Source organism: Limanda limanda, chromosome 8 (assembly GCF_963576545.1).
Source record: "Limanda limanda chromosome 8, fLimLim1.1, whole genome shotgun sequence".
Lineage (NCBI taxonomy): Eukaryota > Metazoa > Chordata > Actinopteri > Pleuronectiformes > Pleuronectidae > Limanda > Limanda limanda.
In genome coordinates, this window is record NC_083643.1 from 14,419,861 (window position 1) to 14,663,653 (window position 243,793).

Sequence of the window (243,793 nt, forward strand, 5' to 3'; positions counted from 1 at the left end):
CTTCCCGCTGGGGTCTGAGCATCAAAGTCTATTCCTCTGTTCCCAATAAATAAGATTAACTAACTCACATGTTTCTCTAGAAGTTTTTCCTGATTTACAAAAATCTATGTAAAACTCCAAAAGTAATAAACACAGATTGTGTGTGTGTAAGTGTGTGTGTGTGTGTGTGTGTGTGTGTGTGTGTGTGTGTGTGTGCGTGTGAGACTTCTTTGACAATCAGATTGTTTTATTAGCTGGGGCAGATGCTGTTGATACTACAGCTGTCTTCATGCACAAGCTTCTATTGCTTAGTTGAAGAATATCATTGGGCTATTAATAGACCTTATAACCACCTGACACACTGGCACACACACACTCACACCCACATTCGTACATGCTCTCATTTTTCAAAGCATGATATACCCATCAATATGAGCTTAGACACGATAGTAATGATGTTGTTTTCCTGTTTCAGGGGCCGCTTCAGTTGTTCAGCCAAACGTTTTGAATTAAGTCTTAATTTATTATTTATTGTTAACATGATGAATTATTTATTTAAGCCCAGTGAGATATGTGGTTTAATGAAAATGGGAGATTCCCCCCCTGTCCAGTACAATGTATTTTGATTAAAAGGGAGAGGAAAAGGTTTCCTGTGCGTTCTCAACTTATTTGAGCCTCCTTCAAGGTGCCCTGTCTAAAAAGTAACATGTTTGCAGGCAGGAAGCCAAACCACCTGAACTTTGACCTTTAGCTGCCACCACAGTCTGAGGTGAGTCACTAACTGGCTGTGAGCAGGTGCGACCCTCTCTGTGTGGAGACCTGAGGAATGACCCTTGGAAATGTCTCAGGGACGTGATTGCTGGGCACAAAGAAATGTCAGACATTATTTCTGTCTGTTCAATCAAACTTAAAACAACACTGTGTAACTTTGACTGAGCAGCAGCGCCCTCTGTAACCACATGTGATCATTAACTCTGTTGGGCTCTGTTTCCAAGCAATTAAGTGTTTTTTATGTAGTGGAAAAACAGTGTGTCACTCTCTGACGCAGTCCCACTCACTGTATTACAACCCAACTAATCTGTGGATATTACCCATGACTCATAGCTTCTTGCTGCTGTAACACATACACCAAACTCTGATTTCCTCACATTTTAAAAGTTCCGTCACTGAATACTGGAGATAAACTCTGGGTTTTAATAGCTTTTTAACTGATCCTTGGCCTGATTGTGGGGGACTATCAATAAGTTCTTGCAGGAGATCGTACCCACTCACCAAAGTTAGATAGTGAAAGAACAGGTGCTCAGGGTGAAGCAGCATCTTTACTTATTCCAAGTCAGTGTACCAGGAAACTCATTTTGAGGTAAAAAGAAAGTTGCATAGTGTTTACTTTTTTATTAACACAAACTAAAGTGTAAAGGATGCTGAAGTTCAGTTTTCTCCTCATGACAGAATCAGGTCTTCTGTGCTTTTGGAGGGAGCTTTGGAAGAAAAATAACCTTGATGACATGATAAAAGATGTAGTTTCATTATGTGATATATAGGATCCAGCATTTCTTGATCATGGCTCATATAGTACAGAATAAAAGGAGACATACCAGGAGAATGGCCGTTACACGAGGAGAGGAGGACAGGGACGTAGAAGGGCATCAACCCAGCAGCAGGACCGGTATCTGCTCCTTTGTGAGAGGAACAGGAGCACTTCTTAAAAATGACCTCCAGCAGGCTTCGGGGTGAAAAGTGTTTTTGACCAAACTGTCAGAAACAGACTCCACGAGGGCCCAACATTCTCTAGTGGGACCTGTGCTCACAGCCCAGCACCGAGCAGCTTCATTGGCATTCGCCACAGAACACCAGAATTGGCAGGTGTGCCGCTGGCGCCCTGTCCTCTTCACAGATGAGAGCAGGTTCACACCGAGCACATGTAACAGGTGTGAAAGAGTCACATTCTGCTGCCTGTGACAGCATCCAGCATGACCAGTTTGGCGGTGGGTCAGTGATGGTCTGGGGAGGTATATCCTTGGAGGGTCACACAGACCTCGAAGGCTGCTGTTAGATACCAGGATGAAAACCTCAGATCGATTGTCTGACCTTACGCTGGTGCAGTCGGCCCCGGGTTCCTCCTGGTGCAGGACAGGAACCGGCCTCATGTGGCCAGAGTGTGTAGGACGGCCCTTGATGAAGAAGCCACTGATGCCAGTGACTGACAATCACGCTCCCCTAGAAATCAACACTGTGAATTTAGGATTCATTTTCCAGTGTCGTCCTCCCTCAGTCTGATCTGTGAAAAATTCTGCAAGCATAATCAAATCTGGACAAATGATCCACGCTGCACATTTTTCTTGCCCAATTTCTTTTAGTTGAGAACAGGTTTATTGAATTATTTAATATCGAGAATCCCATTAACAGCTTCTCAAAGACTCAATGGCTCCTTCTACTTGTGAATAGACTAAAAGCTAAAGTGAGGAAGTCTTTCTCAGGTCAATTCCTCACATCTTACTGAGTGAGCACTTAGCGCTACATCGATCACCTTTGTATTATGAGCCGTGAACAGAGACAGACGGTTTCACACTCGTCCATTGATGGTGCTTTTATACTTTTATAGTGAGGGTTACAAAGGTAAGTGAGAGTATTGGATGGAAAATAACAGATTATATTCAGTATATCTAATCCTTACTCAGCTCAATAATACTTTTATTATTATATACAGTTGGTAATATCAGCCTTAGTTATACATAAACATAACTAATACATAAGTGTTGACGAGTATAACAAAAAAAGTATTATTAGGGTTGTTATCGTATCACGCTTCATTTCTAATAAATTATGTTAGTGTTTTATTTTCTTGTACATTTCCATCTTTGTGTCTCATTTAGTTTGTCTTTTGTTGTCAATGTTTTTTTAAATTTTAAATACATTCATGTGTTTTCTGAAGGTTGTTTAAAAAGATTAACACCAAACCAAATACGAGGTTAGAACTGGACACAACAAAAAAACCTTCACATTTCAGTACATTTTCTGAAAAATTATTTATTTCCAGAGTAAAATAAATGATATGTTGCCATACAAAAAGTGTAAGAAAACGGACTAATTCAAAACTGTAACTGCAGAGAGATCAGTAGAGGAGCAGGTTCGTATTTTCCCAGATCCGTCAAAGAGACGTCCGGGAACATATTCAGTGTTGTTTGCTTCGTTTGCACACGTAGCTTCCTGTAGCTTCCTTTACCCCAAATATCACGACCTAGCTTGAAGACACAGATTCTGTGTGTGTGTCTTTTTATCCCCACTAATGCAACATAATATAAACTGTCCAAAATCTTTAGACACACATCCCAAGATTAGATTATATATATATATATAAACATAATTTATCCTTTCAAACACAGTCTAATGAAACATTCTGGGCCAAATGAAATCAAAATATATTAATAATCTTTTAATGTCAAAACATAAAAGATATTTCTCTTGATTTTTTTTAAATGTTAGCTCTCCCACTAGGTGCAAAAGTCAAAAGAAAAGAAACATTCTTAATTCTTAATTGAATAATCCCTTATTAAGACATATTAGGCTGAATAAACTCTGCAGATGTAAAAAACAAACATGGAAATGAAACAAACCTGCAGTCTGACACGAGACGAGAATCAAACATGGACATTTTAAAGAGGAATTGCACATTTGCACCAGTGTGCCGGTGCCCGTGATCCAGCAAGAGAACAAGAAACTGAACAGTGCATGATGACATCGACACACTATTGTATGAAGTTATTCCTCTCGACTTTTGACGGTTAAAACATCTAATAGGCCACTATAATAAACCTGTCAGTGTTTCTGTCCTCTTTTTATAATAAGAAAACTTCCTGCATCAAAATAAATGCATTCACTGATCTCAACTATTCCTTTGTAAACACTTGGCAACTTTTAAATATGAATAACTGGTAAAGAACCACCCAAACGTTTTATTTCCAACACATCTTTGCTGCTGAGAGCGACAGACAGAACACACAGTGCACTGACTGAAAGGAGGCTAATTATTTTCTCCACACAGATCACTGAGATCATGACCTAAAAAAATATGGCAACTATATATGTCGCAGCATCTCGTCCTCTCACTAATAATCAACTAGGACTGAGCCTGACAGTACTGGAGAGGTTTTCTACCACCAAGTCAACACAGGAAGTCACCGGCAAGACGACGACTCGCTGATCGTAAACAACTAAAATGGACCCTTTCAAACGTTTACAGAGGACGTGTCTCCTACGGCCTTAAATAGATTGCTTTGAAAAAAATTTTTTTATTTCATCTTATTTCAAGAAAAGACTAATAAAATCATCAAATATTCCTTTGAGAGAATATGAACGTCCACGTTGTCCTTTTTTCCTGCTTTTACACAAACTATAAAACTGACTCCATATTTTCACAAAGCTCGTGGTCCTCTAGGTTATATATGAACTTTGTCCGGTCCACTGGTTTAGGGCCGTCCGTGAGCGAGGGGTAATACTCGGTTGGGCTCATGTAGCCCTCGTGAGTCTTAATGTACTTCTTGTAGTTCCTGCGTAGGCAGTACCATGTGGTGGCGTAGAGGAGGAAGGCGACGCCTTTCAAGATGATGGCGAGGCTTACGTACAGATGCCGGTAAGCCACGTTGTCGTACAGCAGGCAGGCGCCCTTCTCACCGCAGTCCGAGCTCCAGAAAAGGCAAGTGGAGTCGATCCCAGCACCGAAGATCAGCGGAGGAGGGATGAAACCTGGAATACGGAGAGAAAGCAAACTCAATCAGTTTCTATAAAAATGACTTTATGTTTTATTTGTCATATGTAGGTCAAAGACAAGTGCTGGACGAGAAGGACAGATCCGCTCAGCAATGCAATAAGAGCAATTATTAAATTGCTGTCCCAGCACGGAGGCATAAAAAGTAAAATACAATACAATAATACTATAAACATTAAAGTGTAGAACTGACAAGCGTATACTGTATAGAGATATGAATGTATAAGTTATTGCGAATATATATGTATAAGTTATGTTGTTTCTGGGTACATGATTAATCATTAGTTCATTTTATTTAAACTTATTTTCCTGTTTTGTCACATTTCATAATTACACAGTAAACATCTGTCTCAATACATCACTTCTCCAATTTAAAACCTCTACTCAAAAGACATGAACAGTTTAACTCTAGTAACAAGTATCTTATGTAAATGAACTGTGAAGTCAGTCTCCAAGTAAACATGTATTTTAAAGCTTGAACGTTTCATCCCGTTTTGAGCTGTAATGATTGAATCTTTCTTGAAGGGACAGTTTAGGGACATTTTGTGAGATGTATTGATTAGATTTCTTTGCAGGAATTACATCATAAGAGTCTCTTGTCTCTGAGGCTACACCCTGCAGCGGTTAGCTTAGCATTAAGACTGGAAACAGAGGGATACAGCTAGCCTGGCTCTTTGTCAATAGACTGCATTTACATAGAGTTTTATAATCTTCATGAACACTCAAAGGGCTTAACTTTGCAGATTGACACACACACACATTAATGCAGCACACGCTGTATATATTTATTCTCTCCCTCGCACATCCCATTCTCCTGCTGGGGCACAAACATCAGGGCAGGTTTAGTATTCAAAGTCTTGCCCAAGGACACTTTGACTTGCAGACTGGAGGGAGCCTGGAGCTGGGAATTGAACCCTGACCTTCTGTTCAGTGGGTGGCTGCGGCTCAGGAAGTCGACACAGACAGAGTTTTCTACGGATCAGGCACCACATTAAAGCAGGTAACTGGTTTTAATGGTGTTGCTGACCAGTGTATTTCTCTATCGAGCCCCTGTCTATAACTGGCAACTGTCGACTGGCTTCTTCTTTACCAAACAGAGTATAATACTAAATACATTTTAAATATGTTGTTCTTTCCCTTAAGACAAGAAAAAACAAACGAATGAAAAGCTTAAAAATAAAACCGCATTGTGTCTCTTCCATGTCCTGTTTGCCAATGTGTGTCTCCATAATCTCATTTCCATTTTCTTAGTTCCATTACTCCTCCCTCCTCCATCTGTTTTTCCACTGTCATCAACTGTAATGTCATGTTTTAATCCACTTTATTTATTTATTCTCTGTGTGGAAATAAACAAAACCAATAAAGCAGCTGAGGCTCATTGAGTCATGCGTTTGTGTGAGTGATGAGATAATGTGAGTGAGGTCCGCGCGCACGCTATCACACACGCACACACACACAGAGGCTGTTTTCTTACCGAGGAGCCGCAGCAGAAGAAACAACACCCCGAGTGCGTATGATTTCAGCTCAGGGCTCACGGTCCTTAAAGAGAAGCAGATAGAAAACAGAGATTGAGATGTTTTCATTTTCAAATTGGATTCTGTCATTGTTCCATCCCATTCACATATTCCTACACAACAAAAAGCAGGGCCCTCCTGTACGTTCATATCCACAATCCACTACCTGATTAGGATGATGACGGAGGGCGTCTGGGCCATGGCTCCCACCAGGCTGCAGGCACAGATCACACACAGGAAGATGAGAAACGATTCCTGGCAGCCCGGCATCGGACACTTCCCGGGAACCGCCGTGGCGTATTCGCTCTCGGTTGATATGCAGCCGCATCCCGTCAGATTCTGTGAATGGATTACGAGGAAAACGTATTATATCTGGTGTGCACTGCTTTTAACATTAAGAAGAAGAAACAGGTGTCAGCGCACTGGAACTAAATGATTTGCTCTTGGAAAAAGGCAAACATTACTGATGAAACCTCTGTGGTGAGACTATACTCTCAGTAATGGTGCGATTTTTTGCGCTGCTGAGCTGAGAGAAATGTGCATGAGATTTGACTGGAGAGGACAGGAGGATCACAGAGCACAGGTGTAGCAGACTAAAGACCTTAGTGCCGTTAGATGCTGTTTGACTGTTTGCTCGTCGGGTGCAGCCTGCGAAGCAGGAGGACAGGTACGTGATCCCGTTGGAGCCGCACACGGGGCTGATGGAGGAGGTGAAGCAGTTGCAGTGACTGATGCACTGAGCCTCTGGTTTCTCGCCCACCCGCAGAGTCCTGAACGGAGACAGGAAAAAAATAATAACTGAGTGTCCTTTTGCACTGAAAGAGCCAACGAGGTCTGTGAAAGACAGAATCAAAGAAGCACTCGTGACCCTTTATCGGTAATACCACGGGTCTCCGGTGTACTTTTAACATCTCCATGGAAACTGCACCATCGTTGCACCTGCTCGGGGGCAGGTGGGGGTCAGGCTGATCGAAAACCAGTATAATCCTGAAGTCTCTTTTTCCTCATGGTCCCCATATGGACAGACAAATCCTACTCTCAAAAGATGTTAACGTAGCAATAAGCCTGGACAAAAACAACCGGACAAGTATTTTAGTTTTTACTGGAGCTAAAGAAGAAACTCTGAGCTGATGCAGATCGAACCTGCAGGGTAAAAAATAATCTATATATTTATGTGGATCCAATAAAAATCTCCAAACACAGGGGTCCAGAAGAATGTTTGTTTTTCTGCACCGAAATAAAAAGGCAATGACATCAGCTTCATGGATCAATAAGAGCTTCTGATGATCGAATATGGACTGAAGGACCTGACATCTATATCAAACCCACGGAACACAAGTGCTTGTACACAATATACACTAAGGTTTGGTGTGTGTCATAAAATCATTACTGCGTAAAAGACAAATTATTTTTCACCCCTTTCTCCCCCCCCCTCTTATATCGTAGGGTTATAATGTGTGACGCTACGATACTGTCGTAATGAGGAAATTAATATAACTGTCCTATTATTTTTGTCTTGGTCTAATTTATTACTTTGTACTTTCTAAAAATCTCATGTTAATTATATATTTAACATTTCATGTGTGACACTACTTTTATGAAAAGTACAAAACAAATTAAGCATGATTGATTGATATAGTCATTTTAACTATTTACTGTATTGGGGTTTAAATACACATGGCTGCAGTTTACTTGGTTATTGAGTGATTCTCTTACTCGTTGCCATATGGGACGGTCACCCCAGCAACGGGACCCGTGTCGCAGCCCAGGAAGAGGAAGGAGACGTAGCAGGCGGTGGAGATCAGGTTGACCAGCATGGCCATGCGAATGGCTCCCAGCGCCGACAGGTTCAGCTTCTTCACCAGCAGACCGCCCATGAAGATCCCCAGACACGCACACGGAATAGCTGTCATACCTTTAAAAAATAAAATAAAAAATTGATTACACCGTCTGTTAGAATTAAATACTAACATGCACAGTGAGATTGTGCACAAGCTGGATCTGAGCACAGACCTAAGAGCTGGTTTGCTGAGGTGGTGGTGAGGTTGAACTGCTGCTCCAGGTATTTCCCCAGGAAGGCTGCGAAGCCGGCCACCACGGCGATCTCCATGCACGCTGCCAGGACGATGCAGGTGAACACCGGGTTCGACAGGAGGTGCTTGGTCACCTTGGGAATCACTGGACAAACAGAGAGAAGTAAGGATCACAATTCATATCCAGGTGCAGGACAGACGGGATTCTCTTGATTGATGATAAATAAATAAATTATACACCAATGAAATCTCAACGAATCAAACATTTTCTGCTTTAGTTTCCTGAAATATGTAAAAGCACATTTTCATTATGTGGATTTCTTCTACATTTAAAACATGTAAGCTGCTGCAGAGGGGGAGCAAACTGCCACTAAGTACTTTTGAGATACTTTGCTTTAGACCTTATTCTGCTTTTAACAAGTTGTTGGAATTAGTTTTACACAGAAAACCTGTTACGAGTCAATAAAATATGATGGCTTTTTTAAATTATCATCTGCTTATTTAATACACAAGTATAATATACTACACAATATTAATAATATAATCCAAAACAGAAAACACTGTAGTGCTGTGCACGCTCACCCCTGAGTTGCTGACAGCAGGTGGGGCTGTTCACCGGCTCTTGGTTGCATACGACCCCATTGCTGGGCTTTGGAGTCTCTGTGTAGTCTGTATGAGAGGGAGGAAGCATAACCTGCTCGTTCTCTGCCCCCTCCTCCCTCGGCAGCGACTGAGGGAAGCCAAACATGAAGAGAGCCGAGCAAAAGAGTAAGGCACCGCACAGGAGGAAGCCGGCCCACCAGGCCCCGATCCACCGCGGGTCCTCTGGAGTGATGCCCAGCAGATCTGATGGAGAGGCACAGCAGGAGTCAGTGGAGCGCACGCACAGGGAAACACAAGGATACAAAGCAGGAGAGATAACAAAAAAGTCACCTGTGTCAATGAAGATGGCATCCACATAGTACTTAGTGCAGAGGGAGCCGAGGATGAAGCCACAGGCTGGACCGAACACCAGCGTGGAGAAGAGGATTCCTGCACAGACATTACAAACAAAGAATAAGTTCAATGTTTGCTCTCACTCATGTGGGACTTTAAAGAATATGTTTATGGTGACAAAAACAAGTAGGACAGCTTTGTTAAAACACAAGGGAACATTGTAGAGTGGAACATCATCAACAAAAATCTTTAAAGGCTCTGTATAATAATGTTAATGCCTTTTAGATGAGGGATAATTTGTACCATGTGCAATCAAAACAATGGACGAACAGAATTGAAATGTTCCTCTGGGTAATACAATAAGTAGTGGCATGTTGGTATTATGTAGGGTGGCACGGTGGTACAGTGGTTCTGTCACAGCAAGATGTTCCTGGTTAGAATCCTGGTTTGACCAAAGACAGATTGTGGTGAGGTTACTTGGAAACTTAAAATTGACTGTAGGTGTGAACGTGAGTGTGATTGGTTGTTTGTCTCTATAGGTCAGTGCTGTGAATCGCTGGCAACCTGTGCAGGTCGTACCCCGCATCGCCTAATGTCAGCTAGGATTAGCTCTAGCCCCCCCCCGACCATGAAGGCACGCTCATGTTTCAGAGGCGAGCTTTGGCAAAATAAAACATTTGCTTTCTGTGGCACTGCAAATCACATGGAGTTCAACTTTGGTGAACTTTGACCCGAGATATTTTCTGTGTATATGTGGGACTGTGCACGTAAAGGGTGTGGTTTTGCTGTGTTCATTGTTTTAAAAGGTGAGAGAAAGACAAATGTCATTTTATCATGAAAGCTATTTTACACCCGATCAACATCAAGGAAAGACCCTGTGATGTTTCAGGTTTAATGTGGGTCTCCACCGTCTCCACCTTGCAAGTCTTGTTTACTTTTATGTGGCTTTTTCAGAAGGTGGAGGGTTGAAGTTTGACAGCAAAAAACATTTAGGCTGCCGTGAAAGATCAAATCCAGCAACCTAAATCCACGAGGCGAGCAGTGGCAGCTCACATGGCGACTGTGCTCGTTACAATCACGCGCGCCAAACCCCCCACCCTCACTGGGTAACACACTGAACCCACAGTTACGAACACACATATGGACCAGTTGTTTTGCATTGCCCCAGTTTGCTCTGGTGGGCAGCTGGAGATGAGAATATGGAGCCTGATCCCAAATCCTCATTAGAGCGCTGTCAGCAGGGTGAGAGTGTGATGCTGTGACTCAGACGACAGGCAGATATTAACACACACAAGTTCAGTTTGGGGAGATAAATCGCTGCCTGTGTGTTTGTCCTGTGATCTGTGTGTATAATACGATTGTCGTATGTTGTGTTGGACCGATCAAAACGTTTCACAACAACGGCAATGCCAGAGCTTCAAATGATATTATCACCGCTAACGCCGCTTCCTCCTCCTCCTGGTTTTGCAGCGCGAGCAACGTCCCGTTCACCGGCGGCCGTTTGCTCCGAGCATCGCAGTCGCTCAAGTAAACGATTTTTGCTCAAGTGCTCAAGCCACTTAACGCACATGCATGGAAACTTTGACTAAGCTTTGTGAGAGCGAGCGAACAAGCTTCCTGCCTTGACCACCCACATAGGAAGGGAGTCGACCCAATTCACATAGTTTCACATCACATTCACATCGTAGTTTATTCTTCAAATGAAGGAAATTGCTCACGGATTTTTTAGGAGCGGCCGCGGTGCCTATAGAGTAGTAAAAACAGGCTGATTTAGGAAAAGTGATGGGTGAAACAAAAGAAAAGCGGTTTTCATAGTGGGTGGGAGCATATTTCTTCTTTTTCCACACAACTGAAAACTTTTGTTGAGGTGTCAGATACAGATGTGTGTCCACCGGAGATGAGAGCATGACAGGCTTCCCCCTGCTGGCGTCTTTGCAAATTGTAAAGAAGGCAGGTAGCAGGAAAAGGCTAACTTCCTCTCTGCTGACAGTCCTAATGCAGCCAAATCTGAAACTAAACTTTAAAACAACCAGGTGAAACAACAGCCTTTAACCACATCCAGCAGTCGGAGAGCTGCAGCCGCTGTGTGACTACAGCGAATTTGCCTGCGGTTCAGCAAATGAGGCGTGTGCTCTCTCGGCATCGAGTGTTTCCTTAGAAACTAAGTGTTGTCTCCTCGTAGCAACAACATCACAACGGCTCTAACCACAGGAAACCTCAGAGAGGAAGTTCAGTTCGTGAAATCACCTTAAGGGACATGGCGGCTCAGCCGAAGCCCACGACTCCAAACGACCACAGGGGGGGGATAAATGTTTCCAGTGAGATCCTGTGCCTGTTCCCCGATTGTGTAGGAAAGGCTGTCTCCTTGATGATAACATTGTGCCACAGAACGATTCCCGCGTGAGGAAAAGATCACTAATCTAAGAAAGACCACGCGTTCCTTAACCATCTGCATAGTGTGAACAAGAAAGGAGGGGCGTGCGGTTTTTGAAGTTCGTGATCATTTCCTTGGAAAATAAATACAAACGTGTTTCACAGCTTTTTTTCATCACTGTCTTGAGGTTAAAGGCAGCAGAAGAAAAGCATATGCAGCAAAGCTCAGGCTTTTATAACAGGATTAAGCTAGCATGAGCATGAACTGGATCTTGAAGTCAAAACACAAGCAAAATGTTACGTCCAACACTGCTCCTGCTTGGTTTCTCTCACTTTCCCTTCATCCATGAGAATCTACTCAGCCTGAGATGTTTAAAATGAAAACAAATTTCTTTGGAAAGACTAAAAACACCAAATCTTAACTTTCTCTGTTTAGCCATCCAGTTTGACTTTCAAGGTTTTGGGTTTTTCATGCTAAGTTAGGCTAAAATCGAGAACTAACCGAGCTAGCCTTTGCGACAGAACCCTTCCCAAACCTCAAACTCAAAATCTTTTGTCCAAACTTGGCCCAGTTCATAACCTGTACGGGACTGTGTAGTTTCATGATGGAATATTTCATGTCACACTGTGTGAAGTTTCGAATTATAATTTTCGCAGTTAACATGTTATCAGCTGCCTTCAAAAGGTGCTTGCAAGTAGATTTTACTATTATTTCGTTTTTCGCCCTGTTCTCAGTTTGACCGTTGTATCTGTTGGCCAGTTTTATCGGACCGATATGAGCCTGTCACAGACGCGGATCAGCGTTTATGTTTATTTTGATGAGCTGATATGAAAACTTTAATTTTACTTTCTTTACTTGTTAATAAGCAATACATCATAAAAATTTTATTTATTGCCTTTAGAAATGTTTCTTTCTTTACTATTGGTGCTGGCTTCGGTCCAAAAAATCCATATAGGTCGAGCTCTAGATTTGATTGTTATTATGTTATATATAACATAATAACAATCATGTATATATATATATTTGTATATATGTGTTCTCCTATGTATAAACAGACTTTGGTGTGCAGGAACTGAGCAGAGATCAGGAATGCTGCATTTGGCTGCATTAGGACTGAGCAGAGATCAATTATATGTGAGCATAAATCTGAGCTGAGGGGTCTGCTTCATGTGAAGGATTCCCTTGGGCTTTTATATATTGACATACTGGTTACTTTGATTATAAACTTCTCTTTCCCATCAACCTCGGTGCTTCCTCCTAATCTAATTGCAAATAACTAACTCTGACTGTGAGACCTTTGCTCTCAGGTCAAAAATAAAAAGACTTCTGTGCCTGGACTGTACTGGGTCATATTTCATGTTTGTTCCCGACAGGATTAAACAAAAAAAAAGTTAAGCACATAAAATCTCCGTGAAGGACAATACACAAGCACAGCCGCGGGTCTAATCTTTGTACACTACTTTTCCAAACGGCCTCTAAATCCCATTTCCCTTCCTGCAGTCCTGTTATGAGATAAGTACAAAACAAACTAATTTGTTCATGTTGTAGTTCGCCTGAGCCTTTTAGTATCCTGTGAATTATACTCTCAGGGGAGCATGTCAGATGCAATTCAATAACAAAGCCGGGCTCTAGCGTTTTTGTCTCCCTCTAATATGTTTAGAGACCAAGTGAAAAGACTGGGAGAGCGTGCGTCCGTCCACGAGGTTCGTCCATTTCCGGATGTTAATCAAACCACAGATGCACCACACAACCTTCACACAACATTTGTAAGGTTACGCACATATTCGAGTTTCTAGTTTTAATTTGGGTTACTGCTTAAAAAGGTTTACATGCTTTCATCACATTGAACATTTCTGCCGATCTTCTTTTCGGTCTCTTTAAGAACCCCACCTGATAAAACCCAGGCTGCTCTGATTGGCCAGCTTGCCCCTTCTGTTTTGATTGGTCAACTGCTTCTGGCTTGTGCAGGAAATGGCGGCTTCGGCTCTTGTTTACCTGGCTTCATTAGGACGAGTGCCAGATAAGCAGCTAATGCGTTAATGCTTCACAGAGGGGTGTGCTCCAAAAAGTGTTTGTCTGAGGAATATTTGATTGACTGGTGCCTCTGCTCTTACAAGAAAAGTTGAGCTCTTGACAATGGATGATGTCGCCCGATTCAAAAGTGAATGAGCAGTGTTTCTGCGGAATATCGGCCGGAACCATTGACGAGGACCAATGTTTGTCCAAAAAAAAGGTATATATGTATCAATCTATAAAGAGAACTGAATATGTCTCCTTTGGTAAATGGTCTGTATTTATACAGCCCTTTTCTAGTCTTTTAGCCATTCACTTATTCACACACACATTCATACTTTGAGTCTATGGGCAGCACTTTTTCTATGAGAGGAAGTTCAGTATCTTACCCAAGGACACTTCGGCATGCAGAATGGGGACATATGGGATAAAGGTTGAATATATAAAGGCATATGCATTTGCTTCAAAGTAAAGAGAGCGTTTGTTTGTGTATCTTGTGCAAACTGTTGATCAGAATCTGTATTTCATGTCTTGTGTTTGTGGTTTAACAGATATGGAAGGACGTGCTGTTTCACACACAAGCACATGAGTAGGTTATAGCACCATTGCATTGGTGCTATAGCCTACCATGTAAGTAGGTTATAGTAGGTTATCATGTCTGTACAATTGCATTGTACAGACATGAGATGGTTAGAGCAAAAACCCAGCTGCCCTCTCCTGAAAACCACTCCTGAGAGTAACGCAGTGCCATGCAAAACCAAGTGGGAGGCCAATTTGTCGCTGCTCGACAATTACACGAGGTTCTGCACAAAGCTACAAGAGGCCATGCTCCCAAAGATTTGTTTCTTTAAACCATCCAACTCAAGTGCTGGAGATTTTAAACCAATGCATTGTGAGGTTAAAAAGAAAAAGCTCAAAGGCAAATGGAAATGTCAGATACATTACAGCTGCACAGTCCAGAGTTCATATCCGCCTCTCACTGTACAAAGGGAATTCCTTCTCCTCCTCCGTTAATCCTGCTCAAGTTGCCTCAGTAATCCCCCGGCTAAATAAGAGCAGAGGGACGCTGCGTTGTGGGAGGCCAAACAAGAGCTTGTGCCACTTCTACATGGAGCCAGACTGAATCCGAGTGTGAGCTAAATGATCTGTGAAGACAAAGACCAGAGCCAGTGTCTCCGCTGTCCACGATGCGGCCTGAGCATGAATTTATGTCAGAAGGTCAACGCAGAGCACGGACCAGGAAGTACACAGGATTTTAAGGTTGTCTTAAAAGTAACGATTACATTTTAAGATTGTGAGATTTATGGAGCTTTCAAACACAACAGCTCTCTCTTCCCCGGCTGCTGTACATCAAGCCATAACATCCTCTGCGTAAAGACAGTTTTTTAAGACTCAGGAGACTCGGGGGAGTAAATTGCTCAAGCAGGCGAGAGACGTCAGACCGTTTCCTGCACGTCCGCCGACAGTCGGCTGGCATCACTCACTCTGACGGTTACACAAAAGATTCAGACAATTATGACAACACCTTGACTGAGACGAATCCACGCAGCACACCTACAGTAACAAGCTGCCATCTGCTTCCTGGCAACACGCTGCCTCCGCTCTCATCAGCTGCACAGAGACAGTTCAGCTGTTTACAGTAGTTTGTCAGGGATATTTTACACTGTGGTTGCAGCCAGGTTATAGCCAGGAAGAGCATAAACGTCAGAGCTTCTTATCTATGGTGCTGACTGGAAATTAGCCACATAGTGACTAATTATCTATTAGAAAAGATTAAAAAATGTTATGATCCTGTGTGGCTGATCAATGATTCTGATTAAAATCCTTTAATGTAGCTGTCAGGCGTGAAGCTTCGCTAGTTTATACTTCGGTCATTTCTAAGTCATCGTATTTTTCAACCTTGGTCCTATATGTTTATTAATATGTTGTGTGAATGAATGGTTCTCCACACACCTTAGAATCAGTTCAGCAGGTCGCCCCCGACTGGCAGCTGTGACATGGAGACAGTTGCCACATCTGATCTCGTGGGGCAACTGGGGCATTCCCAGAAACGCTCAAATTAACTATCTTTGGCTTTTATTGGTGAAATAAAAACACTTTAAGTCAACATTTCCTGGACATGTAGCCATGGCTGCCTGGCATGAATCATGTAGCATCTGGCATATATCCAATGTCTGGTACATTCTCCTGCTACTGAGCTGGTGCCTAGTAAAATAGCAAGACAATACTAATTCACCTCTAAAGAGTAATTTGTAAATTGTGCAAATGTCCTTATTAATACTGTTATTCAACATGAATATGCTATCTTCACTTATTTGTCCCTGTGGCATTTCACAGTTTAGTAAAAAAACATGATCTCACTAAAGCATTTTCTCCACTGACCAACATTATGAAAGAGTGTCTGTAAACGTTTGACAGAATTTTTCCAACTATAAAAAAGGTAAATTATTAATGTTACCTCATCATTTGAATTATTATAACCATCATTTCCGTTCTACATTATATTTGTAAAATTTTAATTTGATTACATTATAACACCAAGGTAAATATATGTGGAAGATCTATATGAAAAAACCACTAATAAAACATGACAGATACGGAAGCTTGAGCCCTCCTGCACCTTGCTCTCTGCTCTGGTTCTCACTCGGCCTTTTGCTGCACTTCTTTGTCATTTCACGCTGACGTTATCCCCCCCCATGATATGAGTGAAAATGACACACATAAAAGGGGAAATGTGCTGGTGGCTGGGCTTTTTGATTACAAACTGCCGATTTCATCTCCTGTTGCGGTTCAAACGAGCCGTGTGAAAAAGTACTGGTGTTACATCCGTGCTCGAGCGTTGAATTTTTTTTTTTTAAATCAATCAGTCAGATATAGATAATTATTACAATAAATGTCACATTACAATATCAGTTTAAAGACATATTTTTTCTCCTGAGTGAAGATTGTGGTTTTAAACTCTTCTTTATGAGCAGAGAATCACAAGCATTTTTATAATCTGAGGTCTATTAGCTATGTGATATACCTCCTCAACCTGCTTACATGATGTATAATCATTAAATTGATATATCTTGAATGTTTGCAATAACAGTGACTGGTCAAATCGCCAACTTGTTTAAATGTTGACACTGTATATTTACCACATAGCCTGTTGCTCTGTGGGTTTCTTTAAACAGGTCAGTACATTCGCCTCATTACCGGCTAAAAACAGGGGCATTTTAAGCAGCTAAACACAAGCTTAAGATAAAAAGACACACGCCAGCATGTGTCTCGTTTCATTAAGAAAATGCATTTCAATATCAGGTTTTATACGTCACTCTAGTAAAAAGCAATTTAAGAGAGGGGTTACATTATGTCCTGCTTCTCAAAATACTGTCTGGTAAATCTGCTGATAACAAATATGGACTTTGCTCAACACATTGTACCTGCTGTATTGAAATTTCTGGAAAAAATGAATAAATTAAAAGAAACTTCAAACACTCAAGGAATATTCTAACTTCCTGTCCGGTCTCTGTAGAGTTCTTTTTTTATTTGTCACATCTTGTCTCCATCCTCAAGTCATTTGTCTGCAGGCACTCTGAGGGGAACTGACGAAATTCTTATCTTACATTTCTCAAACCATCGGACTGAGGACCCACTTCCTCGTCTATCTTTGGACGACACTCAGACTCAGAGGCTCCGTGACACTCGCTTGACATTTAGGACATGAACTCGTGAGCAACAAAAACAAGCAGGAAATTAACTAATTCCGACGTGAGAAATCCCTATACTGGGATCAGGTACGATTTAAATTCTGTAAACATGTAGCCAAAAACCAAAAGCCAGACACGATCAGGGTATGATGACGTCAGGGCGTGCAGGTCGCTGCGGCAGGATCAAACACAAACAGGTAAAAGTCGTGCAAATGTCGACTCCGAGGTGAAGTCTATTTTAATGAGGTAGAGAGAAGATTAATGGCGACAAAAGCTTCAGTGATCCATAAGTAAGCACTAACAGCATTAGACAACAGCTTTCACCAGAGGAAGTGAAGCCTCAGCCCCCCTAAGTGGCTTTCAGCATCAACCTCAACTTCCGTCGTCAATGACAACACAACAACAAAAAATGTTTCCCAATATATAAATACTGTAGCTTCTCTGTCCTATTTAGGGCACCAGGTATTGCCAAAAAGTCAATCTTTTAATAAGATAAAAATCTAATGAACAAAAATAATTTTGGGGTTATTTGGTAAGAAATTTGAAAAATACATTATCAAAATTATACATGGATGGACAGTAATTTGCATTTTTTTTCTCATTCTATCACAGTAAGGTGAAAGAATTTTTTTTCCCCCAAAGATGGACAGAGTTTACGCAGTTATATTACCGTTCTAATCATATATGACAAGAACATTTAGTTCAGAACTAAATTCTGCAGCTTCATGAAGCCAGAAACAGAAAACTATTTTTTAGCTTGAACTAACCTGACTCATAATTATAGGAAATTGTTTTTTCCATAAATAGAAAAGTTGATTACCAACTTATTGGTCCAGCTCTGGATAAATAAGTGAGACAAAACACTGGTTGGTTGGAGTGTTGGTCAGCTGTTCAGCCATGACCTAAATAACGAGCCAAAGCTTAAAGTGGGCTCTGGACTCACATTCAAATGCCATTACATCAGCATGATCCGCCTTTAACTTCAGCTTACACCCAAACTTATCAAATTTGAAACCAGCGCTCTGAACACGTGCGTTTATGACGTCAAATTAGCGTTTTCTCCTCTTGTCGACGTTTACCTTGCACCGAAGCAGACGATTGTTGCGACGGTTTCACTGAGGCCATATGGTCGCTTTATAAAAAGTGCAGCTCAAGGACACATTTAAAACTATTAGCTTTTGACCTCGAGGATGAGCGGCTGGGTTACTGCAGAGCGTCGTCCAGGCTGCGGCCGGCCGACAACACAAGGCTTCTCGGCGGCTCTCAACACCCTGTCATGTTAAGCCGAGCTCTGGCTCAATCTAAGCCTCTGAGAGGTCGAGGCCTGAAGTGGGGGGTCAGCGCCAGGCCTCTCTTCCTCACATCAACGGTCTACTTCAACAGACTCCTGACACAAGTCTAGACCGCTGATAACAGATCATGTTTATGTAGCAGAACAATCATGTGACAGAGACAACTGTGCATGCAGCTTGTGTTGTGCGACTTTTTTAATTCCACAAAACAAAGACTTGTTTTACTGCGTCACCACTGTTTCATAAACTACTGTCCAGCCGTTTACAGACATGACCAGTGGGAGTTAAACCAGCGCTTGCACAACGCAGCGACAGGTTCTCTGTACAGACGCGTTCACAACAGCCACGAATCTTCAGCATTATTCAGGTGAGAGGTGGAGCAGCCAGATGCAGCAGGAAGTGACAGAGACAGGAAGTGACGTAGTAACTCTGCTGCAGAGATCACATGATACGGTTCTCTCTTGACATCTTCATCTGGGTTTTCCACGTGTATGACACCGCTTTTTCAGCGTAGACATTCGTTTTCTTTTTGTTTCTTTCATTTATAATATACTAATTATACGGATATAATAATTAATTCAAACCTCACTTTACATGTCAGATATTGTTTTGTTAAATTAGTATGAGTCACACATCAGGGGCAGCGGCAACTGAGCTGCCACATTATTTAGTGACAATACAGAGAAACTTCCCTCAAGTAAAACACACTTCTGTGTAATGGAAAGAAGAAAAAAGAGCAATGGAATGAACCCACAAAGTCAATAAAAACCCACATCTGGTCCCCTGACATTATATAAGACATGGGTAGGAACACTGTATGGGAGTGTTCATTTCCTGTGTTATCTAACTGATAAATACCACAATAACAAAATCTGATAATAATAACAGATCCTGGTAATGGACATGACGGAAATTACGTGGGGGAAAAACAGCTGTTGTATTTATTGTAAACCAACAAAAGACCAGTCCATAAAACTCCCAGTGTGGATGAAGAGCTGCCATCATGTTCGGAACTCAGACTTTTCCCACTCGCTGTGATTCATGAAGATTTGATTTTACAAGTCCTGTGGTTTCCAGGCAATTTCTAGGAAACTCAGTTTTTACTCAGAAATTAGTCAGATAAGGGAGAAGAAGCATTTACAGTTATTGGGAAGCCAACGGTATATTCAAGGATTTGCGCATCTAGAATCAGCACCTCTACCAACAAGTCACGTTCCAGTACAAAATGTAATCACTCCGTCTTCTTATCCTTTAAACACTTTACTTAATGTTGTCATAATTACTGTCTGAATGATCACATTATGGCAAAAAAATTGCTTTGTGAGATCACAGCGAATTTCTCCCTTGACAACCAAAGTATAAACGGTTCATCGTCGAGTCCAAGTGAACGTGTTCGACAAACATGAAAAAAAACTTCCTCAAGGCATCGATGAGAGTGCACGTAAAGATGTTCGGACGGACAACCAGGAAACACGTACAAATGTTGGATGTCTTGTAAAAATTACTAAATTATTCAGTGAGTAAGTGAAAAATAGTTGATAAACAGATTTTCATGAAAGCACCTGTTTTCATGATACATAATATTTCATGTGATATAATATTTAGATATTTTTATTTCTATAGATGTTGAGATGTATTTTTGATTTGATCAAAATACATTTCTCAAGAGCGTGTATCCAGTGTGTCTGCCTGTAATTCTCCAGTTTGGAGGTCAATGGCCTTATCCTACTTTAACCTGACATGCAGTGACTTAATCTCTGAGTCCAATTAACCCTCTGTCATCACACTCCAACTATTCCAGGAAGCACTAAAAGCCCCAATTAACCTAAATGACTCCAGCATTAGTTTGCACCAACTGGGGTTCTTTTGTCCTGCAGATTTACACTGTACATTTCGAGTTGAAGTATTTGCATACTTGTAGTATTTGTATTGCCAGTGTGCTGCTAATTGCCTAGTGAGGATTTTTATGTATGTGTATGGGTGTGGCTGTATTGTAATTGAAAGATTGAATGATAGTCATTATATGCATGAATACTGTATTTGCATTAAACACTCTTGGAATACAGCCACACAAATAAACAATTAACCTAATTTCAATCAATGCGCTTCAATAACAAACTGATCGACATTGTAGAAACATTTTTGTGTGAATCTGTACCAGACCGGCCAAATATTACAGTAACACACGCTTCGACTGCTGTTACAACAATAATGATGTTCTCTCTTGTGCCATAAAATTACATAAACTGAGCGGGCATGTTTTCAAACGGGCCACTGGTGTGATGTCAGACTGCCAACTCTGCGAACACTGGGTCAGCAAAGTAGTGAGAGAGTGTGAGAGACATAGAGGGAGAGGAGAAGGGAGGGAGAGAGATGTGCAGATAGATGCTGGGAAGGAGTTAATGTAACAGAGCAGAGCACAGTCAGTCTGCCCTGCTACACTGGTCTGTTTACAATCCAGCTTCAGATGTTTGCTCAGAGCTGGGACGGAGCGGCACACAGTCTCCATTGTTGGGCGGTGGGTGGTATGGGATGAGAGTGCGGGGGGGAAAGGGCACGAGGCCGGAGCAGTGAACGTCTCTCGACTGGAGGGCCGCAGCTGCTCTATAGAAGACGAGCAGCTCAGAGAGGGCTGGGACCGCTCCACAGCAGCTGGTAGCAGCTTCCATGGTGGTAGGCTCGGCCTATTTGACAGGATAGAGATGCCAACAGCCCGTTCCCCCACTTTCCACAGGAAGACGTGAGAGGCAGGCGCACAGCCAATTTTTACAACGCCACGTCTGCCACCAATTACTGTGAAGCACTAATTGTGCTACATCCTGAGGAAGAAGCCAAATGAGGAAGGGGTTTTGAGGAAGAAAAAAGTTGAATGGGAAGTAAATGCCTATACGCATAGGTGATAAGGCCGAAACCCGTCTAATGTTCAAAGCAATACAAGTTTATCCACTTCCTTTAGCCTCACCTTTAGAGGGTAATCACATTAAGCTTTAATGTTTTTAAGTAACAAAAATAAATGGAAATAGATTGATTTCACATCATCAACCCTTTGTTACCTTCACCAAGGGGGTAATTTGTTTGCAGGATTATGCAAAAACCACTAATCCCATTTCCACCGAACGTGGAGGAAGGATGTGGGGTCTGGGAAGAACTCATTACATTTTAGTGCAGATGTAAATGAAGGGGCGGATCCCGGATTGGTTTTTCACTATCTTTACCTATGTTTCAGTAGAAACAAGAATGTCACTCAGAAGAGTTCAAACCTCCAACGACACCCAACAATCTACTTAAATCTAAACCAAGTTGCACCAACTGTCAAACACTCATCGATATCAGTTCCCTAAATGTAGTTCTATTAAGGGAAAATGCGGAAAGGCTTTAATGAGAGCCTTTCAAGTTTGTCGAGTCTTAACATACTTATTCACACCAAACAGGTAGAACTGGAAAATCAGATGAACATCAGAAAGCACCTAGTGACACACATACTGTAACAGCAGCCTCATTAATTCACACACACCTTCGATCAACATCACAGGTGAATCCAGGTATGTTGACGTGGTGGGAACTGGCTGTTGAAATGTAACTTTATCCTGTTTATCTGTCTGAGGCTCTAAGTGGCTAAGCTGAACGAAATAAGTTTAACTATGTTTACCATGTCGACTGTCTATGGCGCAGTGTGCTAGTACGCTCAACAAATAAGCAGCAAACAACAACAGTTCATTCACCTCATGACCATAAACGTCTCGCTTCCAACATCAAAAGACAGCACGTCCTAGTAAAGAACCCCTAGCTTTTGCTGGTATCTTTCAAAGTCAGTTTTCAAATTCATCTTCTATCTATAAAACCAAAAATTCAGTACATGGTTGTTGAGATAAATTAGGCGCCAAAACGGTGGAACGACCAACTGAAAAACATTTTTATCCAGAGGGCCACATCACTAGCATGACTACAAACATAATTAACCCCTTTTGGAGTCCATCCATCCATCCATCAATCAATCCATCCATCCATCATCTATGCTGCTTTGAGGGTCATGGTGGGGTACGCATTCATTATACATTCGTATTATATCACTGCAAAACTATCATTACCAACCTTTACTGGGACAAGAAAAAGAAACAACACTTAACTCAATTAAACAAATGGAACACTACACGCTTGGATTTGACATAAGATTCTGTTTTCCCACTGAGTAAGTAAAAGTCGACTGAATCAAACAGTCAATTATAATTACTCCCCACTTATTGATCAGAGTCCATTTAATTAGGCACCGTTGTCCTTCACTCTCCACCATCAGTGATATGGGGATTAAGTGCTGAACATGCTTCTGAGTAATCCTAGGAGCCCACGGAGAAACCACTTACGAACCACTCAATCAATGAGGCTACGGATTTGTGGTAAAGCCACGGGCGCAGTGTGAATCTGTATTTCCTGAGCAAAGTCCTAGGCCAAGGTCGGGACTGCTCGTTTTTTTATTCTGATAAACGAGCAGTTAAGTGTACGACAAGTCCACGACGGGAGATGACCGGCGGCCTGAGGCGTCATCCGCGTAACGACCGGGCTGAGCAGAGGGAGGACTGCCTCCTCGCCAGCAGAGGAACGACTCAGCATTTCAATCCAATAGTCACAAAAAAAATACGGCCAAACAACCGGCTGTTCCTGTGGCAACGGCTTGCTGATGATGCTCCGTTTATGATCTGTCTCCTCCCACCTCTTATCCCCATGCTCCTCCCCCAGTGGATGACAAAAAATCCCCTTTTTAATCAGCGGTGACAGAGCCTGACCCAGATTGCCTGGAGAGGGCTGCGTGGTGTCGTGGTTTAGGTTTTACTGGAGCCACAGGGTTTCGGGATGAAGAGAAAAACCTACCACACGGATGTTAAGGCCAAAATAAAGGCAACGTGCTCCATAGAGGACTGTTCTGGCCACTGAGTCACATCTCCACCCCTTCAGATGGCGATCCAGGAAAAAACCCATAGAAACATGTTTGAGGCCATAGCCAGAAGCTTCAACACACGGCTCTGTGGGATCTGGTGAGACGGCCCGAGGGTCTCACATCTGATATCCATCTCTGATCCATTTCATACAGAGGTCTGACCCATTTTACCGGCTTCCAAACTCACACTTGCTCAGTTCCCTGACGACCCGGCTGAGGGACGAAAGGTTCACCAGGCCAGAGACGTTGGCCTCCATCTTGAGTGGGACTGAAAATGATCTTCTAAAGAACTCATTCCAAGAAAATTAAGACCGATTTATTTTTAGCCAAAAAAAGTTGACCATCCTGTCCCCAGCCTAACTCAGAGATCAAGGCCATGTTTCCGTAGTGACGATCACTGACATCAGCTGACCAGTTGCATCAAACAGCAAAAAAAGAGCAGAAAGAGTCTCATTTAAGTGTATGCAGCTGATCTAAATGAAATCTGATCTAAAGCAGAGTTAAATTCAATCTTTGATGGCTGATATGAAGCAGCATGATTAAACCTGCTTGTGGACAACAGACGGCCATGTTTTACTCTGTTAAGTTAACTAATAAGTCAAACAGCGCTAACATTTATGGGGCATGTGCGTCAATAAATACCAACATTTTTACTTGGTGCTCTTGTCCACATTGCTTTTAAATTTACCTTTCACTAACACATACATACTCACTCACCAATGACTACCACAAAGGCACTGGATTCTACAAGTGTCTTGCTCTTGGACACCTGGTGATAAAGGCAGCTGCTGGGAATGGAACCCCCCACTCTCCGTCACCCGTTAACACATCTATATTTAAAGATATTTAATTGTTTTCGTCATGATTCATTCACTGTAAATGTAAAAAATTATAATATCAAATTACCAACCCTGAATCCTTTCTAACAGCAGAACTTTTCAAATATACAGAAATGTATTTAAAATACAGGCCAAGATCTTTGTTAATATATATATATATATATATTTATAAATATATCTGATTCATATGTTGTCATGCTTCCGTCTGTGTTGTCAAAAACAAACACAAAGTGTGGGATTTACCTTTGTGATCTAACCACACTAGAGATTGTGGCAAAACATGCACTGACATAATTATTGAGCCGCTGCCGTATGATTCCATCAAAACACCAGATTGGCTGAGGTGAGTCACTCCAGTGGCCATATGAGAAGGCTACTACACAACATGATGACACACAGCAGAAAATCTGGGTGTGTAAAAACCAACCGCGTGCAACATGCACACCCATCTGAGGTTAATTTAACATTCTCAAACAGGTTTGTGAACCCGCCCCATCTGATTCATATCGGATCCTCCTGTAAACAAACAACTCCTCCACCCGCTGGTATCATCTTGGAAAAACAACAAGACAAATCTAAAATGAGCAGTGGACAAATTAGCTTCATGTGTTTTGCCACTTCACTAACCAGGAGGGAGACACGACCACATAAAGCCGCTTTGAATTCGGGATTATGTCCGAGTGGGTCCATGTGAGAACGCAGCAGGATTATGTCCCGGGAATTCACTGCGAGCGAGTGGGCACGATAACATTTTTAACACCCCGACAAATGCAGAACAAAAAAACCACTAAAAGAATACTTATATTTCAGGGTGATAAAGATCTTTCTTACATGTAAAGGACGTAGAAGATGCCAACTTGGAGAGACAACAAGATTTGGGGGATAAGAACCGACAGTGGTGTCGATGCTATGCAGCAGAATTTACACGTCATGTCCTGCCTCATGTCTGCTCTACTGTGACCCCACCAAAGCGTCTGACCCACAGAATCTCCCGTTGCCTTCTTGTGTGAAAGGCTAAATGTGAAGAAGGTCTGGACCCCATTTTCGGCTCATTTTCACAAGTTCGGCTCATTTTCAGGAGTTCATCACCGAAAACTGCTGAATTAATCCCTTGAATTTGATGAAAGGTCCACTGATCAATCACTATGATTCGAAGCAGGAGCGAGTCAGCAGTCACCCTCTGCTCGGCCTCTGTCGGCTCCGCTCCTCTCGGACTTCTTTACACGATGTGATACTCAGGAGTGCTTGGGGATAATTAATGATCAGATTTGAGACAGAAGCATCGTGTCGCCCTGTTGGATACAAGATAATCTGATGTTCATTGCTCTCTCTACCCTCGAGGACCAGACAGGGGGAGAAACAGGGGGGGGCTGTGTTCGTCATTCAGCTGGTACAGTACTGAGCCTCCTGTCACACACACACAGCAGGAAGGCACACAGTTCATACCGGCGATGCAGAGGAGCAGCGGCGAGCTGATGAGCGTTTTACTGCAACGCCGTTCATCATCTTGAGATAAAACAAACTGGTGTTGCTAGGCAAACTTGGCATGCAGCTTATGGCGCGGTCGGAAAAAACCTATTTAGAAAATAATCCTTCAAGATGACATTAACATGCGCTGAGTTTAAGTAGCTTATATAAACGCCCTGCCGCAGCAACTGTTTGGAGTCGCAGCATTTTAGCAGGAATGTTGACAAGTCCCTCGAGGACCCCCGCCTTTTGTCTCTTTCCTAACAAACCTGAAGCTAAATTTATTCCTGCAGAGTTGAAGTGAACATAACATGATGAAACGTCTCATTACAAAACTGCAGAAATATGAAAGTTTGAAGAAACACGCAGGAGCTGTGGTGAAAGACGAAAAAATGAACCACAATGCAGTGGTGAGCAGCAAAATACAGGGATAGGAATGACGCATCTTTATACTCAATTAACTATTTTCTTTATAATTTGTATAACTCGTCAGGAGGAGGAAGTTATTTTGCCTCAGGTCACATCACCAAAAAAGGACTTTGGAGTTTCCCCACTGCTCGTTTGTCATTCCAGGTTTGCTTGTTTGACAAAGAGAGAGAAAGAGAGTATGTCCTCTGTGACAGGTTTGCATTCGCCAATAAAACTTCATGGCTTCTCATGCGCTTGCCTCACATTTATTTATCCCTTTCACTCACAAATCATAAATGTAGGCAGCAGCGTACTTTGTCCGCGGGTGGATGTTTGTTTGGTGGCTCGTCCAGCGAGACATGTTGGACCACAAGACGTGTTTTTATCAGTAGAAAACAAGGAGGTCATTAGCTTAGAAGCTGAAGAAGGTTGTTGAAAATAAGTAGCTCTCTTTCTGTTGTGTAAGCGGCTGCTGTCTGGCGAGCAATGATAGAACCCTCAGGTTAGTGTTTGTGCAAATACAATTTAAAATCGACTCATTTGACTGATATGCAAATATGTTCTCTGATTAGGCTGCTGTCACGACACTGATGAATGTGTTTTTTGTTTTTAAACCTCCTAGTTGCATAGTTCAGGAGTATTGACAGAAATATGTACTCACAAGTATCTTCAGTATAATTCTTTTTTTTTGTACATTAATTATTTACTGTTGATGCATTAAAGTATGAGCAGCATTATATATTTGGCAGTTTATTCAATAGTAATGAATTAGAAATTCAGTGATCCTATATTTTGTATCTAAAATCCACACACGCACGGACGTCTTTTCATTCATGCTGCCCAGTCAGTTCTCTTTCTAGTCTCTGTACAAACAGATCTTTCTGCCCTTTGTTTTGTTTTCTTATTACCTATAAGGGAGAGGCAAGTTACTTAATTGTTTTAGAGTTTCTTGACATAAGATAATATCTCCACCCAACTTTACTCAGACAGTGTGATGATTGTAAACAAATAAAAGACAAACCTGGTTTAACCACACCTGTAAAACAAATGTAGTGGAGTCGTGACCATTTCCATTTGAAATGCAGGGAAATAGAAGTATAAGAAGTACTATCATGAGATTTAATTAAGTACAACCCTAGACACTGCATTTTAAAGATCACTACAGTAAATTTACTTGAATACTGAGTCATTTGTATGAGTAAAAGAAGCTACTTTAGAAAATTGCACAAGGAGCCTCCTCTCTCCTTCAGTACTTTGAAATCTGGTCATATGTCTTATATTTATTATGCAACAGGCAACATCCACATGTCCAGCTCTGTGGGATTTCAAATAAAAAGCCATGACATTGATGAATTAATTAATATCCTACTTTCAAACTACTCCATACTGTATCTGCGCCGTACTGCAGCCACTGCATAGTGTACATTACGGTTTAATGAAGACACGCCTGGCTGTTTAAAAGCATCTGAAACCTGCAGAGGCAGCTGCAGGGAGACGGTGCTGGTCGCCACACAGCGTCAGCTCCAAACTCCTCTCTGTGGGTCCTGTACAGTATATTTATGCAGTTGGGGGGTCCTGTGGGAAGAGCCAGAATTAGCAGTGGATAGTGAAAGGTCATCGAGCAGTGGGAATGGAGATCCTGTTGACGCAATCTGTCCAATCGTATTTGTTTCCTTTAGCCAGAGACGAGTGGGTGTGTCTAGACTCCGGGAGCAAACCAAAACAACACAAGGCCATAAAGTACATGTGTTTATGTTTGATAGATTCTTGATTTCGGGGGTGACGGCATTCAAAGTGTTTTCTTGACGACACAGAAGTGCTTTCTTTTTAAAAAGAACTTGCATCATTTAGCAGCGCAAGCTCCTAAAATATCCTCAGAATGACAGTGAACGTTCTCGTCTTAACCGGAGAGAGACGGACGAGGACAAAGAGCTCTTTGAAGAGTCGGAGCAGACTTTGCCTCAGTGTGTTTTACAGTTGTTTAAACAGCAGTAGGCTCGGTCTGTACTCCCAGTAGCGCCAGGCAGTCAGAGTGGTTATTCACAGGCTTGTGTGGAATGCTTATGCGTCCCGACCCACTCAGACCCAGCTCATGGCCGGCTGGTTGGCATTCCTGCCTCACTCTGTAATTATGACTCTTCCCCAGGCCTCTCGACTCTGTTCTCCGTGCTCTGGCAGGGCGGGAACATCCCAGCGCCGAGGGCCCACACTTTTTCACCTGGACTATTAGCTCAGGCTCTAATTTTAACAATAACACATCGACGTGCAAAGAATGTGCTTTGACATTAGCGGCGCAGGCAACAGCTGCAGCAACAACAAAAAAAGAAGAAACTTCATTACACTTGGTGCTTCGTGTTTCATAAATCAGGGTTAATCGCAATGTTTTTAACCTCCAGCTGAAGTTATGTGATAACAAACCTTTAAAATGAATCAAACATTTACAGCACGAGTACAATCAGTGCTTCAAGGAGAAGAAGAACACAGCATGTAGATACTTGTAACGTGGTAGTTTGAATACGAGGGAGCAGAGGAAGTTTTACTGCAGCACATCTGTTGGCAGCTGTCAGAGAAGTGAGCGTAAAGCCAAGTGTCAGATTGGAAAGGTGTTTTTTAACTTCTGTAACCACTCCTACATTCCTTCTTAAATCGCTGCAGTAACAACATGAGATGATGGAGATGATGGATGCATTCACTTTCATATTTTTAAACAAATAATGATATAAAATAATAATAAAAGAAAACTACATTCTGCCGATAAGATGATTGTGATGTTGACAGCCTAATACTATTTGACCTATTCTCTCTGCAAAGGAAGTTATGTTTTCATCTATGTTTGTTACCAACACTCTGCAAAAACGACTCAATGGTTTTCCATGAAATTGCGTAGAGTTGTGTGGAGCATGACCAAAGGAAGAACTCCTCTGATTTTGATGCAGATTCGGTTAAGGGGGCAAATCCAGGATGTTTCTTTTCACTTTGGTTAACTAACGTTTTTGTTGATTTCTCAGAAAACAACATGCATCTTGATGAAAGTAGAAATACCACACTGTAGTTGTATGCCTCCACCAACCAGTGCAGTTTCTTTGTACATATTTCTTCCCCTGATCCCTGTAAACTTTACCTTTGACAACTGAAATACAGTAGCATGAGGACCCTGACGTTTGACCCTTCAGGCACCAAAATCTAATCAATTCATCTTTTGAGTTCAAGTTTGCACCAAATTTGAAGACACTCCCTTAAGCTGATCTTAAGATATCATGTTCAAGAAAAACATAGACATGACCTTGGGCTACCAAGATGGAATCCAAGCTCAAGTGAAGGCTTCTGTCAAATGTGAAAGAACTCCCTCAAGGCGTTTCAGGGATATTGCATTCACACGTCAGAAAAGGAGCTTTGTGAGGTCACCGTGACCTTGACCTTTGACCACCAAAATCATATCAGAACCAGTGAATATTTGTACCAAATTCTAAGAAAATTCCCTCAAGGTATTCTTGAGATATCAAGTTCACGGGAATGTGACGGAAAACATGAAAACATTTTGCCTCCAGCCACTTGCTGTCGCTGGCGCAGAGGCATAAAAAACAGACATCTTTAAGGGACTGATATTTATGAATGTGTGCGCTTTGGTGCAGATCCAAACACAATATAGTAGATTTAAAAGTGGTTTCATAAGGAGACTGTTGGGTGATGGTGGACGTATCCACGCTCCTGAGTGTACTTCAAGTTCACATATAAGTTTACAGAGAACTAAACATGAAACACAAAAACTGATCCTACAGAACTTCTAGGTGTAAAGTGTAGACTTTTCAAAAGATTTACTTAATGTTGCAGCTTCAACAATATGAATGTGTTGATGTAAACTGGCGAATAATCCAAATATATCAACAGTATGTGAAAGGAAATCTCACAGAGTTTCAGACAATCTACTCCATTCATGCAGCTGCAGGCACATGACACGCCTGCAGCAGGAGGATTAGGACGATCAGCTGAGCGCGACTCAATACCACATTGTTCCTCGCTGCTCACCGCTTGTTTTTCCTCCAGCTCTTGTCGCAGCTTATCAGACCAGGACAGAACCAAATCTCTCCTCCTCCTTGCACCGGCCCAACTTCAATCACTTCCCACCGTCAACTGCGAACAAGCCCAACGACGGTGGTGCCAAGATGTGAGAAGCCCTTTTCATGCTCTTTATGTTTCAAACAAAGCTGGAGGTGCTGCTCATGTTCAGGACACATAAATACAGTGGACGGCAATTAAGAAAATCAGCTTTGGGCTCGAGATTACAGGGCTGCAGACTGACGCCTTTGTTTGTGGGTCACATCTGTATTTGAGTGACAAAGGCCACCCATATGCTGCTGCTGCGTACAGGGTGTGTTCCAGCCCTGAACGCACCCTCCATCCAGGCTGTTATTGTCTCCGCCCCACACTGATAACAAAACACACACTATGCAAACACATCTCATCTTCTCCATCGATGGATGACGTTTTAAACTGGATAACAAAATAAAGGCGGGTCACAGTCAACACAAAGACGCAGATGCTACTATTGTAGTGGAAACCTCAATGTAAAACTAAGAAGTTTAATATGCAGGTTAAAACGTCACTATTTTTAAACTTGAAACAAGTAGTTTCAGGAAAAATATCCATTCTGTCACCTGCCAAGACTTTTTGTACCGACTGAGAAAATTCACATGAACTTGTTTACAGCGTATATGTTTTTCTCACATTCTTACTTCAAAGCACATGAACGCACCAGAGGCGGAAAAACAAGTTCACAACTCTGGAAGTGGGACCTTCCGATGAGCACATGAATGCACCATCATGTCTGTGTGGTAAACCTGCAGCGGGAGCTAACAGCCGCTTAGCTTAGCTTAGCATAAAGACTGCTCCATTCAGGCAAAACAGTCAGTTGTTTTTCCACTGCGATTTTTACAAATTATGATATAAGTGCTAGTTGGTGCATTTTATCTTCTGATAGATCCACACTACCCATTTGCATGTGTTTGTGCTATGCTAAGACACGCTTTATGAAAAAAAATTGTAAATTTCAATCCTTTTGGAATGTGGAACATTTGTGGTTGTGAACTGTTTTTCATTTTTGCCTTCAATTTCTTTTCCTTTTTTCCCCTTGAAAATTACTTTGTAACCATGTTTTGAAAGGTGGAACACAAATAAATGTATTATTCTAACCATCACTATAATTATTATTATTATTATAATTATCTGTTGGTCTTCAGTGGAAACTTAAATATAGAAAATATTAGTTTGTAAGCACAGTTAAAAAAAAATCTCCCTGAGTGGTTCTTCCTTTAAAATATCTGATATGGATTTACAGAAAATGCTACAGAAGTGAAAACTCTTCACGGCTTAATGACAAAAGTATTAAGCTGCCTCCTGTACACCAAATGCTAAATATACACATCACAGCAAATACACATCCCCGAGCAGCCATTGTGCAGTCAGAGTTGTGCACAGAAAGCACTTTGAATGCACCTTAAAACCTGGAAGAGCCACATCAGCAGCATCTCGCCTTTGAGAAAAAGACTGTGCGAAGCAGAGATATTTAACCTGTTTCTGGCCTCTTCGCCTCTGAAACCTGTGTAATGGCGATTAAATTGCTCTGAGATGTGCTCACCTGGCACTCACGTGAGCAGGCCTGTGCTTGAACACAGGGAGATGGTGCGCAGCAGAAGAACACAAATACAGTACATGTACATGCCGTGTTGACTCTGAGCAAACATTGCACCTGATGGCAACAAACAACACATTTATGGCCAATTTTCCACAGTACCGATCAGAAGCCCTGGGAAATCACTGTACTGCAGCAAAATACATGTCTGCTTTCCAGCGGGATAATCATCTGGGTTATTTCAAGCACTGCTTATCTTAGGAAATTCAATCAGCCTGTGGTTCTCTAACTTTCCTTGATTGCAGCCATCTTTCATTATTGTATTTTTACCAGCAGATTATGAGAAATCTGGATTGTGGACATCTTATAGAGGGATATGATTATGACTCACCTATATAGAGTGAGGAGTCTTTCTTCTTCACATGATCATCTATGTAGGAGACTCCTAGAGGCTGCACCGGTGTGGCTCCGATCCCCAGCAGCACTTGGGCTCCGATCAGCAGCAGGTACATCATGTTGGTGTTGGTCTTTTTGTTACACGCATCGTCCTCCACCAATTGAGCCTCCCTGCTGCTGGTGTTGAAGCAAGCATCCCGACCCACGTCAGTCCTCCATATTTCCCTTATCTCGTACTGATTTGTAAGAAATTCCGGGAGAGCTGAGAGAAGGGCGCCAAGCGCCATGACGATGCCCCCACAGCCTATCAGACGGGGGCGATGTGCTTTGGCCCCAAAGTAACTGACAAACAGGATCAATGCCAGGTTGCCGATCTCAAAGCTGCTGGCGATCACCCCCACGTCAGCGCTCTGCAGGTTGAACCGCCGCTCCAGGGTGGTCAGCACGCTCACCTGGAAACAACAACAGAGCACTACATTAAACCACAGCCATGGGAGTGAAACTGCACGAAGCAAAAAAAAGGACAAAATTAAGAAGGGTGTGGGAATTTCATGTCACTATTGGAAAGAGAAATTCATCATATGATTTATCGGGATACTAGACATAAGCATATCAATGCTTATATTCCAATGTACACATTGTGTTATTGTGTTAAAGCAGGGGAGTATGCACACAGCGTCACCATTTCATACTTAAACACATCCCTAGAGATAGAAGTGTTCAAAAACTTCTCAAACTAAACATAACTTAAATATGAAGATGTGATCCCGGTTACCAGATACTACAAGAACCAGATGTCAACATCCGGATCACACATTAACACTAGGAGTACACTGGGCCTTTATTTGATTCTTTCGGACAAGCTCTTGGAGAAATCGTGAGTCACGCAGTTTAAAACAGCTCCTTTCCATTGGAATATCCTGAATGACAGACTGTTCAGATGTTCCACACTGTGTCTCCTCCCTGCCAACAGGCCTCTGTTTCCAATTAACCGCGCACAGCAACGTTTACTTCCGCCGTCGGAACGGCTCATCACGAGCTTCTCTCTCTTCCACCAGCTGTCGTCCACACGACTCCACGACTCTCAGCTCAAGCAAACACAGCAGAGCGGTTGTTTCGTGACAGTTTGTCAGATATGATTCAGGAGTCGCTGATTAAATACTGTTAGGTGGTAAAGGCTCTATCAAATGAAGAACAATCAAGCAGAGAGGGCGACTGTGTGTTTGCCTGTGATGTGTGGGAACCGTCTCTCTGTGTCCATGTGAACCACAGTGACTAATTTAAACAGTAATCAAGCTATTTTCAGATCTGTCCCAAACTGTCCCTGAAATGGCTTCACAATTTTCCATCTCCCTGCTGCTGGCGCCGTTAAAGAGTTTGGACTGAGCTGTACGGAAAAAAGAGAGAGAGAGAGAGCGAGAGAGCACATCCTGCCAACACAAACACCCCACTCTGAAGAGAGTGACTTCACTGCAAGATGAATCAAGTTGTGGTTTTGTTGTTGGAAAAATTTCCCATCAAATGCTGAGTTTGCCCAGATTAATGTCCCCAGTGGATTTGAATTGGAGCAGAACAAACTCCAACTATTTGACGTCAGTAAATGAAATGACGTTTGCTTTGACGTAAAATGACGTTTAAGGCTTGAGAAGGCTGCTCCAGGGCCAAATGTGGAAGTCATTGATCAAAATCATCTTTTTCCTTTTATGCAACTACACTAAAGTTCTTTATTTAACTACACATTACTTCACTACATATAACATATCATAGACTCTGTTACTGGACTTTGTCTGGTAAAGACTGTACATTTTGTCCTTTAAAAGTTTGTAAAACATCACACCTGCATTCGACACAAACCATTCCACTTTCCCTCGGTGACAGTTTACAGATGCGCCTGGCGTCCACAGACATTTTTAGTTATTGCTGCTTGCCCAGTTTTGGTTTTACAACTCTGATGCTTTGTTTTAGTTTGGTAGGGAAGAAATGAAGAAGTTTGGAAACACTACCCACCGCTCACTGATTGTGTGTTTTTGGTCACGACGTAGCCTTCGCACATACGTCAGGCTCCTATCGGTTGATCCCGACCAGAAGAAAACAACCCCTATCAGACTCAGCTCCCAGTTAATTACAAGCGTTGCTGACCAGGTTGTTTTTGCTCACAGCTGTACAGTTAAGTTCTGCATTGAAGATTGATACAGCTGTTTATATGCGTAGGAGACCAGCTATACTTCGAGGAGTCTGGTCACACCTGCATGCAAATGCCCAGAGTGCGTGAGTGGCCACATGAAGTGCATTTTAGAATAGATGGGGATTAAAACGAGAAAAAGAGAACGTTTTAGTTTGATATTGCTATTTTTAAATTAAAACATATTTGTATGCATGTAGACTCTGTGTCCACTTTGGTTTTCCAGTACCTCTCTGAAAACAGCCATCTACATCACAATCTAAACTCCAGATGTGATGCCTAATTGGAAATAAGCAGGACAGTAAAGTTTTAGCATTATTTTCAAAGTTGAATTTGTTCTATTATACTACAATCTGTCCTGAAGCAGAAACTGTACCATACACCCAGGACAGACGCCAGGGATTAAACTACGACCTGTTTCTAAAAATGCCTGTCCCGTTCGAAGATAGATTTAATGCACCACGGGCGAGTGGACGAGGACATGTCACTGTCAACAGAGACAAACACTGTACAGCCTGTTTTGTCATTGTAGCACTTTAAAAAATGTCCTCTGTGACTTTTTAAGAAGCAGAAGTGACAGCAGGTCCTTCTTGCAGCTGCTCTGAACACGACCTCAGTCATTCCGTCACTGCACATCAAGGCACGGCGAGGATGATTGTTGGGAGCGGTTCGTGCCAGTGTCCTCCAGTGATGTTGAGTGGATGGAAAACTTCAGGAAAGAGTCATGACATTTCCACCCTTTGGGGCAACGCCTGGCTGGCTCGCCCCGGCTGCGATCTGGTCACAACTTTACCTCATCTTGTTCTCAGAGGCGATCCCAAGTCCAAACAACCCCGTTGGCATTATAGCTTTAGTTCTACGCAAACGGTAACCTGGCGATAAAGCATCGCAAAAGGAGTGAGGCCATTATCTAATCAGATACCATCCCGTCACGCGAGGCCTGAGTGTGTATGACGGACAGCTTGTGCAGTGGAAACACTCTGGATGAGTTAAGCTCTCGTCGCCAGGTTCAACATGTTTGTGCACTTCCACTGTGACTTTAACAGGCAGCCTTCCAGGAGGATTACAACCAGGATAAAATTGCAGACAGCTCAGCGGTCATATTTGTCCGGATAGCATCTCGCACTGTGGAAATGTTTAATCGGCTGCATGGCAACAAAACAAACTTCAACACACTGCAGCATGACGTCCCATCACCAACCAACTTCCACCCAGTGGTTTCAGGAAGTTGTTAGGTATTATGAGCAGGAGGAGAACGATGCTGGATGCTGACGTCCCTGTGAGCAGGTTAAGGTTTAACATGGTGACGTTTGTTGAGGCACAGAGGCCGTTTATAAGTGAAGCCTGAGCTATTTAGAATCACATCCACTGTGTTTTATGAGGTGTGACTTACTGAGGGTTGACTGAAGGTTAGTTTAACGCACTTAAACTGCTCAGAATGAGCTATTTTCAAGATCTGCTTGTTTATGTTGAAAGAAACGTCATCTGTAGTATCAGCTGTGGGCATATGGCATAGTTCTACTTTTTACAACATCTTAATACTACCTTAGTAAAATAGAATGGCATGTCCTCTGGATTCTTAAATGTTTACTTTTCTCAACAGAACGTGACGTCTGGTGCTCGGTTAATGGCTACACCTATGTAATGTTTAATGAAGAAGCCCCAGGGCTGACACCTACGATGAATTACCTTGGAGATTATGTCTGTATATTAACCTGAAATGTCAACAATGTTACATTGATGTTAATTTAATTGGGGGATTATTGAAAAATGTAAATGTTATTTGAGTACTGTCAAAATAGCATTACCTAGAAAAATACACCTCCTTCATTGGACCGTATCTATCACACTCAATGTTTATTCTGCTTTTAAAGAGACAATCATGTTCCCGTTGAACAGTTTGAGCTTCTCCCTCCCACACTCAGCTGATTCAGTGCGACCGCAAGTTCGACAGGTTTGCTCAGCTGAGACCAACACAGTTCAGGCTCAGGTGTTAGTCTCACTTTGCAGCTCGAGCCCTGAAGTGTCAGATTTGGTTCTTATCAGGGAAGAGTTACTATAACCAACAGAGCTTAGATCCTGAGGTGCCGCATGCACGGAAGTCACAGATAGAGTTTCCCAAGACGTGTGTATCATATTAACTCCGGCAATTAAAAATAATCTAAAATTAGCTGCAACATGTGTGAAAGTGTGTTTGAATGTGCAGCCTCTTCTGGTTCAAACTGATTCTTCAGACTGAGAATCAGCTGAAGACCGACAGATATGAGATTTACAACATATATGAGAACAAACAGCATCCAGACCTGTTATTGTAAAGGTGGAACTGTGCCATGTTTGACCTTTTCGCTTGAAATGATCGATTACGTCAGTCATTTATGAGGCAAAACTTGATAATATAAGTACATGTTAATATGCTACAATTTCTCAGATCTCCAATTTAAGAATGTGATCCTCCTCTTTACGAAATATTTTGACAATATACGAGAACCTGCCTGATTTATCAGTTGACCAATAAAAATCAAGTTCCTGGTTAAACTGTAAAATATCAGGCCTCAACTACCTTTTTTTTGTCATAAGTGTTCGATAAAGATAGCTTGGGATCATTGCCAAGTGTTTTAATATATCATGATATTTGGAACATCCAACATTTTTTGTATCGGCATCAGCCCCATACAAATGTCATCCTACCGGTCGGGCTCTACATTTTACAGATGATACATCAAATCAAAAAGAAGTCCTCAGATTAATCAACACTAAAAATAGTAAAATCGTGAAATTATTAAGTTAAGATATATTTTTTTAAGGAAATTACAAGAGAAAGTTACTTCTATCTATCAAAGGCAGGAAAGGTATCAAAGGGAATTTCTCTGAAGTCAGAAAAACCCACATGAATCATGGAAGAAGGAGGACGTCACAGATCTGTCGGGTCTGTGCTTCTGTGGTATTAGCCTGCGCAGGGTGACAGGCTGCTAAATCAGGGCACGCAGCATGTGGCTAAGTGTCTTGTACAGTAAGCAGCTCACAGAAAAGCACAGGGGCCATGATAGTTGAGTTCTGTTGCTTCACTGCCAGCAAACAGCCCTAAGTCCCATCATCCAATCAGAGACACCACAGTGGCTCATGTGGGTTAACTCCGATTTACCAGATAGTGAAACCAGGTGCCTGATGATGACCTGTTCATGTAAACACCAACGGGCCGGAGTAAAATTACTCAAAACCTCAACTGACACTGTAGGGACAGGTGTGCAAAGCAAGCGCACCCTTAAAAAAGCAGAAGTGTGAGGCTGGTCTTATCAGAAATTAACAGTGAAGGAAGACCCAGATTGCTTTTCTATCAACTCTAAGTGTAAGACTCTGATCAACTTTGGCCTCCTGCAGGCCAATAGGATGGTTGCTTTATCTTGGAGAGAGACTGAAGTATCGTCTACACACAATCTTGGATTAGAGAGATGGCAATGTATGTTACATTAGAAAAGCTAACCTATGTAATCAGGGGTAAAGCACAGCAATTTGAAGAGTTGTGGGCACCCTTAATGGACTTTCTCAGGCAACGGTAGATTATATCTATCTGTAGGGATATCGAGTGTGACATTTTTATTTTTATTTATTTATTATTGTTATTATTTTACGTAGGTATGTATGTTTGTGTGCGTGTTTATCTTTATTTATTTATTTATTTTTTTTTTTTGTATGTATGTGTATGCAGTGAAGTTCGCTTGCATTTCATTGTGCAACTTGTGTGGTATGTGTCAATGTGTTTTGTAGGTTCTTATTGGAAATTAATAAAAAAAACATTGTTCAAAAAAAAAAACAGTGAAGGATTAGGAACTCATCCTAACTGACTGAGCGGCACCGAGCTGTAGGATGCTTGATGCTCAGCAGGTCTACTAAAAGGAGAAGATAACACGTTCCACTCCAAATATGGCCAAAGCATTTACGGTTTGGTCTATTAATATTGACTGAGCTAAAGAAACAGTGGGATTCCTGGGAAAATAAACACTTGCAAATATCGAAACTAAATGTTCTCAGTGGTTGCCCCGGGCTGTGTGTCTCCTCCGGGATACTTTGAGGAATATTTTAAAGCCCTTACGCTTTGTCCCACAAAAATCTATCTTAGAGTCACAGCACGGTGTCAGACTTTTCTCTTTCTGATTCCGTCCTTCTTTGAAACAGGATCATACATTCCAATTCCAAGTTTTTTAAGTACAAAGAACATATTAAAAAACCTTTTTCCTCAGTGTGGCAACGTTTCAGTAGAAGCAAAACTGAAAGAGAGTCAAACTAAAGGAAACAAGAGGAATGGAGGAGGGGGGGGGGCTTTGAACTTGACCTTGAATTACATTTTTGGTCAAAAGAGCCAATTACTGCCTTGCTCAAATCAACTAAACATAATTATTATTTACGCCAAACAAAGATTAAAAGGTCAACTTTTTTTGTTTTTTTACATAGATGATCAAAAACTGCCTCAGTTTAAGTTGAGAAAACGTTCAACTTGAATGTTATCACAACTCAAACTGAGCCTTTGATGATCAAAGGCAATTACACATGACAGCTGACAATTTGACCAGGGATATTACAACGGGGACATGAGATGTCACTGCTCAGGACCAAGCATCCAGACCCGGGTAAGACAAGTCTGGCTCATGGTCTGGATGTGAGCTAAAGGGTCTTGGTAGAGTTAGGGCTGAGGCTGCTTCACTCACCAGGTAAGCTCCCACGGTGCCCTGGGCCAACATGAGGGCGCATTCCGAGATCAGGAAGATCTTGATGTTGGAGAAGCATGAGGAGTTTTTCCGGGGTCCGTCCGCCTCCAGCATGTCCCCGCCGCTCGGGTCCGGGTCCCGGTGCTTCTTCACCTGCATCCTCTACCCCCCCTTCGGGCTGCTTTGCCCACACGACACCGCCAGGAAGAAGAAAGTGTCCGCAGGGAAGACGCTGGCGACGTGGCTGCTGACTACATTCGCGTTGCTCCTGTTTGTTTAGTTTTTCTCTTTAATTCACCGCTGAGTCTCCTGATTCAACAACGTGTCATCTGACGGACAGACTACGGAGCACACGGCTACACATCGCGTCCCGGTCGACCAGCCGGACCGGGTGAGCTGGCTGAAGGTGTCCGTGCAGGAGCGAGTGAAGTCCCGCTGCGTGGAGCTCCGTCAGGGCGCATGTTTCCCGCCCATCGGCCGCAGGTGAAGGTTCTAGATTTCAGATTCCTCCTCCTTCCTGCTCCCGCTCAGGACCGTCACGGTCCTCCAATGACTGACTCTCTCTCTCTCTCTCTCTTTCTGTGTGTGTGTGTGTGTGTGTGTGTCTCTCCCTCTCTCTCTTTCTGTGTGCGTGTGTTTGTGTGTGTCTCTCTGCGCTCTGCTTCTCACTCTCTCTCTCTCTCTCTCTCTCTCCCTCCCTCCCTCCCTCTCTCTCTTTGTGTGTGTGTGTGTGTGTCTCTCTCTCTCTCTCTCTCTCTCTCTCTCTCTCCCTCCCTCTCTCTCTTTCTGTGTGTGTGTGACTGTGTGTGTCTCTCTCTCTCTCTCTCTCTCTCTCTCTCTCTCTCTCTCTCTCTCTCCCTCCCTCTCTCTCTTTCTTTGTGACTGTGTGTGTCTCTCTGCGCTCTGCTTCTCTCTCTCTCTCTCTCTCTCTCTCTCTCTCCCTTTCTGTATCTGTGTGTGTGAGTGTCTCGCTCCTTCGACCCCAGAGGTGGTGTGTGTAGCTGCATCTATGCATCTCAACTCTCTGACTTAAAACACTGCTACATTATGTCCCACAGACGTGTGTGTGAGATATAATGTTGAGAGGACCTATATCTATTGACACATCACCTTATGGGAACTTGTCTTGTCAGCAACGCTGTTTAACCCTGAAACAAAAGTGTTTTGTGGACTCAAACATTTCTCCCACCCCTCCATCGGCATAGTGGTGAGTAGATAATGAGTGAATTTGAACTTTAAGGGTAAGGTTAGGGTGAAGAAGCCCAATTGATGCTTCTGCGAAGAAGCTGCGGCCTAGCCTACGCGTAGACGTGTGCCCTCAGCAGAGCCTTACACCGTATCCTGACATTCACCAAGAGCTGTGATTTGCCTGTGAACAAACACAGGCAAAGTCTCTCTTTTCTTCGTTGCAGATCTTTAAGAAAAAGTATTTGCTCTACGACATCTATCAGCTCCAACTAAAACGATCCACTTAGTAACACTCACCATTGTTCTGAAGTAAACAGAGACACCAGAGAAGTTGTAAATAAGGGGAACCGAAACCAGAAGACACCCAACACCAGCATAAAAACTCTACCGCCCCTAGTGTTTCAATGCTGTAATTGCAGCACGACTCACACATACCTACGCACAACTATGAATGCTCGGCCCTGTGCATAGGCTAAGTGCTTACCTACAGCGTAGCTTCGACACAGAAGCATGAATTAGGATTTTGAGTTAGTCTCCAGGAAATGTCTCTTTACATTGATTTTGTTAGGACCAGTAGACCTGAAGCAAAACTTACATTTCTGAGGTTCCGGTTAAGGTTAGAAGTCAGATGTGAATTGTGGTAAGGTTAAGGTTAGGGTTAGTAATGAATTGGTCATGGTTAAGGTTAGGGTTAGTAATGAAGTGGTCATGGTTAAGGTAAGGGATACGGCTTGGTCAACATTTTGTGGTTTCTTCCCAGAATCTCTTCTATTGTTTTTTTTGTTTTATCTCTGGGCTACAAATAAACTATTTTAGAGCTGAAATGTTCTGAGTTAATTTATCAGTTAAAATAAACTGAATATTGTGGATTTTAGAGTTAACTGCATGGGCAAAATAAACCCTTGTAGGACATCTAGTGCTTCTCATCTGAGACTGTCAATCAGTTATCAATAATTATTGATTAATTCTTGTTAAGTCACTTCCTTAACAAATGAACAACTCACTTACAATTCATTGTTGTAGGAGGTGTGATATTTGCACAGTGGTTTCCAACCCTTATCATTGGAGAGTCGTGTTGTCAGCATGTTTGCGATGAGGTATAACGGTGGCTATGATGTCATGTGACCACATAATGATGATGATGATGGGGTGGAACCAGAGAGGATGGTAAACAAATGTTGTGTGAAAGCTGCTGGGGTTTTCTGCTGATGCTGTGTGCTCAGTTTTTGGATTCAGCTGCAGCATGAGAACATGTAAAGGTCACTGAGATGAGCTGGTAATGGATGAAGGGTGAAATATTTATTTGAACCAAAACAAGACTGGTCAAAACACCACAGTGACATTCAAAGGGTCTGTACATTTTTTTTAATAGATGTGTTGGATATTTTAGATGAACACTAGTAGCTGAATCAGGTGAACAGAGGCGAATGAATACGTCATCTTGGACTCTCAAAAAATGTGATTATTGAATAAAATGACTTTTTAACTGAAAAAATAAAAACCAAGCTCTCAACGGTATTTCTACCTGAACATGGGCTATTTCTTATGTAATTTGTGTTTTCTTATATTGTTTTATTTGAATAAACAAGTGATATGAATCATTATTATTCTAATGATTATTTTCGAGATCCTAAATATGAGAACACAAATGTAGATCTTTTAATAATAATAAAAACATCTCTAAGCAGCGGGTGAGATTCGCCTAAAATGCCTGTCTGAGGAGTACCGAAAGTAAATTGAAAGCTGTTCTTGAACCATTTGGAGTACATGCATGATCTTTGTCTCTTTGAAAGGTAACATTCTGAACTTTCCCCCCCAACAGTCAGAATCAGTCTAAGTGCTACTGACATTGAGTAATAGCAGTTGAAACACAGTGAAGTAGAAGGTTTTTATTTCCGCCTGAATATTTTTGTTAATCAGATGCCTGAAGATGACTCTAGCTGGGACTTATGAGCTGGAAAACACACCGGGACCCTAGCATGAAGCCTTGACTAGTCGTGGTTCAAATTTGATAACAATACCACAGAAAATGAATATTTCACAGATTTTTTCCTAAGGGCATGTCTAGGCGTTTTCCACAAAGGCCATTTGGAACTATGGTAACCAACTAGGCTAAAGGGGCTACTTTTACACTCAAAATCATGCTTTTATATAAAGGAGGCAAAACCGGTCATATGGTTTAAAAGGTATACAAATAAACATCTTTCATGTTGTTTACATCTTGATGCTGGCTGCGCTGAGATTACGCAACAGCTGACTGTGGCTATTCTTTGATGTAATAGTTTGTTTTGGACTGATTATGTTACTGGATTGGATCGTCTGGACCTTTGACAATGTACCAAGATTGTTTTCGTTGGAATGTTATCGATCTGTGGATTAATATGATGCTTCCTAGGTGAGTGACGTCGACTTTGTGATTGTTTTTTTTGTGTCAGCGTCTTGACTGAGACGTTAATTGTACCGGCTGTGGTGATCGCATCTTGAAATGGTTTACATCAGTCGAATCGGAAGAATCTTAGCTTTCGAATGATATGTTGCATCAGTATCTAGCGGTACGAGGCAGTTCTGAAAATAACAATGTTTGAGGCTTATCGGCAGCACTGGCTCGCCCGTGAGCCGGTGCTGCTTAACAGGTCTACACATTAATATATCAAGTTTCATAAACCCACATTTGACCTCTAACCCTGGTACATTGCTGTCAGAGTTATAACAGTAGTGCCTGATTATTTATTGTCTATTTGACCTCAGTTCCACTCTTGCAGTGAACCCACAGGACCTGGAAACAGCTTCCATAGACCAAAGACTCACAATGAAAACTGCAACGGATCAGATTCAACAGTCCACTGTGATTCACAACGCCCCACCCTCACCCTTTGGGCAGGTATCCAATTCAAAGTGATCATCAGTGGCTGGTTTTAGTGTGTCGGACAAGATGTGTGCTACCCGATTTAAAATGGTCCTGGTGAAACTGAGACATTATGCAAATACTGAAAGTTAAATGAACAACCTTTGGAGAAATGTAAATCTAACATAGCGTGGAGCAGTTTCCTCCTCAAGTTAGTTTCAAAAGGATAGTTTGAAGCACAGATGAAACACTTCACTGATCCACAGGTGCAGCAGTAATGTGTGTTTCGTGAATATGTGCTTTTAATTCAGCGGCTCCACTGTGTTCTTTTCTGAATACCAAATCTCAGACCATATGTTTTCCAACCTTTGGAGCGATGATGGAAGGTACATGATGGCACAGAAGTCTGTTAATTTGTGTTTCCTCTTTCAATGAGCTGACCATAAAGCTCAGAAAATGTTGGAGCTTATTCTGCCTACTCTCGGATTTGTCTTTGTTTAGATGTTTTCACTGTAAAAGCATCACAAAAATACACATTTTTAGGTTAAGACAAGACTTAAACCTTCTGAGTTTGGTTTAAGTAATATTGAATGAGTGGATAATTGTGTTTGTGCGTGCGTACGTGCGTGCGTGTGTGTGTGTGTATACCACTGTTTATATACCCGGGTGTGCAGGGACATGAGTCAGGTAGTTACAGGCAGTGGGCGGTGACGGCTCGGACCGGTGCCAGGAATGTGTGAAGTCTGCGGTGTATTGTTCTACCCTCTAAACAACTGCTATTTATAGGATTTAGGAAAAATAGGGTGTAGTGTGGAAAAGAAGCCCAGCCCGTCTGCTGGGAGACACCGGGAAATGGGTGAAGTCTAAGGAATAAGAGGAAGTTTAAACATTGCCCTGCAGCTACTTTTCCGGTTTGAGCAAACAAATGCCTGTAATACCTGTTATTTCCTTTCAGGGAACCAGCGCCTACAACGTGTGAAAAAAAACAATCGAGAGGTCCTTCATTTCTAATTGAATCATAATGTTTGCACCAACAATCGCATCATGGTCAAAGTCACTGAGTTAAACTGCTTCCCTCCATTCTGATGTTTGATGGGAACATTAACTGAAGTTCCTCACAGGATTTGATCCACTGCTGCCACATGATCGGCAAACCTGAGAGGCAGGTGTTCCTAATAAAGTGAGACACATACAACTTATAGTTGTACATTAAAAATCTTTAAAAAAAAAAATCTTTAAAGTTGCGCTCATTTGTTTCATTGACAGAGTTTTCGAGTCTGGTCTCATGTACAGCTGACTTCTCCTGCAATGACTGTAACTGCTAGTTGACTTTGCCATAGTATTTTATTGACGAATTGTTTTATACCTTGTATTACTGTGTATATATATATGCATATTTATTTCATTCCTATTTATTCAATGTATTAACTTTTAATGTATCAACTTTTTTATTGTACCCTCGGCACCATTGAAAATGAGGGTCTTATCCCTCAATGTGTCTTCCGAGGCTTAAATAAATATTCAATCAATGAATCAATATTCAATCAAAAAGGGAAATTGTGAATCATTTTCTGTTTGTCACTACATCATAAGAGTTGATCAATGCCCAAAACGAGGCCACAGCGTCTCAGTCCCCTCCTCCTGGTGGCTGGCTGCAGTATAGGTCATAATCCCCTCCTCCTCCATGTTAGTGAATAGGGCATAGACCATTTTAAAAGGTGAGGGGACACGTCAAATTATTTTTTGTCATTTCAGGCGGTTGTTATCACACTGATGCTTGTTGTTGTGTTATTTTATTCTGGTTTTATTTAATTATTTGAGGCTTTAAACGCAGAGTGATCGATTTTCATTCTTCACTGTCCAACACAGAGTTTCACCTCCAGTAAAAAGTCTCTTCTTGTCTGTGTGTTACCTGCAGCCGTCAAGTCGAGTTTTTGTCTTTGTGTTGTTGCAGAAAACTCAAACACAAAACATGAAGAGTCATCCGCAGCTCTCCGTGTTTTCACTCAGTGCTGATTCAAGACTGCTTTAACAGAGTTGTGCATTTGTTGGCACAGTCGTCATCTCATCTGTCATTGGGTCTCAGCATCCGACTGAAAATCTTCAACTCGGCTCTCACGCTGCAGCAGTTGCCATGGAAACGGTTCCAGGAGAATTGGGGCTGCAGGATGGGTGCAGAGGGACTTTACACCCATATCGTGAACTTATCAACATAATTAATTGGAAATGAGATGTGTGACTTATGACTAACATGGTGTTTTATTTCTCTCTTTCTTATCGAATTATAATGTTTAGATGTATGGATTTAACAAGGAGTTTACAATGTCCCTTCAATGCGACTGAGGATAATTAGAGGTATGCATTTCAAAATAATTGGAAAGTTGAAATAGACCTAAAATGTAAATATATGCACCTTGATTTTCCTTTAAACACATTTATGTGCTTTGCAGGAGGAGCATCTCTCGTCTGCTGACTGTGTTCATAGCAGAGTTAGAATCCAGCTCCTCAAAAGTTTAAAACAACTATAACGTAAAATGACCAGCTTAGGTTCTATGGACAGTTCACCTTTATGTGAAAACTGAAGTTCTATTTAGTTTCGCATGGAAATATCAACTGTCTCTCTTGTGTAACATTGTTATTCAACTTAAATGATGCCTCAGCCATGGAGGTTATGCTTTCATTTCTGACTGTTTCTTTGTTTTCACATTCTTTAACAATGTAAGAGAGGACCTTTTGGACATTTTCACCATATTCCCTTGGGAATAATTGTTGGATCTTGAAAAAAAAATTCTTGGACATTTAGGGAAGTGTGTGAACTTTGTTGCCATTTGATTGAATCAAAGGGAACTGTCGAGCCTTGGTGGAGGTAGGTGCTCTCCTGCAAACATTCCAGCTGCAACTTAAAAGACTGAAATCACCACATACCTATACTTATCCAACGGCACTATACACAACAGAAATGTCACACACATGAATTCCACTGCGTGTCCGGACAGTGTTAGCTTCCATCCCCATTCTGGGCTCATAGCCGTCTCCTGCTTCTCCCCAGTTTGCTCAGACTCTCAGTTCTGTGGCGCTGCAAAGAAAAACTTTCAGTGGAAAACCCCTGAACATGTTTCCTGCCGTGTCAAGTCTCCTTCAGCGGCTTTATTTCATCACATGCCAACTAACCAACTGAGACACAGTGTTAAGAACCGAACTGTAGCCATCTGTGGTCGGTCTTTGATTTACTTTGAACTGGATTCACATTGTGCCACTGCACAGACTTTATAACCAGCTCTTTGTTCTCTTTGATATGACAACAGAGTTTTCGTCCTTTATTCCTGACAAACATCGACAAGAGAGAGGGTCGGGTACAAACAGCAGAATCTTCCAGTAGTCACTTCCTCTGGCATTTGCTCGCAGTCACACAGCGTTGACCAGAAGTGAAGACACACCTCAACCTCCCCTCCGACATCAGTAGAGATCTTAAGGGCACATAAATACTGCATGAAAGCAAGGACAGTCAAATGGCATTTTCAGCTCCATAGGAGAGTTGCTAAAATGTCACAAGGCACTTTTTGTGATTGTGTTTCATCTAAATATAGCAACCACTCTCTGTTCTACATTTTAAACTATTTCATGCTGCCGCTCTGATGTCTATTTTTACTCTGGTATCAATAGAAAGGCCGGAGCATGGTTTTAAAATAGAGTAATATCATCTGCACTGCTGGGTAGAGGGTTTCAAACATGGCATGGTATGACGTAACCCAGTCCAGTATTTAAATAAAACCAGGCAATGTCTCCTCATTAGGCTGCAGGTCATTCAACTGTAATTCGAGTGATCTGTTATGTTGAAAAACACATTAGATTCAGAGACAAGCTGCTCCGCCCAGCAGATGTGGTGACAAGAGCGTTGACTGATCTGTGTTAGGTCATTTTAAACAGTGTGACCTGCTTCATGGAAATGGCTGTGAAAATGATCAGTGCAACGAGGAATAAAAAAGACAAAACAAAGTTGCTTAAACCAGACAGACGAGTCGGATATCATCCACACAAAGAGTCAGCAGGGAAGAAGAAGCGCTGTGGAACAGGTGAGCATAGGGGGAAAAAAACACACAAGCACGAAAAGTTTTCAGTTTCACTTGGGGTTGGACAGAAACAATGGCAGGAGAGAAGTGTTAGCCTCGGGCTGCCATCGAGAAGACGTCTTACCCGGAATTCGACCAGACTATGTGTGAGTTTCCCCCACCAGCCTCCATTTGTCTGTCAAAACAATATTTGCATACATGGAAATCTTAAAGAGACGCCACAGAGACAAAGTGCTCTGACTTCAACAACATGTCCAACCTTGGAGCGACTGGATCTTTGTGGATTCATCTTTAAGCTTCCTCGACCTTATGAGGCTCATTTTAAAGCTTTATAATCACTACAATCAATATATTTTTTATTAAATGTCATGCAAATAAGTCAAAGTGCATATTTGCTGTCAGGAGTAATCCCATGTTTGCTTCATGAAGTGTCCCAAGGCTTAGCCAAACAGATCTGAGAAGTATACACAGCTTAGCGTGAGAACAGTTGTATAGATGCACACATGCCTGTGGATCACTTTCTTACAACAGTGGTCACTAGCCGTGAACAATATGTGTGTGTGTTATTTAAAAAGGTTTAATCATATATCTGTATTCAATAAAAACAGGTTACAAGAGCACTTGAGTGGCAATAACTTATTCACATTGACTCCATCATGAGCTCTCTGGATCTAATGTGAGCTTCAGGAAAACCAGTGTAACATGACAGGACATAACATGACTCTTCTGCTTCATGAGATGGAGGTTAGGGTTTGAATTTGCCACTGCAGACTTTGTAAATCATTAACTGTACAATTCAGTTAAAAAATTTTTAAAATATACTTAAATCTTAGGAAGAATTGATCTCATCGCATCTCAACTTTGGGGCCCAGGCAATTGCCTGTTTTGCAATGCCACTCTTAATAGTTACAGCTACATCTCTAAAAAATGCATTTTTTTCCCCGCAATCTTTTGTTACTTATTGGGTGCCATATATACTGTATGCAGACATGATATATCAGCAATAAGCCAACAGCAAAAACATTAACTTCAGGCTTCAGGCAATGACACCCAACTGATCAAGCTTCTATCACGTGTAAATTATCTGGAATCATATAAACTATATTTTATAAAGCAAGGTCAAACTTGTATACACAATACCAGGAAAATAAATACTAATCACCCTATATCAAGTTTCCTTTTAGGTATTTGTAGATAGACGTTGCTAAACTCAACATTCATAGTGAGAAAGTAAAGAGGACAAAACCTCTGGGTCCTCATCGGTGGTTTCAGCACTGACCACAACTGACTCTAGGAAGTCATGATTTTTCTTTTTATAAAGCTACTCGACCGAAATGTCACAAAGCAGAAAGAAAAACATCCCAGCAGCAGTTTAAGACTGGATGGTTTTGGTTTGAAAGTTGCAGTGCAGGATGTATACATTTTGTCATGTGACCTGTTGTGAAATGTGAGTTACCACCACAGGCCTATAATCGGGTTAATTAAAGCCTTCTTGCTATAGCTCAGCTACAATTGCCAACTATGGAGAAACAGACCCATAAATCAAATGTTACATTTCTGGCTGTTCTAGTAAAACTTTGTTTAGGATGGGTGGGGTTATTGACATGAGATTTGACTGCCACCCTCATGAGAAACAATAAAAGCAACAAAACCTCTGCAGTTTGGTCTGAAACAGACATGAAACAGTCCATGTAGAGAGAAGCAGCTTTGTAGGATTCATCTTTTCACTCTGCAGATTTGATCTCTGCTTTAGCGAGCGAGATATTTTAGTCTCTGACATTTTGATTGTCAGTGTTGGCATGTGGTGGGCTGATAACTCATGTTGAAAAGCTGACTAATTAGGCACCACATCCAAAAGGCTCTCTGCCACTGGAGGCTGTCCAGAATTAAAATGATTTCATGCAACTGAGATAATTCACTTTCAGATTTTGCTCAGCACAGCACAAGATGTGCATGTGACTTTTCCAGCCCCGGTGCTTCCTTGTCTCTGAGCAGATCAGTGCTCACATCGGAACACAACAACATGCATATTTCATGATATCGTTTTAACATCATTGGACGTGTGTTGTCCGAAACGTGGACAAAAAGTGACTCACAGTAATTATTCACATTTGTTTTCTCGCTCTCTCTTTCTCAAGCCAAGGAGACTTGCTAATCATGGACATTTGTTGCCCCCGTCTGTCTCAAGCTCATTTACATACAGTTAAATGATTCCAATGAACAGGAAGCTACTCAGTGTGGGAATTTCCCTGCCTCCACAAACTGCATGAGTCTTCTGATTCTCCTCACACCTACAGCAAATTTAAGTTGTAGTGAAAAGAAGAATAACCTTAGCCAAAAATTGTGAATGCTGCCCCATTCGTATCCCTTCCGCTCCTGGCTGATAGATTAAACCTCAACACAGGTCAGAGTTAAGATCCCGAAGATCAATGTAGGGGACATATTTGGTTTTGGGGTATTCTATGTTTGCTATTTTTGATTGGAATGTCTTCCTTGTGTCCTATGATCTTCTTGCTCAAAAAGACCCCAAACACTGCCCCCTACGCATTACGGTGGTACTGCCCTGTTTCGTCCATCTTACTAAGCTTTCAGAAGACATGCTCAAATATGGACTAAATAATTATTAAGTGTGGAGAGAAGGCTCATTCTGTATCTGTATCGGATCTTATCTACGAAAGTTGAGCATTAATTAACCTTTATGGGCACAAAAGCCGAAACTAACCTAAAAGAAACTTGTATAAACTTCACTCCAAGACACTTTGGTTTTATGTAAAATACTTTTAAAATTGTGAATATATATTTTTTTAGACATTGTGCTGCTGTATGTATAGTTTTATTTGTAAAAAGTGGTTGAAGTGTGTGAAGCATCTTACCCTCTAACCCTTGGGGCTCATTCTGAGCGGAAACATGGGGGCGATAGAGAGAAGGACATTATGGGAAACTCTGAGGAACCTTCTGGGACCTTTACAAACCACTTTACCATATTTATACCATGAAATATTCAGGCAGCACTTTTCTCAGTAAGCACACACGCATTCTTGAAGTCCAATGTAAACAAACCAAAAGTAACACGCGAACATATGGCCACTTGACAATCTCATTTGCAGAGGGAAGTTTTCTGAGCGGAGTCAGGACTGTGTGTGCCATCGAATCCCATGCTTTATATAATGAAGAGAATTCAGATATACGGTAATATGTTCAGAGACATCAGCTCAAACGTATATTTCTAATCAGATGCAAGCTAGAAACAGAATTTAGTTGAGGAAATTGTAAAGGACAAAAGTTCTTTAATAACCACCCTTCATATTTTGTCTGGAGATGCTGCTTTTCCTCCTCTTTCCCTGCCAGCAGGACTTATTCCTGTCTCTGTGTATAAAAGGTGCCCTGGTCCTTCCTCCTCATCCTGTAATTCTAATGGTGCGCTTCTGAAAGCTTCCTTCCTGTCAGGGAAATGACATGCTAATGGCCTGCTCTTCCCTCTTCTGCAGTCCTGAATCACAGCTGTCTAATGAGAGCATCACCATACAAGTGCCCTCTCATGATGGATGCCTTCTGTTTTATCAGCTGCAAGCAACTGATACTAGTGGTCCTGAAGATATCATCTCCCTTTTTTTGTTTTTCTTTTGGATTGAATCGTTCCATCTGTGTTTGTACGCAAAAGACATCCAAATATATATTTCTGTTCTGTGTCTTTTGTGGTATAAATATTCTCTCTTGAGAGAATGCATTTAAAAATGCCCCTTCACTCAGAATATTTCTGAAAAGTTGGTCCATATATATTTAGTTGGAAGCTGAGTCTTTTTATCCATTGTAGTATTTTTTAGTGAAATGCCTTGACAAATATTGGATGGATGATCATTTTATTTTGTGCAGACATTCATGTTTCCCCCAGGATGCCTTGTAAAAACGAATCGACTGCTTGCCAGCTCGTAACACTAATAGACTGTAAATAAAGATGAATGACAGATCTCCACTTTATTAAAGAAACTAAAATGCTGCTATCTTGTAGCCTGGGTGCCAGACTAACTTAGCCCCGCCCACAACATTTTTTGGTCAGGAAGTTATGTCTGGAGTCGCTCCATTGGGGAGAAATTAGGCTCCGAACAGAAGCTGTTCGGACCAATCACATTGTCAGGGCGGGCTTTATACAATGATGGACAGATGATCAACCATAGATATGTGATCAGCAATTACGTAATCAACTACGTCATCAAACAGCGCTTGGGTTGACCTTGTTTTCCACAAACATGGCTGCCGCTGGAGAGCTGAGATGTGTAGATGCTGCCATTGAGTCTGTTTTAGGAGACATCAACAGCGCACTAATTTTGAATGAGGAACAGAGAAACGCGATCAAGGCATTTTTAGATGGAAAAGAAGTTTTTGCCGTCCTTCCTACGGGATTCGGGAAAAGTTAAATTTATCAGCTGGCCCGATGCGTCGCTCAACATACATCACATACTACGTTGCTCTGATTGGTTGTAGGTCTATCCAATTGAGCGAAGAGGAATGTTTTCCCTGGTGCGGTTGAAACACGCCCCATAATCACAGCCCAATGGAACGATCTCAGACTCATATTCTGACTAGAATTGAGTATGACAATGTCAGGCTAGCTATCTTGTGCTGGTGACGTCATTTGGTCAACCAATCACGAGTCAGTCTCAGCTGTCAATCACGATGTTTCATCCAGATCTTTTAGCATTAAACAATTATGTAAAACCACACTTATCAGAAACATGAATACAGCCAGCCACCAGGGGGCAGGTAAGGGGTTCTGGCTTCACTTTAGGGGAGCAGTCATATTGTCCATCTTCATGTAGGCTCAGATGTGACACATCAGTAGCACTGACTTTAATTTTAAACAGACTCTTGCCTGTTATCAATGGATTTGACCTTTCAAAATGAAATGTTTTTGAAAGGTCAAATCCACAGTCCACTGTAACTAACTCAAAGAGAATTGTCACTCCACAGCTCTTCTCAGTTTCAGTTTTATGACCCATGCCTCAACATTTTGATTCACTCTCTTATTGACTCTCTGCAGCAGGAAGCTCTAAAAGCCCTCTGTTCAGGACCTGCAGCACCTAGAAGGAGACACACAGCGTGAAAGAGCAGCTGGTGAATCGTTTTGCAGTTAAGGAGCCTGACGTCGCTCTGGGAAGATGCTTGATGACTAAATCAGAGGTAAACAGAGGTTGAACACTGCCCATACAGTCATCAGGGGGCCGGAAACATGACCCCTATGCGAACGATGCTCTCTGCTGGACGTGTAAACAGGAAACTGATGACACATTTGACGACCTTATGATAATATGTCAGCATTGGGTTAACGGCATGTGCTGTTATCCACATGAGGCCAAAAGATATGAGAATATACAGTTTTAATGTCAATGAGCAGAGGACAGCATGAACACTCCCTCTACATTTGGCATGTATTATTTACTTCCGCCATGGAGATGATGTTTTCATTAGCGTTTGTTTGTTAGCTAGCAAGGTTTTAAAACAAACTACCAAACGAATTTCCATAAAACTTGGTGGAAGGATGTGATATGGGTCAGGGTCGAATATATATGGGTTCATAGATCAGGAGGGCGAATCCAGGATATTTCCCCCCCACACTTTCTCAAAGAACAGTTCATGGATCTTGATGTTCATTTAAAGGTAGTTTCATAAGGGGTACACCAAGGAACAATGCATGTTAATTCATATGCGTACATAAGTCCAACATGTAAATGTGCTAGATTTAGTCATACAGGCTAGTTTTCATCTGCAGTCCATGGCAGGTTGATGGAAAACCCCCACAGAAGTGCATATACAGCTCTGTGCATGTCAGTGTACATTGCATTAACAATGACCATATGAGGCTAACTTATCTTCTGGCTGGAAAAGAATCAGTTTGTGAAGACAGCAAAATCCACACATGCATATCTGCTTTCAAAAATAAATATTTTAAGCATATTCCATTTAAATCAATGTTGGTATTTAACTCTTATTTGCATGAATGTCTATAAAGAGGTTTGCTGTTACAGCTTAGATTCCACGTGAAAATATCTTCAAAAAGTTTAAACCTGCATCTCATAAATTAACCTCTCTGGAACTTGTGGTATGTGAACATGCCCCCTATAACACACTTATATGCATCATAGTTTTAAAATGAGCTGAATGCAAATTTAATGTGTACACATCTCTGAGAAGCTGCGCTGCTGCCTCACTCAGTTCAGTTTTATCCTCCTCTATTTGAAGTGGCACGTCTCAAATGGAATTTCAAATGGAGTGTAAATTTAACCAGGGCCTGCCATCCAGCATCTTTTATCAAGAGGATAGTTTTCAGTTTATTTCCTGATCATGCAGCTGAACAGGGAAAAGTGGAATTATCACTCACATAAAGTGAGTTTAAGTTAAGTCCATAAGAAGATATATTTGCATAAGCGCACACAGTCACAGCAGCTTCCTGCGAAACAGCCTCTGATGAAAAGAGCTTGTTGGGGGAGTAAAACTACCAGCGGATGTTGCTGGGGTCTTCATCCTTGCAATTTATGGAATATGTATATTTTCACATATTAATACACATGTTAGGTATTAACCTAAATACCTACTGTAATATCTGGCTCCTCTGAGATGATTCAACCCTCAAAATTCTCTCTTTTTAAAGTGTTTGGCATCAAAACACTGAGATAAATTAACATACAAGAAAATTATTATTGTTATTCACCTTTGTGTAAATCCTTTTGGTTATTGGGACTAAGTGAAAATCTAAATTTTGAAGTTTGTCATTTAACATAATTTTTTCACTTTAGGATCAATTGTCACTGTACAGCTTAAAGGAGTTCAGTGTCTATTAAGACAAACTCAGGCTTTACTGAGACACAGAGGATTAAGCATTTAAACAGACTCTCATGAGAAAACAATTTTCTTTAATATCATACATTCCATAAACCCACATGATTCTAAAAACACTGTAAGTGCATTAAATGTTAAAACATTTTAATATTGTCTCTGTTTTTTAACATTTAACATTTGTTGCTTTGGCGACTCTCAGTCATGAATCGTTCCCCACGCATTAATTCATGTGTTTTTCACTTTGGGGTTAAGTGCATCTTGTAATAAATAATAAATGCCACATTATTTTTTCTATAACATAACATACATGTGTGTATTTTGAATTATGGAATTGCATGCCTGTTTTAATAAGTCAGGGCCATATTACAGTAACCTCATTTTTCTGAGTACTTTCACAGTTAATGCAGCAGTAAACAAGGTTAAAGAATAATAACTACAAATACAGACATTTACGACATATGTACAATAAAACAAAAGTCAGAGTTTGGCCTATCATTTTATATTATGTGCATAATCAATGTCATGTTATAAATACTTTTACACACAACATGGAAACAACCACACGTTTGAAATCACATCGTCTTGGAGCTTCCAGCCTCAGAATAATCTTATTTACAAGATAAAAGAGGAACTTATTTTAGCAGATATCATATGGGTGGTTTATGTGTAAAGGTGTCACTGCTGCAGTTTAAATAAACTGCTTCAATCTATGAGACTGTAAAGTGCAGAGGAAATCAGAGCCTTCATGAAATGAAAAATAAATCAGCTCTAGCACATTTATATATTGAAATGTAACCTGCTTGATCTTATCTGATTTATAGTATTTTCCTTCATGTGATATATACAAGACCCCAAACGCACAAGAAAACAGAGGCGTGTTCCAGTCAGACAACCAACCAATTACCCAAGGGCTTGTTTTCAGTTCAGCCAATCTGCATCCAGTATGACTTATCGGGTTTTCTGTTTACAGACGAAATAGAGTGGAAGACATTTATTGAAATCTACTTCCCTCTTGTGGCTGCTGTTAATATAGCAGCAGGAAACAAAGAGCCTTATACAAACATACTCACATGGTAAACAAAATCACAATACCACATATATAAAACTCTCATATATATATATATATATATATACATTCAATTTGAACACTTTACTACGATGGGAAGTGTACAATGTAAGGTATCAAAAGTAGAAGTACTGTGATATCTAACTGGGCTAATGTTAAATCATATCATCAGATGTTACTATACTGATGCAACTATGTTCTGTTGTAACTGGCTGTGGTGAATTGTATACACTAAGTAGTTTAATATTTGACAGTGAACCATATTTTATAAGCTTGCCAAAATTTTTTTTTGTAAAATATTTAGTTTGAAAAGTACTGAAAAGAATACTTTTTTCTAAATTGTATTGAATGTATAAAGTATTTTAATATAGAAATACTTGGTAAAGAACAAGTTTCCCATATTAAAGTTGTAGGTAAACTGTACTGTACAACTTAAATAAATATACTATACAAATATACAGAAAAAATACAAAAAATAAGCTTATGGCAAAATGTGAGAAAAATCGATTTGCTGATTATGATAACACAACAGCAATAACAACAACACCTATTACACTAGACTAGTATTAAAGTAAATATGAAACCTATCTGGACTTTCAGGGATGTTTTTTCTGTTGTTCACATCAATATTTTAAGGTCCTAGGTCCGTCTGACTCAATCTTGTCACTTTGTCAAGAATCGTTAACTTGGATTCAAGGATGCACTGGTGGTCAAACAGTGAATGCGACCTCTCAGGAAGGCTAAGTAGGAATTGATTTCAATCACATGACACTTTTTTGTCACTTTATTGTGCAGCATTTTTTGCTCTCGAAAAGTGTTTGAGCAAAAATAAAATCTAATTTCTTCTTTACAAACATCCTGGAGCTAAAACATGTTGAAGCCATTTGTATCTATAAGGGCAAAGGTCAAACCCATCCTGATGTTTTACAGAAACACTTTTCTGGACGAGATTTAATATCAGTGACATAAAGTGACACCACAAGGATACGAACACCAGACTGTGTCTTCAGTCTAATTTCATTCACTTCTATTTCCTGAAGCGGTTTTTTTGGCTCGTTGCGCACAGACGAGCGTGGGTCAGAGCCACAGCCTGAGAGCAAGTGACTGCTGCTTGTGTTGTTGTGGTTGATTGGTTTTTCTCCGCCCACAAGTGAGAGCTATAATAACCTGTGTGTGTGCGCCCTGCAGCAGCAGCGGCACAGCAGCGGAGAAGCAGCGGCGCAGAAGCAGCCTCCTCCGGCGCACATGGAGCACAGCGGCGCGGCACAGCTGCTTCACTGAGCATGGAGGCAAACATTGTGGTTCTGGGGACCGAGAGCGTCGGGAAGTCAGGTAAAAAAAAACAGCAGATCCACGGATCTACAGTCGGAGCCTCATGTGTGTGTGTGTGTGTGTGTTACTCACAGTGAGTCTAATGCTGTTGTGTTTTTCAGCGCTCACTGTGCGTCTTCTAACCCGGAGATTCATTGGAGAGTATGGAGACATTGGTAAGTTCCATACATCTCTACTGGACCCTCTGTAACTTCACTTTATTACAGAATAATGGCACAGATCACGTTGCACTGCGTTCCTGCGTACCTCTGTTACCTTTTATAGAGATAACAATACCATTCATAGACCGGTTGCATATGTGTACTATGATATATTATATACTATATGGTATGTTATGTATTGATTTTGGGCATATGAGGCCAGGGTGAAGTTCATTAACTTTCTTTGTCTCGCAGAATCCATCTACAGTCACAGTTTCACGGTGGATGGGAGAGAGATCACTCTCAATATTTGGGATTTACCATATTCTGAGGTAATGATAAACTGAGTTTACTCATAACTTTTGGTTTTCATGCTGTTTAATTCTGCTGACATGACAAAGGTAGACATACTCCTTAAAAGCTCAAGTAAAATAAAAGTAGAAATATTAAAATATTAATCTACCCCATTACAAGTTAACTTTTTGCACTAAAAACTGTATTTAAGTGGAAATAATTTAAAATGGGTCTCAAGTATCAAATAGACAATTTCATTTCTGACATTTCAGTTATATTAATACATATTTTAAATGCAGTTTTTTCATTATTCAAATCTTAACATAAGCTTTATAGCCTAAATATTGCAACACGTGGGGATGATAAACTCTTTTCATAAGGGAAAAAACACAGTTGTACTGACAAAGTACTTGAGTAAATATCCTTAGTTACTTTTCATTAAGGGTTGTTGCTTAAGATTAAATTAGACGTGTGATTTTACAGGACTCGTCCATGGAGACGTCACTCTTTGAGAAGAAGGTCCGGTGGGCAGACGGCTACATCCTCGTCTACAGCATCTGTGACCGGGCGAGTTTCAACAGCGTCAGCAGACTCATTCAGACCATCAGGTCTGCCAAAGACTACCTCAACACGGACAAAGTGCCCATTGTGATTGTGGGTAACAAGAAGGACCTGCATCACAGGCGGACAGTGCTTAGCGAGGAGGGCCGGCTCCTGGCCCTCAACACAGACTGCCACTTCTACGAAGTGTCAGCGGCAGAGAACTACCACAGCGTGCTTATGGCGTTTCAGGGGCTGGTGGACAGGATGAAGGACGGCAAGCTGACTGCCAAGAGGCCTCTGGGGCTCAAGGGCATAGTGAAGAGCATGTCAGCGGTGTTTTCCAGGAGACGGATAGACTCCATTTAGTCAGAGCACGAAGGAAGAGGAAGACGTTTTCTATGAAACTGTGTATCTTGCTGTATTTGTATGACAGTCTGTCAGTGAGCTGTTACCAGGTGTGCCATATGTTCCTGTGCCTAATGGAGCCTCCAGACGCCGAGGCACCACCGAGACGGGAGCTGCTTTACAATTAAAAAGTGAAGTTAAACTTCAGAGAAGAAACAAGCCATTAAAATTCAGAAAAAAATGTGAAATGTTACAGACGTGACAGATGCTTTCCAAGACAGGTTATTAGCTGAACACTTTGAGCTTTGCAGGCCGATTGAAGTGACACGATTAATACTTGTCATGTAACATATATATTTGGAATAATATGCAATATGTTTAAATGATGTTTTAAAGATTGTAATAAAAACCTATTCACAAATGAACAGGTGCTTTTTTTTTTATGCATATGCCAAAGATATTAAATGAAAAAATATATATATATATATATATTGAATCTACAAGTGAACCTTTGAAAAAATGTCCTCAATTCGATAATTAATTCCTAAAACTCACAAATATTACTGACATAAATATTTATCGATCAGTTATATGTATTCCTCTACATGAGGAAATACTCACACATCAGAAAGAGCTAGATAGATTGTCAGCTCTAGATCTGCAAACCATCGTTTGAGACAAGAGTCTTGCTTAAGGGCAATTAAACAGATAGACACTAAGGGACAGGGATGACTATTGATTATAAGGTATATCACCTTATCATCACAATAACCTCATGTCTCTACAGCAAAACCTTCAAAGATGTTTTGGGATTCTTGCAATTAGTCAACTGCAGTGTTGAGTAGCTTCTTGCCCCCTGCTTTACTGAATCATTGATTATTGATTCCATGCATTTATCACACATTCATTGTACACTGCAGCCTCAAAGTAATTACCTTGGTAGTAGGCACATATTTGCAGAGACTATAGCTTAGAGTAATATCCTTATTTGTGCCAAGATGTGGAATCTTTGATGAAGACAGGGGGGAATGATCCTGCTGAGGCTCATGAATGAGTCAGAAAACCTTCAGTGGATTTGTCTCCTCTGAGCCTCAGAGCAGGTTTGTGTCTCTTCTGACTCGGAACAAAAACAAACTGACAAACAGCAGCAGCCGTGCTCATATTTCATACAAGATATCTGTGGATGGGTTAGGGTTAGTCTAGGATCACAGACTTTTATCAATTTTACATGTTCTAATAGCAGCAGTCAAACATTTATCAAAGCTGCTATAATTGATGTTTTCATAATAATTGTACTTAATGTGACAGACGACTGTCAGCTCGGCTTTACTGAGCTTTGTGGTGGATTTGAACTCAATGTTTATGTTCTGCAACTCTTTTTAAGTGACAAAGCTTGAAAACCCCCCTGGATGCCACCTGCTGGCCATTAAACACACACACGCACACGCACACACACACACACACACACACACAAAAACGCTCGCAGACACACACACGGATGGATCTGAAAGAATTGGACTCACATCCCCAAGGTGTTTTTTTTCAAAGATGGTTTATGTCCTTTTAGGTTCAAGTGCTATATTTTGTAGTTAGTTTGGTTTTATTTAGTTATTTGATGCAAAAAACAAGGTGCTATTATCGACAGATGAGATTGGCTCAGAATTGGTCGATACTGTGGCTCCAGCCCTGATTTGTTTGCTAGAGACTCTGTCTCCAAATGTGCAAGATTGTGGCGTTCGTAAGTTAGTTGTGGTTTGGCATTTATCAAAAAAAGTTGAATTGATAAGAATGAATGCCCACTGAAAACTACAGGCTATAGTAAATGGGGTTGTCCATGGAGACCTGTAAAACATCCACAACTTGATAGTTTGCCCTGAAAAATAAATCCTCTAATTCTTCGCTTGTCTGCTCCGGTAAACTTGGTCTGACCCTCAACATTAGCAGAAGCGTCTGTCCCCTTTCCCCCTCCCCTCAAAGTCTGCCGTTAGGTGTCAGGACGATGTCCATCTTTGTGGCTATAAGGCTGCAGCATGGGAGGGCAAATGGCAGATAAGCTGGTGCCAGCTCCCCCTCTCTTCTATTCTTGTGTATAAGGAATCTGACAGGAACAAGGCACAGGTTAACAAAGTAAGACTGGGGCAGTCTGGCCCCTGCAGGTTCTCGTCACAGTCCCTGACCCCGCAGGGCTGCTTCGCAACAGGACCCAGACTATAGAAAGAAGCCCCGACACAGATGTTTCACCTGAAAGAGCCGGCATCAGCTTCACTGGAGCTGAAATGATGAGCTTTACAATGACACCAACACAGAGAGCGAACAACACTTCTGAAGAACAACATTAAACATGGACACGAAACATTTGCTAAGCCCAGCTTTTAGTTTGAAATTAAAAAGATGTTGGATACAATTAAAAAGGAGATGGACTGTGTTACAGCTTTTCATGTCACTGCATGAGGAAAGTGAATTAAATGAAATTATCAGTGTAATTGCAATAATATTCAGATCTGGATTCAGAACCCTTGAGTTGAAACATGCTTTCATTAAAAGGTTATTTTGTTCCACAGAAGATACTTGAGACTTGTACGAGATGCACCCAACGATAACTAAAAAGCATTTCAGCAAGATCAAGAATTTATATTTATTTATTATATATTATATACTGATAATAGTTGTATCATTATTGATTTACATATAAATATGTGATATCCCTGTTACATTTTCCATCATTGGAAGCACAATGGTTTCTTTAGACCGTTTAAACTTGGCTCATTATTCTTATCAGACCACACTGGCTTTCTGATGGGGGATGGTAGCCACACACTGTGGTGGTGATCAAATGTCTGGCTTTCTAATACTATTATGCTGCAACCCATGAGTATGGGTCACTTACACATAGACTAACTCACCACCTTTTACAAGCAAAACATGCATTCTTCAATCAGTTGAAGACAGCGATCTATTTCCTTTTTAAATATTGATGATACTGTTTAATAAAAGACAAAAAAAGTAAACATATACATTTGATTAACTTCTTTACATTACAATTTATATATTGGCATTCATGTATATTCATTCTAAAACAAAAGAAAATCATGTATTCCTCTATATCTCCATTGGATTGGATGTTTTTTGTTGTGTGCAAAAACCTCCCAAACCAAAAGACATTTCTTGTTACAAGCTATTCCTCGTGGTGGGGGACATGTTTTCATTTGTTTTCATTGCTCCCAGTGTAAATGACACTGGTGGTGGTCAATGCATCTGGCTCGGTAACACATTCAAATTGATGTATCATGACTCTGACCTCTGCACATGTAGTTAAATAATAACTAAACCACTGGACCTTGTCTGAATGCTTGGAGTCAATGTCACACAACTCACTGTGGGGAAGAATTAGATCAGTAACCAAGAAAGTTAAAATATTTCATCTTAAGGTTTCTCAGAAAGTGCACAAGGCCTTTCCAAAAAATACAGACACAACAGTGAGGTTACTTACAGTCGTTCTAATTAGGGCCCGAGCACCGAATGGTGAGAGGCCCTATTGAAATTGTGAGGATTTTTCTTATTATTTCCCATTTTGGTCTTTTTAAGGGCCTAGACATGCTCAAATTCCGACCAAAGTTTGCAGGAAGTACGAAGCCCAAAAAAGTAATTGTATTCTGGATTAATTTGAAATGGGCGTGGCAAAATGGCTCAACAGCGCCACCTACGGAAAGCCCCCTCAGTTGGCTTTCACCGATCCTACCGGAAATGAAGGAGGTGGTGTATCATGACCAGATGCACAAAAAAGTCTCTCAGTGCATTATAAAAAACGCAACAGGATGGCCGCCATTTTGGATTTAGTGGCCATTTTGACCATTTTGGCCATTTTTGCTTTGACGTACTTGTCCCAGGGCTTTCATCAAATCAAATTTAAATTTAGATGAGTGATATCACAACAAGATGGAGATAAAAAATGATTTAGGGATTGATTTTTCGTCTCACCGTGTGACCGTGGCGTGGCGTCAAAGTTTGATTAAACGCCATCAAAACACGAGCTTCTGTATCTCCCACATACATGATCCAATCAAATCCAAACTACACACATAAGACAAGAGTCCCGGCCTGATGACATCTGCACTGAAATCATGACTTAATATCACAGCGCCCCCTGGTGGCAACAGGAAATGTCTTTTTTTTTGCATGTCTTACACTTGGATGTATTTCTCCTCATCCACTGACCTCAACCATGTCAAACTCTATCAAAACTGTCTCAAGACATTGATAATGAAGATATAAGATTACTGTGACTTTTCGTCAAACACAGTATTAATGGCGTGGCATCAAAGTTCATCAGCTCGCCGTGAAACACGAAATTGCTGTAACTTCCATGTTCATGGTTCCATCTCACTCAAACTACATGTGTGTGTTAACATCCCCCCCCTGAAGATATTCATATGGTTTTAAGAAATGGGCGTGGCAAAACAACTGACTAGCGCCCCCTAAAGGGCAGCCCCGGCACTACGATTGGCCGACATGTACAAAAATTGAGTATGGCATGTGTCTTTTCATAACAAACAAATAAGTCTCTTGGATCGATATGTTAGACCAAACAGGAAGCCCGCCATTTTGGATTCAGTGGCCATTTTGACCATATTCCACATTTTTACTTTGACATACTTGTCCCAGGGCTTTCATCAGTTTAACTTTAAATTTAGATGAGTGTCATCACAACAAGATGGAGATAAAAAATGATTTAGGGATTGTTTTTTCGTCACACCGTGTGACCGTGGCGTTGCGTCAAAGTTCATCAACTCGCCGTGAAACACGAAATGCTGTTACTTCAGTGTTCATGGTTCTATCTCACTCAAACTACATGTGTGTATCAACAGCCCCCCCCCCCCTGAAGATATTCATATGGTTTTAAGGCCGTGTGACCGTGGCGTTGAAGTTTGATTAAACGCCATCAAAACACGTGATTCTGTATCTCGGACATATATTGTCCAATCGAGTCCAAACTAGACATGTAAGACTAGAGTCCCAGCCTGATGACATCTACACAGAAATCATGACTTTAAATCACAGCGCCCCCTGGTGGCTACAGGAAGTGAAGCGTTTATTGTCCAATTGAGTCCAAACTAGACATGTAAGACTAGAGTCCCGACCTGATGACATCTACACAGAAATCATGACTTGAAATCACAGCGCCCCCTGGTGGCTACAGGAAGTGAAGCGTTTATTGTCCAATTGAGTCCAAACTAGACATGTAAGACTACAGTCCCAGCCTGATGACATTTACACAGAAATCATGACTTTAAATCACAGCGCCCCCTGGTGGCTACAGGAAGTGAAGCGTTTATTGTCCAATTGAGTCCAAACTAGACATGTAAGACTAGAGTCCCAGCCTGATGACATCTACACAGAAATCATGACTTTAAATCACAGCGCCCCCTGGTGGCTACAGGAAGTGAAGCGTTTATTGTCCAATTGAGTCCAAACTAGACATGTAAGACTATAGTCCCAGCCTAATGACATCTACACAGAAATCATGACTTTAAATCACAGCGCCCCCTGGTGGCTACAGGAAGTGAAGCTTTTATCCTTGCCACAGAGAGGAAAACGCATCCAACGCGGAGATGTGCGCTTGGTCATCGACCGCTCTCTACCCTGACCGCAACAGGCTTCAACGTGCAGGTGCTCGGGCCCGCAAGTGCTACAACGTAGCCCTAGTTAGTTTAGAAATTGTAATTACTTAATACGTTTTAACTGACAACACAGTGCGTGATTTTCCCCGAAGTTTCTGAGCTGAGCATCTAAAATTGCGTCATATGAAGATAATTTGTTTTGGAGGTCTTGTGTGACAGCTTTGCCTGCACTTTATCACACTGAGGCTTCAAAATCTGCAAAAAGAAAATGAATAACTTAAAAACAAGCAATATGAAGGGTTAGAGAAGTTTTATCTATTCTCGGACTGAGCAGCTTTGACTTTGTGACCCTGGAAACAGAAATATTATATGACACATCTATCAATATCGCACAGCTTCAGGTCCCATTGTGAACCTCTGCTCTGTGTTTCCTTCTAATCAGTTTTAAAGAGACATTGCCGATCAATGCACTAACACATTGTAATTTTCTTTTGCCTTATCAAATAGAAGTGGGCCTTATTTCATTACTGGGTACTTAAATAGAATGGGCTTCAATGGGCTAGCAGGACGGCGAGTTCAGGGACTCTGTAAACAAAGATATAAAACAGAGAGAAGGGGAAACTCAGAGTTGATTCATCAAATCAAAACCTTGTGTTTCATGTACAAAATGATATCTGACAGCATAGAAAATGAATAATTGTGGACTATAATGTCTAATGTGTGTTTTCATATTTACAATTATCATTGTACTGATGGGCTAATACGTCTCAATGAGCTTATACCTCTCACATTTCTAATAAAATAATAATTAATCATTTGATCAATTCAATAATGATAAGTTACTAAAGAATCATGTTTTCAATAAATACTATTAATATATACTCAGGAAGAGGATAAAATAACAATCGAAACATCAAGTCAAAAATTCAACAAATGAAAAATATCACTGTGGAAATAAGATGATAAAATATTAAAAGATGGAGATGTATTAAAGGGGGTAAAAATATAAATAAATAGCAGGGTGTCAGAATAAAACAATGTAGGAATTAAAAAGTACAACACAATGATAATTCAAGTTCTAAAGCTGAACAGAAATGGACAAAGAATTTAAAAATATAGTTCATTCAGATAAATTCTGAAGTAGACAGGTCAACCGGTGCAGAGACCTAATGTTTCCTTTCTATCTGGTCTGAGTCAACCCGTGTGCAGCCCTGTATTGAAGCAATTGTCGTTGAGGTATATTCTCCTTAGGGAGACCAGAGAGCAGAGTATACAACAGTACATCATATAGGTAATTAAAGTGTTCACTGGTGTTTCTGTATTGTCTTGGGAGAAAAAGTTGCATTGTTCCAGAAACATTCTTCAGATAATAAAATAGATTCTTGGTGAGGTTTTATGTTGGCTCAAAACAGATCTGAGTCAAAGATGACTCAGAATTTCTTATTGGATTTCTCTCTTTTCAGTACCAAGGACAAAGACGTCAGTTTTGTAACGACTGAGCTGTAGAAAGAATCTGTCTCCCAAGTGCCAAGTGGCAGTATGTTAAGCTTTACAAAATTAAAGAACGGATCTATTTAGCTTTATTGCGATCATGGGCCATGGGAATGTGATCTGAATTAAAGTAACATGAGTAGCCCTTGAGGGGTTATTTGGACGTAAGGAATTAATGTAAATTGCATAGAGAAGGGACCTCATGACACAGCCTGAGGCACTCCTGTGGGAAGGCATTACGATCGATAAGGATGTTCTCCTTGGCAGGACACACCCATGAAACACCCGTCCCATATCGAAGACTGTGCTTCAGCTCCGGCCATCAGGACTTGTGTCACAGATAACAGGGCTGTTTCAGTGTAATGGCGTTTCTTAAATCCTAAATGATTTGGTTGAAAGAGAATGTTCTTAAAGGGACTCTCACCTTTGTTGCATTTGAGAATTACAGCACATTCAAATCATCCCGCCTTCCTCCAATGCCCCACCCCCTCGTTCCCATCCGCGGTGTTTTATTTAAGAAACTTTATTTACACAAGCAGACTTACAACCATCCCGGTGTTTTTATTTTTTTGAAGAAACTTTATTTACAAGCAGACTTACAACCTACTGCCTCCGCACACGCACGAATGCGCCACAAGAAGCAGACGGAAAACCTGCATGTCCATGCAGCAAACAGACAGGTCTGTCGGCCAATAAGGTCCTTCGGTCCGAAGAATTTTATTGGTTGAAGTTTTCACTAAATATTATGAGAGTGAAATAATTGTTTGTTTTTACTCCTGGTGGGTCTGTCTTGCATTTTAGAGTGTCATTACCTTATTAATACCAATTTAACCTTATCCAAAAAAAGTGTAAAAATGCAACAAAGGTGAGAGTCCCTTTAAGGGGCTTTCACAGAACACCCCTCTTAAACTGACTACTGATGGCTGCCACCTCAGTTAAGAAAGGGCCAAAGATTTCAGCTGAGAGGTTTATGCCTGTTGGAGGATTGAGATTTGATGATTGAGAAAATCAGTTTTGGCAGAATTGATGCTGGAGGAAAGTTGCTGTCTGATCCATTATGAAATCATATTCAAGAACTAGACCAAAAACTGTTTGTACATAATACTTCATCCTTGCATGTTCATTTAGGTTTTTTTAACATCATCTGACTCCTTCAGACAATTTCCTTAAGTGTTGGACCGGTTTTCAGGCAATTTTGACCTTATATTATATATCATATACCCGCACAAACTTACCGTCATCACTGGTTGTTTGAGTGATGGTGGCCTAAGGGAAATTGTTCACATTTTGCCTAACGGTTTGTTTATGTTTGTATTTGTTACTTTAGAGGTTATCAATTTAGTTTCTATGCGAGTTGTTTAGAGTGGTATCAGTCTTTTCATCTAACCTTCTGCAAGAGCTAAACAAAAGAGTATTTCCCAAAATGTTAAACCATTCTTTAAAAAAGGAAAAGTGTCAGTCAGATTTAGGTTTTGACTTACAGTGCATTTGACTACATAGGGACTTCAGATCACCTTTATAGGGATAAAATGCAGGGAATGTCGTCTGTGGCTAACAAACAGCAAGATCCTAATACCCGGGTTTCAGCTGAGTCACACCTGATCTTGTACCTTGGGGTGTTACAGCCTTAGTCAGCCTGACAATGACTTTTAGTTTCCTAATATAGGATTTACGCAGGGGGTCTAGAATGTGTGGACTGGAAAACGAAGTGCAGTGCTCAATGAACCTTTTCGTAAGGATTTAATAAAACTTCCTTAACTGCTCAAAAATGTTAGCTATCCCTTTACTGGTGCCCTTTTGCCTTTTGCCAAGCTCTCCCGCAAAGATTTAAGGACCCCCTGCAGCGCTCCACAGGTCAACAGTTTTCCAAATACGATTGTGGTGTGTACACACAGTAACCATAATCCCCCCCCCCCCCCCCCCAGTGGTGAAAGGAGCTAAGGTTCAGAGTTCACTGGCATGTGGTATTTTTTCTAGTTAGGATTTAATGGCTCATCCGACTGGAACATTTACAGCACTTTTATAGATGAAAACATTCTGATGACAGATTTTTAAAGGCAGCAGGGAGCAGGTTTACATATACATGCTGTCAAACATCTTTGACGTGTATAGTAGCCATATGACACACATGACCCTGCAGACTTTTATGTCAGCATGTTGACGTGAATGTTGAAGGACTCTATATGGATATGTCTTCTTCCATGTATCCTTCAGACACTTGTCACACCTCTCTTAAGTCTTAAGCCTTCAACTCCTAATCAACAGAAGTCACCACATTATCACATTAGACACCTGAGTGTACTTTTAGCACAATATGACGCATAACTATCCACGAATGAACGGCTCATTATCAGTTTCTCAACTTAAATTATGATTGAAAAGAGTTATAATTTACTGAATTTCTCCCATCAAGGATAATTAGATAGTAATATAGACAATTAGTTGTGATGCATCCTGTTGACAGGAGATACCTTGCCTGTGTGGACCTTTAACAACCTGATGCTCCACCGAGTGCTCACGTCTGGAGGGCAGAGCCGAGCTAACATTGATTTGATTCAATACAAAATGAGTGATTGCTGCGAAAATGTTTCCTCTTACGTGAGGGGTTCACATGGAGGGGAAGTGAGACATATGTACACACGTGAGCCCCTGAATTCAATCGGGTTGAGTGAATTAATGGGTAAAAGAAGGTTTACTTGGTGCCCAGACTGTAGAAGACGCTACCTGCAGTGAATGGAAGAAGATGTGTGGATTCATATGGAGACACACACACACAGAACTGTATGTTTCTTAAAAGGATATTGATCATAAAACATAAAACACAAGGTGATTTGAGTGTTTTTTTTTTTAAAAGAAAATATTGTATTTATATTCTTATGATATCCTTTTAGGTGTTTATACAGACTTCAGACTTTATTTGTAGATCATTTTTGTATTTATATAATGTAGCAGAATGAAAGCATTAAAAAAAATACACCCCCGTACCAACCAATCCACTGATTAATAACAATAATTACAGGAAATGAGAAAACGCTGTTATAAAGGCCAAACTTGCTTTAAAGAACGCAGATGCATAAAATTATAACTATTATAAAATAATAATATACTAAAAGAGATAAGGAAAAGATGAAGACAAAATAATGAAGATAAAGCAATAACGATAAAATAAAAGGAGATGTTTCAAGTCGGTAAAATACGAAATAATAAGTAAGGAAGACAGACAGACATATTCCAGAAAATAAAAATAGTATGAAAGCAATTTCAAGTGAAATAATCAAAAATGTATAAATTAATATATTGAAATGAGTAATAATTAAATAAAATCCAATTAAAACTGCAAAAGGTTACATTTGCTTTTTGTAATAACAATATTCTCCGCCGACCTCACGTCTTCTAGAAGGATTTTCAGAGATGTGAACACAGTAATGAAAAGCAGGTCTGTGGGAGTTTTTATTCTGGGAAGGAATTAAAATGCCACTTATAAGACTTTCTACATGGTGGATAGAAACAAGTCTGATGAACAAGGCTTTAGGAACCAATAAAAGTGATATATTCCCTTGAGGTATAGACAAGGAAGCAGAGCATCACAGTAGTTGACCCTGCAGGTAATAAATACGTGCAGTTGTGTCTCTGTGCTGGTTTGAGAAAGAGAGACTCACATGGCACATGTTGCCAAGGTAGAAAGGTCTTCAATGCACAGATGCTTAAACATTTGAAGAAGTACAGTTATTCAACTTCTTGCTGACTTTAAATAATGTCTTAACATATACATATGCAACGACCACCTGTTATATGACTTAGTTATGGTTGTTTTAGCCTGAATTTAGCCTTTAATGGTGGCTTGGCTGCACCTGCTTTACCTCATATCCAGTTTACATAGAACATCCTTCACACATACTGTTAACATGCATATATAGTGTACATGTTAACACTCCTGGCTGACAGCCAGGCTGATGTCACTGCAGGGGTCCCATGTTGTGTAACACCCCCTTTGTTCTAATACATATCCTGTGAATGATGCTGAGAAAAAGGGAGTTGCAGGGAATGTGTACTGAATGTGAAGAATGCTGTTGAGGTGCATTTACAAAGAATTTCTCTGAGAGTCACGTACAGGGTCACGCAGCTGGGCGTCCATTAGTGGTTTAAATATTATGGACACCAACAGCCAGCATGATTAAAATAATACTGCGGTAGATATGTAGTAATTAGTAATGAATGAGTGAAGGCCAAGTAATACGGTTTCTTCAGTTTAAGAAGAGCAATTCTTCCTCTTATGTCACAGAGTTAAATTATATGATTTCCTAGTGCCAAAGGCAGGGAAACAGTTTGGACTGATTACTGAATGACGAGGGTAGAGGAAAACACCCAGTTGTATTAATGAAAAGGCAAATGTTCTTACTTATCTAGTATTAATAAATACAAATATCAAGTCTTGTATGTACCAGAGCACTTCCCATGGTTGGACCGACCACAGGACCAACAGGGAACAGATCCCTGGCTGGCTTGTGGACAATGAAACAATTCACAAAGTTTCATTCCAGCAGATACAATAAGTCCAGGGCTGTTTGATCCCAGTCTGACTAACAGTGGCTCTCTCCATCCATGTGAATATCTGTCCGAGGTTGACTCTTCTTTTATCAAATTTTCTATCACTTTACCTCTGAGACTTTTTCGCTTCCACCAACAACAGTTTACTCATTGTGTTCTTACTTTGGTTTTTCTGATCCGGAGAAAGTGACTGAAAGCTTCCAGGGAAAACAAAGCCACCATCCTCTTTCTGTTTCGGTCAATACCACCCCTGTTTATAGGAAACTAATCTAAATGTAGATTATATGATTATTCCAGAGCTATGTAGAATGTGCAAACAATGTTTACTTAATCATAAGATGAAACAAAACAAAAAACCTTTGTCATTCAAAGTAAAAGATTAGTTTTACATCTTGGGAATCACTAGTCAGCAGGGATTCAATTCCTCTTTACAGATTAGAATCCGTCTGCATTCTTCTCTGCTGCCTATGCTTTTTTCTATTTTGATGAAAATTTATGAGAAGCGAATCGGTGGTGAAAAAAAAAAGCCCCCTCGGAAAGGTGGCTTAGCTTAGCTTACTTTAGCATAGCATAAAGATGACGATATCCCTAGATCCAACACAAGCACATCTGAATTGATGCTTCATCTTATTTGTTTGCAAGTTTGAACTGAAATGAAAACAATTTTTCCAGAGCTTTGTGTTTACCTAAGATAAGCTAAAACGAGTTAAGCTAAATCAAGCTAACCAGTAGCTTTACACTGAAATGACAGAAATGCAACAAAGTTAATGAGCATATTTCAAGTCAGTTTTAGATCCTATTTTGAAAAATGTAAAGTAAATGTTCAGTTCCTAACATTGCTGCCGTATGTTCTGTCTGGGATCTCACTCACATTAAATTTTTTAGAATTGCATGTCAACAGCCTGTCTGAAGTGGGCCACTAAAAGCCTGATCTGAGCACAACATTGTTTTACTGCGCATGAATGATTTCTTTCAGCAGAACGTGACTGCTGGCTTGTTCTAATAATGATACACATGAGACAAGTGTGACCAGGTGCCCTAATTCGTGTCTGTGTGTCTGAGCGAGCTGATTGTCGTCTGATCGTCAGCTCCACTGCACAAAGTGCTGTCCAGAGTCCAAAGGCGCAAGGTGGCGGGCGATGGGTCAGCGGCCCCGACTCATGCTCCACACACACACACACACACACACACACACACACACACACACACACACACACACACACACACACACCAAAAGTGAGGCATTTCTGACTCTCCTCCTCCCATCTTCATTTAACGTCACTAGCTGACACATCTGATGATGAACAAATAAGATGAGGCCCCACACAGCTGACCCAAATTCGCTGGAAGTTATGCCACAGATTTCGGCAACCACATCACTCATCGATGAAACATTTGAAAACTTTTTACACTCCTGAGTAAAGGATGCAAACAACAAGTAAGAGGTGCTTTCAAAATACATTTATCCTTTTAAAATGCTAATTATGAATAAATAAGGTACAGCCTCAGGCACCAAGGATGACACTTGTTGGTGTTAATATGTGAAAGATAAATATATTCATGATACATATACATTCAGTTTATAATGTGATTTATGGTAAAAGCCCACATTAATCTCTTTATAATTTTTTCTTTCCTGCTCTTGGTTTTGCTATACCGTCTTCTTATTTATACATTTTTTAAAATAAAAAGTCCTCTGAGTTACCGAAGCTTAAAATCTTGACAAAACACAAAAACAATTTGTTATAAGGTTAAACATAAATTTATTCTGCATGTTTTTATGCATGAATTGAAAGTGTCTGCTCTTTCCCTAACACAAAATAATTTGAAGAAATAACCACAAGAGGGCAGCTGTGTCCAAAAACAATCTCCCTGGTTGAACTCCCCTCAGTCTTTTTATTTCTCCATGTCTGTCTTTGTATCTGCTGATTATATTTCTCTATTTTTTTCTCTGCTTGTACATCTACTTGTGTCTTTGTCTGTTTGTTTGTCAGCCAGACAAACAAACAGAAATCCCTAATGTGAATAGTTTCAGTGTGATCGTTGTTTACAACTTCACAATTGTTATCTAACAGACTACGAATTAGGAAATAATAATAGCACGTCTGTTTGGACTGGAATTAACTGTATTGTCGTTCGGAGGCATGGTCTGTGGGGAGAGGAATTAGAGACAGAGATGTTTGAGCTGCACACATTTGAATTTTGTATTCATGCTGAAAAAACTTAATCTGTTTGTGGCTGATTTCCCAAGTGTCAGTTTACAGCCATGGTGCCACATAATGTGGAGAATACTCAAAGGCTGATTACTGGACAATACATTCGGATGCTGACAGCAACACACAGGTCAGGTTGGAGGAAACGATTAGATTTGGATATAAGCCTGGGTGCTGCACTATTACACTGTTTACACTTCTACACTTAACACTCAATGGTAAAATTCAGTTCCAGTGAATGTAGAGGAACATGTGTTGTCTATATGGCGGATTACAGAGTGAGAAGTGTGGAGGTCGGAGCAGAGGATCGCGCTTCATAACAATTACCAGCAAGGTCATGCATCTCATTGACACTTGAGCCATACTGGTGGTGTGACCTTGGAAACCAGTTGGTCAGCGAGTCCACCACTTTATTCTAGACTACAATATCTCAATAATCATTGAATGCTGAAGATTGAAATTCATGGTCAACAGAGGAAGAATCTTAATGACTTCTGACCCCCATCACGTTTAAATTTGTGATTTTCTCCGAACAACTTTCGATTTGTATGATGTTTTTGATTGATCATAATATCTTGATGCCTTCTCGTTTCATCTAGCGCCAACATACAGACTATAGCTAGCAATGAAAGGTCCCAAGCCCAGCATATCCCATGATTCATTGCAATGGCGGCAAATCATGAGGCGAAAATGTCAGGAGAATTATTTTTTTTAAGTAAGTAATCAACCAAACAACTAAAGGTACACATGTAAACAAATAAAATAAACATATGTAGCTATAGAGCTAAGTGATGGCTGTAATGGTGGGCAAGCTGGTGACGCAATAGGTAGACCAGAGCGCTTCATTTTGGTTTAGCAGACTCAGACTTACTTGGCTGTTTGCAGCCAATGTCTGCTGCATAGAACGGGTTCTCCCTTAGAGTCAAACATCTTTGCATTCATTAGTTCGTGCAAATACTATAAACCAACAAATACTGACTTTTTGTAACGAAAAGGGAGGACTGCCTCTTGCATGATAGTTCATTTCTCTTCTGGTGGCCCCCCTTCATCCCAACTTTCATCCTAAACGTTTTTAGGCTCAATGAAAAAGTTATGCTGCTTCGAATAGACATTACCTCGATCATTTTTTTGAAATTTAAATAAAAGTGAATCATTGCTGGTGCTTCTGCTTGATTCTTATTTTCTACCAGCAGAAAGTAAACACACACTTTTCTGCTTGATCTAAATATTTCACTGCAGCTTCCACCATTAATCCCCTGCAGCTGGATAACAGCCACGAGACATAACAATCTCAGAAACTTCTGAAAAAGGAAGCACATTAAAAATAGAGCAAAAAAAAAATCAACAATATGCAACAGCACAAGTGCAACTGTAAAACTTGTATGTACAAAATACACCAGAGAAATAGTGAAGTGAATGTTATGCTTCTTCAAAACAAATCTTGTGTTTGCTGCCACATCGTCCTACGCCACATCCTCCTTTGCATGCTGCTGTATTTTAAATGCTGTTGATTCAACTTTGATTAACTGTATGGTAATTTCAAAAGCAAATATGCATGTGTTGTTCCCAGCTTCGCAAATGTGGCGATCTGATGCTTTTCTTTTCCAGTAAATTGAAAATCTTTGGTTTTCATACTGCAGACAAAACAAGACGTTGAAGGATGTCAGCATTTAATGATCCTCTGACGTTTAGTTGATCAATTTATTGAGAATATAATAGTAAGCTGCAGCTCTACTTTGGACCACAGTCGGTATTTAGGACACACATGATTACACAGCACTGTCAGATAGAGAAATGAAAGTGGTATCGATCTTCTTATCTTACTCTTTGCAAGAAAGCATCCATCCATTATCTACACCACTTATACCCCAGGGGTCAGAGGGAGCTGGAGCCAATCCCAGCTGACATTGGGCGAGAGGCCTGGTATAAGGAAAGGTCGTCAGTGTATCGCATGGCCAACGTACATAAACAAAGCAGCCACTCACATTCATATTTATGCAGAAGATCTGTTAAAGTCTCCATTTAACCCAACCTAAATCTGCATGTCTTTGGACTGTGGGAGGAAGCTGGAGAAAACCCAAGCAGACATGAGGAGAACATGCAAACCATCTTGCTGGGAGGGGACCATGCTAACCACTGTACCTCAGTGCCATCGGACATGACATCCAATCACTGTTTTCCCCAAAATGTAGATTTTAATGTATAGGCAGCAGTGCAATAAAGGTTTTACCTACTTGAAGGAAATTACAGAACCTGTTTACTTTGTTAACATTCAAACTAAAAATCGAATTTTTTCAAAAACATCAACCAAAGTGCTCCTGTTGCCTAGAACAGTGGCTTCCAAACTACAGGTTCAGGGCCTCAAACACAAGGACAATCACAAGCTGATTTTGAGATATCAAATGCTATTTAAAATCAATTTAAAATAGCATATTTTAATCATGATTACTACAGAAGTTAAAAAATACCACATTCTTTGTCATTTTACTGCACCGCAGGAAACATTGCCATATGTGCATCTGTAAATTCGTAGGGAACTTGCTCCAAATGATATTCCCTGGGGATTGTAAGTCTTTGCTCGGTTATTTTGGGGCTCAGGCTCAATTTGACCTACACCACATATTGGAGTCTCAAACACATGTACACATCTGCGCTCAAATCAACAGCCCACACACTTTCTCCCAACAACACAACACAAGAAAAGCTTCACTCTGAACATCATTCTTCCAGCAATTACAAAACTTAACTTTTACACTACCAGACCATGAAGACCATTTCTAGATGACAGACTTGCCTCAGTACACGTTACTCACTGATCCACTGAAACTGAAATGTTTTCTCTCATCTTTCTCTCAGCCTGTCAAACTGTTTGTCAAGCGAACATTTGTCATGTTGTTCAAATACACCCCAGTCCACAGCCGCTGTGAACAAACATGGTTTAATACAGACTTTCTTTGTTACAGGCATTGGGACACAAGCGGGTGGAAATATTTTCCAAGAAGTAAAACCAGCTTTCCTCATTTCAAGAACAGCACAAGGCCGAAATAAATAATCCAATACAAACTGTTAGCAAGGATTGAACACGTCGAGATAGGGGAGATAACTGATAATTGTGGATGAACGTCACTCTGAGTAGGTAATGGCCATGCGTCAGCCATTACAGTGTTTACTTATAACCAGGAAGCGTGCTTAAACTAGCGGACATCATTATTTACATCCTGTTTCTCTACTTTTCATATACCATTAGTAAAAGAAAGTGCTGTTGAGTGCTTTTCTTAAAACAACAACTGAATTGACAGTGGACACGATTTATGTTCCATAGCAGGGAAGACAATTTATTGTAGCCTAGATGTTCTGACGCTTAGACAAAAATGAATCTAAAATAAAACTAAACCAATACATTAGTGAAGGTCATAGTGATATAGAAAAAAATGTCACAGGACCATTTTTGTTCGTACTATATAAAAAACTGCTGTGAGAGCATTTTCTACCCTTTGATGTTCATGACGTACATTAATCATTGTAGCCTTAAGGCATAAGAGGAAAGAGCTGAAAGTTTTGTTAATTTAAACATCACAAATGTATATGTTCCTTTGTATTCATGATGAAGACTAAGGAATATGAAATCCATCCATGAAGTTCACAGATATCATAAATCCATTAAGTTCACAGGACCTCGGCTACATCATGGACTGTGGTGATAGCGGATTAAGATTATAACACGATTACTTGCTTGTGCAATATTCCTACTCACATACATGACTCTGAGCACTGCTCCCTTCCTCTCAGTCAGCTATTTCCTGCTGGATAAATATTTCAACATTGACCACAGCTCTGTCTTTTCTCAAGAGTGTTGCCGTTATTTTTGTTGATGTGCTCCTTTACAACCGATATCTACTGCACTCCTGTTCATGCTGGGAGTGAGATCCCTCACATGTGAGCTCTCAGTTTGTCTTTTCTTTTCTTTCCCTCACTCTAGTCGAAGGTAAATGGCAGAGCTTACTGCACCTTGTTAAACAATGTGAGGCAAATTGTGATTTGTGACTATCGGCTAGAAAAATTGGATTGATTGATGCTGAAGACTAAGAATTTGTGAAAGCCATCCCATTTCCAAGCATTCATAAAAGTCAGCTTTGCCCGGCAGAACAGTTTTAAAGCCATTATGGAATCTGAATACAAACATCTACTACTGAATTTCCAGAGTGATGAAGCTCAGACATGAGTCAGGCTCCCCAGTGAATCCCTCAAAGCTTGTTCTCATTGATATTGGTCTCCCATTCTCGTGTTTACTCTGCTGGCTGACAAATTAAGCGCAAGGGGGGAGAAGTTCATTTCTACTCCAACAACAAACTAGATGGTTTTTGTTCATTTTAGAGAAGCACAGTGTTAAAGGTCCAGTGTGTAAGGTTTAGGTGAAAGGGATCTATTGGCTGAAATTGAATATAAATAATCCTTGTGATGTTTTCACTCGTGTGTTTCATCCAAATTGTATGAATTGTTGATTTCTTTATGGGCCCTTTATATTTAAATACTTTATATTTACATCGGGAGTGGGTCCTCTCTGTGGAGTCTGCCATGTTTTTTACAGGAGCCCAAAATGGACAAACTATACACCTTTTGAGTTTCTTTGACAACTGACGGCTGCAACAGGTTCTCTTCCATGTTTGGAAGAGGATGGTGAGGTGAGGGATGTTCAGCTGCAACATGCAACTAGACCACTAGATGTCACTACATTCTACACACTGAACCTTTAACAGACAGATAACTTTTTCAGATTTACACTTGCTCTTCATGTATATTTTGTATTTTATATGCATAAGACTGAAGTTATTCAACTTGCTCCTTGTAATGGATAGAAGGTGTGCAAAATTATTTATTCTGTATATTTCTTCTGAATTTAAAATTTTTGTGAGATTCCTACATTTCATTTATATTTAGCTCTTCTCACTACTTTGAAGTGTTATTCACATGTGGTTTGTGTGACGTCATGTGTTTCCATGTGAAGTTAACTTTGTGTGATGTCACATTTTGCAGTTGCGGTTTGAGCCGTTCCAACAATTTGCTTTAAGCTGTTTTGAGCTTGATGTGATTTATTCAAATCGTATTTCAAGTGTTGTGGCTGTTTCTTATTTCCATTGCATTTGACATCCACACATTTCCACAGACTTCCTCATCTGTTTTCCTGAATCCTCGACATACTCAGTAGCTTGTGCACACGGAGTGAAACACTTATTAGGATGAGCTCAGTGCTTCAGCTCTCATCATTATCACATCCAACTACGGAGGGTCCAGAGTTTAATTCAGTTCCTTAATTTAACGTCTGCACGTTTCCCGTGTTTACACAATGACACCTTCAGTGACTCCTCCGTCCTCCGGAATAAAGTGAACACTCAAAGTTTATTAATACTGGAATTCAGTCATAAGAAGCATCACAAGTATCACATACACATTAAGAACAGTACCAAAGCCTTTTTCAGTGCTGTCACACAAGTCCTTGAGCGTGGAGTGGCACACTGAGCCACCTCTCGTGACTATTAGTATAGTAATATAGAGCCATTACCATCCTACTATATCCGGCCACAATGAAAAGAAAAGACACCTGGCTTGCTTCACATGGTGCAAACACTCCTATGATATTCTGTATATGCATTGGCTGTTACACAAGCAGGCAGAATAATCACCAGGCTATAAGATTGCTGTCCCCACCATTATGGAGCCCTCATCTTGTTTAACAGATGGCATCAAACACTGTGGGCTGAAGGCGACACTTGGGTCGCGACAAACCACAGGCATGCCTGTAAGTGTTGTTAGAAATAGCATGAGTACATCCTCTATAAACATATGTGCAGGAGTACATATATATATGGAAATACTATACATGCCTCTGACTCATTTCCTGCATAAGATATTTTACATCTTTCAGTGCTGATGTTTCTGTCGTAGCCCAACACGTCTTTATTATCCCCCCTCACATAATCTGAGTGGATATAGTGATCAGAATGTAATAACTTAGTTTCTGCAGCAGAGAAACAATTTGGATTTTTAAATTTAAATTTTTTATCATTTCGTTCCGTTACATTTTTTCAATTTTTGTCAGAATTTCTATGATGGCGGTGCAGTGATTAGCACTGTCGTGTCCCAGCAAGAAGGTTCCTGCTTCGAATCCTGCTTCGCCAGGGTTGTTCCTGTGTGGAGTTTGCAGGTTCTCCAAGAGTGTGGGGGTTTTTCTCCGGCTTCCCCTCACAGTTCGTACCCATGCAGATTGAGGTTAGTTTCATTGGAGACTCCAAATTTGATTTAGGCGTGAAAGGCTGTTTGCTCTGTATGTCAGCCTCTTGCTACGTGTACCCTACCCCTTGCTCGAAGTCGGCCAAATTGAGATTCGTCTCTCAGGTCAGAACTTCTCATCAACATGCATGGAAGGAAGATTCCACACATCAGTATCTCTCAAATGCATGTGTAGAAATACTGCTGGTGTGGATGTGAAGAGTTTAACTTGCTGAAAACACCTTCAAACTAATTAAACGCTGAAAAGGCTAAATAGAGGGACTAATGTTGCTCTGGCGTACTCCTTGCTGGTTATTATGAAAAGGTCAGAATAATATTTTCTATGTTCATTAATGCAGCAGAATGTGTCAACCCTGGAAATCACTAAGACGTTTTAAATAATACACCGTAAACACTTTTGTTATGTTGTTTTGGAGCTAATATCTACATCTTCAGGCTTTCTGTAGAGCCAGGACCCAGCACTTTTATTGACTGTCCTCCCATGAAGAACATCCAATTGGAGGGGTTATGGTGAATAATGGATGTGTCACAAAATATTTTACTTTCACAAAGGAGACAGCTTTTCACTTCCCGCCTCAAACTAGTCTGTCAAAAGCAGATCGATCTCAAAGTGTCTCAATGCTGTGATTTGGCACCATACAAATAAAAATGTGTTGAATGTGCCATGTCTGTAGTTGAGAATGGTCCGGCTCCACCCGTCATTATTCTGACCACTCGGGCTTGGGGCTTCACCTAGCTCACCTTGCATACCACACCATATGTCAGGGCTGTGTACGTACCGCAGCAGCTCATGTTTGAATCCGGCCCCTGGCCCATCTGCTGCATGCCATCTCCTCTCTCCTCCTCCCTTTCTGTCTCTGTCCTCTGTCAAACAAAGATAAGAATGCCATAAAAAATGTGTGACTTTCATGAAAAACACATTTTCTTTGAGGCTGCGAAGCCCAGGGGCATGATAGCCTCGACAAAATGTTGCAAAACATTATTCAAATGGAAATGGGGATTCATTGAATGCCGTGTTGAGTTACATTTGCAGACTCCCTTGATAATATGGCAGGTGTAGTGACTATTTTATCCTTACATTGGGTTTATCCTTTATCTTAACTTTCTTAACCACTTTAAGATTATTACCTATGCTGCAACCAGCCCCTCGGGGTCAATCGAGACACTTTGGCTTCTCCTTTGGGGCCTTGTTATGTCGTCCATCTTTAGATACAAATGATTTATACAAAAATTAACAAAATCTACCTTTCAACTTTGTAACGTAACAGGTTATTACATAAGAAAGTTTGTGCCTAAACCTTACCAAACCTTTACCAGAAAATTTACCTAAAAAAGTTTGTTAATTATCGAAAGGATGATTTGTTATATATTATCTGCAACATATCTCTATGGCTGCATCTTCAGCAGTTTTGAAAGAAAGAGAGAAAGGCAGAATGAATTCAAGCTGTTCTTCTATGAGTAATAAGAAGAGAAAATTAAAACACGGAGCTGAAAGATAAAGAAGCCATAAGTCACTGCGTATATTTGATGCCAGAGACCATCTCTGCTCAGCATCTCCACCTGTCATCTGAAGCTGTATGTTATCATAAAGCAGCATGCGCTCATTCTTAGGTTACAGGATTATGGCTGGGCCATCTCCATGACAACTAACCAAACTCCAGACTTGACGATGGCCACTGTCATCACGGACATCAAGCATTTTTCTCGATGCAGAGCTGCATATGTTCACCGAGCACAAAGCAAGACCTGAAAATATTATTCAAAGTATTTTATCTGAGCCTGGCCCAGACTGGCACATAGGCTGCATGTCTCACCCCAACCAGTGAGAGCAGAGTCTTAATCCCACAAGGCTGCAAGACCAGATATAACACCTTGTAAGGTTCCTAGGGATTGAACAGAGCAACTGACAGACGTTCATAACAGACACCTTAAACCTGCAACATCGTACCTGAGCCAAAGAAGTCTCCTGCGTCATAACAGGAGGTCAGATTATATTGAAGCGCTTTGAGCAGCTGGTTAAGCAGCAAATCAAAACATATAATAGGCCAACAGTTCCACGTATGATGAAGAGTCCACTCCGAGAAACTAACACACCTGAAAAACAAAGTTTTGTGTCGTAAAGCTGCTCAGAGATTTCAGCTCTGCATTCTGCACTATCAAATCAGAACAGCTGACAAGGATGATGGGCACACTGGGCTACAATACAACGTCTGCAGGTGGATACAGGCACCCTGGCACAGCAGGGGCGGGTCTCAACACAAACAACAACAATAGTGGCACACACTGCAGAGGGGAGGTGGAACAGCCGGCTACGTGAGGCAGCAACAGCAACCTCACAAATACAGAGGAGACCCCGAGGATTGTTGCTGATTTCAGAAATATGTCATATGTCAAACTCAGCAACGCCTCCACTTCCTGCGGAGAGTGCGACAATCAAACAGTCCCCGAAGGACAACGGCAGCATTGTTCAAGGTAATGTCCCGACACACTGCATCGCTGTCTGGTACGAGATCTGCACAGCCACTGACCGTTGAGAAAAATGTGAAAAACACAGGTGTCTCTCTCTCATGACTCCTGCTAACACCACTTTGCACTTCTGCACCCAAGGTGTTATCATTTACACTCATGAATGGATGTGCACCTTTTAATGGCTTTGATTTTTTTAATGAGTTTCCATCCAACCTGTTGCGGGGGGTGGGGGGTGGGATTGTTGCAGGGGTGGGGGGCGGATGGCGGATTAAAGGCCAGATGCAGGGAAATATTTTTCCACTTTCTTTTTCAGGGAATGATTCAAAGATCTTGTTTTAATAATTAATATATATATTTATTAGGTGACTATATTCGTGAGTGTGTACTGTGATGTAAGTTCATTTCTGAAACTCGCAGATTTTAATGTTCTTTAATAGGGGGGCGGGGGGGGTGGTCTTCTTTCAGCCATATCATACTGTTGAGACATTTAAGTTTATTTCTCTGCTTTGTTTCATGAAGAATTAATAATCTTAGCTATTAGACCCTTTTTCTTTTCTTTTATATTTATGGAATCATGGTGCTCTGCAGTGTGTTATTCTATGTGCCTGTTTTTGAATGTGTGACTGATTTGTTGAGAATTCGAACCCATGTGTACTGATTGCATATTTGGAAAATGCTTATAAATCAGTTCCTCATCATTACAGGCAAACTACTGAAATGGAGTTGATAATGTAAAGCCTATAGTATCATTATCTTTTTCAAGATGCTCTCTGACTCAGCATGCTGATTTGTGAGAGGAAACAACGACTCACTGAGAGCGGTGAATGGAAAAATGCATGAAGTGGTGAACGCTTCCCTTGCATCGAGTTCCCTCTCCCCCTACAACCCATCCGCCTTGTTTTTGAGGTTATCCAAGATGAATTTGTTGACACCATAGACAGTGGCCTATATTTGAATCAGGCTCAAGGCCACTTTGCTGCTTGTCATTCTTTCTCCATCTCTCTCCACTGACTGTCAAAACAAGGCAGACACGTCATGTGAAATAATAATCATTAAAAAAAACCTCAAAAAGTATTTTAATGGAAACAGTGAATTAATATATTCCACTGACTCCGGGGAGACAAGTGACGCCATCCACTTTACCTTCATCCGACTGTTATCACAATTTTGGCAGAAATAATTATTTTGCAGCAATGCAGGACAGCTACACCTCGGGCTATGACTTGTAGCTGGGAGATCAATGAAAATTAATTTTCTGTCGTCGAGCCGCAGACTCAGTTCCAACAACCAACCACTTCATCTATTAACCTGGGGATTTAAGAGATTGGATGTGAAGCATGGAACATATGATATTCAATTATTGGGATTGTTGACAGTTACTGCTTTTAAATGTACACTGAAAAATAAAATTTTAAACAGCTTGATGTGAAATCTCACTCGGCTCGTTTCCTTTTTGTGACATCATTCTTCCTTTGCTAAGTTTGTGTTGTGTTTACAGTATTTGTCACATTTTGACATTCTTCTAACAGCGCTGTGGTTTCTATTATCTTAAGTTGTCTTGAGTTTTACCTCTGCTCAGGAGGGAAACTGTATTTGTAACAGATTGTAAAACCTAAAATAACATTGTTGTTTTGGTTACAGTGTGTTGAAAGGAGACATCAGGACAAAAGAGGCAACTGCTGTGACTAATAATCGGGCTGAGTCTATCTCAGTGTAGCAGCCGCTAGTGAAGAGCAAGGTGATGTTTTTTATCGTTATTATTCATCAATTTTCAAAATAATTGTTTAGTCATGTTGAGCTGTCATTGTTACCTCCACGCAGGAGGTCATGTTTCAGTGTTTGTTGAGTATTCAGCGGTATTATGCAAAAACAACTCCATCAAACTTCCATCAAATTGTGTGGAGCACTGGGGAATGACCCAAGGAAGAGGTTCTAGATTAGGAGGTGTATTCAGGAATATATTTTTCTACTTTCTTTAACATTATTGAGAGTTACCTGTGGTCCTCCTTCAACTTACTGTTTGTGGAAATTTGGTTCAATGTTTTTCGGCCACTTTGGTGCAGCAGAGTCATTTAGGTACGAAAAGAGATACATTCCTTTCAAATGATGTCATTGCCCACATACTTCCATATATAATTTATGTTAACATGGTTTTTAAGCAAGACATCCACTAGTGAGAAGAACAAAGTCAAACGTTTCAACAACATAAAATGGCGACAGTGGAAGAGGTTGTGATCGTGTATCCTTTCAGAAAGAGGCAAAACTAGCCAAGTTGTAAATGATCGAGGTCTTTGAGGCAAATAAATACATTGCAACATGTGTACGGTGAATACTTTGAATACTTTACTTTCCCCTTTTGATGCCAACTATTAAGACGAGTATCTGGCTTTTTATCTCCAGTGTGAAGTGGGTTTTTGGAGCTTTTTCTAGCAGCCCACTTAAACAAAAACATGAGAGCATTAAGTTGTGTGCTGCTGCTGGCAATCCAAAACTAAAAGATGCTAAAATGCTCAGTGGCACCAATGAAACGCTGCAAAATACACCAGCCCTGAGATTGTTTTCCCTTGGGTTGATTTTGTGGTTTGTATTCCAAAACAATTTTGAAATACATCGAGGATGTGTCCTTCAGGGCCTCTGTGGCAGTGGCTCTCTTTTCTCAGTTTGTGACTCGTCCCTGAGTGAAACTTTTTACACTTATTATAAATCACACTGTCCCCCAACAGGAAGACGGTTCTAGGTTTGAATCCTTGTTTGATTTGAATCATTCTGTATGATGTTTGTATGTCCTTCCCGTTTCTGCGTAGGTTCTCTTCAGGTTCTCCAGCTTCCTCCCATGTGACCTGCACATTGGGGTTAGACTTTAAATGTGAACGTGAGCTTGAATGTTTTTTTTAGTCCGCCTCTCACCCGACGTCAGCTGGGATTGGCTCCAGCTCCCCTTGCTTCCCTCAAAGGATGAGTGGCAGAGTCTAATGGAGGGAAGGATGAGACTGGACTCAACCTGGATTTATCCATAAATACATATTCTGATATAGTTTATTGAGACGTCAACTGTTTTCCATAGTTCTCCATAAAGCATCACTGGTTCAAATTACAGTCCATGATCCATTCACATAACAGTGTTATCCACAGATCATAAACGTTTGGATCTCATGTCGCTCTGCGGTAGCTGCACAGCATCTGCAGCCCCCCCCGCCCCATGCACAAAGGTGCGACAGCCCTTTAATGCTGCTCTCAGCTTTGATGTTGAAGTTGTATCTTCCTTTATTTCTAAAAACGTCTGATCTATCACCTCTGTGTTAGCTTCCAAAAGCAAACTGGAAACCTTTGTTATAATCTCTGGCTTTTGATCTGTTACTGTGTGACTGTTGTTCATGTCTGTGCATGTGGAGTCTGCATGTGGATTCTTCTGTGTTGTTGGTGTTTGTAAATTCATTTTCACATAAAGAGCATTGGGTCTACAACAGTTCCAAGGGGGTTTGTATTGTTTGTGATAAGAATTTGATTCTATTTTTTGGGAAATCAAACAGCATGAAAGTGCTGAATACATTTTGTGATATTATTTTTTATCATTGGCTACTGCAGATAAAAAATAAAAAAAAAATTCTTTCCTGTCCTGGTCCAGGAGCAAAGAGTGCAAAAGGCTTAAAATTCTTCGACACCACAGATTAAAGTGTTTCTTATCACCCAGTGTTGTGTGAAATATATTGTAGCACATAACTGACTGAGAGAGGAAAAACTGAAGAGAAATTCATCTTGTGCTCTGCTCCAGACAAATAAACACTTAATGATTGTCTCAGGAGAAGTTGTTCAGGGATCAGGTGAAATGAATGAATGGGCTATCGTTTCTGTCTCCATGAGCCAATTCTCATCCAGCACATCCAGAAAAAAAACAAAAACAAGTCTGATTGGATTTTTTCGGGTTTTGCTGACAAATGCCTCTGCAGCAGCAGGGCTGATGGTGTGAGGCTCTCTGCTTCTCCGTTTTGGGGATTTTTTTTTTGGGATGCGTTTCACCTGTCAAAGAAGAGGGGATGGTGTGGAGGGGTGGGGTGGGGGGGCATGGCTCATTGACGGATTAGACCAAATGGCTTCGTGCGCGTCAGAGCGCAGGAATGAAGTGGAAGTGAAGCAACAGCTGCAGTGTCTGCTGCAGCAGGAACACGCACACTGACATCTCCATCAGCACTCCGCTGTCAGCTCCGCTCCTGAGTGCAGGTAAGATATTCTTTTTATCTGTGGGATGAACTCGTTTCATTACGATTTCTTAAGTCTTTAATTAGAATAAGCAGATAATGACTTTGTGTATTTTTTATTATTATTACTGTAAGTTTTTTCCTCACCTGTTCTGTTTAGTCAAGCAGCATTAATGAGAAATAAAAGCATGTACAATGCGGTGACTATATTGGTGTTAGTGATTAAAGCTGCGTGCTTCAGGAATTCCTCTTGTTTTAAGGATGCGCCTCTTACGCACAGCTTCTCATCCTTGTGCCACAAAACAATCATTGATCCACTGGAATTCAAAAAGCGACACATCATTGCTTTCTTTTCTCAGTTCCCACAGTTGCTCCAATTGGTGTAACAAAAATAAAAAATAAATAAATCACAATCTACACAGGAATACCCCAAGTTATTGACTTGCTTGTGTTTGCGCATCATCCAGGCGCCGGTGTTCCACTATGTTCCACCAGCTGTCGGACCCAGCGGTGAATGGCAGCTGCCAGGGAGCCACCTGCAACGAGAGCGCAGAGGGGGACGCGCTCCAGCTGCCCACCTTCTCCACCGCGGCCAAAGCCAGAGTCATCATCACCTTCACCCTGTGCGCCGTGTCCGCCGAGTGCAACCTGGTGGTGCTGTGGGCGGCCAGCCACGGCGGCAAGCGCAAGTCCCACGTCCGGATCCTCATCATGAACCTGACGGTGGCCGACCTGCTGGTGACCTTCATCGTGATGCCCGTGGACGCCGTGTGGAACATCACGGTGCAGTGGCAGGCCGGGGACGTCGCCTGCAGGCTGCTGATGTTCCTGAAGCTGGTGGCCATGTATTCGTGCGCCTTCGTCACCGTGGTGATCAGCCTGGACAGACAGTCCGCCATCCTCAACCCTCTGGGCATCAGCGAGGCCAAGAGGAAGAGCAAAATCATGTTGACCGTGGCCTGGAGCATGAGTGTGATCCTGTCACTCCCCCAGGTAAAAAGTCAGAGATGCTCAAATCTTTTTTTACACAAGATTACAAGTCACAGTTCAGCCAAGTCCACAGCAACAGGAAAAGAGCAGTACAAAAATACTAAGATCTATTTACAAGCCTCACCATTATCTGTGCTAGTATGATATTGATTTTCCTGTGCAGTGAACTCATTGAAGTTTGTATATTACCTAATGGTTCTCAGTAGAGCACACACATCCAACAAAGCCCTGCAGGCCCCTTTAATCTAACCATACACATCTGTTCCCTCGATGTTTCCATACTCTGCAGAATCTGGCTCCAAATGTGTAGGATGGTATCGTTCATATCTGGGATTAATCGGGCTTCATTTCTGGATAGACGTGGAAGTGGAGACGCGTCGTTCATCTTTATACACAGTATACAGTCAGGATCTGCCTCTGCTTTCTGAACAGTTACAATTCTGCTAACCAATCATCTCAGAGACACTACACTCTCATCCATTTTGGCTTTTAGTTTCTTCTGTCTGTGTTTACAATATGTTTCCTCCTGGGAAGGAGTGTTGTTTCGACACTGGTCAGAGTGTTTGCAGATTGCCTCATCACAACTATCTGGGTTGTCTGGGCTCAGCTCTTTGGTTTGGATGTCTTTTGACTGGAAGGTGGCTCCGGGGCTAAGTTGGAGATTTTTCATGTTCTGCCACTCTCCAATTATAAAAATCACACAGATTCCTTCTTTGTGCCAATACGAAGCTTCTGTCTACATAAGAGCTGCTGATTGTTCACCTTGCACATCCCCGTTCACTGGCAGGCGGATGAAAACAGAAAGAAGGGAGCATCTGTGTGCTTTCCTCTTTTCAGAAGCAATCCATGGTGCTGAGTTTTGTTGAAAAGGGGGATGACTGGTGAATTACTTTTCTGTTTAGTCTGCAGAATGAAAAAACATTCAACAAACTGCATTCAGGTAATTAAGGCCACAGAATCTCAGGAAAAATGTGCTGTGAGAGTCTGCAGCGCTGCCTGCTCCTTAATAAGAATAACTGTGCTTCTAACAAAACATATAAAAAAATGTGTTTTGCCATCACCTGTTGCATTCAAAGAGCCAGATTTAATTTAATGATTTTCTCCACCAGATCCAAATCCCAAGGTTCAAATCCAAACAAGAAAACAGTACTTGAACTTGTCGTCACTGCTGAGTACAAACAAGGCAGCTGCTCACATTTATCAGATTGAATTTCTGATGAGGTGCAGCATGTCGCCCATGGATCACTGTCCTGACAGTGTTTAAGGAGGATGGAAATATTTGTAATAATCAAGTAGCTAATCAGGTTTCAAGATCTATATCAACCTCAGTGTAGTTAGTAGACCACACCGGGGTCAAGGAAGTAAAGCTCGAACTGCAGAACCTCTCATTCATTTAGAACTTGTCGAGGACAGAGTCGGAGCTGAGTACACAGAGATCATGCAATATATAGGTTTTTAACAACATTGGAATGAGTTTATATTCTATAATTACAGGCTTAACCTCTCCATTGTCGAATAAAGTAACTTGAGTTTATTTAAAAAACGCATTCAAACTCTTTTCCTTTAAAGAATTGTATGAAATAAACATAATGAGATAATTATCGTAAATATGCAATACTTAGAATAACTTGTTTATTGTGAGTGCTCTTAAACAATGTGAGCACTTAATGTAGCTTAGTGTATTTGATAGGAACTCAATAAGGACAAGTCACATGAACTTAATCTACTGTGTCAAAGAAAATGAGAGCTGGTCCTGGCAGACTGACTTAAGATTGGGTTCATTGAACAAGTTTATTTCCCTGAGCCATCCAGTGCAAACTGGAAGCAACTCTGCTCCCTCTCATGCTCAGATAAGACTGTCAAAGCAGTTTTGACAAGTAGTTGTAACTTATGTGCATGTGTGTAATAATGTGTGAAGCGGTCATTGTGGTTACAATAAGAACCATAAGGTCAAGTGAACAATCATGTTTGTTTATAAAGATATGATAAATGAAAGTGAAAGTAAAATGTCATCCTCTTAAATGTAGTGCAGTGAAAATAGAACAGAAGCTCTGTCTGAGTACTAAGTTACATTCCACCACTGAAAAAAAGCACAACTTCCAAAGATTTGGTTTTTCTAATTGAACCCAACTCAAGCACATTGAGTAGGGAATCTTTTTTGACCCAAAAGTAGAAATAACTAATTTTAAAATGACAATTGGTAAAAACAGGTTGATAAAAACTGAGCTAGTTCAGCAAGTTGTTTCTACTCAAACACAATATTTGTATTTACAGTGCAACTTTCTCTCCTTTGAGCCAAATCAGTGCCAATTCTTTTTTAATTATATTTAACTTCACAAAGAAAAAAGAAAGACGAAACATACAAAACAAACAAAAGCATAAAAGACAATAATCTCAAAGGACAACAAAAAAAAGAAAAGAAGCCAGACTCTACAGAGATAAGCTACAGCGTTACAGTCTATATTAATTAATTATTAAGTAAAGAAAAAAACAAAAAGCATATGGCGAGGAATAGACAAAATCTGGGGTGTCATTTGAGAAAGTTAAGGTGCCTATAAATTGGGACCCCCCTTCCCCCTTAAATGTTTCATGAAAACCAATGCGTGCTGCTCCGAAGCCTCTCAAGATGTATCCCTGAAACCAGTTCCATTAACCATCTGGGGAAACAAGGAGCACTGGTAGCTTTCCATTCGCTGAGTTATTCTCTTTGCAACTAGCATACCAAACACAAGGGTCTGCTGTACAGTTGTGGAAGTGCACGAGAAGCTACAGAGCAGCCATACAGGGCCACCAGTTCATCAGGTTCAATCTGTAGATCATACATTTTAGAATACCATTTAAAAATATCTTGCCAGAAGGGAACAATCTTAGGACAAAACCAAAAGGTGTGGCCTAGAGGGCAAATAGGGCAATTGGCATCAATTGAAGCAAATGGATCCTCTCCATCGCCTCCCTCCACATCTTGTCAGTCAACTCTACACCTAGATCTGACTCCCAGATCTAGGTGTAGCCCCTTAAATTCAGGAGCTTGAAGCATCTTTTAAATCTTATTTTAAAGTATCATGAGTAGAAAGCAGAAGAGCTGACAGAGAGCTGTTTCTTGCAGTGTTCGAAAAATAAAGTGTTATTGACTTCTAAATTGAAAACTGAGAGAAACATCTATCTATAATCTAAAAACCGACCGCAAACATACACCAAATATATTATTACTGTTATTGTTATTATTATTACGAGTTGGAAAACTGGAATGTATTTCTCAAAGTTGTAGTTTTTCCATTACAATGCATTTTTTCAAATGAACATGACTATTTGATTTAGCTTCTTTTGTCTCTTTCAATCAGGAATTAAACCTCAGTTTTTCATGCTGCTGCGGAATTCATCGCTCTATAACAATGTCAACAATTCCTTCCATCTGAGCTGCAGTCACTCACAGCATCATAGTAATGATCCCATGTGAACCCCCTGTGGTACAGCCAGTAATTGTCTTGCCCACAGCTGTAATACGATGATTATACTGTCCAGAATCTATGTGCAAGTCATGGAGTGCACAATTATCATAAAAGGTCCTAGGGAGTCAAATGCAGAGGCCTCTTTATAAAATAAAGAGATGGAGAGAGATGATTAATTCACCACTTAACGGAAAGCAAACATGCTGTGTGATGTTAGAATACATCAGTCCATCAATGTTCAAGGGAAATAAATGAGCATTTCATTTACTAATTGGAAAGGAGGAGACATTTTGGTTGAAGAACTGAGATCAAGAGGACGTTGAAATCGGTTTCTAACATCAGTATAGGTGTAATGGAAATTTACTCTAAACTTTATGGTGCACCCATTGTCCTGGATGTGAGCCCATTGTCTATTCATGTCTTGCAGATGTTGATCTTATCGTCACCTGAATTATATAGTGACCTTTGCTTTATTCTGTGGTTGAACCCGTGCGTGTTATTGGGTCAGGAGGCAATCCACACAGAGACACTTAAATATGAGCACAGACACTTCACTTTTCATCTCACTTGCAACCTTCACCTCGGCTGTGGGATCCTGTGTGACCATCACATAGGTTATTTAAATTCTTATTCAGAGCATAAACACTCTCACTGAAACACAAGTATGAGGTCAAGGCTTAGGGGGCTTCACATTTTATACCACTGATATGAGATGTCTGTTGATGTCTTTGCAGCAGTAAGTCATGTCTAATAAATTCAAAGATTTTCTGGAAAACATTCCACCTCCCCAGAGTTGCCAAATAAGACCATTTGAATGCTGTGAGCATCATATTCATACATTTTCCACTGCTGTGTTGTATTGAATCACTGCTAAGCAATTACTCAATGAGGTTAGAATCGATGCAACTGCCGCTATTCACGGATCCCACAGAGTTTGGCATGTTTCAGTAATTATTTTCACGGCCACTGTGGAGAGTTATAAGTGATGATGCAGATATTGTGGCACAACAGTGACAAAGGCATTTGATGTGGCCTGGATTCAACCTTTCTTTGTAAAAGGGGACATTATGTTCAAATTCAGGCTCATTGATGTTGAGAAAACACATCTCTTTCCTCAAAATGTCCATTACTGCAGCTCCTCTTTTCACCCTCTTTCTGAAACACTTGGTTTTAGCTCCCGTCTCTTTGGCCCTGCACACACCTGATATTAACATGTGTTTTTTTTGTGATCCGATCACAAAGGGACTGCTCTGAGTTTGTGCTTTCACACCTGGCATTAAAATGTTGTCACACAAGTGTCTCACCTCCCCACTCAAACAAACACGTACGGCTTTTCTGTTCACCAAGACCAAGGTATGTTGTGGTATGAGTACACAAGTGTGTCCGGTGTGTGTGTGTCCATGAGCAAGCAAAAGAGAGGTAGAGACGTCATGGCAACTGGCTTGCAAAATCTAAGTTATTCAAGATATCAATACACACTTTTGTGACAGAAGTGTCGTACGAAGTTTCCTGATGGCAAAGAAAATGGTTTTCACCGTTTGCTGAGGCATCCAAGGCCAAGACAGCTGGTGCTACCATGTCTGAGGGGCGGGGGTGTACCGCGCTGTTCCAATGGCTGGTACAGTCTCAGCCAACGGTTCAAACAGTGTTTGCGTGAGAAAGACAGCCAAGGGGCAGGAGAGGAGTGGGAACATCTCAGAATGGTTTAAGATGTGGTCTTTGAGTTTCAGCAAATTTGACTCTACGTCAGCCCCGGGCCCTGCACAGTCTCAGACGGTTTGAAACACTGGGGGGCAATCTTTTATAAATTTGGTAATTAGCATTCAATTGTGTTAATCTCCTAAGATATTCCTGTTATGGGGCTATTTGCCTTTATTTGAGAGTAATAGAAACAATGACCTGCTGCTCGAGGCATATATTCTATTTTTTGGTATGCACCGTTGGGCTGGCCCTAGAATATATTCAATCTGCCACAAGCTAGATTCAGCCGAATCTAGCTTGTGTCTAAACTGAGTTATAGAAGATGTGACAGGAAAGGGACTGCCATAAAAATTTGAAGGCTTCCCTGTTTATTTTAAAGAGGCGAGAAGGAATAAACATCCCTGTCCTTGCAGCTCCTGCTGCTGTGCATCTGAAGTATTTTCTTATGCAGCAGAGACGGTGGCTGTAAATATATAAACAAGTATCAGTATGTGTTACCTATACCGTATTTTCTGCTTTAAGAAGTTCAACCCACTAAAGATTAACTGCGCCTTTTTATGACTGACTTATAATGCAAAAGTGGAAGGAGCACTGCAGTAGTTTCACAGTGCGACTGGCTGACCGTTTTTCTAATTCTAATGATCTCTGGATATAGAACTTCTCTCGGCATCCCTACACCATCACAGCAGGGGTCCAGAAAGAACCACTGACTCAAAGAAACCTTTTCCTGCTGGAAGGCTTCTGCAAAGGATTTTCGAAAGGCAAAGAGCTATTTCACAATCCTTTATGCTCTGTATCGAATTTGAACAAAGCCCTTAACGCTGTCTTACATAAGTGCTGCGTCTTAGAATGAGCTCAGGACACAAACAGCAATCATAGGAATATGGTTAAATTGGCTATAACGAGCATTTTCATATTAACAATGGAGGACATTATTACAATGCGTGTAAAGTGAAAGTTCTGAATATTTTCTTTTTTGTTAAATGTTGTTTGTGAATTTACTGGAGCCTGACTGAAAATTATTTTTGGGGAAGATCGTGATACCAGTATTAGAGAGTCAAAGATTCATGGTGATGATATATTGGCTGATTTGATATCGGCAAGATTTGATCTTTTTCTCAATGATTCACAAGATGTCATTGAGGCTCGACATTTTATATCTGCATATCATTTTATTTGGTGGAGACCAAAACAAAGCTAAAGGAGAGTGAGAAAAGCATATTGTAAGTGAGTGGTGTTTGTGTGTGTGTGTTTAGTCTGTAGCTGCACTTGGGAATTTTAAAGACAGAGACCATTGCTGCTCACGTGAAAGCGTAAAACACTGTCTTCAAACTGGACCACATGCTTTCACTGGTTCCCACCAGCACACAGCGTCACAGCCTCTTCCATTGTATTCATTCTGTGTCATTACCTGTCTTAACACAGTCCAATTCATGCTCCTGACCTTTGCAGCGAAGGCTTTGTTCGACTGGACTCTGATGAATAACAGGAGGGAGGCGGCGATAACATTTTAATACGCATGTAGAAGTCCTGGTATGTCCACCAGCTGGATTAGAATTGATGTTGGAGCACTCGACTGAATATTGCTCACTCACCGCATGCCACTTTCTTTGTTTCTACTGTTGAAGGTCACAGGATCAGATCATTTGTTCAGGCTGTATTCTGGAGAAAGTGACATATTTGACCTCTACATCAAAAGAGATCTTTCATTAGATCATAGAAGAATACAGTCATGACATAAACAAGACGTTTTATACATAAACTCTCATTCAGACTAGTTTCATTGAGGCAGGGGCGGGAACCTCGTCATACCTTTGAATGCCATTGAAGTTTTGTTTTTTAACAGCCGCAGTGGCAGCAAAGCTCTTTCATGAATTCTTCTTCTGAGTAAGGTTTTGATCTATGCAATCAGCTCAGTACTTACCCTGATCTTACCTTCATAACACGGTTCGTCAGCATGCAGCCTTGTGATAGTAGCTTGATCAACACCTCAATCCTGCTGATGTGCGTTAACTTTATCTAAGCGCTTATTTCCTCGTGACTCATCAAGTTCTGTCCAGTTATAATGACGTCCGAGATTAGTTTATGACGTTAAACCCTGTAGGCACACTGGATCAAATTGTGTTGCAGGTTGTGTGCATCGCAGAGGCTTGAGGATCCTCACAGTAGCTTTAAGAGCGGTGTGGGGATTTGGAGATTTTACCTGAGCTTTAAACATTATCACCTGTGACATGTAGGCTCATGTGAGTATGGAGGCATGAGTGGATTTTCAAACTAGGGGTCTTGTTTAACACAAAATATGACAAAAATACATAAAAAGGCTGTGGAAGCAAGGAAGGACAGTGGAAGCAAGGAAACGCCCTCAGCCTTGGTAACTTAATGTTGAACATACAAAGATTAACTAAATGTGTGCTCTAAATTTAACCAATGTATTTCCAACATAGAAAGAAAATTCAGTCCTCTAAGTAATGTGTTTGTTTGAGTGCAATGTGGGTGTAAAACAGGCCAAAAGTCAGTAAAATGTGAGGGTTACAACTTGTGGCTACAGGATATAGTAATACATACAACAATTTCCTTTTTTTGATTTAGTGAATTCGCTGCCCCTTCTGTGATTTAAATCCCACCAGGATCTCCTGAGCTTCTCTCTGTGAGGAGCTTCATGTCCTTGTACATTTTTTTATCGGCTCGGAGTAAAATAAGACTTTGGTGTGTAAAATGTTTTTCCTCATCTGCGAGATGGAAATATGCCAACACCAGCATATGCAGAAGTATTTGAGATAAAACTAAAATAAAAATAAACCAACTCCCTGGAAAAAATTTACATAAAAGCCCATCATGTGAGATGTTGTAGCTACTGCCATTATATAAGCAGATTCAATTGGCTAGTATAGTTCCCATGAACTGTAATTACTTTGATACAGAAAAAAACGTTTAATTTGATGATTAATGGCAGGGCATGGTGATATGGCTATAAATTATTTGATAAAAATGTTCACATCAGTTGATATTGATAATTATCCTGCTAAATGCCACATAACTGTTTATTATCAATTGCCCCTAATGCCTCATCCACAACTCCCCCAAGTCACTCTGGGAGGGGTTTACTTTATCAGCTCAACAACTTATCCTGTAATCCTGTAATTTCCCAGCAGCTGGAAGCGATGAGTTAAATAACAGTTCAAATCTAGTGGATATCTCATTTCCCACCTCCTTCTGTAATCCTCTCGGAATGGTGCTCGCTCTCCATTCCGAGGGTTGCACCTGTATGATGAGAGTCACTGTGACGTGGCGCAGGCAGCTGGAGACCCTCTGGCATCCAGGGTCTGATCAAGGCTTCTTTCATAGAGTGGCAGCGGCAAACAAGTGACAATTACAGTCTAGAGCCCACAATTGAAAACTAAATAAGGTCATGTGAGTCTAGGATTGTTAATGTTAATTGTTAAATGTTGTGGAAAATGAATCATTGAGATCAGTTGTGCAATTAAACCTTCCTTCACTGTTCAGAGTAGATTCCGGATTTGACTTTAAAGTGTAAATCCAGATCATTACCTTTTTGATTTATTCATGGCTATCAGGATGGGAAGAGGATTTCAACTAATCTCTACTAATAATTGAGCTAGAGAAACACTCTAAATCTTATATTGATCAGACAATTATTCCCAATCATGTGTCATATAGGTGGCATCATAAAAAAGTCACCACAAAGTCAGAAAAATAAGTCATACAAGGTAAAAGAAAAGCGGTTTTCAAGGGATCTCTGCATGTCTGGGCTAATATGGATCAAAAAATGCTTATCATATTGTAGAAATTACATCATTATGACATCACTATGAAATCAGAAAATTCTAACTGGGTAGTAATGCATGAAGTTTTGCAAACAATAACAGGAAATTATTTACAGCTTGTTTAAATTTATAATTTGTCGTCAAATGGTATAAATTATGTCATGATGTCTTTATTAAAAAATTACATTGTTATAATAATAAGTTAAGATTGATTGGGGACTATAAAGTGTCCGCACAGGTTAAGATGATTAAAACTTTTCTACACATTTCCTCAGGTTCAGCACTACACGTTCCAGTATGTTCATACAAACCATGGCATAAACCCTGAATCTGCCCTGACTGACAGTGAGTGACTGGTCAAGATGAAGGCTTTCAAAGGAATCACACCCTCAGACATTTTTGGAAAATATCTCAGGGTGTGAAAATCCCCTGATTATTGCCACATGCAGCTTTCATTTTATTGAATTCTGACACTTCCCACTGGACTGGATGACCTGCTGAGTGATGTCAGCCTTTGACTCTCCAAATAAAACCCAGAAAGATTATTTTGTGCATAGCACATTGTGTTCATTCAAAGATCAACAGCACAGTACATATTTCCATTTGATTGAATGGTGCAGCGATGTACACCTGGGATCTTGGGTTTAGACACCGGATTCAGTGCAAACACTGTAGCCCCAGTCATATGAATAGAATATGATACCATCATACAGTGTGAGATAAGATGATTTATCGAGCCTGAAGCTACAAAAGAAGAAACAGTATTGGAATGGAACACTGTGATGTTTATATTGCTGTAGATTGTAGGTTTTTTCCGTGTCCAAGCTCCACTGCCTCTCAAGTGCGTCAGCAGCATCAATGGGTTCAGTGAAGCTCTGAATACACCAATTTTGAAATCTAGCAGCGAATTGTCCTCTTGTTTGCAGCCTTAAAATTTACTGTAGCAAATTTTAGTCTAAAACAATTTCCCTGCAGCGGCAAAAATGAATAAATCATGTAGTTACACAGTGTCATGATCTGCCCCCCTGAGTGACTTGATGCCTGGATCTGTACATTTATTCCATTCCTGCTTTCTTTTGTTTACATACAATTTTCAAAATGTTAATATAGAATACTCACTGACAGCCCCTGGACATTTCTGGGTTTAAATAAAAAAATTACTGTCAAGCTTCCCAGATATGTATAAAAAAAAAGGTTTTAAACTCGGATTACACTGACACTATCATATTTGTTGTAGAGTAGTATATAGTTATAAATACTAGCAAAACAAATGGAAAACAGTGCTTCTTGTGTGACATAACTATTTGTAAAAATGGCCGCGGCCCAGAAAGTGGCTGCCTGAAACCTGTGTTCTCTCAAATGACCAGCAGAGGGCGACTCAACTGGTGATTCCTACCGAAGTCTATGAGAAAAAGACTATTGATCTCTCTTGATTCATGAAGTCCGTAAACATTTTCATCTAGTTTGCAGTCTCAATCTCTAGTTTCAAGTCTCCTTCAACACGGCTTGATACTCAGTTAGTAAATCCTTTTCCCATTTAGAGTAAAATAGATGATAAAGCTTTGTGGAATGCTTCAGACTGTGGATACAGTGTGATTGACAGGCTGAGGCATCCAATGAGTGGAGGTCGCTGATTGAGATGGGCGTGCTGTGTCCTTTAGCTCTCAGTCAGGCTCACCTCCCTGCTCCTCCCACTCCGCTACTTCTGGTTTCAAATACCAAAATGCCAAACTCGAGGCTTCAAGATGGTGGCTCACAAACCAGTGGGTGACGTCATGGCGAGTTGCCATTTGGAAATGATAACATGAGGGTCGATGGTTCATCATGAAAATGTGAAACAATATGTAGGAAATCCAACTTTTTACATTTCCAACTTATTAAATTCACACGGGACACAGCCACGTGTGATGTGAACGTGGGGAGGACACTGTTAACGATTCAGGGTCAGAGGCTGGGAGCACACAAGTGCCAATATCAAACCTGACACTCCAACCTTGAGAGTGTACTGAATGCTTGACTGACGTGGGCTCTGATACACACCAGCCTCATGGGAGAATGTTCAGAGCCCTGTGTCTATCACATGTCACAGGCTCCATTAAAGGATTGGAACAGTGAAGGTAAAGCAGACAATTGCATGGGGCCCTGAGCTGAGAGCCTCTTTAAATTCTATGACAGTAGTCTGTAACACCACCATGGTCAGAGAGACTCTAACAAGAACCCATGACACAAACCTTCTGCCAAAAGCTTCATGGTTTTACCGGTTTGGTTGAAGACTAGAATGAATAAATGTGTATGAAAGAAGGGCCTGACATGGTGGTGGAGATTCACACTGCATGCACTTTGTTCAACGGCTCAATGTAGGGCCCCCACCACCTTTTTTGCCTGGGAGTCCCAAAGTCCCTTATCAAACTCCCGTACATAAGCATCTCATAAACATATCCCACCCATTATACTCTGGCTGAGATTGTAACAGACATAGTTCATGCATAACTCAGTGTGTCCACCTATAGAGGGCTCTTCACACAGAGGGTTTTTATTGAAGAAAAGTAAACATGAAAACAAGTTACTACAGGAGCAAGCCTAAAGGGTTTTACACTCAGCACCTGTCATTATTCTCGATTTCAACCTCAACAACTGCAGGGAGGGCGGTATGGCTGCTGTATTAAGATACAATAAAAGGCATCCGTTTTTGGAAAGAAAATCAGGATTAGAATTTTTCCCTTCGAGGATGGCTTCATTTGGCTGCAAGAAACACAATTAGTGGATTTTAATTTAGCAAATGATTGGACGTGCACACAACCGTCAGTGAATGCCGAGCCCAGAAGTCTCGTGGGATACCGTTCCTCCATGACGAATATAGTTGTTTTTATCTTCAACATACAGACAAAGAGTTTCTGTGCCCAATGAAAAATGAAACATGAGAATCTTTTACAGGAACCTACTGTAGCTCGGTCCATTAGAGCTCCCATATCTCATTTCAAAATTATAAGAGCACCGTCAGCTGTGAGAGTGTGATAACGGCTGAATGTCTATATATTTAAATGCTCTGCACATTTCAGCCAGTGCAACACTTTGATTCAAAATAATTCAAATATATCTAAGGCCAGGCCAGTGAAAACAAGTGGATTTTGGTGGTCAAAAATCTAAGTCATTGTGACCTTTCAAAGCTGATGAACTGATTAGAGTTGGGTACTCAGAGGTCAAAACTCTCAAACATGTTTTTTGGCTTCTTAAACATGGTAATTCAAGTCTGCACTCTGGGAATTTCTTCATATTTTCTTACTCGGACTCGGAGATGAACTGATTACGTTTCTGTAGAAAATTGTCAAATGTCAAGGTGACCTCATATCAGTCTTTTATATTTAAAATTGTATTCACTAGTTGGCGGAGGCAGTCAACCATATGGCGGTAGTCTAGTTGTTGGTATGATTTGTTAATCACAGTACAGATCCAGTAGGAGGTAGTTGTCACAAATAGCTGTATTTGCTCTGCATAAAATCTATGTGTGTATTCTAATATTTTTTAGAAATTTACATATATAATGTCTCTATGTTATAAATAAGCAATAGTTGTTGTTCTTGTCTCCACAATCACAGTACTGTTAACATTACAGTGCAGCTGTTTCAACAGCCCTGCAGCCATTCCTCTTACTGTCCCATCGGATCAGGTGATGAATCATTAATCACATTTAGATTGAGGGAAACATTTGATTCTGCACCTGTAGATCCTCATTCCCAGCTTGTCTCAGAGACTCCCTTTGTTCCTGTCTCCTCCCAGATGCATGTAAGTGATTGGCACTGCATGGGTGGCATGGTGCTACAGTGGTTACAATGACCCCTCACAGGAACAAGTGGTTTGTGTGGAGTTTGCATGTTTTCCCATGTCCGCGTCAGTCTTCTCTATGTACAGCTGTTTCCTCCCACATTTAGAGGTTCTGAATTGTCGCGGTGATCCTCAATTGATAGGATGGACAGCACTTACATCATGATGGCAGATGTTATCCATTAAAAAGTCACAGGCCTGATCCCAGAGGAGCAATGACTTGAGGCACCTATTCTCTCTGTCTAACTGATGGAAGTTCATTGCTAAGCAGCACCGTTCTCCTCTTGTCCCGCAGATGTTTATATTTCACAATGTGACCATCACAGTCCCAGAGAACTTCACCCAGTGCACCACCCACGGCAGCTTTGTGCAGCACTGGCAGGAGACACTCTACAACATGTTCACGTTCGTGTGCCTCTTCCTCCTCCCACTGGTCATCATGATCTTCTGTTACACCCGGATCCTTGTGGAGATATCCAGCCGCATGGCTTGTGGGAACTGTGAGTCTGGTGTTTTCTAATAATGCCTGCTGTCACATGAGAACTTGTGCGTGACAAAGATGTTTGTTTTCTTCTAGTGGTGTCCAGAGACGTCCATCTCCGACGTTCTCACAACAACATCCCCAAAGCTCGGATGAGGACTCTCAAGATGAGCATTGTCATCGTGACGTCATTCATCATCTGCTGGACACCGTACTACCTGCTGGGCCTGTGGTACTGGCTGTTCCCTGAGAAGATGGAGGAGACGGTTTCCCACTCGCTGACTCACATGCTGTTCATCTTCGGCCTCTTCAACGCCTGTCTTGACCCCATCACTTACGGCTTGTTCACCATTCATCTCCGCCAGGGCATGAAGCGGTGCAGCCGAAGTACGATCACACAGGCAGAGTTAGAAAACAACACTTGCCTCGTACACATGGCACGGCTGTCATCTCACAGGCGGATCGCCTCAGGTGGCAACAATACAGGTGTCGAGGAGGCGAACAACAAGAGCAGAACGGAAGGAGCCTCAAGGCCAATCATCCCAGTGAGCAAGATCGCTTAGAGCATTTGAATGAAAATAATCTATGCTTTTAATCAGCGCTGAGTGTTGTATTGACTAGCGATAACAGCTAGTAGAGCGATTATGAAATACTGTGGGTCAAAAAAAAAATGCTTGTGTGTTATTGTCAGACGAACTTGCTCAGTTTTGTCCAATTGATGGGAGTCAGTGCCGCAGTTCATCCCGCTCCATGTCTGTACTGTCTTGGATGCCAGTGATCTGAAATGTGCCGTTTTTCTCTTCTTCAACATGTTTACCATCACCGTGATTGACGTTGCACTTCCCGCAGACTGTCGCGCTTTTCAGGAAGCTTCACGGCCTGTTTGGGTTTCGGTTCAAACTCAGGTTGAGCTGACAAATCTGTTTAAAGTCACTGCAAAATGTCAAAAAATATCTTGCGCCAAAGTATTCCCCCACCACTCTGGATAATAGAGGTTTGAAAACGAACTCTGCATAGCTGTAAATTATGCACACTCACAATCAGACTAATACACAGGCACAGACATACATGCACAGAAGCATGTGCACGCTTGACACACACCCACCGATCTTATCATTCACTTTATTATTTTCTTGGGTCAAAGAAACCATAGAAACAATCTGTGCGAATCATTAAATAAATTATAGGCTACCTGTGATTCAACGTCATTGCCTCTGCTTTTTCACATTTTTATCACAGCCTATATTGGTTCTTTTGCTATAAGGTCCTGTGCTCCGTCGCTTATTGACTGAAATCTGCTCCAACACGATACTCATGGTGCTTCGTGTGCAGTAAAAAAGACTTGTGTTATGTTTCACAGCAAACATGAAAGTTGTATCATGATCTTTATTAACAATAACAGCCTTTTAAAATAATTACGTAAAACAGACGTACGTATTGAATGTACCGGCAGAACATGTGGCTTAATTTGTCTGAAATCAGTTCAGTGTTTACTGTGTTGCACAAACTCACACAGGAGATGAGGCTCTGTGAAGTAACTGTAATTTATTATGACATTTAATATATTTTATATTTGTATTAGAGATGTGAATTGTGTTGCTTCCTGTGACTGAGAAATGGTTAAGAAAACAGCATGAATTAAATTTAAAACTTTAAAAACGCATTATTGAGAAAAAATAAACTCTTATTTTACTTATGTGTTTTTAAGACAAAAAGAGAAAATAAAAATAATTTGTTTGCATGATATTGTTTCGTTTCTGTAAATTCTGCAAGATGTGGTGATGTTAACATGCAATTTGTTTGTTTGTTGAATAAAAAAAAACTGTCATCACCTGAAAATGGCTCAGTGAAAAGGTTTTGCTGCAGTATGGCTTCTGCCTTCTCCTTTTTTGCCACTAGAATGAAAAACCCTGATCTCATACTATCCATTTTTTGACAGCTACAACAATTTTGTATTATCTGGCACTTGTGAACTTGTAACCTCGCTAATGAAATGAAAATCCAAGCAAATATTTCAGTGACCCGAGTTCAGCAGCAGTGCTCATTAAATTTAATTATAAACGCACCAATATTGCTGCAGAGTAAAGAATGATGTAGTTGTCTCTCGCTCTCTCACCTTAATTACCCAGTTCTCACTGCCTGTTCCATTCAGCGTCTGCCCTGGAGCTTTCAGTCACATCATATGAGCAGATGGAGTTTTCAAGGATTTATGTTAGGATTTTTGTCGTGGCCTTAAAAGCTGATGTTCAAAGTTGACAGCCACTAAATGGGGATTCTGCTCAGACCTTTTTCTTCCACTACATGTTTTCAAAGTAAAGAACGAACCCCGAACCTCAGCTTGTGAAACCAAAATCAACAAAAGTCCATGAAATGTTCAGACATTCCAAAATTGGGAAATTCTGTGAAACTGGGACAGTTTTCCTCTTAGTAATTGCATCTCTTACTCACCTATGATCTCTGTGATCACTGACAAAAACCTCAGCTACTTACAGCCGGCTGGACAGAGACGTCCAGAAAATGTCCCTTATTGCAGAATCACAGTACGTTCCATTCCCAGACTCTTTACTAATAACTCTGTGTTGCTACCATTGACCATCTCAACTTCCTTTCACTATACGAAAAGAAAGCCAGAATATCACGGACATGATATATGATATAAAGATATCTTGTCTCATGCTGGTGACGTCTTTGGAGCCAGAGACTCTGTGCAGTATAGTAATGTGGGTTTGAAGTAAGGGTTCCAGGTCCCACAGAAACATCTGCTCAACCAATCACGCGCCAGTCGCAACTGTCAATCATGATGTTTCACCCTGTTTCCATAGCAGATGTGCTCCCTGTGAGGAATAATACTTTGATAAACTAATTAAGTTCTTTACTCAAGTCTTTTTTGAGGAGTGATCACATGGAAACAAAAAAGCTAAAACAATGACAGGAGAAATACAGCTGCTGTCAGTCATTAGAAGGAGCGTGTTCAGAGACATTTCATGCATTATCACTCAAACTGTTTTTTTCCAGTGTGACACTAGTGAGCCACACAATTCTGCAAAGCTGCTTAACCTAGAAAGTTTCCTTGATGTTTCCTACAGAGAGCTGTCATCTGGATAATTAAGTTATTTAGGGTGAAAAATTAACATTTCAATACACCAGATGTGAACCAATTATGTTTTATGTTTATCTACATTCTGCACTCCCTGACACTTATAAGCGTATTGTCTCGGATGAAATTGGCAGAATACAACTTTAATTTATCTCTTACACCTGCACACATTTAAATATGCATCATGCATTAATGCCTGTCATAGATACACAAGCATGACTATAATTAAACTCTGGCTTTATAGTTGAGACAAATTAAAAGTCACAGCCTGGGCTGTCGTTCTTGGCAGTGAACAGCCATGGTTGCTGAACCTGTAAAAGCTGACAGGATGTGGGTGACAGATACTTGTTTGGATATTTGCAGAGAAATAATCATTAGTGACCCGGGGCACATACGCCGTATACGAAGGAGGATGACATGGACGTTAATCTTGACTGATCCACCTCACAGGCGTCTTATTGCTGAGTGACACAAAACCCAGCAGGTGAAACAAAGAGACATTGATCCAGAAATTGACTCCGGCTCGTCGGGTCTCACTCCAATATTAGCGGATGGAACTGAGTCATAGATTTAGTGTCTGGGTATGTGAGTTATTCAGACAGCCAAATCTTCCACCTTGCTGAAGTGACAGGTACACAGTATGTGCTTATGTATTCAGAAGCAACCAAAAGGTTAAAGGTAGAATTTATCATTTATATATATATATATATATATATATGTTTATATAAGAATTCCATTTTTAGAGAGTTACATCATTGTGTGGTGCAAAAACCTAATTGTTCGTCCATCACTGCGAGCAAGCAGTATCCAAATGATGGTGAATAATATCCTCCACAAGGATTGGGTAAAATCATTTATGTCTGTCATAAGTGCAAGTGCCATAAGACAGAGGCTGAGCAAGAATCACATGACATTTAATAAATCCTAAAGTTTCTAAGATTGGGATCTCATCAATCGCAAAGTAAATTCCACGTTTAATATCTCTCATTTCCTCCAACTCTGTAGGGATTATATTTGCATTACACTTTGAATCTCACCACCTGTTCCCCTCTCAGTCAGGTTATGTTTGACTACAGCGCACAAAGTAAACACAAGTTGTGTAAATTATCCTAAAGCTTAACATTAAGCTCTGTGATATGAAGGAATTCGTTTTTTTAATATAATAGGATGGGCTCTGATTGGACAGTGGCTTTCACACCAATCGTTGTTTCACTTTAAGTTTAATTTGACGTCTTTATTTCTAGTGTGTAATACTATGCTACCTTGCAGACAAATGATTTCATTAGGACAATAAAGCAATAGTCTTTCCTCTGTTATTTTCAGGAGAGCCAGGGACCAAGGAGGCATTTGAGTTCATTATACTAAGAAGCAGAAGACATGGTTTCATCCATCAACAATTCTTAACAATGTGAACAGACTAATATAATAATACAAACTCACAGACATAAGGAGCGGGGGAAGTACGAGTTCAGAACTGAGGTTATTGATGGAGAGGAGAACACAAGTTATGCCAGAGAAGAATCCCCCTGAAGCACAAGCACACACACACGTGCTCACACACAAAGGAAATAGTGATGGGTCACGACCAGGGATGCTATAAACGCTCTCTGTGGGAGCTAAATGGAATGAAATGAAAATATCTACAAATCAACCTTTCTTGTGGAAATGAAAGACTTAATGAATGAAATACATTATACACCAAAGAAATTCTAGTGGGAGGGTCAGAAAATTTTTCTGCAAATTAGAAACATAGCTCCAACATGCAGGCACAGAAGCGGCCTGGAGCACTCACAGCTCCTATAGGTGAACCTGTTGAACATCTGTAGGTAGGTTAAGGTTTTTTTAAATTCTTGTGTTCAAGCAACTGATTAGAGAATAAAACCCAACTGAGCAAATAATGAAAATCAACTAAATAGGTCAGGATACAAGTCATGTCCAAACTATGAACCGTTCTGTTCTGTTTTCACTTACCTGCTTCCATAACTCATAGACAATACCCACTGATGAGAAGGAAAGTATTATCAAGCATGGACACCTATGTAACACTGATTACAATGTTAATAGAACAAAATATTCAGATAAGAAAGGAGACTTGAGAACAGCTCCTGATCTGAGTCAGTTTGTCATTTCTCTGTTTACTGCACATCACAGTCACGTCCTGTTGAAAACCACGTAATCAAAAGCGGATACCCAGGATTCATATGGGGGCTGAATATCAAATAAAGCTTCAAGAGACAAGTTGACACTGTCATGCTGCAATATGAGTGACAGATAAATACAGGTGGAGGGCACATTCTTACATTACATCTATAGTATTTTTGAAAGATATTGTGTGTTGTGTATTTTGTCAAGCTCCCTATTTTGGGTTGGTTGAGCTTTTATGAACAGACACGAGAGTTTATACTATGTGGTTATTAATCACTGTATCACCCACACAATGATTCCATTCACACCCTACACAAATAGCCTTTTAGAATTATCTTTTTACTTGTATGAAAGTTTCCAAGGCAATCAACAGATTCATTATTATATTTCAACACTTTATCCTTTGTGTTCAATCACAAATGGTTTAGAGAGACATGTAGAAATAGATTTCGTTCTATGGAGAAAAGGCAGGGACACAGAGAGGATGACATACAGTGCTTGCATAAGTATTCACCACCCTTGGACTTTTTCCCATTTTGTACTGTAACAACTGGAATTCAAATAGACTTAAATAGACTTTTTTCCATTTGATCAACTCAACATGCATAGTACTTTGAAGGTGCAAAATTCCTTTTATTGTGACACAAACAATAAGGAGAACATAAAAGTTGATCTGTTGAATGCATAAGTATTCACCCGCCTGAGTCAATACTTGGTAGAACCCCCTTTTGCTACAATTTCAACCGCAAGTCTTTTGGTGTATGTCTCTACCAGCTTTGCACAGCTGATGGAAATGTTTTGTCCATTCTTCTAAGCAAAAAAGACATTAACATGCTTTGATCTAAACCATTCCATTGTAGCTCTGGTTGTATGTTTAGGGTCATTGTCCTGCTGGAAGATGAACCTCCGCCCCCGTCTCAAGTCTTTTGCAGACTGCCTCAGATTTTCTTCAAGGATTGCCCTGTATTTGGCTTCATCCATCTTTCCCTCAATTCTGACCCGTTTACCTGTACCTACTGACGAGAAGCATCCTCACAGCAAGATGCTACCACCACCATGTTTCACTGTTGGGATGGTGTGCTCAGGGTGATGGGCAGTGTTGGGTTTCCGCCACACATAGCGTTTTGCATTGAGGCCAAAAAGTTACATTTTGGTCTCATCTGACCAGAGCACCTTCTTCCACATGTTAGCTGTGTCTCCCACATGGCTTGTGGCAAACTCCAAACAGGATTTCTTTATGGTTCACTTTCAACAACGGCTTTCTTCTTACCACTCTTCCATAAAGGTCAGAGTCGACGACTCATAGTTGTCCTGTGGACAGATTATCCCACATCAGCTGTGGATCTTTGCAGCTCCTCCAGAGTTACCATGGGCCTCTTTGTTGCTCCTCTGATTAATTTTCTCCTTGTCCGGCTTGTCAGTTTATGGTGGACGGCCTTGTCCTGGTAGGTTTGCGGTTGTGTCATATTCTTCCATTTCAAGAAGATGGATTTTATGGTGCTCCTTGAGATGGCCAAAGCTTGGGATATTTATTTATAACCCAACCCTGCTTCATACTTCTCCACAACTGCATCCCTGACCTGTTTAGGGAGCTCCGTGGTCTTCATGATGCTGTTTGTTCAGTAATGATCTCTAACAAACTCTGAGGCCTTCACAGAACAGGATCATGTATTTATACTGAGATTAAATTACATACATGTGGACCCTATTTACTAATTATGTGTTGGGGGTGAGGTCCTGAGTGACCATCAAACAATAGGTTGTAAATACTTGAGGCCTACAAGGCCCAGCTGAAACCAGTTCAACCAGTTTCAGTCTTAATTCACACCTTCTCTAGACAGCCTGGAGCCTCGCCTTGGTGGGGGAAGCATGTCCTGAACCCCCACTGTGCCCCCCCTCCAGCAGGGCCTGGTGGGGAGATGTTGCAGGCCGCTCTGCAAAAACCCAAATGAGACTCTGAAACGCCCACTGAGGTCGAATCCCCGCCCACTAAGGTCGGGACCCTGACATCTAATTGGCTGAGGGCAACACTGACCCTTGACCCCTCCTCCAGGGGGGCAGGTACCTCCCAGGTAGAACAAAACCCCTCTGCTCCCAGAAATCTCTCTCTTTTCCACGCTGCTCAAGTTGTCTTCTGACCTCAAGAGGTCTAACCACACGACTCAGTAACTAAGGAGGCGATTAGACGTTTGTTTAATATCATTTTTATTTGAAGTCGTTTCATTTTCTTCTTATCTCAGTCAAAGTTTTATCTTGATAGGACCTTTCCGGTTTTAACTTGAAATATCGAAACAGGAAGTGCCCCGCTGGACGGACTCAGACACTTCTATAGACTTCCCTTTTTCCAACGATCCACAAACGGCTTCCACAAAGCCGTTCCCTGCAGAAGCGCGACGTTCATCCCGCTGAGGAGTATGAGACAATCCACTCCGTTCCTGTAAAGCAGCACGGTCTCCGCTGTTACAGAAGAAAGACGAAGTTTCATTCCGTCAAGGAGCACGAGGAATTCGCTCCCTTTTCCGGTCCAGCGGCTGAGCTCCGGAGCTCCGCTCGTGAGAGACCACGTGATTCACTGGCCCCCGACACATTTGCGCCGAGTCGCAGGCACATCGCGAGGGTTGTACAGTAAGAGACTTGATTATCTGGGCAGATACGTAGCATATTGTTTAATATTTGAGTGTATTTGTTTGTGGGATCTCCGTGTCTCATTGTTTAGCCACGACGATTCGGCTACTTCCGGTTCATTTCCGGTTACGGCCTTGTGCCACAGTTTTTAAGCGCCGTGACTAAACATCCCCGGTTGCACTCGTTCCCGTCTGAAGAACCTTACAGAGATTTTACCGTCAGACTTCAGCACACAACGCCGTTTGAGTGCTGAGCGGTAAAGTAAATGTAACTTGTTTCTGACGGTGTTTTTAAGAGCTTCTTTGAACTCTCCTTGCATGCCTTCTCTTCTCTCTCTCTCTCCTTCTAAACCGACCTATACACCCGTTCCGATCTGTATTTAGAATACAGTTCATGTAACAGTTAAATCTATATTTAAAGGGCCTGAAAACATCTGGCTGCCATTTTGAAGCCAAAGCTAAACCAGAACAAAGAATCCTTTGTTCCACCTCCTCCTTTGTGCCTCACACGTGGTCCGGCGGCCATTTGAGATTATTCATCGGTAGACCCGCCCTCAATTCTGGCTCTAAATTCATAACGAACCCGCCATTTTGTTTTGTAGTTTTAAGCCTAACATTGTCGGCCTCCATCTTGGATGTGACGTCACTACGTTACTGCGTCATCGCCACGCCCCCTCCATTTTCTCTCTCGCTCTCTCACACACACACACACCCACACACACACACACACCCACACACACACACACACACACCCACACAGACACATTGATAGACACAGACAGATACACACACACAGAGACACATAGATGGACCAGAGGTTACATGCGTGTTCTAAATTGTGATAAGCTGCTGTTGTGATCTTTGAAATATGGGAGTTTGTTAAAATGATAAATCATTAAATAACACTAACTTTATTTCACATACATACACATAGACACACACACACAGAGAGACACTTTGACACAGACACACACACACAGAGACAGACATACATAGGTAGACCGCAGGTTTTACATGTATTTTCTGAATTGTGATAAGTGCTGCTGCTGTGTTTATCTTTGAAATATCGGAGCTTGTTAAAATGATAAATCATTGAATAACATTATAACTTTATTTCCCCTTTTTAATAAATACTTTTGTAATTAAAGTATCTGTAGTCCGTGATTATTTGTGCATAAGTGTGTGAATACAGCTGGATTATGATTGCCTGTGCTCGAACTTAGAAGCCTTCACTGTTTATTAAGTAATCGTTAATATTAAAATATTGACATTATTAATTTGACATTTATCATTATGAGACTGATAATTATAGCTTGATTTGTTGGTCCCTGGTAACCAGGGTGGTGCCCCCCTTTCTCAATTATTAATATAGATAGTATTATTCTTAAATTGATAATTTTATTGTTTTAGACTAATTATTTTCATTATTCTTGGTTGATAACCTTATCATTGTTAATTGATAGCTTGTACTTTCTAATTGATAATTCCTATTTTCTCATTAGTGGTTTTATTGTTATTTGATTACTGATCATCTTCAATTAATAATTTAATTATTTTTGATAGATAATTTTTATTATTTTAATAATCCTATTTCATGATTATTAATAATTAGCCAACGTCAAGTCTACTCCTATTGCACAACATATGTGACCTGCAAATGTGACTTGTGAAGGCAATTGATCGCACCAGATCGTTGTTAGGGCTTTCACAGTAAAGGGGGTGAATGCATATGCACTCAACAATTTACAGATTTTTATCTGTAAATAATTTTGAAATCCATGTAATATTACCCCGCGCTTCCAAATGGACTATTTTGTGTTGGTCCATTACATTAAATCCCAATTAAATAAATTGTTATCTGTGGTTATACCATGACAAGATGCAGAAAAGTTCAAGGGGGGTGAATAATTATGTAAGGCACTGTACATCAAAAGGTTCCAGCTGGTATTGCACTCTAGACACTACAGTGAAGAGTTCGCTTTGTTTGTGCTCTACCAGAGAAAAGATGAAGTGTCCCTTTGAAAGGACGTGGTCTACTCAGTCCAAGGAGGATGTGGCCTGTATGAGACCCTGAAGGAAAGAACGAAATGACCTTGTTCTGCCCTCACCTCACCTTACCTAGCACCAGAGCAGCAGTTGGACACAACAGGGTGTTTGAATGCCCCTTGTTTGTTTTTCATGTGAATTGCTGTTCAGTGGAGTCAAACCCTGATATTTACATTCTGAAGTGTAAGCAAACGGTAGTTTTGGTCTACTTATGCTCATCTGCTAATGAGAAGGATCCACCTGTAAGGTCTCGGGGATGAAAGGACAAATTTGTTTGCCGCAGTTACAGCAAAAGATTCATCAAGAGGCTGCACACGAGTTGTGGCACTGTGACGCACTTGGTCTCTTGAATGCCGCCTCTGTAAAAGATGTGGTCCCTGAATTGAGACACAGCTTGAGCTAGAATCTATCATGAAGTGATAATTACATTATGTCACAGTGATTCATTCATTATATGTGTAATTTTCTCATACAAACATACATGTCACAACCTGGCTTACAATTGGACAAGGAAGGGAAAGCCACACATATTTTTATTTTAAGAGATGAACAGGAAATGGAAATGTAGAAATCAAAACAAAATGCTGTGGAAGACATGGGGGAGAGGGAGAGTGGCTAAATGTCACTAGCTTATATATTATCTCCTGCAGGGTGACGCCTGATTTGAGAGGGTTGTCACTTTTGAATGATGCTAAAGCAAAGACAAGTTGTCTCTGGGCAGTGTGGATGTTGTGGCATATTCTGAGATTCTGAACAAGGTTGGTCTGGTCTTGGATTGGCTTCATTACTTCTTGTTAAAAAGCAGGTACAGGCAGGAAGGGGTTTTCTAGGTGCAGACCATCCTGTGATATTTTGCCGTTTTGCTTTTGTTATTATTATTATTAATATAATTAGTCCTGATGCCTGCACTACAGAGCAGGGTTTGTGTTTATCAAGGTACCTTTTCAGTTTTAAGAAGCTGGTTCACTTCTTCCCGGGGTAAATCACCATGGTAACTGTAAGTAACGTGCTTCTAAGCTGGTTTATAATAGAGATAATGGATTGAAACCTGTCATCAGCTCAAGTAGCGGCCAATCAGATCTCTGATACCAAAGCCGGGAAGGAAAACTAGCAGACAGGAAATTGAGAAGGGGACCAGGCTGATGAGGAAGGGGACTGAGGGTGGCTGATGACCAGCGAAGATGAGGTGATTTTAGGACGAAGATGTGGGTGTATAAACTGTAGTGCTGATTAGTTGATGATCGATATTGACAGATGGCAGGTGAAGAGACAAACTAGCAATCAGGAAGCCGGGAGGCCGAGACAGGGTTATAGAGCAAATCAAAACTGTGAAACTATTGTGTTATTAAACAGACGTACCATCCCAAGATGCCACTGCATGAAACAAACTGAGCTGAGTTTAAAGTCTGTTCGTGTTCAGATATATTGCCGTTGGCTGTGGAAACTGGATGTTTCCGTTTGAGTCCCGGAGGAGAGCAGAAAGTGTTTCATGTCTGCTATTCTGTTTCAGATATGGACTCTGCCCACTAGTGTTCAAAGCAGAAAGCATTTCTTTTACGTTTGGTTAGAGAAACCAAGCGGCGACGCCTGGTCCCCTGGAGCAATATCGGAAAAAGAACTGGTTACAGCACATTGTTTGAATATAACATCATCGATATATCTGATGCAGATACACAACTGTATGTGAATGTGATAATAAATGAAAATTCATTTTTCTTTGTCATATCAAAAATTCAAAATGTGACAAAGTGGCTGAAGCTACGTGGAGACAAGGTGTCGGGCTCTAAGACACATCAGAGTCGTCATCCTGTGCAAAGGCGTAGCTTCTGTTGAACATCGGGGAGATGAGGTGGATGGCATGGTCAAATATTCCACATGATTTCTAAATTATTTATTTAAATTTGAAATAGAATAATTATTGTTAGTAGCTTGTCACTAAAGTAGCAACAATAACATTTCACATTTTGTTCATGCTGCATTTTAAATTGAATCTAGAAAACAAACCACTTCATGTTTTATAACTTTCAATATTTTTCATTCAGTGGGATTAAATCATTATTCTGCTCCTCTAGTGATACCATCTTCTCTCCTCTTTCTCTGTCTCCTTGCTGCCTCCAGCTGTTATTCACACAGTAAACACTGATCATCAGTCGCACCAATACAGGGACTATAGGTGCTCAACACATTGTAATTATTAACCTCGTAATTAAAAAGAAAAAGCAGTAAACTTAATTTCTTGTAGGGTAGAGGTCGAACAGAGTGAAAGAGAAAAAGCAAAACCGATTTAAAGCAATTAATCAAACACTTGAAAACCATGAATCCCTCAGCGGATTGTTGTTGTGCAGACAGACACTGATGCTTTCTGTCCCTCTTTCCCATTTTTTGTTTTTATATCTGCAGCGGAGCATTTGTTCAAATATCACTGTCACACTAGAGTAAACTGCAAAGAACAACGCTGTGTGTGGTTTGGTTGTGTGACTTTTCTCTTCTGTGTCGGCCGTCACTGAGAAAGAAGTGGCTTGTTTTTTTTCCAGTGCACAATTTCTATATGGATCCGCATTCAGACACACGCAGAGCATATTATCTATAATATACCCTCTGTGTGTTTATAAATGAATCCAGAATTCAGACAAGAATGTGCCAATAAAGGCAAGAATAGATGAGCACTAATTCTTCCCTTGTTTTGTACACAATATGGCATCTTGTGGTAATATTTTTTATTTCGAACAATGCAAAACTAATAATGGTTTACTTGCAGTGACTTCGGCATCTACCTCTAATAAACCCGACCCTGAATCAAGGGTCTGTACTTCCAGTTTGCAATTAATATCAAGTCTCAATGCGTTATTAATGCTAATTGTTCCAGAAACATAATGGCTTTCTAACGAGGAGTTATTTCCTTTGATTGTCTTCATATTTTTCGATTTGTGACGGCTGTCTGGTTTTCGTGATCGCACGTAAAGACTCGAAACAATCTGGGTATGAGAAGCTGTAAACACTGGGACGTGAGGATAAAGAGCTCCTCTTAAAGAGAGCTATTTGATGCTGCAAGACTAGCCACAATGCACAAAGGCATTCGAGTGGAGAAACACTGAAACTTTTCCTGAACATTGCCATACATCAAAGAAATAAACTCCAAAGCCAAATAGGAGAAACTAAAGCGATTGAGTCACAATCGCTTTCAGACAATTTTTTTTAGTGCATTTTAATAACCTAGCACTATCCTGACTGCAAAAACAGGATGAAACCCAACAATTCTACAGACGTCTGTTCGGCTCTTTCGAAAAGGAAGGGGAAAGAAACGATCCGATGATCTGCACACAAACCATAAAAATATCATACGTCTGAACACCAAAAATAGGTATTTTCCTCAATTCTCAGAAATCCAAAGCACGAAATAGAAAGCTGTTGTCTGGCTCGTGGCTAGTTACACAGCATATCAGCTGAGTGTGCACTTATCTTCACTTTAGAATTTTTTTCGCTTTGCGCTTGATTTTTGCTCTTCAGTTTAAGTCTCTCTTGCTTGTGAGCTTTGCATAGGTCCTACTTATATTTCAGAACTCTTACGCTTATATTCAGCCGCAAGGGCCCTTGGGTCCTTTGAAAAAGACTCCTTCGCTGTTCTACAGTTGAGGCTTGGGGCCCCTTGATGATGGTTCAGCCTCCCTCGTGCATCAGATCTACTCCCACAGCTGACACTTTAGAAAATGGCCTCACATCTTGTTTTCCCCTTTGGCCGTAAAGTCTCCATGACATGCCTATAAATGTATTTCTTGTTTTCCTGTGCTGTATGTATGGTCACGTTTTGGTCTGGTCTATTGTTTGTTTTGTATTACTACATCGATTCATGTTTATCAAAAATGAACTTGATTAGGTTTATCAAAAACTTATGTATGAATATATTCTAATGCTGATGAACTAGTGAATTCATGCAACACTGTGGATAATAGCTACTGCATCTCTCATACTATTTCAAAATAACTGAGACCATAGGAAGCAGCACAGGGTGGATTAAATTATAATTTGAGAATATCAGAAAGAACAATAAATGGTTCATTGTGTTCCTGTTTTTCCATTGTCAAACCTTTGCACATTACATTTAACAAATATACTCCATGCCTGACTAGGGACACTCAGAGAGCACATTCCTCCACCAAGGCTAATTGCCTGCTTTATCACCATATCACTGGTTTTGCAATTTGGATCTTTGTCTGGATCCACACAAACAAACAAACAAAGAGTAATTCAAACATAACTGCCTGTCACATGGCAAGTAAAGTAGGTGGATTTACAATGATTTGTTTAATTAAATCGTTCATGTATTTTTCATGAAATAAAGTAGAAAATGCCAGATTTAAGCATCACTTGTCTTCCTTTCTGTGCTGCCCTCGTCTCCTCTGTGTCCTTCTCTTTCACCTCATGCTCTTTGAGTTATTTATTCTTCTCCAGGCCAAATCAGTGGCGGTTGAACCAGAACTGTACCTTACAAGTTGTTTTGCAAATTTGTCTTTTTGTTACAAGACTTTGTTTACATCCTCACACATGACTGTATTTGCAACTGTACATTATGTATATTGTATATTACATTATATCTGTACAGGAGAATAGTGCCTGTCTAATTCCACAGATACTCCCTTCTCTCTCGAAGCAGTACCTCTAAGCAGTAACCAGCCGTTTCATAGTTGAAGTCACATTACAGAACATCTCCTCCGACGCCCCCACAATATGCCGGTTGCCCACCTACTCAAACAAGAAATCTGCAGTGCTAAACGAAAGGCCGTGCTGACAGGCCTCGAACCCCAACTCTATGTCCTTCAGAAATACGTCTTCATTTTAAAATCGTGTTTTAAAGTTAAACAATGTCCACCCACACCTTTCACATCGATTGGTGACACACATGCCGGTGTAACCAGGAAACAGACCGCCTGCTCTGCAGTTGGTTGCTAAGTTGCAGGAAATACTTACAAACAAGAAAAATGGTGAAAGGTAGGAGCATGGGGTTTCTTGCTTGGACTGGTAGAACTAGCTGAAAGAAAAGGCCACTAACATGGAAATGTTGTTTTCCATTTTGCATTCACAGCTGGAAGTCGAGCTATGACTAATTTGGTGGAAGAAATGGTTTCTAAAAGTCACAGAGTCAAAACATGTCTTTAAACTGAAAGTGTCCCAAAGTCTTAGTATTAGGGGTTTGGAAAAACTCCACGGTCATCACCTTTAGACAAAATGCAAACATTTTAGAAACAGCGGGTAGTGCTCGCAGAACATTCTGTTGCCAGGCAACAAAAGACTATTCTCAGAAGAGTTCCCGAGATGCAAGGTAAGGTTATCAACCCACCCACTGTTTCAGGCTCTGTACATTAATTCAAGATGGTAAACCAGTTACTTCCATCCTGACATGACTGATTGGGTGTCGTCTAACATTTGACAGTTTAATCTATAAGGTTTACTTAATTGACATTTCAGCATTGATTATTTACACTCCCTAAACATGTACTCTCCGCCATAATCCAGATTGCGATACAACTCAGTTTACCAGTTACTAATTAAACAATTCACATGCAACATAATGTTCCTACCATTGCCAAGAAAGTTATGTTTTCCTCTGCGTTTGTTTGTCTGATCATTGAATCCTCAAACAATTACTAGTAGGTATTCGCTCTACTGAGTGACCCTCTAACTTGATAACTAATAATTTCTATCTCCTGTTAGTAGATATTATTCCATAGATTCTCTTTAGTTGGACTCCCGACATCATCTGGTATTCTGTTGTTCAAGTTGTGGAAATGGCAAACGTATTGATTGGCAGGCAGGAATTAAATTCAATCCAAAACTGTACTCTGAAGTTTGCTTTAACTAAGTAATGCATTTATTCCATAAAAATGAAAACTATAATTGAAGAGGTACTGTATATAATGAAATGGTCATCAAAAGAGTTCATACATAAATATATTCAAGGTCACTTGTTCTAACCCTCCACTCCCCTGACTTATATGGAAATGAGTCCAGCTGATATTGATATGCAGAGCCACCTCATCTACAAAGAGCCCACAGGACTTGGAAACTCTACATTTAAATCCAACGCTTTCAGACACATTCATAAGTCTGGACTCAATATGTGGACAACATGAACTGGACAAATACCCTGATAGTGGAGACAGTGCATTAGCAACCCAAAAGTGTTTCTCAAGCATCAAATTATAATCACTTCACCGAGCTCACAAACAACTTGTCATTTAAACTCTGTGTGATTTGAGCTGTGCTGTGATGAGGCCGGTCAAGTCGCTTCCATTAAATCCCAGCAAATTAAGAAATAACTTCCACTATGCAGCCCTGTCAGATATTGTCTGCTGCGGCCTTGGCTTTTTTTTTTTTACAAATGTGGTAATGGTCCAATTCAGTGAGAGATTATTACATCTGCCATGAAAGTTATTCTTCCCTCCCTATTTGTTTGTTGCTTTGTTGTTTCGTTTGTCAGCAAGACAACGCAAAAACTAATAAGTAGAGTTTGAAGAAACAAGGATGAGACACAGACTAAGAAGCAGACAAATACATTTCTGAGTAGATCCAGGATTTTCACATTGCGAGAGGGTGTTTTTGACCAATTTGTGCCAAGTGGTGCAGTTGATTGAGGTTAAAGTGACTCTTTGGCCTTGATGGAGGAGCTCTGAGTGGCATTCTAGTTTGTTCATGGTTTACAAGAGGTGGTATCATATAAAGCTTTTGTACAGGTTAAAGCTATCTAAAATGATTGCATTTCCAACTCGTTATAGTAGTTGACCTGGACTTTTTTTGTTGGGTAATAACAGAACATCTTTCATAAGATACAACATGATATACGCTATGGTCAGCATCAATACATTATGAATCTTCAAAAACTCCCCCTGATCAAATGCTGCATGTGCATAAATTCGGTGTAAACCATGAGGTTACTAATTGATCCACAAGGGGGCATTACGTTTTTACAGAGCAGCAAACAGCAGCACACAAATATTTATTTAAAAGAAACATTCAACGAGGGATGTTTAAATCCATTAATCTATAATTTACAGTAACAGGAGCTTTCTTTCCTCTCAAAGGTTCAAACAAGAGGCTCACAACTCCTGTTAGGGTTGTAAAATAGTGAGCTATAGATCCTGGAGCTTTCTAACCCCCTTTGGCATCTCTGGGGTAATTTTCACAGAGATATGGATACTTTTCCCATGGTCTCATATCTTAGTCAGAATCCACCAACCAGTGTCGACATCACAACAAATCTGATGCGTGGGCCGATGGTTTTTAAGACGCTGTGGGGAGCCGATACACATTTGGAGGATTACTAATATGCAGAGGCTACTGAAAAAGGAGGAATAACTACTGTGACCAATTAAAGGCACTAAAGGCTAAATCAGTACACATGCAGTTTAACCCCACAGTCAGGAACTCGAGAACTGTCAAAACCACAGACTTCATAAAAAGATGGATGACGTGTCTCCACTTCCTCCCACTATCAACAAATTAGGCTAAAATATCCCAGAGGTGAATGCTGCCATTTTACACATCTGGAGCCACAGTCTGCAGTGATCAGGGGATGGAACCACGAAAGAGAGGTCCCAATACACGCCCTTGACCAATCACATGCAGTGGAGGGAAGTAACAAAGTAGAAATACTTCGTTACTGTACTTAAGTAGATTTTTCACATATCTGTACTTTACTTGAGTATTTATTTTCCTGACGACTTTTAACTTTTACTCGCTACATTTGAGCACAAATATCTGTACTTTCTACTTCTTACATTCTCAAAACTGGCTCGTTACTTGAGCAGCGGAGGTTGGCGCAACGTGCACCTTTACACACGGCGCACCTCTCTCTCGCTCCTGCAGGAGCTCGGTTCAGTCTTTATTATTAGGGCCCAAGCACTGACAGGCACTGACAGACGTGAGGCCCTATTGAAATTGTAAGGATTATTATTCAGGCAAATAAATTGGCTTTTTGAGGGCTTTTATTAGGTGACTTTACATAATTTTTTGAAGGTATTCCTTTTTCGATTCACATTGGTTTTCCCTTTCCTGCTTCGTGTCAAAATCTACACATAAATACATAGCTCGAGGCAGCAAGTGGTTAAGTTTTCTTAAAGAAAATATTGGACCACCTGGGAAGGCAGGAATAGAAAACAGCGCCTTAAAGATCTCACAGATCAAATTCATCAGCTGGACTGTAAATATTCAACTGCTCCCACTCCTGAACTTTTTAAGGAGAGATCAGCTCTGCAGACAGAGTTCGACTTGACGACCACCCATTATATAGAGCAACTACTGCTTCAATCTCGCTCTAATGTGTACGAACACTCAGAGAAGGCTGGCAAGACTCTTGCTCAACAGATTAGGCAGTTCACAGCCTCTACCCTGATCACAAATATTCGTAAACATGACGGTCAGATCTCTAATGACGAGCAGGAGATAAATAATGAGTTCAAAGCATTTTACTCCTCTCTTTACACATCTGAGGTGATCCACAACCCTTCTAGGCTAGAGTCGTTTTTTCAGAGCTTGGATTTGCCTCAAATAAATGAATCATTTATGGAGCAATTGGAAGAACCTCTGTCTTTGGAGGAAACTAGATCAGCTCTTTACAGTATGCAGAATGCTAAGGCTCCAGGACCTGATGGTTTCACAGTCGAATTCTTTAAAAAATTTGGAGATAAACTGCTGCCAATTTTACTCAATCTTTTTGAGGAATCCTTTGTCGAGGGCCAACTCCCACCCACACTCTCTCAGGCTTCTATCTCAGTTTTATTGAAAAAGGGTAAGGATCCCCTTAGTTGTGGGTCTTATCGTCCAATATCACTCCTGAACGTGGACTGCAAATTGTTAGCCAAGGTCTTGGCCCACCGCCTAGAAGCTACCCTACCTTCGATTATCTCTCCGGATCAAACTGGTTTTTATAAAAAACCGCCTCTCTTTTTTTAATATTCGTCGCCTTTTAAATATCATGCAGAACGCAGATCCCAATCAGCCATTACCCGAAGTAATTATCTCTCTGGATGCTGAAAAAGCGTTCGATAGGGTCGAATGGAGCTACCTTTTTCACTGTCTAGAGAGATTTAAATATGGTCCAAAATTCATATTATGGTTAAAATGGTTATACAAATCCCCAATGTCGTCAGTACGCACCAATAATATGAACTCCCAATATTTTCCGTTGCAACGTGGCACGAGACAAGGATGCCCATTGTCCCCCCTCCTATTCGCGATAACTATCGAACCTCTCGCGGCATCGCTGCGCTCCTCGCCTGAAATTCGCGGCATATTAAGGAATGGAAAAGAACATAAGTTATCATTATATGCTGATGATTTATTATTATATATTAGCGATCCCCAGAATACTTTACCGCACATTATGACTACACTGGATCGTTTTACCGAGTTTTCTGGGTATAAGATTAATGCTTCAAAAAGTGAGCTTTTTCCTGTCAACTCTGCTGCACAATCATTTTCTTTTAATTCCTATCCTTTTAAGGTGACTACTGATAAATTCACATACTTGGGTATAGTTGCACCTCGGAAAATCTCAGATCTCTTTAAACTTAATTTTACTCCTCTTTTAGAACGCACCAAGATGGCCCTCGACAAATGGTCTTCTCTTCCTATCTCATTAGCTGGCAGAATTAACCTAATAAAAATGAACATATTACCCAAATTCTTATACCTGTTCCAAACTATACCAATCTTTATCAACAAATCTTTTTTTTCACATCTCAATAAGATCATCTCTGATTTCATTTGGAATAAGAAACCACCTCGTATCCGTAAGGAATTTTTACAAAGACCCAAATCGGTGGGTGGGATGGCTTTACCCCATTTCCAACTATACTATTGGGCAAGTAACCTAAGAGCCTTGGCTTACTGGCTTCAGGCCTATGCTAGCAACGAAGCCCCTGCCTGGGTCCAAATGGAGGCTGATGCGAGCCTCCCATTATCCCTCCCAGCCTTGTTGTATTCAGCAATGCCTATCACACCACGCCGTGTCTCTAGTGCCCCCCTTGTCTATCATTCTCTGCGTATATGGGCTCAGGTGCGAAAACACTTCGGTTGGCAGACTAGCTCGCTTTGTGCCCCAATTGTGGCAAATCATCAGTTTCCCCCCTCACTTGAGCATGACTCTTTCATAGTCTGGCGTGAGAAAGGTATTGTCTCATTTAAAGATCTGTACATAGCAGGTATTTTTGCTTCATTTGACCAGCTCAGAGCTAAATTTGATTTACCAAAATCACATTTTTTAAGATTTCTACAGGTCCGAGACTGGACTCGTAAACAAACTAGATAATTTCCTGCAATCCCTGAACAACAGCCCATGGATACTCTGTTCCCAACAGCTCCATCTAATAAAGGCATAATATCCATCATTTATATGAAACTCTCATCTTTACAGACGACATCTCTTGATGCACTGAGAGAAGCATGGCAGGCTGATCTGAATTTACAAATCACGGATACTGAATGGTCAAATATATTTACAAGGATACACTCCTCATCAATCTGTGCCAGACATGGCCTACTCCAATTCAAAGTAGCACACAGACTACACTTGTCTAGGGCTAGAGTCGCGAAGATGTATCCGACAATTGATGATTCGTGTAATAGATGCAATTTTTCACCTGCAACATTAGCACATACGTTCTGGTCTTGTCCGAGACTCTCGGGCTACTGGTCCTCTATATTTGATGCCCTATCCAAGATAGTTAAAAGGCCAATAGAGCCGAACCCGCTCACGGCTATATTTGGTATCCAATGTGAGGATGACCACCTTCCTAGGGCACAATCTGATCGCATTGCTTTTGTCACCCTCCTAGCGAGAAGAATAATTTTACTTAATTGGAAACAGGCTGCCCCGCCCTCCTATAAACATTGGGTCAGAGATACGCTGCAACTCTTGAAGCTAGAAAAGATCAGACTTGCTCTGCGACGTCCTACTGATAACTTCAGCAGGATATGGCAACCTTTTATTACATACCTGCTTGAACAAGTGTGAAGTTTTGTCCTATATGTCATGTACAGTATATATTGTCATTTATCATTACTGAAAACCACATGAATGATCTCTCACACACACCTTATGTTTTGTCTGTTTTTTTTTTTTTTTTTTTTTATTTTTGTTTGTGTTCTGTTTTGTTTTATTGATGACAATGATGTCTATATTTATATATATATATATATTTATTTATTTTTTCTTTTTAAATTATTATTATTTAATTCTTTCTTTTCTGTTTGTCCCCTGGGGTGGGGTGGGGGGGGGGGGGAAATGTTTTCATATACGTCTGTATGTATGAGATTTCATCTTCAATTGTGAAAACCAATAAAAAAAAATTAAAAAAAAAAAAAGAAAATATTGGAAGTAGTTGGTTTAAACAAAAACTGTTGGCAAATAGACTATCATTGGTTGGCCGTGTCTACTTAGTCTTACACGTCCACGTTAACAAAACAAACAGATTTAAAACAAGTCGAAATGGAAAAACAAACAACACAACCAATTATATAAGAAAACGCAAAAACAACTTTCAGCCAACACAACCAAAAACAAACACTGTGTCGTGGACTACTGCATATTCACGCACACAATTCAGGTTTTTTTTTAATGGACCTCGACAAATGGATCCCTGGCTAATCATGCCCAGTTTTCCACTCACTATAATGCCAATATAATTTTTGCAAAGATATTTTATATCTATATATTGCCAATTCCAATCCTTAATCGCCCTTTGTGCTGACTCAACACAACTTAGAAGCTGTTGAGTCTTTATATATGTATGGTACAAACTGGCTAATGTGTACAACTTCAAGGATAGTTGTGTCTTCACTTTGTCGTCCCTACAGGCAAGACACCCTACAGGTGTATTGTCACCCTGCTGGAAACAAATGCAAACACAAACACAGGCCCATTCAGTGAAGATAGTCTAATGATAAATAAACAGGCTTACATGTAGATGAGTGGACAAGCTGGCGGGCAGGTATACAGGCAGGTAAACATCCAGGCAGTTACAAAATACAGCTAATAGACACAAACGGTTAATTTGATCTATTAGTGGCAGGTCTATTAGTGTTCTTAGGTAGAATCAAGAGGCACTTGTTTATTCTGTTGTGTTGATTCTTTGTTGTCTCTAGAAGTTCAGATGCACTTGTCCAACACTATTTTAACCTCAGCATCTCGGGTTCAAAATTTGTAAAATTATACATTATATATATTGTGGTGTTACAATTTTTCAGCCAGTTGAAATAAATCCTGAACTGAACAATTTTGAGTTGTTTTGTGTCTGTATAGGCCTACTATAAAAAGCACTTAAGTTTGGTACTTGTACTTTTACTTTTGATACTTAAGTACATTTCAACACCAGATACTATTGATACTTAAGTACATTTAATATGAGCAACTCTAAGACTTTTACTCAAGTCATTTTCTGACGGGTGACTTTTACTTTAACCGGAGTCACTCTCAAGTAAGATATCTGTACTTTTACTCAAGTATGGCTTTCAAGTACTTTATACACCTCTGATCACATGTCAGTCTCAGCTGTCAATCATGAAGTTTCACTCACGTTTCCTTGAATAGAAGTGCATCTTACAGTCTGTCGATAACAATCAAAGCCCCGTTAAAACAAATTAATGGATTAAAAAAGTGAAATGCTGGAGTGCTTAAACTTTCAAATGGGTACAGGAAGTATATTTATTTATGTTTTTGACATATCCGACAGATAAACACATGGTTGACAGCAGAATAAACAGACAATGATCTTGGACCTGAGTTTGAATGTTTATCTGATCAATTTATGTCAAACATGAATGGGTGCAACACTTCCTGTAAGAGTTTCAAATTATATTCATTCATTTTTGTGTAAAAAAAAGGGGGCGGGGGCTCAAAAAGAAACTGGCTCAAAAAGGCTCAACTGAAAAATCCTAGAAAACACTAGGGAGACAAAAGACGATGGAAAACATGGATAAGACACAAGAAAGCAAAGGACCGTGACAAACCCAGATGTGGGGAAAGGCAGTGATGTGAGACGACGACAATGAACTGACACAAAGGGAAGCACAGACACTCATACACACAGGGGAGGCAGAGGTCACTGGACACAGGTGAAAGACGTGAGGAACAGGTGCAGACAAGCACAGGGAAACAAGACATAGACAGGAAGTCAAGGTGTAAATACACTTAGAGCAAAATGTCTAGATACAACACAGAACTCAGAAAGAAACATAAATCCAAACACAAAGAGAAACAGAAAGAGTCATCAAACAAGGTGTCAACAAACAACAAAAACAACAAAAATCCCATAGCTCTTTATCCCCAGTCAAAGTTAAAGTCTAGAGTCCAGAGTCATGGCATGTGACAAAACATTGTGTTGTAGTAGCTGCTCCTCTGGAGAGCTTATAGCTGAACTGAGAAGCAAAATATTGTGCATTGAACAGATGCTGTAAACATGTTTTGATATTGTGAATATTGTGCATTAAAAAGATATTTACATAACTGCCTTTCTTTGATTATATTTATGCCTGTACATCAAGCCTTTAACAGATATTGTAAAAATAATAAATATGACTCTCTTGAGTGGGTTTTTTGGAAGATATCAAAGTGGTAGATCGCAGCTTACGTTTGGAATTAAAGTGACCTTGGGCATGAAAGGGTTTGTGACTACTGCTTTGTGTGGAGCAGGGCTCAGTTACAGTATCAGTAAATATGTTCTTAAGGGCAGAAAAACGGCTGAAGGCACAGAAAGTCAGGCCGTGTGTAAATACACACAGTTCAACTGAAGCCTTAGTGAGTAGCTTTCGTGGAAAATCCAGTTTGTCAAAAATAAAATAAGTGTCTCCACCAATGTGGAAACGCTTTCATGGAGATAATAGTGCTGAGCATCATTTAACGAACGTTGAGGGGTAATTCCAGAGAGGCAAGAACCAGGGTAAGGTCCATGGATGGAAAGTATTTAGTGAGGGCAGTAAAAACAAAAACCCTTTGAGGTCCCCACCCCCGGAAATAAGAATTATGGTAAATAAGAGAATTGATGACGTTTGCCACGAGAGGCTCTTGATCTTCTGCTTTAGAAACAGAAAACTATTTAAATCCCTACCAGTATGAGCATTAGCTGTATGAACTAAGTACACAGTGTTGTCATGTGTACCCATGGTAAATTACCTACTACAGATAATGGCAATCGTTGTATTTTTATCAGTTATTAAAACATTCAAAGATTTAAAAGCGAATCAATCATTTTTATTCATATACATATAATTTTCTGAGTGTATTAAGTCAAATCTAATCCGGTTACATTCACATACACGATGCTTTACAGTGGAAATTACAGTAGATTGTTTTGCTTCTGCTAATATAAAAAAACAACAATTCTATCAAAAGTTTCCGTGCGAACTCTTTCTTCAAACCTTTTAACTTTTTGTAAAAATGCAGTTACCATAGTAACAAATCTCGACGGGCCGGCACGTCCCTTAAACCCCCTCGGTCTTTTGGTCCGTTCACAAAGCTGTCCGTAGTGAAACAAGTGCACTTTTCGCCCCGCCCCCTTGTGTCAACCCGAAGCCACTGTCAATTACTCTTCATGTAGAAGTGGAAGAAGTTTGGTTTCGAGGCTCGAGTTGGGACAGGCTCGAGCAGGGACAGGTCACTGCCGACGGGGGAGAGAAGTCACGTCTCCCGGGTCCGGTTCTTCTGTCGAGAGCTAATCTGGAACAACTTGTTCTCGTTCAAATCAACAATGGACACTGTGGTGAAATTCACAAGTATCAGTCAAGGAAAGGACCGCGTGTTCTCGTAAGTATAAGTGTGTGTTACTGGGACTGAGACTTTCAGGGTTCGTTTGTTTTATCAGTAAACACGTGGAGCGGGTTAGTGGAGCAGAGGTCGTCTTCGTTTCCCATCACCTGTCTCCATGTTCACCTGAAGACACCATGAACTGTGTGTGTGTTTGTGTCTTTATTTCAGAGCCACCCAGTTCGCCTGTGCTCTCTCCACACATCTACTCCGCAGCAGCTCCCACAGGAAGGAGCTTGTGGCCAAACTGAAGATTGTGGAAGCCAACATCAGTGCTGGACGAAAATGTGAGTATTCACTATCAGCTGGGAAGTGAAGGAGGGCTCAACGAGGAGCTACAGGCAATGTGGGATTAATAATCCATTACAGACCTTCCCATAGAAGAGCACTCATCTGCTGGTGCAATTCCAAAAACCATAGATGGATGGATAGATAGACGGATGGATGTACTTGATCAGGCACATAACACACTTCGCAAGATGTAAAAATAAACTATACACAGTTTACAATATAAGAGTTGTGACAATGATACCGGACAATGCACACATTTTAGATAAAAAACACCCATGATTAATTGACCTTTTGAAAATATGGAATAATGTGGCGAGGAATGTTCAATCAAAAGCAGAAGGTATTGGAAATGGTGAGTTTACCTCCAATTACTTGACTGTAGTTTAAAAAAACAAGTACCACAAGGGGGCTCTCAGCCTGATCGACTATTATGATCAAGGGGAACTACAGGACTTCAAAACTGTTTAAGATGAATTCAAATTAGAACAAAAAGACCTTTTACAGAAAGGCTACTTAGAAATGAGACACCATTATCTACCAAAGGCAGAAGGTGGATATACAGAAGAAACACAAACCGATGGTTCGTAATAAGTGTGTTCCAATTTCACAAGAGATATTTGGAGACTGTAATGGATTTTTGAACATGTGATCAACCTCCATTACACATGAAAAACAAATGGGAAAAAATGTTATATCGTTGTCATAGAAATTAGTTTATATGTTTATAACAGCGGCAAACAACGACCTCTCAAATGTAGAACTTTTAATTCTGAGAATTCATGTTGTGGTTGACATTTTGGTCGTTATCACATATTTTAGGACTTTGTCACCTTTATGGCAGAATACACACACAATCATAGGTGTTCTTGATATTAAGGTCCCGTTCAGGTTTAATGTGCTATATCTTGTCCATTTTCATGCAAATGTGACTAACCAGGCACAAGTATTTGTTTGAAATAATTTATAAAAAGAAATGCTTACAGCCAGAATGGGCCGTGGTACGAGAGGAAAATAAAATAATTGAAGAAAATAAAAATCCTGCTAACTAAGATTGAGAAGCCTTATAAAGGTTATTGCACGAGTAGCTGCGGATTGTTGAGCCGCACACAATCAATTCTTTTTGAAGGATTGTTAGCCACACTATGATTTAATACCCACTTAATGTTTTATTACCTGAAGTGAGATGTAGAAACTTTTTGTTTGATCAACAGTCCAATTCAAATTTCCAATACGAGAAAAGCAGCAGGTCCTCACATTAAAGGTGGATCTAGCAAAACATCTTTGCTTTATAAATGACTTAAACATTGATCTGATGTCCTCATGAGGGCAGCTTTGTTATTTTTCTACAGATTATATTATATTCAGAAGGTTGCATGTACAAATGGCATGTAACAAAGCCTGCATCTCCTTTCATCCCTCCTTTGCTGAATATCACAAGGGTCTGTCTGTCATAATCTATAGCAATCAATTTTGTTCCAACGTCTCCACTGCAGATTCAACAGCTTTATTGGCCTCAAAAACCCTCTCACTGCTCCTTGTCCAATAACTCATTAATATCTCATCAGCATGGAGGAACTCTCGACTGTCCACCGAGGCAGCAGCTGAGTAAAAGGAACCAACAACTCAAGTCAATTTCTGAACCTTGCATCGAGTTTTGTCTTTTTGTCAATAGTTGAGTCATCTCTGCTGTTCACAAACTATAGTGTTCAAGGCAATGTAGTTTCTCTTCATATATTAGAAAAGAGTATAAAGAAAAATGAACTTCTCCCAGACCTTGAACACAACAAAGTGTCATTGAACATTTTATTTTAAAATACAATGTTTAACTTATAAAATTGTATTGATTTGAATGTATAGCAACATCATAGAGAAAAGGTTCTATATATGAAGGATATATATAAACATTTGTGATTATCATTATTTCAGGGTAGGTGGCCGCACCTGTCATCAAACAATACAGAAAACCCTGCACATGTTTAATCAGCGCCAAATTTAAGCCATTTGTAATTTTCTCTTTAAACCAGATTAGATCTTTCACCAATTTATTAAAGGAAACTGCCACCGTAATAACGTTCTGTTGAAACTAATACACTTGTGACCCTAAAGTTAATCACCCTCATATTCAACATGTTTATATTTACAGTTAATTTATTTAAAAAAACCTACTCACACACATTTGTGGCTATTCTAGGAGGTTTCCCTCATGTTTGCTCTCTGTAAAGTGCACAGCAAATTGTAGTGAATGTTTCTCTGGTTGAGAACCAATCATTGGAAACATTTATATCTTTATTTCTGTCCATAGGTCTCCAGCCCTAAGGCTTAGACCAGGTTAATGGCTGTTTGTGTCTGTGTTGAAATCTGCAGCTTTTATCTTTTCCCCTGTGAGCTAAGATACTGTTTGGGCGACTCCACCGTGTGCGGACACGTGCACCTGCAGCAACAATCGTGACCCCGACACCAGCCCACACTGCCCATAGACCGTTGTACTTTACAACCTGGAGTGAATTCTGAAACTTTTTGGACTTTAGCACGTGGTGGTCTTTGTATAAATTAAATTATTTTTACATTACATTACATTTAGCTGACGCTTTTATCCAAAGCGACTTACAATAAGTGCATTCAACCCTGAGGGTACAAACCAAGAACAACAAGAATCAAGACATTTCAGAGACTGACTTGATTTGTTCCACATGGAAATGATGGATGCACCACCACGCCCAGGGTCAGGAGATACAGACCTTGCCCAGGGCCGGGCCAAGGAGAAGCAGGACAGTCTCCATAGGGGCACAACTTGGTTATCTTTACCGTGTCGCAGCTGCGGCTCTGCTGCCTCTGTGCCTGGGTCGCCTGTGGGGGAAGGAGACATTCAGGACAAATATAGCTTTTAAAGGAGAATTTACATCTTGATGTTACCAACAACTTGCTTTCAGATTTGTCTTTAAAACAGCCAATGTTTCGTACTAGTCCCCGATGACCTCGGTGTGTATTGACACAATCAAATTTGGGAGTTCAAGAACAGCAGAGACGTGCATTCAGTTCACAATGTCTTTATTTAATAATGGATTCTATAGCAAACCCCATTAGACATAGGTCGCCCAGCTGCCTAAAACAAGAGTGAGAGACTCAGTTGGTTCAGAGTCACAATTAGGGTTGCAAAGGGGCGGAAAGTTTCCGGTAAATTTCCGGAAACGTTCCATGGAAAAGAGTATAAAGAAAAAACTTCTGTTAAGTTCGGGAATTTGGGAAATTTTGAAAAAAAACAAACTACTCAAATTAAACGCTGAGCAATAAAAACATCATTCAAAATTCTATTTTAAAGATGTATGGAATGCAGCACACACTACACTTTGAATTTCAACCCTCCACTCTGCATTCTTAAATCACATGCACAGATAATTCCCAGCATCCTGCACACTACAGCAGGGCTGTTGAAGCCTGCTGTAGTGTGCAGGACTAGTCAGGTAAGTTTCGATGATATAACTGGGGAATACATATTAGCATGCTTATTAAGGATTGTTCATCTAGCCTATTTCAATTAATTTATCCATCAATTGTAAAATATTTTCACAGACGATTCAATTGTTTGGCTAACTATTTATATCTCTGGCATTGCATTAGTGTTTTTTTACGAACTTTTTTCTCATCTTATTCTACAGAACAATGCCATGTGCACCATCTCATGTGTGGAGACATTTCACCACATCCAATGTAGAAGAAAAGGCTGTGTACATTTGAAAAAACTGTGCAAAGACCTATCTTAAGAATGACACAGATGCAGAAGCATATAGTCAAGTGCCCAAAGTTTCCTCAGGGCTCAAATCAGCCTATAACAAAACATAATGCTTATATTTATGTCTGTATATGTCAAGGTAAATACAGTTAGTATAAATTATCCACAAAATGTTCAGTTTATTCCCTTTAATTCCCGTATATTCCCATGGAAAGTTTCCAACTTTGAATATTCCTGGAATTTTGCAACCCTAGTCACAATACAATATTTATAAACACACAATAAGTCAAAGGTAGAACAGTCCATCAGGAATGTGATGCCTGAGACATCGACCAAATCATTAGTCATCCAATTGCAACCGAATACATTAAGGGGATCACCCTTCACGTTGCTGTTATTACCTTCCTCAATATGGGGCCCTACTTTACAGTGACAATGGACAATGGAGTCTGTGCTGTGGCTCAAACGGGGGAGAGGCGAACCCTGAATCTTCTCTCAAACACGTGGCCACAGAAATCTGGGTCGACACACAGCCACACAACTGAACGTACAAGACACCTCATTAGATTTCAAGCAGAAAAATAAAACCGCCTTCTCCCAGTCTCCCCTTACCGGCACAAACACAGCAGTCACCATCTACCAGGCATCAGACAAAGAGGCAGTAATTGCCCACACCTGTCCTTATAAAGGCGGGGAGCTCTCCAATCCCACCTATCAGGGCGCTGCTCTAACTCCTAGCTGTCAACCCTCTCATACGGAAGAACGGGCCTCAGCATGAAGGGGTTCAAATATAGCATGCACACTATGTGAATACATTGAGACCATGACCTCTTTCTGTCAGAGGCAAAAGTAACAAGATATTGTTGTTTGATTGAAATGACATTTCATATATGATTGATTGCTGCCCTCATCCCCCTTTTTTTCTCCCTCCTTTGTCAGTGTTGAAGCTTGGAAACGCAGTAAATTCCATCGAGGCTGCCAAACGATCCGTGCGACTCTCTGACCGAGTGCTGTGCCTGTGCCTCACTGCAGCCAACATCAACCGCGCCCTCTCCCTTATCTGCGACAATGTACTTTGGGCCAGAAGTGTCGGCCTTATCTGTAACATCAACCAGGAAAGTTGGAGCCTAACCTCCTCTCGCTGCTACTTCCTCTCAGTGATTATGAATGTGACTAGAGACTTTTATGTGGTGCTGCAGTTAATGATGCGGAAAGCAAAAGATAAAGACTTTAGACAGAAAATGTCTCAGCACCTCAGCGAGAATCCTGAAGTGGCTGAAGTTGTTATTCCTCAGCTGGATGCTTTTCTCTTTCTGCTGTTCGAAAGCCTTAAATCGCATCCGGCTGTCGCCTTGGACACCCTGAAAAACGTTTGTGATCTGTTCAGTCCATTAGACAGGTTGGGAATTTACCCAACAAATGCAGGAGTGGTGGCATTTTGTGGTCTGGTATCCTCACTGATTGGAATACTGACCATCGCAAAGCCCACTTTAAATATGAAACCATGATAACAAAGGTGCAGATAAAGCTTACGGACTAACTGCAGGTCAGAAGGTGAATTGTGATAGGGGTTTATTATTGGTGTCAGTTAGCTGGTGCTGTAATGGGCTGGGGTTAACCTGGTGCACAACGAGATTAGTGACACACACCACGGGCACATTTTCTAACATTTATGATAGAATGACATTTGTGTTTAACACCAAACCCAAGCCTGCAATAACTGAGGGTCTTTTAAACACTTGAAAAAGTTGAAATCACAGGTTTAAAGGGGAAGAAATCAAATTTATACATGAAATATTCTAAGTTTATTTATTTAATTTATTTAAGAGCCAAGTCTTAACCAATGTGCATTCCTATCTTCTTGAAAAACCACAAATGACACCAGCCGTTTTACAACTAGTGTACTTGTGAAAGAAGGGCTACTTCCGTATGTACGCTTTTGTATTTTGTATTTCAAGAGAAGGAGAAGTGTCAATGCAGGTGGCAGTGTCACTTCAAGTACGCCGTCTTTCTCTGTGCACTGTTTGTGATCGAATGTTGCTAAAGGTTTTATCTCCTTCAAAATGATGACTCAACTGCTTCTCATGCAAAAGTGCTTTTAGAGGGGATTGCCACTAAATACTACTCACTGATCCTTTAACTGATTTTTACTCTGACTCTCAGGGCACACTCTCGACTCAGTGGCTGTTAAAAGGGTTAAAGGTTTGTTAGCTTAAAGAAAATAAAAAAATAATAAATTTAAACACTTAAAATCATAATCATGTCACTATTTTAAAAAGAGAAACTGTGTTTGCATTTAAATTCTTAATATATAGTTTGGGAATTGATACGTTTGTTTTATTTTTCCTTCTTAATCTTTGTTATACACGCACAAGACCTAAAAGCTGTGATTTACATCTCGGCACATATAATGGTGTCATCCAGTTCAGATCACTCATGTTGAATGAAACGTTTAGAAAACAGTATTCAATAAACATGAAAATGTTTTAAAGCTGTGCTGCATATTTGTATTTCAATGAATGTGAACGACCATTCTGGTTTTAAGAAGGGATCATTGAAAAAAAATGGTTCAGTTTACAAATGGAGTAACAGCGCCCTCTTCAGGAAACATGACACCACACTCTACTGGAAAAAAAAGCTTTAATTTCCAATTTTACTGAGACAATAATACATTAAGTTTTTCTGAAAGCTTTTTTCAAGAGAATGGCTTTGTGATGAGGCATCCACCAGCAACAATTGCAAAAATATATTCCATTTCCCTTTCACCTTGCTAATGAGTTTTGCTGTGGAAAGAGTGGACAGACTTTGCAAAGAAGAATCCTGTAAAGGAACAAATGCATAAAAAGCAATAAATAAACGTGTTCTTCTATGGGTGGAGCAATTGGAGCAATTTATAATTGACAAAACGGTAGATTTCACATTTCCATGGAGGCATTGTTTTTTTCTTCCAGTACCAACAATAAGCACATCTGAATGAAATATGTGGAAACTGTTTCCTGGGCTGAAATGACAAGAAAAGGCCAAATATACAAGTATGGAAACAGCTAACATTAGATGCATTTTGATTGGTGTCCTGGAAAACTACATTTTTAAAATGTAATTGACGCATCATGTCAGAGCCAATATACTTTACACGTTTAAACAAGGCATTTGATATCAACTTATTCTAAAAATGATGAACAAAGCACTTTGAACAATGGCAACAGTGTGAAGCTACACATGTGTAAATATGCCGGCCCCAGTTTTTTTTTTCTTTTTCCCAGAAAACCAATCCTGTTTCTAGGCAGAGTGACTCTGCTTTCTGAATGAAAAGGCACCGTCAGTAGTTCGCTCCTGCAACAGTAAAAAACATCACAGTCAGCACTTGAGAAGCCCATTTCATGGAGGCTACGGTTTCCCAAAAACACGTCAAGAGGAATGTTCAATTATCTTCATTCATACTAGGATCAGACTGATATGTTGCCCGCAGAGTGTTACCCATGATGCAATTTGTTTGATTGCAATAATCAATATGATTTTAGTGGTAAACAGGGAGCCCTTAACTTGAGTTACCTCTGTAAATGATCAGGACTTCATGGTCTACATTGCGTTTTGTTGGCATTTTTTTCATCCTGCTGTTATTTTAAAAGGTGTGAGTACCTTCATAACTCAATGATATCCAGCCTTCGTACCAGAATAAACACACTGGTGTTTTCAGACACACTCTCAAATAGACACAAGAACCAAATAAGTTCAAGCTGTCGGGTCCTGAGAAGATCATTAAACAGACAGGATAATGAAAATATCTCTATGGATGTGCAGGAGTGAGAAGAATCCGTTAATGACCTTAGCTTTTATATTTAATTCTCTGAATTGTTCAACACTATACGGGCCTCTTGCAGTTAAAATGTTTGCAATAGTCAGTGCAATAAATATTCTTTTCTTGGAAGTTTTCATATGTGCCAAGACAGACAAACTAGTGCTGGTCTCAAATCCTTCAGCCATCCCAGAATACAAGAAGAAGAAATGCACACTTAGCTGTGAAAGAGCTGCTGAATATGTGGCAAATTAGCTTTTGCACTGAGAAACCAAGAGAAGCAAAGCGTATTATTGTGTCTGTCTCGATTCCTGCATCGGTTCTTTCTTTCCAGAGTGGTTCTCGAAAGGATTAGAGAGTGAATTAAATTCCTTTTACAGTTCATGATTCAACAGACGACAAATTAAGCTAAATACGTTGACAGATTTAAGACGTACATCGAAAAAACTAATACGACACAGATTAGACAACTGTTGCACAACAACGATCCAGTAACTGAACTTTCCTTCAGAATAAAAAGAGAAAATAAAAAAACATTTATGGAAATGCTTTGAACTGTGCGGAGAACATTTTAGAATAAAGGTAGCAGAATTCTGGAAATGTCTGTCATACGTGCTAAGGCAAATATTAGCTTCATTCTCCCATTTTCAGCCGTTATTAAGACAACCATTGTGAGTGCAGCTACATCCAATGCGAATGTCCAGAGAGCACTGGAATCTGTGCACTATTCCCTTTATCAGGCCACAGCTATTGAAGGAGATATAAAATTAAAGGTGGTGTTAATTCACATGAAAAGTCTCATATGAACCATGGTGGTTTGAGCTGAGCGACCAACCCACCACACCCCCGTCCATACGCTTTAAAGCCATTTCTGTCACGTTCGGCAGAATAACATTAACATGTAAACCCTCACTGAAGTGAATCGTTGTTATTCAACCGAACATAAATCATAGTAAATGGTAGTAAAAGGTGCGGACTATGTAAATTATCATTACCCTGTACGCATTTAATACTTTGTCTTAGGGCAACTGGTATGAATTTGTTTGCAGTGCACATCCAGCTTTGTTACCTCTGCCGAACAGGTAATTTTGTTCACCCATGTCTCTCTGTCTGTTTGTTTGATTGTTTGTATGCAAGAATACACAAAAACAACTTAACAGATTTCAACAAAACTTGGATCTAATATGGGTCAAGGAAGAACCCATCAAAGTTCGGGTTCAGGATTATTTTAATAGTTCCTTTAACATTGCAAGACTGGGAGTTTTTCAATCTTGATGAAAAAAATCGGGCCCATTCAGGGAACTGAGCGTTTCAAATTTGGTGCATGACTTGAGATATGTATGGAATGATGATGTTTTACATTACGTAGGGAAAAGGCAGTTTGTGGTACTGTAGGCTACACGTGGGGGAATCTGACAGGATCATGAAACCTGCCTCACTGTTCTGTGAGGAGTGTTTTTTTTTGGCATTGCAGTATTTCTCAGAAATCAAGCAGGATGAAGCCAGAATGCCTCCTGATGGCCAAAACCTGGAGAAACTGCTCCTCATCACGGATTCTGGGGGAAAGTACGAAGTAGCACATATTGACACAACAGCATATTAGGCTTTACCCTTCTTCTTGTGATAACATTATTGATAAACTGATATAAACCTTTGTCTGTCTCTCATTCCTGCATTCATACTTGCATGAATTTTGTCCGTTTGCATGTGGTCTGAAGAGAGATACTGTTTATAGCAGGATCATATTAGTGACATTATGTAATGTCAGCATTGGAACTAATGAATAATTTATGTAATCAAATGTTGACACATTTGATTACAAACGGTAAATGAACAGATTCCTCTGTATGTTTAATACATAAAGGCTTTAGGAGCATTGGTTTCCCTCTAAGATTGATTGTACCATCAATTTAATACTATTTCTAAATCAGCACTTTTTTTTTTTTTTTTTTAGCTCTGACGAGATAAAGGAGGGAATACAAATGCAATCAGGCAGGAAGGATCACATCTGTTTTGCATTTCAGGAAATGGATTTGGCTTTGACTGTGTCATCTCACCATACTACAGCAGAACAAGATCCAGCCAGAACAGCCACAATCAGAGATGAGAGCCGTAGTGTTAAAGGGCAACATCTGATCACGAGTTGGTGGTCTAAGCCCACTTTTGAAAAACAAAACTCGCTCCTCGATTCCATTAGCAGGAGGAGTAAAGTGAAAAGTGTCTCAGTGGCTCCGGGACCCAGCTACACAGTCTTTGAGTCCATTAGGAGTCTTTTGGTCCAGTAAAATCACACCCTGCCGGGGGCAGAGGCCGGTTACTAGGAGAGCTCCTGTGCTCGGTCATAATCTGTGATCAGGCCTTTGATATGCGACAATTTCTGATGGAGGTACTCGCATCGCTTCTTCTCTTCCCGATAACCAGGAAACTTCTAAAAGAGAAAAGGAAGGACAAGAAGAAGTAGTGAGTTCTCTGTGTCGCACAGTAAAATCCAACACGATGGGCTACAGGCAAGAACATTTTCAAATTCTTATCATAAACCTCTTTTGTTTTTTGTTTTTAATACCAGTCTTTCAAATTGGATTCAGTAAACTCTCTTAAGCCCCTTTTTCACTGATAAAAACAACAACCACAACCTCCATTAACATCTGGCTATTGTCTGTGATGGGAATGGACTCAATCAACAGGCAACTCTGTCTCATGTGACTGTGCAGTAGTCACAGGTTTGTATCAGCTCTGGCTCCGATCGTCAATGATTGAAATTTTGACACTCAAGACAGCAAGGGGAGAAAGCTCTTCAGTTTGTTGGTGCATTAATGTCGCTGAACATGACAGAAAGGCAAACTCCTACTCCTGACAGGATTAACTGCATTTAAAACACAAGCATATACTCAGTAATTTTGGTGTCAAAGAGGTTCAAACTTTATTTATTCATTAATAGCAGGAGTGAAACCCTTGTTTATGCCACCATCTAATTTGTGAGATTTGGTAATTAACACACATTTGTATCTGCTCAATTGTTGGAAGGTTTCACTCACAATAATGAAACAAAAAGATGATACATTAACTTTTCTCAGTAGACTGGTGACATTAGGAAATCATATTATATTATACAGCTATCAAAGCCATGTCAGAAAAAAGCAGGAATAAATTGACATGAGGTCAAATGCCAAGTTTTTTGCCAAAGCCAAACAATCCATGACTAACAAGGGGGTGATTCAGGGGACACGACATATTAGATAATCATAGATTTGACTACAGGTGATGTCATATGATCAGGGGCTTTAAATAGGATGTTTCCCTAAGCAGAAAAACTCCCTTTGACTGAAGCAGAATTCCCCTGAGCAGCTGTTCAACGGTTTATTCTGATGTGCTAAAATGACTCCTGCCAAAAAGTCTGATGAGCAAAGCTGTCTGACCTCAGTGAACTGACAATCTATGATGCACTGATGATCACACTAAGCACAACAGAATATTAATATTATATAATATTTTGTTTTAATTTGACTTATTCAGTAAAGTGTTTGATTTCCAATTTCATTCAGATTTAGTTGTTTATTCATTTTTTGTGTGAAAAGGGCGATAGGGCACGGATCACGTGTTCAAATCCTTATATGTATTGGCCACTTAATAATTATTTAATAATGTAATAATATAATAATTGAGTTGTTCTTGCATTAGGCCTAGTGCCTGAAGTGTTAGACGAAATAATGTTTAATTCAAATGGATTCTTACCTTTTTATACTTTCGGTACTTTTGTAGTATTTGGTCCTCCATAAGCTGAAAAGGTATAAAAAAAGAAAGAGAAGGTGTTAGGTTACTGTGTATCACGTGGGTTTGGTGTTTAGGTAGAAAAAGAGCAGCAGGTCTCTGGTCCAGAAAGTACCTTGTACTCTTGTGTCCCCGGGGAGAGAGTGTTGATCTTTGAGCCCAACTGAACAAACATCTCTGTGATGGCCCCGATCCGGTCATGAAGAGCTCTGTATTCATCGTACTCGGCACAGAAGTCGTCCTTGTACTGTTGACGCTGATCCAGTGCTTTAATGGTGCTGTATTTTCTGAAAAAGAAAGAAAAACACATGCTGTTTCAAAGAGCAGATGTAATCCTCAGAAGCCAACTTGCCTCGCCAAGTCTTTCCAGTAGATGTCAGTGCAGACTGGTGGCGTGAGAGGCCTGACACGTCAGTGGTTTAACAGCGTGATGTGTTGACCAGATGTATAAATGCAAAGCATAAGATCATTTGTTTTCACAGTCATCTCGGCTATGATTTGTGACAGCTCATTCACACATGTGTTTTATTTACCTTCTACTTATGTGAATGTTTTGAACCTGAGTCGAACCCTTTGTGAGCTGGACTCAGAAATGTGTTGCATGCTGTTGCACTTTTTCAGATTTCACTCCTGTGACATAAATTCTTTCTAAATCTGGGAATATAACATTTACACAGTCAGGAACACGATATGCAATTAATCTTACATTAAATAGTCCGGCAGCTCCTCTGCTGAGGTTCGATTGACAGGTGTTTTCTCTCCCTCGTGCTCTGCAGATAGGAAAAACACATGCACACACGTTGAGGAAAAAAAAGGTTCGAGCAATCAGCCAATGCAAATGCGATAATGTGCCCATCATATCAAGGCTGATGGAATCGTTTATCACTGTCTGTGATAAGAAATCTGATCCAAGGCGAGCTGTTACGTCAGCAGGCGCGAGCAGGAGACAGCGCTGCCTGCTGACTCGCTCGACCGTAGGTCACCCAGCTGTTCCACAGTCAATCATCAACAGACTGGAGCAGGGCGGGCGGAGGGAGTGCTACAGTCCCAACACCGCTCACTGCGCTCGCACACAAAAACACAAATTGCTCTCTCTGAGCTCCCAGCAGCAACTCTAACCCCGAGGATTTTTTCCCTTTTCGCCAAATGAAAGCCGATAATCTTCACGGCCTGAACCAATAATATGAAACAGATTGATGGACGCTCAGTGCGATATACATGAAATGTGGCAAAGGTTTTAAGGGAGGACAGTTTTACTGTTTTAATGCCACTTACCTTTGAGATTTTCTTGTTTCTGCTTCAGGTCTGGACTGGTTTCAATCCATTCTGGTTTAAAGCGCTCTCGTTCCTTGTCTTTGTGCTTTTTAGACTTCTTCTTTTTATGTTGGCCATTGGGGAACGGTTGGTCAGTGCAAATGGAGGGGTCGGTGTGTGGGGGCTTGGGGCTGGGAGCAGTAGGCGCTGGCTCAGTCCTCTCCAGTTTGGGAATAACAGACGACCCACTGAGTTTGTGCGGCGAGTACAGACCGTTTGGGCTCCCCTGGAGATGATTGTTGGTTTTGTCGAAGTCCATTTTGATCTGTATAGAGTTTCCGTGACTGGAGGCGCTACGGGCCCCGTTGGTGCCGTAGTCTCCATGAGAGGGCGACCGCAGAGGCAGACACTGGTCAAACAGTCTTTGTTTTTTGGGGGTTTGACAGCTGGATGGGTCAGAGGGAAATGGGCGTTTCTAGAAAAAAATAAAAAACATTACACAGTGAGTGATTGGCCTCCATGTTTTGGATAGCAGAGTGCGAAATACATGAAATGTGTTTATTTTCTCTCTTTCCAGCAGCTGTTAGCTTAGCTTAGCATAGCATAACCATTGATGTGACACTGCTATCCTGTTCAGAGGTGACAAACTCCACCTGTAAACCACATTACGTCTTATTTGTTGTCTATAGTTTGACAATTCACCATTTTACAAGGGGTTATCATCATTTTTCTGCCAGGGCCACTAACTTTATGGAGTTTCTATTCACTGTTGACAACCAGTCCCCAACAAGAAATAGTGTGGCACATTTCCTTAAAAATTTAAATGTAAATTGCTTTCAGCCGCAACTATATGTCAACCGTGAGGATTTTATCTTCCATATTCTACTCATTTATGCAACAAAAAGGAAATACCTAATCAATTTTGGCCTTAAGAAGCAGTGGGCTAAAGTAGGATTCTTTCAATTCAAAGTGAATAATTACCACAGAGAGATTCTTGGCAGGACTGAGTTGTGAAGGAGAGTCCCCAGGAGTTTTGTGGAATGAACTGTTGGACTGGGGGCTCTTCAGCTGGCTACTGTGCAGTGGCTGGAGTTTCCTGGAAAAAGATTAGGAAACACAGCACCTTCAGTAGGACATAAATGGCGCCAGATAGGTCATAAAACTGGCTCTGGCAGATTTTTTATACAAGTCAGGGAGCAATTATAATTCATTATGACACATCTTTCAGAGAGGAAGCACAGATAGCAGCTTTTCTGCAGAAGAATTCATCATTGACATCACAAAACTGTCAATCTTTTGATTTTATCAAAAGTTTCTGCATGTTTCTGTGATGTGTTTTGTTTTGTGATGATATGATCTACACGAGGCAGCCACAATGACTGAACACAGTCCAGTAAATATAACAATAGCAACAGATTTAACCTCTGTACGACCAAACCCTCTCTGTTAATCTGCTTCCTACAGCTCCTTCCTCAGGCAGACGCCACCACAAAAAAACACTCCCCTCACTGGATCCATGCAACCCTCTTAATCATTCAGTTGGTGTGAGTGGAGTTAGGGACCATTAAACATTGACATCAGACAGTAAATGACAGTACCAAGAAAGTATAGGAAGATTCCTCCTCCAATACACAATAAACTACAGGAAAGATATATGTAATTTATAGTATTTACAGGCTGTTTTATCACTTGGCAAAGCATTTAATGACTACAAGTGTAAGTTTTTTACACTTAGCATGGTGGTGAACAGACGGGGTTGTGTAATCAGCAAGCGAGACTTGCACTTTTTCCAAAACACTCGTGAAGCACATGGCCAGCATGTTTACTGGCGGGCAGAGGAAACACATGAGTGGAGGAAGCTCGCCCTGCAAAACTCAGCCCTGCTCCTCTGAACACTTCCATGCTAATGCCATTTGGCAAACACTGGGCGAGGAATATTTCCCTCTGCTTTGATGTGTCCATTAGGAGATTTATCAGTGCAGAGGTGGATTCTTTCAGGAGCTCCTCTTTCAGCGTGATCATGGAAGATGTCTACATTAATTCACACATCTTTCTGTATTAATGCCAGCACTGTCACAAAGAATCCATCCCTAGTCGTATATGCATTATCTGCCAGGGACTCCAAAAGACATTTTAAGCAATGTTGGACAATTTCGAGAATAAAATTCTGGCCAATAGATGAACTTATTTCTGGAGCTTAGATTAGAACAAAGACTGAAAACATAGAGGCAGCTAGTCTGGTTCTGTCCAAAGGAAACAAAATACACTGGAGCTCACATATGAACTTCCTTACCGCTGCTTCAGACATGCATTGAAATCTGGAGATTTTTCTGAAATTTGACACATAGGCTAAATGGGAAGATGCGAAAGTTCAAATCAGTTGCTCTGGACATTTTCCAGAACTTTTTCTGCCAGCTTTCAAAATTTTCCCCAAAACGTCTGACTTAGCAGCAGGAAAACATTCAGAAATATGACAGTGAGCAAGTGGGCGTATGAGGATTTTTGTAACACAAGTTGGATGCAAAACGCAAAGAACAAATACAAGACAAAAATCTCAGGATGAAAGAGAGGTGTCATACATGTAGAAGACGCTGTGGAAGATGTCAACTTGGACAGACAGCGACAATTGAAAGCTTATGAAGATAAGGGCTGACGTTGATGTCAGTGTGCTCAAACAAAGAAATACCTGTGATGTCCATAGTGAAATTTATATGTATATAAGCCTCCTGAGAGCCAAGCTTTTCCTTCTTTTTCCAGTCGTATGCTTATATATACAGTGTATGTATATATGCATATTTCCTAAATAGTGAACTATAACTTAGTAAATTAAACATGTGTATCGATGGAATAAAACAAATTATTATTTTGGTATTGTGGTCTACCAACCTGATCAGGAGCCTGTGGATGAGTTGCTTCTCTTCTTCGAGATATCCAGGCCAGTCTTTCTGGATGTGTCTGTAGAGCTCGTCCTTCAGAGAGTAGCTGTGGTCTTTAATGTTGAGTTTACCAACCTGAACATGCCCGAAGGCTCACAATGTTAATATATCAACAGAAAGAGGACATAATACAACAAGAAAATAGGCCAACTGAGGTTGTAAAAGTACCAAACTGTGTTAAATACACTTTATATTTGAATAAAACAGGACCTGTTTGCCAATCAGTGGCTCTATATTATTTCCCTGGTACACAGTTTAACCCCGGCCATTATGCAACTTAATCCTGCTGATACAAATCTCCCCAAATCAACCACTTGCCATTCTGAAAGAAGGTAGATCCCAGCTGGAGACACCCCACCCCTATGCTGTCAAAACACAATCTTCTCTTCCAAAGATAACTAAAGCACAGCCCTAATTACAGCTACCAGCGGCGGCACAGTCTCCACTCGATGATTGCACAGGGACACACACGCACACACTGTGAACACAGGCTGAACTGCCTGAAATAACCGTACTGTCTTCACCTTACAGAGAAGAGTTTTAGAGCTGTGCAGCTGTAATCTGTATATTAATAATTATCAAAGGAGCTAGTTAGGAACAAATTCATGTTCATCTTTTAACTCCTAACGCTAAAAGCATCTGAATTTGCATTTCACACTTCCCATTCTGGTATTTCCTTATACTTGCTGTATCTGAGGCTTTTTAATCATTAGTTGACAATGTGTTTACACAGCAATGTGCCAGATGTCTCACCTCATCCAGCACTGGGGTCAGGTCACTTTTGTCCTTTGGACTGGCCCGCTCCCTCTCCAACCACAGTAGCAGCTCAGGTTTCCTGTAGGGCTTTAAGGCCAGAAGGTGAATGACGCGGTCCCTCAAGGGCCGGTGTGCGACGGCGCTGGGAACCAGGCTCCTCTTGTTGTTGGGGGAGTGCTTGTTGCTGCTATCTGAGCCTGATACCAGACCCGGCTTCCTCTGGACCTTCACATATTTACCTGAGATCAAAACAAGAGACACATGTTAGTGTTAAATATGACTCTTGTGGAAGATTAGGGCTCATTTCTTCTGTCAGTAATGATGAATCTGAAAGTTACCAAAGCAATAATCTGAAGATGATTTATATGGGAAATTTATCTGATAACAGGATTCATCTTGTCCCGTAAACGCACGACTAATATATCATTGCTAAACCAGTCCTCGGGCCAGTTATACAAATCACACTGATATTTGAAAGACAAGCCCACACACGAGAGACAAGCAATTAAATTTGATCTTTGCTATATCTCTCTATTGTCATGCAATCTGCTTTATGCAAACTGAACCGATGCAGCGGGTGTAGCACATTCAGATCTATCTGGAGATGCAGTTTACACACCTACAGTAAATACCTTGACCATGGCACAGAGGCAGTGGTTCTGCAAGTGGAAACCAGTGCAAGGGGTTGACAGTGGGGTTAGCCTACTGCTGAGTAAACAGAGGAGAATGGAAACTAAAGTAAAACAGAGAGGCCCTTTCTCTCTGTTGCAGCACTACTTCAGTTCAGGCAGGCAGTGGCTATAGAGTAGATATCTAGAGACTATAAACTCATCACAACTTTAAGCCACGCTTGGGAGGTTGCCATAGGTCAAATACTTGCAGCATTTTCAAATGGACAACATGTTGGACTTATCTGTTACTGAAAGAAACTTAGTTTTAGTTTTAATGCTGTGCAAGGCTACTTGTGAGACTCATTTTTGAATCTTTAAATCTGCAGAATGCAGCAGTCTTGCATGAGCTTGTTTCAACGTTGGCTTTCAAGCAGCTTGTGACGATTTAAGTCAAATATCCTTCCCGCACTGAAACAACCTGCACTGCCACATTTCAAACATGCAGCAACTAGAGCCATTGGTTGCTGCTAATATATAAGAGCAGCTTGAGGGAAAGTTAAGACTGAAGGAAGCCTGCGCTGAATGATACTTCCCATAATGACTGTGATACCTCACTTAGGATAAATGGAAAGGTTTTCAGTAATGTGTTCATGTTTATGAGCAATGAAATTACATTAAAAATAGCAACCATTTGCAGAAATGAGCAGATATTTTAGACAGAAATAATGATGAGCATTAAAATGACTTCATGACCCAGATATATTTATTGTCAAATCAGCTTGTACAGCCCCAGGTGAGCTCAGAACCTCACAGCCTCCTTTCCAGCTGCAGGTTTTATGACTGAAAAGTAAATCATACATTTTTATCTAAATTATGGACCTTTTGCAACACTGAAACCCGTAGTTGTGACTTGATATATGGAGATTTCTTTTTTTGATGCGTAGAGCATTTCTGTGCCATAAAAAGTGAGTCGTTAAAACAACTGTCGGCACATGCATGATCCATAAACCCTTCATTTCTGTCTCTGGTGCCCCGGAGAAAAGAGAGATCACTTGATGGTTTAAAATCATTGTTCAAGTATAACAGGAAATCTGTCCACCTCTGCATGTTTAACAGGGAGCTCTCGTGTCTGTTATTAGATGCATTCATATGTTGAGTGTATTTTGTAAATGCCTCTTTTCTGTCACAAAGCATAGTTCAAGTGGTAAGTACCGTTAATATTATGTTGTGGATTGGTCCACACAACCATTCTTAAAATAGTCAACAAGCCCCATGGACAGATCACTTATAAAGATGCAACATGGTCAATTTAACCGACAATGACTCTAAACCACGGCTCAGGCAAGAAGAAGGGGGCGATTAAAAATGTTTTATTGCAAGAGTGATATCCTGCACGTAAGATTCACATTACTCCAGGCTAAGCTTGGCATCCTCCTTCTTGAAGACGTTGTTTAGAAATATTTTCTCAGATGATTAAGAATCAAATTCCTGTCAGTGTAATTACATTTTAGGCAAAACTTCATCTGTGTAAGACTTGTTGGGGCATATACTGGTGAGATAAATCACATGAATGGTGCTGGTGGGCAAGCTGGCACAGTGCCGGCGCAATCTGGTCAAAACAAAAAGGATTTACAAGAAAGAGAGGCATCCCTCGCGCGTTAATAATAGGTTGGCAGCACTTTGATCAATTTTGTGATAACTTCCACACCATATGGCAATTATCAGCAGGATGACTCGGTGAGAGGAAATGGTTTAGAAGCTTTCTGGGTATGTGAAAACTCTCTGTTTATCTGTGCTTGATCCCCACGTGCTTGACGGCTGTCACGTAAGACTGGGGCTTGAAAATAAAACAGCATGTAGTTACAGCCATTAGGCCAAAAGGCTTACTTGGCCCGGGCTTGATCTCAATTGCTGAGCGGCTCCAGATGTCCTTCTCCACCTGAGACATGCGCTCCCTGGTCGTCTGGTAGGAGTCGTCCGTGGCACAAACTGTGATCTTGTCCTGAATGCTGCCCTGGCCCTCCAGCTGATCCCTGCCCTCCCTGTGCAGAGGAAGGAGGAGAAGGAGAGAGGATTTAAGAGTTGAAGCATTCAAATTCTCTTGGCTCATTAACTGGCCTTTTGCCAAAATCAAAGCATTAGGGATTATTGCTGTCGTATTTTGATATGTGTTGTTGTCTGACGCACATTGAACTGGCTCTGTGACTTGTGTCTGCATGTAAATTCTATTTCTGTTTCACACAGCTTCATTCTTAACTAAAACTCCACTAGAAATGAAGCAGATCTAATGTCACCGTCTGACCCTGCATAGCCACCAACACTACCTCTCTGTTCTCAATTATGACAGGTCACACCTCTGAGGTCAGTCATAACATTACAGCATTCGGGTGTTATCGTAGTCTTGTTTAAAAGTAGGCTGACAGTGGCGCTGTCTGTTGTTGTATTGAAGAGAGGGCATTGTTCGGTGAGGCCCGGTGGTCTGAGTCTCGCACCAAATTTACTACAGATTCCATTTGTGGTCACCTGTGGAAAGACTTATGGTTGCATGCTGCTTACCCTGAGACATACTGGTGAATGCAGTCGAAGCTGGACTGGGGCTTGTCTTTGCTGTCGCTGGATAGGTAGAAGGAGAAGACCCGGAATCCTTCTGGAGATTCAGGGGTCGGCGCCGGGATCTTTATGTACTAACAAAGACAAAAGAAAAACAGGAAGTTTAGAAATATGAGAGCTTCGGGGTAAAAAAAAAAATGAACACCCAGGCGGTTCTCCATTTGTGTTTACGAAACCCAAGTGATGCTAATTTTTAACTTTTTACAGTGTTGTGACATGCTTGAGTGTGTCTGCTAGCATTGCTAATTTTGAGTGGTTTATTAAGTAACAAATAGTTTGCCCTCTCCCACTTGCAGCCTGATCTGAGTTTGACGTCGCCTCAAAGGAGAAAAACACGGATTCAAAATTAACAACCTTTATTAAAACTGACAGGAGCGATCTTGACTTGCTGTCTTTTTTTTTTATCACGCCATAAATGTGACCTAAATACTCCACCGCTTGGGCCAATCACAGGAATCACAGGGGCGACATGGGACAACCCCATCCCCCACCCCCTCCCCAGGTCAGGAATGATGACCTGTAGCCAGTCACGGGAGGAGTCTGTCTGAACGGCAAAACATAACAATAGTATTAGCAGTCAGCTTTTTCACTTGAGTGATAACCTCTCCTGTCACAGACTGTCCGTGTCTCCCAAGCAACAAACAGACTGAGAGGGTGAAGACTCTCTCTCTCTCTCTCTCTCGCACGCGCGCTCTCTCTCTCGCTCGTCAGAAACCTGTTACATAAAATGACCCAAAAACCCACATCCACTTAAAAAGGACAGTGCCACATAGAAAGTCATTATCAGGTAATGTGTCCTTTAAAAACACATTGGCCAGCTGCTCTCTTCTCTGCTGCCCGTGGCTGTGTTTCACCCTGAAAATGTAAAGTTCTGTTGATAGAATGTCCTTGATTCGGCCGAACCCCAACGATGATCCCCGGCCCTTTTCAAGCATGTGCTCACTGAACGGCTAACACTTGATTATAGATTTCTGCAACAGCTCAAATCGTTTCCCCTTTTTGTCTTTGTTGGAGATGTGGTACCACCTCAGGCCTGGAAGCATACTGGCAATTTTAATGGCGGGGTCTGGAGAAGACCAATTGTCAGTCCAATGGACTTGACTCTTTAGTTATCGTTAGTGATTGATTATAAGCTGCCGGGCTGAGAGCTCAGTGCCCCTGGCAGATATGGCAGGCAGGACTATAGCTGTCACAAATGCCCAGTCATGCAGCAAAGCCATAAGCAGTTTTTTTTCCGCCCAGAGCCAATGAACAATTCCTCTCCTCCAAAACCCCTCCTCCTCCTCCTCCTCCAAAACCCGACGCCTGCCGTCCACCCTGCCCCCATCAGCCTCCAGCTTTTCCTTCATGTGCACAAGCCCACCCATGTCAACATAAAACACAAAGCAGCCCACAAGACCATGGACACTTGAGGAACACAGCTGACCATTAATTCTGTCCTATTTATGTCTGACCGTTCACATGACGTGGTGAAGCAGAGTCATGCATATGTCTGCTTCGTTTTTTTTTACACTAATTAGGAACAATCAATCACAAGAGCATCAAAGTCAGCGTGGAGAAGAAGCGAGCCGTTTCCTCAGGGCCTATTACTTTAAAATGAGTAAAGTAGTAGCCGCCATGACCAAAATTACAAGCAAGAAGTGACCAAAAAGCAGCATGCAGAAGAAATGCATTTGAATTTGTTTTTAAAGTGAAAGTCCTGCTAAACAAAGCCCAGTAAAGACAAGAGTGCACATTTAGCATTGCAATACCGCCACCACGTCGTCTCTTTCAGTCGATGACAGCGGTAGGAGCCCCCTTCCAGCCATGCATTATTTTTGCCTGTCACCCCCATCCATGCCACCGTGCACACTTCACATTCTGATTCTAATCAATGTCACTCAGGTCAGACTGTTCAGGGGTCGCCCCTCATTTTATTCACAGCTTCCTTCTCAAGCTTCATAACCGTCATTTAACCCATTAGCTCCCAGCGCCTGGCTTCCAAAGGAGGAGCCTCTCTGTCTCACCGCAGGATCACTAATGTAGGCCTCAAAGTGTTGAAAAAGCAACAACTCAGCTTGGTAGTTTAAAGCTTCATAACCAGTCAGCTTAGCTAAGTTAAAATGAGTGAATACAAGCGAGGAAAACTTGCCAAGCTTTGTCTGACACTAGCACAAATCTTCTTCCTATCTCATTTGTTTAATCCACACAAAGCCGAAATGTCCTAAATTACAATCCTGCTCTGCTTTGTAACTGCTGATAAACAGTGGCTACTATGTGAAAGAGTACAACTACGAGATAGCAGATGATGCTATAAAGAAGTGTAAGAGTGAACAAACTGAGTCAGTAAAGCTGCTTTCAGTCACACACTGGAGTCCCGAGATTTTAATGAAATTTGCCACAGGGGCTGTACGACAGAACGTCTGAGCCAGTTGCTCCTGACATTTCCTGAAACTTTTCCAGCCAGCCCCCAGCTAAAATATCCAGGAAAAAGTCTGAGTCAGCCAGCGTGACAATACCGCAGGACAGTGTCCGGACATTTCACAGTGAGTGAGTGGGCCTGTTGAGGATGTTTCTATGACGCAACGGATGCAAAAGGGGGAAAAAAAGTAAAATACAAACATCTCAGGATGAAAAAGAGGAACTATACTAATACAACAGGCCAACGAGGATGTCAACTTGGTAAGACAACAAGATACAATAGCTTCAGGCGATAAGAGCTGACGTCAGTGACGATGTGCTGTAAACAAAAACACTGCTCTACCCTGACACCGCTTCTTGCCTAAATGTTCTGGACATTTTCCCATTGTTTTGAACACGCCCGACCTGGACAATCTACTGCTGCATTCTTCATGTGATAAAGGCAAACTCTGGGAAATGTTCAATCGAGTCACTGAAATATAATATCCATCCTACCTTTCCTTATATTAGCTACTATTAGCAACCATATGGTACTGATCACACTATACCAGTAGCAAAGCCTCCTTTAAACTTTTAAGAGAGCGTTATTTCAAATGCTACATATAGACTGGCTTCCATAATCAAAGTAAGACGTATGTGAGTTGTGCAAAAATGAGCTGTGGCGGAACACTGTTGTTTACTTTAGTTTGACCCTTTTCCTACTCTGGAATCAACCCTTTGATAGATAATGCCATTGCTTTTTTTGACTTCAGGTAATGTCCATGATCACATTACCAAGTCAGTCATTGACATTTCGCAGCACACCAACATCAAAAAGAACTAACTCCTAACTGTGTCATAGCCAGACCAGAAGGTTACAGATGACGGCTTTTAACGTTGACTAATCATCACAGCCAATTTGATGTCCTTTTCATCATGGTCCCACCAGGAGAGGCCTGATGAAACTAACGATGAGGCAGGATGTGCTCAGTCAGTGACACAACTTGTGCCAACAGGACTGTGAGCGGCTGTCACTCAAGCAGTAGGTGTAGATTTACATAGAGACGCTTAGTCATAGACATCTCTACATGGAGCTTATCCCCTGAGGCTCTGCATGTGTGTCTATGTGTTTGTGTGTGTCTGTGTGTGTATTTTACTGCTTATTCTTTTTGTAGGTCGGAGGAAGTTTCACAACTCCCAGCGGTCAGATTCAGGGATCGAGGTCAAATATCCCTCAAGGTCCACTGCGAGATGTAACACCTACATTCAAATAATATTTACATCCACTTCGAGCATTCTGGTAGAAAATGGGACAAAACTTATAAAAAAAATGTATTCTTTAAATTTAGAAAAATACAACAATATAATCTTACACATTTGCAGTTATATTTAAATCTCTTATAATTTGAATTTGCGAGTTCTGCAGAGACAACTATTAACTTGCCATTATTTGTCCAGCTGGGAATGAGGGGAAGAATTAATTTAATTGCTTATGCTCTATAATATTTTAATTATGATTGTGTGCTGCATTTAATCTGTTGATTAATTAGTCAGAGAAAAGATTAATGGGGTATTATCATCAGAGTGTGCTATTAACATTAACATTAACACGTGTCCGTTTAATGAAATCGAGCGACGTCATAAACACACAGCACTGAGCACTGTGTGCACTAATGCTTCTCATTACCATTGTATGAGTAAGGCCGTTGGACAGTTACAGTCAGAGCAGCCACATGGCAGAACAGCAATCCTTAGCACCTTGTCAGTGCAGCCCCCCATGGAGCGTAAAGGCTGATACAATAACTGCCTCTGTGGCCTTGGCCAGGCCACATCTGCTCCTTCAGGCCCTGAGTGTTTGGAGATGTCAAATACTTTCAAGCTGTTGTAAGGTGTGAACTGGACTGGAACAGAAAATCCCAGCAGGGGACTCAGCGTATGAACAAGGACAAAAGGCCGTATCTGGGATGTCCTTATAGCAAAACTTTATCTTTAACACCATCAGTGGGTTAAAAGCTGAGGTTAAACAGAGTTCTTAGCGCTGCTTTTTGGTGAGGCAGGAAAAATACCTTTCAAAATTCAAGCCCAACATCTGCTTGGAAAGATGAGCCGACAGTTTCTCTCTGTGTCTCTCTTTCTTTCTTTCTTTGCTTTGCAGACGAAAGCGAGAAGGCAGGGTTCCCAGCTCTGGTATTTGGCATGGCAGCACTGAGATGGAAGCAGGCGCCTGGATATGTGATTTACTCTCAAGTCGTTGCCTCCTGCCCCTGTCTCTGACAGTAGTTACCATTGTCTTCTCATCTGAGCCTACTCAGCCATAGCTGCTCTACGAGCTGCCCGTCTTTTGTTCTAGCTTCTTCCCCCACAACGCTGAGTGCAATGGCCCGTCGGCCCGCCTGGATTATTCATGAACAGCAGGGACGTGTGGCTGTGTGTGTTGGGGGGTATTGGGGGTTTGGGTGTGTGTGTGTGTGTGTGTGTGCGTGTGCGGAGGGGAGGGGGGTCGGTAGTGGCTCCCAGTAGAGCCACTACATGAGGGCTTGTCCTAAATAGTGTTCCTTTAGGAATGTGTAACTCAGTCGAGAGGAGGGGGTAGGAGTCCCCTGACTGGAGCAAGTGCATTTGTCCCTGATTCACCCTTTATTTCTGTTCTGTTTCTAATTTGAGCTCATGCATCATATAACCGACTCTACAAGTTGAGGCTCAGGCCAGAGAGAGGAAAACGTGTAACTGTCAGCCGTGTTCCAGTGTCGCACGCAGTCAAGCAAGTGCAGCGCTGTTGACAAACCTCGTCTCAGGGAAACACAGGGGTCAGACTAAATGTTCCCCCTTGGCCGTCCCCAAGCTTCGCACAGTGTGATCTACAATTCCACTGTGACTCATTGGTGAACAACAACGACATCACCTCTTATGCTTTAAATTATGCTTTCAGGAGGCCTGCATGTACGCTGCAGTTCCTGTGCTGGAGGATCTATTCATTGAGGGGGGTTGGTAGAGACAGGAAAAAGCAAAAGAAAGAAGAGGGGGGGGTTGGGGAGCGACAGGGGTTGGGGATATGGGGATGGGCAACTGTCGAGCATCCCCCAAGGTACTGGCTGTTACGCCAAGCAGAATCTGTCCTTTTTTTCCTTCTTTTTTTCCTCCAAAGAGCATGGGGGCTAATCTGTCAACCTTAACAAACACTCTCTTTCTCCCCACCCCTGACACCCCCACCCCTCTTTACTGTAAGTGCCTTCCTCTTCATGCACAGAGGGATGGAGTCACCACTGAAAAGCCCTCAGTTACATCGTATTTAAGTGGCTGGCCGGTGTTTTCGCTCATTGTAATATGCAAAGAAAATTCGAATAATCAGTTATATACTCACTCGGATTGCGTTGTCCTGGAAGTACATCCTCCCTTTAATCCCAGTCTAATTTGCATTAAACGGTGTTGGGAAATTGCCTGAGCACGTTGGCCATTAGGCTTCAGGTGCACTGACACCCCCGATGTGTTTTGTTTATTCCTCTGCTGCTTCTCTGTAGCAACCCCACAAAGTGCCGGGAGATCTGCACTCTCTTCCATAATTGGACTTTTCTTCCGAGCAAGCGAGCAGGTCCGTAATCCTTTAACAATTCGCAGATTGTGCGTTGGAAAGTTATGTCCAAACCTGATTAACTCGCAGGGAAACTTGGGAGAGAGAGGGGGAAATCCAAAACATGCACTGAGACGTGGTGTGTAAAATCCGGTTGCTCGGGCTGGGAAGAGGTAAGCCAAGTAACACAATGAACTAGCTTGAGCTGTCAAACTCATTCAAACACCACAGTGTGTACATAAAGACAGGGATCATCGATCAATCCCTTTTATGTGCAGTGAGATCCCTGCTGTTTATGAAAAACTTGATCAGGAAATTCGATTGAAAACTTTAAGTCTTTCAAAATCTGCTTGCAATCATGCTTGCTAGCCAGAGACATTATTCTTACTGCCTCCAACGTTGCCATTTTATCACAGAGGAAACAGCTGTTCTACGAAAAAATCAAGTGGAAATAGTCTTTTTTTTATCCAGTACGTATCTTCTACCATCTTTCTTATAAAGATTACATAACCCTGTTAAATCCCCCGGTCTGTAGATTAAACAATAGCTCCCTGGGGTTGTTTTGAAGCTCTCGGGTCTGAGCTTTAAACGCTCCTCACCGCTGCACATGCACAGACACACTGCCTGTGTTTATTTACAGCGTCTAGGCTGTTTATATCCTGTTTTTCTGCATTTTTAAATGCGAGTAAGAAAAACGTTTCCGATAAGAGCTCCTCCGAGAACACTGTATGACATATTACTCATGAAAACCATTGTCCTATAAAGCTTTACAATACCAATTGACCTATTGGATACATTAATAATTAATTAATCAGCAGTTTGACACAGAGTGATTCAAAGTAAGAAGTAATTTAAAGGTCAACAACCTTATAACCAATCCGAATTGTTTAAGACCTTAATGATGCCTGATTTGAACATCTTTAGTCTGTAAAATGGGGCTTTATTACTGCATCAAAGAAGTTATGTTTCAGCTCTCTGTGTGATTATTACCAGGATAATACAAAAACGACTGCACCGTATACTATCACATTTTTTAAAGGGGTGGGGGAGGGCCAAAGAAAGAACCCTTTCCATTTTAGTGTGGATCTGGATCAGGGGGCAGATCCAGAAGTTTTTTTTTCTCACTTACTCACAACATTTTGCTGTTTCATTTATTTCTGGAAAAATAATTCATGGATGTTCAAGAAATAACACTCAAAATCCAGCTCTGGTGAATTTGAATGGGATTTCTTAAGGGACTTTAATGTGTCTTGGTGGTGGTATAACCCCTATTCTACACCATTCTATAGTTTGTTATGTACTGGTAAAATGAAAAGTGAGAGAGTCGAGAATGTGTGAATGATATTTACCATTATGTATTCATGACACAACACCCGAACGAAAACACAACATAGGAAAACCCAACTCTGTTTCACAAACTACGGAGTGAGACGCTCTGCAGCTTCTGCAGGATTTCTCCGCCTGGCCCTCTAAAAGTCTGTAGGGATCCAGGGGAAGTCAATCTGAAAACACAGTGGGGGATCCCCCGCTGGATTCACCATGAGCGTGTTGGGGCGAAAATGAAAAATAACCAAAAAGAAAACAAATATCTCCTGGTGAAAAAACGGTGACACACACGTAGAAGACAACAACAAAGATGTCTAGAAAGTCTGTGGTGATTAGAGCTGACCCCGGTGTCTGTGTGTTGTATAGAAAATCACATGATCTCCGCAGCATTGTTCATACGTCACTTCCTGTCTCTGCCGGCTGCGTCCGGTTGCTCCACTTCTCATCTGAATAAGACGGAGGATTTGTTGCTGCTGTGAACGAGTCTGTGCAGAGAACCTCCCGCTGTGTTGTGCATGTGTGAAAGGCATACTGAGGGATAACTCTGTAGCCAATTCTCCGGCTTTTACCCCCAGGTCATGTCTGAAAATGGCTTTAGTGTCTAATCCTGTCAGATTTAAATTTTTTAAATACTAACACAGGTCACCTTTGGTCACACGGCCTGACAAGTATATGGCCTAAAGGTCTGAACTTATACAGAACTCTAAAATACTCCCACAGGCACCATGGCATCCTTCTAAGATGCCCTGTTTCAAGCTAAAGAACTCGCAGAGTAATGACAGAGGAGCTCACTGAAGAAAATGCCTTTAAATGTAGGATCTCATGAGGCTTGTTCCCAAAATATACTGTATGATCAAAATCCTAAGGCCAAGTGCCTCAACACAGAGTGCCTCAGAGGAGCCCAGCGCACACAGACTTTGGATGAATAGAGCGGCGTGTGCCGTTTCAGAAACACGTGGGACAACTCTCCCTCTTACTGCAATGCCACTGGGAGAGGACAGCTCTCAAACCACATTCCTGTTATTGTTATTCTAATTAGCTTCCAGAAAAAAAAAAAGAGGAAGAAGAAAATGATGTGCGCAAACACACACACGCACACACACTTCCAGAGTGCAAAGGCTTATTTGTAGTGTGAACGAGAGGCGGGGGGGATGGGGGGGTGGTTGTACAGTCAGAGCAGCCGTGTGTGAGGTAGAGGCCCTGATGTCTCCTAAAAGGATTCAGCCAAGTCATGGGGCGAAATGGCACAATAATCAAGAGAGCGAGGCGAGGGGGGAGCCGAGGGGGGTGGGGGGCGGGGGGGACGCTCAGCCTTCACACACAGTCGTCGTGAGAGTATCTTTAAGAGCACCTCTACATTTCCCCCATCGTCCCAACACTGCTGCCTTTATGTGACAGCTGTGCACCTAAAAAACGGCCATAAACAAAAACAATTACACTGGAAACTGCAATTGAACATTTATGAACTGAGGAGGAAATGAAAACGATGTCACACCTGACACAGCATACAGTATTCAAATGTCACGTCCCTGTTTACGATGCCAATACTACACCCGTAAAACCTGCATTCAGGGGTAGAAATAAAAAGATGGTGAGCCACTCGATGGTATGTCACAATTTTGCAATGCAATAGGTGAGATACAGCTTCCACTAAAGAGCAAGCGGAACCATCCGCAAATACGAGGATGTAAAGTAGGTGCTTTAAATGAGAGTATTTAGGTTAAGTGGATAAAAGCCATTACCCAATCTGTACACGGCCTATAACAAATAAAAAGTAACACAAGTAGAATTTCTTACTGAATGCACATCGATCTTGCCGACAAGCAGGTGGCATCGCCTGCCCTAAAGGAAAATAAGCACTGGGATGTGAAATTCCAGGCCATGGGAACCGAGAGCAGCTCCCAATATATTCCTTAATCCCCTCTGATGATTTCAAAGTAATCCACAATCAAATATCCTTTCGGCTTTGAGCTTTTGCTAAATGTATGAAATGAGTATCCCCCTGCTTCTTCTATTTCTTTATAGTTGCATCAGCATCATCTCCACAAGAAATTCCAGTCGTTATTTACCAAACCCAGTCGGTTCACTTTCTTCCTATATCATACTATTTGATATGCTCCCTTAGATGTTTCCAGCCGTACGTTTCACTGCTGCCGCCAACACTCGTTTCAGAGGAATCTGGGAGCTTGTGTCTCTTGCATGATTACAAGCTTGGCAGGCAATTTACAATAGTACCACTAAATGCCGCAGGGTCAGAGAGAAAGGCGGCCCAAAACCTCAGCGTGCTATTTCTCGATAGGAGCCCTGGCCCCTGATACCGCTGAGTCCTGGAGTGATGCCAGGACAGTGATTTGAAGAATTCCTCTGGTTTTTGTGGCCCTGGATGTGCCCTTTTACATGAGATGTGACATGAGCCAACGAGAGAAAAGATCAAGAAAAAAAGCAGTCGCAGCTTCTGTGCCCGGGCTCTACAGCTGGCAGCTGTCAACGGACACAGACCTCCTCACTTGCGACACATGACCTCTTGAACCTCGCGCTGATGTTAGCGAAGGGACCAACTCCAGGAAAGCACTTGATGGAGAAATAATAAATAGGGAAACACCTACATCTGTGACTGTAACCCTCCAACCTGGAGACACAGATACTGGTTATCCCCTCGGTCTGTTGTGTGCCAGACTGCCATGTTCGCCAACATCCTCCCCCCACTAACGGCTTAATCTGGCTTCCCCCACCACCAGTGGTTGCAGCTACCTCATTAATGCCCAATCGTCCAGCTCGGGGACTATTGTCAGAGGGGGAGGGAGCCCATGCTTGAATTCCGCAAAGCAATTTGAATATGTAATGTGGTAGCTGAGATATTATCACCAAATCCTATTCGGTGATTAAAGCACACTTAAATTGCACTCACTTAACAATGCTTCAGAGAAACCCTCTTCTTATAAGCAGGTTAATCTGCAGCTTGTTTTAGAGATGTTTCATTAAAGCCTAAATTAGTTTTTGTTGTGGACACGTTCTGCATGTTGTCCTGGAGGAAAATTCCACAGCTCCTGTATCATTTCTGTCTTCTAAATCTTTCATGTCCGCACGGAGACAACAGGCTTGGAGACACGGGGGCTCCCCGGGGTTCGCCAATTCCACCACCTCCTCCCCCTCCCCGAACAAAGCCTCCCCAGTTGCGAGCCTGACCCAGTAACCTGGCTAGCAGCCTGGGGGTATAGAGTACCCTGTCTTAGGGCTTCCAGTGCTCGTGTGAGCGCACAGGGACAGCATTTGTGTACAGTCACTTTCCTCAATGCAATCGGCTCTTGCTTGGATTAGAACAGCTCCTTTTAGACGGGGCTGTTGTGTGGTAAATGTGTAGTGGCTAGCAGGCAGGGCCAGGGAGGTTGTAATAGTGGCTGGGCTAATCTGGCTGGACACAGGCATCTTTCTTTACTGCCGCTTCACAGGAATGCCCTGTTTGTTGTCAGTGCCAAGAGACTTTGGAGATCATGTACTCATCACTCTACATGCCGTTCTGAATATTTGACCAATCATAATATAACTGAGCAAATTTGAGGCTGGACACGGACAGTTATATTCAGACTATTGATCCAATTCTGAATGGGACATTATTTTGATTGTGCTATTTGTTGAGGTGCTATTAGACTATTCCATTCATATTCCCATTGACATGATGGTCAAAAGTCTGATTATTACTCACTTCATCATTTCCTACTACTTGTTTAAACACAAACCCAAGACATGCACTGGGAATTGCTTAATATTTGACATGTTTGAATTTGCTTACTGCTTATTCCCATTATGACCTTATTCAGGCTGAGGTGATCAGACAATGGCCTTTGCTTGGCAGTGTCTTATTATAAATATAAATATTATCTGAATCAGGTGAATATTGGAATATTGCTGTCCATGTCACAGGGTCTAATGACGCCTTTTCCCTCTGGCACATTAACAGCTATAGCCATGTTCTCCATGTGGATCCCTGTATCTTTCAGTTCAGTTTCCATGATCGGAGTGACTGACATTAAAATCATCCCGACGTTAGCAAACGAACAAGGCCGACCTCTCTGCCGATGCATGCAAGTGCTCATCGGCTGCTCGGGAATCAAGTAAGATGTGCAGAGGAACTGTCACAAGTGCGCTCCACAGTAAATCAGAACTAATTAGAGCATTCAATTTCGGAGGCATTAGGGAGAGTATGCAAAACATCTTACCCCCTGGCTCCCCTTGAAGCAAATCGCAGGCTGAGTTGATAGTGATGCCTGAGGAGGAAGAGAGAGGGAGAGAAGAAGGGACTCGTCACTGAAGCAGAAATGGTGTTCATATTTAATCAAACGAATGTCTCATACATTACAAGTGAAAATGTATATTGCCATTGTTCTGGCTGTGCTTCACGGATTCCTCTAGATAACAGCGCCGTGGCTTGGTTAGACAAAAGCTCTGTAAACTGTCCTTATTAAATACCAAAATACCCATAATTACCTTTTCCCATCAGGCTTTGCCTTAATACATTTCTATGATATTTAGTCTTCAGTTCAAGGGCTAGTAGCTGTGATCTGCAGAGGAATGTGAGGGATTGATCCATAGCCATCAGAAAGCTCCATGTCAGTCGTGTGTGTGTCTGTTTCAGCTCATTTCCAAACAAATGAAAGGAAAAAACATTTACCAAGAGAAAGACAAAGCTCCTTCTGAAACCATTTCTCTTCCTTTAAAAAAGTGCTTTTCATAAGCCCTCTGTGCTGTGGTTTTTAGAAGCTGTTCTGCTCTCCAAGTCCACAGTGTACCTGGCTCGAACTCATAAACCTCATATTGTTTCTTTCTCCTAACCTGTAAAAAAACATCAACACTGTAAAAAGAGTATGGCTATAAAGGCAGCGAGATACTTGGTTAATAGGTTGGGACTATTATCTGGGAAGTACAGCTGTGCCCGTGACTGACAGGGCTCTCAATTTATTATTAATGGCTTTGGGATATGTCCTCCCTATCGAGGAGCATTGCTGTGATTTTCTTCATCATCCATTAGCTTTTAATATTGAATGGGATATTAAATATTAAAGCATATAACATTAGTTATCTGTAACAACCACAACTGTAAGCCCAAATAAATATTGTTAAAGGTCGGAATTTGGATTGATCATTTTTTTGAGTTTCATCATAGGCTGCAGATTTTTTTTGCCTATTTCTAAACTTTGGAAACAGTAACTGATTATGTTGAAAGTAGATTAAGTGATGAGCAAATAATGAGAATATCTGTTGAGGGTTTGTGAGAATTCCATCTGGCTGGTGATTATCCTCCTCCAGCGAGAACATTTGGAGTTAAGTGATTTATTAACAACTTGCCTATAACATGATGATTCATTAGGTGAGTAAAAAACACATGAATGTTAATGAATGGGGTAATGAAGGGTTTTCACGGCATTATCACAAAATAAAGAAGAGGGTGAAGAATAGCCGAAATGATGTTTATTACAGCCTGGCAATCCAAAGATTGTTATAAATGGATATAGTTAATGATGAGGAAAGTAATACTAAATGATTAACCATTACCATTATGAGAAAGGGTTATGTGTGGATTAATTTAATTAATCTATCAACATACCATTTAAATACATTTTTCAAATTAGAATTTAAGTAATTTTCTCACAATCACGCCTTGAATGAATTGGTTTCAAAGTTTTATACGTGAATATGACTGATGGTTGGATGAAAGATATAATCCATGAAAAATTAAAGCAAAAGATTTTTCGGTAGCTGAAACTATCAGTTGATCATGTTGCCTGGGAACTGTATAGATCATCAATTTATTTTTGTTGTTTTTGGGGAAAGTGACAATTTCACTGGCTCAAGCTTCTCAACGTAAGTCTACAACAGTAAATTAAGCATCTTTAGGTTCTGGGTATGTGTGCGTCGACTCAGTCCTTGGTATTTATTCATATACCAACCAATGAGGGCAGAATAACTACCTATTTATCTTCTCTTTTAATGTGGAATTATGCAAGTCTTTATTTTGGCTCTGTGGCTCTGTGGACGAAATAAACCTTTTAAGTTCGCAGCCCCTTATTAATGGAATAAGTTACAGGAGGATTTTCAGCTTCAAAAGCTGGTAACATTTACAGAGTTTAAACTCCGGTAAAATCTCTTTGGTCCAGATTTTCTGTGGGTTCAAATGTTTTATATGATCAAGTTAATAAATCAATGTGTTTGTTTGGTTATTACTTTTACCTCTGAAACTATGTTGCTCCTCTTGCCCAGGTCTGTCTTGTATAAGAGATTTTTAATCTCAGTAAGGAACTAACCTGGTTAAATAGAAACAAATTGGGATTTAAGGATCTTTCTATATTTTCTGACATTGGATCAGCAGCTTTATCCACAGTCGCAGCCCTCATACAAGACAATTTGATATCTTCGACTGAGTCTTCAGTAATAGCTCTCCTCAATGACACCACAGACAGGAAAAGCCACACATATATCAGATGTAGTCACAGAAACTCTTTCAGGTGGAAGCTGCTGAATGTGGACACATTCTCACACCGTGGTGAGAGTGCAGAGGAGTGTGTGGTCTTTCACTTGGAAAACTTTTAGCAGTATAACCTCTGCTGCTCTGCCTGCTTGCCTGCCTGGCTGGCTGACTGGCTGCTTGGGCCCGGAGGAAGCTGTCAGACTGGGTGAGCTCCACAGAGTTGAGTCTGCTTCAGCAGTGGAGCTCCAGAGCTGGGCGGACTTCCAGGCGTGTAAAGGGCAAAAAAAAAGAATACACAAGAGCCAAGCAACAACTTGCTAAGATCTAGCTGGCTGCCACTGAACCCCCGACTCCTACTCCCAGCTCTCAGTTCTGTTGTGGCCCAAATACACTCATTTGTTTTGACTGCTCAGACAAAAAAACAACAACCCAATGAGGCTTGTGCAGCCATAACTACGAGACTAACTGTCTTATCAAGCCTGGCTCTGGGAGAGAGGATAGACTAAATGATCCTGGTCTAACCTAATGGACCATAAAAAGCTATAAAACAGTCTTCAGATCCAGGGCAGACGAATAATTCCCCTCATAGCTCCTTCATTAATTTATTCCCCAGAGCAGAAAAAAAACAGCTCTTTAAAAAAATAAATACATCCATTGACATCCAGTCATCTGTGTTCAACCAACATTGCATTTTAGATTTATTATATGAGTAGGAAACAGAAGGGGTTTAAACCTCGGGGCACAATCACTAACCTCTGTCATTTGTGGAACTTTAATACCTTTTGGGTTTTCAGGGAAATTGCGCTTTTGGTAAACAAGCAGACAATTTCAATTCACCACAGACCCCCCCCCCTCCCCCTTTCCCCTGCTTTAAATAAAATGTCACGCAGGAGACTTTAAATGTAAAATAAAGTCTATTAATGACAGTAAATCACGCTGTGGTCTGATTTCTATTGTAGCACAGCCAGAACAAACCAGCCTGCGTCTCCCAGACACACCGACGCGTCTGTGTCGATGTCGGTCCAGAGTCTACTCAAGAGTTTCAACTTTACTTTCAACTGACAACAACAGCAACAACAACAACAACAACCACCACCACCACTGTGGCGTCGGGAGGGGATTCCACAGTTCCCGGAGTTGGGAAGGACGAGAAAGAAAAAAAAAAAAAAAAAAATGCAAAACAAAAACACGAAACCACACAGAACACCCCACGCATCAGCTGTGAGGTGGAAGTCGCTTCGGGATCTCCCTACCTTCAGGTTCTGGGAGGCTTCCAGGGTGCGGATGGCAGTGTCGGTGAGCTTGACGTGGTACAGCGTCTGGTTGGAGCTGCTTTTGTTGATTCTGCCACAGGAGAGTCCATAACGATGCTCCTGTCTCAGCGCTGCCATTTCTACTACTGAGGGCTACTGCTGACATCCAGCCCGACGTGACGGAGGAGAGAGAGGGAGCGAGCGGGGGCGGGGCTAGGGACACGCGCACGCAGGCAGGCAGGCACACACGCACACACACACACACACACGCACACACACACACACACACACACACACACACACACACACACGCACGCAAGCACAAACACACACACACACACGCATACTTCTATCTCAGTGAGGACAGTTATTGACAATACATTCCCTAGCCCCTTTGCTCTAACCTTAACCATCACATATAAATGCCTAACCTTAACCTAAACCTAATTCTAGCCATAAAACCAAGTCACACGTTCCATTGAGGAAGTGAGGATCTGTCAAAATGTCCCAGATTTGTAGGGTCTATGGTTTAAATAGTCCTCACGAAGATATAGGTACAGAAACAAAGGCAAAGCACACAAACACATACACACACTTGTCTCTCTATAGTTGTGAGGACACTCATTGGCATAATGCATTCCCCAGCCTATATACTCTAACGTTAACCATCACAACTATATATACTAAATAGCCTGACCTAAACCTAAATCTAACCCGAACCCTAAACTAAGTCTCAACCCCTCAAACAGCCCTATGAATTTGTGAGGACCAGCCGAAATGTCCTCACGTCAAAATGACCTCACAATGATTGTATTGAACCACAATTAGTTCTCATTACTATATAAAGAAAAGCAAACACACACACACACACACACACACACACACACACACACACCACAATACATACCTAGCCCCTTACCCTAAACTTAACCATCCAAACTAAATGCCTAACCTTAACCCAATTCTTAACCTAACCCTGAAACCAAGTCTGAACCCTAAAACAGCCCATTGAAATATTGAGGACCGGTCAAAATGTCCGCACTCTGTACAGTCTTTGCTCAAAATGGTCCTTACAAAAACCTTTGTACAAGTAAACACACAGTTAGGTACAGGTTTGTGTAGATGTCCTTTTTTGGATTGCATTGACTTCAATTCAACATGGACAGCCTAAACAAATTCTTATCTCCTTATCTCTAACCTTAACCATGGCCAAATCATACCTAATCCTAATCACAATTCACATCTGACCATCTGAAATTAAGGGTTGCGGAACGGGCTTTGGTCCCCATGAGGTCCAATATTGGAAAAAGGTCTTAAAGAGGAAAGAAAAAGAGTACACACACACACACACACACACACACACACATTTCTTTTCGCTTTCCAGGTCACAAACTTTGGCCATTTGTGCAGCCAGAGTTTCCAGCCTGTATTTATCTCATGTTTGATCTATTTTCGCTCTGGGTTACGTCCAAGTCGCCCTCCTCCTGCTGGATTTCAGTCAACACACTGTATATAGTTTTGAAGCACACAGACGAGGAAGTTTAACTACAAACAAGACAAATGTATGAATGGGGACATTATTATAACCTTCATTTGTGCAGTACAATATAGCTATTGTTATTTAACCACAATCTATGGAAATCAGATTTTTTTACACAAATAGTCTATGGTGGATTTTAATCATCAACCAATCTGGTAATTATTGCTTTAATAAATAAATAATTGCTCTGCCTAATCGTAAAATATATATATTCAAATGTTATGTCCAACTAGGAGTCTATAACGATCAGATTACGAATTTATAACCAAATAAGGTGTAAAAGTTCCTCAAATAAAAACCAGAGGCAGTCATCATTTTTTTGATGATGGACTACTCATTTGATTGATTACTTTTTTCAGCTCAAATTATAATATAATATTTAATATTGGAATATTATTATTGACACATTTCAGTTTGAGATAATTTTTGATATTAACCTCACTGAAGAGATTTGAACTAGATTCTATAATGTTGGTTATTGAATCTAATAATCACATTATGTTTGGAAAACTATTATGACATTCGTGTTATTATCAAATGTGTTACACAAGGATATTCATCTGAAAGGTAAATGTTCTGTAAAATCAAAGCAGCAGAGGAATAGAGTAGTACAATGTTTTTACACTGACAGAATACTTGAATTCAAAAGTAGAACAGAATAAAAGTGGGCTATACTTTAGGTAAATGTATTCCCGCGCAGAGTGACTGTATCAGGACAAACTCCAAATAAGACAAATATGACACATGATTTAATTTAATCTTGATGGAAAACATTCTTTGACTGTGAATTATAGATCCTCCTCACAGTCAATAAAGAAATGTTTGTTTACAATATGTTGAGGAGGAGGTTGATGTATTGATTTCATATTAGTCTAGAGCTGCTCCTGCGGTATTGATGTTTCTTTCGGGACTGGAAATATGACTCAAACGCTCTTGGCTTGACAGTCAAAATTGTATACACTACATGATATATTGTTATTTTTGTACTTTGGGTGATCAGTAACCTTGCATTCGTGCACCAGTGTAAGGATTGGACAATGTTCTGTGCCACTGTTGGGGTAATACCTATATATACGGTACAGTCTATGGGTGATACACTCATTACTTGTACTGAAGCTATGACAACAGATTTGTGACATTTTAATCCATGTCAACTTAACCTTTTTATCATTATATCGCCTTCTCTGAATAAGTGGATGTCTTAATGACATATACACATTTGGCTTCAATAACCTTTACTAAGAAGGTTATGTTTTCATTGCTGCTTGTTTGGCCGTGTCAGCACTATTATTCAATATCAATATAATCTATTGCCATGACATTCTGTACAGAAGTGGGCTATGACTTAAGAAAGACATTTTGAAGCAGATCTAGCCTGTTCCAAGCTTGGACGTGACATTAAACCTACACTTGAATATACTAAACTAAACTAGAAGGGGTCTAGTATGCATACCTCTGCCAGTCCTCTAATAAAACACATATAAATTCACTAGTTCAGGATTTTAATTTGAAGCCTGGATCCCCTCCATCATTTTATGGGTGAGCGTTAGGGTTAAGGTTTTTATGGAAATTGGTGTAGTAGTTTTTGCCAACAAACAAATAAATGCTGATTAAAACTTCTTAGATGGTGTTGATTATGCACATAATATAACCTGTGTTTCCTCCATGAGGTTTACAGCATAAACACAGTATACCGAATGTAATCTGTAATCCAGCTTCAGTTTTACAGCCTGCGCTCTTCACTCAGTGTTGTGACACTTCTTAAAAAGCGAAAATAAAAACCTCACAACATAATTCAAAGCAAATTACGTTATAGCGTTTGTCTCCTGAGATCTTAGTGGTAGATTGCATTCATGGAAACTGCGTTATGGGACAGGACGGTGAAGTCATTAAGAAGCTTACAGACGTTCGGCAGATTAGGTTTTTCTCTTCTAATCCTGCAGATTACCACTGCACAAGCCTGCCGGCTGAGAGTGCTTCGTTGCGCTGCACAGTTTCTTTGCATTGATCATTTTTTCGTTGCCGTCATCTCCGTGGACCACGCAGACTAAGACGGACACAAGCAGGAGACGGGGGAGGTCAAAGTGCAGCAGAACTGCGGAAACTACATAGCTGCAGGCGGGAAAAAACATAGATGAAGCCAGGATTTAGGGATGTATTCTGAGTTGGATTTAATGAAACACAGCATGGCTTTTCGTAAATATTACGTCATGGAGAGATTTTTTTGTTTTTACAGAGTGTAGCTGGAAGGGATCGGTTCAAAACAGACCCACGGACTTACACCTAAGTGGAAGATTGGCTCGACAAGGAGGATTATATCTTTCGGTGACTATTGCAGATGGTGTCCATCGCTCTCTGTAGTGAAATGGAGACAGAGCCATGTTGTGAGGAGCATAAAGACCCCGCAGTGGAGCCCACAGAGCCTGAGGTAAGAGAGGCCATTTCTGAGATCCCTGACAAGAGCAGCCACAGCGAGCTGCCCTGTGGGCCTGCAGAGGGAGGAGAGGGGCTGCGAAGGAAAGAGCAGGCTGAAACAGAGAGCTGTACGGAGCCGAGTGAAAGCACTGAGATAAAAAGCACCTGTGACGGTGGAGAGCCAGAATGCAAAGAAAAGAGGAAACTGAAAAAAACAAACAGCTGGAAGATGGTAAGATTTCAAGACCCATCAGAAGAGGACGATGTTTTGGAGAATGACACCTCGGCAGAGAGTCTCTTTCCAGGCTATGCCATTGAGGAGTGGACTTCCTCGACCTTTGAGAAGCTGTTCATGGCAGAGAACTGGCAGGACATCACAGGTCAGGATATGTCAGTGAACATCACATCTCATGCAACGACACACATGTTAGACTTAGAAGGTTATACAGCAAAACTATCACCAGCTTTTATCTTTACATTCAATTCTGATTTAAGAAGGAAAGTGCCTGTAGAGTTTAGTGGGTTTGTGGCTGTGTCTGAGCTTGTGTAGTAACTACTAGCAGATTAATCCGGCTTCTTCCTGCATGACCTTTTCTTCTCTCCACACGCAGAGGACCGGCTGTTGAGGAAGAAGGTTCTGGAGCCTGTGGCCCTGCTCGCCCCGTGCCCCACCTGGGGCCAGGAGGTTGCTGTGAAGATGCAGTGTGTCGTGGAGGACCGCACTGTGGTGGAGAAAGACCGCAATCTCGTTTTTGTTATCGGCGAGGGAGATGTAAACCAGGTGAAAGCTTTGAACTCTTCATTTTAATCAGACAGGGTAGTTATCATCAGTGTCAGTGTTTATATCACACCATGTGTCAGCAGTGATCAGTAAAGGCTATGCAAATTGGAAAACAATAAAAAGTTTGCCAACTAATATGAAACAGACATCAACAGACATCAAAATGAAATCAAAACGACAAAACAACTTCTTGTTAGTTTTGTGGATCATAAACCAAAGTACTGGAGCATCATTTTCTTTTACCAAATTTAATGTAAATCAGTTGGATCAAAAAGGCTAAACTCAGAATATAATCAAAGTCAATAAGGTTCATCCTCAGGGAACCACAAATGTACGTACAAACTTTCATGGCAGTTCACCTTGTATTTGCTGAGATATTTCAGTATGGACCAACGTGGTAGAATCAACTGACCGAACCGATAAACATAACCATCCTCAAGTGCTGGATAATGAGCAGGTTTAGTCAGTCATGTACATCTGCAACAGAAGTGCTAACATTAATTTTGCGTACAGTTATGTCGGATAATAACCTGCAGATGTGTGTTAAATAACACGTTGTGATATGGACACCTGTAGGCCCTGGAGGAGTGCGTCATGTCCATGCAGAGGGGTGAGATCACATTGCTGCTGGCAGATTCACTGTATGCCTATGGACTGTTGGGAAGGTAAGGACACCCCACTTATTTTTCTTTTATCTTAAACTTCTCATTCTACAACGGAAGCGAGAGTTGGCCGTTTATATTCCTCTTCTGTTGAGTGTAATCTCAGTAAGTGAGCCCATGCCGGCCTCTGGTACCTGTTGCTGTGGGAGCAGCTTGGTTATCCAGGGGTAGGGGGGTTAATGAACCATAAACAGAAACAGATGGCTCCGTCCTAACACCATTCACAGGCAGCCTATCAATGGTGTGTCTGTAACCTCCCCACCTATGGGAGGAGACCACTCATATTACGGCCAATGGCTTAAGTTTATAACCTTTACACCAGTACAGAGCCAGAATAAACAGGGCAGAGATTGGTGTGTTGCTGTTGAAAACCCATTGTTTATACTTTTGATGTTTACTCAAGATAACTTGAGCATGTGAGAATGAGACATTAATGCAGCACAGTGAATTGACGAGATTGTATGTATATACAAATGTAGCATTCAAGATATTTAAGGGGAACAGATTTTTGATGCAAGACTACAGACCAAAATGAATAAGAAATGTGTGCAATGTGATTTAATTTTTTTGCTGGGGAATTAGTTTGTTGGAAATAATTTCCTGTAGCTTTGACTGCTGCCACTGTATGAGGTTTTGGAAAGCCGGTAATGTGCTGTATCTTAAGCTATTTCATGAACATGAAAATTGTGACATTAATGTAATTCTGAAAGTGATACTATCAACTCCCTGCCATTGTTTACTTACGTCCACACCCATTAAAGCTAATTAAACATTATTAGGTTGTTTCACACACACCTTCTGGAGTCATGAATGCTTTGTGAGTGGACTCAATCAAACCCAGAATTATTTTTGAGAATATTCTTGTGCAGTCATGTCAAAAGTTTCAGCCATTCAGCTTTATACAGAGCTGTGCAGAGTGATGCATAAAAACAATGCAGACACCACAATGTTCTGTGAGTCAGAACATTTGTTCCCGACATAATTTCTGATGTACTGAACCGCGTTGTGCAAGCATGTCTTTTTTCAGTGCACGCGCTTCACAGTTTCAGTCTCTTCTGTGCACTGCAGTGTGTGAGGTCTTGTTTGTATCATGGAGCTCCATGAAGGGGAGGAGGGGAGGGGGGGTGGTGCTGGGACAAGGCGTGTGAGAGGTGTGAGCGTGGAGTCTCTGAGGTGTTGTCTGGAGTCTTGCCCTCTGTCGTGTGCGTAGATAGAGGCACTGAGAAAAAAAAAGGGGGGAAACAGCGGTAGGTTAGTCAATGATTGTTTTGAGGCAGCTGATTAGGGTTGAGTGCCATGGAGTCAGATTTTGCCGCAGCGTGACACAAACAGGCAGCACCAGCTCTCTAAACTGGATTCACTTAGTGAGGTTACTTGTTGTCTGATTTTCTCTTGTCACTGAAGATAAATACAATCGTAGATGAATTGGTATGAAATTCTGTAATTTTAAAAAGTAAAACACCATTTTCGCAAACTTAGTTACTTAAGTCTAGTTACTCCAGCAGCTGGGTCGTCCATAGGTCAAACAAACCATCCACAGTCTCAGCTGAGAGACCTTTAATGGAATAGTTTGACTTTTTGGGCAAGATGCTCGTTTGTTTTCTTTAAACAGGAGTCGGATGAGAGGTTTGATACTGTACTCATATCTGTACACTGAATAGAAATCTACCACCAACATGAGGCTAGCTTAGCTTGGTGTTTAGATGGAAACTACAGTATGGCACTCAGTAGTCTCCATTCTGTTTCCATAAATGGTATTAATCTTGTTATCAAACCTTCGGCAATATGTGTTTTTCTCAAAGACCCTAACTATTTCTTTAAGAACACACAATACCACCTTATCATTCTTCTCTGGGTAAACTCATCAGTAAAACCTGCCTCTTCAAGTCTATCACTAATATATTCAGTATAACCAAATATTTGAACATATAATCAGACAAAATAACAAGCGCTGAGAGGCATCATGTTTCAGAATAGATCTGACTCAATGTTCTGTGCCATAAAAATGACAGAGACACAACGAGAGGAAATCTCATTAGCCTCTCTCTGTTTTCGGGGAGATGCATTGATTGAACTCTGTCAGTCGCCTGTTGCAAACAGTGCCGCTAAGTGCACTTCACAGTTATTTATCAGAACAGAGACAGAGATGGTCAGACAGTGTGGTTCAGCACAGCACAGCACAGTGGAGTGGTCTGCAGCTCGATGCTGCAGCATCTGATGTGACAGGAGGATTATAATGAAACCAATGAGGAAAGTCTTCTGTATTTACCTGCTCGATGACAAGGGACAAGAGACTAAATCGACTGTAAGAAACAATGATGATGAAATGCATTTTGCTTTTCAAGGAAGAACAGCCATAGTGCTTAGTCAGAGATATACTCTCATGCACTCAGTCAGCAGGTCATTATAATAGAAAAGTGGGAACTAGCGTCTGTTGATTTCTGGACAGGAGCAACTTTAACACTCACAAACCCTCAAGGAGTCAGAGTGAGTCTGCCTCATCAGGTCTACACAATCCCAAAGTCAACCACATTAAATGTCACTGGCAGCTGCTTTATTTATGTCTCAACAAAACTAAGCTTGCAAAACAAGAAACCACAGTGAAATGAGTCTGCACCACTTCTATTATATACAGCACATGCATGTACAGTATGGTTTTCTGTGTGAAACACCACACAACACATGTCAAAAGTTAAACTTTTACTCTGGTGTGAAATGGGGCACTGTAAGGTTACATTGGCCTGGTGTCAAAAAAACAACAGAAGCTTAAACCTTAGCGCTGGCAGCAAAGGCGGTGCCTTACTTTTACTCTTGGCACGACGAGAACTACCCCAGTGGCACATGTTGAAGTGGAATTAAGTAGACCATTGGGATGTGTCATAGTTGAATTAATAGTTGTAATCTCAGTCCAGATGGACAGTGTCAGCCAGTTAATCATTCAACTGTTGCATCTATGTGTCACGAGGGGATTGTGTGGTATTTGCGGCGGTTGTGGCTGAGGGGTACAGCGGTCGTCATCCAACCTGAAGGTCGGCAGTTCGGTCCCCAGTTTTCCCCATCTGCATGCCGAAGTGTCCTTGGGTTAAGATGCTGAACCCTGAAACTCAATAAACAGGGTAAATTAAAATCAAAACAATCTCCACTTACCACTATATGCTTGGTAATAAAATATGCTGCCTCGAAAGACATAAACAGATTCAGACATTCAGAAGCTGAAATTAAAAAGCCTGGTCCTTCTTAGAACAGAATTTTATGTCTCATGCTGAGAACCAAGGAAGTGCGCTGTTGACTGTGAAGTTTTGTGCATGAGCAGGTCTCAAAAAACTGGAACATGTTACTTGATGCAAAGAAAGAGGCGACATGCCAGGATTTCAAGATGGGCGGGACACAACTGCCATGGGACGGTCAGTGCCGTCACCCAAGCACTATAGGAACATTTCATGGCACCTTTAAAGCTCAGGACTAAAGGAAGTGGGAAGTTTATTGTTTTGGATGATGCTTTAAAAAAAACTGCAAGCTTAATTAAAGCGGGCCAAGCCATCAGCCCCCACCCACAGGCACTGCACTAGTACCAAACAGATAGCTTGTAATGGAACAGTAGAGATCCAGTGGAGACACACCAGATGGATATCATTGTCAGTTTCTTAGCGTTCAAAAAAACTAACAAGTCCAACTAGCAGGAGAGAGAGAGGAATCTCCCTCTCTTTGACCTCAGGGGAAGTGAGTTTGTTGGCTGCTCCAGCCTTGATTAATCCAGGGGAGGTTGGAGCGAGTTGACTGAAGCTTCAGCCGTGGGAAAGAGCTCTAACATTTGCGGTGATGATTTATAGTCATTGCACAATATTCGTTGCCAGTTGCTTGCTGTGCAATTTTTGTCATGTCAAGCTAATGTGTGATGAGTGGAGTAGGTGTGGGTTCATCAGGGTGGGTGCAATTATCGGCTTTGTGATCTAATTTAATGACATATTAAAATGCACTAATAATATACATATATAATAGAACATAAAATACTTAGATAGAGCCCTGGCACTTAAGAGAAAGGTGCCTAAAGGAGAACAACACCTATGTCTGCAGAGGGAGCCGGCTGCAGTTTGTAAAATAAAAAAAGATCTGCCGGTGAAGGTACAAAGAAGTGAAGTTACTGTATTAGACCTCTGTAGCCCATTCGGCCGCTAGCATAACAAACCAGAATGTCCGAATGAACTGCGTGTGGGATAGTTGCCTTGTGGGTAACACATACCAAACCACACATAAATAAAAGGTGTGAAAAGCTGCCTTGGACAACACTCCAGTCAAATGGGCCAAGATATTGTCAGACAGAACAGTAGTATCAGTCTGGGACAAACTGAACCATGGTTTACTTTGTTTGCAGTCTGAAAACACTTTTTGGCATTGTTTAGGCCCCATTAACCAATCACCTTTCCTGTATGATGATTGGTTAATCATGATGCACGCCTGTCTACAAACCAATCAATGTCAAGTATAGGTAAATGTCTATGTGAGTAGTGACGAGAGGATGGACGTATGTCATACCTATTGTACCCTCCCTTAATTGCAATGTGAAACTAAAACTCACCAGATCAAATTTAAACAATCTAACAAAGAAATTAACCTTGGTCCAGACTTTCAGGTGTGAAAACTCCCTAAAGGACCAGGTATATCTCGGACAAATTTTTGGAAATCTAATGACCTTTCAATCTCGACCAAAGTGGTGGACGGACTAACTGTAAGACCAAAACTGCTACCTGACTATTACTATCTATTATTTTTACTATAGCCATTATATCACACAATGTTATATCCATACAAGGGTGTCATGAGATCATGTTGAACAGATCACAGTAAATAATAATAAATAAAATATTCAGACGCGGCTTTTGGAAATGATTATGTTTGACACACACCATCAAATATTTACTCAGCAATAGCCGATAACATGCATTTAGCAGCGAAACGTCTCCATGGGAATGTGCTCAAAGGGAATCTTTGTTGACATCCTTGAAGCAGTTGGCAAGTGCGGTGGCGTTGTCTTCCGAAGCATCTGAAACACGCCCATATCCAGAGAGGAATGCAGCTGAAAAAAAAGGTAACAGTGACATTTCTCTGAGCAGAGAAACTCGCAGAGCAAAGTGTTGACACGTGAAGGTGACAAGCCAGAGCTCTGATTATGGGAGTCAACTCTGATGATTAGTGAGGATACTTGTGGGTGTAGCCTCTTTTGACAGACATGACAAATATCAGTAACTTATCATGAGTGTCCCGGCACCAGATAATTGTCGGTGTTATGTCTTCCTCTTCTTCCAAACCAATCTCTCTCCTTATCACCCAATGCAGCATGATATAACCCAAAACTGGCAGTTCTGCTTTTCACTGACAGGTAGAGTGACTCACTCACCGCAGAGCCGTGCGGGTGTCTGTCATTTGAATGCACGCCAGCCCTCCTCCCCCTCATGCCCTGATACGTAAGCATGTCGTCTACTGAGGAAATCTGCGAGGTGGGGCTCGGTTTGCGTTGAGGGTGGTGTGACTCACTCTGCATGTAACCACCTGGGTCAAATGAATAATGTGACCTTTAAGACGTTGCTCCTTGGAGAGCACGGCTGAGAATCCAACCCATTCTTCCCAAAACCTGTGTTCCTCCTCAGCAGAATGTGAAATGCTTTTAAATGATTTACTGTTTGTCATCAGTGAAGGTTTACAGCAACATGTGAACTCTTGGCTGTGTGGTCACGTGACCTAAACAAGTTTGATTGTATTTCTCGGCTCCTGTGCTTTCTCTTCCATGACACAGAAACGATACAGCAGGCTAACTACAAACCACACCCAGACCTCACTCTGCCGGAGCGGACCAGCCGCCATCGACAGCTGTAGCACGCTCCAGATAAGATCTGGTTAACTCTCAATGAGCATACGCTCTTCTGTTTGCCCAACCAGTGCCGCATTAAAGCTGCGCGTGTTGACCTCCAGCAAAAAAAGAAATGTAGAAATTAAACCTGAGTGATAATAGACTCTTTGTTTTACCCCTGAAAATATATAGTTTGGTGCCACAGCGGCATTTTGCCACACAGACCAGTGTTTGAACTGTGCGTGTCCCTCATCTAATCTCCCAGGATGTTTACCTTTTCCCCCTGCTGCTGGCAGGTTTATCTCTCCCATCGACACAGCCTTGGTTGTAATACAGCACTGCCCTCAGTTAAAGCTACTTCTGCTTTCCATGGTTGTGGGATATTTAGTGGGACAGTAAATCTCCTTCACTGAATTGAGCTTATGTTGTCAGATAGTGTGTTTGGTACGTGGTTGTGTAAAGGCTTTGTGTGCAGAAACCACACTGTTTAGAGCTTCTTTAGTCCTGTCCCCATTTAGTTTTGTATTGATCTGTTGTAATTTTTTTATTTATCTTTGCTGTCCAATTCGCTTTGCACTGTTGTCCTCTTCCCTGTCATTCGGCCACTGGCTATCGTCTGACGGTGAATTAGCCTGTGGGGGCAACAGACATTATATATGAGCTTCCGGTGAACACAGTGGATATACAGACCAAGACTTCATTTTCCATTTGCTGTACATTATTTTATAGTTGGACATGAGTCAAACGTTTCTCCACACAAAGCACAACATTAAATACTTTTCCTAGTGTTTTAGTGTTAGACTACATTTTGGGTTAATCTCTATCAACAGCTATCTGTTCATTAATGCAGACAAATTAAAAAGCAGATGGCTGATGCATTTAGATCAGTGTGTTTGGCCTCTTTGTGTGGATTTGAAAACAAGGTATTTTGTGATTAGTGAGCTTTAGAGGTGCAGGTGGATGGATCGCGCTTTAGTGGTGAACAGAGTCATGGCTAGCTGTGTAGAGTTAATGTGCTAAGCTAAGCTAATCCCCTGCTGGCAGCACTGTCACTTTGTATTTACTACACACACACGCAATAGTGATCAATCTTCTCATCCAACTCTCAGCAAGAAAGTGGATTAGCCTGTTGAACTATTCCTACCACCATTGCACATCTGCCAAATCCGCCTGAGGAGAGCTTCACCAGGAAGGTTACCAGGGTCTGTGACCCTCCTGGTGAAGGAGCCTTGTCAGCTTCCCATTTGTGAACACACCAATGTTAGACTAAGTGAGGTACTGCCACCAGGAATTACACCTCTGCTGTTGATACATTGGTTCTGTGCCACCTTGTATTTATACTCTTTTACGGCATACAGCATTCTGGCTGGAGAGGACCATTTCAATGTAGCCGAATGATCTCACCTTTTTCAAAGTCTTCACTATCCTGCGTGTTTCTGGAATATAAAAGTGTACTATGTAGAATATTATATTATTCTCTATATTGTTTTATAACCTAAATTACACTGGCACTCATAAATGCGGCAAGGCCCAACAGTCCCCTTATGAAACCACATTTAAAGTCACTATCCAGATTGTTTATAGGATTTTACAAAGAACTGCACACGCTCATACATATCAATCCCAACATGCCAGATTTTTATGGAACATTTGGAACATTTTGAAAAACACTCACAAAAATCTCACAATGTTAAAGAAAGTGGAAAAACATTCCTGAAACCACACCCATTTTTGATGTTTCTTGGTAATCCGTCTAGTAGATTTTGCGTAATCTTGCCTTCGAACCAACGAAAGAACAAACTTAACCTCCTTGGTTGAGGTAATGTGAGAACTCTACCTGCCAACCAAATGACTGATCATTTAAAACACTGTAACTTTATTAAGGGTGTTTGTAGTACTGTCAAACAGCGTCTGAAACTTGCACACCTTCCCAGTGTGAAACAGTGAAACCTTCCAGTAACTTTCAGACTCTGGAAACCTGACCATCACATCCAATTGAGTGATGAACCAAATATATAAAAGCAAGAAAGTAGACTGGGACTGAACATTTCTCTCAGACTCTTTTTTACTAGTTTGAAAAAAAGAAAAAATGTCATTACTTCTGTTACTTCTGTTACTGATACTTTCTCTTACTTCTACTCTCATTCCAATTTGAATTTACCCTGCATTATGTACCTGTTGCTTTGCTACTCTCAGGTGCCCTCGTCATTGCTCAAAAACAGAGGCTTTTCTTTTTACTTCCAGGACCACTCAATCCCATTTGTTCTTTACGGCTCAGAGAATTGACTAGTTGTCATGGTTTAACAATACTAAATGCACTTTTCAAACTATACAAGGGTGAAACTCTCCTAAAAACGTGAGCCAAGAAAGACTGTTCGGTGATGAGTCACAGCGTTGCTATGGGCAACTCATGAGGACACCACATACAATTGTAAAAATGAGAGCAGATAGGATAGTGGAGGGGCAGGCTGCTGCATGCACACACAAACACACTCACACAATTTTTAGCAGGTGTGTGTAACTACATACATAAAGCAGAAGTTGAGACAACAAGGTTATTTGTCTGTAGAGAAGTGTCGTGCTGCTGGATGTGAGGTGAAGAATGCTTCCTGCGAGGCTGGAGTGAGGAGACGTGCAGCTGAGTGACAAATGGCACCAGTGTGTGCTTGTGTTTGTGCGTGTGTGTGTGTGTGTGTGTGTGCTCTGGGGATGAAGAGGTACCGACGCTGAGGACGTGGAGCGTGACTCATCTGGCTGAGACGTCAGTGCTACGTCATCAACCGTCTGGAGCAGTGTATCACAGGCACACACGCCCATCGAATATCAAAATAGTCCTCGCAGAGTTAATTTCTGGCCGAGCCTCCGCTGACATACTCCCTGCAAAATCGAAATCACATGTTCAGCGTTAAAGCTTTAGGGATTAACAAAGTAGATCTCGTATTGTTTGATAGCACTGATGAGATTTGCTGCACTGTGCTTATGTTTCATATTGACATTCCAGAGGGGGACGGACAGTACAAGTGAGCTCATGTATAGAAACTAACACTGCATTTTCAGTGCGAGAAATTAACTCAATCTGCCAACATAACATGAACAGAAACAGCTTGAAATTGGCTGTAACCAGACAAATTGATCTTATACGCGAATGCCAATGGCTCCGGTCAAGTAAAGTCTTTCCTCTTTAGTAATGTGACTGGCTTATGATGGAGGCTACGGGTCAAAGAGACTAAAGGATAGTACTAACGGCCACGCTGCATTTCTTGTACTGAGCCAGATCCTCCTCCTAATGACCTGACTAATAAGTCAGGAGTTCAGTGTGCTGCTATTGATTCACAGGCTACACAGGCTGCTTAGAGGAAGCAGGACCTTTATTTGGTTAGATCACAGACTTGCACACACTGGAGTCATCTTCAGTGACGACGGTAGGGCAATAGTGAATTATAATGACGTTTCTGTTTGATGTACCCATTGCGTTAGAGGTGTGAAGGATGGGTGAAGCTGTTCAGGTGCATATAAACAACAACTGCTGTGTTCCATCTAATTTAATAATCAGTCAGTGACCGAAATAACTGCACGATGTTTGTTATGTGTTCAATCTGTGACATTTCCTCGGTGGGAGTTATCTGGTTGCAGCTCATGCATGTGTGACAGCTTGGACTTGGAGGGGAAATTAATTCCTGATCAATATCTCTTTATGACATTTATTTCCTGACACAAATCTCATACATGACGTCACGAGCGGCTTCTGGTCACAAATGTTAATGCTCACAAACACAGAGGGAGACACACACACAAACAGCAACCCTGTGGAATGAAAATGTCTCGCAATTATTTCATGTCCACGTCACACAACTGTGGGGAATTGTTTTCTTAACTTTGGATCGCTCGTCTAAACAGAAATCATAAAGTACTCTCAGCATTCAGGGATTCACGTGTCCATTGAAGTAGCCAGACATTTCTGTTAAGTATAACAGTAATGGAGGAGCAGAACTTTCATCTTTCAAAGAGCTGGATTTTTGGCTCCTCGCTCAGAATTAGTCGTAACTTAGAGAGCTTTGAAGTTCAAAAGGGAAATCCAAAACTGGCGGAGATCTGGTTTATGTAATCACTAGACATAACGTCTGTGCAAAGAAAGAACCAAGCCGTCTTTGCTGTTAACTACAGCTTCACATTGACTTCAATCCACTGAAACTAAACCTCGGTTCCTCGGACTGCAAGAGAAACGGCCTCAGGACCAAACTATAAACACCTCAGAGATGTCAGATTGATCATATTGATCTGATCTGATCAGTCCTGACCATGACTTTGTAGAAATCACCCTAACCACCTCATCTATTTGAATGAGACCAATCTGGCACCACAGTATGCATATTAACCTAAGAGGGTTATTCAAGACAATTTGAGGCCATTAAAGCTAAGATTCAAAGGTGAAAGTGAAAAGATTTAGACCACTAACCCTGCTGTATGAGGCAATGTTTTGCTGAGCATGTTTTTGAATTGTTTGTAGGACACAAATATACTCACATTAACCGTCCTTCTAAAAATGTCCTGCTGCTCCTCTGACTGACAGTCGAGGATGGTAACATGTCAAGAAATGTTGCAACACAGCAGCAAAAGTTGGGAAAGAATAAGGCTACTAGCACAGATGTAAACAACAAAGGGACTAAACCATTTATAAAAATCTGATTTGTTTTATGAGTGAGGAAACATTTGTTAGATGTTCCTTGGACCTCAAGGGTGCAAACAGATAACTGTTTGTTAAAAAGAAAAGCTTATAAGGTCAATTTTTCGGCCGCAAACATTTCTGTTCCAGTGCATTTGTAGCGACACGCACTCCCCCTGCTGTGGATCACTAGTGTATGTACTGTACTGTCTCTACTGGTTTAATAAAGTTGTGTAACCAAATGCTTCTCACGAGTTGCTTTCTAAATGGCCGAGCAGTTACACAGCCCTGCTGTTAAAAAAGCTACTATATGCCCTGCAGGTAGCCTGGGGGGGAGATTGGATTCATTTTAACAGGCTAAGGAAATCTGTGGTAGATTATATGGGGACTTTTGAGGAGCTCAACAGCCAGGATGTAGGCACTCGCTGTCCTTGATCCCTGCAAGCACAGTTTCATTGGCTCATTGCTGCAGGAGGAAATAAAAACAAATAGGAGAGGAAAGCACATGGCGAGGCAGCAGCTGAAAGGACACTGTGAGTTTCTAGATCTCCGCGTGTAATAGGAGGCTGTTATGCTGCAAATTAACTGGCGGCTGGATGGCAGCAGGCGAGGAAAAACAGCTGTGACGTCTCACCAATGCCAGGATTAAAGCTAAGCTCCTTTGCTCGGCTGTATTGGTGCCTCGTGTCCATCCGAGAGTCAAACAGACGACACTGATCAACAGCAGCAGAAGCAGAGTGCTTTTCACTGCTGTAAAAAATAAACAACCTCATAAACCCTGCAGGATTTAGTATTATCATACAAGCTGCACACCACATTTATTACGGTACATTAGGCTGCTATCTGAGGTTGTAACCATAGAAACCCTTATGAGGTACATCATTGTCCTTTCCATCATTTAAAATTGAGCGCATGACGTCAAAGTGACCACTGTTTTCCCTCTGAGGGAGTTTTTCCTTTCAGTCAGGGCAGCGTGGGGTCTATGTGACAGATAATAGGGTGAGTCAGCCACACACTCTTAATCCTTAATGAGGAAGTTTATAATGAATGCAGAACTTCCTATGACACAAAAGGGAAAAGCTACAGCCATTCTTATCACATCAATCTTATGAACACAGACAGGAAAGAGAGAGATATTCCTCTCTTAATCCGATCTGGTGACGTATGAGAGACACATCTGACAACAGACAGTCTGAATTTCATATTTGCTGTTGTTTTATGTTGGAGATTTTATGTCTGAGCTGGTGCTTCACCTCCTGAATCAGTTTTAATGGACCTGGTGTTGTGTTCATGGAAGACTGCTTCCTGGCAAACAACCAAACAAATGGAACAGTCTCATCTCGTAGTGCCACATTTGATCTTTGTTATAAACATCTATGAATAATGACAAAACACCAATACAATCAAAAATTGAAGATAATAGAATGATTTGTCATGCCAGTGCTCATCAGCAAACATTATTTCCAATACCAATATGTCTGTGAAAGGCTGATATTGTTTGATTATTTATATTGTGCTATTTATCACGACTGACAACTCGGACCAAATAATGTGCCACATGGAAGAGATGGACGTAGCTGTTGTGAGTTAATTTACAGAAATAACTTCCTCCCAATTCCAGTTTTTATGCTAAGCTAAGCTAGCTGGCTCCTGCATCATATTAACTGTACAGTCATAAGGATGGTGTCAATCTTCTCATATCACTCTCAGCAAGAGAACAAATGAGTCACAATACTGTTTCTTTTAATAGGCCACCACCAAGATCTTTTCTAGTAAAGTTTTGAATAACTAAAATGTCCTGACATTGAACTGCAGATTGTTCAGTTATGGGAAAAATAAAAACTCTGGCCAACATGGACATGATGAATCGAATATCAATGCAGGCCAGAGTGTGAGTGAATTAATGAATGGACGAGTGAATGTGAGTAAATAAATGACTGAGCTATCACCATAGTGATAAAGGAGGTTGCAGATGTGCAAATACACCAGAATCAAACGGTCAAATGATACCAGCAGAGATGAATCTCTAGCCAGCAAAACACTTTCCATTCATTCATTCAACATTAAATGTATCGAGTGATTGTTCTAACATGTGCTTGTATTTTCATTTTCAAAATATGCAACCAGTTTTGAAACTTTTACTGAAGTACAAGCAAATCGTCTAATGTGCTACCTGACATTGAGTTGTTAGACCTGGTTTCCTTGGTGACCTGCAGTAAATATGACCATAAATATGGGCATGGAACCAGGCACTGCCTCTCAGTGCTGTCAAAGCTGCTGCCTCAGCAAACATCTCAAGTGCAGTGTAAAACAGTTGTGCTATCTTATAAAAGAACAATCCCTGGTACATCTCAATAAAATCCATTTATAGTTTATATTTATTGATTCAGCAGATTTGAAACATAAAGCATTTAAAATTTTGCCAAAAACTAAACTGCAAACCATTCCCAATGGTTAGGCTAACGCAACAAAACTAGCTAACTTTTCAAGGCCATCAGTAAACATTTTGAATAAACACTTGAACAAATCTAAATAAAGGCGGGTTTTCCTACACTGCCAGTGTCGTGTGAATGCAACTCAAGTACTGTTTCACAGAGCTGTTAACATAGCTCCACACTCTTTTGAATCTTATGAAACAGTGTTGTTAACTCGGGTTAGCAGCACATTCACAAAGCAGCAGATCTATTGATTCGCTCATTTGTCCACACGGGACATCTTCAGGCACAGTTCTAGGTCAACTGCAGGTCATCTGCTTTTTGGCAACGTTCAGAGCTCCATGACAATGTCAAATTTAGGAAAATAGACAAGACGAATAAAAAAATATGCTTTTAAATGCTTTTTACAAGCATAGAGTATATTAGAAAGAGTAAATTTTGTGATATCATGCACTGATTAGAATAGGAGCATATCTATTAAAACCAGCATACATCAAAGTTTAGCAACTCTTCGGCCATCGCACTACAATGAATCCTCTTTTGTAATAATGCTCTAAAACCTACAGTATTACACCAAATAGGTCAAGCTAATAGCAGCCTAAAGATTCTGCCTGAGTGAAGAGAGTAGGAGTCTCTGACTGGAGACGACAGCTCAGTTTAAGGACGTGGACCTGGTTTTGAGTTGCAGGTTCATGTTTCACTGGGATCTTGTGCAGGGATCTAACCCTGCTGACCACCCTCTGCTTCCTGTTTGCACTAATAAGACCCCGGGGGCTAATCACTGCTGACCCGCATGACACCGTGAACCTTATAGATCTGTCAACTGCTGCATTCTTTGATTACACTCGGTGGATCGCCAGTCATGGTGATTTTTCATGTCTTTCATGATGGCAACAATAAGCTCAGCCCTCAGCTCCTCTTATTATCCCTCAATGTTTGATGTATAAGTCCTTAGTGTTCTGTACACTTTCATACTTTTAGCCACGTGCTTCCTCATATTAAGTGATGAGCCCACCTGTAGAATCCTGCATGTGAAGGATTTCTATTATCAGGCAGTTTGCAGTCAATGTGTGTGTGTGTGTGTGTGTGTGTGTGTGTGTGTGTGTGTGTGTGTGTGTCTTTGTGTCATCTGTTAACCCATAATTCAGTTTTGCTTGTAGCTCATTTAGTCTGTGCAGAAGCAGCTGTACCTGCATCAATTCATAGGAAATGACTCATCCCTTGTTACCCGATGTGTCCGATCTGTGTCATCAGAGTCATGAGCGGCAAAGCGGCTACGTTCCTCCCGTGTGATAATCAAATTGGTGTCCAATGACATTCACGAGTAAAGTGTTTTACGAACCCAACATGGTTCAGCTCATGACTGCGACATCTTTTTTAACCAACTGGAAATTGGGACAAAGTAAAATAACTAGTTTCCGTCCTGTCTTTAATGAAACGTAGAGAAAATCGGTTTAGACTGCTGCCTCAGGTGTTGATACACATACTTAGACTGTATATAGATATATGATTAATGAGCAATATTTAAGGTCTCATGTAAAGAGCAACATATATCTATAAAGCTGCTTTAGTTAAGTCAGTTGTACACATTTGAAGAGCTTTTTATTATTATGCACTATATTTACTGTCCGTCATTTTATTTCACCTTGAAATTTATTCAAAATATATTACCTCTAAATGTAAAAGTGTTGATTATTCTCTCTCTCCAAAAAAAAGACAGAAACATTTATTTAGCATGCACTTTGACTTTTTGTCCCATCCGCTAACACGAAGGAGGCACGATTTATGAACTATGCACCAGCCTTCTTATAGCCGTCAAAGTACAAGCAGTATAATATGATGAATGAATTGTATATTCAAAACATATTTTCAGCTTAAAAAATGTATTTGTTGTTATTAATAAGTGTATAGATTTTTTACCAATTGCTGTTAAAACTGGAAATTGGGAGAAGAAAAGTGGATATGCTGCCTGACTAAGAAGAAACATCACTTCCACTTATTTTTGAACAGTTTGGCTAAATGGACTTGTTTTTATTAAGTAATTAAGTTGTGGCTTCAGAAGGTTGATAGAAATCCCTTTAATCTGGAGCCAAGAACTCCTAGTGCAGATTATGCACGACACTGTCTGTGTGTGTTGTTATTACTTGCTGCACACTGTTACATAATATGCAGCCTTTGGAATATTGTGTAACATTCTCAGATAAGAGAAGAGAAAGGTATGCAAGGACAACACATAACCCCGCTGCACAAACTGTGCCAAGAATCATTTGGAGATGATGTGACATTCTTCGGACGCTAGTAAAATGCATTAGATTAGCAGGGAAGAAGCCTATATGAGGGAGTAAAGAGTAATAAGATGTATGAGGCTTGTTTTTCAAAGACATTTCCCAGTACAACCAAAGCCGTACTCTCAAAGTTCTTCATTAATGAATCAGGTGTCTTCTTCTCTGCCGCTCTTGAACGCTTGCTACACAACTGGGCTGACACTTGTCTGATCCTTGTATACATGCAGCGGTTCTGTAAAAAACAAGTCGACAGGACTAAACGCTGCTGTCAAAAATAGTTCAGAGCAGCTTCCTAGAGAGAGATCTACACATTCACAGCCCCTTGACGATAACGTCTCTGAACACCACTTCCTCCGGTCCTGAGTGGGCTGGGATCCGGCTCAGGTTTCCGAGGCCTCGGCTCTGCTGCTGGTTTCACACTCCTGTGACAGTGGAGGAGGTCTCCGGGGAGGAGAGGTGAAAGGGTAATCTGATCCCACCTGCTGACACGGCCTCACAGCCACTGGGCACACAACTAATTCTGTTTGACAGACATAAACTGTGTCACTGACACAACCAGTTTGAATAATTCATGGTCTGACACAACTCCCACTACTATCAATTTGCAGCAAACAGCCAGTGGGTGATATCTGTGGGGAAGCTGCACTTTCTTCTGTCGGACTTCGTTTCTGACCTTTTTTTTGTTGAGTCCATTAAACTGTCACAGTCCTCTTGATGACGAACCACTTTATTTTGTCCAAAATATATAATAAAGTGTGTATGTTTAAGCATGACCCCTTCAGGATGTACCCCACCTCTCGTCCAAAGTCAGCTGGGTGCTGCTCCAGCTCCCCCACGACCATCAGAGGATAAGCAGGAATTGAAAATGGATGAATGGATGTTCAAACATGTGACGTACAGCATGTTTTCAGTTGTTTGTATTTTTAAGGCAAGAGTCTTTCATTCATTCAACCCCTCACTCAATTCAACTCAGCCTCCACAGAGGAACTGATAATGGACCATTGTTTCCCTGGAGCCAGATGACTGAAAACCAAATTAACTTTCCCTCTGAGTGACTCCTGAGTAAGGTGAAGCCGTTGACGGCTCAACGGCTCGTATCAGTTTCAAACCCTCATTTGCTTAAATGAGCTGGAGTCACTTTAGCTTCTGTATATGTTGCTTTTTAAGAGTGTGAGGCAATGGATGCTGTGAAATGTTATCAATGCAGAAAACAACTGTCAAAACCCATGAAAAACACAAAAATATATCGTAATATCATAGGTGTTTGTATTTTTGTTGTTGTTGTTTATAAGTGTTGTTTTACTGGACAATGTGTGAGTGTGTTTGATGAAATACCTTTGTCGAGGCGGTGACACTAAAGCTCAAGTGTTGAGCAGTGCTGTGTTTTCTATTAGTTTAATTCAGCCAAAAAGGGTTTGTTTGTTAGCAGGATAACACAAAAACTAGTGAAGAGCTTTCTATGAAACTTGGTGGAAGGATGTTACATAAAATAACCCATTCAATTTGATTGTGGATCTGGACAGAAATGGTTCGAGCAATTTTTTTACATTGCAAAATATTTTTTTCTTTTTTTAAATAAATGTTTTTGTACCATTTATACCTATTTCCCTTCAGATAATGCATGGATCTTGATGGAAATGGAAAATTAGACCTATTTGGGGGCCTGATATGTATGAGTGTACAATTTGGCAGAGAGACACTTATAAATATCCGTAGATCTGAATGTGGTTTCAGGGAGGTAGGTTTTTTCAGCCACGGTAAAGTAATACATTCTGGTATGGATCTGAACAAAAGGGTCAGATCGAGGATTTTTATTATTTTTTTTAATCACTTCAACATTCAACATTGTCAGACAGGGCCCTTGGCCAAGGAAGGCCTCTACTGAGTGCCATCATAGTTATTAATGTTTCTATTAGGGACTGAGTTTGTCCTGATGGGCGAGCTTCAACTTCAGATCAAATTGGAAACTCTTCTGCTCAGCTGCGTCCTCACTTCAAGGACCTTGACCTCCTACTCAAAAATGGGAACATTTCAATTAAAACCACTTACTGCATGTTTCAGCTTAGAGAGAAAATCCATCACTCCAATATCTTTACCACGTATCTTGTAAAGGTCGCAGGGGGACTGGAGCCAGTCCCAGCTGACGTTAGGGGGCGAGAGACATGGCCCCCCTGGTCAGGTACAGATCTAAGATGGGCCATATATTATAAATAATGTAAGAGAGAAAGATACAGTAAATATTGCCTGTAAACAATGTATTAAGGATATAAGGGGTATTTTTTTTGGTGTTATATATCAACGGGAGCCTCTACCACCTGAAATATAATGTGAGAAATGTTTTTGAAGATGATAAACAAACCGCAGGATCAGTTGTGTATATTTGTGCTGGTTAAAATAGAAATGCTCTGTCAAAATGTGACAATTCTCAATGATTTTTTCTGTTGTAGCTCCGGATAGGGTCGGATCTGAGTCTGGATCCGGACTGTGGTCCCTCTATTAGTGACCCCTGGTGTGAACTAAGATAAGAGTTGGACAAATAATGGTTCCAAGTGTTTCCCACACAACCTCTCAAACTCCTTGAGGAGAAATAAACATTATTTTACATTCTACTATTTATATATTTACCGTCAGTATAAACACTACTGTATTTTAAAGATGGCTATCAAATGACATGCATTAGCTGAAGAGCTTTGGGTTTTGTGTGCAGGATGTTCAGTAGCTTGTTTCTGCTTCTCTTGAAGCTGATGGTTATCACATGAAAACAGATCGATTGGTTGACTGATTTAAACAGCCTTTAAAAGATCAACGTGTTCTTTTCAGGATTTTAAAAGACGTCTGGTGTTACTCACAGATAAACTTTACTGTGGCTCTTTTTCTGTGATGATGTTGTTTATGTCTGTGCTTGTTTTTCTGTCTGTTTGTTTGTCTATGTGCAGAGAGCCGGATATTCCATCCTGGGCTCCGTTACTCTATCAGCTTCAGCTGCTGGACATAAGAGAGAAACCAGACCCATTTACTCTGCCCGTTGCCGACCGCATCCGCAACGGCAACCAGAAACGAGAGCGAGGAAATTTTCATTTCCAGAGAGAGGAATACTGCATGGCCGCCCGGGCCTATTGTATGGCTCTGGATGTGCTAACCACATGCAGCCGAGGTAACGCAGCGTCAAACCTGAATTTATTCATAGAAAAATATTTCCATACTATCAGCTCTAGCAGGAATCTGCTATAATGGTTGATGTGACTATTATCTTCCCAGGGAAAGGGCGAAAATGAAGGTACAGCACAGATAGTGTTTGGCACACATATGCATGCATATGTATACACATGTACACACACACACACACACACACACACACACACACACACACACACACACACACACACACACACACAAACACACACACACACACACACACACACACACACACACACACACACACACACACACACACACACACACACACACACACACACACACACACACACACACACACACACACACACCATTAGGTTGCGACCACAGCCAACATTTCCACATCTATCTCATCACAGAATGACATAACAGCCTCACGCCCCCCAGCCCTCCATCACACTAATCACACCATCACGACGCAGGGCCACGTCATGTCACAAATGTTTTCCTCTTAATTCTTCAGTTTAATCCAAGCTAATCAACTCTCATATGATTTTCACCTTCTTAATCACTTTGATCATGCAGGCAGGGTGGGCCCGTGGAGGAGAATGTGACTGAACAAGTCAGTGAAGAGAAGAACATGAACTGCCTCTTAATGTGTCAATGATGGTAGAGTCGCGAGTTAACTCGGTGTGGCATTGAAGAGAGGAGTTTATCAGGGCATCGAGATCGTGTCATTAACGGATGAGAAGTCGAGCAGATAAAAAAAGATAATAATGAAGCAGAGACACCAACCATGTGCAAATAAACATATTTTAACAAGAGTTTGAACTGTCTTTGTGGGAGTAAATAAATTAAATTGGGTAAGGATGAAGAAATAAAAGAGAAATAGAAAGATAAAAATATTTTGCTTCAAGGCTTTGTCACCATGTAGGAATAGTCAATCTAGAGTTCTAAAAACATTTAAATAATTGCGATTGACAAAAAAAATTAAATAATAAACAGTATCGTTTTTGGGCAATCCTGTAAAAACATAACCTCCTTTTTGGAGATAATAACGTAATAAAATGACACGACATTCAAAAAAATAAAGCAACTTCTTGTCTGATAAATCACATTGTTGTTGTTGTGTTGACAGATTAATGGATCCCTAAATTTTTTCGCACATTAATCTTTGCTCACAAAAGCAAGAAGGAAACAAATTCAGTAAGAGTTGAAGCTTAAAGCTGCACTGATCAGTGTTTGTCACTTGTTGCGATGAACACTCAACTCTGCAGTTGCTCTCAGTACTACTTATGTTTTTATGTTATTAAGCTGCTTTTGTTGTTTTCTGGTTCACAGCTTTAATGATTCAATAGGATCAACTGCAGCAGCAGATGTTTTCATTTTAACAGCTCTGTAGAAGCCACTGAACGCTACCAGATTAAGTAACTAGCTGACGAACAAAGTCAAAGACAAAGCTAAAAGAGAGCGAATGTCTGTAAATTACATTTGACCAGAAACATAACTCCACACTTTGTGTCTGTGGACATTTGCCAGGACTTCTTACAATGATAATATGTCAGTGTTGTGTTTACATGTTGTTCTGCTGCCCCCAAGTGACCAAACAAACAATAATAAATAACAAGTGAAGCTTGGGAAGCAGCCAAATAGAATCTACTTTTGGAATCCAAATGCAAATCTGGAAAAGAAGGAGAAAAAAAGATGCACTTATTGCAAAATATCATCCCTAAGATGGTAATAATTATTACCCATCATGCTCAGAGACAAGAATCAAAATGCTCCCCCCTTGGGTCAACACAGTATTGAGATGGGCACATGTCCAAGTCCAACTACTGTATTAATTTCAACTCCTTTCTCAGATGTCCAGACCTTTCCTGATGTCTTTTAATGTCCAAAGCAAAGTGTAAATGATCTGCTGTGTGTCTCTGTACAGACGGCCCGGATAGCGGCGTAGCGACAGAGGAGGAGGAGGTGCGAGACTACCGGGTGAAGTGTTTGAACAACCTGGCCACCGCTCAGCTCAAACTGGAGCAGTACGAGCAGGCGCTGCACACCACCCGGGACGTTCTGACCCTTGAGCCAAACAACGTCAAGGCCCTCTACAGGATGGGAAAGGTGAGAAGCAACTGGGAGCATCCCTATTGGTTCATATCAATCCATAAATCATTATTGTTGGGAGAGTTCCTGGAAAGAAGAGGATTGTGTTCATCTCTTTCAGGTCCTGTCAGACAATGGTGAATACAAAGAGGCGATGGAGATGCTTAAAAAGGCCTTGAAACTGGAGCCGGCCACCAAGGTGAGATTATTTGGATGAGCTGCTCCCTCCCATCTGCCTGTGAATCACATCCGTCCCTCATGCACACAAAGGAAAGCGTTTTCTATAGTGAAGCCACAATTATCATTAGGGAGAACATTATAAATGAAAAGTTTCTGACTAAATGTGTGCTCTCTAATATGTTATAGTCAAAGGTTTAAATATCAAGGCTAGAAAAAACACTATCAAGTCTGGACTTTTGGATTTCAGTAATGACAGTATGCGTAGTTAATGTAGTACATGTAGCTGTTTCAAAAGGAATATAGACATTTAAAAACTGTTAAAACAAAAATTATTAATTAATTTATATTTACCTTTAACAAAGAGCCTTGACCTGAGAAGACTTAGTGGAACCAGAAATGCCAAGTTCAAAATGGAATCACCTGTCACGGGGGTTCATCCACTGGAGAACAGGAATGTCTGCACAGTATTTCATTGCAATCCATTCAACAGATGTTGATTTGACCAATAAGCTTAGAAAGAGTCCACAATTCAAACCATTTGGCAAACAAATAGACTAAACAGGCTGAAAACAAATTAGTATACAAATGAGTAAATAAGACTTTGTCATGAGCAGTCAAAAGATAACCAGTGGGTCTTCAGTTGAGCATTAAAAGTCTCAACAGAGGGTGAATACTTAATAGAAAGAGGTAGACTGCTCCAGAGCTTTGGGGCAGCTACAGCAAAGACGCAATCCCCCTCACACCCTCATCCTCGACCGAGGGACCGCCAAGAGATCTGGGGATGGAAAGTGGGGCAGAGGAGCTTACGCCTTAAAATCTGTCCTGTATCTAAGCGGTAGCCAATGCAGAGATTCAAGAACAAGTGACACACTGTCCCTCTGCCTAGTAGCAGTCGAGAAGCAGCATCTGCACCAGTTGCAAGCGAGACAGTGATGGCTGACTGGTGCCCAAAAGGAGAGCATTGCAGTTGTCCATTCAAAAGGAGATAGGGGCAGTAGTCACACTCTTCATGGGGTTTATGCTAAATATTGTTTTCAATCATCATGCTAACTGAAATCACATTGACCATAGTATTCAGACATGTTGCCAGGACATTTCAAATTCAGCTCAGGTACCTCCCCTTTCCATTGATCATCTTTTAGATATTTCTTTACATTGCGGAAAGCCTACTTGTGATAAATTCAGTTGATTGCATATGTTTGGGAGAGACACACCTGACTCCATAAGGTCTCAATGCTGCTGATGCAATTCAGAGCACAAACTAGTCCATGAAGACATTGGACTTATCTGCAGAGCTCAGAGACAGGACAACAGTTTGTGGAAGGCTACAAAATATGTCTTCTGCCCTGAAGTTTCACAAGAGCAAAAATTACCTCCATAATGTTTAAATGGAAGAAGATTGGAACAACCACGACTCTCCGTGATGTGTCTGCCCGCCCCAAACTCAGCATTCAGGGAAGAGAGGCTTTGTTAGGAGAGGTGACCGAGGGCCTGGTGGTCACTGTGGCTGAGCTCCAGAGATCCTGCGTCGAGACGGGGAAACCTTCCAAAGGAACAACCACTTCTAGCATCATGTCTCCAAACATTCATTCATGCATGACGCTTAAAACAGAGGCCAGACAGTTCAGTCTCGGTTCCATCGGAGTTTCTCAGAGTGTCAGAGAACTTTAGGTGCTTTCATGTGTCTTTTACCAAATCACTGTAGTGCTACAGTCAGGATCTCTGGAGCTCAGCTAGGAGTTAGGCTCAGGGGAAGAATCCTGGTTGTTCCAAACTTCTTTGATTTCAAAACCTTGAGCTCTGGAGGCAGGTTCTTATGACTTGGTTTTTCTTACTATATTGTGTGTTTGTGTTTACAAAACAATATTCAGTCAATGCAAAAACATGATTGAAGGCTCCATCTGGAACCGTGTTCAAGTGATTCCGCCTCGTTCACAATGTTCACACTTCGCCTCATCTCCATCCACAAACTCTGCATCTCACAACTGCTTGTTTTTTTATTGCATCTCTCTAGTTAACAGCAAACAGTTGCAGGAACCCCAGTGAGCTACTCTCTGCTCCTCTGACGGCCTGTTCTGTCTTGTTTTTGTGGTTTTTCCTAATCTGCCAAATCCTCCACAGAGGATCTGGCTGAACTGCACATCTGGCAGTCTCCAGATGTGACAGTCTCTGGCAGTCTCCAGATGTGACCGCACGGCTCAGAGCTGCCCAGCAAACCTGGTAGAAATAACACATGCACGAGTCAAACGGTGTGACTCTGGGGCCGTGCAAGTCAAGGCCGGAGACTGAGTTGACCTTTCCAGCTTCAGCGTAGACTCTCCACACTGTATAATTACCATAACCACTCCTTACAACTATAACATCACCTCACGGACATTATTCTACTTCGCTTGTTTGACACCCTGCAGGCTGGATCTCTGTAAAAAGTGTGAATAGGACATCTCTATCAGCTGTTTACCAAACACTGCTTCCCGTATTACAGTGACCTGACCTACAGGGCACACTGCCACAAATAGTATGTCTGGTCTTGTCTAGACAAAACGAAAATATATGCTGCTTTGGAAATTACACCCTTGTCTCGAAGCTGAATAAAACACTCGGCCGAAACCTGATTTAACCTCCCTGTGAGAAAGTTATTGTACTGTAGTCACAAAACAGGCCGAGAACATGGAGTTATGAGCTGCACATGCTTTTTATGACAATTTAAAGTAATTCATCTAATGACAGCTTTTTGAAGATATGACAAAAGTGAAAAATAGAAGTTTCTATGATTTCTTGCCCTCTTCTGTCTAGTAATTCAGACCTCTGCTCTCACCTGCTGGACATTTTTTAAACTGCAACTTCACCGTTCCCTCAAGAGGAAGGCTCCATATCTCTTTGTCAACATTAGATTTTTACTGCCAGCATTCAAAACATTGCCTGCATTGTATTTTTAATGCTCTCCTTTCCTTCAGGCGATTCACTTGGAGTTATCTAAACTCGTCAAAAGACAATCAGGAGGGAAAGATACTCAGGAGTGGAATCCCAAACCTGCAGACATGCTTGGAGAAAATATCGCACCTTTTCTGATTCCCTCTAAGAAGGAACCATCTGTAAGTCAAATCACAAATACAACCAGAACTGTACATTTCACTATTTGACATAATGGAGCTTTACTTTTTTTTTTTTTTGACTGTGTCTTTGTTTTAGGGAATTTCCTGGAAGTTTATCCTCGGAGCTCTGGTGGTGGCCTTGGGGAGCTTAGTGACGTCAGTGATTCTAACTGCAAGACACTGAAAACATAGCACTTTGAAAATCTTCATCACCACCACCCCCATCATCATCATCTGAGGGGAAAATCTGATATATTTATAGATATATATTTATTAAAAGGAGAATAGTTCAGTACTGAGTGTATTCACAATAGCAGCAGAGTTTTATATATGTTATTTTGAAATGGGATCGCATTCAATAAACCATTATAAAATTGGTCCTGGAACATGTTCTTGTATCACAGATATTCAAATAAAAAATAAAAATCAGTGGAACTTTTGTGAAGTCTGTAACCAAACCACAAAAATTTATTTCAGTAAACAAACACTTTCAACAGCACAATCTGTGAAAAAAATGTTCAATCAGTAACGTTGCACTGTTATATAATTTATACTGATACTTAAAATAAAAACTGTTTAACCAAACGTGTTTGGTCTTTCCGTTCATCTTTTAAGAACCGTTCAACTCTGTCAAATAAGTTTGATCTCAAAGGTGAAAAAAGTGCATGAACTTCAGAGTCTTTGCAGATTGTTTCTCTCGGCTAAACCATTCGAATTATTTAGGTTGAATCTAAACTGAGCCATTGATATTCCTTATTTATAGGATCATAAAATTACAAAGAAATAAGTACAAAATCGGAGACACAAAGAAGCATGATTACTGTATGTGAGCTTATCTGTACAGGTGCATCTTCATCCCGATTAGAGAATTTGAATTAACTTGAGTTTGAAATATTTTTAAGGTTAAAACATTTAAGGTTCTTCATCAGAAACATTTAAAACTTGCTCCGTGGTATATTCCAATATGAAACATCTACAGTCCACAGCAGTCGTTCAGGGTCTTCTTCGGGTTGGATTGACTCAGTTTGACCTGTGAACCCGACTCGCGTCTCAGGTTGACATTTTTCTTGACTTCTCTGTGAAAATAAAGAACAAAGACGCTAAGAGACGTCAAGGTTTGTGAAGTTAAAAGACTCAACTCTAACTCCCTGTCTCCGGCCTCCTACCTCGCGAGATGAAGCACCGCCTCGACGACATTGGTTCCCTCTTTGGCGCTGGTTTCGCAGAACAAGGCGCCGTATTGCTGCGAGCAAAGCATCAACATACCTGAGTGAAGTTGGTTTATTTATACACCTGGGAGGGCAGGGCTTCTATGTAAACACTCTTTTCTTTTTGTTGCGTTAGACAAAACAAAAGTTTCTCACCTTGGCCAACTTCTCTCCATGTAAGCTGCTCACACAGCTCCCCTCAGGGAGCTGCTCTCGGAGGTCCACCTTGTTTCCAATAACACACATGGGGATTTTCTCCTCCGTCAAATCCTGTATTTAAAAAACAACAGAACTCCATGACATATATTCATGCTTGTCTGTGTCATTCATTCATCCGTGTGTCAGTCAGCACTTCCAGCCTCACCTGAATCTCATCCACCCACGCTCGGATGTTAAGGAAGCTGCTTTCTGAAGTCACATCATAGAGCAGCAGGACGCCGTGAGCTTTACGGAAATAAGATCTGGCGATACTGCGGAACCTAGCGTGAGAAGAAATACAAACTTATTTTTAAGTCAAGTTATTTGTTGACTGGTTTTGTTTCTCGCTGCTACTCCCTATAGAGGAATGCTATGAGAGTCGGTGCAGTACCTCTCCTGTCCAGCTGTGTCCCAGATCTGCAGACTCGTCTTCTCTCCGTCCACCAACATCCGCTTTATCTGGAAATCAACTCCTAGGAGGCAAATAGCAGAGTTCAACGTCTGAAATCAAGAATGTGTCAGAGCTTTATTGAGTGTGTTTTCTGTGCACCCACCTAGCGTCGTCTGCATGTCTCCTCTGAACTCGTTGAGCGTCAGCCTCAGCATGAAGCTGGACTTTCCTGCTCCGGCATCTCCGGCTAAAACCAGACGATACATAGGAGTGGGCTCCTCAGTTTCCTCTATGCTGGCTTCTAACGGCTGAGGGAAAGAACAGAAGTGACAAAAAGTACACCGATTTATCGGGAAGGTCTTAAAATTCATGTTTATTATTGTTTTAAAAGCAATATGTATTAAATTAGCTGAATTTAATGTTATACTTAATCTAACAAATACAGTTCTTGATTTTCTACATCAAAATCTGTGGCTTCTTCGGGAGCTAGGTCACATGATAACAACTGCAGATCCACTGATGAAGACCATGAGATGCATTTGTAAGCCCTTTACAAAGCTGGTGCATGGACAATGAGGTAGAACTGAAATTGTTATTCATGCACTTTACGTAAAACCAGTAGGACTAACTGTAAATGTGTGTGTTTTAAAGCATTAAACAGTAGTTAGAAGCTGCTTCACACTAGAATGGAGTCTGGAACACATGTTTCTACTTGTAATAGATTGAAATACTGCAGTAAAAACAAATTTAAATCGGAACTTTTTCATCTGTTTTCATCCAGCGGTCACACACACTCATGACATTCTTTCTATAAGGAAAGTGACACCTACAATCTTTTCATTTGTTTTGCTTTCACTTTGTGTCCAGTTCATCCCAAACCAGTTTAGATTCTGGAGACTGAGCTGCTCCTCCATCACATGAAGAATATCTCACTGTAGGATGAACCCCTGACCAACCACTCTTGTCTTTTTCCTCATCATTCTGGTTACAATGTACAGAACTGCTTTCTGCAGCACAGTATTGTTTTGGTAACATTAATGTTTTCTTGCAGTTTTCTACCTATCTTTTTACCAGTTGACATTATTTACTGGACTTACGCTGCTTACATTTCAAATTAGGACAAAGGGATTATGTTAAAACGATCGACTATTGAGTACAAATAACTAAATCAATACTAAACGGGAAAGATCTTAGACATTAAAAAGGTTTAATCATTTTACCTTCGTGGAAAACGCGGACAAGCGTCTTCGTAGTGACGACGCGATGGAGCTCGCCCTGCTGGGAGTCACCGACATTGCAGCTTCAGATTTGACTTCTGAGATCTGTGACACATGAAGACAACACTGATTATAAGCTCACCAGCATATTGGCATTATGTGACCTGCTGATGTGCGTTCTGACCTCCACGTCAGACGGAACACATGAGTAACTGTGATGCACCGTTTCCACCGAGGCCCGGCTCTCGTCGCTGTCATAGTCACTGCTCTCAGCCGTGTCCATCGGCAGTGAGACTCCGCTGTCCAGGTACTTATCAGCCCAGGAGGCCACATGAGAGTAAATCGTTTTACTGGGATCTGGCTGCGAACTGCAGCAACACACACACACACACACACTGGCTTCAGCTGGGACAATTAAATTCACTGAGATCAATCTGCAGATTCAGAGAGGTGTGTAAAAACGAAAAGAAAAAAAACTTGATATACCTGCTGTGCTTGAGTGTGCTCTGTCGGAGCGGCTTCATCTTTCGGGCTGGGATTTCGTTTTGGGGAGACAGCTGTAGAGCAGATTTAAAATGAGAGGAAACTTTCACACTCCAACTACTGAAAACAATTTACTGTCGGCTTCTATCTGGTGTGGAGCTACGTCTGCACCCGACACACTCACCCTCCTTTTAGCTGCAACCATTTCACTGGCCAACGAGGATCGCAGCCCATCGTTGCTGTCGTACAGGTTTTTGTTCATTTCTCTAATGTGTTTGAGGCAATACAAGAAAGAGTCAGTTACATGGACAAACATTTGCTTTCAATAGGCAAGTTTGTGTTAAACCAGTTGTTCAAGAGCTGAACTGTTAACAACCTAGAGGTGATTGTAGAGACTGGACAGCGCAGAGGAACATTTACACTTAAAGCAATTCAGAAGTCAAATTAATACCTTCCATGTTTTAATACACAAGTATTCATTATAACCTTAATACTTTTTTACTGGTCATAGGTTATATCATTGGTTTCCAAAATCAAAAAAATAAATAGGCTCTGCAATGTGGAATATTTATTTTCACCTACCAATTTATACTTATATACATTATATAAACATTTAATACAGTATTTTTAAGACGCTATGCTGTAGTTGTACAGAGACACAGTATAAAGCTATTTTTAAAAATTACTATTTGTAGTTATTTTATTTGTTTATATTTCATACTTATAAACTTCAGATGTGTTTATTTTTATATTTTAATAATTACAACTGTAATAATTGATTATACTTATTATAAATATATGAATTTATAAACACTAACCTGTTTACAAATACATTATCATCAATTATAAACAATTTATCCCAGGTGTTTATGACTAAATAAAATAAAACAAAAATAAATGTTGGTTGTAACTGGGACATTCTTTCTGAAGAGACATGTTGCTGATGAAGTTTTCTAAATTTTTGAATGTTATTGTATTTTCTTCTCTGTCTGACCTGATACCACTAGAGGGCGTCTTAAACATGTGTTTCTGTAATTTTGATGAACCAAACTGTCAAAGCAGGAGTGTAGTAATTATTGACAACTACTAATTAGTTTAGGAAAAAGTTGACAATTTAATAAATGCTTTAATATTTACAATTATACAGCAGTTATGTGGAATAGAGACCAATATGCAATTTTTTTTTCACAAAATCCGAGTATATGGTTATTACCTGGCATGCAAAGGCCTCCATTGTCAATATGTGGTACATTTGTTAAAGTTGTGTTTCCCTATGTCTACATTTGGGTGACACCTCTTTATAAGGTTGCCCACTTCACCTCTCCCACTTTTATTGCTGCACTCCTTAGGAGAGATATGTGACATTTTGGTCTTTCAAATTTCCTCTCTGTTATTATGTTTGCAAGTTTACGCTCTAGTTTTAAGCTATCGTGTAATATACTGCTGACTAAATTGGGTTGTTTATTTTGTCTAGAGGCTCCAAAAATGTTCACAATTGACCAGAGGATTTTGTTCTTTAACTTGTTTTGTCTGAATAAACAGAGATCGCCTCCACAGACATTCAAGATCCTGCACTTTCCATCACATAAACCACGATGCAGACATTGTGAGACTGCACCTGTTACACTCGCAAAGTTCTCAAAGTCAGACTTACTGGAGGGTCTGAATCTGACTGGAGTACGACTGGTATTCCATGACCATCATCTTCAAATCCTCTTTTTCTCTATGAATAAATACACGTAGATTAGAGAAGACGCTGCGTCACATTTTGTGTTCACTTGATTTTAACACGGTGCCTCACCTATCGTATTGAGCTTTCTGATCTGCGTACATGTTCTTCAGCTTGTCCAGCTCCGAGTGCAGCACAGATATGTTGGTCTGGGCTTGGAGAAGAGACGTCCGCAGCTGCTCGTTTACCTGTGCGCAGATTTAAAGATTTACTGGAGCAGTCATATAAAACATGCATCTGATTCATTCAGCGGAACAATCACTCCCAACTTGACTGACCTGTGAGAGCTTACTGATTTCTTTGTTCAGCTTCACCACCTCGTCCTTTGCCTGGATGAAGTCAGAGTCCTCCTGGCGCTGGACAAAAGACATTTTAGGTGCTGATGACCGGAGTCACAGATCCAGCAGCGTTAAGACCAGAATTTCCAGATCGGCAGTTCCATACAGGCACGTTGATTAAACCCCCACTCACACTACAGAGATGTTTGCTGATAGCAGTGTTTGAGAGTTCATAAAGAAATCTTAATAAGTACAGGCTTTTTTCTTTTTTTTTAAGAAACACAAACAATTGAGAATCCCTTTAATTCAGCTATAAAGAATTGTAAATCTGTAAATGATTTTAATTGAAATAAATAAAGACATTTGGCAGTGGTCTCTGATTCTCCGTTTCTAAATGACCTCAGAAATGCCTGTGACATTCCTGCAATGTATTCTACCGCAAATACTATCAGCAATAATCAAACAATAAATCATAATTCAGTGCATAGACTGAATTGATTGATTCGTCTAACATCAGTTTTAACAATCTAAGTGCATGGTCTACAGTGCACTGGGGGAATTTTATTTAGCATGTGTCCAAATCTACTAGCGCTCGATCAACAGTAGAAAAAAGTCATTCTACTTAGTCCAATTATTAATCATGAGTGTGTTCTGGGCCTTTGTGTATTTCCCAGGTGGTCAGAGCCATCTGCGTGTGTAACTTCTTTGTAATTTACTCAAACGCTGCCTGTGGCAGCTGCACCATCAGCTCACTCGACACTACAGAAACAGCAACAGGTGTAAAACCTGAACAGCTCCACTAGTGCACCAACATCAATCATTGTAGAACTGTCTAATCAGCCACATTCAGAGGTGACCACCCGAGACACATTGGTCCTCACACTGAACATCACTTTCAGCTATGTGTTGTACAGTGAATAAAAATACGTCTCTGACAGTAAACATAAAACACAACCCCCAAAACCATGTCCGAGACAAGGTTTCATGTTCATCTTTCTCTCATTTGTTCTCTTTCTTCTGCATCATCTTTGTTACCTTTATATTTCAGCTTTAGTTGCTTTTTTATCTATTTCTCTTTCAAGAACACATATTCCAGCTTTATACAATCTGTGTGTAAATACAAAGATGTGCGGTGTAACTTACCTTTAACAGACCGTCCACAGTTGCGTGCAGGTCTGCGACCTCATTCTTATACTTCCTCTGCATGGTAGCCATGACTCCTTCCATTTTCTTGCGCTCCTGCCGACATGAAACCGAAGAAGGTAAGAGGCCAGCTCAGGGCCGTGAAGAGCGGCTTTCATCTGACTGTACAGAGGCTCTTTGTGAGGAGACGTGTAACCTGCTGTGGAGCTGCTGCTCCGCAGGTAACTCACAGGAGCCAAGAGGAATGTGGGGCAATGCTTATTTTAGTTTCTCAATGCACTGTTTACTGATGCTGCAGCGTATAACACAGCCAATTCATATAGGTTGTTTGTTAGATTTAATTGGAATGTTTTTAATAAAAGAAAAGTCCATAATACATCCTGCAGGTCTCACCTCGTTTCTCACCCGCTCCTCCGTTCTGACAAGCTGTAGCTGGATGTCGTCCTCCACTTCCTCCAGCTGACTGCTGTTCATCTCCTCAGCTCTGTTTGAAGAGGAAAGGTAGATGTTCAAGTTTGTGCCGACAGCCTCGCAACTCCTGAATCAAAGCAGATTCTCCGGCAACGTCCCGGGGATTAATACAGCAGGTAAAAGAAAAGAAGAATCCATTCACCTGCTAGTCCAGTGACAGTTGTGCCTGACTGATTTGACTTCGGACGTGCTGCAGCTGTGACTCTCTGCTCTCGTCAGACAGTACACGAGACAAAGAGGCGAGGGGGGGGGGTTTAAAAGGCAGATTCCAGAGAAGCACCAAACTTTTATAAGGTGATCCCTTTTATGTTTTTTTTTAATGTTTTCAAAGTTATTTTGATGTCAGCTGACTTGGAAACTTAGGTAGAATAAATATCTAGTCTCCAAAGGGATTACAGAACAGGCCGGGCAGCACATTCTTTTGTTTTCCTACTTCCTTGAACGAGGAATGTCCTCTTTCTCGTCCTGTGTAGTCACTGAAGCACAGACGGAGCTTAGACAGTGAACAAACACTTCTTAGAGACACAATGTCTTCCCATGTGAAGGACTGAAATTCAACATATAATTAAAAGGAGGTATGTCTCACTTATTTAAAAGGAAAGATCAAATCCTTTTCTCAATACAGCTTGTGACATTTACTGTCCAGATTGTTGAGCTATAAAAAGCTACTGCAGAAAAAAGTCATGACAATAAAATAAATAAAAAATTAAAAAATAAATGATAATACAATATTCAGTTAAGTTCAGTGATTTCATGACAATATGATGAAAACTATTTTATTTTAAATTTCGACTGTGTTTAAAAGAGGCGGAAACCAAAACAGAGCAAAAAGAAGGTGAAAAGTTGTTTTTACTGGAACGATCATCATCAATTCGAATAATTTTTGCAAAGCTGAAACCTCACTTTTCAATGGAAATTCACTTTTAAATGATATTACTTTTTTCTCATCATCATTCAAATCATCTGTCTGAAATACCATTACTTACATCACCTCTCATGCTCACACACACATAGTATTATAGCCACATAAGACACATGTCCTTCTTTATTGAAACTTATTGTTCATTTATTTCAGTTCAGATGTTGTGAAATAGAAAAACACTTGAGGGGAATAAGTCTTTCTTCTTCTTACCGCTTCAAACTGGTCTCCAGCAGTTCACACTCCTGTTTGTTGTCCAGACTTTGGGTGATCAGAGCGTGGACGGTTTTTTCGTACTCCTGAAGCAGGGCCGTGTTTGCACAGGAATGAATGGCCTGGTAAAGATCAGCCAGCTGCTCCCTGAGACTACACGAGAAGAGCAAATAGTTACTTCCAGTGATAGAGGTCAGTGCAATTATCTCAGAATCAAACTCCACCCAAAATCTGAGTTTCTGTTCAAATCAAATACTAACTCCCCTACTATCAATCTGTGCACTCAGTCAGTATTGAAATACTTTTCTCCATAGCCGATAATGAGCAATGTCAATGTAGCTTTGGCCTTTTAAAAGGTCAAAGGTCACACGTTGTAGAAAATGAGAATTCCATTTTTTTTTTTCAATTTTGAAGTTATAACATTCAACCCACAGAGATATAAACGCCTTAAACAACTGCTCACTTCTTAAAACAAGAGGACAGGACACAAATTAATTTGTGATGTCACAACTATAAAGCCACAACCCTTAGTTATGCCCCAAACTCAGCCTCCCTGGACCCACTGCCTAAATGTCTGTTCGATGTCAGGGAGCAAAATATATCACTACTCAGTTTCTTTCACGAAACACCAGAGCATTTCACTCTAACTCTGGTAAATTGGGTAAACAGTGTTGCAGCCAAGGTGTCCTCTTTTTCAGACATAATACAACAACAGAAAAAAACACAACATGCCTCCATGCTGCTTGTGTGGCATCATCCAAGTGTCCGCAAGCCCGGACATTCATATTCAACTCCAAACGGCCTAATTTACCCAAAGTGTTAAGCCTAAAAGTTCACTACCGGATGTAACGATGCTAGTGGACATAGCGATGCAAACAAGCTAGCCCTTAGGCGAGCGGGTGTACAGTTTTCCAGTGTGTCAGTGAGAACTTGAAAGCACAGAGGAGGGTGGTATCAGAGGACATTTAGGCTAAAAACATGGTGTCAATGATGCCGTTTTGAGTCGAATATGAATGTCGGGGCTTCCGGACACTTGGATGACACCACAGTGTTGTGTTGTGTTTATTTTTCGAACTTGTTTTTTTTTTTACGTCTGAAGAAGGAGTCCTTTTTACTTTAATTGTATTGGATTTGGCTGCAACACTATTTACCCCCGAGACTCCAGAAGTGTTTTGTGGACTCAAACACTTCACCCACCCCCCCATCGGCATAGTGCTGAGTAAATAATGAGTGAATTTTCAGTTTAGTGAACTATCCCTTTAAGTCCTTAAGGCAAACAGATCAGTTTTGTTCATCACTTTGACACTAACTCCTCAACTCTCTCATCATTTCTGCAACATTCAACATGGTTACTATTGAGAATATGCAAAAATTGGTTTTCACGACAATAAGAAATATAACAAATAGAGAGTGGTAGAGGCAATTGGTGTCCCTGAACTCGGTAGCATGGAAATGCACTGTGGACCTTTAACTTTTCTGGTGAGTTACTGTAGACTCAAGGAAGTGCAGCGTCGACTGTGAAGCGTTTTGGGTGAACGGTTGTCAAGGGATCTATAAATAAGAAACATTGAATGACTGTCAGTGACGACTTAGGGCTGGAGCGCTACATCCACAGTGCGTCATAAAGATGGCTGCACCTAGACAGGCAAACAAACAGCAGCTGAGAAACTTGTAAAAAGATCAACAGCCATCAGCCAAGATCCACAAACTAGACATGGCAGCAGCTGTATACCAATGTGACACCTAAAGGAAAAGAAACAGCACAATGCCTGCGTCATTCATCTCTGTCTCCTTTAACAGTGAGAAAATAGCTTTAACATGTAAGACACACTGATGGATACATATACCAGTGGTTTGTTGAACTGCATATTATCCAAGTTTCAACCAAATCATTAACCCACATTCCAACACTTTATTTGCCAAAATGAAGCTACTAGCTGTATACAACAACAGTGCAGCAATAAATGCTCTCTTCATCAGGAGGATTATAATGTTACATTTTTACTAGGTCGTTTTAACGTGATTTATTTTTTTATGGTTAGGTTAGTTTTTGATTTGTGGCCCTACTAGGTTACACAGAGAGGCGCTCCTAATATTGTATCAGTCTTAATTCATACTGGATGGGAAATAAAGGATGGGACCGAAATTACAGCCTCCAAAATGACCATTCAAATAAATCAACTCTTTTAAAACACATTCTACAGAAAATGTACATAATAATCTTTATGTAGAGAAGGATTTATTGAAGTTACCTTGTACTACGCTCCATATGTTAATGTTGTGTGTACCTTAGAAAATTGCTTTTGAATGTTTGATTTAGTATCTGATATATACAGTTTATTGTCAGGAGGAATACATGCATGTTTGAATATCATATATTGTATCATATTGTATCATATCGTATCATAACATGTCAGATTGTATCATATTGTATTTTATCATGTTATTGTATTATATTGTATCTTATCTTATTGTATCGATTTGTATAGATTAATGTTGTATTGTAACATTTTGAATCATATTCTATTGTTAAATGCCATATTGTATCATTTGTATTTTTTGTATCATTTAATAAAGTGTTGTATAATTTTGTATCATTATATTGTATTGTATCGTATCGTATCATATTGTATTACATTGCATTCCGATGCATCGTATTGTATAGTGTAAATAAGATGATGGTAATTAGATGAGTGAATTGCAGCTCCTGAGATGAGTCAGGATTTCAACAGGAACTTGAGATCAGTGTGCTGCCTGAACCCGGACCGGACAGCCGGATGTGATCGCACCTTGCAGACAGGAGGTTCTCCGAGTCCATCCGACCCACGAACTCTTCCCACGAACCTCCCAGGCCGAGGCTCGACCCGGTGCCGCCGCCGGCCCCGTCAAGCGCCGCGGACACCTCCTGAAACCTGGAGGAGAACTTGCTGTAGTCGATGTATCCGTCCTCGTCCGCGTCGAACCGGTCGAACAGAGCCTTGATCTCGGCTTCGGGCACGTTGAGCTCCCGGCAAACCACCGCGAAGTCCCCGAGCTCGATCTTCCCGGTCTTGTTCGCATCACAGGCGGAAAACAGCCTCCGGAGACTGGGTCTGTCCATGTCCACCGGTTCAGATGTATGTCATGGTGCTGATAAACGCATGGAGATGCAGGAGGAGAACCAGCTCAGGTGCTCCCCTCTGTTTGTCTTGTAGGTGTGAGCTTTATCAGACACGCCCCTTTGTTCCTCTGGGCTTGGACAGTGAGTCTGACTCCACCCTGGGAGATTAAAACTGTAAAATAATAACAGAGAAAAGGTGTATTAAAACCCTTCAAATCTCTGTGGACCAGCAGAGTTTATATTCACAAATCATTGATATTGATAAATTAACACAACAGGACCACAGCACCTTGCCCCGACCCCAGGTAAATCACTAACCAACCTACCACCCCCCCTTCTTCAAACTGAAATCCAACACAACAGTCACTTTTTTTAGTCATTTCACCTCCTGTTGTTTTGACTGTAAATGCTGTTTTCTTACAACCTCTGCAGCTTTTTAACTGCTAATATACTTGTGGGTGAACGTGGTTTACCATGAAGCATTTTCACACTGCATCTATTTCAGCACTAGTTTGGCTTTAGATACTCATATCCTGTCTATCCTTTAGCCATTTGACTGATACTATGTTGTGTACTTACATGCCACATGAGTTTTCATAAGTTGTGTACGTATATGTTGAGTGCATCACTTTCTATGTTGACTTTGGGACTGTGTGTTACTTATACATTCAGTGTGTTACTCATATGTGGATTGTTTATGTTTTACTTTTATGTTTACACTGGGGATTAGAGAGAAACAACACTAAACTTTGACTAAACAAGCAAAAGGTATGTTAATGAGAAACGTTTTCGTACATAAAATCATGAGCTGCTCATATAAAAAAAATTATCATTTGATCTTTATTTGAAAAATTAAAATAAAGTGCTTTTTATATACAGTACAAAAAGAAAACAAAAGGAAAAACAGTAGTGATGTATCGTACAAAATAAAATACAATTCACAATACATTTATTTACATTGGCAGCTGAATTTACAAAACTGTTTTACATAAAAACGTCTTTTTTCACGTGTGTCTTTTTTTTTATATACAATACATGTCGACCAGAGTTTCCGCGACAGAAGGCCTGACTGTAGTGGTTCAGTAAGAGAGAGCGAGACGAGGATACTTTCACTGTGGCTTGTGTTCGGTACCTGCACATATTTCACATTGCAACTTTACCATATAGTTCTGATGACAGCTGCTTCACCCAAAGCTGCCGTTGGTTTGTGTTTTTCAATAACAGTCAGAGCATCAATCTTTCATACTGCACGATTGCTTATAGACAAACGCAACATAATACTATCTATGATTCAGTATTTCAAATCAGCCAGTGGTTATTTATGTGCTACAATTTAAGAATGAATTTTAGTCCCTGACTAAGGTCGAAGCCACCATTTAAACAAAATAAATAAACACCTCATACTGTACAATACTGTACAATGTGGACAGTATCAAATTACACATGTTCATGTTTCTGAGCATGGCCCGTCCTCTCACACCTACAGCTCTACTACCTGCTTAGATTATTACACCAAGAGGCACGTCTCTTGTTTATGGTTTCAGAAGGCATTATCTGTTTTCCCCAAAGGCAGATTTGTTATCAAACCCATAATAACCTGCATTGTACTAAGGCTTTTTCAACATCATGTGCAAATCCTATGCATTCTGAGTCGAGCTGGATGCTGTGTTTTTAGTGAAATTTAAGTTGTTGTTACAATCCAAGAGCCAAACTCAAGTAAGACTTTAAAATTGTTTGACGAAAATGCTGTCAGAACCAACCCATAATTTTGGTGGGTTACATGGTTTGGGAAATCTTGGTTTATGAATATGGAGATGGAATATTAAAATACACAATCCTTATGTTTGTTACTCGATGTGAATGAAGGTTATTGCTTTTATGGTTGCCTTTAAAACCATTGAAGCAAGCAAGCAGAGGCAGAGGGTTTTTCCCTCCATTCATCAACACTCAGGTAAGTTAATATGTATATCAAAGTTGAGGCTATACAGATGTGTGTTTTCTAACTCAGATTAAGTATATGTGTAGTATTTAAATATTCAATAATATCTTGGAGAATAGTGACAGATATTCAAGACACCGACTGTGATGAATAAATATCTCTCTGTAAATGAAACATTTGGCTTCATAAAGTCATAATAAATATTTATAATCATCAACAGTCACAGATTTACTTTCCTGTACCGGAGCCTTGTCTTGTATCTTATTTTCGTGTGATGACAGGCTTTCTAAGTTTCATTATCTTCTTCCTGAAATGCACCAAAAAAGGCTAAAAGCTCTTGCTTACTTACAGTCAGTGTAATGAGTGTGAGTGCGTGTCGGGGGGTGTGTTCGCAGTGCCACAGATCCAACAGTCGTTAACAGTGCCAACACCTTTTGTGCTTACTCAGTCTGGAGGTGAGTTTTTTTTCTGTGTTTACCCCACTTCACATTATTTGCTTTGCATAGACGGCCTAACATGATAATACCTGGAATGAGCGTTTCGTTTTCCCTTTATCACATTTGGTAAAGGGAAACCCTGTTGGCAGTCAGTTTTCCACCGAGGGATATTTGTATCCACTAGTCATACCATTACTTTTAAAAGTCCATTTGTGTCATTTAGGATATTTTATGGTGTGTGATGATGAGGGTTTCTACATTTCCACTGAGGGGATTCTTTCACTTTAAAACTATTGGTCTCATTCTTGAATTTTCATGACAACTCTTCTTTTTTCTTGTTGTTATATTTCAGCCAAAACAATGAATACACGTGTCTGAAACGTAGACTGTTACATAAAGATGGACGACATGACTTCTTCTCAAAAGTGAAGCCACATCCTCTCGATCTCCCCCTGGTGGCTGGTTGCAGTATAGGTCGTAAACCATCGTCCTCTTTGTTCAAGTGCTAATTTTTCCAGTAGGTTTGGTTCAATGTTATTTGACGCTATGAAATGGGGTAATTATGAATAATGATTTATAATTGGTTGAGCATGTGTTTGGGACTCTGCTACTGCTCAGACTCTAGCTCCAAATAATCAAGATGGCCTCTTTCATATCTGGGATTTTTTGGCTTCATTTCTGAATGGTGGGAGGAAGTGGAGATGTCTCGTTCATCTTTATATACAATCTATGGATCAGACCACAGCCTGTATATACAGATGGGTGTCATGACAGCCCCCTGGTGGCTGGCTACAGTATAGGTTGATAAATGGGCCTAATCCATGTTAATTAAAAAAGCCACCGAAAAGTCAAAATACAGATGAAAAATGTTTTTCTTCTCAAAGATGGTTGATGTCATTTTAGGTAGTTCTCATCACACTGATGTTTGCTCAAGTGCTCGATGTTTTCCGGTAAGTTTGGTCTTAATTACTTCAAGTGCATGTATCGGCAGGGACCTCGATAACGTGGCTCCACACCACGATCACTGCTGGACAGACTCCTCACAACGGAAGGAAGTCCAGACACGTCGTCCAACTTTATGCACAGTCTATGATGAACACACACGGGCTAATGGAGACTTTTTCACAGGACACCTATGTTTCTTTCTTGCCAGTCGCTGACTTGTTTGACTGTGTATACTGGTGTTCAACATGCTACCGTACAGAACATAGTGCATAGCCTCAGCAGGGGGTCGGCTCTAACCAGATGACAGAATGAAAATCAGAAAACACTATCAGCTGTTAGCGGGAGCACGTCGGAACATCACTCCGCCCTTCGAAGCATCACCTCTAGTTTTCATGGACGGACTGGAAGGGCAATGCTAAGAAGTTCAGTCTCTGAATCGTGGTTGTGACGCTCCAGCTCCGCTCGGTACATTCTCGTCGAGCCGTATGTGAAAGCATCAAAAGTCTGAAGGCAAACTGGAACTTCTTCAGTGCGCTTATGAATGCGCTTGAAAATACATGTGAGACGAAAATACAATAAAATGTACATGGGCCACAGGGACAGAACAAAAAGAAAAAAAGACAAAGTGCAAAATCTGTGTAATGAAATGTGTTTTCTACATGAAGAGTCTGTTTCCCCTCTTGTAGGGTTTTGTCTTTCTCAGCAAGTGCACTCTCTCCTTTCAGTTTAAAATGAGTCTCTCCACATGAACACGAAGCTGAAGCCTCACACTATAGAGTCTTTAATCTCAGAGCCAAGTCGGACTCGGGGTCGCGGGCACGCCGGAGAAATCTCTACGTGGCTCTCTTTCAAGTTCAGGAGCCTCTTCTCCGACTCGGAGTAGTTCTTGCTGTTGTCGGGCGGTGAGCACTCGTGCGGCGGAGTGCTGCAAATGTAGTTGTCATTAAGGGTCTGGTAGCCCTTGTGGTCTGACACCGACGCCGTGACCGTGTTGCCGTTGAGCGGCAAGTTCTCGGCCGGTTTCACCACTATCCTGGGCTTCTTCTGCTGCATGTTGGGGCACTCTCCCTCCTTGAGCATGGACTTCATGTGGTTGCGGTTCCTGTAGACCACAAACAATAAGAAGACGACCAGGGAAAGCACCAGGAGGGCACACACCACGATCAGCTCGTTCCAGTAGGTCTTGGTGTTCATCTGCGGCAAGCGGGCCTTCCCCGGCAGGATGATGAACTCCTCCTGGGAGATCTGCGGCGTGTGCAGTCGGCCGTGCAGGGTGGTGCTCTCCTGCTTGGCCTCGCCCCTCACACAGTAGTTTGCCAGCAGCTGCCTGAAGCTTTCCTCCACGGACCAGCACTCGTAGGTTTCCTGCCTGTCAGCTTGAGCTACCACCACCAGCCCTCCGTCTGGGCTGGGGTAATGGAAGTGACCTGCACTCTCGCTGAACTCCCACCTCCGCTCAGCCAGATTCGAGCGCGGCTTGCAAGGCAGTACTTTGAATGTGTTGGCTGGGATAATGATCACCTGGCACGAAGGCGTTCCTGTGGAGAGGCAGAGGAGAGACACAGATCTATGAGATACTGGATGAAATAAGATGCGCTGCCTGTTCTGCTGCTGAATTCATGATAATGATAGTTTGACATGATGAAATTGAAGTACATTGAAATGGAAACACCCTGGGCACAATGCTGCACTCTATCTAATATCTGACAGAGAAGAGGAGTCCACTTACGCGTAGGTAGAGGTTTTACAGAACGTGGGCTTGCCACCGCCTTGTTGCAAATAGCTGACGTGTCGGCCTCATCCACATCCTGCTGCCAGACACTGAAACACACACATTTAATCAGAACGTGCAGGCAAATGCAGCCTCTTATCACATAGCATACAAATGTCTCCCTTAAAGCTCCCTGTGCAGATTATTGTACATACCTTCGTGCTGACGCCTGCCTGACATCCAGACACAGCCTCCCGTTCCAGGCACAGTAAGGATCCCTGGAGAGGATGCACTCTCCGCAGCTCTGGTAATTAGTGCAGTTGGCGACTGGGACCTCCACCAGCTCAGAGAAGGAGGAAACGTAAAGCCGACCCTGTGGAAGAGAGACGGGGACAGGAAGTACAGTTACTGGGTAACTATTCTCATTCAGCATCTTCCTTGTCTGACCACGACCTAAATACAATGCGCTGAGCTTTTTTTATAGGCCATTCTAAAATTAATTTCTCTGCCCCGAAGGGCACATCTAAACAAAGACACAACAGCATTCACAAAAGTGTCACAATCCCAGCTGTTAAATCCCCAAAGTGTTTGTAAATCCCCTGAGAGAGGGACGCATGTAATGAGCTCACTGAACACGAGCTCTGCTTGAAGCTGCAACACTTCATGGCTCATGGAATCTCTAAACTGCCCGTGGATGCGTTAACAGAGCTCGTTATTAGCTCACGGTGTGGGAAGGCTGCGTAAATCAAGCCGGGCCTGTTTTCTCTCTAAGCGCTCTACCTTGTCAGTATCCAGCTCAATGTGCTGCACCGGCTGGGAACCACGGAAGAGCACCATCTCCTCAATGATGTGCATCTTGTTGTTGACGTTAATGGCTTTGTGGAGCCTTCCATCATCTAGAAAAGACAAGGAACGCCTTGAAATGAGACTGAAGGTTTTTGCGAACGCTACGGGAAACACAGGATGAGTCGGCGTGGAGTCTTGTACCTGTGCCAATGAAGAGCACGTCATATGCCTTGTGCGCCACCAGGACTCGATGGACAGCGATCTGCGTGTAGCGGACGTTGCGTTTGAGCAGCAGAGGCTGGCTGCGGATCACGCTGTCCATCAGGAAGTGGTCTTTGACGAAATTCAACACCTTGTCCGGCATGTGCAGCGAGGAGGAGATGCCCTGCTCTCTGGCTGCGTTGGTGATACACTGCAGAGGGAAAACACAACACGTCATATTTTCACATTTTACTGGATATTGACACCAAAGGCAGCTGTATTTTGGCTTCACCTCTTTTTAAAAAAAAGTGTGATAACCCTGACAGGATATTAAAGCAACAAAAGTTTGATGAATATCAGGAGGGACGAGAGGAGGGGATCGATGCCAGACTGACTGCTCAACCTTTGATAATCAAAATTGAGGATGTGACTGATGAGCAGGAAGGTTCCTATTTAACCCCTCTACGTGAATCCTGACATGTGTGTGCCTACAGGTTCTCCAGCAGAGGGCAGCAAGCAGACACTCACCGCTCCAGGTCGAGGGTCTGGGACAGGGTGGTTGTATGTGTACCACTGCTGGGTCTCTCTGTTGACCTCTCGGTATCGCCCGTTAAACGCTTTTTCCACCTGGTCCATGGTGAAGGAGCAGACTGCAGAGCTTCCTGAGGCTCCTTTGTACCTGAGGAGACAGACGAGAGGCTGACTCACTGAGCAGTTCACATGTGACCTTGAAGGAAGCTGTTTGTAACCCTGTAGATGGATATTACATATTAGAAGCCTCAGACTATATTTATACTGACATCTGATTTATCTGATACAAAAACAGCGATTGTGTTTGACTGGTCCAGGACTGCAGATTGAAAATTAAATATAAACAAAATCTCATACAAAGTGTCATCTCATCTCTCAAACTAAAGTTAAATTGTCACAATTAATTAATTAAATGAAATCAATAAATGATCACAAATTATATATTAAATAAATTGCCTAAATGATCACAATTTATTTCTCAAAGAAATTATTGTAATGATAATTTATACATTAATATTATATAAATAAACCATTGAAATTTGTTTATTGATTTAACTGATTAGTTCCAATAAATGTTATCTTCGTACATGATGGTCTAAATGTAAAAAAAATGACAAATATGTAATTGTGGTGATGGTGGAAAACTGAATCTTTCTTAAAATGTATAAAATGTTTGCTATTGTACAGTTTAAACTCTTGTTTTTTATTTTAGTTACCACGGCCCTGCCTACACTTTGTCTTCTTTTCAAACATTTATGTGACATACCTCAGACAGTTTGTGTTCCTTCTCAAGTCTATACATCTGAAGCTATGGCTACATTTGTTAAAGAACACTGGCCCTCACCACTGAGACGTGAAGACTCCATAAAACACAGTGTTCTTCCAGTCATCTGGGCTGGGCGTCAACACAAACATGTCCTGGATTATGTTGAAGGGGAATCCATCATCGGGCAGAGAACAGAGGAGCTGAGCCTTGAGGAAAGTCGTCCACTTCTTCTGCAGAACTCTCTCCCCTCCAGTGTCACCCTGCAACACAAACAATATACTGTTGGTTCGAAGCCTTTCAACATGTCGCCAGCAGAGAGAGCAAGAACACTTGGATGTGTGAATGGAGCTTCGTTGGTTATTCCCTGATCACAGTGACTGTGGGTGACCGGACCTCTGCTGTTGGAGAAAACTGAAATCAGACAGACAACATCCTCAGTGTGTTTTGAATCTCTTCTTAAAAGGTTTTCTATTCATCACAAAGCTTTTCAAATGAATAAAACACATGTTGTGTTTGTATTTTGTGTGTAACTGTGTTTCTTCATCCTGCTCTTATGCGAATACTTTTAAATTGTGTCGTATTATTTTATCTTCTGTCTTAGATCTTTGAAGTTATTGTAGTATTTTGTTGTTTTTCATGTTTTGTTTTCTTGTTATTATTTGGTGATGTGACAGGGTTATATTCAGTGCATCATGTGTTACATTGCCATGAGATACATTGCATACCACAACATGCAGTACATATAGTATGTTGTATTATATTAGGGAAAGAATTCTGTCATTTATATTGCCTTCTTCATGAGGCTGAAACTGCTTGAATTGATTAAATAAAAAACTCTTCTGATCATCATCATCAATCCACACTGAGGCAGCAGATGTCATGAGAACATTATACAGCATCACAACTGACTTAGAAAAAAAGTGACTCAGGACATTGATGAATGATTTTAAAAGTTAAAAAAGAAGACAAACTACTCCCTGATGATTCTCTCTCCCTGACACTACTGCTGCGATTCAACGCCTCTGTCATGAGCCGTCAAAGTGATGCGAGCGGACGCAGGACTTCCTTGACATGTAGACTAATTTGCCCAGAAACCATCTTCAAACATCAGCGTGGACATGATTTACAAAACGTCATGTTTGAGTGTGAAACAATCTTCAGGGACTAAATGGAGACGATCTGATGGTTTGAATTCTTAATTTTCTCATAGAAAAATATCTAACAAGAGGAAAGTTGGGTGTTGGAAGAAATCAGCAGTTTTAAAGATATGCAGAGCAGACGACCAAAGAGAAAAACTAGATGATACATAAAAGTCTGGCTTTACATTAATCAGAGGAGATGACACATGAGCAATACTGAGGTTCTGAAGCTAAAACCTATTGTGGTAATAAACTACATACAGTTTATTCCCATTCTCCTCGCTGAACCTTGTTTTATAGTTTGAAGCCACTTTATGTTTAAACCGACATCTAAATATTTGAAGCCGATGCGTCCCATTCAATAATCCCTTATCGTTCAAAAGGCTGTTAGAAAAAAATACCATGAAAATGGCTGCCAGTAATGGCTTCTTTTCTGGGAAGTCGAACAGTCCTGTAAATGAGCACATGCTTTATTTAATTTTTTTTCAAGCTTAACGTTGTTTATCCTTCCATAGCGAAGCTTAATGAATTGGAACCTGTGTACTAAACACTGGAATAAACAAAGAGCGGACTGTAGCCAACGTAATAAGTCCAACAGATGATTATGAGACACATGGAGAGGAATTCAATTGACATCATCTATCATCAAAGAATTGATCTCGTTTTAAAGCTTTTTTCTGTTTTACATTTTCTGTTGGATTTTGTTTTGTTTGGGAAGCCAGCTCTAAAAAAATGACACATTGTTACTCAATGCCATATGGGCAATTAGAGGAAAACTGCTTATATTCAGGACATATTTGAACCATATGAGACAAAACCCCCTGAACAAAATGCCACATGAGTCGGTTTTTATTTAACTCCATTAATTGGAATGATTTTTCCCTTTCTTTAAGATTTTGAGATTTTGAAACATTTTCGTTGATTTCCCAGAGAATGATTTATGGATCATGATGAAATGCATCCGCCATGTTTAGGGTACTGATATTTATGAATGTATGTAATTTAAGAGCCAAATAAGGTTCCAGCGAATTTAAATGTGTTAATAAGAGGTGGTGTCTTGCCTTTATGGCTGCTGGAAGACTGTCAGGACACACACCACGAGACAGTTTACATTAAAATAGGAACAACACTTTCTGTAGGTGCCTAAAAAGTTGTGATCAGCGTTTATGAACATGGTGAGATGGCGTCGCACGACCACTCTGAAATGGCGCTCTAAATCTCTGAGGTGAATGTCAAACTTCCTCCTCGTGCCGGGACAAATTGTTCCACAGAGACGAGTGCCGGCCTGATACAGACTCAGACTGTGTGAGGTCTGCAGTCTGGTTATAAGGCCTCAGGTATTTCAGCAGGTGATAATCTTGTTCCTGCGCAGGGATCTTGTGCGAATCCTGAGCCACTCTGTGTGAGTTGGATGCCGAAGTCGTGTCTGAACGTAAATATTTGGTGAAACACGATAAGAATAAAGGGAGGAGAGGATCTGGAGAGCAAGATTCAAACAGAGGTAAACATGCACGATGAATGTTTCTCTGTAGCCAAAGATCCTGCGTCACTGGGCAGTGACGCTCCTACTGTACATATTTATACATTTTATATATATTTCAAATCTGTGAGAAGCTTTCAGAAGAAGCAGAAACAACTGAATGAAGCGTGCACTGAACACAAACACACAAAACACGCACAACCCCCCCACTTCTGATTTTATAGATTCCTATAGAGATTGGAGGGTAAAAAGGCCGCTTTAGACGGACCATCTGCTTTCAAGCATCACTCACCTTACACACGCGAGCAATGCGTGACACAATGGTGTTGTCAAAGAAATCAAACTCTTTTCCTGCTTCACTGAAGAAGAAGTAAATCTTGTCATCGTCGCCCACCGGGTTGCCCTCGGGGAGACTCTCCTGTATGAAGGCAGAGCCAACAAAGGCCGGGTCTGAAAGAGCAGCAGCACGAACAATATGGTCAACTATCCAGTATGTGCACCCATAGCATCCAGGGATACGTCCCTGTTCCCTCTGACATCATCACAATGAGCGGAATATCCATCAGCAGCAGGAACTACACATCTCTAATCTACCTGCTTATTCCATCTACGTCTGTCTGTATGAAGAAAACATTTCTCGTGAACCGTTCATCTAATCGGCTTGACACAAATGTTTATTGTAAATTGCCCGAGGAAGGCAGTGTGAGAGCTTTTATTTTGAAAACTTGTGCGCTTGGGTCTGAAAATATATAAAATCTTCAGGGGGATAAACCAGGTAGGATGAACATAAAGTTTTCTTACTTCACTTTGCACCATTGACTGTTTATAAAAAGCTCTGCACACAAACAATAAAAAGTGACTGTATATTGTAGAATTGGAAAACTCACTAATGACAAGGTATAAGTAGCTCTGGCTTGTTAAGCACTGCACTAGTCAAGCATTGTTTGAGAATATCACGTATCTCATAAGGAATTAGATATTCTTGTATATAAAGCTTTTACTATATGAAGTTATCATGGAAATCATTGTAATCCAGCAACAGTGTCCTACCTTGAAGCCAGTTGAGGGAGTTTTCTGTTTTTAGTGCTGTTCCTTGGCTCAGACTCTTGTAAATGATGGGTTCATTTCCTTGGAAACTACTGACTGTCCCAGCATACAGCTCCCCATCTGCAACACAGTGAGGAAGACCGGTGTAATCACAGTGTTTACCATGAGGGAACGAGCTCCTGCGTCACACACAGTAATGAAATCCAGAGGTCGTGCTCCAATTTGTCTTGATATCAACCACCTGCATCTGGTAACTTCCCCAAATCCCCACAGTGGATTTTACTAATCACAACATTTAAACATAGCTTGATTTTACCCACCCGCCATGATGGCCGTGGACTTGTATTCAGGGTTGAACGGGCAGCGGCTTCGTCCGTCCTCTGCAGCGATCTCACCGCTGTCAGTCTTGACGAGGGAGAAGTCGGCGGCATTCTGGAGAAGACACATCACTTTAGTAGAAGTGTATAGAACTGTAACCTGCTCTGATGGGGACTGATCTGTCCCTCAGTAAAACAATATGGTGAGTCAGTCTTTGGCTGGAGTTGACACACCGGTCGTCCCTGTTATGAACTTATTTAAAAGGCTTTTAAATGATTTAGAGGAAAGAATTTGTAAATTGGATTGATTCCGATTTGATCTGATTACAAGCGGCAAATATTTTGATCCATTTCCCTCCGGCACAGGATGTAATAAAATAATGCACATTTTATTGTAGCTGGACAGGGGCTGAGCCAGACTGCTAAGTGAGCTGAGAGGCAGGAAGCAGCATGAGTCAGATGTTAGAGGCTCTATCTCCAGGATCTAATAAATAAAAAGTCTTCCAACAGAGGAAATTAACTTTTGAATAATACAAGTTCGGAGATCCTCAGAGAGCAAGTGATGCACATGATCAAGCTGCGCACAGCAACACATCTGACAGTTTCAGATAAAGACTTACTATGTAAGCACAGATGGGGCTGAAGGCGTAGGTCCCACACACGTACAGATGAGTGCTGTTCATACGGAGTAAAATCTTGATGTAGTTGAAACAATCCGTCTGAGTTAGAAACAGAAAAAAGTTTCATTAAACAAAGCTTAAATATACATATACACAACATGTGAGGATTAAGGCTGCAGATAAATAGGGTTGATTGTTTTAGGATTTTATCAACTTTCCCCAAACAATATGCTGATTTATTTTCAAAAAGAGTGTTTAAGTGTCAGGTTTTTATTGTTTAAATGTTTATTTTTCTTTCATTTGTGTTGATAGTAGTGTTGCTGTTTAGTTTGTTTTTTTAAATATTTGTTATTAGGCTATATATGTTGGTGTTCATTTGTTGACTCTCATACGTAATTCAAAATGAGTGCAATTGGTGTTCCGCCTCCCCTTACACTGTGTATTATTATTTGTAATTTTTCAATGTTTATATTTTTTTCTATGCCAAATAAACAATTTACAGAAATTTATTATAAAATGAAGTCAAAAATGCAAAGACAAAACTAAAAGGTCTACAAACCTCCCCCCAGTGAAGTACAAAAACATCAAATTCTTAATCTAGTGCACGTGGCACTGCAAATTGTATCATACTGAAAATCAAATTTTTGCATTTTTGTACCATCAATTTGAACTGATTTTCAATATTCAAATTGTATTCTGCTTCTTCTGATAATCTGCTCCCTCGCAGTGACGTGAGGATAATGTCACAATGCTCTTGGTCTGTGTGTTTACATATAAATGTGCTGGTGGAGCAGGTTGACGGAAAGAAAGAGTGTAATAGAGGAAAAGTTTGTTTGGACGGAGGGAAAAACCCATTGTTGCAGAGTGGAAAGTTACAACCCGACAGGAAATTTCCAGAGTTCAGACATGGATTAGTTTTTTTTCCAAAGTGCCATTTAACAATGGTCAACTTAACTAACAAAACAAACCTGCAGTCATGTAAATAGTGAAATCAGCCACTTGTGATTTAAAAGCACTTCACTCACTTGCAGGTCTTTGCCTTTAAAACCGCATTCTTCTCTCTTCTTCTCCGGAGTTGTCCATGTCAGCTGCGGGACAGAAACACGTCAGACTCACACTGCAGGTTCAATACAGTGAAGTGTGTATAATATTCACACTGCAATTTTTGTATCATATCAAATTTATAACCATATATCCATATTGCACCTCTGGGACCTTATTATAACTCCATTCATATTAATGGAGTGTATCATACTGTATATAGTGGTGCAGTTTACAGGCGCCTGCACACCGGCTCTTACGTTTCTTTGTAGCTTGACTGCGCTGATATCAGAGAGGTTGAGAGAGAAGAGGATCTCCCGAGCGCCGACGTACAGCGTGTTGTCTTCTTTACTGAGGAGGAGGGAGGTGTAGTTGGAGACCCCGCCGACTGAGAAGCCTCTGGTCGTCCTCTCCTTCGCATCTGAACACAAGAGAGCCACGATTAATTTATTATGTATTATGTGAAAAACCATTAAAAGCTGCAGAGAACAGAAAATGCATACGGGCACTTGAATTCCCTAATTAACATTTGTGTGTGGTCACAACGTTTGATGTGCATCACAGATAAAAGTCCAAAGGAATGATAATCACGTAATGAGCACCTTCAGCCAAAGCCCTCAAAGTTTCTCATCCTTAAACTAAAAAAATGCTTTTTGAAAAAGCATTCATTTTCTTCACTGTCATCATTTAGTTTTACTTTACTTTTAAAGAAATGCTCCTTACTTCATTAGACAGTTGATATTGTTACATTATTATTGGACAGGGCAGTGAACCCACCACAAAAGATGTCCAACACAACCAAGGACCATGCAGGGCCTCACACAGTTTTCAATATAACTGGAAATACATGTGTGTGTGTGTGTGTGTGTGTGTGTGTGTGTGTGTGTGTGTGTGTGTGTGTGTGTGTGTGTGTGTGTGTGTGTGTGTGTGTGTGTGTGTGTGTGTGTGTGTGTGTGTTCTCATCAGAGAACAAGGAAGGGCGGAGGAGAGAAAGGAGCAGAAAAACAGAAAGAGAAAGTCCCTCATATTTCTCATTAAGTATAATAAGTGAAGTGAGTGATTTAAGCCAATAACACCTCCTGACTGAAGCCAAGGGTTAAATCATCAACTCTCCTAATCACTGCTGTTGTATCTCAGATTTGCAGCAGCTTCAACAACTCTCCTTGATTGCATTCCAGCATAAACAGAAGCAGAGAGCTGATGGAAACTGAATGTGACTGAAGCTCTGAAACACGACTTTTGCCCCCGAAATGTGAAGAAAGAGGAAAATATAACTCTAAAGAACTCAATTTATTACAGTGAGGAAGGTCTAATATTGTTTTTATCAATGCCATGATTTCCTGTCAATACAGGGATGTTCTCTCTGACTTAAATAGAAACTGCTCCTCTAAGGGACTGTGTGGGAATTACTGGGACAGGGGGAGGGGCGAACATTATGCTTCACTTTTCAAGGAAACCAAGGCCCTTCTCAGGGTCTAGTTAATTATTACTGGTTAATTAAATTTAATGGGACCCTCTTCTTGGGGGTCGCCTCCTAATATCTCAAATTGAATCAGTCCAACTAATGCCATCATTCATTTAACATAGTGTTTCCCACCATAATATCTCAATGGAATACAATTTCACATAGACACCCATGAAGCTTGGAAAATACTTTTATTAGCAAAATGCCACCTTTATGGCAAACATAACAAAATCATGATTATTTGAATCATTTCATTTTCTAACTATAATGGAACTTAGTCGAGCTCATACCTCCGCCTGTACCATACAGTCCCCTTATGAGCTGCATCAAATTTCATAAACTCATAGTTCACTAAATATACCTGATTTGGTCGAAGATCCATGAATTATTCCCTGAGAAATTAGTGTCAAATGTGAATTACACTCTCTCTTGCAGTGTTAAAGAAAGATCCGTCTCCTGATCTGGAGCATTACAAAAACCGAATGGGTCCTTCAACCTAAATGTAATATAATATTGAGTCAGCTGAGTTTTTAGGTTTATTTTCACTTTGTCATCACATCGGTGACAGATTCACACGGGATTAAAACCGACTGCCGCTGGTGGTAATAATCACATTTATGACACTTCCCTGCATAAAACTAGTCTGGTCCGGGTAGAATAAGGTGTCATTATGTTCTCCTGATAATAAGCATACTATGTGGTTTGTACCCTGCAGTCAATGTGACCTGCCATAACCTCACCTCGGTGGGAAGGTACAGGAGGTTGAGCGACTTCCTCCCCCTTGGGAAAATAACACGTTAATAGCCATCCATTGCCACGGCAACAGACGGTCGTACTGTAGTTAAATGTGTCTGTAAAACCACAAGAGGCTCTGCTCTGCGTACTGTGCGGGAACCCACCGGGGCTGTTCTATCTCCGTTTCACTCATTATGGGATAAATGGAGTCCTGATGCGCTGGTGGCGTTTAACAACATTTTCCCCCTCTCCACAGAACCTTGAGTGAATCTAACTGTGATTTACAGAGAGGCAAAGACAAAGGCCAAAGTCCAAAACGAAAGCTTTAAGGGAGGATATCTACACAATTAGTCTCTGGAGTCAGATCACCACTGTCATACTTAGCGACCACAGATTTCGGAGAGAAACAATGAGGCCCCTAATTGAGCATCATTAAAGAGATGCAGGCGAGTTTATGAGCGCACAACAATGCTTACCCTTTATAACTGCAGGAAAAACATTCATCATATTACCAGTGTAGACATGTTGGTTCACCACTGTTTATTTCTCTGAGGGGCAGGTCAATGTTAAAGGGTATAATTTAACAGCATCTATCTATTAACAATATCTACGCCTCAAGGTCAGAGCTGGAAGTTTAAAGCCGCTGTAGTCAATAGTGTATACAAACAGTGACAGTGTATGAACTGTATTAGCCACTTTCTTTGTTTCATTTGCAATATGTAACTTTAGCTGAAGTGATCCAGAGCCAAATGTTTCCCCTCGAGAGTTGGTGGAGACCAAAGCAGAGGAACACCAGCCCGGTTCAAACGACCACAAAACCCAGAATAGAATAACTTCCGGAGGTCAAACAGTGTCCAGACAGTTACCTCAAAAGCACAATCAGAAACTAACCAGTGGATCCTACTTGAACTCGCCCTGCCCTCTACTCAGCATCCACCACAGTATCTTTAAGAATCCCCTCTATTGTTGTTTGAATGCCTGAGGCTGAGTCCTGACAAGGCCACTTCATGATAATGCAGCGCCAGAAAAGTTGTGGTAAATGGGTGGAATAGGGGAAACCGACAGGACGGTTCAGAGGAAGAGCTAAAGACAGGAAGAGCATTCTGTTCTTTGTTGTATACACAGTGTCAGTGTCAAGTGGCCGTCACGTCACTACTGAAGGAGGGAAATGTGTTGTTGGCCTCATTCATCTTGGTGTTTCTTGTAAGAGGAACTTTCAGGACAAAAGAAAACAATTGAGGTGCATCAGTCTGTTGGAGACATGAGTTTCTGGGGTGTATTTCAATGTTTTAGGGCTGGTTCAAGAGCTTCAGACACAAGAAATCTCAATGTGAAGGCCGAACACTTTACAAGAGCTGTTTTCACACAAGCACTGAATTTCTGACATTTTCTGGAGGGGCAAATGTCAGAGTCCGCTGCTCCGGACATTTTCTGTAACTTTTCCTACCAGTGCTCCAAGTAAAATGTGCAGTATCTTGCCTCCTGTTTGCTTTTCCCCAGACACCACCCCTCCTGAATGTTCCAGACATTTTCCTGTTGCTGTGAACGAGTCTGACCCCGACCGGACAAGGTTCAGCTGTGTTCTACGTATGTGAAAGACAAATTTCACGCCTCAATTTTCCAGAGATTTTCCGGAGTGAGGATCCATTAACTCATTATCCATCTTTTCACTTATGCTCTTATTACTTTACTTACCCCCGTCTGCAGAGGTTCTGAGAAATCTTTCAACGTTTAGTAATTAGAAACAATTTAGACACTGAAAAACTTAAAAGGAGCCTGTCTGACTGTCAACGTGTTTCACTGCAATGAGTTTCTACAGGAGAAAAGATTCCCAGGTCTGTGGATTATCCTGAGCATGTGGGACTTTGTCTGTGCGAAGGCAAATTACTGTCAAGTTTTTCAACTGTACTTTTAAATTCTTTCCACGGCAAACCACTTAATTAACCTCTATAATACGAGAGGAGAAACAGCTTTCGGGAGCAGATACGTTGTAACCCTCTTGTTAAACGACGATGGAAGAGAAAAAGGAAAAGCACTAGACTCTCTGCTGCACTGATGATGGAAACACTGGTCACAGGGTCGAGCAGATAGACAACCCTCAGTGTGTGACTGAGGAACGTGTCTGACTGGAACCAGCCGGCAGAACGGGAGGATTTTACACTTCACTGTATCGCAGTTACCCTTGCTTGAGTTAGAGAGAGCAGACTCTGTGGTTCATCTGGGACCCTTTATACAAGGGCACACTCCGCGGTTCAACCTCTGACAGCTGTAAGCAATGTGAGATCATTGCCATTATTATGTAATTAAAAGTAATTTCTGCAAATGATGCCGCTAAATGGGCTAAAATACTCGCCCAGACTGGCGTTCTAATCTATTAAGAGGGGAAATTAATTATATTGGGCTTTAAGGGATCCTTCTACAATTTTTTTGCAGCTGATTTCCTGACGGGTCCGTGTCTAAAAAAGTAGGAGGATAATTAAATGCGTGAACAATCCCCCTCCGAAGGGGAACAGTAGAGTAATTTGTCCTTTGGTGACAGAGATCTAAGTGCCTTCTTTTGTAGGGCTAGAATAACTGATGAAATCAGTAGCCCCTCCTACGAAGGGCCTACTTTATCAGCTCTTACAGCTGTATGTGGAGGAGTTCAGACGATTGCATACCTCATTTAAAGAACCCGCTCTCATTTACGTACAACAGAACTTCAAGGAAGAATTGTCACAAATAAACAAACTGCACAAGAGGGAATTAACCAGCTTACTCTGCAACAGACTCTCGATCAGAATCTGTTCAATAATGAACTTGTTCTTGTTAAGAGAAGATCAAAACAAAGATTTCTGTCAACATTAAACACAAGGAACTTTTCCTGACTATTGAGTTTAAGCAGTTTGTAATTTTAAAAGGATGAGTTCTAGTCATAGTACACCTGGAGATGACCCAAGAAAAATGTTCACCAGATTAAGAGCAAGTCCATAAACATAAACATGACCTCAATTCTCATTTCTGAAGGAATCCTGCTCTTGCAAGGCTAATGCGAGGTTCAGTGTGTACGATTTTGTGACACCTAGTGGTGAAGTTGCACGTTGCAGCTGAATACCCCTCCCCGAACCCCCCCAACACAAAAGAGAACCTATGGTAGTCTTCAGTTGTCATAGAAACTCAAAAGGTGTTTGGTTCGTCAAGTTTGGACGACAGTAAAAAACATTTATAAGTATTTAAATAAAAAGGTGCTAGTGAAAACATCACAAGGATTAGTTTACATTCAATTTCTGCCAATAAATTCCTTTACCTAAATCTTACACACTGGACCTTTAAAGCAGTAACATTTGATGTAGAAGCAAGAAGCAGAAACTGTTAAAAAATTGAAGTCAATAACACGGATGCCCTGCAAAAAATAGGTTATACGACAGAATGGTTCTATGCCGTTCTAAACATAGAAAAAATATATAAAGATTTCTTCTCTTCATGAGTAGTCAGCACCCATTGTTTATCCTGACTCCTCCATAATTAAAAGGAAGTACCGTGCTGGCACCATCATACAGGAAGGAATCTTTATTCATCTGATAAACAGATGGTGTCAGGTGAGAACGCCTGAGCAAGGACACGTAAATCAGTTTGTCAAAGACGACGAGGATCTACAGTCGAACCAGGAAACGTCAGCATAAGAAAATAAACCAGGTGAAGATCACGACACAAGAAGAAATTATAATTAAGAGAGAGTAAGAAAGAATCTACTCTGGCTGATCAAAAAGACAACAGGCACAAATCTCTTTATCTTCATCTGCTTACTGTACTTTGTTCAAGGACTTTACTCTGGATGAAGCCTCGTGAATCCAATTGCTTTAAGAAGAAGTGATTTAAAGCCGCTGTTGCGGGTGAAGCTATGGTCGCAGCCACAGGATGCCGACGTGCCAAAGGGAGTCCCTGTGTCAGAGCAACAACCAGAGCTCCCACCAAACTGTCTGGTGACATCAGAGACAGGAAGCAGGCCACACTGGAGCCCTGAAGAAATTATCCCCCAGTAATTTTAAACTAGCTATTAAGAGCTGCTGCTGCTGCTGCTGCTGCTGCTGAATGGGTAATTGTGTGGGAGAGAGGACCTGGGAAGCTGAAGGACAGAGACTAAAGCATCTGGCATGCATCAAGACAACAGGCCGAGAGGGTCAATTCACCAGGAGATTCATTAGGCAAGCTGTGAGCCTGCTGTTTGTATTGGTAACGTGTGGAGCTACATCTTGTTAGCAGGATATTGTCTCCGCTGCGTCACGCTGATGCTGGGATTGGTGGAAATCTCGAACACAGCTTAGAGAAAAAGAGGCTGGAGAGTCATTTTTTAAAAGCTGAGGAGATAGTAAAGTTTAGCGGTAAAGTGCAGGGGCAGGGAAGAGATTTAACAGGCTCGTAGGTGGTAAACTTTATTAGTGTACGCAAGCTAATTAACATCTTAACATTTAAAGTGTAACTACACCACCGGCTCTGAGCCTTATTCCACCAGCGTGTGATTTTGAAAAAAGCTAAAAACTGAGCAGAGGATTGAGGAGGCGACACACTGCCATCCCACATATAATGTCCTTTACCCAGTGTGTGTGTGGGAGATGCAGATTCACTGTCTCCCTTAGAGAACTCGTGTTGTAGATAACGCTACACAACTGGAATAAGAACAGACCACATATTGTCTATAAACAGCATTTCTCCAATATGATAATTGACCAGTCAACATCATGATGTAGATGTACCCATGTTATTCCGATTTTATTTAAATTTGTTGAGAAATCTAACATTAAACCACCATTAATTTGTTTCATCACGGTATAGTCGTATTATTTGGTTTACAGCTCAAAAAACTTGTTTAACGGTGCAGTTTATCTTTAAAAACACTTTCCCCCCTTATCTACGGACCTGTACTTTTGTTAAAGAGCCCGCACCTTAAGTCCTCCTAAAAGATATTTTTCCCATGGAAAACGTTGACAGGGCAATCTGTTGGTCAGGGAGCAACAAACCTGACCCTGGATCAGCCTTAATAATGTAAACCAGCTGCTGGATCATCAGGAACACTCCATGACCTCCTCTCTCAGTGTAAACAGGGCTGAGGTATCAAGATCTCAGAGACTGTACATGAAGTCCCGACATGTTTCAAACTGGATCAGCTTGATGTTAGGTTACCTGTGTATTTACAGGAGGAGCAGACACAGTCACCATGTCCTCACTACACCTTGAAATTGAACAAGTGAAGCAGTGGCAGTGTTTTTATTGGGTCTGTTGAGTTTGATTTATGTCCTCGCTCCCCGGAGGACTGGACAGAGCGAGTGTGGTAAACATCAGCAATATCAGGATAAATGATCTGACTTTTCATGATGTAATGAAAACAGTCACTGAGATGGACACTTATCAGTCTTATCCACACTTAATCCATTACTGAGTATTACAGCATCATAAAATATGTCACTGGTGCTTGTTTAAATTCAGAAAAATCAGACACTATTGAATCAGGGGAAATCTAAAAAAAAAAAACCGATGTCAAATGTTTTTGTTTCCCTTTTTAAGAACCATGTAAGTAAACCTTCATCTACTTAAATTAAGTTGACAAGTAAAATTATCCTGTTCAGAAGAAGAAATTAGGATTATAAATTAAGAAAGAACTGAAATATAACCAGAGGCACAGAAAAGCCATTCGAAAATCTAAAAATATTGAATTCATAATTTTACAAGACAAAGAAATACATTAAATTTTAAAGCAGAAACAAAGACATTTTTCATATTGATATATGTTTCATATATTATCATACCATTTCCCGTTGATTGATCAAAATTATAATTTTTACAAAATCCCTTTGGGCTGTTAATTTTCATTGAGCTCTAATTGCCACTAATGAAAATACCCGATCAGTCATTATGTAAGTATAGTTTCATCCTCATTACGTTTCACATATCTTCCCTCAGTGGTGGACTGAAATCAAGTTAAGCATGTTTAAGCCTTCACATTAAAAACTGCTGTTCAGCTGTGTGGCACCAGCACAGCATTGAAAAACCTTTATCTCACTTGACACCACTGTCGTTCTGAATTACTTGAGGGTAGTTGATTCAAATGGTCTCGACATGACAGCTTTTAAATAATTGAAACGCTTCACTCTCACTGTGGCTGCGGGCACGGGGGCTACACAAAATTAAAGCATGACTGTCGCATGATGTCGAACAGAGGGCTGAGCAGATCAACAGGCGGAGACGGGCAACATAACTGGCTTATAGGTGTGCCTTTAAATAGCGTTCCAACACACTAAGCCGTTCAGCATGGTTTGCATTAAAGCCTGGAACAAAAGAGTAAAAGAAAAGCAGATGCAGACCCCACTCCCTGAACCCATGATCCGTCCTGATAGGCGCATAATGAGAACCAGACAAGTGTTCACACCATAACACATACAAATCCCCATTCATTATTCATGGCAGATTACCCTCTTCATTAAGGCAGAGCCGGGGACCAGGGGACACTGAGAGGGAGCGAGACAGAGTGGGAGCAAAGCGGAGGGGAAGTTGGTCTGTGAGAATATTACCGGATGGGAAGCAGCCATGCAGGCAGGGTTCTGGTCCGCCTACAAGCACGCAGCCCGTCAAGCTGAGTGGCACCCGGATAGGACATTGAGGACCAGAAACCAAGATGAGAGCAGACAGTTTGTGCCGTATAAAGTTCAGGTCTCTGAGCCCTGCAGCTCTCCACTCTGCTTTGATACTATAAACACAATATGACAAAGCTCCTCTGCAGGAGGCTGGAAAACGTCAGTGTAGCAGAACTGACATCACCACAGCGAGACAGCGTGTGTCACCGGGCCTCAGCTAAACTTGATCAGGTGGTTACAGCTCGTATTTTTTCTCCTCTTTTGTCACAATCCACCGACTAAAAACAGGTCTTTTTAACACCGTCCTCTTCAGTCTTTTATAGATCTCTTTGAAAATGAATTAACTCTGCTGAGGTTACCCCTGGCATCCCCCTGAGTTTTAGAGCCGCTGAAACTGAGAAGCTTGGAAAAGTTGCTGGAACCGTTTTAGTTTAACCTTGGCTTCGTTTTAGTCTGGACAAGCAGAAACAGAGACGTGTGGAAACGATGATGCTTTGCCAAAACGCTCATGTGAACAGTGGTAGCTTTAGTTTGAAAATTCTGCATTCAAAAGAAAACATATGGGTGGAGCCTCAGACTCAGCTTAAGGCAGCTAGTAAACTTGAAACACTGATTCTTCAGCCATTTGGAGATAGAGGCCAGGATGACCTGATAAAAATGCTCCTTGTTTGGTTTTATGGGCGTCGTAACTATCCCTGTTTTTAAAGCCGGTTTATTTCCTGCATGACCCCCCGTGCAGAGGTCAGAGCTTATCAATGTGGCTGAGGCATAAATGCTCGTAGAGAACAAGCTGATGACAGAGGATACGGGTTAGCTCTAATTATGTGTCTAAGTGACGAAAAACAGACAAGCTGCCTTGCTGTGCCTCAGCTAGACTGAATGCACAGCGTATATACAACAGCCGGCTTGTGACATGGGGGTTCTGCATGTTTCATGGTGGTGTTTCAACATTGGCTTCACGCCCTGAAAGCAAATCTCTCCATCAAAACAGGGAGAAGTGTGAAGCCTCTTTTCACTGAGTGATTAATGATGTGTGCTGTTGTGAAATGCTCCGACGGGGGCCGAGCTGCGGGCTTTGTCGAGGCCTGGCAGGTGAGATATTACCTGTGGGTATATAGAGGTCTGACAAGTGGGAGAAGGTACAGGCCCTGACGGCTCTGGCAAGATTGCCGAGCCGCTCAGAATAACCCACTTACTGGAAATTTCATCCACTTCTCTGATAGATTATTAAGAGGCATCTATCAGCGTAATGAGTAAGACTGTAACGACGGCTGAATGAGAGTCACAAACCACAGCTCAATCACCGAAAGCCTGCATTGATCCCATAATCCCTATTTTTTTTGAATCAATAAGACACAGTAACTGTTTAAATCCAACTTGTCATCTCAAGTTTAAGTGTACATCATTCAAATTGTTACATCAGTGATGATGAGGTTACTGCTTGGCACAGGTATGAACAGAGCATGCTGGACAGAAATCCACCACAAATCCAACAATATCCCAATGATATTTTAGAAGGGTGGAATATGACAAGGCTGTTTGTGGTGTTTCCGATATGTCTGCATGGTACGACTTCCTGTACGCAAATAGAACTCCAGATTATAGAAGAGCAATAGCTCAGCCCTTGTGAGACTACGTCGGACTTTCCCGGCGGCGCTACAGCACAATAGGCTTGTTCATCTTGTAATTACATCTGACCTGTAGGTACTCACAGCCGCGCTGATGGTAGCTGCCATTCACAGGGAAGATTTACATGGATTTTAAACCGTAGTCGTAAAGAAAAGAAATACAATTTTACCCATCAAAATCCTTTTAGCTCTTACAATGAACACATATGAAGTGTATTGATTTTTCCCCCCAGTGGACAGAGTTAATAAACAAGGGCACCACCGGGGATTACACAATCAGCTCTGTGCTATAATCAGGAACTAAAAGATTAAAGAATAACTAAACAACGCAATAACACCCTGTCCACATTAATATGGTCAATGCAAAACATCGTTTGGGCCTTTTTTACACACGCAAACAGTGTTTTGTTCACAAATGTTTTTACAAATGCTTTAAGTGTTTATGAAAAGAAAATGAATTCTGTGTGTCAGGGTGTATGTGTAAAATGGAGCTTTTTGGAATATAATAACATTACAGTGTACATTGCCAAGTGGTATGAGCATGCGCCTGTCAGTAATCGGGCCGATACTTCACTATGCCCCATATTAGCATTACGCAAGTGTAGCAGCTGGTTCCCACTGTAACAATACCAGGTAAAGTGAGAGCAAAGTGGTTGACCAATCCCAACAGAGTGGTCCACCTGGCCAATGAAAGCCGACTGGACTTTATCAGGAGGCGGGCCTTAAAGTGACAGGAGCAAAAACCAAGTGTTGGGCGGTAATGCACCTTGACGCTTGGCTGCCACCCGTCAATAAACCAAATGAAGAAGAAGAAAACAAGTGTTTCAGACAGAGGCTGATGGGAGGAGCAGCAGCGAGGAACAGTATGAAGAAAGTGTTGTTTTTTCTGAACAGTAGAGCACTTCAACTTTTTCAACCAAAATTAAAACCATGAACCTTGATATGAACATGATATTTCTCCTTTAACAGAAAAAAAAGTTCCTGTTGCCACTTGTGCGATTGACTCATCTTTACTACACAAAGCGTGGGGAGTAACAGCCCTGATTGTTTATTAACAGTTTGCCAAGAGCTGCTCTTCACAAAAAAGGATCAAACAAAGGAAAATCACAAAGTGGAGCAAAGCACACGTCATCCTTCGATGGCTCGAAACAACCCAGTGAGTTTGCTACCACTTAATAGGTGATGCATACATGAGGAGGTAATGCATCGCTGCAGTATCGTGCAAGAAGTTGATAAAAAACTTACTGTAGGAGAAGGTGAGGCGTGGAGTGACATCATTTTCTGTGACAGCCGTATGAAAGCAGCCAACCAGCAGCACAGTGTAGGCTGGGAGACAGAGCCGAGCCATACTCAGTGTCCACCCCATTGCCTCCTCTAAGACCGCCAGCCAACTCACACTGTCTGCCTTTCAGGGTTTTGGGGGATTCATGAAGAACGTCTTTTTTAAACCTGTGTTTATTTTTCTCCCCCCCTTTCTGTCTCGCTGCAGCACTGGGCTCCTTGAATGGAAGACTGATGCACTGTTGTGAAGTCAGGACACTCGTGAAATGATGATCTGTGACCTCAGAACAAGAGGGACGGCCTCCACCGAACAGCCTCCATGGACAAAGGAACACTGCAGCGTCTCACCTCAGGTCTGGGAAGAGAGAAGAAACAACATTCAGTCAAATTATGCATTGTTTTTTCTATTTTGGGGTTAAATGCTAACATCAGCATTCTAGTATGCTCTCAATGCCAACGTTAACATGCTGATGTTTTTCAAATATCATGTTATCATATATCATGTTCATCATTTTAGTTGAGGGTGTTGTTATGAATGATAAAAAACTGATTAGCAGTAAACACAAAGTACAACTAAGGTTGTTGCAGGTTACTTTAGGTTTAAGTGGGGCCAAAGTTTCACCTTCACACTTCATTCTACCATCTCAGATTCTATCGTGTTCCTTTTGGTTTCTGTTCAGAGGTGTAAGTGATATCACGGGTTCGGTGAACAAAGCTCACATCAGGTTAATTTGATAGGGTCATCTACTGACAAACAAGCTTAGACTCAATAATCTCCTGTATGAACTGCATGTACCTGCTGTGTTGTTATCTGCACAGGACAGAAAAGAATGAAGCACTTTCTTGGACATGTTAGTTTAAGGTTAAATCTAATCACAACACGTGAAGTCCAAAATAACAGCTCATATTACAGGAATTACAGGAGTTTCTGGCCAAAGCTTTCCTCGGTTGAACTCCTGTTTTCATATAACTGAGTGCTGAGGACTGGTGTGTATACATTATAAACAATGATACTGTGAAATGTTTGGATTCCCACAGGTCATAGCGGGCTCCAGTTCTGCCGGCTCTCTGTTGTGGTGAGGATGGAGGAGTCCAGAGCCAAAGACAACACAGGCCTGCTGTTCAGCTCTGATCAGCTCATTACAGATCACAGTTATTTAACTTTAAGTTTAAGTTTGCCATGTATGAGTTGACACCATTCAAACTGTTTATCCACAACTGCTCCTACAAACTTTAAGAACGAATCCAAACGAAGCCACAAGACAACTCTTATACCAGTAATGGAGTTATGGGGCATTTCTCTGATGCTGATTAACTGAACGTAGTGAGACATGAGGGGAAACTCAATACAGACATCCCACTTCCAGCTGCAAATGCTCCATTACAGTTGCCACAGGGAGCTCCTCATTAACTGCAACCAACAAGAGGCTCAGTTTCATGTGGGGTATCTGGCAATCAATAGCAAAAGCCAGCGAGTGAAGCTATTCCTGGTTTCTATCAAGGGGGCTCCTGACTCTTAGTCAATAAGCAGTCTGACGTCTGCTGCAAACACAGACATCTCCAAATCTGAGCCGGGCAGATGACATTTGGAGGAGCAGGAAGGCTTTGATGAAGGCCAGAGAACAAGACACAAAAGAGGGTTATTTCTACAGCAGCGGAGACCCATGAGACATGGATAGGAGGAATACAGGTAGACGTACTCTGTCGAGGAATAAAAACTTAGTGAAGCAAAGGACAAATGTAGTGTCTTCCTTCTGAGGTACATTTTTTGAATCAAGGTCCATCCATTCAGTATTTTCACTGCTTATTCTTTGCGGGTCGAGGTGCAGCTGGAGACAATCCCAGCTGATTTTGGGCGAGAGGCTGGGTAGAACGTGAAAAGGTCACCAGAGTAATACAGGGCCAACGTACAGAGACAGACAGCCATTCACAGCAACAGTCAATAAACCTAATCCCCAATCTGCATGTCTTTGGACAGTGAGAGGAACCCTGAGTACCCGGTGAAAACCCACATGGGGAGAACATGTTCCACACTGAAAGACGCTGGCCAAAGCGGGATTCAAACTGGGAACAACTACTGTACCACCGTGCTGTCCTTGAATGGAAAAGTCTTTCCAAATTAAAATGAAGTCACTAGCATTGCTAAAAGATCCAAATAATAAAAATGTGTTTTAAACCAAAGCTATAAAAAAGGAAAAGGAAAGAGAGGTTTTGAAGAGCTTCTGCTTTTAAAACTCCGGGCGAGGTCACGTTGCCCCCTGCCCGACTGTAACATGCGACCGACGAGAAGGTGCGTCCGTAAGCATCATTAGCGTCCTTTGTTTGAATCCATTCAAAGTGAGACAACACTTGACCGCCAAGCAGCAAAGTTAACATTAATTCTGGGATTGTGTGACAGTTGGGGCAAAGAAAAAAATTCATGCATGCAGCTCAATCCAAGCGAGGAGCGCGGAGCGAGGAGCGAGCTCGACTCAGCGAGAGTGAGAGAACAAGGGCCCCTCTGACAGCCCGGAAATCTATATGCAACTCTGCACTTCACTGCTCTCTCCTACATGATGCATAAACTGAATCATCCCATTCACTCCCCACACAGACGTGATAGTGTGCTCGGGCCGTGGATGATACTCTGCCATCCCTCTCTCTGTCGATGAGCTCCTCTTAAATCTCTACAGTTCCTCTCTCCATCCCCTGCAGCCACACATCAGCCTTATCGGTTTGACATAATTATTGCATACGTAAAAGTTTTACCGCAAATTATAAAACACTGATGGTATAACTTACGGCAAACATTTGGTTTTATTACTGTGGGGGGGGACCCTATTAAGTGACACTCTTATGATTAGGTGAACACTCATTATTTACACACATTTTTTTGATCTTTGGAAATATAGCTTTGATAATAATTCATGTGAATTTCTTTGTGATTAATGAACTCAGTATATGTTTAATTGATAGAGAACTGATCTGTATCCAACCAGATAATTAAGTACATAAAACAAAGCATCTGTCGCCCAATGACAGCTGAGATTGGCCCCAGCTCCACCCCTGCGACCCTTAATGGATAAGCGGTGTAGATAATGGATGGATAGAGGTATTGTAAGACAGATTTACACTTCAAGTTACTGATAATCATGTCTTGTCTCAGCAAGAAACATTGTTCTTTGCTGCTTTTACTTTGATGGCTCACCAACAGTGTGTTTATATTAGAATGAACTAGAATGGCAAGAATGATGCAACGCACTCGTAGACATCACTTCCCTAAATATGACTTTTTAGTCATCAAAAAAACCATCTAAGAATGTTAAAGAGAATGAAAAAAATAGTTCTGCATCCGGACCCTGATCCCGATCCACACTACATACTAGTGGGTTTCTCCCTGACCCACAACACATCCTTCCACCAAGTTTTTTTGTGTAATCTGACATGAAAACAAACAAACAAACCACCAACCAACAAACGAACAGGAGCAGTGGAGCTAGTAACATCCCAGCTTTGTTCCCGCCATCCTGTGTAAAAAGAGAAATGTCGTGTGCATTTGGATGTGGTAAATAAGCTGCACAAAGAGTCTTGAGCCCATCATCCCCTTATCCATTTAAGAAACAACAAATGTTTGGCAGTCCATGCAGAGAACAAAATGATATGAGTGGGAAGAGACCATTAGACGAGCAGTGAGACGCTGTGCTAGAAACCGATTAAAGTGATAAACACATGGATGAAACTGAAATGTTTGTGAAACTGAAAGGTTACAGAATACACTTAGCTTGTATCACAAAGTGGTATAAAACTTAGCCATAAAAATGAATGGGCACATCATATTGTAAAAACTTCCAATGCACGTGGCAGCAGATAATGTAGAAAAAGAGGAAGTCAGTTTTATATTTAACCAAACATGGAAATTCCCAGCACTTATTACCAGCCACTTCCTGTAATACAGCTAAAAGGATGACCGTATATCACTGACAGGGAGAGACTGACCAACGACAGCACTACTTAGATGACTGAGTATTATAAATAGCAGCGCGGCGTATACTGCTGAAACAGGTGGCACCACTAATAGCAGCTGCCATCCGAAGCAGAGTGGGAGGGGTCAAGGCTCGTTGGATTCCACACACAGCCTGTTGACTGTAAAAGTGTTGACTGATAAATACGACCTCTTGGCATGCCTGTCATCTCAGGAAGCCACCTGCACACACACACATCACACGCCGCGGACAACCCAGGTCACATGCTCCCAGATGTGGCCTTCAACCTGTGATCGGGGGGCCTCCCCTCTCTGCCCCCTTGACACCTCCAAACCCCGAAGGTCTCTCAGATGTGCGAGGAAGCAGATGTGAGACGTGGCGGACATCATCTGTCAGGAGAGGCTCTAATGCCGGAGCATGCCAGGAACATATGGACAGAGACGCTGACTCAGCTCAGTGCTGACACAATGCTGAACCGCACATACTGTAAGGTCATTCTACATCTCCTCATCCCAGGACTGAGCCAAACGCCTCAAAGCTCCGACTTCTTCCATGGTAATCAAATTCTAAATAAATTAGAGCCCGACCAATATGGATTTTTGAGGGCTGATACCAATATAAGGGAGTCAAAAGAAATTCCGATACTGAGAAATGATTCTTGAAATGTCGTTATCAAACCCTTACGAAATAGACTTTTGATATTTCTATTTCTTTTTTGTTACGTATTGTGATTTATGTTGGGACAACTCCAAAAACAAGCACACAAATGGAGCCCATGGAAAAATGAATACTATCCTATAATTTAAGAAATAGTCATCCAACATTATTCATTATGCATTAACATTATTATTCACTATTCTCAGACAAGGACACTACACTCTTATCTAACGATACCAGCACTTTAACACTGTCACATCAATGCTATCAAGGAGTGGCAAAGTGAAGCGTCTGGAATAACTTTGTGAAGATGAACATTTTTTGCAGATGACCCTCAAAACGTAACTCGAACCCGTTTCCCCCGTGAATAAAAGTCCACAAGTCTGTACATCTGATTAGTTTCCTGTGGAGTCTGAAGAAAAATGCGCACTTCTTCTCGACCCTCTTTAAGTCCAATCCCCAGGACCAGCTAAGAGTAATTAATGGCTCATTCATCCCTGAGTGAACCATACTGCAGTAATTATGACCATATGTTATTCTAAAGACTTTTAATTGCTTAATTAAAATCTTATTAAACCATTGAACAGAGATAGGGAACATTTTGAACCTCAGGCTCAGAGGGAGTTCAATTCATCAAGCTCGTTTCTCCACTGAGGCCTTTGACACACGGTCAGAGGTTGTGAATTTTATCACCGGTGATGACATCCTATAAAACATCCCACATTTGAAGATATTAAGAACGTATTGATAGATGAGGGCATGACTGTGAAAGTGGATGAGCATATTTCATCACCTCTGCCTTTGAAAGCTACACAAGGATTCTACAACCCGTCTCTGGAGTGAAAATATTTAACAAAAAACGATATTCCATTTCTTTCCATTTCCCCCTTCTGCGCAAATTTTCCATAGCAGATGTGGAGCCGGCAGAGGCTGGCAGCTGATGACATGTAAAGTGGCAGAGCGAGGTCTGTCGCCGGGCCTGCTCTCACTATCAAGGCCCGAGTGGGTGAAAGAGGAGCAGCAGCAGGCGCTCGGCGACAGACAGAAAAGTGCATTCAAATATTGAAAGGGCAAGGACACACGTTTTCTCATTAAACTTTTAATTTCTAGATTGTTCTCGTGCAGAGACGGAGTTCACCTGAGAGAAACTAATCGCAGCAGACAAATTCCACTTTCAATGAGATCTTTACCACCGTGTGACTGAGAGTCATTTGCCGCTGTTGGCTTTGTGCCTTTTATTTCCCGGCACCAGATCTGCCTGTCACAACACATCAGAGTGGGAATAAACCTGGATTAAAACTGCTCATGTGTTGTCATCAAACACGACGCACACTGAGGGATTGAGGAGAAATTGGCAAGAGTCGGTACTTTTCCTTTCTCTCCGCTCCCTTTTCAGTTTGCAGCAATCCAGTGTAAGCTGATCCACTCTTCAGAGGCAGCCTTTCCTGTTGATCCTGCACAAATGACCCATTTCTTTTCTTCTGTTGTCACACCCTCCACTGAAGAGGGGAACACCTTCAGTATTCGTTCACCTTTTGTACACTAAGCTGGCATTCAATTCAAACTGGCCATTATTAAGTTATTGGTCAATCTCTCTTTAATTTGTCTTTTCATCTTTATCTCTCCTTAAACTGTTTGAAAGCTCTACTGACTAATGGCTTTAAACACTTGTCAAACTGCTCGGTTTTGGCAAATGTACTTTTCTAATCCTCGTCCCAAATACGTGTGAAACAAGAGGATTTGATAACATTTATAATACATAATAATACATAATACTACAATATAACATTTCGTTTTGGGGAGTTTTAAGTATCCAGGAACAGAAAAATGCTTTTTTACATCCACCAAGGAAATACTGTTTTCATTATTGTTCGTTTGTCCGTCAGCAGGATTATTCAAAAACTACAGAGCTGATTTCTATGAAATGATGTGCAAGGGTTGGACATGAATAAAGAATGACCCGTCCAATTAGGGTGTTGATCTGGGTAAACAGAAGGATCCAGTAATGTTTATTTACTTTCTTAAAGATGGTAAGATGTGTGTTAGCCTTAGTGAAGGTAAGCACTCTCCGAGCACCCTTCTAGTTAAGAGTGAACTCTGGTAGGCTGACCCCAGTCCTGGTACTGACTTCACTCAATATCTGCTCACACACAGAAACTACCATCAGTGGAAACTGAGCAAGAGTTTTAGTGACACATACTGAAGTTACCTCATGGTTTGGACCAGTCAAAGAAAGTCTGACGAGAGCACAGACATTAAATGTACATTGCATAATACTGCTCAGTGCTCTCTGTTAGATACTGAGGGTCTGTGTTTTTACAAGGGGTCCTGACGTCTGGCCGACGCAGGTGAGGAGCAGCTCCTGCCCTGGCGGCTGTAAGTAGGTCAGACCTGCTGAAACACTCCCTCTCATTCTCCTCGTCTACACTTGTGCACTTAACAGTAAAATATTGACCCTGATAGGAGCTAGTGCTGATAACACGCTGCTGACTTCAGGTGCTTTATCTCCACACTTGTGGTTTACACTCACTGACTCGATCTCTTCTACAGATAAGTCAACAATACACAACTAGAGTAAGTTGAGTTTGTTGTTAAAAATATTTTCATTTGCTTTTTAATATGATACTGTGTAAATACTTTGCATATTACATTATAATATTATTTTAATGTGCTGAAAACTATAGATTTGAAGTGATAGGAAGAGAGTATTTAAAATATGTGCTGAATAAAAAATCTAAAATATTCCTTTTGGTTGAATAAAAATTAAGATAATATTATGCATAGCTTAAAAAGTCCTTAGTCAAAAGGTACCTCAGAATAAAAGTGGTCATGTGCTGCATAGATATTTGCGCCGAATTCATGGTCCATTAAACCACTAACGATGGCCCAAAATATTTATCCTCTTTGAAATTGATTTTGCTGGTGTGCCATCCATGAAGAAGGCTGTAAACAAAGCGGCGTGGACGTCCTCCCTTGATGTCCACTGCGAGAAGCTGCACGCATTCCAGTCGCTTATAGAGTCTTAGACAGACGCTCAGGCTATGGGCCACTTGGCAAAAAGCTGAACACATCCATCACTGTGAGAGACCGATAAAAGGCTCAGAACGTCAGCTTCTCCACGCGGCCATCAGCGACCAAAAGACCGCGGACCCGCCCTCAACACGGACCAAGAGTTTTTCTACGAGACACGTCCCTTGGGATCTAACCAGTCTACGCTGCACGTCTCACACATGGACTTCAGAGCTTTCTTCACACAAACTGGTGCACTTATATCTGCCACTAACTATGCACTTATCAAAGTGTAATCAACTGACTTTCTGTCAAATGACCAACTGATTAAAAAACACATTAACCAATGAGATATTCCCCTGGAAGCTATCGTCAACAGCCTGGGTGTAGCTGATGTTGATGATGCATTTTACTGCCTCTTGAAACCACTTAAACCTTGTGAGCGGCTGTTGAAACAAGGTGCAACACAGTGCAACACAATGCTCTATATTCTGAAACTGATTTTGTCAGTTAATTAAAGAAGAAATTGAGGTTTCAAGGCAGTTGTCATGTTTTTTTTTAACCTCAAAGCTCAATGACAGCGAAGCGAGAGGTGCACTCATCCAATCAGGTTCACGTGTATCCAGTCAATTTAAAATGACATCTATCCAGTTGTGTGCAAAGTAACTCTGATTAACACTTTTTTCTGAGGTAGTTATGACCTGAAACAATTTTTCTCTTTACCTATTTTGAATCCTGGACTTTGTGTATTATATATTATCTAGCTTAACAGTCATAATTGAACAACACAAATACAAATAAATCTCTAAATACACAACAATGAGTTCCTAAGATCTACAGTCTTGCTGTTGGAGCAGCAAAGAAGAAATGATTTCTGTAAAAAGAAAGTGGCAAAGCTAAAATATTTAAAAGATGCGGTATCTGATCAGTACATAGATTCGTTCAGTATCTGCAGCATGAGAGGAATTTCTGATGCTGGTATCGGTATCAGAACATCTCTAAATGTTAGGACATGTTTAAAACTTTGATGTTAATTTGCATATTCCTTAAAAAATTTTGTATACAAAACTCTTAAATGCTATTTACTTAATGCACACTTCTTTTCTTTTGTAATCACATTACAGTCAATAAGGTATGAGGCATCTTTTGAGGGATAGAGAGAAGCAGAGCTCTGTGAACAATGAGGGAGTTTCAGAGTCTGTTAACAGAGACTGTCTGGTACTCTCTAAATCAAGTTCACAAAGCAGAGAATACAAATGTTGAACAACTGATCCTGAGAAAACAGAAATGTTGCTGACGCTCAGCTTCCTTATGCCTGCAGTTGTCCTGGTTTGTTCATTCCTCATCTCTGGCTACAATCCTCAATATGTCTTGTATGTTGATATCAAGCTGAAGTCGATCTCTCTTTATTCGACTTCTCTATTTGTCAGATAGAGAAATATCTCAGTGGGGGGAGGCTGTGCTCTTTATGTGGGGTCTGAAAGTGGGGCAGCTGCCCCCCACACGCAGTGACCTCCCTTAGTACAGATCAATAGCTGCCTGCAAATTCCTCAATCCAAGTCCTCAGGAGACACTTAGGCCTTGGTATCCCAGCCATGCGAGCCATCCTATGACTCCTTTAGACGCTGATATTCGGGGTAAATTCCAGTCATTCACGTCCAACATCCTAGACGACCAGATTTGACCTACGGGGGCAGCGCATCTGGTAAACCATACAGGGGAGATGAGTCCTTGTCACTCACCCTGTAGGTCCTGCTAATGAATTCCCTCTATGGACAAATTTGTAAAGCTATGGGTTCAATACTATATGGTGATACTTCAGTTTTTCCCCTGTGCCCTTTTTTGTATTTCTGCAAAATTGTGGGGCCCGTTCTGATCCCTGGGCTGGATGATTTAATGGCTGACTGACTGTTCTATTTAACAAGACAAGCATAATAAGGGGATTAGCAACCTATCAGATGACAGAGTTCAGCTTGCTTGGCAGCAGGTATACGGGCAGATATCCTATATCACATGATTTTTTAATCGCTGTGCAAATGGTAAAAATGAGATCATTCTTAATAAATGTAATTTCTGAAAAAATAACCACAAAGACTAACTTTAGCCAAAGTTGTATTGACGGTTTTATGCACAAGTCGTAAAGTACGATGACATTTTGAACTTCAAAAGAACCCCTGAATGTCACGTTCCTCTTTCTTCACTGTGGAAACCCACACTAGTTCGAGTCTGAGATGCAATCAGCGTCCCGACACGTCCACACAACACCCCCAGCCCCCACAGCTGGATGTTTGAAGGAGGGAGTTGATGTCACGGAGAGATGGAGGTGAAATGATCTGTCACTAGAAACCTGAGTCTCTTCACCGAGACATCAGAGCACGCAACATGTCCTCAGACATCTTCACCTACTTTCACAGGTCAGAGGGTTTAGGCAGGTCAACTATACCAATCAACTATAAACTGACAAAAAAATAGGTAATTCTACATTTCATTCTTACTTCCAGATGTAGTTCTGGATTGTAAACCAGCAAAGGTGAAAGTCCCATATAGAGATGTTCCAATACTCTTAGCCATCATCCGAAATGCCTCTGATGCAGCCTCAGCTATCAGCAAGTACGAGAACCGATTTACCAATATGATACTACATCTTTAAAAATATGAGTTCCACACGAATAAAACTGCAATTTTCCTTTTTCCGGAATCATTTATTTCTAATCGCCGGTCCAAAACAGCAGTTCCGCTGTACTGCCACTAGCAAGTACTATTTTTAGAACAGCGAAGAATTTATTTCTGGTAATGTAGCATTAGCCAGAGCTAGCTAAGAATCTGAACATCTCTAGTCCCGTGTTAAGTAACTGACATCAGTTAAAAAAAACAAGATATGCTTTAAAGAAAACACTCTACTCTCATAAAGCAAAGATCAAGTATTTTTAAGTGTTTGCACGTCACTAAATTCCACCCTGGAGGCTCCTCTGTAGCTCACGCTCTGACGTTACCACCGGGCAAGAGACTTGATTCATCAGTTTATTTATAAACTATAAGATGTAAGGTCAGTGATGTGATCCGTGACCAGGAACTGAATAAATAAGCTGCTTGTCCATGTATCAAAAAATAAACACGAGACATCCAGCATTGATACACCAATATTTCACAAAGTAAGCTTCATGCTGTATTGTTTATTTGTGAAGCTGAAAGACGGTAAGGTCACTGAGGGTTCTATGTCTCTCTGAGAAAGTTTGATTGTTGAGGGAAGCTCTGGGTCTCTCTGCAGAGTTATAATGAAATAACCCTCTGACCGAACAAGGTCTGACTACTCATAAAAAACAACTGAGTCCAATTGCCCTTGATTCAACCTTGATTCATGGAGAACCGTGCCCTGAGTGACTGAGAATCCTTACAGACACAACAGCAAAAAAAAGGTCTAGCAAAGTAGATATAGACAAGAGGACATGTATTCTGTGCTACTGGGAACCATTTAGTGATTTTCTGTCACATAAACCAGTTAGAGCCCCTGACCGCCGCAGAAAAATGAGGTGAAAAAAAAAGAAGCATTGGCTTTGTTAGGTCCTGTGAGCTTAAACTGCACCTGCATGCTGAACAGCTTCATCCCCTCCAGATGTCTGGAGGCCTCGCCAGACCCAGAGCCGGCACATCTATAACTGTCTCCTGGTCCTGGACTGCCCAGACTCTGGTGGGTAACTGCCAGAGAGAAAAACTCGAGCCCTGCAGCCACTCGTGCTGCACAGAAAATGCTGAAAGAAACCCCGCAATGGCTTGTGTGTGCAGTGTCTTAATATATCACATCTTCAATCCAATCTGATGAATTATTCAGACGGTGCTATCTACTGGGCCTCTCACCTAAAACATCTGCCCTGCCAGCCCGTCTGCCAGGTCTGCCTTACACTCCCTCCTGCCACAGGAAGCTTTTAGTCGGCTGCTGTCCTGTGGTCTCTGTTCCATTTAACCCCCTTCCTCTATCTCTATTTCCATCTCTCGGACTTTAGGGGCATGAAGCATCGAGGGAGAGAGATTATGTTACCATGTCAAAAGAAAGGAGGATTCATATGCGATTCTAGAAAAAATAGTATTGTTTTGCTACTGGTGTGCTAAAATGGACTGCATTTATACAGCACTTTTCTATCGACCACTCAAAGGCACTTTCACCCATTCACAAACAAATGTATACAGTACTACTACATTCTGCACGTTTTCTATTACATACACTGCCGGCACAGGCATCGGGGGGGAATTTGGAGTTCAGCATCTTGCCAAAGGTAAATTCAGAACGCTGGGGTTCAAACCACCGACCTTGTCGTTAGTGGATATATCTGAAGGCAAAAGACTTCATAGCTGTTCTGAAAGGCCAAACTCGATTGTTCTGAGAGAAGAGAGGGGGGGGCAGTGACAGCAACAATCTCTCCTCACATGTGTTACACCTGTTTGTGCGCATTCAAAGTGATGGAAACACTTTCGCGCCTCAGCACAAGTGCTCAATCGTTCCCTTATGTGTGTCTAATTGTGAGATCGTTGGTTTCAGGTAATTTCAAGAATCATTGGAAGCAGCCTCCCTGCCCCGACATCAGAAAGACATGGGACGGGTGGAGAGTTTCAGGCACTGTTCACCTGTCAAGCTCTTCAGATTCTGTACTATTCTGACTCCTCCAGTGTCACACAAGCACACCGAACACTTGGCCAACCTGAATCAGATTTTGTCGGTGCCGCCGTGAAAAGATCTGACAAAGCCTTCACCTTCGGGCCAGAGGAAGTGTATACGATTTTAGCTGTGGACTACATCACGCACGAAAGAGGACACCGAGCAGAAGACAGAAGCAGGTTGCATTATACTTCCAGAGCATTAAAGTGAGAGGAATAAAAACTGCACGCTCACCTCCCACGTTCACTGTTTACGGCTCATTGTGGAGCATTAAATGAGCAAATACCAGCATCTCCTAGCAAATTTCATCAGCTCGTATCCAAGGTTAGAGAAGAGTAACTGTGTGAAAGGGTCGTTTTCATGCAGTTAAACAAATTAGATCCCCTACTCCTACTTCTTATTAAAGAGCGGTATCAGACATTAATATTTAAAGATAGTACCGCTTGTTTACAGTGAGGCAATTAGAGGCCTGTGATCCCAGAGTTACGGCAGGAATGTCTGAAAGGGTCAGTGGCACCATTACCAGAGTAAAGGGCACAACCTGGAATGTTCAGAGATATCAAATCACAGCGGCGAGGGAGGAACAGGCGGCGGAGCAGGACTCGATCGGAGGCGGATTCCATTAATCAGGCCCCCTCTCATTCTCGTGTCAGAAAGCGCACAAACACGTCCGACCGCTAACGACAACTCATTTCACGTTAGCCGTATGCGACACCTCAACAGTCGTCCCTTCATCTCCGGTGTCAGAAGTTCAGAGGCACACATGGCTTCACAAGGATTAAAATAGAACTTTATTATTAAACATGCAACATGCAAGAGGAACAGGTGCTCGATGGCGGCCAGTGGAAACACACCCTGAAAAGACAATTTTGAGATCCTCACACCAGCCCGTTAGAAAGCGCTGACGTGCGTGTAAACACACTCCACATGGTCGGCCGAAGCCATTTCACAGGGTTGTGTATACAGGTAAAATAAGACTCTGCGTGGACAGGACGTGGCCCGGGCATTCTTCACATGTGTGTGACGTGTTTGGCTTCACGTGGGTTAGGAGGCAGATGTGAGGGTCCCTGGGACACTGGAGCGGTCACAGCAATCTGGCCACGTTCCATGTCGCGAGTCACTTCCCACATCGTGGCACAGTGCTGGACTGGGAATCAACAGAGGAGCCCGCTGTGCTCCCAGAAAGCATGTTTGCAGAGTTCCCATCAGTGAGTACACAGTAAGAGGACTCCCTGAAGGCCTGTGTTTAACCTTTAGGTTACAAGTGGCTGGCCACTCCAAAGCTCGCCCCCTCCTCTGCCTCACATGTTAACCCTTTTCTCACTCACTGAATCAGCACAAACAGGCTCTGTGACAGGAGCCAGACAACTTAGAATACTTTGTCCAAGATCACTAATAAACTTTAGATCTCAGCTTCTTTGACATTAGGGTTAAGAATTCCTTGAAGCTCATTTATACCTAACGTTACATAAGCGGAAACAGACGGAGACTTCTGTACGTTCTCTGTGTTAATTTTGCTTGTATTTGTACACGTCTTCTGAAAGCTCACACATATGGACGAAACACACACAAAGTGTAGCAGTACCACCAAAAATTGTGGGGGGGCAGTTTACTCAAAATATTAAGTACAACAACCAAAAAAACAAGGAAGAAATCTCAACGCTCGCAGAACTTTTTGAGGACAGACTTTGAGAGTTTGTGCGTTGGACCAACGTTGTCTGGAACGCAGCCGCTCTAGTTATAGGCACATTACCACAACCTAGTCCACTAATGCAATGTTTGTTGTTCTTCGAAACTATTGCCTCTGCGCTGCCCTCTAGTGGATGTGTTGCTTAACTATCGCAAAGGAAGCACGGAAGTGTGTGGGCAGTGACGTTACATCCTTGGAAATGAACGTATCTCTTTTTTGTACAAGTTTTTGAGAGGCTTAAAACAAAATCAAATTTGACAATCTATGATTTAATGATTCAAAACACTTCATTTACTGAAGAAATCCATGATTTAAGACATTGTGGTGAGATTATTCAGTCAAAGAAACATAAAAGCTTTTGCTTGAGGTCAGTCCATCTGACACACAGGATGTGAAACATTTTTCTGGCAGTGGTAAATACAGCTCAAATTCCGTAAAATAACTTTCTGTTCCTCATTATACGAGTGTACTAATTTATTAGCAACTTAATATGAAGAGCAGGTTGATCCAACGGTAGAATTTTCCAAACCATAAAAGACTCCTGTATTTGAATCATTGTTCTGTTCTGCAGACTAATTGGAGGAGACACCACTGTATTTTAGAGACCAGCTGTTGTGTTACTGCATTGAGCACAGCTCTTCTCTTGGAAAAACACACACAATATTTTGGCTAAAGTTTAAAAGCATATCTTGAATTTCATAAAAGAAATAACTAATCCAATCCAAACTGTGGTGTTTCTTATTCAGAGCCGTGCACTTATGATATAAATAACAGCCTTTAACGGCGCACTGACCTTTGTTTAAACTTGTGTTACTGTCGTGAAATCTAAAATAACATTTGTGACAAAATAAGCAGACGGCAGAGAAAACAGTACATTAAAAATCAAAAGGGAAAATATTTTTCTCATACACAGAGAGACATGCACAGAATGACAGGGAGAGAGTTGACCTGACTGTATAAACAGATGAAGAAGAAGGATCAGAGTAGCCTAATGCTGAGAAAATGCCCTTGGGATATGCTGACAAAATGGAAACATGTGCATATGGGAGCAGCATAGGGGATTAAGCTGTGATAAAACAGTGTGATTTATTTCTTCTTTGTCTTTTCTGCTCTGAGCAGATTTAGTAAACTGCAACAGGCTGTTCCCCCCTTTGAGCTGCTTCACTACACAGAAGCATAATTTTGATCCTTTTTCGCTAATATTCCTTTCAGCAACTTTTATGTGGAGCAGCCCGGCATCAAATAAAATTTCCAAACTGCGAAGGAATGTTCCAGGGTCCCAGTCAAACTATGCAACAGTGAGATCCAGGGCTTCCACTGCGAGTAATTATCTCCGTGTTGTAAAAAATATTTTGTGCAGAAGTCTGGATTTAGCGGGACTGATATAACAGGCACCACGCTTTACCAACGAGCCAAAGCTCTTCTGACAGCATCATACAGGCAGCTCATTGTCAAGGCCGCCGGTGTCCAGAATGCAACTGCCAGCTGTTTTCTTTGTGGATCAAACCAAAAGAAAACAGCCGACCAAGGTCAGCACAGACGGGCTTTTCTCCTGCGGCAGACGGATGAATCTCCGCATACGAGGCTCCGTAAAACAAAAACGCTCTGTCACAAACGAGAGGGCGCAGCTGATTATATTCCACCCTCTTGTGGAATAATTAACCATTTTCGAAAAAGATCATGAAAGCTCCTGTTTGTTCCAGCTCTGCTTGGTATTTGTTGATCATCTAAGGATCTGTGTGTGTGTGTGTGTGTGTTTGTGTGAAAGCTTGGTTTGCGAGGGTTATCTCACATGTCCGTCCGGCATGTTAGTTCACTCTGGACACAATCAGATGGACGTGGGCAACATCAAACTCGTATGGAGACGAAAGAAGATGCTGATTTTCCTCCCGGGACACTGAGAGGACGTAAGAATGTCAAACTCCCCCTCCTCATGACATGACTTGGATATCTGACCTTTACTATGCAAAGTGATCCATGTGCATGTTTGACATCATATGTTTTTTACATGAATCAGCTGAAGGGAAAACATTTCCCTGTGCTCACATTAAATCTGAGTTTAAGATACATGAACCGTTTTGTGGTGCCATAACTATTTTGGAAGTTACTTGAGGTCCAGCAACCTAACAAGTGTGATGTGGAAACCTGAAGCTTCCAGTGCAAATACATTGAGGATTGACTTCACGGTCAAGTTGGAGACATCTCGGATTATGTTTATAACTAAATCTTTTGAATCGAGCAATTTTTCCTAAATATTTATTATCAGATATCAAATGCAGATTTTTCTCTAATAATATATCAGAAATAATTCCAAGCAAAGTATTTTGCGTTTGTCTGTGGCTTTGTGTGAATATGAAACTATAATAGTTCTGCCAAGGCCAAACAGTCCCAGTCTGCACCCAATGGCAAACACTCATAAATATCAGTCTCCTAAACATGCCTGTTTTTTTTCCATTAAAATTCATGAATTATTCTCTGAGAAATCAACGAGAAATATAGAAACCGCACCAAAACAGAGAAGTACCAAGAAAAATCATTGGGGGGCAGTGTAGCCAATAGTTTACGTGAGACGACAATAGGACCCGAGGAAGAAATTTCAACACTGGCCTAACTTTTTAAAAAGAGACTTTGCGAGTTTCTTAGAGGTTAATTATCATAAACTCCTCCGACGTTATGTTTGTTAGAATCTCAGAAACTATCGACTCTGCGCTGCCCTCTAGTGTTAAAGAAAGCAGTAAAGCACAATAAGATTAAAGGATCTGTCCCTTGATTCTGGATGCACACCGACAGACAGACAGGGGTGAAAACATAACCTCTATGGCAGAGGAAATAAGCCAATAGTTAACCAACAGCCTGCTCCATTCATATATTCTTGCTACTTCTCAAAACACACGAGAGACTGAGAGCTTTTCAAGTAAAAGGCCCTTGGCAGCACACACTCTAAAGTAAGCATAAAGAGCAAATACAGATCTTAGGTCGAACTCCTCATTGACTTCTGACCTAATTTGCCATCATCTACCTCCCACACAAATCTAACAGTTTGGCAATAGTTTCAATGGGGCTGCCAGCGGCGTGTGGGTGAGGGAAACTTAGAGTTGCACACAATAACACCTGATGCTTCTGTGTTCCAGCTGCCAGGAATCACATGAACCCCTGACCAGTGTCATAACACACAAACACACACACACACACACACACACACACACACACACACACACACACACACACACACACACACACACACACACACACACAAACACACACACACACACGCACACACACACACACACACACACACACACACACATCCCCAACAATTTCTCTCTCAGCTATCAAAGCCACAAAAACAGAGACAACCATGACTTTGTGTTGATATTTATGTTCTGCTTCTCGCCCATAAGCTTTTTCCAAACTCATCTGAGTTCACACAAAGTTTGCAGGCATGGCCGAGGATGTGTGTGTGTGTTTGTGTGCACTGGCTGCCACATTCACTAACTCCTATCAGTGGGAAAGAGGCCCCCACTTCCAGTCACAGCCTCGGCTTAAGGAGTGAGAGCCATCCTCTGTTTTTTTCCCTTCATTGCTACAGACACACAAACACACAAACACATATACACACACACACACACACACACACACACACACATACACTGACACACAAGCCAGCAAGCCTTAAAATACAAACACACCCAGGTAAATAGCGGTTTCCAAAGAAAATAAGTCCAGCATCTCTTAATGCGAGGGTAGCTCCTACACATTCAGCACACAAAGTAAAGACTCAACACACAAACACACACACACACACACACACACACACACACACACACACACAAACACACACACAAACAACATGCACAAGCTTGCACTCAGACCGAGTCTTTAATGACCCCCTTGCCCTGCTCTCACCTTGCGTTAAAGACCTAGTGAGGAGAAAGAGGGCTGTTTCCTGTCAGCTCACACCCACTTTTACCTTTATGAGAGAGACTAACAATAAACTGCACACGTAGGCTCAGTCATAAAAAAAAGTTGATAATTCTCTAACAGGGAAGTGAATGAGAGGTTATTCTGGCATCATCTCAAATAGGTAACCAGAGCTGCAGCGTGCCCACATGAATGATTCATGAGGCCCAGTAAATGAACATGAGGGTGTAATGTCGGTAAGAGAGCAGTATACTCACACTCTGTGATACTCAGCCGTGACACAGAAAAACTTCCCCTCAGATCTAAAAACAGGGGCCTTTAGGTGAAACACACACACACACACAAACACACACACAGACACACACAGACTGACTCCTCGTCCAGGAAGTGTCAGAGGAAAATCCACACAACCAGCAGAGTTTAAAGCTCCAGCAGATGACAGCTCTGAGTGTGCAGGTCCACACACTCCCTCTCTCCCTGACACAGTGAGGTTACTACAGCCTGCCTCTGGCCACTCAAAGCACTGGAGCTCCTCCCATCACACACTGTCAGACAGAGAGAGAGGGGGGTGAGAGAAGGGAGGGGGAGGAGAGGGAGGGAGGGAGAGAGGGAGGAGCACTTCTACTGCATGATCTCAATTCATTTAGTACGTCAGTGCCGATGTGCAAGTTGAAATACGTTAGGAGAACTATTATTAAATCTTCACAAGGTCCTTTATTTCAATATTTTTACAAAATCTATGGTCATATCATCATTTTGTTTTATTTTATTATTTCAAATATTCCTGTCTATTTTATTTGTATTATTTCTAGCTTATTTAAAAAAGAATTATACAGCTTCACCTGTTTGTTTTTTTTTACCTCGTCAAATCTCTTTCACCTCTTTTACGTTTTGCTCGGTTTAATCTCTTTTATTTAGCTTTTTTACTCATTGTTCACATTGTGCTTTTTGATTTTAAATATTGATTCCTTTTGATTTTTATGAACCTACTGTGTATGAAATGTGCTTTATAAAGAAAACTACCTGCCTTATGTGTATATTTTATATTTTATATTAGAAGACATTCTTCATAGAGAGGTTATCCATGAGAAAGTATGTTTTTTCCCTACCTTGACAATATTTTCCAGGGTTATCTGTTAGATTTTTAACCCTTGCAAATAAAAAACACAATCAACAAACAAAAATCCCGATTGGGTCATGGGGTGTTCTGGTCACAAGACAGTTCAACTGTGTGATTTTTGGGAAATCACCCATTGGAAAAATAACATCATAAGTTACACAAGAAAAAACATCACCACCACATGTTGAAATGAGACAATGGCCTGATTGCATTAAACAGATCTTATTCTTCTTTTCTCCTTGAGGGAGGGAGAAGTTTCTCTTGTGCAGATGTTGAACCTCTCAGCCAGCTGTGTGCACCCATATAAAGACTGGCTTTTTATGACTGTAATTACCAGTAACTTTGAGCTACTGGAAAATATATTTGTCGTAAATCACTGTCATCAATTAACATCTTTCAATGTAAATATATCAGTAGAAACATATGGTCGCATGGAAAGATTTTGTGCTTTTAATACAACATCAGTGAATCTACTGTTCACCAAAGAAAAATGTAACACTGTTTATGAAAATAGCCTGTTTAGCTTTATTTTCTTGAATAAATACAAAATTATTTATTATCTTATTTAATTAAATAAATATTTTATTTTAAACCACACATCGTAGCTTAACTTCCACACTGCTGACACACTTTCTGTCTGATGCAATAAACCAGGATGTATGGAATATGGCCTCGGCAGATAAAACTTTAAAGTATGTATTTCTCCATACTCTGCTAAATTGAAACTTCATAATAATGTTAACATGGTGTGGATCGTGCTATGACATCCTAATGCCCTGTACAAAATCTATCAAAGGCAAATGAAGAAGATGCTCAGAGCTGATGTATATAGCAGAGCCACAAAGTCGTTCTAAAATAACAAACACTGACAAGGACACAGTTTCCAGGCCACGACACCTAAAGTACAACAGAAGTGACGCAGAAAAGTCTCAGAAGGGAACGTTTCACCGAGTCGTAAAGAGGACACAGCTTCAGCCAATCACATACCGCTTCACATAGCTTAAACATATTCAATCATAATAATAACGATGATTAAAACTACATCAAGTATGTAATAAATCCAACAAAATCTCATACACAGAGAAGGACATACACATATATTTTTAATGCTCTGCCGATGAATGTACCCTGAAGTCTTATAAAAGTCCTCAAAGCAAAAGATGTTCCCAAATAACTTCACATGCCTTCTCCAGAAATATTTCCAGGGTAAATAGAGAGAAGTGTGAGATGGCGGGGTGTTGAGACGGGGACGCCTGTTTCTAAAATAGCAGACGCTAATTATACACTTTAGGCAACTGTTAAGGAGGGAGACG

At 41.1% G+C, this 243,793-nt stretch overlaps 8 protein-coding genes across 8 annotated transcripts; 4 read left to right on the forward strand and 4 right to left on the reverse strand.

The window, feature by feature from the left end:
• Positions 1-3,017: 3,017 nt before the first annotated feature.
• slco3a1a (solute carrier organic anion transporter family member 3A1a) lies at positions 3,018-39,658 on the reverse strand. Its single transcript, XM_061076703.1, has 10 exons — positions 39,156-39,658; positions 32,266-32,722; positions 9,225-9,323; positions 8,874-9,137; positions 8,272-8,436; positions 7,975-8,173; positions 6,860-7,028; positions 6,425-6,597; positions 6,219-6,283; positions 3,018-4,722 (listed from the first exon to the last, which is right to left on the reverse strand). Exons 1-10 carry the CDS (start codon positions 39,312-39,314, stop codon positions 4,370-4,372), a joined length of 2,103 nt encoding a protein of 700 aa, XP_060932686.1. The 5' UTR covers positions 39,315-39,658; the 3' UTR covers positions 3,018-4,369.
• Positions 39,659-56,441: 16,783 nt separating this feature from the next.
• On the forward strand, positions 56,442-57,833 carry si:dkeyp-59c12.1 (Ras-related and estrogen-regulated growth inhibitor-like protein). The gene is made up of 4 exons (XM_061077155.1): positions 56,442-56,490; positions 56,592-56,645; positions 56,886-56,962; positions 57,408-57,833. The coding sequence occupies exons 1-4, from the start codon at positions 56,442-56,444 to the stop codon at positions 57,831-57,833; spliced, it is 606 nt and encodes a 201-aa protein (XP_060933138.1).
• A 27,285-nt stretch (positions 57,834-85,118) lies between these two features.
• On the forward strand, positions 85,119-99,426 carry gnrhr4 (gonadotropin releasing hormone receptor 4). Its single transcript, XM_061076570.1, has 3 exons — positions 85,119-85,628; positions 98,678-98,882; positions 98,960-99,426. Exons 1-3 carry the CDS (start codon positions 85,119-85,121, stop codon positions 99,424-99,426), a joined length of 1,182 nt encoding a protein of 393 aa, XP_060932553.1.
• Positions 99,427-123,339: 23,913 nt separating this feature from the next.
• Positions 123,340-130,041, forward strand: pex11a (peroxisomal biogenesis factor 11 alpha). Its single transcript, XM_061075967.1, has 3 exons — positions 123,340-123,569; positions 123,741-123,856; positions 128,530-130,041. Exons 1-3 carry the CDS (start codon positions 123,514-123,516, stop codon positions 129,096-129,098), a joined length of 741 nt encoding a protein of 246 aa, XP_060931950.1. The 5' UTR covers positions 123,340-123,513; the 3' UTR covers positions 129,099-130,041.
• A 175-nt stretch (positions 130,042-130,216) lies between these two features.
• LOC133008700 (RNA polymerase II elongation factor ELL) lies at positions 130,217-158,448 on the reverse strand. Its single transcript, XM_061075966.1, has 12 exons — positions 158,311-158,448; positions 154,812-154,859; positions 143,268-143,395; positions 142,599-142,753; positions 140,098-140,339; positions 139,295-139,419; positions 137,390-137,504; positions 136,430-136,883; positions 135,861-135,924; positions 135,270-135,441; positions 135,119-135,163; positions 130,217-133,814 (listed from the first exon to the last, which is right to left on the reverse strand). Exons 1-12 carry the CDS (start codon positions 158,446-158,448, stop codon positions 133,704-133,706), a joined length of 1,797 nt encoding a protein of 598 aa, XP_060931949.1. The 3' UTR covers positions 130,217-133,703.
• Positions 158,449-162,108: 3,660 nt separating this feature from the next.
• fkbp16 (FKBP prolyl isomerase 16) lies at positions 162,109-187,687 on the forward strand. Its single transcript, XM_061077304.1, has 8 exons — positions 162,109-162,645; positions 162,877-163,046; positions 163,623-163,711; positions 181,873-182,090; positions 184,008-184,189; positions 184,293-184,370; positions 187,306-187,443; positions 187,541-187,687. Exons 1-8 carry the CDS (start codon positions 162,189-162,191, stop codon positions 187,625-187,627), a joined length of 1,419 nt encoding a protein of 472 aa, XP_060933287.1. The 5' UTR covers positions 162,109-162,188; the 3' UTR covers positions 187,628-187,687.
• Positions 187,688-188,416: 729 nt separating this feature from the next.
• On the reverse strand, positions 188,417-198,793 carry rasef2 (RAS and EF-hand domain containing 2). The gene is made up of 17 exons (XM_061077086.1): positions 198,483-198,793; positions 195,694-195,846; positions 194,484-194,574; positions 194,091-194,186; positions 192,948-193,025; positions 192,742-192,857; positions 192,595-192,663; positions 191,125-191,206; positions 190,944-191,014; positions 190,642-190,825; positions 190,461-190,562; positions 189,404-189,548; positions 189,241-189,322; positions 189,016-189,130; positions 188,808-188,921; positions 188,610-188,686; positions 188,417-188,519 (listed from the first exon to the last, which is right to left on the reverse strand). Exons 1-17 carry the CDS (start codon positions 198,791-198,793, stop codon positions 188,417-188,419), a joined length of 1,989 nt encoding a protein of 662 aa, XP_060933069.1.
• Positions 198,794-199,663: 870 nt separating this feature from the next.
• On the reverse strand, positions 199,664-241,830 carry sema4ba (sema domain, immunoglobulin domain (Ig), transmembrane domain (TM) and short cytoplasmic domain, (semaphorin) 4Ba). The gene is made up of 15 exons (XM_061077078.1): positions 241,618-241,830; positions 223,435-223,825; positions 212,014-212,174; positions 211,738-211,800; positions 210,713-210,811; positions 210,096-210,207; positions 209,779-209,895; positions 209,021-209,178; positions 206,188-206,369; positions 205,341-205,491; positions 204,813-205,023; positions 204,606-204,721; positions 204,041-204,198; positions 203,844-203,935; positions 199,664-203,652 (listed from the first exon to the last, which is right to left on the reverse strand). Exons 2-15 carry the CDS (start codon positions 223,553-223,555, stop codon positions 202,880-202,882), a joined length of 2,514 nt encoding a protein of 837 aa, XP_060933061.1. The 5' UTR covers positions 223,556-223,825; positions 241,618-241,830; the 3' UTR covers positions 199,664-202,879.
• Between the last annotated feature and the right edge of the window lie 1,963 nt (positions 241,831-243,793).

Coding starts and splice junctions, on each gene's coding strand:
- slco3a1a (XM_061076703.1), bottom strand. CDS start 39,314: ATGCAGGTGAAGAAGCACCGGGACCCGGACCCGAGCGGCGGGGACATG. Junction 9,138..9,224: donor TGCCATCTTCATTGACACAG/GTGACTTTTTTG, acceptor CCTCTCCATCAG/ATCTGCTGGGCATCACTCCA. Junction 6,598..6,859: donor CAGCATCTAACGGCACTAAG/GTCTTTAGTCTG, acceptor ATCCATTCACAG/AATCTGACGGGATGCGGCTG.
- si:dkeyp-59c12.1 (XM_061077155.1), top strand. CDS start 56,442: ATGGAGGCAAACATTGTGGTTCTGGGGACCGAGAGCGTCGGGAAGTCA. Junction 56,491..56,591: donor CGAGAGCGTCGGGAAGTCAG/GTAAAAAAAAAC, acceptor TGTGTTTTTCAG/CGCTCACTGTGCGTCTTCTA. Junction 56,963..57,407: donor GGGATTTACCATATTCTGAG/GTAATGATAAAC, acceptor GTGATTTTACAG/GACTCGTCCATGGAGACGTC.
- gnrhr4 (XM_061076570.1), top strand. CDS start 85,119: ATGTTCCACCAGCTGTCGGACCCAGCGGTGAATGGCAGCTGCCAGGGA. Junction 85,629..98,677: donor TGATCCTGTCACTCCCCCAG/GTAAAAAGTCAG, acceptor CTTGTCCCGCAG/ATGTTTATATTTCACAATGT. Junction 98,883..98,959: donor CCGCATGGCTTGTGGGAACT/GTGAGTCTGGTG, acceptor GTTTTCTTCTAG/TGGTGTCCAGAGACGTCCAT.
- pex11a (XM_061075967.1), top strand. CDS start 123,514: ATGGACACTGTGGTGAAATTCACAAGTATCAGTCAAGGAAAGGACCGC. Junction 123,570..123,740: donor GGAAAGGACCGCGTGTTCTC/GTAAGTATAAGT, acceptor TCTTTATTTCAG/AGCCACCCAGTTCGCCTGTG. Junction 123,857..128,529: donor CATCAGTGCTGGACGAAAAT/GTGAGTATTCAC, acceptor CTCCTTTGTCAG/TGTTGAAGCTTGGAAACGCA.
- LOC133008700 (XM_061075966.1), bottom strand. CDS start 158,448: ATGGCAGCGCTGAGACAGGAGCATCGTTATGGACTCTCCTGTGGCAGA. Junction 154,860..158,310: donor AAGCCTCCCAGAACCTGAAG/GTAGGGAGATCC, acceptor CTTCCTCCTCAG/GCATCACTATCAACTCAGCC. Junction 135,442..135,860: donor GAGCTGCCGGACTATTTAAT/GTAAGATTAATT, acceptor TTTCTTTTTCAG/AAAATACAGCACCATTAAAG.
- fkbp16 (XM_061077304.1), top strand. CDS start 162,189: ATGGTGTCCATCGCTCTCTGTAGTGAAATGGAGACAGAGCCATGTTGT. Junction 163,047..163,622: donor GCGAGGGAGATGTAAACCAG/GTGAAAGCTTTG, acceptor GGACACCTGTAG/GCCCTGGAGGAGTGCGTCAT. Junction 163,712..181,872: donor GCCTATGGACTGTTGGGAAG/GTAAGGACACCC, acceptor GTCTATGTGCAG/AGAGCCGGATATTCCATCCT.
- rasef2 (XM_061077086.1), bottom strand. CDS start 198,793: ATGGACAGACCCAGTCTCCGGAGGCTGTTTTCCGCCTGTGATGCGAAC. Junction 193,026..194,090: donor CTGTGGACGGTCTGTTAAAG/GTAAGTTACACC, acceptor TCTTTTGTCCAG/CGCCAGGAGGACTCTGACTT. Junction 189,131..189,240: donor GACACAGCTGGACAGGAGAG/GTACTGCACCGA, acceptor TTCTCACGCTAG/GTTCCGCAGTATCGCCAGAT.
- sema4ba (XM_061077078.1), bottom strand. CDS start 223,555: ATGGGGTGGACACTGAGTATGGCTCGGCTCTGTCTCCCAGCCTACACT. Junction 210,812..211,737: donor TTAAAGGCAAAGACCTGCAA/GTGAGTGAAGTG, acceptor TTTCTAACTCAG/ACGGATTGTTTCAACTACAT. Junction 203,653..203,843: donor TGTAAAACCTCTACCTACGC/GTAAGTGGACTC, acceptor GCCTCTCCACAG/GAACGCCTTCGTGCCAGGTG.